A 288,358-nucleotide genomic window follows, 5' to 3' on the forward strand; every position below is an offset into this window, starting at 1 on the left:
TGTAATAAAGAAATTCGTAGCATAATTGATGGGGGAGGAGGATCTGTAATTCGGAGGAGCCGGGGAAGTTCAGATACTTGAGCACTGATGATGCATCGACAGCCATCCAGAGCCATCGCCCCATCACACACATCCCACATTTTCAGCCGCCCTGAATGCAAATTGAATTTCTCGTCCGAGAGCTAAAAGTAATTTCGATTGCAATTCTTTCTTTGCCACTGGCTGCCGTTGTAAGTGAATTTCATATGAAGGTGGCTCGATTTATATGGCATTACGTAAGATTCAATTTGCCAAAGCTCGTGCAGAGGAAAAAAGCAAATAGAAGTTTATTTATGTTGTCGTACAAAACCTAGTTAAACAAATAAATCCATAAAAAATATAATAGAAAAAATTAGGTCTACAAAAAATTCCACCACAAATAAAAACGACAATAATAAGCATACAGATATTTCCTAGCCCATTTATTAAACCATTTATACTTGTTTTATTCGTTAGAAAGTATGTAGAAGGTAGAAAGTTAGATAGTAGAGAAAGTTAGATAGTTTGTAAGGGTTAGGACCAATTAGGTTCTAATTCTCCCATAAGCTGGATAAGGGGTATATAATGTAATTTTTTTAATATTTAAGAAATTTGAATTTAATTGTATAAAAAAATAAAATGTATAACTTCGATGATTTTTGTCGATATAATATTTTTTTTTATATTCAGAATTTTAAATTAAATAGCATAGCTGAACGTTTTGCAAGGGTATATAAAGTTCGGCTTGCCGAAGTTATCTTCGTTCCTTGTTTTTAAATAAACAAAGTGGTTTAATAAACATGAGTCATTCTAATAAGTCGAATAAGATATTTCTTATTTACATTCTAAAGTAAAAAATTCATTGCTAAGGTACGTGTTTTTTTCGGTGTGCGCATTCACAATGCAATTCCCACTTGCTAGGAAATTGTATTTTCCCAGATAGTAATTGAAGGATGTGCGAAGAACAATTAAGGAGGCGTGCAGTTAATTCAATGTCGGAAATCAAAGCACTTTTACTAGCGCACTCTCTTTGGACAATTACATGGCACGACATTGCACTCATCCCATGGCTCAGCAAGTTTTGCGGCAAATAATTTTCTTCTGCCTGCACTTTTCCTCATTATACCCGTTACTCGTAGAGTATAAGGGTATATTGTATTCGTGCAAAAGTATGTAACAGGGAGAAGGAAGCGTTTCCGACCCCATAAAGTATATATATTCTTGATCAGGGTCACTAGCCGAGTCGATCTAGCCATGTCCGTCTGTCCGTCTGTCCGTCTGTCCGTCTGTCTGTCCGTCTGTCCGTCTGTCCGTCTGTCCGTCTGTCCGTCTGTCTGTCTGTATGAACGCTGAGATCTCAGAAACTATAAAAGCTAGAAGATTGGCATTTTGCATGCAGATTTTAGGAGTTCCTACGCAGCGCAAGTTTGTTTTAAAATGGTGCCACGCCCCCTCTAACGCGCACAATCGCTTATATACGATTTAAAAAATTTTAATATTTTGGAAAAGTAAAAATGCAGTTTTATTGTGTTTATCAATACCTATCGAAATGTAGAAGAAATTTTTCAAATCGGACCATTCGTTAAAAAGTTATGCGTGATCAACGTTTTCTATCTCTATCTCCATCTCCCTCGCACTCCCTTTACCTGAGTGACGGGTATCTGATAGTCGGGGCACCCGACTATAACGTTCCCTCTTGTTTTTTATATATACTTGTATTTTTATTTGAGTTTCTTTTGCTGCGACTGCAGACATTTTTAATAAGTTGCCTGGCAGCCGTTGCACGTCTCACTTCGGCAACAACAAACAGTGCAGCTGCCAAGTTGAAAATGAAATTCGTGGCACGAATAGATTTCCAAAACATATATGAGGAGCCAGAGCGAGATGGTTGTATAAAAGGAAAGAGAGAGCACGTCAGCTATGACAGAAATTCGAAAATGAAGCAATTTACTTGTATATTTGATACAATCCCCCGTCCTCGGACAGTTGTCAACGATCTGGAAACGCGAATGGGAAAGTGGAAAAGGGGGAACCGCTGGCCAGTTGGCGGGCTTATTAAGTGGTTTCCCCAGGCGGACAGCCACCCTTCGTGGTTGGATAATTGGCAAAGCATAGTTCAGGCATTCCCTGCATTCCCGTTTTAACGCCAGCTTTAATGGCCTGCAAAGAGAGAGGTTAATTATCGAGTGTTTGTCGGCTATAATGGCCTAAGAACTGGAGAAAATCAGTGAAATTGTTTAAAAAAAAAGATCATTATTCAATAAGCTAGTTTAACAACTTAAATTGATTTTCTCAACTAGGTTAAGAAAATAATATTAATGTTTAATGTTGATGTATTTTTTATTTCGTTAAATATTATACAATGAAGACTGAACATTTAAAAAACCACCTTGAATTAAATGACTTATTTGTTTAATATCATAGGTACGTATTAGAGCCCTGCATGAATCATTCAATTTTTGTTTTATCATAGTATGCCATGAAATTTCTGATTTGTTTAATTCAATTCTATGTGAAATAAATTGAATGTTGTTCTAATTCATTTCAAATTGAATGAATCGAATGAAATATTTTATGAATTGTTTGAATTTTTCAGATTTTTTTTGTGTTTTCTTTTGAGAACAAAAAGTGGAAAATTTTTAACAAATCAATGTTAACTGCATAGTAAATAAAATTCAGGTAGATTTAATCACAAAATAATGGCCCTTTCTTCCTCAAAATAAATTGTCGTTTGAATTATTTCGGAATTCATGCCATTCATTCATTCAATTCTATTAAAGTCAAAATTCAAATTCATTCAATTCTATTAAAAACAAAATTCTAATTAATTCATTCATATAACAGAAAAAAATTCAAAATAATTCATTGAATCCATTCATGCAGGGCTCTAGTACGTATTACAGACTCCTATCCAGTATATCAAAAGAATAGAAAAGGGTTTCGCATATCCCAAACGAGCTACCCGGACGTGTTTGTCTTCTACTATTTAGTGACTATTAAAGTTGATGGCATTCAGTTTGTCATAAATTTTGTCACTGGCAGAACAGCAGTGAACCCTTTTCCCCGCCTCGAGCCGAACTTGTTGAAGTTTTGACTGCGTGGCACAAGAAACCAATAAAGAAAATGCCAAAACTAAGGGAAAAGTGCCGCAAAGCTGCCATAGACCCACTACGCCATACATATACACTTTATATACCTGGGGCAATATGGCGGGAGGTTGGCTTAATGGCTCGATGCTTGGAACCAGGCCTTAAAGGATGGCCCAAATAATGAAAGCGCCACGCTAATACTACGTGCAAAATGGTTTTGCCCAGCTGCAAACGCTGCGTATACGTAACGTCGGCGGCTTATGCGATGCAATTTTCATTTACATAAATTTTGATGTTGTCTCTGCGAACTGTTGGGTGGGTGTGCGGGTGTGTGTGTGTCGCCCCCGAAAAATTAAACAACACAAGTTTAGCAAGCAAACTTTTACCCTGCACACCCCGTCTTTTATGTCAATTTGCTGGGAAATTACCTTTTTGTTAATAGTGGAAGACGCGCGCTTCCCGGCGGAGCAAACATTAAAAGTAATTCAAATGTTGGAGACCCACAAAACGGTGCAACCAGCTTAGTGTAGAACAACAATAAATGCTTATTTAACTAATTTTGCAACACGTATGCAAATATTTACAATGCAACAGCTGCACAATAAGCGGGGGTGGATTAAAGAACTTGCTTTAAACCAAAAATATAAATATATTTTTAAATATTAACAATACCAAAGCTTACAGCTGTTAAGTGGGGGTTGATTTCATGTGGTTTGTGCTTTGGCTTGTAATAAATATATACGCGCAAAATATATTTATGTATACTAGTCGGTAATTTAAGTTAAAACTAATTAGAGTAACTGAATTACGAAACTGTCTTTAATTAATTAATACTCCCAAAAAAACTTCAAATGAAACGATGATCGATTTGATGTTACGGGCTATAAATTTCTTTCTCTCCTCCTCTCATCTAACTTTCTCGCTCCATTTCAAATTTACAGAGTTTATACTTTTCGCTCCCACTCCCAGTCGAAGAATCTCCGAGAGAGAGAATTGCAAAACCAGAAATGTACCATGCGCATATAGATTTGACCGCGACGTGTTTTTTTTATTTTATAAAATTTATCAAATTTCTCGCTTGACATGGCTTAAAATAAATTGAAAAATACTGTATTTGAGTATAACTATTTTTCAACAGTTTGAGCAGCATAAGTGACCCATAAATTCCATTAGCCACCCTCGCTTTTGCGGCTCCCCTGGTAAATAAGGATGTCTAGCAAACGACTGCCATTAAAGCTTTTTGTTTAGTTTTTAGCTACTTCCCGTGTGAATTTCCCATTTGCACCGCGCCCACCTCAGCAGAAGCCGGAAAACCGCGTGTCGTCTGCGGGTGTGGAAAATAAGATGAAAAAGTGGAAAGGGGAGTGGAAACTTTGCGTCTGACACTTGGGGGTAACACTTAAACGCTTTGCTTTTATGGACACTTTTGAGCTGATTAATTGCCAGCTTCGACTTAATGCCTAATTAGCGTTTGTTTGTCCGCCGATCGGCTGAAGCCCCGCCCTCGACACCTGACACTTAATGATGGGCGCGAAATTTCACACTTTCGAAATTTACCAGGCGAGAGAAGAGAAATGCAAACAGCGAACGAGGCACTTAATTAAGCCTTGCTTGCTCCTCACAGTGAGAAAACAATATTAAGGCTGGCCAAGCGAAGAAATAATCGAATATTTCGACTTATTTCTTTTTTTAACCCCTGAAAGCCATGCTTTATGCGAAATCGGGTGATTAAGCTTCTGGCAGGACTTTGCTTAAGCCTCCTCGATCGCGTACACGCCATGTTGCTCCTTTGTAAATAACTGAAGCCTATTAAATGCCATCGCTGGACACATTTAATTAACAGACACGAACAACTTATAATTGCCACTCACTGGGCGATGCAGCGAGGTAATTGTTTCTTTTTAAGACTGAAATGCCGAAAGACTGAAAGACTGAGGGGCTGAAACACTGACTGACTGACCGCCAGTCGTTGCGTGCGAATATAAATATTTTGCAGGCTGGCATATTAATTACCGCAACATGCGATTTCCCACTCCCCGCGAACGGATACATCCCATTAAGGGTTTTCTTCTGCCCGAGAGTGCGAAAATTCATTGAGCACTTTTCGAGTGGGAAATGCGCTTGTCAGGATATGTCCGAGAATAATTAAAAAGCCGTTCCGACCATCTCGACCCATCCATTTTTAAAAACCAATTTAAGCCCTCAGCCCAAGGCCACTAATCAACAAAAGCTATTTATGGCCTGCCTCCATTTGGATCCCGTTTCTGGGTCAAGGACGACGGCAACTTGGCCAACTTTGACTGCCAAAAAACAGCGAAACTATGCACAGAGTGTTGCAGCCAAACAATGTGCAACACACAGGCATTAGAAAGTGGCCCAATAAATGTTAGATTGTAGTGGAAAAAGTGCAGAGAAATAACATATTTATTAAAGTTCGTTTGGTGTATGCTCCAAGGCTTCACAATTTTTATTTATTGTTTGATCTCAAGGTGGTGAAGGCCTTTGTGGCGGCATTTTGAACTGCATACTTTCAGGCGTCTTTGGCCGCATAGCAAATAGTTTTTGTGGTTAACATTTAATTAAAGCCCCCCACCGCGTAGCGCAAACTTTGCGTATTTTCTAAAATAATTTTAATTAAAAAGAAAGCTCCTTCGCAAATAAGCAGCCTGGCCAAAGGGACCGCAATTAAATTGCCAAGTGGCCAATTCGCGGCTCATTGCCATGCAAGGCCTCTCGTCGTTTGAGAATATGCACTGCTGATTGCAGGCAACCCAAATCGAAATCGAAATCAAAATCAAAACTAATTAAAAACCGCACCCACTCGAATGCAAACACAACGCCTCTGTCTATGACTATGCCTAAAATCCACATATGTTTGGGTTTATTTGTGCGTATTTCTGAACCGATGCCTAATGAAGCGTTCGTGTTGATTATAAAAAGGCAACCTTGTTTTCCAGGCACAGAAGTAGAAAGCACACAGAGTGTTGCCAAATGCAAGTGTTTAATTAAAACACTCGGCTAATTAGCATGCGGTCAGTTGCCCGGTTAATGGAGTGGCTTTCTGCTAAATTCAGTGTTTAACAAATCGTTTAATTAAATAAGCATATTTTGTAACAGTAAAATACTATTGATGAGTTAAAACTACTTTATAATGACTTTTTGAGAAGTAATAAATTGGTAATTAATCGTTTTTTATTCATTTCTGATTTAATCGTGGGTTTTCTAAGTAAATCCATTCTATATTTTTGTGCCTTACAGTTTCAATAAATATCTAATAGTATAGAAGAGCAGATGAACAGCTGTCGTTAATACAATATATTCAGTGATGTATAATTTTACAATAAAATGAAAACTTGTTCAACCCCTCACCTCTTTGTTTTAATACCGATTAAGTCCCGAGATGTTTGTCCATTTCCGCATTTTAGCCTACCAACTCTTGGAAAACTTTGGCGCTCTGGCATTAGTTTGGCCGATATCTGCCGCCGACGATTCAATAAACATATTGTGCGCTAATACCGACCTATATCGAAGGGTTGCCAGCCGGCCCATGTCAATGCCAATTTCCCTTTCATGCACAACTTGGCAGAGCTTATTGCTTTTCACTCTTCATTGCGCATAAATTTAGCATGTACAATACGCCAAACCCCAAGGAACCTTTTCCCAGCTCCAGTTTTTCGATTCAGTTTGCTTTATTTTATTTTGTGCGATTTTTTCTAGCCTCATTAGAGACCCAGACTACGGCCCCCAATGCAGGTAATCTGCATACAAAGCGCCAGCTCAGCTGCATTGCACACTTTCAGGCGGCTAACACGTTGCGCACAAGGAGATAAGGCCATAATAGAGATAGAGGAAAGTACGGAAAAATGGAGAAATGGAGAGAAAGTGGGAAATGTTGGGGGAAACTATAACAGCGTTTAAGGCAAACTAAATGAGACCCACGTAGCGGTAGTGAGCATGAAATTATGCATATGTGCCAGCGCTTTTCCGCCTCGCTTTTCCACTTTTCCCGCCACGGGAAGGTAAAGCATTGCAAACGGAAATAATTCAAGTGCAATGCAAATCATGGCCCAACCACGCTCAGGTAATTGTCTGTTTACCAAATGAGGAGCAGGAACAGGAAGCCGTAGCAATGCCAATGCCAGGAGCAGTGCAATCCGCACGGGAAACGGAAGACAAACTGACAGACAGGCGGGCGAATGGAGAAAGGACTCTGCCCGGTGAAAGTGTTTAACCGAAAAGAGCAAACACATTTCTGCGCTTGGGCTCAAAGCCGGTTGAAGTAAAGGTGTAGCAATGAAATTTCGGGTGTGTTTATTGCCAACCAACTTAATAAGTCGGAAAATACTACGAATGCAAATCAATTATCAAAGATTTGTCATTTAGCTTATGCTTCATGTTCGAAAATAAAATGTAAAAAACTATCCATGAATAAGTTTATTAATAGTCTATTGGCTAAATATGGAGAAAAATTACGACAAAAAGTTCAAGCATACAAAAAATACTTGATATGAAACGATGATCAATTTGACATTATGTGGTATCAATTTTGACTTGATATTTTATCTCTTTATTTATCAATTTTTTCAATATTGCCTGGTACAAACAATATACGTAGAAATACATGCAATCTACCATTCGATTTGATACCGGAGTATATTTTTTGTGTTTAAGGATCAATACAAATTGTATACCAAGCAATATTTATTCCGAAAGAGATCAAAGAATTACGATAACAAAACTAAGACGAAAAAAAAATAATATTTTGACCATTATTCCCTATAAGCAATTTTACGAAATAAAATTAGTAATCGATTGACATTCAAACCTGAAAACCTCTTAATGACATGTTTTGAATTATAGAATAATTAAATCATTTAAAAATCACTAATCGATTAAGTTAAACTTATCAGACATTTTAAAACTAAATAAAGAAATTTACAAATTTTAATGGGCAATAATTGCTTTAAAGAGTGCATTATAAATCCAGTTAAATTGCTGCAAAATTTGCATTTTCAAGTAGCCCCTATTTAACATAACGCTTAACAACCCAATCATTCTTGCTCAAACCACATTGCAGTCATCAATTATGAGCCAAAAAGAATTAAACTGCCTGCGTTCACTTCATTGGCTTCGCATAATAAATCGAGAAAAATCTCGATGCATCGCTCAAATATTGGAGCATTTATATGCGATCCTGAACGCCCCCGACATCCGCAGAGCAACCTTATCTGAGCGCTGCAGTCGGAGGCGAGCAAACTTTGTTCAATTTAATTCAATTCAATCCTTGAGAGTTCAACGAGAGCAAAGGAAGAAACAGGAAACGGCGAAGGAGTCAGTATTTATTTGGAAAATAAATAAATAGACAGGCGGAGAGGAGAGGAGGGGCGGAGCAAAGATAGTGAAGTATAAACAAACCGACAGGCGGGCAAACAAACTTTTCCGAGCGCATAAAAATGGTGTAAAAAGTGACCTGCCGGGGAAAATCGAAAATGCGTCACATTTGCCCAGCCAGAACATCTATCAAATTTTGCGTTTATTTTCACCCATTCAGGGAAATCAAATGAAATGTGTGAACCAAACCAGATAAAACTATATATATAAAACGTAGTGGAAATTCTATTACCATGTCTGTGTTTCCTTTGGCTCAGTGGTAGGTCCTTTTCGTAAGTGGATTTCAATAGCAGCTTTTTGGCTTTCGGTGATTTGCAAAAAGAGACTTTGAATAATCGCACAACTGACCTTTGCAAGAAAATCAGTTCATGGAAATAAAAAATATTATAGGTGAGTGGGAAAAACCTCAGCAGAGCAGAAAAGTATCATTTCCAGAAATTCGCATTTTATTTCATTTAATTTCCTTCCCGAGCACATCATTTACAATAATGTCTTCTTAAAATTAACATAAATTTGCGATTTTCCAGCAGCTTAGACGAGTTTTTCAGAACAACAATCAGAGCTGAAGCGGTGGCAAAAAATCAAGGAAAACAAATAAAAAGACAAAGGAAAAGCTGCAAAGTAGGGTGGATAAAAAAAGCCTGAAATAAGCTAAAGTTGACAGCTTAAGGCCTTTTTGAGTCGTGGCGGCGTCACAAAAAAGGAAACAAACTCAGGCTGTCTGGATTTATGTTCTTCAGGTGAAGTGACCTGGCTAGATATTGAATTGGCAAGTGCAACAACTCTAATGAGAAAAGCAGTTAAACCAGGTCCTTTGGCAACAATTCGAATTCAATTTATCAGCGCCTACGAGCAGGCTTCACAAATCCCTCAAGCTGCTTTTCACCCAATTCAAATTCAATTCCAATCGAAAATTATTCACAGCTCCGAGTGACAAATTTGTTTACGTTTAAGTATGCAGAAAATGCAAAACTCAAGCCCAATGCTCATATCAAAATTGTTTGCCGAAGCCCAACTTTAAGTGCTTAACGGGAAGCTCAATAAATTTCACAACTTACACCACAAAGAAGTTTTCTAAAGAACTCGAAAACTTTTGTGTTTTCTTTTTTTTTGGTTGAGGGAGAAAATAATTTCGAGTGTGCTAGAAACAGAATTACCAAATTTGCCTCTCCGACAAACAAACGAAAAACGTGAGGATCTGGAAATCTCTCTATATATACACTATATATGTATAGTTCGCCTTGCTATGTAACTACATTGTAACGACTCGCCCTGCAAATCCCCCTACGTACCATAATCTTCATGTCTGTTTGCAACTGTTTGCGCTGACAGCCCGGGTTGGTTTTTTGGGGGGTATGGGTTAGTTTTCGGGATTGGGTAGGTTTCGCTGCTCCTTGTTCACTTGCAGCGTGAAAATTGCACAAGATTGCATGTGCTGCTGCTCCGAAAATATTTATATTTATAATATTTTTTGTAGCTGTCATTTGGCCGTGTATCTGCTGTGTGTTGGGGTTTGTTTTTTCTGCTTAGGGGTAACACAAATTACGGTTTGCGGAGTGCTGTTGAGTGGCGGCATCGCCTGCGGTTGGCAGTGGCTAATAAATCACGAAAATATAAAATTCTATGTGTGCCATATCAAATCTAAAGTAGGCCAGTGGGGGAGAAATTTAATTGGAGTTTTCTAGCCATTTTATGTTCGAGGGAGTCATTAAAGTTCTGGAACCGTTCAAAGAAAGGTTTAAAAATTATTACATTTTTATTTATTTCAAAACTAAACTCGGAAGTATTTTTTTTAAATTTAAAATATGTAATATTCCCAAAATATTTTTTATGACCTAATGGGTTAGTGTGAATCTATTAAATAAATTAAAAACTTCCATTTAATGAATTCTGATATAATGCAAAGGGATTTAAATCATCGTATTGTTTGAATAATTTTATACCTGCTTTAAGTATTTTAAATGCTAAATTTACCTGTAAAAACTCGTCTTAAATATATTAATTCCTCCTAGATATTCCACTTCGCTACCATCAAAGAACACAACTTTCAATTTACCAATAACCGTTCAATCATGGCGGCTAATCAAGTGTTTCGAACAGGGACCGAACGCCAAATGGAAATTGTTGCCTCCGGTGGCCAGCTTTTGGGTCCTTCATTCCTTTATGCACAAGGTCCCATAAATCACTTGCAAATTACCAGAGACTCAGGGAATCCCAGGAACGAGAAGGAGGAGGCGGCCAAGGAGAATTCATCCAGGCCACAGCCATTTCTCAGTGCCTATAATAAGCAAGTGAATGCGAATGTGGCTATGACTGTGACTGTGACTGTGAATGCACAATTATGGCCGCTTCGTTGGTCGTAAAACAAGAAGGGATCCGCTCTCCTTTGACCCGCCCTTATAGCTGTTCCAATCCCTCCCCTTTTCACCCCATTGCCACCCACTTTCCCCACATTTCCACCCGTTGATGACTTTGTCATGGTTGCCTCCAGTTGCAGAGGCAAAGTCAGCGGCAGCGACATCAATAAAATAAACAGTGACAGTGGGTGGTTGTGGACGGTGGGTTGGAAATCAGTGGGTGGAGGGTGGAAAGGGGGTCGGAGGAAGCTGGGCTTGCACAATTGAACACGCGACATTTGGCCAATGTTTGCTGTTTGTTATCCACGATGTTGTCCTCACTGCCTGTCGTCTCCACCATGACTTTTATCTATTGACATAATATTTTTTTATGCTCCTCTAGCTGGAGGCGCTGGGGCTTAGGGGCGTGTCAAGCATCAGTTGCGGTACTTCACTGAGAAAAATGGTAATGTTAATAGCAGGGAAATTGTCGTGGTTATTTCTTAAAATAAAAATGTTTTAAAATTAGCTTCCAATAATAATTATTTTAAGATTTATGAAAGTTTTAGTTTTTACGAAATTTCCAGATTTTACTTGGAATTTTTTCCAGTGTAGCGCTTTGGTTTTCGCACTCCAGTCAGCGAGTCACTCAACGAGTCCTTCTATCCAATGGCTTAGTGTCGACGGCTTGCTTAGATTTAAGGGACACATTTGCAGCATAGTAAACGAGAAGATCCAATGTCATTAGGTTTAGAAAAGGAGATGGCAAATAGATTGAAGAGACAGAGAAATGAATTTGAAAACGAGTTTCAATCCTATATTCCCGCAGAGATTAAAACAAAAAGGCAAAGTGAAATACTTTAAATGCATACAAGTCTTTTTTCTGGGTTGTCCTATTTTTAGAATGCTACAAATTTCTATTGTTCAATCTTTTTTAGAACTTAAGTGCTGTACCTAAACTCGTTTTGATTGCACCCCATAGAAGTAACGAGGTGCACACGTGCTCCCATTCTCCGGTTTCCCAAACCATTCTTTCCAATAGCTGCGCTTTTATAACCCGAGAGATATCTCCGGCCGTGTCCGTTTATGCAAGTGTTAAATAAAGTATCCGCCGGCCATTGTAGTTTATGCCCGGTTCACCCGAGCCGCTGACATTTATTGCTTGTTTCAAAACGGGTTAGGAAGTGGGCAAAAGGACCGAATGACAACATTTATTACGGCCAGGGCACATAAAACACCAGCAGAGGCAGAGTTTATAGAGGAGGTTTCCGCCTTTCAGTCAGAAGGATAATGATAAATGTTCTTTAGCAGGTGAGATACTAATTAGGTTACTGAATGTGCTGAGTCTCACTCGGAAAAACTCAAAATACTTCAGTCGAAAAGCATTGAAAAATATTTTAGATATTTTTCAAAACAAATCAAATACCTGTGGAGATTATTTTGTAATAACATGATCCGAAAACATTCGCCAATTGAACTAAAAATTCTTAGACATTCAAGTTGCATTTTTTAGACTTCTGGATTCCCATTTAATTAAATGTTTGATTTCCTGGTGTAGAATATTTATTCGAAGTAAAACTTAATTTCGTTGTTGGCCAAAGCATGCATGTTTTCATAAGGTATGCAAATAACAAACTTCTCTAACAAACATAGTTATGTGTATTATATTTAATTCCGGAAGCTAAGCGAATATTTATATAAAACTTTATTTTTCAATTTCAATGCGGCACTGACCAACAGAACCATTTAAATTTGTTTTCCTTAGTTGTGTCTTTTTATGCAGAGAACTTTTGCAAATAAAGCAGTTTATTGTACCGGTGGGATTTGTAATCCACACAAGCGTTATAAGTGCTCCCTCACCTTCACGGCTCCTGATCCAATCCCAATTCCAGAAAAATAACTTGAAAGGGAAGTGGCAAGCGAGAGAAGGAATAAAGAGTTTCAGGGACTTTTGGTCCTATCCTGGCAGGATTTCAAATTAAAAGCACTCGCCGCGTTTTATTGCTGTGCCTGCATTTTTCCTTACATTTTTCTGCTGCCCCTTTCTCGTGTTGGACATACAAATTTTTATGTCCATTTGGCTTTATTTCACACTTTCTTGTTTATTAATGCTGCTGGGCCGGGCCGAAGAACACGACGCGGGAAAAATTTAAGTGTTTGGACCCTTTTTCATTCCCGCCTTCTATGCCCAAATAATGCTGTTGCCATTGATTTATGCAGGGACTTTTGTTAACTCTTTTTGGTGTCTGCTTCTGTCCTTTATTCGACTTAAATGCCAACTTAATTGTTGTGCCAATGTCCAGAAAGGAGGCAATTTTCTTGTTTTATGCTCTTTTTTTTGGGGAGGCAAAGCCCAACATTCCGTGTCAGCATTAAAAAAGTGAAAAAAATCAGAGCATTTCATTAGGTCACTTAATTTAGCGCAAAATGATTAGCGACTAGCAATTTTCACGGTCGTGGGGAAAGAAATTTGTGGAGCGTGTAAAAATTGAGTGAAAATTTAAGTAAACAAAGGATAACTAATTAAAAGCGTGTAAGCAAATTAGAAAATAAACAAGCTAAATTTATTTTATTTTTACAATTTTGTTAAATTTAAAATAATGAATAAAATGCTTTACGGTGTAAGTAAAACTCTGTGAAGACTCACTGCCTTGAGTACTCTTCATGCAACTCCTGACAATCTTTGTTGGCCACATTTCTCCAGCTACTTTTATCCATGTGATAAAGTCTTACCAAACCACCTGAGAAAATATCCCTCATGGTAGCATGGTATACTGCGCGAAAAGCCAGATCGAAGGCCTTTTCATCGCTGAGATTAAAGTGGTAGTCGGTATCCAAAATTCCCAGGGCATTGGAGGCCCCACTGCCCACGGCAAAGACTTTTCCGTGGATGCGCAGTCCGTCGGAGTCCACGTAAACTAAGGTGGGGCCTTCGGGAGACCATCCCGCCAGCATCATCCCCATGCACAGACCCATTCCCTTGTAATCCGCAGCCACATTGCATATAAATCTGGCAGCAGATCGAACAGAGAGTCGCTCCTTGTAGCGCAGCTCGTGAAGTCTGCACTCCCTGGTCAAAACCCGATCCCAATAGGTGCAATCCGCTGCTCCGCCTGCCATTGTACTCAGCATATACCTATTCACCTGCACCACTTTCTGCATGCTCTGGGATCCGATAAATTTTCCCGACGTGGCCCTCGAATCCACACACAGTATAATGCCTCCTTTGTAAACGAAGCCCACCGTGGTGGTTCCGTGGTCAAAATCCATCCCTACTTTACTTTGGGCCGCCAGTTCATTCAGTCGTTCCCGGGGACTCTCAAATGGTGGAGCATTTATTGCCAAGGGATTATCCATGTTACTCGAGGCTAGTCTGATTTCTTTCATTGTCTGTGCGGAGGTGAGGGCTCCAAAGCTTCTCATAAACGATACCTTATCCATTCCACAAATATTTTCCAGGGCCATGATAAAAGGAAGTTCGTTTTCAGTTTATAGCCAAGCTCCAGAAGATCTGGTTAATACTTCAGGATTTGCGAAAGTGTTTTCTTCTTCATATAAAAATATAGAAATGTTCATTCAATGTCTCATTTTAAATTCTCCTTCAATTGTTAAGCTTTTGACAATTTATTCTGAGCAGATAAGATATACGGTTTCATACCAGTTACTCGTAGAGTAAAAGCGTATATTTTATTCGTGCCAAAGTATGTAAGGGCTAGAAGGAAGCATTTCCGACCCCATGAAGTATAAATATTCTTGATCAGGATCACTAGCCAAGTCGATATAGCCATGTCCGTCTGTCTGTCTGTCCGTCTTTCCGTCTGTATGAACGCTAAAATCTCGGAAACTACAAAAGCGGGGATTACCCACACATATTCTTGGGCTTCCTACGCAGCCTAAGTTTATTTCAGCCGAGCGCCACGGCCCCTCTTACGCCCACAAACGATTTTAAAATGTGTCTAGCGCCCACATCTTTTTGGAAAAGTAAAAATTCAGTTTTATTGTGTTCATCAATATCTATCGAAATATAATTGTTTTTCAAATCGGACCATTCGTTAAAAAGTTATGCCCGATCAAAGTTTTATATTTCCATCTCCCTCGCACTCCCTCTAGCTGAGTAACGGGTAAAGCTTATTTTCTGAAATAATATATTGCGTAAATAACCAAATAGAAACATTTGGTAAAAAAGAATTTTTCATTTATTCCTGCATTTATTTTTTTGTAAACATGTAATTAAGCCTTCACAGCAAATAAAAGAGTTAGCTATTTTTGTTAAGAGATTTATAAAAATATGCACAAGAATATATATATACGCACCCACCTAAGCGGAACTCAATAAAATTCACGCAAACAGTTTTGTATTTGCAATATCCTCGTGATAAATTCATGTTGCCAGCTTGAATTTTTTCTCTTTCCTCTTTAGCCGCATTTACCCATGTGCAGATTAAAATATGTTTGCCATGGGTTTTATGAGTTTTTCGCATTTTATGAGGTGCCCAGGATATGGCCAAGAAACGAGAACCGAAAATTGAATATTAAATAACCTCAAGCAATAAACAGAATTACATGGCGTGCGAGTGCTGTGTAGTTGAATGTGTGAATTGTTTATGACATTAATATCCGTTTGTTTGTGCAATCATTTAAAAAGGATTACACGATTAGCATCGCACAGCGGCAATTGATAACCGCTTAAGGCGATGCGGAAATTGTCATTTATATTAATTTTCCTCACAATCGCTTGTGCTATTCAACTTGTGTTTAAATAGCTGCCAATTCAGATTAAGTGATTGTAAAGTGTTAAAAGGGGAAAATCAGCAAATGGAAGAAAAGTGCACTGAAAAAATTTATTTTTCAGGGACCGTAAATAACAGTTATTTGACTTTTATTTTAAAAGGCCTACTGAGATTTGTTCAATTTTTTATCAACAATTTTACTGGTTTTTATGCACTTTATAGACATGGACAAATAACAGTTAATTTGCTTTCCAGATTTGTTGAAATACATATGCTTTGTGGTCAAAAGTAAAAAAAGAGTGTTATTTTTGACGTTTAGAACAAAATATCACAGTAGTCTTTTTAAAATAAAAGTCTCAAATGAAACTTCAAAATTTACACTTACTGTAGTAATTTTTTATTTGTGTACAAGGATTAATAGAAAAGTGGGGTTAATATTATTTGAATCGCATTACCTAAACTCATATTGACATATCATTTTTTTCCTGTGTGGCAGTTAAAGGAAACAGTTGAGGTTTGAGAGCCGAAAGATCCCAGAACCATCTATTAGCCAAACTGTTGGGGTAATCAATTTTAATGTTCCACCCAACGCTGGGGCCACAAATTTTCAACAATTGAAATGTGTGCGGCCTGTCAAAGGTTAAAGGCGTTTTGTTGTATTGCCAAATTTGCTCTTGACCAACGACGAAGGCGACAAAAGTGGGCGGTCCCCAGTGCGGACCACATTGTCAATCAGGAATTCCTTAAACACCACTATGCCCGAACCCCTTTCACCCGCTCCTCCACGATTCTCTGGGTTATTTGCCAAAGTCGGAATGGCAAACACTTGGCCTAATCCTCCGATTTGGGTTTTGTGTTTGGGTTTAGGTTTGCCACCTGGCCCAGGCCTGCTGCTGTGTCGAAATTTATGCATTGCAGTTGACTTATTAGGGTCTCTAAGCTCCCACTTTGAACTCCTGACCCCACCACCCAATTGTGCTGTTGATTCGCTTTGATTTGGCCCGAATGCCCCTGAGCTGGCCAACTGTGTGTCAGAGCTGCGCTTTGCATTCGGTTTTGGCCCGCTCCGGGGGATGTGCTCTCGTTAATGGTGGCTAATTATGTTTAATTATTCATTTGAGATTTCCCGAAGAGATGCTCAACTTTCTAAAAACATAAAGAAAATTTGTCAGAGCCCATTATAAAAAATAATCAATTTCTAGGATGTTTTTTTTTTTGTTAAAAGATCTTTGGAAGAATTTTTGATAAAATACTATAAAGAATCTTAGTACATTCTTCTTTGGCTGTTTAGATTTCTTATAAAACTCCTGTAGAAAAGATTTAAATTGACTCGCCATCACTATTGTCTTGATATTCATTCGACTCAAAACTTTTAAAAACTTCATCCATAGAAAGACTACCATTGTTATTACAGTTATTGACTAATGTAATATCACCGTCCATTTTTTCCTCAGTTGTTGGAGCAAATCCATTCGATTCTTCTCCGGATTGCTGTTTCAGGTCGGGTAAAGAAAAAGTAATCTGATCAAGAGAATCCTCTATATATTTATTAAGATCGTAGGTGACAGGCATATCCGGAACAGGTTCTTCCAGGTTTTCTAAACGAGAGTCAATTATCGAGCTGCTTTCCTCATTGATTGAAGTATACTTATGCGATTCTTTTTCAGTTTGCTGTTTTATGTCGGTAAGAGGCAAAGTAATTTGTTCGAGAGAATCAGCTATATATTTATTAAGATCATAGGTGACAGGCATATCCGGAAGATATTCTTCCAGGTTTTCTAGACGGGAATCAATTTTTAAATTATTGTCCATCGAATTTAGTTCATTTAAAAAATTTGTCGAGCTGGTTTCTTCATTAATTGATGAATATTCATCCCATTCTATTTCAGGTTGCTGTTTTATCTTTGGTAAAGGAATAGTAATTTCATCCAGAGATTCATCTATATATTTATAAAGATTATTTGAGTGTGACATATCCGAAATTGGTTCTTTCAGGTTTTCTAGACGGCGATTGGTTTCCAATTTTACGTTAATATAATCTATTTCCTTTAAAATATTTTCCGATTTGCTTTTCTCATTGATTGATGAATATTCATCCGATTCTTTTTCAGATTGCTGTTCCATGTCGGGTAAGGGAAAAAGAATTTGTTCTGGTGAATCATCTATATGTTTATAAAGATCGAAGGCCACAGGCATATCCGGAACAGGTTTTTCCAGGTTTTCTAGACGGGAGTCAATTTTTAAACTTTTGTCAATCGAATTTAGTTCACTTAAAAAATCTGTCGAGCTGGTTTCTTCATTGACAGAAGAACATTCATCTGGTTCTTTTTCAGATTGCTGTGTTATTTCTTCCAGAGAATCATCTATATGCTTATTAAGATCATAGGTTACAGGAGTATCCGGAACAGGTTCTTCAGGATTGTGGTCCATCGAATTTAGCTCCTTTAAAAAATTTATCGAGATACGGTCTTCATTGATTGAAGAATATTCATCAGATTCTTGTAAATATTGCTGCTTTATTTCAGACAAAGGAATATAACTTTCTTCCAGAGATTCATCTCTGTATATATAAAAATTATTTGCGACTGGCATATCCGGAATAGGTTCTTCCAGGTTTTCTCGGTGCGAGTCAATTTCTAAATTGAAGTCATTTAAATTTCTAATATTTTTCGAGCTGCTCTTAGTAAGACATCCGTTATTTTCGGTATACTCAATTTTACGCATGCTTAGATGGTCTTCCATCCCTTGTATAAAGTTATCCACTGGCTCATTAAGATCATTGCTGGTTGCGTCATATAAATGTTCATTTCCGGCATTATTTAAACTTGATTCAGGAAGTGCTTTACAGTTCTTATCTGTACGCCTTTCATTTATCCGCTTATTTTGTACCTTTTTATCTGCTTTAGATTTTAAAAACTTTTTTGTGAAATCGATTTTATTCCAATCATTTTTAATGGATAGCGATTTTAAAAAATCACTGTCAGAGGAATCTGCTTTTTCAGTTTGTTCAAGCGAGCATTGACTTAGACGGTCTGTTAAATCTTCCAAGGAATTATCATCGTACTGATTAATTCCGAGAAGCTGAATTTTGTTATTATCATCTTTACTTTTTGTCTTGCACTCTTGATTCAGTTTAGTCGCAGACTGATCCTGTGTTATTTCTATATCACATTGTTTCGATCCGGTGTGAAAACAATCTTTCTTCGAAGAATCTATTGAAATCGAAACATTTTTGGTGGAACAAATTTTAACGGAATTTTTTTCGTTCAACTCGGTTTCAGTGGAATCATTTTCAATTGAATCCGCCGCAGACTTCTCTTCTTTTTTCTCCAAACCAATTTCTATTTTGATAGAATCATTTTCCGTTGAATCGATTTGAATACAATAATTTTGAGTCAAATGAATATTAGTAGAAGTTTCAGCAGAATTAGTTGATTTATCTTGCGATTTATTTTCTCCTAATCTAGCAAGAAGCTCGTTGATTTCTTTTCTTACGCCATTAACGATTGCATCTGTCAAATTTTCAGACCGAAGTGTCGAAAGCTTCTTTAGCAAAAGTAAAATGTCATCTGTCATGTGGTTTAATAAAGCGTTGTCTTTTTCCACTTCGGACATAAACTCCTTGAATTCGGTTTCAAAATCCTTCCTTGTTTCCGAAAGCGGATCAGATTCCTCAAGCAAATTATCCTTCTTTTCGTTTATTTTTCCAATAGTTATTCGTTGATGGGCTAAAAATACTTCCTTTTTCATTAAACAAGTTTCTATCGAGTTAATTTTCTCTCTTTGAGCAGTAACATACTGCTGATCATTTTCAATTTTCCTTACTGATGTCTTAAGGTCAATGAGTTTCTGCTGAATCCAGTCCAAGGCCTTCAGCAAGGTAAAGCACCTAGGGTCATCTTTGTTATTTACCTTTATATGAACGAATTCGGTGGGCTTGTACGAGACTGTTACATAAAAGCCCTTTCCGTCATTATTAACATCCGCCTCGACTTCGCTGTCCTCCAACAATTTTAAAACTATTTCCATAGCTTTTTCCCACATAATAATCTCGGGCCTTACTCTCAACAAGGTCTCCTTGAAAATGCCCTCCCAGTTGTCGTAATCGGCGTTCATAATTTCTAATTCGATGCGGAGTAAATTGCATTCATACTCATCGCAAATCTCTGAATTAATTTGCTTCTTGATTTCATCAGGATTTTTAACGCGAACTATAGGAGCTACAGCGATTAATTCCTTTTCTGGTTTCGATAGTGTATTCATCTTGAGTTCTAGCAATAAAATCGACCTTGTTTTAATTTGGTAAGTTTATATTGAGTGGTTTATTCTTACCCAGAAAGTTATATTTTTTATTTTTTTTTTAATTTTTCCTACCGAACCGTATAACAAATATCGATTGAGTTTTTTGACTAATGTGTTAGGCATAAAACACATATGCTCCTAAGTTTAGACATTAAATGGAAATTCTTGATCGAAATGCTCACTAGTAAGCTCAAGATCGAAATGCTCTTCCGTAACTAGAAAGCTCAATTCTTGAAGGAAGTGCTGCGAGTGATGAACTTGTGCACATTAAATTCAAAAACCTGAGACGCTCACCTTTAAGGACGCGTGTTGCTCCCCAGGAAAGCCCCAAAGTATGCAGCAACAATTCATCGCCGGGACAAGGCTTTTAATCAAGCCAAGGACCCAGCCACGCACACACTGGCAAATATATATATGGCAGATGCTTACGTATTCCTGCATACTTACATATGCGCTCCTCGGAGACAGAGACAACATAATCACATGCGTAGCTGCAATTTCCGTTGCATACTTACAGGCGCCGTCTCCTTGGACCGCCCGATGATATATAACTGCGATTCGCAGGCTGTAAATTTTGACTTTCAATGCGAGCTGGGAATTTGACATTTACTAATTGCCGGATTATGCGCCGCAGACACTGAAGGCTCCTTGAAGATGCGAGGGGACTCGAAATGCATTTCCCAATCGAAAAACTCCCCACTTGTGTAAACTGAATAGCAAACATTTCGCAAATGAAACGGGCTAAGATGCTCTTAACTTTCAAGCCAGAGGTAGAAAATCCAGGCAGCCCGACTAAGTTCTATTTCCGCTCGAGCGGAGGAAATTCCAGCATCTGTCATCGGCAATATCGACGGCATTAATTAATCAACGTTATGCATGTCAATCGAGGAGTGTGCCAGCCATCTCTTTCTGCCTTGGCCTGCCATCTCTTTCCAATGCTCGTTGGCATTTTGCCTCTTTTTTTCCGAGCAGAATATCACTTTCGCAAATTGAAGTTGCTTTTCCTGTCTCTCGATTTCTGTTGTTGCATGTGTGGCATGCTTCATGGCAAGTCATGCATATTCATTGTTTACAAGCACACAAGCACCCACAAACATAAACAATCGCTCGGCAACTTTACCTGATTTCTTTTCAAAAACTTCCACCCACTCGGCCCCAATTAGATTCGTCTGGGCTTCTCGGCTTATTTGTCGTTTCATTTGGTATTGTTTGAGAGCCCGAAAATATTTCAAATGCAATGACCATCAAGAGTTTAGCCCATTTTCATTGTTTGCCATTTTAGCTATTTGAGCAATTAACCGAATCGTATTGAACAGGGAAGGATAAATTTACTCAGGAAGATTGTAACTGCTAGAAGGATTAAAGGAAGCGCTTTGTTTTCATGGTGATTTTTGGAAAACAAAACAATTTTACATTATACATCCCAACACAAAGATCGTCATTTTAAATTTCCATTCTAGCACTTTAAGCCATTGGAGCTCATCATAAACCATTTATTGTACCACATCTTTATTGGCAATCACCAGATACGAACAAATTTGCCTGGCAACCCTACAAACACGACCTGTAACTGCTCTTCTGTTTTCAATTTAAATTTATTTATTAGCCAGGACAACAATAAATTTGATGTCGTAGAACCCAGAACAATCATAATCTTCGATATAATTTCCACTTTATGGTTGCCTAGCTGTTGGGCGATAAAAATTTACACATTGATATGCCTTTATGGTAGAAAAAATGAAATAAGAAAAGCAAACAAATAAACAATGTACATACAGGGACATCAAAGAGCAATTTCAATGCAAAAAGCCTAAGACATACCAACACATGCTAACCATTTTTACCATTCTCCTCCTCGTTCAAATGCAAACGCCTTGAATGTGTTGACAGTTTATAGACAAAAGGTTGGTCGGAAAAGCTGGCAAGAATAACATGTAATTTGACAGAATCCATAAACCATAAATTCTTGGCCAAGCCAGCACTAAAATTGCCACATGCCTCGAAGGAAGTTCCTCCATTGTCTTTGTCAGTGGATTGGTTTCGCTGCCTCGCAGAAGAAAACTGTCTCGTAATCGCAGGCAATAAAAAAAAAGAAACACATAAAATATTATCGATACGAGTGCGAGTAGTTGGCAACCCTGGCAGCCGCATAAAAATCCCCCAAGACCATAAATCGCCATCAGCTAGCAACCATCACGACTATTAGGTTAAATCAACCCAAAAGACTCGAGCCCAAATCAGCATTGAATAAATTTAGTGCCCACTTTTGGGTATTTATCATGTAATACTCTGTTCCATTTTATTAAATGTCCAATTAGAGGGCTTTTGCTTTGATTCCCTTATGGGTGACAAATCCTCAAATGAGCTGCAGATCATAAATTGCGATGGCAGTCAATGCCTGTCCTTAATCAGTCATCATTTACTGTTTGGTGACTTTTTACAAAACAATTTTAAATGTAAACTTAATTAATCTTATATTCCAAAAAAGAGACAAATTCTAGGCTTTTCAAAACACTTCAAATATAAAAAGAAATAAAACAAAAAGTCGGTTCTTCTTGCCTGTCTAATGAATGACTAAAATCAAAGAGAAAGTTTAAGGGAAAATTAAGCAGGAAGAAGGATTTGCAGAACAATTTAAGCATACAGTTAATTTGCTTAAATGGCTGAAGGCTGCCACAGCAATTCGAGTGTTGACAGTAGTAACAGTTTGAGCCTTGGCACAAAAAACAAAAAAAATACAGTTTTTGCATGGCAAAAAGGATTCCCGTTTTTTGGTCATGAAACTTTGTTTGATTCCAAACAAAAGAGAGAGGGAAAAAGTGAACGGGATGGCTGAAAGGAAGTAGAAGGCAAACATTTCGGCGTTTGCTGTATCAAACACATGCAGACAGCTTAAGCGCTTGATGCTTGGCTTTTCCTGGGGACCACCACCCATCCTGCGAATCACCCAGACCACCCAGCCTGCATCGGTTATTAAATTTGCGTGGAGTTTCCTCTTGGTCCTTTGTAGGCTGAGCCTTCCTCCGCCTGGGATATGCGGTAGCCTAACTCATAGTTTACGGAGTTAGTTGCCCTAACTAAGTTTTGCACCAATGCCGAAACTTTAGGCGCAACTTGGATCCCTAAGCTCATGGAAAATGCGATTAGACTCAAGAGAACTTTGGCCCAAGTAGCAAGAGGGGATATAGAAAATAAATGGCTGACAATAGAATATTTAATAAATATATTCGGATTACCAGAAAAAAAATAGGTTTAATAAGAAGGATTTAAAAAATAATCGATATAGTTTTAAACATATTAAAAAATGATAAAATACATTTATTTATTTTAAAAGCACGGATCTCTATCCAAAATTTGGAAAATTCAGTAATAAAATAATTTCGATGGACTCCTGATAAGTCATATTCTCGCCCCAAACTGGACACATCACCTGCTGTCCCCCAAGATTGAGTTGTTACAGCTTTGGAAAAGTCATAAAACTGGCTTCTGTCGAATCTGGTCATGTCCTGACCAGAGTCCTTTCCCGTGTTCGTCCCAGCTGCCTGGAAAATGGCATTTGAGCACGCCCGCACAATTCAATTAATGGGCATTCAAATGATATAAACCTGCCGAGGCATTTTTAGTGCAGCCGCCCAGTCGAGTGCTTCGTTTCATTAGCAGGCGTCCAGAGTGGATTGAGGTAATGCCAGGGGATGCATGAAAACTAGACAGGGACAAACAAAAACCACCCAGCCACCTACCAACCTCACTCCACCTACGAGCCATGGCAACTACAACACGTGTCATATGCCCAAAGGCAAACAACAGGTGCAAAGAGAAAAAAATACGAACAACCCACCACCTCCTTAGTAACAGCAGCTAGTACACTGGGGAAAATCCTAAATAAAAAGACATTATTAAAAAAATAGTAGATAACAATAATAATAAAATAATAATTTAACTATACGAAAGGTTTAATTAAGGATAGTCTATACAAAAAGTTTACGTTAAAGAGTAACGTTATTGTTATTGTTAAAATAAAATCAACATTAATTAATTTAATTTTCAAGATATTACATTACTTTTTATATTATAGAAATATACCATCAGATTGTCTGATCCTAAATTTCTGTGTGTGAACCACCACTTCGGGGCAATATTGTTCGAGTTGCCTATGGCAACCGGAAAGGACAACAAATAGTTTGGTTTTGGGAAAAGTGAAAGAGTTTTCGGTGAAAACGGAAAGTTAACCCGGGCGTTGGATGCGAAAAATCTAAATCAAGATGACCCAGCGCACTAAGTTTATAATTAATACCTCCGGTAAGTATCGGAATGTTTAATCCATTCGCAGTGACATAAATAACATCGCCATCCTTCAGTGGAATACTTTTCCGCCCGCTTGCCGGGTTCGGAACTGGACGAACAAACGGCCATGATTCTGGAGTTTCTGGAACAGGAGGAGCACACGGTCATCTCGGCGGTGCACAGTAAATCCGATGGCAAAATCCGATTCCACCATCGTATACCGAATGAGGAGCTCTGCCTGCTTTTCTACAAGGTGCCGCAGGTGGGGCAACAACACCGGGAGGATAGAAGTAGTGAGCCCCTGCTGGGCATTTTAACCCTGGAAGGTGGCCTGGTCAAGTCGATTTACAATTCCGTTTCTCGGGTCTTCTCGCCCTCTGCCAACTCGGCCCGGGTAAGTCTGTAGTCCAGTGTAGTGTAGTGCTGTGTAGTGCAGTCTAGTGTAATATTCCACCTGACTAATTCCCTGACTCGGCTTAACTTGCCATGCTCGCTGTCGCACTCTCCATACTCTTAATCGCATTTGCGCATAATTCAATCCAGTCTGCAATTTCATTTTGTCAATTATACTTTGCCATCCAATTTGTTTTTTCCTATAGGTTTATGGGTAATCTAACCTCTGCTCTACTTTCTAATATCTGTTTATTTTCAGCGCAACGAATATGGACCCGAGTTGAGTGGAATTCTGGAAAACTTGCACCAGAACTTGGGATCCAGCTTGGGATTGCCTCAGAGCGGTGAGTTTGAGTAACATTTAAATTATTAAATAATTTAAAATCAATAAAATATCTCAAAGAAGTTTCATTTACACACTAAATAAACTTTTTATGTTATTATACCCTTGCAGAGGGTATTATGATTTCAGTCAGAAGTTTGCAACGCAGTGAAGGAGACGTTTCCGACCCCATAAAGTATATATATTTTTGATCAGCATCACAAGACGAGTCGATCTAGCCATGTCCGTCTGTCCGTCTGTCCGTCTGTCCGTCTGACCGTCTGTCCGTCTGTCCGTCTGTCCGTCTGTCCGTCTGTCTGTTTCTACGCAAACTAGTCTCTCAGTTTTTGAGCTATCGGGATAAAACTTTCCCAAAAGTCTTCTTTCTATTGCAGGTAGTATATATGTCGGAGTCGACCGGATCGGACAACTATATATTATAGCTCCCATAGGAACAATCGGAAAAAAAAAACTTTAAAAAATTCTAGCTTCGGTGTTTTTTGAAATATTACCTTCTACTTTTGGGGATGTTATTATACCCTTGCAGAGGGTATTATGATTTCAGTCAGAAGTTTGCAACGCAGTGAAGGAGACGTTTCCGACCCCATAAAGTATATATATTTTTGATCAGCATCACAAGACGAGTCGATCTAGCCATGTCCGTCTGTCCGTCTGTCCGTCTGTCCGTCTGACCGTCTGTCCGTCTGTCCGTCTGTCCGTCTGTCTGTTTCTACGCAAACTAGTCTCTCAGTTTTTGAGCTATCGGGATAAAACTTTCCCAAATGTCTTCTTTCTATTGCAGGTAGTATATATGTCGGAGTCGACCGGATCGGACAACTATATCTTATAGCTCCCATAGGAACAATCGGAAAAAAAAAACTTTAAAAAATTCTAGCTTCGGTGTTTTTTGAAATATTACCTTCTACTTTTGGGGATGTTATTTTTTAATTATTTCTGAATTTCGAATTAATTATTTAAAAAATCGGACTACTATATCATATAGCTGCCATAGGAACGATCGGAAAATTAATGGAAAAGTAATAGGAAATAAATTCTAGCTTCTTTGGTTTTTATTGTACTATCTTCTACTCTAGGATATGACTCTTTTTAAATATTTCCGAATTTCAATTTTAATTTAATCAAAATCGGACGACTATATCATATAGCTGCCATAGGAACGATCGGAAAATTAATGGAAAAGTAATAGGAAATAAATTCTAGCTTCTTTGGTTTTTATTGTATTATCTTCTACTCTAGGATATGACTCTTTTTAAATATTTCCAAATTTTAATTTTAATTTGATCAAAATCGGACGACTATATCATATAGCTGCCATAGGAACGAGCGGAAAATTAATGAGAAATATTAGAAAATTGAACATTTTTGCGATTTGTTAATTAATAGGAATGATCTGCAAGGGTATATAAGCTTCGGCTGGCCGAAGCTAGCTTCCTTTCTTGTTTTTTATTGAATTTTTTTTATTTAACAGGCATAACAAGTCTGCGAGATGAGATCAAATATTGGAAACAGAAACTGGGCCAAAAGTCCAGCTCCCGTTTAGACCGAGAAGCAGCGCAGGTGTTTATTGGTGTTTTGGAAAATATCGAAAAACAAATCAGGTAAAAGGTGATAAAAGTGTTCCCAACGAATTCAATTAAATATGCCATTTCAGTACCATCGACGGAGCCAATCCGAGTGGAACTATTGAGGAGTTCCTCGACCATGCCCACAACAATCTGGACGAATTGTGGAGGCTACCCTACAATTATCCTCAGCAACGGATGACGGACCTCCTGGACATCATTGGAAAGCGGCTGCTGGAGGTCTGCTTGACCCAACTGCTGGCTGAGGACATCTGGAGTCTGAACTCCAGCCACGTCAACAATCTGATGGGTCAGAGCATCGACACGGTGGACGCGTGGATCCAGCTCTGCGACTCCCTCACTCGTCTCTTCTGGCCCAACTACGTGAAGCACCCATGGCTGGGGGATCCCCATGCGGCGAAAAGAGGACAGCAATTCAAGGAGCGGCTCAGTGAGATCCGAAGCATCAAGCAGCTGTACAAACAGATTGCCACCTTGCTCGATGACGCCGAACTGCAGGAGATGTTCCAGGAGCAGGCTCCTTTCACGGGTGAGTCTGCGGAAAAAGTATAGTTAAATTGTAAATATTATAAACATTTCTTAGATTTCAACATCTTTGACACATCCTCGCTGGGCCAGTCAAAGTGGCACAAGGCTCTGCAGCACTTTGAGCAGGTCCTTCAGCCAATCGACGAGCGAATCGCTGCCGCTTTGAAGTGTCAGTTGCACAACCACCTGAGCAATCCGCGTCAGGTGATCTTCATCTTCTCGAAATACGAGACCCTCATCCAACGACCCGCTGTTCTGGAACTGCTGACCATCGAAAGGGAGCAGTTCCTGCAGTCGCTGCACATCCTGCTGCAGGACTTGCGCAAGGCGATGGTGGACTCCAACATGGAACCGGACACGGGCCACTTGTCGGTCATTTGCAACGAGTGCCGCTGGCTGAAGGTGGTCCAGCATCAGATCCAGGAGATCGAGAAGGTCAGCCATTTGATCAGCGGACGCGAGGGCTTCGATAAGATCAACAAGGCAGTGCAGGAGATCAAGGAGGAGACCGAATCCCTGCTGCGGACAAACTTTGAGATCTGGTCGGGTCAGTGCTCCACGGCTGTGAAAAGTGGCGAGCTGAGGTGAGTCAAAAAATTTTAAAAATATACTAGTAGTAATATTTATACCCGTTACGCCTATTTTAAATGTGCCTGCCGCCCACATCTTAAAAAAAAATCTTATGCAATTTTGTTGTGTTTATTAATGCCTTTCGAAATGTAGAAGAAATTTTTCAAATCGGACCACTCATTAAAAAGTTTTTTGCTCATAACTTTTTAACGATTTGAAAAATTTGTTCTACATTTCGAAAGGCATTGAAATGGCTGATGGAGCCAGTAGCTTTGACTGAGTAACGAGTATCTGATAGTCGAAGTACTCGACTATAGCGTTCAATTAATGTACTAATAGTTTACTTTTTGAGATCATTTCTTTTGGTGTATGCTTAATTTGCATTTTAAATTTAAACTTTATTTTCCCATCAGACTTCGCGACGATCAGGCGGTGGTGAAGTTCGAGAAGGAGGGTCGCCAACTGATGCGCGTGACCTTCAACCCCAAGCTGGTGACCTTCTGCCAGGATGTGCGCGAGTTTGAGAATCTCGGCTATAGCGTGCCCCTGGAACTCCGAGCCGCCGCCACCCACGCAGCCAAGTACATGTGCTATGCCCGGCGACTGCAGCAGATCGCCACCTTTCACAACACAATCGGGGATCGGATGATTCCCTGCCAGCGGCCCATTATGCTGAAGAACGCCTTGGAGCTTCAGCGCCTGGTGCAGAGCGAAACGGTTGCCTGGCAGGACGAGTCCTCCGTCCAGCGATACGTTGACATCCTGCAGGCGGCCGTTTCGAAACTCTCCAAGGACAACACACTCCTGGTGGGATATCACGAGCAGGCCAAGAGAACGGTTAGTCTACAAAGATCACTTAAACAAAATATATAATCCAAGCCATATCGATCCCTTTCAGGTCATGAAACTCATGTCCACCGATCTGTTTACCCAAAATCAAATCTGGAAGGACGAGCTGCGCCATCTGCGCGAACTGGTGGCCACCTTGGAGCGCCAGGGCTACACCCACCTGGATGCCTTCAAGCTGCACTGGGACCACCAGTTGTACAAGGTGCTGGAATACCAGTACATCTTTGGGCTGCTCGACATGAACAACAAGCTGCCGGACATACATGTCAAGCTGACTTTGCGACAGAGGGAGCTGATCTACAGTCCGCCGGAGGAGGAGATTCGCGACTTGTACTTCAGTCAGCTGAGACGCTTCATCGAGAGACCCTGCAACTTTCATGGACTCTCGGAGCACAGCCAGGAGCTCTTCAAGTCCATGGTCACCGTGAATCGGCATCACTTTGGACCGCTGTACCAGAGGGCAGCTGAGCTGTTTGACAAGCTGGAGGATTTCAAGACCATCTGGTTGCCCTGGATCGCCTTGGGATGCGTGGACGTGGAGCAGCTGTGTGGCATTCATCTGAACGAGGCCGCCGACTGGGATCGCAACTTCCGGGCCTGCAAGCACTTCAGTCAACAGCTGGCGAAGCTCCAGCAGTCCGAGGAGTCCATCGACTGCATAGTGATTAATGTGCTGCTCCTGAGATCGGATATAGAATACATCAGCAGACGCTACTGGGAGGCGCTGGCGAATAGTTTGAGGACGGCCATCCTGACGGATGTGAGTTTGATCCAGGAGTTCCTGCAGAGCGCCCTGCAGTTCCTACAAAACGTGCCCATGGACGAGGGCAGCATCAGTCAGTCGGGAATGAAGTACGAGAAGATAATGAGCGAGTTGCCGCAAATCGAGAAAACCCTGGAGGCGGTGAGGCAAAAGGATGCCTGCCTGGCGGGTTGGTGCAAGGAGCGAGTCACCGCTCTCTCCGGAATCCTGCAGCAATGGGAACAGTTGCAGCCGCTTCTCGAGAACCATGCGGTGATTCTCCAGCGACAAGTGGACATGATCAAAAATCAGGCGGAGACGCAATTGCAAAATCTGAAGAACGAGGCAGAGAAATTTCTGCTCCGCTGGGAATCCACCATTGCCGAGCTGGAGGCCAACGAGCACTCCACTCTGGAGGTTTTCAAGGAGCGGCGACTTCACTGGCAGCAGTTGCAGGAGAAGAAGAAGCACCTCCTGGAGGAGTGCTCCAAGTTCAACATGGAATTCCCTGCGGAGACGCTCACTCCCTTCACGGAAATCGAGGAGCAAATGGAGCAGCAATCGAGGCAATGGCAGGTCTACGATAGTTTCCTCACCGAACTGCAGCCGATTCTCCAGGAGGAGTGGGCCATTTACAGGCGGCGTCCCTATGTCCTCAACGAATTTATTGGCAAGTGGGAGGGCTCTGTTCATGCCTCGATTGATTTGCCCTCCAAGCGAATCCGCCAGCAGGTGGAGAGACTTCAGTCGGCTCTGCCAATTCTGCAGCAACTCCAATCGGATTCGTTGAGTGAACGGCATTGGGCTCGAATATTTCAGCTCCTCAATCACAAGGATACCAAGCCCCTGCACTCCATACTCCTGCAGGATATCCTGCAGGACTTTGAGGTCCTGCAGTCGGCTGCCCCAGAGATCGGTACTATAGTCAGGCAGGCTTCGAGTGAACAGATCGTGAGACAGGCTCTGGTGGAACTCGACCAGTGGTCGGTCACGGCCCAGCTGAAGTTGATCACCAGAACGGATGCGTCGGGCCAGAGTGTCTCCCTGATCAAGGACTACCAGGAGGTGCTCAACAAGATCGGGGACAACCAGTCCCTGCTGCAATCGGCCAAGAACTCGGCTGCTTTCGACAGCTTTTCGGATCAGGCAGAGCTTTGGGAAAGCCGCTTGAATACGTTGGATGCACTTCTCAGCAGCCTAAATCATTCACAGAGACGGTGAGCTGAAAAATTAAATTAAAATGGTATTTGTTATTATTAAACTACGACCTGACATATTTAATTTTAAAAACCCCATATTTTTCAGTATAATCACTTTTACTAAATTAAAAAATATTTATTTGATAATATTAATCTTCGGCCTTACATATTTAATTTTATTTTTATATACCATATTTTTCAGTATCATAACTTTTACTGAATTTAAAAATATTTATTTGTTAGCATTCATAAACTTTGGCTTTACATATTTAATTTAAAAAATCCCTTATTTTTCAGTTGGGTTTACTTGGAGCCCGTGTTTGGATCTGGAACCCTACAACAGGAGCAGGCGCTGTTCAAGCGCATCGACAAGGACTTTCGCTTCGTGATGCGGGAAATCGAGATGGATCCGCGGGTAACTTCGCTGACGAAGATTAACAACATCAGCACCATCGTGAATGCCCTGGAGACCCAGTTGGCCAGGTGCCAGCAGAACCTGATGAGCTACATAACCGTGAGTGGCTTTCGCACTCCAGCAAATCGCACAATCCATCAGGATATATAATCCCTTTCGCAGGACAAGCGCAACTCCTTTCCCCGCTTCTACTTCCTGGGAGATGACGATCTACTTGAGCTCCTCGGACAGGCCAGCAAGGATGCGGATGTCATCCAGCGGCACATCCGCAAGCTATTCCCCGGCTGCCACAGTCTCGGCATCCGGCAGGTGGCCCCCAATCCTCCAGCCACATCCTCCGATATCAATCAGTACAGCATTATATCCGTGCACAGTGCCGAAGGGGATGAGCTCAAGCTAATCCAGTCCATCGAGATGAAGGGCGACATCGAGGTGAGTCTCTTGGCCGAAATTTAAATTATATTTAAATATTTAAGCACATAATTTGCAGCACTGGCTGAATCAACTGGTGACAGTAGTGCAGGATACACTGCGCGATCAGATCCACGAGTGCTACACCAGCACCACCGGAGGAAGCGATAACCTGGATGAGAAGGTCCTCAAGAAGTACGCCAGCCAGGTGTTGGCCACAGCCAGAGCCCTCCACTTCACCCGCCAGGCGGAGCAGGCCATCGGTGGAATGTCCCTGGGAAAACTGCAGCAGCAGTTGAAGGATGAAATCAACCACTTGGCCGCCCTGAAACACAAATCCCAAAACGGAACACTGATCAGCCTCAAACTAAGGGCCCTTCTGCTGGATTTGGTGCACTACTCCGGTGTGGTGGAGCAGCTCCAGAAACACAATGTCGTGCACACTAGCGATTGGCACTGGCTGTGTCAACTCAGATATTACCTGGGGAAAGCGGGCGGAACATCGGGCGGAGGTGGAGTTAATGCCAATCGACAAGTTTGCGTCCGCATGGTTTATGCCGAATTTGAATACGCCTACGAGTTTCTGGGCCAGGCCAGCAAGCTGGTCCACACGCGGCTCACCCACCGCTGTTATCTCATCCTGACGCAGGCGATGCACATGGGACTGGGCGGTAATCCCTTTGGCCCGGCTGGCACCGGCAAGACGGAGTGCGTCAAGGCCCTGGGGGCCATGTTGGGTCGCTTGGTGTTGGTTTTCAATTGCGACGAGGTGGGTGAGGGTGCACTTTCAAAAATTTCGTACTTAAATGCATCTAATCCTTACAAATCACTTTGCTTATTAACTTAAAACATATTTTAAAGTGAGGGAAAACATTTAATAGGACAAAGCAACCAAAGCTATAATATTAAAATATTTTTTAGATTATTCTAAAGTATGATTTGCTTATAATTTTACTTATGGTACCTGTTTCAGTAATCTTTTTTTATTTTCTTGTTATTTTTTTATGTATTCTTAAAACAAACTTTTTAATGTTAGTAGATGGCCAGAAACTATTATTCTCTTAAAAAATATTGCATAGCCCTTAAGAGCCCACTCTTCTTGTCGCCCAGTGCATTGTAATTCCACTGCTATACGTCATTATGCCATGGATTGTTTGCAGAATGTGGACACCGAATCGATGAGCCTCATCCTCACTGGCCTGGCCCGCTGCGGGGCGTGGGGCTGCTTTGACGAGTTCAACCGGCTGCAGGAGGCCACTCTGTCGTCCATCTCCATGCTGATCCAGCCCATCCAGAGCGCCCTGAAGGAGCGGGCCAACAGCGTCCAGATTAGCGAGAGACAGGTGAGCAGGATGAGTTATTAGGCGGGTCGAAGTTGAAATTGGTGTGAAAGGAATTATGGAATGATTGGTTGAATTGGATTACGTTTGGAATGGGTACCTTATAGGGGTCAAGAAAAAAATCTTAAATTCTTATTACATTTAACAGTATAAAAAAGCTAGCTTCGGCTTCGACCCTTGCGATCATTCCTATTATTTACACATCGGAAAAATGTTAAATTTCCTAATATTTCACATTAATTTTCCGATTGCTCCTATGGCAGCTATACGATATTGTTGTTTAATTCGAAATTCAGAAATGTTAAAAAAATTACATTCCCAAGAGAAGAAGGTGATATGTAAAAAAACACCGAAGATGTCATTTTTTCAAATTTATTTTTGCGTTGCAAACTTCCGACTGAAATCATAATACCCTCTGCAAGGGTATATAAATCTTTAACTAATTATTTTCTATTATATTTTAAAATTGGGTTTATTATTTTCTCAAGACCATACCTAATTAACAATACCCCTTTTCCTCCCTTAGGTCCAACTCAACCAACACTGCGGCATCTTTGTTACCCTGAATCCGGCCGGAGCTGAGTACGGTGGTCGCCAAAAGCTGCCCGGCAACATCCAGGCTCTATTCCGCCCCATTGTGATGCAGCAGCCGGAGCCGGGGGAAATCGCCCGGGTTATGCTCTTCGTTGAGGGCTTTTCCGAGGCCGCCTCCATCGCCTGCCGCATCGTGGAGCTGTTCGATTTGTGCGGCAAGATGCTCTCTGCCCAGCGGCACTACGACTGGGGACTCCGGGAACTGAAGACAGTGCTGCTGGTGTGCGGCGAGGGTTTGAGGGGGCAATTAACCGGCACCGGCGAGAAAAACACACAGTCCACCGCCAACGAGGAGATGTCGGTGGTGGTTCGCTGTTTGCGTTCATCCACCATGTCCAAGCTGGCCCCTCATGATGTCGGTCGATTTGAGATGCTGCTTCGGAATGTTTTCCCGGAGATTGACAGCTCGCCGGCGCCAGAAACTCAGCTCCATCAATCTCTATCCGCCGCTTTTGCGCAACTGGGACTCTGTCGGAGCGAGAGGCAAATTGAAAAGGCTTTGCAGCTGCACGAGCAGCTTCAAAAGCGGATGGGAGTGGTGCTGGTGGGACCACCGGGATGTGGAAAGTCCACCATCATGGCGCTCCTTAAACAGGCTCTGAGTGGCTCCCAACTGAAAGTGCACACCATCAGTCCCAAGTCTATGAGTCGGGTCCAATTGCTGGGACGCCTGGATGCCGATACTCGTCAGTGGCAGGATGGAGTACTCACCCACACTGCGGTGGCAGTCAATCAGGAGCCATCCCAGGTCCATTCGTGGATCATTTGCGACGGCAGCATCGATCCGGAGTGGATAGAGGCACTCAACTCGGTTCTAGACGATAACAAGTGAGTGCAACTTAAAGTTGATTTTCTATCTTATCAGTTTTCTATTTAAATTAATTTTCTAATACCTACTATATTTAAGTATGACAAAATACCAGTAAACCCCCTTATATACACATCCATTTCACATTTAGCAATTTTCGTTTGCTGCTTATATTTCGCTCGTTTGTTTTGCGCATAAATTCGTAATAATTATTTCGCGGCTGGCCATACTATATCATTATATCATATAGGTATACAGTTATCGTTTTATCGTATTGTAGATCGTATCATCCTAAACTTGAAAATATTGTATTATCACTTAGCGACTAAACAAAATACGTACAGACCTAAAAAACAGAGAAATGCTTTAAACGATGATTTAAACGACATAAACAAATTATGACGGGGAAGCCCACTAAACTAATGTAATCCGGATTGCGTAACGCAACATAATACGTATCGGCATTTTTCAAATGGCGTCTACTTACATACATAAAAATGAACATGGGTGTGTTTCAGTGCGAGTGTGTGCGTATGAGATACTGGCACACATCCTAGGGAGTTGTGACTACCACAGGATAGTTGGGAAAGCTTTATGCGATTGATTGCAATCAATACGAACTTGTACAACTTAAGGTTAACAGGATTTTCATATAACAAAATATTTTATATTATAGAGATTAAAGAAAAGAACGATCAGCATAAGTTTTCCCACCTTCAATGATCATTTAAGCTTAAGGTGCATTTTATCACAACGTGTGTTTCATTCAAAAATTAAGTTGTTTCTTGAGGCTGATACTACTCGATGGTTATTGGTAGAAAAATGGTAAATTGTGATTTGAATGATATCGAGAATATCGGGAATCAGTTCTTTTGAACACGTTCATTCAAAATTTTAAGAATTCTATGTAATGAAATAATATTTTATGTACAGATCTCTTAAATTTGAGATGAGAAAATAAATTAATAATATAAAAAAAATTTTAAAAATAACAAGGAAAACTTTGAACAGAATATATTGCTCTCAAAAAAAAAAGATAAATGTTTTTGAAAATATTTTTAACAAACATATTCTTTTAATCATGAAATTTTAAAGACTGTGAATTGGTTAATGTTTAATTGTGATTTAAATTATATTGGGCATCAGGGGAATCAGTTCTTTTGAACACATTCATTTAAATTTTAAAGAATTTTATGTACAGATCTCTTAAATTTGAGCTGAGATAGAAGTGAATTAATAATATTATATTATTAATATAGTGAAGTTTAAAAAAATTACAAGGAAAACTTTAAAAAGTACATAATGCTCTAAAAAAAAAGAGAAATGTTTTCTAAAATATTTTTAACAAACATACACTTCTAATCATGAATACTTTGAAAACTGTGAATTCACCAATCTTTTTGTGCTCGAGCTATTAGGGATTTTAAAATCACATATGAAACTTTTTAGATCACAACTCCAGGCGTGTGTGCCCTCAAACTTTCGGATGCGTTTAGCTGGCTAGAGAGTTGAGCTTAGGACTACTGGCGAGAATATCTCACTGCGGAGCGTGTTGCAATTGCTGCGGCGGCGCTGGTTGCTGTTGCTGCTGGTGCGTTGCAGGTGGCGGGGGCGGCAGCGGTGGCAAGGTCAGCGAAGCGGGCGGCGGCGGAGGTGGCAGGGATCGCATGTGTTGCATGTGCGCCTGGGGAGCCATATGCTGGAACATGTTGCAATGCTGCTGCTGCTGCTGCTGCTGGAGATGATGTTGCTGCTGCTGTTGCTGTTGCTGCTGGTGGGCGCTAAAATGATGCTGCTGCTGCGGCGGGGGCTGGGCGGGATTCACATCGGGTCCGGTTTGGAGTACGATTTCCGGCTCGAGGTTTATGACCATTTCGGCGTCATCTTGCTGATGCTGGGGATTTCTCAGCGATGCCAATGCCGCCGCCTGAGCTGCCGCCATTGCCGAGGCGGAGATATCCTGACCGTACTCCTGCTTGATGCCATTCGGTGGACCCGCGTACAGAGTGGCACTGAGGTTCTGATGCAGGATGGGGTGGCAGAGCTGCGGCATCAGCGTCACTCCGGCAATTGGCAGGGCGGGATGGCCGAAACTCCGTGGCGGGTAGAGTTGCTGCAACTTGTTCAGCTGCTGCAGGTGCGATGCATGGGCGGGGGGCGTGGCCAGTTGGGTGAGTTGGCTGGACATCATGCGGTTCCGCTGATGCGCCAGCTGGTGACTCAACTGCTGTTCCTGCAGGTGCGTGGGCGGAGGTTGCTGATGCTGCTGCTGCTGCTGCTGCGCCACCTGCTGATGTTGCTGCAACTGCTGCTGCTGTTGCTGCTGCAGCAGTGGCGTGGCCTGCTGCTGACTTTGCGGTTGGGCTGGTGGCACACCCACCTCGGGCTTCACCACAGGCACTGGCGGTATCATGGCTGCGAACTCCGGCGGCAACTGCGTGGGATCCGTGACCAGTAAACCTTTTTTGCGATCCTTTCGGATCTTATCCCTCAGCTTCTCCAGCTGCCTGAAGGCCTCGTTGGCTCGTCGCGCCTTCTTTCTGTCCCTATCACGTTCCTGCTCCAGTCTCCTGTACTCCGGATTCATTCGCTTGATGCGCTTCCTCTCCCGATCCCGCTCCCTTTGGATCATCTTCAGTCGCAGCTCCTCCTCGGGGGTCAACTGCAATCGGAGAGGGGGAAAAAAATGGGGGGAAATCGTATTAAAGCACAGTGTTGCGAACCACAGAAACTGTGGGAGTTTGTCTGGTTCGGAGGGTTAAATAAGTGTCAACGGTCCCGGGATCTTCTAAGCCCCTACCCCCTAATCTCAAGCCATGTATGTGTCGTGTGATTCGAGTGTGCGATTGTTCGAGTGTGGGATTATGTAATATAGATAATATAGAATATTGGAAAAATGCTACGTTAGCACGTCGTGCCTTCTTGCGGAATCGATCGCGCTCGCGCTCCATTCGCCGGTACTCGGGATTGAGGCGCTTGATCCGCTTCCTCTCGCGATCCCGCTCCCGCATGATGAACTTGTGGCGCGCCTCCTCCTCGGGGGTCATCAGCTGAAATTACAGAGAGAGTGGTTGGTTGGCAAACGGCAGTCAGCAGAAGGGGTCGTGTCTCGATCTGAATTTGAATCTGAATCTGAATCTCGGGCAGTGTTCTTGTGTGGCTAAACGTGGTCTTAAACGGTAGTGTGTTCTCCTCCCAACTTGTCTTGAAACCAGGCATTCTGAGCTCTACAACATTCTTATCATAAAAAATTCTTCCTTGCAGGCTCTTGACTTTGCCTTCGGGCTGGAGAATTGAATTCGGGAACAATGTCAACTTTATCTTCGAAACAGACGATGTGAGGCATGCTTCGCCGGCCACAATTTCCAGAATGGGTATTGTCAACATGAGGTGGGTTCAGTTATTTTTAAAAACTATCAAAAACTTTCATCCTTAATATTCTTAATTAGCTATGACTACTATCCCGCTGAGGAGATACTTAAGCATGAGCTGTCGAAGGAGCCCTATGGCGATCTTTTGCAGAATTACGTGGACGATAACTTTCAATATGCTGTGGATTGGGTGGAAAGCCAACATTTATTGAGGTGAATGTCCTAAAGTTCGAAATTATCTCCTTTAATCAACTAAATATGTTAAATACTTTTTTATATTTTAACAGTAATTTACCCGGTATAAACCGTGCACACCTCGTTCGATCCCTGCTGTTACAACTACATGGCTCACAATTTCTAGAGGAATATGGAGCAGCAACCCTTAGAGCTCTTTTTGGTTATATACCCAACGATAGGCAACGGGAGTTCGCCCAACTGATCCTAAAACGTGCTAATCTTTATATAGCCAATCCTAACTACGCCGAACTGACTTATTATGATAGCCGCAGAAATTCCTTAGAGCAATATCCAGTGGATGCAATGGAATTACCTGAGAAGGGCTCTTCATTAATAATTACATCTTACATGAAATCGTATATGGACACACTAGAAGTATTGCTAAATGCTCAGGGTAATCGAATCCCGCCATTTATGCTAATAGGTCCAAGTGGATCGGGAAAAACCCTGTTACTCCAAAGAGCAGTGCTGGAAAATTCGGGCTATCAGTTGGCTACCATAAACTGCTCGACCCAACTAACGCCCAGTTATATTCTGCACACTTTAAGGACGCACTGCGTCACTGTGAGTGGAATCAAGGGCAGAGAGTACCGACCGAAACAGGCGAGATTAGTGCTGTTCATGAAGAACTTGGACCTCTGCCAGCAGGATTCTTGGGGAGCTTGCGAAGTGGTGGAACTCCTACTCCAACTGGCTCAACGGGCAGGCTTTTACGCCGAGAATCTCGAATGGATTGGGGTAAGCGGGCTGCAGATATGCGCCTCCATTAGCGGAAATCCCGGCAATATCGCACCGCGCTACTTTGCCATCAATCAGTTTGTGCGAGTTTCGCGACCCACGAAACAGGATATGCTAGAAATCATCCAGCGGCGATTGGAACCTCTTTTGGAAGAGCACTTCAGGGGTTCGGCGAATCGGGGAGGGTCAGGGGTCAATTTGCAGCACGTCAGCGAGAGCCTGATGGAGTGCTTCGAGAAGGTTGGTATCCTCACCTCCACCTCCCATTTGGGAATTCATCAGCGCACCACCTGCTAATTGACTTTGCCCTCTTTTAGCTGCAGGCGACTTTTACCACCGCGGGAGGCAGGCAGGCGCACTACCAGTTCAGTCCCAAATGCATCATGAAGCTCTTGGACTCCCTCGTCTTTTATCCCGCCAGTGATTTTAATGAGGTATGGTTGTAGTGAGAAAAAAATGGTGATCCGTCTTCACAAAACTAACTGACAAAATTATGATTACTTTACAGAAAGTTGTAATTAAAGAGAGTAAACAAACCATTTAAAATATACATAAATCATATTCTTTGGAATTTAAAATACGATATCGGATGAAATCCAAATCCCTTTTTTAAATATTTTTTATAAATATGTTACTCCTATACTACCTTGTCTTAAACTAAACTATTTTCTCTCACTTCATGGCTAATAAGATTGAAAATTTGTCCTTTTATAGGCTCTCTACTGCGAACTTTTGGGCATGTTCCGCGATAGATTGATTAGCGAAGAGCATGTCCAGCAATTCGAGGCAATACTCAAGCAAACGATGCGCAAATATTACGGCAAGGAGGTAGGTTCTGTTTTCGATTTCCTAAATGAAAGCTAAGCTAATGAGCTCTACCCTTTCAGAAAGTATTTTTCGTGCCTAAATCTCCAAAGTCTCGTGGCGAACTGCATTGTCTAACCCATGACGAATGGCTGGAGGAAGTTCAACGTCAGGTGACCATTTGCAGTGAGTATTGAATACTTTTTTAGAGCTGTTGAGACGAGAATCTTTTTAGAGTTATTTGTTTAAGAATAATTACAAGTATTTCTCTTTAAAATCAATCTATCGAAAAAATGAAATCTATCTATCAATTGAATAAAATTATATTTAAAAATTTTAAATTAAATATCGGCTTTTAATACCAGAAAACCCCTAAAGTAAATATTATAAAAACCTGTTTAAAAGGAATTACTATGCCCCTATTCCAATAAAAAGATTTAATGTCAGAGTTCTGCTCACGCATCAGTTGAAGTTGCCCAGTGGTAATTCCGCAGTTTCAAGACAAGAGGAGATGGATGATAATTTGGGGTAATCGGGGATAACTACACTGGGCCTGGGCGTCAGCTTGCGAAACCGATCCCGTTCGCGTTCCATCTGCCGGTACTCGGGATTCATGCGCTTGATCCGTTTCCGTTCGCGGTCCCGCTCCCGCATGATGAACTTTTGGCGCGCCTCCTCCTCGGGGGTCATCCACTGAAAGTACACAGAATCATCGAATTTCGTCTAAGCATCGGTTCTAATTTAAATGTATTTTAGTAGAGGTAGGAAAATAGAGATACAAGGAGACCAAATAGGAAGTTTTACATGGGAGTCAACTTCAATGATGTCTTACAGAATAGTACATTTCGAAAAGATAACTTGTATTAAAATGGAAAATATTATTCAGAAATGATGTGTGATTAAATTAAGTGATATTTAAAAGTAATACTTTTAGAAATCCTAATAAACTATTAAACTACATTTTAATTATTTTCCCAACCATTTTTTGTTATTATATAAACTCGTAACTCTCTCATTTCCCGTAGATAACGAAAACTACAGCATCACGGCACCCATTACAGAGGAACTTTTAAACCACACTGCTAGGATAACTAGAGTTTTATCACGAACCGATGCCCACATGCTTATTTTGGGCGAATCGGGGGGACGCCACCTGGATGCCATATATGCGGCAGCCACTTTGCAGGAGGCCAAGGTGCTAACTCTGCAGGGCGGATCCTCCTACGATCTCTCAGAGTTCTACAACGACCTTAAAGTGGCCATGCAGACAGCTGCCCTGGAGCAGCAGATGAGTTACCTACTGATCGAGCATTGTTGGCTGAGTTATGTGCCGGACATTTTGAAGCCCATTGAGGCCCTGCTCGAAGGAAGCGAGATCCTTGAGCTGTTCGGCGATGATCTCGAAACGGTGGCCAGCACTTTGAAGCAGGCGGCCCAGCTCGAAGGATACCAGGAATCTATGGGAACATACTTTATGAATCGTAAGTAAATATGTTTTAAGATTTTTCCTGATTTAACTATTATGTACTTCTAGGTGCTCGAGAGAATCTCCACATCATCATAGTCCTGGATCCCGGTAGTGCGAAAGTACAGGACTACTTAAACACTTTTCCTGCCCTGCATCGCCAGATGGATTTGCTGTATGTGAGGGGAGAGTCCAGGGAATCACTTGCCATGCTGCCCAAGCAATATATCGAATTGCTAAATGAATCAGTGGGAAGTGGGCGTGCCAAAGTGCCCGCTTGCAGTCACTTTGCAGATATATCGGATGAGCTGCCCCCAGATGAGCCCGCCCAGAGATATTACCAGCTCATCCGCAGCTATTTCCACATGTACAGCAATGCAGCCAATGAAATCGATCAGCGGTTGAGCAAATTGCAAATGGGAGTGGACAAATTGGCCTCTGCTCATGGACTAGTGGATACCCTAAAGTCGAATGCAGCCGATCAGGAAAGGGCGTTGGGTGAAAAGCGACAGCTGGCCAACGAAGCTCTGGAAATGATTTCGTCCACGATGAGAAACGCCAATGAGCAAAAGTCCAGCATGCTGGAACTGAAGCAGCAAACGCAAAAGAGCAGCGAACAGCTGAAGGTTCGACAAAGGGAAATCCAACAGGAATTGGCAGAGGTTGAACCAATATTGGCAGAAGCTAGCAATGCAGTGGGTCAAATCAAATCGGAAGCCTTATCCGAAATCAGGTCGTTGCGAGCTCCTCCAGAGGCAGTGAGGGATATTCTAGAGGGCGTACTTCGATTGATGGGCATACGAGACACTTCGTGGAACAGCATGAAAACATTTTTGGCCAAGCGCGGTGTCAAGGAGGACATAAGATCCTTGGATCCGGCCCGAATTAGCCCGGAAAACTGCGAAGCCGTCGAAAGATTACTTCTGGCCAAAGGTGATTCCTATGAGTCGAAGAACGCCAAGCGAGCTTCGGCCGCCGCTGCTCCCTTGGCTGCTTGGGTGCAGGCTAGTGTTCGGTACTCCCGGGTGATCCAGAGCATCAAGCCCCTCGAAAGGGAACAGAACGAATTGCAGAAGAACCTCAATGCAGCCGAGGACGAAATGCAAGAGCTGGCCAGTGGATTGGATGATGTGGATAAGAGGGTCAAGCAGCTGTCGGCCAAATTGCAGACCTACACACAGGAGGCAGCCGTGCTGGAGCTAAAACTCCAGGAGGCCAGTGGAACCTTGCAGGCGGCAGAGCTCCTGGTGGGCAAACTAAGCGCTGAATATGTCACCTGGAGTGATCAGTTGGCTGAGCTTAAAAGGGCCCACAAGACGCTCGATGGAAAGACTCTATTGATCGCTGTGGCTGTGAATTACTACGCGGGATTGGGCCTAGAACAAAGGAGGTGAGAATAGATAGTTTTCATTGTATTTTACATAATAATAATTACTTAAACTCACAGCTCCTCTCTCAAACGTCTGGCGGCGGACTTTCATCTGCCCTCCAACTTCGATCTTCGCGGATCACTTCTCACGGAGCAGCAGCAAATTATTTGGGAGAGTCAGGGACTGGCCAGAGATGCCCAGATCATCGAGAGTGCTGCTCTGCTCAGGGAAATGCTATCTCTACCGTACGGAGCCTGTCCCATTCCACTGCTCTTGGACCCCACACAAACGGCAGCCAATTGGTTGATGGCCCATCTCAAGGGAAGCGGAAGAGCCTGCGAGTTGACCACCCACGGCAACGAGAGACTGTCCTATCAACTGGAGCTGGCTGTTCGATTCGGAAAGACTCTGCTGGTCACCGATTGCGAGCAACTGCGTCCTCCGATCCTGCAACTTCTCCAGGGTCATGTTTTTGTGCGATTCAACAAGCGACAACTGGCCATTGGCTCCAAGTTGGTGGATCTTCACGAGAGTTTCCAGCTGGTGCTGATAAGTAAATCGCATCGTTTGGATTTACCCGAAGAGCAGAGAAGTCAACTTAACCTTCTGAAATTCACGGTTACTGCCGCTGGTTTGGCCGATCAGCTAATGTCCAAGGCGATTGTCCTTAAAAACGCAGAGTTGGAGCAACAGAGGATAGAGTTGCTGCAAAAGGAGGGAGATCTTCTGAAGCAGCGAATGGATATGCAGGATAAACTGCTCGAACAACTATCAAAATCAGAGGGAGACATCCTGCGAAATGAGCAACTGTTGGCCAGTTTGAATGAGGTCAAACAGAGCAGCGCCCAAATTGAGGAGGCCCTTAAGCAGAGTGGCCAAATTAGGGATACTCTACTCGCCCAGTTCGGTTCCTTGAGGGAACTCTGCTCCAAGGCCTCCGCCTTTTATGCAGGTCTCATCCAGGGTTATGAACTATCCGCCTTGGTTTACATAGAACTCTTTTTGGGCGCCCTCTCCAAGAATCAGCGAGACGAATCCAAGGTCTATGAATTGCTAGTAAGATCTGTTTACTTAAATTTGGCTAGAGCTACTTCAAGGGAAAGTCAGTTAGCATTGTCTCTGTGGGTTTGTCATCAGGCATATCCCGATCGATTAAACCACAAGGAGTGGGAGTTGTTTGTAAACAACTTCATGGGCAGTTCCGATGGCAGTGTGCTCCTAAATCAGTTGGGAAGACTGCCCGATTGCATGACCAAGGAGGCCCAATTAAAGTTGGCAATGTTGCTGCAGTTGTTCCCGGATTTGCGGGGAAAACTTCAATTGGAGAAGGACTATATTTGGCGAGGATTCATCGAGGCCCAAGCTGATGATGTGCTGCGTAAGTTAAGAAGATTTTCTAGTTAATATAATTAGCTTTAACACTTTTTCTTATAAACTTACAGCTGCCTTGGGCTCCAGTTTCCAGCGTGTACTTATTGCTCAGATTTTCCGACCCGACTTGATGCTCTCCCAACTGCGAAAAGTGAGCAATGATCTTCTGGGAATTTCCCCAGATGCATCCACTCAGCCTTCTGTGGAGCAGTTGCTGCAGCAAAGCAGTTGCGATCGACCCATTCTGATGATAAGCCAGGCGGAAAATGATCCCACAACCGAGTTGAGAAAGTGGGCCAATCAAAAGTACAGGGAAATGGCCATTGGAAAGGGTGCTGAGAAGAGAGTTCTCGGGGAAATGCGACAGGCTGCTATAGATGGCCACTGGTTGTGTGTGAAGAATGTCCACTTGGTGCCCGAGTTCCTCACCCAAATGGAAAGGGAACTAAATGAAATGCAAAAGTCCAAAGACTTTCGTCTCTGGCTGCTGTGCGAATCCACCGAAGGATTCTCCGAGTCGGCCATTTACAAGTGCCTGAAGGTGCGGTATGAACAGCCGAAAGGACTCAAGCAGATTGTGATGCGTCTGCTTCAGAACTATGCAGCTGAACAGGATCAGAGCTTCAAGAACCAACCGAAAAGTCTCAAGATGCGACTGGTTTACTTTATCCTCACCGCAGTACTGCAACAAAGACGTCAATTTATCCCACAGGGTTGGTCGAAATACTATGAATTCGGTGAGGCGGATCTCAAGGCGGCTTTGGGAATGCTTCGATGGATGGATCAGCAATTAAATTCTGGAAAATGCGATTGGCTGCTACTGCAACGACTCAGTGAAGCCCTAGCTTTTGGTGGCAGAATCAATAACCCGAGGGACTTGGAGATACTCAGGAGCTATCTGAATCAATTTTGTTCCGCTGATGTTTTGAGCAGTCGCTGGTCACCGCTGGGATTATCCCTATCCATTCCCACTAGTGGTCAACTGCAGGACTATTATGGCGCATTGGAAAAGCTCCCCGAACAGGATGAGCCTAGTATGTACGGTTTGGCCAATCAGGCGCAACAGCAACGGGAAATCGAACAGGCCAAAAGGGTTATCAAGGAGCTGAGGGGATTGCACTACGGCCGGGGATCAGCTGAAGATTCAGGAGAGTCGAGGGACAGCGATCAGCTTACTGATCGTCAAAGGCTGGAGCATCAAATTAAGCCCTTGCTAAATCTGTGGAGGAAATTAGCTGGGTCCTGTACCATAATTCAAACGTTTAAGGAGTCAAAGGTCGATGCCGGGGAATCGCCCTGGGCACTTTTCGTGCTGGCTGAACTGAAGTTGGGAGCAGATCTTTATGGCATTGTTCACCAAACTCTATCCCAGATGCATGCCTGGCTCAAGGACTCGCAGGACGTGGATGGGAGTACTTTGAAAGCCCTGGCCGAACAGCAGGTGGGCAAAAAATCTGTCTTATATGTATATTCGAAACGTAACTATTAATAATAATGAATTGTATTTCTTAGATCCCTGCGAGTTGGCTGAAACTATGGAGTGGTCCTGGCAGCAACAGTGCCGTCGATTTTCTGAGAGCCCTCATTGTTCGAGCCCAGGCTGCAGAGCTGCGATTTAAAGAGCAATTGCATCTGACATTTGGCGAGGAAATCAACCTCATCCACGTCTTTAACTGTGAGAACCTTTTGGCCTGCTTAAAGTTGCTGCAGTCTCGGAATTTGGCTGTCTCCACCGAACGTCTGGAGTTGCGTTCTTGCGGGCCACTGAATTCTGGTGGGGATTCCCCAGATACAGTACTCAAATTGGCTCCTTTGAAGGTTAGTAAAAAAGTTATAATATTCTCTTAGAGAACTTTAACAACTTGTGAAAACCTTTGATCTAACCTAAAACGGTTTGTAATTTGAGGAAAGTCTTTTTTCTACTAATTTTTATTTATGATAAAAATGTTCATTGAAAATCCAATATTTGAAATTTTAAATATTATTAGGATCAATCTCCAATTACTAAACTAAATATATACTCTAATACGATCTTTTTAAATACAAACAAGACAAAAGAGTATCCATTCCATAACTTGATGTTTTCAAAATTCGATTTAGGTTTTTGACTTGATTCAAGAAAACTTAAAATTATTATCTCAAATTACTAAACTACATATGGGCAATTCTCTGGGGATGTCAACCAAGCCAAAAAGCGTAAAACTTGAAAAAAACATATTTCTACATGATTTTACACTGATATTTGATTCTAGTTAGATGGATCCTCAACTAAGCTAAGTAATATGAGTATCCTTGGATAATTTTACAGGGTAATACCGGTTATATGGACAAAAAAGACATTTTTTGGTATTTTTTTAGTATTTTTTAAAGTGGCTCTTAAACGGTTTTTTTGACGTATAAGCCTAGTACTCAGTACGACGAAAACTGCTAGCTAAGCATAGGAGTAAGCGAGAGGCAAATAGGTAGCTAACGCCTTTAGCCGGGGACTTTTTCCACCTCGGTACTCAGTTGAGCTAAGGAAACAGTAAGGAAATACCAAAAAAATACTAGATTTAGCGGATGAATTCCGATGAACGCCTTTAGCCGCGGACCAAAGAATAAAAAATTTAATCTTTGGCTGTGTTTGTGCATAATCGGTGTGCCAATAACATATTATAAATGGAAGGAAAACCACAAAAACCAATGGAAAACTGCCTGTAGGAGTTGCTGCAATACATATTGCCATTCCAATAGCGAATTTAAAGCTTGCGACCCAGGTCGGCTCAACGTTTTGTAATATTTTAAAATTGGCGCCAGTTGATTTGTTGGCTGAGAGTAAGACCGTGCTACATGCATTGCGGATGAACTCCAAAAACTTTGGTCACACTAAAAGATTAATATTTTTCGACTAGTAAAACTCTTAGCTTAACTAGGCTTTAAGCCTAGTACTCAGTTCGGCTAAGAGTTTTACTAGTCGAAAAATATTAATATTTTAGGGTGACCGAAGTTTTCGGAGTTCATCCGCAATGCATGTAGAATGGTCTTACTCTCAGCAAGCAAATTAACTGGCGCCAATTTTAAAATATTACAAAATGATTAGCCGACCTAGGTCGCAAGCTTTAAATTTGCTGTTGGAATGAGGATATGTATTGCTACAACTCCTACAGGCAGTTTTCCATTGGTTTTTGGGGTTTTCATTCTATTTATAATATGTTATTGGCACACCGCTTCTGCACAAACACAGCCAAAGATCAAATTTTTTATTCTTTGGGCCGCGGCTAAAGGCGTTCATCAGAATTCATCCGCTAAATCTAGTATTTTAGTGGTATTTTCTTACTATTTCCTTAGCTCAACTGAGTACCGAGGTGGGAAAAAGTCCCCGGCTAAGGGCTTTAGCTACCTATTTGCCTCTCGCTTTCTCCTATGCTTAGCTAGCAGTTTTCGTCGTACTGAGTACTAGGCTTAAGGTTGCAGAAAAACCACCTAAGAAAATGACGGAAAAAACTGTCGCGTGCGACATGTAGCGTGTGACAGTCACTTCGATACTAATAAAAAATTAACCACTCAATATTTTGAATTCAAACCAAATACATTTTAAAGAAGAAAGACCAAGGAACACCCTGAAATTAACTGCATTAAAATATTCCTTCACGTTTCGTTACAATCGAAAGTTAGGCAGGAAGTCAAAAAAGTAACTTCTATTCGTGTCGCGTGCAAAAGTCTTGGTTTTTTTTATATATCTTAAAAATGAAAAATGTCCCAATGTCACCCCTAGCACATATTTTAGTGCTAATTAAGACCTTTAATTTGAGCCTAGTGCCAAAGGAAAAGAAGTACTGGAAGATAGTATTTTTCACCTGCAAAGCGTACGAACGTCGCGTGCAACAGCAGAGAATTGCCCATATATACTCTAATAGGGCCTTTTTTAAAAGAGTATCAATTTTATAACTTGATTATTTCAAAATCCTATAACTTAATTATTTCAAAATTCTATCAAGTTTTTGAACGGATTTATCTGCTCAGTTTTCATATCTGTGAGGTTTTTGACATGATTCAAGAAAACTTCCAGTCCATTGGGAACACACTATCACCAGATTATTAGCTAAAAAACCAAAACCAGATCCTTAAACCTATATCTACTTATTTTGGGGTCTGATGGCATCCTCCCTCCCCCTTTTTCTCGCTGGCTTCTTGTCTTTGTGTCTCACCTTCCCCATTTTGGCCATAAAATGGGTCTCCATCGCCGTCTCCATCCTGGCCGTTTCCATGGCTCCCGTGTCCGAAATCCTGAGGCTCCTGTTTCCGGGTCGCCGTTTCCGTTCAATGCATCGAAATTAACGTGCGAATTTGCTCTGGCTGCCCGTTCTTTTCAGTTTTCACGCCGCTTTTTTTTTGTTTTTATTTGATTGACATTCCGGCACATTAGAGCTGCGAGCCAGTGCGGACTACTTGGCTTTTTTCACACTAGATGTAGTGCTTTAGAGTTGGCAATAGCGGCTAGCGGGAAATAGCTACTTTCCTAGCAAAACATTCTTAGCTTTAGCTTTTTTAAATTGTCACTCATGTTTCTTCTGATGTACATTACCACGTAGTAAAGATAAAGAATTAACACTCTTAAATTTGGACATAACGACATTTAGAGTCAAAATGGCGGCTAAAGGAAGGAAAATACAACTGCAAAAAAACTTAAAAAGGTTAAGGGCTTGAACAGTATGTAAGATGTTCTAAATGCCATCAGCTATGTATCACGTATCGAGAAGGGGTGGCGTCCAAGAATTGGTTTATCATGATCAGTGATCATACGCGTTTAGCACAACTATCGGAAGAAATCCATGAGAGATCATTTTGTCCTGTTCGCGTCCTCTAAAAATATTGTGTCACCACGGGTTTTTATAAGTTCCATTAATTTTTATGACCATCTTTTTTTACTTTAGCTTTTTCTAGATTTTTTTAGTTTAGCTTTTTTATAAACCTAAGAGTTGGCAACACTGATTAGACCTGGTACAAGTGAGACCGCATACCGTCTATAAAAAAATACTTCGTACACCATTTTTATCCTAATAAATATACCAAAAAACGTCCAGACTTCGCCCTGCAATTTATTGCACTGTAATAGTAATTTAAAATTTGTAATAAGCTTTGGCATATTGAAAATACTTTAAAATGTAATTTGTATCAAAAACAGATTCAAAAAATTTAATAATAAAAAAATGTTAATGTAGATTAGAGTAAATGTAAAGTAATCTAATGGTGGAGTGTGTATCGACTGTGAAGTGTGTATCGACTGTGGAGTGTGTATCGACTGTGGAGTATGCACTCGCTATGTGAGTGTAACGGTAAAAAAAAACGCTTCCTCAAAAAATTATTTTGGTTGTTTTTTAGAATTTTAAAGATTTTTAAGTTCTACAATTTTTTAAGTTTTCAAAAAAATTCAAGGTTTTTAAATCTCTGCAATCATTATAACTTAGACCAACACTCAAATGTGTAATATATTAGTTTAAAAACATTAAAGAATCGTTTAAAATTTGTAAAAGAAATACATTTATAAGAAAATAACAAATAATGTTAAAAAAATGTTCAATCAATAAAAATTTCAGGCCATTTCAGTGCTACTCGATTTCTGTGGCACTCCCATTATTATATTTAACCAAATTACTATATTACTTTTTAAGTCTTTTTATTTAAGAAATAACATTATATTACTTTTTAAATCTTTTTATGTAAGAAATAACATTTTTTTTAATTGTTACATCTTAATTTCCATTGTAGATTGATGGCGCCAAGAGTGGAATGGACAAATCGAACCCCTTTTACATCAGCTACAAAATAAAGGAAGACGCTGCCCATTCGATGGCTGGTTCTTCAAAATATGGAAAAAATTCGTTGTATCCCTCACAAAAAACTGAGTCCAACCCCAAATTGCCTTTATATTCTCGAAGCTGTCGGGACAAGTTGCTTTGCCACCTGAATGTTGATATTGTGACGGGAACGTCGGAACAGATTCTCCTAGCTGGAACCGCGCTGATCGTGGAGGACTTTTAAAAATCTGCAGAATAGACAACAAATTATAATTAGTTGATTATATTTTTAATGGAAAATACCTTTATAACTTAAGCTTCACCTAATTTTACATTTTAGTTTAACAAACATTGAATAAAGTATGGTAAACGCCTTTGAAATCATTTCCTTCTCCTTGACATGTTGCCTTTTCAGCCCATCTAATTGTTAGTAAATATTTAAGCAACTAACAATTAGGCAGCCAAACACAAACAGCAATTAAACATTTACGGCCAGGCCTCCGACTTCCAAGTGCTAATTGATTTCCATATGTCTGCTCTTCCGAGTGCCGCCTCATTTTGGGGATGCCCCCAAAAATTAATTTCCCACTGCCGAAGGGATTTTATTGCGTCCTGTGTCCCTCATAATCTGCTCATATTAAACTAATTGCCGTAAATTTCAACAACAAGCTGCCATAAATGTTGGCCATACTTTTAGTTGCCAAGACATCCCCGACCACCTCGGGCCCAAAACCATTTTACCGTCAAAAACTTGTCTTAACTTTAATTAAGTGGCATTATGTTCAATTAGGCAAAAGTTTCCAATATGCAAATTAACACAATTTGAGTGTAAAGTGCCTCCCGGAGCAGAAGAAGGGCGAGGGCGGCGGCTGCTGGGGGCGTGGCAGCCGGCTTCTGTGGCAAATAAATTGCCCTACGCACAAATCAAAGTGCCTCGAATCGGTGGGCGTGGCAGTTCGTTAACACATTTTGCCCATTTAGCTATGCAGGATTTCCCAGAATTCGCTGTACGCCTTTCTTAACTTGTTGTGCTGTTGGCTATGGATAATAAATAATTTATTACGCTTCAAATGACAATTTCTTAGGTTGGAATTAAGGAAATAGGCTTCAGGGCTAAGTGGTGGCTAAAATAATACATAAAAAATTTTTTTTATTTCTTGGTTTTGGTGATATACTTAAGATATAAAGAACATAACAGCAGAACTTTTAATTTCCGTTAATTTCTCAAATACTTTAATATATCTTCGTATAATAAGGCACCCGTAACATTAATAGTAACTTCCCTAGTATTGCATTCACAAGCCAAAACCACATTTATGAGACCCTTAAACTATTTGCCCCACCGCAATGTTGGATTACCAACTTACCCAAATAGTTCATCGCATTTAATGTTAAAAGCTTGTGGTTTGGTTATTCGGAATTCGCATTGGATAATCCCCACAAAGTTGCAGCTTAATTATGTGCCCCCTTCCCCTCTTCGAAATCGAAATGCCCCAAAACTCGCAATGAAGATTAAATTTCAAATGTCTAATTTGTAGTTGATGGGCGGCCAATTCCGTACTTCACACTCACATGCACAAATTGATATCCTTTGGCTGGGGTGGTGTTTGACAAATGTTGGGGCCAAATGGTTATATCCTTGTAATCCTTGCCAGCCTACGAGCAACGGCATCGTCATCGTCATCTAATTGCAGTCGCCTTCAATGAGCTGGGATTAGAAATTAATTAAAGTATAAGGCTAATGTGACATTTGCATGTGTTTTCCGCCCCTTTCCTGGTACGAACACACATCTGCCATAAATGTAAGCCCTTCAAATGTGATTAATCAGCTTGCACTAATGCCGGACTTTTGACTTTGGCCGCCGTCAAAGGATTGGGTTTCGTCTTTGACGTTGGCTCCTCTTCGATGGCACCTAATGACCCGGGATCCCATTTAAATGGCAGCAAAAAGGAGCTATGCCATTCACTCCAATGCCTTTGAATGGCCACTTTCTTCTTTTATTGGCTGCTCCTTTGAGGGGTTTTCTCTGATTTTAAGACTATTTTAAAACAAAACTGTTATGGGAATTAAGTGAGACGGAAGAAGTGAAGGCATAAGCATTTATTCGAAATAGTTTCGGCTTTGGATAGTTTCTTTTTTTTTTATATGCCACAACTTCCATGTTCTAAATTATAATTTACTCACTTCGTATGGCAACAAATTTTACTATGATCAAAAATGTTTAAGCTTCTTTCGTGGATTTTTATTTTCTTTGAATTTAATCCATAAAAAAACAACAAATTTTCCAATTAAAAATGTTTCTTAGTGTTGTTACTAGGTTTAAAAGAAAATATGTATTATATAGATGTTTCATAAACTTCAAAGTTGCCATGGGAATTTGGCCCAAGTTTAATGCTTTATGGCAAACTTCTCCTTCGATTCGTCCGTTTCAATATGAAAACTTTGGCTTCGAAAATCTACACTCTTCTCCTGCACTATGAAACATTCTCTACCATTTCTTTCCGGGTAATCCCGAGTTATCTCACCTTGGCCGTTGAGTTCAGGAGCAGCAAAAACAACGAAACATAGAGAATATTTCATGCATAATGCCGCGATGAGGAGGAAGGGAAGCGGCAAAAAGGATGTAGAGTCAACAAAATGCAGATAACGCGATGGCAGCTGTGTCTTTCCTTCGTTTTTAAACAGGCTTTGCTGTCAGCGGCGGCATTTCCGGTTCCGTTTTGCCGCTCGCTGACTAGCGCCACCTGGCGGCCGCTGGTGTTGGTCCCACTCTCTCTCTCCTTTTGCACTTCAGGCACGTGATAAAAGTTATTTTTTTCATGGGGCTGGCAAATAAATTGCATTTTTGTTTCGGCAGCCGCATTTCATATTTGTATTCCAGCACTTGCACTTCTTTTGCTTAGCTGCTTAACCCCACAGAGCCCTTTTTTCTGGATGCCCCCACCGAGTTTTGTATTTATTTGCGTGTAAACTCAGTCACGTTCGCTGGAAAAAGGGGGAAAAAAGGGGGGAAACGGGGGTGAGGCACGCTGCAATCAGCGTTTTATGCATTCCAGCCGGGGAGTTGGAAATTCCCATTCAAAAGGCCGCTCATTTCGGTGGCTTTTTCGCCTCTGTCTCGTATTTTCCGCCTCCTTCTCGCGCATAAAGGTGCATAATTTTAGTTAAATTTTTGGCATTTCATGCACGAAAACGTTTCTGGGTTAATTTACGTGCGGCATTCAATAATTGTATCTCCCCCAAATGCGTCCCCCCCAAAAATCCTTTATGCCTGGTCTGGCACATGCAGAATGTGACAAATAAAATTGAATTAACAGCTAAATGAAATGGAATTTACGCCCCGCGTGTGCTGAAATATTTTCGCCACTGACCAACATAATTCGGTAGCACCTTTGTCCGGGCAACAGGTGCAACCACCTACGGCCAACCGCATTCCAAATAAGAGCCTTAATAAAAGCTCCATAAACTAACACATTTTGCTTTTGGCAATCAAAATTTAATTGTAATCTCAAATAACAATTGTTCAGAGAACGTGTCGCATTTAATTTGGAATGCAAAAATTAATAACAGTGCTTGCTTTAATCCGAAAATAAATGCAAGCAAATTGATATACAATTAAATAATTGTTGAACTGAAAGGAATTCTTGTCAAACTTTTGGCCAAAAAGTATTATTTCATTACTTAAGTGTGAGACCTACTTATACCCGTTATTCGTGGAGTATATTGTTTCGTATATTGTATTCGAGAGAATAATAATACCTACCAACTTGTATATATGAGCAAATAATGAATTTTCCGCTAGATGGCGCTGCTTGCTGCTTGCATACATATCTCCATCTCTCTTACACTTATATAGCTCAGTAAGGGGTATTTGATAGTCGAGGCACTCGACTACAGCACTCTCTCTTGTTTTTAAGTAAAGTAATTTTGAGTTTGGAACTCCAAACATTTTTATTTAAACTTTCATTTTATTTCCACACTAAAGGTCAACTTGTAATTAAGTTTTCCAATGCATTCAGCCATAGAAAATAGGACACAAACCTCACAGTAAAATAAAAGTACATGAATCGAGAACGAATTAAATGGAACGAAACTTTTATGACTGCACCCTCGCTTCATATGAATGTCAGAACAATTAGGCAACAGTTATCTGTCCATTACACCAAGAAACTCTCCGGATAGATAGGAGTCTATCCCCTCGTTCCTCGCTGGCTCCCCCGCCTGTCATCATAAATTCTGCGGCCCAAGGCATTAAACAAACTAGCACAAAACTCATTTGGTAAACAGGCAGGATATGCAGGATGTGCACAATGGGTTTGGGTGTGCGTGTGTGGTATTTGGGTATCTGTGTGCGGGATTAGGCGAGTGTGCGTGCACTTTCAACACACTGCAAGTGTTGCAGTTGTGAATCTTGAAAGTTTTCGGCCCGGTTTGTCCAAAAACTTTTCGTTACCGCTGCCTGCTGCCTGCTGGTCATGTTGCCATGGATTTTACTGGGGAATTTGCAGCTATGTTTTTTCCAAGGGACTTTGCATACACGGAGGTCCTTAGCCTTGGCAGCGACTTTGGGCCGCAAAAGTTATGGTCGGAACACATCGAAAGCCACGTTGCCCCCAGGTTTTGCATGCTCTTTGCCCCTTTTCTGGCCCTTTTTGCTGCTAGAAACAGAAAAGACGCTCGGAAAAGCGGCAAGAACTGTGAAAACTGCGAAAATGTGTTAATTAACCGAATGTGAGTGTGTGTTTTGTTTTGGGAAAATTAACACTTGTGTGCGTCAAGCGCAAGACAACTAATTAGCCTGTTTATGGTTAAGTGTGAACCCAATTTAATGAAATGCCCCGGAGGCCAATTTAGATCCGAAATTTAATATGTATATAATATAATAGTTATTTTTGGTCCCTGATTTAAAGCAAGTGAACAATAGTATTATAAAAACAATGCTGCAGTCGAGTCCCTTCCATTATTTGCTCATAACTTTTTAATAAATGGTTCTATTTTAAAATGTTGTTCTACATTTCGATAGTTATAAGTAAACACGACAAAATTACATCTACAGTTTTACAAAATCTGTAATGATTTGGGCGCCAGGCTTTTTATACCCGTTACTTGTAGAGTAAAAGGGTATATTAGATTCGTGCAAAAGTATGTAACAGGTAGAAGGAAGCTTTTCCGACCCCATAAAGTATATATATTCTTGATCAGGGTCACTAGCCGAGTCGATCTAGCCATGTCCGTCTGTCCGTCTGTCCGTCTGTCTGTCCGTCTGTCTGTCTGTCTGTCTGTCTGTATAAACGCTGAGATCTCGGAAACTATAAAAGCTAGAAGATTGACATTTTGCATGCAGATTCTAGGAGTTCCTACGCAGCGCAAGTTTGTTTCAAAAGGGTGCCACGCCCCCTCTAACGCCCACAATCGCTTATATACGATTTTAAAAATTTCAATATTTTGGAAAAGTAAAAATGCAGTGTTATTGTGTTTATCAATACCTATCGAAATTTTTTAAATCGGACCATTCGTTAAAAAGTTACGGCGGATCAAAGTTTTTCTCCATCTCCTTCGCACTCCCTTTAGCTGAGTAACGGGTATCTGATAGTCGGGGCACCCGACTATAGCGTTCTCTCTTGTTTTAAGTAACACAATTAAATATCTTTATTTTTTTCAATTGGTAAAAGGTATAGTAATTTTTTTTAAACTTCAATTTGCTAAAATATTTCTTGAACTTCTAGAAAGACAGCTTAATTGTTTCAGCGCTTCGTAAATTGAGAGCCGCACGTGATAGTTCATTAATTCAAATTGTGGACTCTCCACAATTGATGATGCTTGCTCTGATCTCTGGTGCCCCCTTCTTATTTACTATATGATTCCCATATCCTACTTCCACTCATTTGATTTCATTTGTTATCATCATCAAGTCGAGCTCAGTGGAAAGGAGGGTTTTTGGACTCAATTTGCGTCTGCTTCTGATTTCTTGTTTGGCTAATTTATGCGCTCCGCTGGATAATAAATTTTATATTTACGTTAAACAAAAACAAACACAAACGAACAGAAAGTCACATCGGACTAACCATATGTTGTCTCTCTCTCTCTCTTTTTCTCATTCCGTCTTTTTTTCTGTTCCTGACAATATGTCATTTGTTCCTAAATTCACCAGCGTCCTTCGCTTTTTGCCCCGGCTCTTTCTTTATAAATATATTATATATATCCCTTGCATCGTTGTTGCCTCGATTCCAAACCATTTGTTATCGAATTTGTTTGTGCTTATTTCGTATGCCGAACGGCACAAGAGTCCTGTTCTGTTTCACAGGATGGGCGGGGGATTCGCCATGGGGCGACATGTGTCCTTGTGGGCTCGGCACGAGCTCCCCCATCACATCGCATCGCATCGCCCAGATATATGCATGTTAATTTGCTGTGATTCAATAGGTTCCCATTGAGTTATGGTGACATTAGGCACGGGAAATCCTCCAGGGATGAGCATTCGTTTGCATGTTTATTCTGGGCCACAGAGCGGCACTCACTTGATGGCTGAATAAATGCAAACGAATTAATGGCTCCGTATTATTCAAACACTTTTAAAGTTTGAAAAAAAGTATAGAACGAATTAAGAATGAGTGGTGAACTACAGATGAAAATTAACTTTTTTATTTTAGCATTATTAAAATTAAATAAGATAATGTAAAATATCAAAATGATCTATTAAATTTATTTCTGATATTAAGAAAGAACGAATTGATTTCCTCCAGTCCTATAGTTTATGTATATCAAAATATATTTTTAAATGCTTTTTGGTTTTTTTAATCAACCGAGCTCAATACTTATTTTATGCGAATTCAAATTCAGCTGTCTAGGCAAATATTTATATCCAAGGTTACGTTTACATTTCTCAAAAGTTGATAAGCGAACTTCCCTTGGATTTCTTCATTAAGCAAATTAAAGAAACTTGTCCCGGAAAAGTTGAAACTCATTTACAAGTAACTTCAATTGATTTCTCTTGTCACATTTCCCCTGACACCCTCCTTTATTCCAGTTGCCTTCGGTTCCCTCGGCATGAAATTATGTTCAACATGCTTTCAAAGGAAATTCTTATAAATGTTTATGCATTTCCGCTGCGCATCCACAAACTGCTTCGATATACCAGAAGCTTATTGAAAACTTTTACAAACTGTTGCCCGATTCCTCGGGGGCATTTTATCTTTATGCCAACCCAGGCCAAGCGGACCGATTTTATCCGAGGTCACGGGTTGAGGTTGAGTTGGGAGGTTGGAGGCAGTATTTCAAGTTGTTTTTGTGCATAAACTGGTGGAAAAAGTGCTCTGATATTTCATGATTTTTGGCCTTTTGGGGGCGGCAATTGATTGCCCAAATTTGTTTTGGCTTGGGAACTCTTCTTATTGACTAATTATGCAGAGACATAAACTGACCTTGATTAGCTAAATTCAATTTACAGAAAATATTTTTTATAAATCACAGAATTTGGAATTTATTTTGAAGTACATAGCTATTTTTCCTTATAATATAGTTCAGTATAAATATAGTTTTATGGAAACATCCTGGACCAACATACAATACCCTCACACATTTGCATTAACATGCAACATATGCTACACACAACATACATCACAAAGTTGCATATTAATTTTCCTTAATATTTTTTGTGTTTTTGTGTCCAGCTGCCTGGAAACATATTTTGTTTTTATTAATTTCCACTTCAAGTTGCAGGAGGTTCTCCTTTCCTGCGCCCGGGCAATGTAAACTTTTGCTTAAAACAAACAGGCAACGTCACGTGATGGACGGTCAACAACTTCGGGAGCAACAAGAGAAACAACATTCGAGTTGACGGTCGGCTTGATATGTAAATCATATAGCCCAGATGTGTTCAACATTTGCAGGGCCCTGTTCCCATGTTGATAAATCATAATATGCCTCGTAGCTCTGTTCTTCTGTGTAAATGTGTAATGGGTTACATGAAAATTTCTAAATTTATTAAGCATTATTTTACAATTGTTGGCACTGCAGCTGGATAAATGGGAGCTAAATTATAAATAATGGAGGCTATTAAATGGTACAGAGGCTGGTTTCGGTTTCAAATCTTAATGTTTAACATTTTTAGTTTTTTATCTCTTAACATTTAAATCATCATATTTTAATTTAAATAAATAATTCCCACTTAAACTCAATTTTCATCCAAACTTACCTTTTGTCCTTTTATGAGCTCCTTTGACTTTCTCAACTGCTCGTCATGTCTGCTCGAAACTTTCGGACAAGAAGACGGTATATTCTCCAGCTATATGGCCAATCTGCGCTGAATATTCACTCTCTTTTCCTTTGTTTCCGCATGCACAGAAACTTCTGCATTTCATGGACCATTTTTTATTCGTGGCTGGTTTGCCTTGGTCGCTTTAAAATGCACAAAACCGGTTGGTCGGTCCAGCTGGGCAACCTTTTTAGCTCCTGTTCCTGCACAGTCGAAAATCCAAAATCCTAAGCTTTATGTTTGCGTTAACGTGTGCAAAATCTGATGGTTGGCACTAACTTGCGGATTTAGGTGTTGAAAATTATGTGTAAAATGTGTCACAGCTAAGCTCCGCCATGTTCCTGGCTAAGTTTGGCAAGAGAAGGGTGGCCAAGTGGGTGGGCGTGGCGGCCACGTTACGTGGCGAGTGCTAAATGTCGCCCAAGGCCAGGCCATGCCCCTTTCGACCCTACCCCATCCTAGCCTCCACCCTTTTGCAAATTTTCCCATTTTCCCGACTACGCATCCAGCAGGTCACATTTTCGAGTCATAGTTTTCAGCGCTTCCATCGCTGCATATGCAGATGAGCGGGACACTCACACACACAAAAGACAGAGGAAAATCGGGAAAAACTGTGGAAGGAGGGGGATGGGGGTTCTGAGGATTGGATGGCAGAGCGTGTGCATTATACAAATGAGTTTATGCAATTTTCGACTCAACTTGAACTTTGCGCAGTTTTTGGCCAACTTTTCGAATAAACTTTAGTTTTAGATTTAATCGTTTGGCTAAAAAATATCAGAGAAATTTGATTAATTAAAATAACATTTTCTAAAATGTTAAAAAGTTTCTTGATTAAAGTTGGCGAAAGTGCACAAAATTATGTTTAATACAATGCCTAAAAATTAATTTCAAAGTTTCTGCCAAGTTAAAAATCTGGGAAAAAAAATACTACATGATTTAGAATTAAAAAAAAATGTAGATGTTTTTAGTGAGCACAATATATTTTTAAGAGGCTCTCAAGAAAATTCCTAACGAGTTTAAAGCAAGGGCTACAAGAATATTTGCAACAAATTCTGCCAAGCACCCACTTTAAATTAATTTTTTGCATCTGACCTCTTGACTTTCATTTTCATATAATATTATTTGCCCATCAACGCCTGAGCACGATGTGTCATTAGTCTGCCACATTGCCTCTCAATCTCCTTTGGTCTCTAGACCTCAAGACCTGCATGGCACTTGAAGATGATCCACCGCATTCTGAGCATCCTGCAGGATGGCTTTGACCTGTGCTTCCTCTTAATTAAAATATTTAACAAGCACTTTTGGTGCAGGCAACAAATTATTACCAAAGGCCCCAATCATGTGGCAGAAGGGACCAGAAGCAACAGCAATAACAATTTATAAAATACGTTATGGGCAAGGAAGAATACAGTGGAAAATGAGACCTTTTATTTAAAGGGCTGATTAAAAATATCAACAATAATTTTGTACACTTTTCATTTAAAAGCGATAATACTTTAATTGATTTATGATTTTAAAATATTTACAAATATTTATAGCAAACAAAATTATAGATAGCTGTATAATGTAGAACTCGACGGTATTTTAAGTGTTGAATTTTTATCTCTTTAATTGCAGTAAAATTTAGATCATTTGTATCCCCCTAAGTTTTATGATAGAAGCATACATTTTCAATTATTTTTTTTTCATAATTTTTCTTAATGTTGGTAATTTTTTTTTTATTTTATTTAATTTCCGATAGTATCGATAATATCGATAGTAGCCACAAAACATCTACAGGTGCCTAAACAACCCTAAACAACAGTTTATTATTTATCAACAATTGAAATGGAATTGGAAAATAGAGCTTAGATACATTTTTAAGATGCTATGACCATGGTGCATCCGAACAAAAAATAATTAATGTCCCTGGTTTATTTTTTTTTCCGTGCAGCAGGCTGCGGCTCGGATATTTTGTACAGGACCCTTATCCAGGCAGGATCCCCCCATTTTGGCCACCGCAGTGCTGTTGCAACATCAGCGTCAACATTGCAGTTGCCGGCTGCCAAGTTTGGCCAACTAGGCAGAAGCGACACTGCCAGAACGGCTAACAATCCAGAGCCAGTTGCCAGTTGCATGAATAGGCCTTGCAAAAGTGCAGCTGCCACTGGTCCAACCCCTTTCCGAGCCCCGAACTCCCGAACAGAACCCCTGTGACAGCAACAAAGTCTGGAAAAGCGTGGAAAATCTAAAATATTTATGCGGCCCGGCTGGCGGCATCCATCTCCCTGCCGGCGCTTCCTGCTTGTTGTTCATCAAAAAGTTCGACTGGGGACGGGGCACGGAACAGCGAGCGGGAAAAGTCATACAAACTCGATGAAAAATTGAAAAACTATTAAAATTGTAAATGTAAGCAAATAAGAAATTTCATCTGACTAGCTGAAATTGCAAATAAAATGAACACTCGCAGAGCAAACTTCTGGGATGCTTTAAAAACTTGTTTAACTAAAAATATTTATAAAGAAATAATTACAAGAAATCGAAATAAGTAGCCAAAGTTAAGTTAATTTGTAGAGTTGTAATTTACAACTTGTAAAGGAAAGTATATTTTCTGTAAAAAGACAATCCTGGTTGACTAAGCTATAAAAGTCATCGAAATTAAATTTAAAATGTTAGTTTTTTTCTGCTTCTATTTATATTTTGGCGTTGCTTGTTGCATATATATGGCTGAAGCTCGTTCCTGGGATGCATAAGTAGTGTAATTATTTAGGTAAGCCTAGTAAAGTATTTTAAATTATTTTTGTAGTTGTATTATAAATGCGTTGAATTCCGTATAGCCGAAAAATCAATTAGAACATTTAAATTGACCACCCAACTTAAGCGCATTAAAGATAATTGCAATTTGTATTATGTAAATTGCCAGTGCGAAAAGTAAAAGTGCAAAATGAGCCCAAGGCAAAAAAAGGATATAATTTTTGTGAGAAAAAAACAGTAAACAAATTAAGTGCAGGACCCTCGCCTGAATACTTCGGTTGCCATTTTTTCATAATTGTGATAATTGTTTTCCAATTGATCAAGCATGAATGCAATTCAATCATAAAGTCGTCAATTTCCCAGTCTGCCACTATCACTTTTATATTACTTTGCTTATGGCGCATAAATAAATGCATGCAAAACTATTTTTACCCTCTTTTTTAAACATGTGAACTTTGGCTTCGCTGTGCAAAAACAGCCTACATAGTTGGCTTAATAAATAAATTAGGCGTTAGTGGAATCGTTGCATTAAATTTGTGATTATTGGCTTTGGCCATTGCAATGGCTCCTAATTGGTTTTAGTGATTTCATAAAATTTGAATTTATATTGAAAACTAACGGCAACCAAAATTGCTGTTTTTTTGCATGATTCTTATTAAACGTGCGTAAGAGCTTCGTACTGATAGCGAATTGTTTTGGCCAAGGATATCCGGCAGGGAAATAATTTCCGGTATTTCAGATAATAAATTGATTTTATTGAAATGCATTTGCGTTTGCGTTGTTCTCAACTTGTTTAAATGCCGTTTTAATTGTTGGCAAGGCATTAGGCTAAAATATTTGAAAAATTTTTTCACAAAATTAAAACTTACTTGTTGTGAAACTTTATATATTGATTTACTGTAAGGTGATATAGTTCAAATAAAAGCAAGATTCATAGACCAGTTGCATTGGTTCGACTTTAATTAAATTTTAAATCTCAAAAGGAACTTGATTATCCAAGAAAACCCAGAATAGCCATGCAAATCTGTTCCTCCCGTTAGAGACATTGAAAGTTGAACCCAAAAACTGGGTCGGTAGCTGGACATCTGAAGCCGATTGGCAGCAAAGCGGACTGGGCAATCGAAATGGCCTACCAACCTGGCCTACGCACACATACACGTGCAGGGGGTGGCTCACACGGATAGGGAAACCGCACGGTCCCTACACGGTAATTATCTAACAAGATTACGCAAAATGTTCCTCCCCAGCGATGGAAACGGAAACAACGACAGCCGTTGCACTGGCAGTTGCAGCGGGTTGGGGGGAAAACCTGTGAGGAGTGGGTGGGAAAATTAAGGTGGGGCTGTGGGAAACTTCAGGGGGGTGGCGAGGCGAGGCAACAACGCCTGATGACAGTGGGCAGAATGCAAAATGTTGTTAAGTCGCTGGCAAAACGCTCCGATGCACAAGTGGACTGCTCTGCCGGGTTGTTGGATTGGTGGTTATGGCTGCAAGGGCGCAACATCGCATCGGAACTGGATCCCAGCAGGCGGAGGCGTTGGATTACGGCTCTTAATCCTGCGAATTTCTCGCTTTTACAACTGGCTTAAAGTGAAAGTGTGTCAGTCTCAGGTGTCCTTGCATCTGCTGACGAATGCCGCTTGCAGCCAGTCGGATCAGCCCCAGATGCTGAAATCATTCGCAGTCCCTATCACGAGTTGAATGTTTGGCATGTATTTCCCCGAGGTGGAGGAAAATTAATCTGAACCGAGCTGCCAAATTCAGTTAGTCTCAGATTAATTCAGAAGCCACAGAAATTTAACTAGAGGCATTAGAGTTATTGACAATACAGTATATTTATATAACAAAATGGGAAAGAAAGTTTTATTTTAAATTGTATTCAATTTTATATTACATTTAAGTACCTTCATTAAAATAATTTTAATTAAAACATTTATTTTTTCAAAAATCACATGCACCCAAAAAATTTTGATATGAAACGATGATTAATTTGATATTATGTGGTATCAATTTTTCCAGTTCGAATTTGGAATGTATGTCTCCCTCTCTCCCTAAAATTAATATTTTCAATGGATCTATTTTAATGAATTTTTTAAAAACAATTACATACACCACCTTTGTTCTTTTAATATTTCTTTTTTAAATATTTTTCTAGCTTTTCCTCGTTGAAATATAAATTTCATGTTAGTCCTGTGACTTTTTAAAGTTTAAAAACACTTTCCTTGTTGCCAGTTACATTTTTGTTGAATGCAATTTTTATGCACTCCAGATGCACGTGTAGTCCGCATGCTGCAGTCGATATTTTATGTATATTGTTGAGGGATTTTATTTGGTTTTTCCGCCCCACCAAGGTCTGAACATCCTGTATCTCTGGGTGTTTTTGTGGGCGGGGAAAACGCGCATCAAATGCAAATTTGTCCCGTTCTTTGTTTGCGCTTTTTGTTCATTTTGGCTGCTGTGTGTGCTCCCCGTTTGTTTGCCATGTGTCTGCGACTGGGGATAATCTCTATCCCTACTCGGAACGAGTTTACCTGCATACGATCGGATTATTCGAATGTACTTACGTATACTTATAATAGTGTATTACCAACCCCAAAAGTCAAACAAGTGCAAATGCAGCATGTAGACAAGACACTGGGAAATTTATATTTTATTACTAGCTAGCATAGGTATAAAAGAGTATTTTTGATAAATCAAATGTTAATTTGTTTAATATATAGGATATATATATATTTATTTATTTACGTAATACTACACGTTCTGAGGTTCCTTACACACGTTTTCGAATTAAAATTTAAAGTATTTCCTATTCGAACCACTTGATGGCCCACAAAACTTCCCAATATTGACACGATCTGCGTTGGATTCCCACATTGGTTTGTCGGGCTGCTGTTTTGGTGTTTGGTGGACGAATTTCCTAATGTTTTTGTGTTATATTTCTGCGGAAACGATTTGCGGTGGCCGTGCAAATGTTTTGTTATCTGACGCTGCTTTTAATTGATTTTCCATGTGCGGTCTGTAGATTTGTAATGGTTATAATGAACTGCAATTAATTTCGTCCACTGACATGGCGAAATACTGCAGAAAGGAGTAGCAGCCCAATTTAATTAAATTAAGTTTTGATTATATGGCACAAACAGAAAAATGGTGACAAGGAGTTTTGATTTTTTGAATTATAATTTAGTTAAAGAAAAGCAATTGTTCGGGTTTCTTAAACATAAAATATTAAAATTCTAAAAAGGGGATTCCAAATCAAATTTTCAGAAATTATATTATATTATAATTTATGTATATTTAACTACTGGCTTTTCTCAGTTCTGCATACGTCAGTACACATTCATTAGGTTAATAAACTCCTTATGGTTCTGCAAAAAAAAAATTTTTCACTTTCAGATTCCCTCTGCACACACACGCTGCCAAAGGAGGAGGAACTAAATCAAGGTAATCTTGACAAAACCGCTTGAGATGAAACCAAGTCAAGGCCAAAATCTTTTCAAGTGGGTGCGAGCCATCAGCGAGCAGTGAAGGCAAACCACATCAAAATCAAGTCAAAACCTAGACAAACACACTTGTTAGCTTATCATGTTACCCATGTTAAGCGTATTAATGGCAGCCAAGACGATGACAACGCTGACAGCAACAACAATAAAAGGGCGTCAGCCAGGCAAACAAACAAACAAACATCGAGGACACAAAGCGTGCAGGAAGAAGTAAAATATTAATAGCCAGCTACTAAAATAGCAGGAGCCCAAATCCAACACAAAGAATCGGAATCGGGGCCAAGGAACCAACGAGTTTTGAGGTCTCCAGAAGAGCGGAGTAAGATGGGTGGTTGGGCTAAGGGGGTGGTTAAGCCACTTGCAAAGTCCTGGCTCAGACAGAACTTGGTATCCAGCCAACCATGATGCCATCGCCCACATTCCCTGTTTCTCGCAACTCTGGTTCAACCTCAAAATTGTATGCGGATGGCTGTTAATGTGTCATCCCGGTGAAATCGGGTCTATGCCTTGTATATAGAGGTTTAAGCCAAGTAATGTATGCGGAAGTATGTAGTTTGTTTCGCAACTAAGTGATATGTCTGCATAGGAATTTCAAAACAGATTAACTTTGTTTTGTTAATGTAAAAACAGCTTAAGAAATTGTATATAAAACATGGTAAAAAATATAAAATTGCTTATTTTATAACAAATATTGATTCAATTAATTTTAGGAAAAAAAAACAAACCGTATTCAAATCTATATGCGCATGGTAAATTTCTGGTATTATATGCATATGGTTTTTACCATGCAATACTGGTAAAATTAATATTAATTAACATATTGTTTCAAATTTCTTTATCTTGCTTAAAAGGAAAGGAAGAAGCTATATGGCTTAAATATAAGATCAAATTCTCTCAATTCGAAATAGAGCGAGATAGCGCCTAATGTTACATGAGTGGGAGGGAGAAAGACACTTTCGATATTTTAAGCTTATCAAATCGAAATGCCGCATTTCAAGTCGGAATTGATACCACATAATATCAAATTGATATTAAGTTATTTTATGTGTATATACAAACCGATTGACAGAACCAACCGGGGTAAACGTTTTGACTTTCAATACTTTTGTTTACATATTTCCAGTTCCTGTGACTTTCGCTTTTTCTAAACATTTTTCATAACTTTTTCAACCATGTTGTTATCGCACTTTCCTTTGTTTGCCGATTTTAAATATGTATGGCTATAAATTGCCATTCATTTACAACACAGGCGTTAAGCCAGGGGGCGTGGCCATTTCTCATGTTAAACGTTAAACACAAAAACCAAACAACAGGCCAGACTATGCCATGTATTGACATATTGCCGGGCTTTAGTTTCCTGTTTTTGATACGACGGACTGACTGGCCACCAAGCGACCGCGCCATAAAAATAATCAACATAAATTGTGAAGAGCCAAACAGTGTTGGGGGAAACAATAACAATAAAAATAATAAAGCAAAACAATGCCGGAATATTTATGGGCACTACGAGGGAAGAAGAGGCTCTGCGAACAAAAAAAAGAAAGATTGTTATGTGCCCAAATGACTGTGAAAAAAAGCTCCTCCCTCGGCCGCTGTCTAAATATACTTCTGACTGCGTCTGGCGGCGTAAGCAAATCAACCAACCAGCACTGGGCCAAATGCTGCACTGGGAATAGGCATCAGCAAACATGGAAAGCGGCTCACACAGATACAAACTGCTCACACAGATACCCACCCGCACACGCTGACATCGCAATGCATCGTTAGCCCTAATGCTTGGTTACCACCAACAGTTAGTCCCCGATCTCCATGCTATTTTCCTCCCCATAAATTTTCCACATTTCTGTGTATTTACTTATAGGAAAGTTATAGCGATGAAGATAATACCAAAATTTAAAAGCTTTTTAATTTGTGTTAAATTTGATTCTCTATTATTGATTTTTTAACAATTTTTTAAAATTATACATTATTAAAAAAACTGTTATCTAATAAATGTTAAGTTTCAAACATTTTATATGGGAAATCATTATTTTTAGTATTTAAGGACTTTATAACATTAATCAGATAATCTTCGATTAATTTCCCAATTTTAACTCCTATAACTCAAGGGGTCTATGAAGATAATGAAATAATTCAAGGCAAATTTAATCTTATTTAAATGTTTACTTAAGCTTATTGTTTGACCTGAATTGAGATTCAGCTAAGGTTCTGTTCAGCTGGATTCTTATCTGCTGAGCTGTTAAACATGCAAAGTGACTTTGTTGAGATTGTGTGTGTTGGAGTGTGCTTATATGTGCAAACAAATTAAGGCAAAAGCCAAATATACGGAATATGCAAATGTAGCTGCTCTTAATGTTTGTTGCCACCTCAGCACTGGGATGAGGAATTTTTTCTTGCGGTTTTTATTTTGATTTCAGTTACTTTTTTTTATTTTGTTGTTTGTTGGCTGGCAACCTAAAAGTTTCTTTATGTAAATAAGAAATTTATTTTTATGTAAGCGCGAGCCTAAAGTTGTAAAATTGTTTGTTGCCACTGCTTTTCGCTCAGCATTCCCCATATTTCCACCCATTTTTCTCGTGTCTTTGCCGGTTTCTCCATCTTTTGTGGGCCGTTGCTTTATGGCCGGGTTCCTTAATTTAGTAGTTGGCTCTGAAGACGTAACTGTACATTTGGGAGTTGGCCCTCTGCTCTCTGGTTGCAATATCTTATGATTGCCGGCTGGATAATGTCTATAATTCCATTGCTCTTTTCATTTGTTTAGTCCTTGCAGCTTAATTTACATATTTGTGAGTTATGTTGGCGATGAAAGTGTTTACTAAAAAGACTGACGCATATCCTGGTAAAAATCATCTTGAAACTGCTTAAATTTGGTTAAGGTAATCCAATACTATCACTCTAGTATCGTTTTAATCCATATGAAATATTTTATTTAAATGCCTAATATGATAATATTTTATGTATTTCGAAATTCATTTTTGTTCTGTAATCGAAATCGGCATACACTAAACACCAAACACTTCCGGATACAGAGCCACCCACGTCCATCCAATTACTAAGGCACAATTAACATGCATTTCATGCCTAACTCACATATGCTAGAATCCATAAAATTTTGTTGCCTACTTTTTTGGGTAGCATGCACGCAAATTTTCGGCAACGAAACAAACAGGAAACGGGGGAAAAATAATAATTTACAGGAAATCAATATGGAAACAGGCGAAAAATACTGAAACGCGCAATCAGGGGTAAAGGCAAAGGCAATTGGCACTTCATCACTTAAGCACCTGAAAGGCATTTTTCACTTTCAATTTCGGCGCAATGCCCCATAAAATCAAGAAAAACGCTGATAACACGCACACAAGTGCCAGGCAACCAATACATGGACAGGGTCTGTCAATCGAGCAGCTGTTGTGCAATTTACACGCACGGCATCCAAATTGACAGCCCGGTGACAACAACAACAAAAACAACAACAGAAACCAATACAAATACAGGCGCAACTGAGGAGACAACCATCGAGAATTGTCAAGCGCTGTACGTGTGCAGTTTGGGCGCAATCATAAAAAACAATTGAAATGTAAAATATAACATTTGTTCTGCTCTTTTTTCATATGCTCTACGAAAGAGTATATAAGCCAAGCCATATCGAAGAAGAAAAGATTATCCTGTTTATTCCTTATTAAATAAAAAAAAAAAAACATGAAAAAAACTATAAAATTGTAAATAAAAGTTACCCAAATTCAAACTAAATCTACCTCAAGTGTAGGAGTGATATCACTGACTATGTAAAGGCGGTTGGAAGTATCTTAATTGACTCCCTTGTAATTCTATTCAAAAATACTTATACTTCATTTATATTAGTTAGCTAAAAACTTTTTAAAAAATAATACAAATAAACTAACATATTTAGTAAATATATTTCACAAATGTTTTTAATAAAATATTTTCTTTCTGTTTAATTTTTATACAAGTGGTTGTGAAAAGAGTTTAAATGGTATTCAAAACAATCTAAAAATTGTTTGAAAGTTAAGTAATGTAGCATTTAAAAGAAAGAACTTAAAAGCTATGCAAAGTTTTCTGGGAATTATGTAAGAATTCAGAATTCAGCAGTACATCGTTATGAACACCAGATAATTTTCTAAGAGTATAGGTCTGTTCGGTTTATACTTTATTCAAACCGATGTTCGTCTCTTAAAGCTCCATATCACCTGGCACCAAAAGATTCCGCTGGCGATGTTGTTGCTCCCGATGCTTTTAGCAATCGCGCGTTGATTGCGTATACGACGAGTCAGCCAAATGCACACACAGCAATTTCTATTGTAAATTGTTCACATTTCTCACACAGGTTCAAACACAAAAAACAACGACAAGACAGCACAGGAGCAGGAGCGGAAAAATATAAAAGTATAAAGGCAGGCCAAAATCGTCTTCGTCATATTTTCTGCCCAAGGCTGGCAAACAAATTTCGGTCACAGCCCTTTTGTCTTCGCCTCCTGTTTTTTTCTCCCAGCTCCGCCAACGATTCCTTTTGGCCGCCTGGAGGTTTTGAGTGGAGAGAAAGCTGCGGCGACATGTTGTCAATAAATTGACAGCAATTGAAGGTTTATAAAACACTTTTTTGGCCCTCTTTTTGGGGCGACTGGTGAGTGTGTGACAAATATTTGAGGAAAAAACCCAGACCCAAAAGCAATAAATTGTATGGTTAAAATGATGTTGTGCACCTTATTTTGCAGTCTGATAATTTGAAATTTATTGAACTTTCCTTCAGCTTTAAGGTTACTTTAAAAAGGTAATATCAATTTTTTCGGGGAAGCTCAATCGCTTTCCCTACTGCTGTCGTCCAAATCCAATTTTCCAAGAATTAGCCTCTTGCCTAAAATTAGAGCTTGATGCTCGGCGTAAATCAAAGGGAAGCCAGCTTCGTTTCAACCAAAAAGTCTCCCTCTGGTGCCAGACATTCAAGTTGCAATAAGTTTCCCCCGAAATTAACATGTCACCGCCGAGAGAGATTTGTGGGAAGAGAATGGATGTTTAACAGTCGGTCCAAATGAAAACCAAAACCTTGTGGATTCTAGGGCAGTGATTTCTAGCAGACTGCCGAAAAATGTTTGTGCCCCTTCTGTTGGCACGCCCACACAGAAATGTTATTCGCTCGAAAAGAGGAGAAATCCTCCAGAATTTTACAGACATGTTAGCTGCTTCCCCTTTTATTCTGCAGAGGGCAACATGTGGCCCATCAACATTTTGATTGACATTATGGTAGTTTTACAGTCATCACTTGAACTTGGGCAACTTTTGATATTGTTGGGAATATTTGATTTTAATATGAAGTGGTGCATGCTGCTTCTTTGTTGAAAATGCCATGTTCAAGAGTTGAAGCAACGTAAATAAAAAATATGGTTAAACACAATGCAAGCTCAACAAAGTGATAAAAAATCATCCCGAAAAGGGTTGCGATAGTTCTACAAACTATTTTTATTGAGCAGGGATCTTCATTATATTTTATAGATATTTTTGAGTATTCTAAGACAAAATACACACTTTTTTACCTGGTACTCAAAGGGGTTGTAGGATGAAACATAGGAATCTTAGCTTATGTTATTAAAAAGCAATAACCTATTTTCCTGCAATTTAAAAAAAAAAAAAAGTTAATTGCTGGCTATACCTCATTAAGCTTATTGAACATAGAACGTGGTAATTGGCAATTAATCTTGCATGTCTGAAAACAATTTCCAGTGCCTCGGCAGTGCTTACAATTTTATTTTTCCCATCACTAATTGGCAGGCAAACAATTGAAAAAATAAAATGGAAAATAATGTGGAACAAAAAATATCGAGAGCTGGGAGTCAATGTGAATGATTAATTAAACACATAAATGACTCGGAGAATTTGCCTTTCGGTTTTAATTCATAATGAATCGGTATCAAGAGTAAGAGTGTTGTATGCACATAAAACTTTGATATGTTTGGTTTTCAGGGAGCCGTACAAAGCGCTCTGTGCGATGAATAAAACATGAGGCATGAGGTTGTTTTGAGACTTTCGGTCTACGAAATTGGATTCGAAACGTAAGTGGCTGCCTGCTGGCTGTTCCTGCCAAATCGATGCGAATCAGGGCCACTTCAAATTACACCTGTCCCAGACTTTTGGCTAATCCCACGGGCCAAGTAAGCACACACATGGCGAATTATTGGCAAGTCGAGCAGCAACAACAGCGCCATGGCTGTGGACACTAATCTAAGCAATTGTGTTGCTCTATTTGCATGCCTCACTCACACGCATTCACCTACAGAGTATCTATATGCGCAGGTTGTTTGTTATATTTGCTAAACGCTCACTGCAAATACAGACACACACCGGGAGTGGAGGGGCAATTACAGATGGCAGGGAGACCCCGCCCACCGAAAGTCATTTACATGAATATCATTTGGACGCCCCCGAAACGGAAGAGGTTATTCAAATTCTGAAAAGCGATTTCAGCGCTATATTTGCCAGATTTTAAAGCTGATGAAACGATAGCTCATTTTAATGGAATCTCAATTAATTAAACTTAAAAAAAATAATAAATAAAAATAAGAATAAACTGTAATTAATTAACAATGCATTAAATATACAATTCCTTATTAAACAGAGTTGAAACCATTATTCACATTAATTCATATCTATGGATAAATCATCCCTGGCTGCGTAAGGAAAGCTATTAATTTAAAGTAATTAATTTTAAGCATTTAAAGTATTTTTAAACCAATTATAGTTTTTCACATATATTCAATTAGGAAATACATATAAAAAGCTTAGAAATATTTTATGAATTAAAATATATTTTTAGCATTTATTCCAACAGCCAAAATAATTTCGGATTGCCTTCTCGGAACAACCTTTATTATGGTTAAAGTTGTTCCTGGCAATGTTTTGGCTAGTGGAAATTGCCAAAAATCCTGCCCCCTCTGTGTTTTACACTTTCTCTCTCCGGGAATTCAGCACAAGGCACAGGACACGGTGGTGGTCTTGGTCCTTTCCGTCCTTTTGCCCAGTGGTTTTGTTTGGTTTGTTGTTTAGTTGTCTCTTGCTGCTGCTCCTGTTTGTCATTTGTTTGCAGATTTTTGTGTAGATTCTGTGGCTTCTTTGGCGCTGGCTTAGTTTATTTATTGTTCCCACACCCCCGCACTCGGAAGGTCCAAAATAAAAATATGTCAAGGTGCGCCGCAGGAGAGCCGAACTTGTCTCCCCCCGCAAACCCAACTTTCCACTTTCCCCATTAAGCTTGAGTAATGTTTGCAGCGGCCTTGTGGCTGGCGTCGGCTCAATTTTTTGGCGACATTGTAAATAATGAAGACTTTAAGCTGGGTGAAATTAGCGCTATATTGCTGCTCCCTTGTTCTCCTCTGGCCTCTTGTTTGTTTCTCGTAATGAACTAAGCACAACGGCTTAATGCGAGCCACAGAAAACTGGGTCTAATGAGAAACTGGTGAAACACATGTGCATGACTTGTCAGGGCGGACAAAAACCCTTTTGTTTATGGCATATTAATGGAGAAAATTATTCCCCTTGATTCATTCTGCATAATGGCAAACGAATCGTGTCGGCTTCTTCTGGCTGATTATAAATACGCATTTTACGGCCATGAATATTTATGACTGACTTGTTGATTCTAAGAGGGCAGTGAAATTATTATTTAATATTTATCAAAACAATGCAATAAAGCAAAAAAAATAATTTTTAAATTTACCACATAAAAACAAGAGATAACTCAATATTTGAGTACCTCAGCTATCAGATACCTGTTTATCAGCTAATGAAAGTGCCACTGCTTGCACTTATTATCTGCTCATAACTTTGAAATGAATGGTCCGATTTCAAAAATTTATTTTACATTTCCATAGATATTAATAAGCACAACAAAATTGCCTTTACACTTTTCCACAAAGGAGGTGGTGCCACAGAAATCTGAAAAGCTCATAGGAGAATGGTTCAAGTCGTACAAATTCTCCCCAGAAGAGAATTTGATCCTTTTTGCACTCGTCTTGCATTCAAATTGCAAATGCACATTGTTTTCCCCTCGAACAAGCATTTTTGTGGCCTGGCTTTATTTTATTCTCTCTTTATGCTCCCCATAAAACTCTATTTTACTTTTCTTTATTTCGTTGATATTTATTTTGATTGTGCGTACTCTCGCTGCTTTTGTTGCGGTTGCCCATCAACCCCTTTGGCTGCTTTGTATTTAATTTTGTTTATGCACAACTCGAACACATATTTGAGATTTCTTCGGTTCGGAGAGCAGTTTTCTCCCATATCTGGCACTACTCAGCCGGCAGCCTTGGCTGTTGTCCTGTCATTGTCCTGGCTGCTAGAGAGATTTTCCCTACTACTACTCGGGTCTGTCGTTGTCGCTTTCCCATGTCGACGTTTATTTATGCAAATTTAATTTCCATACTAAACGCTCTCTGTGTGTAAGCGGGGTGAATGTCTGTGAGTGTGTGTGAGTGTGCTCGAAAAATTCACTTTGCCTTGCCCATTTTGGCCTGATTTTACTTACTCTTGCCGGGTGCGAGCTGCAGCTTCTGTGGGTGGCGCAAGTATTTTTCCGTTATTGCTTTTTATCAGCCTTGATAAGTGAGAGGGCTGTCGCTATTTCACCACCCGACCCCTTCCCAGGCAAATTTTATTACACTGCGGCGTTAAAATTGTTTGCTCGCTAATAGAAAATGATTTTTTTTACGCCGAGCCACGCTCTTCATTTGCATGCCTTGGGCCGAGGGAGCAATGTCCTTAATTAAGTGGCAACAGGACGCAGTGAAAGGATGGAGGGGTTCGCAGGAGGCAGGAGTAAGCGGCTTGTCATATGTGCTTGTTCAGTTGAGTGCCTCAGCCATCAGAAAGTTAATTTAAAATTTCCAGCATATCCCTCCCTGCAAGTTTTCCATTTGCTTTAGTTTTCCATTTCAAGTTTTTCCCTCTTGTTTTTTTTTGGTTATGCGAGGACCTTGCCAGAAATCGGTTTTATGTAAATGACGCTCAGCGGCAGATAAAACATTTTAATTTTTTTTACTTTTTTGCCCCTGGCCTGGCAGTTGGAGTTATTGGCAAGGATGTAGGGGATGTTGGCATTGAAGCTCATTCCAGGATAATTCACCTCGCCCACACAGGAACATACATATTGACCAGGGCCACAAGTTTCCTTCGGTGGGGTTTCCCTCATTCTCTATGCATTTTTTTGCGTCTCACGCAAATGATTCTATTCGTGTGTGGTTATGTTTTCATTATGTGGAAACTTTTTTTTGGTCTCAGCTGAATTCTTTCGTTATTGTGATCTGAACGGCATTTCTTGTGGCGATTTTTTTAAATTTGGCTGTGTTTGCTAAATAGCTTTTCAGTAAAAAATTAAAAATGAGTATACTCTTTATATATATTTAGAGGAATTTTTTAATAAATGTAGGGATATATTTGCATTAAAATAATATACTTACTTTGTTCAATTTAAATGAATGAAAATGGAACTGATAGTGAATTTAAAGGTAATACTTATCTAAAACGTTATGAAAAGAATGTTTCTTTGGATGAATTCATGTAATATTCTCTTATTTAATTAATTATATTCTGAGAATATTGCTCAGCTTCAAAAGGGGCTGTAAAACATTGAACTTTCAGTCAGTTCTTGACCTCTCGGGTCTGGGCCAAAACATTACACATGTGGCAGGATCCAGACGACAGACATCCAAGGTCTGTCTCTCGCAGCATGAGGCCTGCTTTACGGCATATAAAGGATACAAATTTTTTGGCAACTGCTGAATTGCTGGCTGAATGGCTTTGCAGGGAAATAAAGGGCTGCGTGTGGCACTCGAGGGATTGGGTAAATAAAAATCGTCGGGACGTCAAGTGGCGGTGAGAGCATTTGGGTGGCGACGGGCAACTCCAAAGTTAACAACGCGCCACTTTTGCCGCTTGAATTAATTTTTTCGAGAGAGAGAGAGGTGGCGCAACGGATGTCCTGTCATAACGCAAAGCAAACCGGAAGCGCCAGCAGAAGCTCCTGTTTGTCGTCGTCGTTGCCACTAAAAAGCAGCTTGGCTAAAAGGATTCCGCCGCAATTTGTTTGATGTTTGCTACGTGTTTTCAAATATTTTCCTCAGTTTCAGCACCAGCTTTATCCTTTCGTCCTCGTCCTCGTTCGTTGGCGACAGTTGGTAGCCAATTGCAGCAACAAATACTGCAAAATATTTCATAGAAAATTCTTCAAACTTTCTCGCGCAGACCTCTTTTTATGCGACTGCAGTAGATGCGAAAAGAAGTGAGCATCCCACGGCGACTGCACACTTATTTTTGTGTGCGGATATTTGTCTAATAATAAACTCTGTCCCAAAAAAGCTTTGAAAATGAGCTAGCAATAAAATATATTTCCGTTTCCGTTTGCCCCTGTCAGAATATGTGGGAATTTAAATAAGTGGTAAAAATATTTATTCTGTCAATTCAGACTACAATATTTTGTTTAAGATTGGAAAATTGCTGGATTACCTAAAATGTTTTTTTAATTGAGTTATTATGAAATAATAGACTTACATATTAATAAACTTTTTGATTTTGTTAGTTTTATGTTACTGAAATAATTAATAATAAATATTTTACCGATATTATAAAATTTAATAAAACTCTAAATTACGTAGTAATTTCAGTAAAAGTTAACTAAGCTCTTTGTTAAATCAACACATAATCTCGCTGGGCCAGTTAATTTATCATAAATTTATCAAGCCAAACCACGCAATAGTGCACAAAAATTAAAACCAAAGCCCCAACCGAAAAAAGCGAGCAAAGTATAATACTTCCGCTTCGCACTTGTGGCAAATAAATGGTGAGAAATTTCCATAAAATAAAAGTAAATGTAAAAAACGCACACACGCAGGAAGCGGAAATGAAGTTTATGGCTGCCCGTCTCTGTGTCGGTGTGAATGTGAGAGGGTGTCGGTAGGAAGTAGTAAAATCCCTAATAGAAATGAGGCGTGGCAGGGCAAGGAAAACCGCACAAAACTAATTTCCCCAAGGCGCGCTGCAAGAAAAACAAGTATCTCGAATGGGAGGAACACGCCCCGGAGCAGGCCAACACCACCAGCTCATTGGAGCAGACAAGATTAGCGAGGTTTTTCGGATAGGTTTCGCATTGAGGGATCTAATGGGGCGTGTTTCTATAGTCGATATATGAATGGTAAGCCATCATTGGATTTTTACCCATTGAAAAATATTTATAATCAACATAAGAAACCAAAACGTTCCATTTTATAAATTTCAATAAAATCTAAAATAGTAGCTACCTACATATTACTACTCGATTCTTTACTTTTCTATTATTTTATAATAATTGTAACGTTCGGATGCATACACAGCCCTGAAAAAAAAACAAATTAAAATTTTAATACGTAATTTCCTTCTTGTTTTTTACAATTAATATATTATATAAAAAACAATTTATTTTTTAAAAACTAAGCCCGACGTGTCTGAAGCCATGTTAAGTAATAGAAAATTTTTTTTGGGAATATTACCTTTTCTTTTAAATAAAACAAAATAATTATGCTAAGCTAACCATTGAAGTTTGTGATGTTTTATTGCTAACAATATTCATATTTCATTTTAAGTATAAATTAATATAATATGCTTGAAAATGTTGAAGCATTCATTTGCATTAGTTAGCTGCAGTAACACAAAATAGAAGTTAAATCCCCAGTTCTCCTTTGCTTTTCAAGCCACAGGAACTTTTCGCAATTGTTTCATTTTCTCCAACGAGTGTTTATTTTCGCCCCTTGCCATTTTTTCACGCCTCAAAAAGTGCGAAAAGTAAAAAAATGTGGCAGCCGCACAAAGGACACAGTTCGAGTGCACAACATGTGCTGTGTGTACGACGGGAATTGTAAAAATATATATATATAAATTAGCAACAATCCGTCACCGACTTTTCACCGCTCCTGCCTTTTCATTGCGCAAGCCCCTCTCTCTTTGTGCAGCCTGTTTCTTACTTAAGTGTTATTAAAGCTGACGACTGTCTGCCTCTTAGGCATAATTGTTGCTTTACTTAGCCCACCCACTTGAGCCGCCCACCTCTTACCACCCATCGCACCCCCTGAAAGCTGCACCTTTTACGCTTTTGCCTGTAGTTTATTTCATTTTTATTTTCACTTATTTCTTTGACTCGCATTTGCTTTTCCTTATTTTCTTCGCTTTTTTTCTCTTTTTGCTTTTATGACTTTTGCCTTTTAGTGGCCTCTTAAGATGCCCAAAGTGTTTGGCAGCCCACGCCGCGTATGAGTAATGAGGCGAAATGCCGCATGATATTACTCATTCGCCCGTTATTCCCGTGTCGCTAATAATAAACACCTTTGGGGGCCTATCAAATATATGCATTAAATGAAGTGCGGGTGTATATACTGCTTGACAAATGACTCGGATTTAGTGGTCTGAAAAATAAGTTTTTACCACCTAATTAATATGGTTCCAGGTGAACACATCTCGGGTGTAATAAACATGGGAAAATATGCCAATTAAGTTGTTGAAAATACATTTCAATTAGAGCTTTCAACAGGCTCTTCTTTACCTGACGTCTCATAATTTCGGCATACGTGTAATATGACCGATTGTTTGCCCTGGGTTTAATATCGAGCTAATGCCAGTCACGTCATCCTGATGTCGGGGGCTTATCAAGGTCCACAGCTGTCGGCCGGGGACTTAAGACTGCTGCGCCCGTATTTTGAATATTTGTTTGTTCTGCTACCCCCCACCCGTCTGTATAATGTTGCCACTTCAAATTAATTTCTCAAGAGCTCAAGAGCACATGTGACGAGAACACAAACACGAATATTCCCTTTTCTAAACACTAGCTGGGAAAACAATACCGTGTATATTTACTTGTATATATTTTGCAAATGCGACCGGCAGAGAGTCAGGCATTATGTCGTCGCTTGTTAAATCTGTTCAATCTGTGCGTGCGATGACATGTGTTTGCGTCTAGTCGTTTGTCCTTGTTCTTGTTTTTGCCATGCCTCAGCCCGACAGCTTAGTTATGGGCAAAAATTTGCATTATATTAATAACTCAGAAGATAATTCGGGCTGTTGATGTGAAAATGCTGCCATTATAATTCTTTACCTTAAGCTAAATAAATCTTGTCTAGATAGTTAGAAATGACACACCGTCTGTTTGTTTTGCAGAATTTTCAAATTTAAAAAAAATTATATTTTTAAAAAAGTGTATTTAACGGAGTTATACGCAGTATTTTACATCTATTCAAATATTGCTTATAATAAATGCACAATTTAATTTCTAAAAATGTTCACTTAGCCACGTCAAAGGCCAGCAATAATTTGCTTATTTCAAATCAAATAAATTTTTCAATCATTTTACCAATATATCCAATGAAAACAAAAGCGGGCATAAAGAAGATGGGAAAAATGAGAAATATGGCTCGCTCTCTATTTCTCGATTTCTGGGGCATCGAAAATACGCATCGAAGCGTTTATTTATTTCATTTACCATTGAGCACTTACGTATTGCCAGCAATTTTTCTGCATCAAATGAAATTGAAGTTCCGCTGCCCTGAGTCCTGCCAAAGTCCTTGTGCCACGCCCCCGATCAGGGCTATCAATATCCTAGCGTAAAAGCGGAAGAAAAGCGACTGTGAGGCAAGGCGAGGCAATCAACAAGAAATACATTTACCCCAGAATTTTCCCTACCATTTTCCTTTTTCCCAGCCATTTTTTTCCTTATGAAATCTCGCATGCTTCATTGCTGATGATGAGGGGGGAAATTTCCGTGGCGGAGCAGTCAAAACATTTGTTCATTTCCGTTTCACGACAATATTCATATTAGCGGCAAATTTCTGTGCCTTCAATTGGAGATTTTCGCTCAATAAACATGCCTGGGCATTGGTCCATGATGATTGCTCTGCTCCCATTTTGTTCCTGGCTTTTTGTTTATTTTAACTTCGGCACTCGGCATTGGGCATTCGGGAGTTGGAAGTCGGGAAATGAATTTTAAATCCAAACATTTCCATCCATACACGTTATTATTTATTAGGCATTTGTGCTGATGTTTTTATATTTATAGCATTGGCCCGAGATTTATTTTTATTGCCAAGTTATTACGCATATCGGTATGATAATAAATTTTCCAGCCCGGAGAAAAAGCAACAGAGAGCTGAAAATGCTGGCGATGCTCAAGTGAAAGCTCTATTGAAGCGTGCCATTTCCCCAGAATTCAAGTTTTTCCCCCCTCCCCGAACTAGATTAAATTTTATGCATATACTTTGCTTACATTTTGGCAATTTTACCATTTCCTTTTTCTGCATTTTATTTTTCGGGGTAAGCCCCTTGAATTAGTCTGGGTAATTTTGTTGCCAATTCGAGAGCTCTTCGAAAAGGCAGTGCTAGAGTCTGTTGTTCGTGTATATATTTATTTGACTATATATGTATGTACATTTGTGTACTTATGCATTTCGGAGAGTTATTGCATTTCTGTGCATCTTGGTTGGCTTTTGGGTGTCATTGAACTTGGTGAGTGTTTCGCATTTGTGAGGCAAATGTCCCATAGATTTAAAGCACATAAAATTCCATGTTGTCGTCTGCCTGTCGCCTAGTCCATTGTTTTCTTTCCGACAAAAGTAATTGAAATTTGCATTGTGGCATTAGCTGAATAAAATATTTGCACCACAAAAATTATGGCAGTTTAAACATACGTGCTGAAGTAAAAGATTTAATAAATTACATTTCAAAGACAGTTCGGGTCATCAGCAGAGATTTAGTGTCGCAACATGGCCATATTGACATTCTGTTTGCCATTTAAAAGCCTGTGTTTGTCTTTTTGAATTACTTTTCTTTTGTACTACAAATTTTGTAATAATAAAATAGATATCTGCTGACCTAAAATAGGTATCCTTACAAGATTGCTAATGGACTGCTTGCCGGTAGGGCCTTAGATTGCAATTAATTTTGGAACCTAGAACAAGCACCAACCGACTATTCCGATTGTATTCTATACATAATGTAATTAATCAAAGGCACAAGCCTCGATTGACATGTACAATGATCCTGATTGTGCATTCTCTACCACTGAAAGTGCATTTGCGGGTCATTTAAGTCTGGAGCCCAGTTTCCGTATCAGAAGCCTCGGCCTAACTAAATTTCAATTAAGCTTAAATGTAAGTTTCGCAAGTGTCCACCAGGGCTATCTATTTGCATTAGCCCGGCGAATGAGAATGTACGGTATTAATGCGTAATTATGCTAACAAGTCAAAGGTCCGACCTCTGACCCGAAGCGGCGTTCCTAATACGGCTAAATCAGTTTAATTATAAAAGATTAACCAGCCGGTGTCTGACAGGCAGACTCAGTCTACTCTCCATGTGGATTTAATTGAAATGCCCCGCACAAAGTCAATTCAAATCCAATAACAATGCTGTTGCCGAGGCGGAAGTTTGTTTTCGGCAACTAATCCCGAATGATTAACGAAAATGCGCGTGAAAGTGTTGGGATCCTCGGAATGTCCTGCCCCCTAGAATTCCACTGTCTGTCTTCATTCCAATGTATATACATATGTGTTTAAGTATATATAGCTCAAGGAACATAATTTAATGCGGACCGGTTGTTGTTGCCTGGTGTGTGTCAATATTGGCGAAGGGAAATGGAAAGCGTTCACAGTGTATATATATTTGTAATAGAGATGGGTGCGTGAGCGGAAGCTGGTAATCATGATAAAGGATAATCAGGATAATAGCTTTAATGCGTGGCTTAAGACTTAAACGCATTATTGCAGCATTTGAAACTCATATATACACCTAAAAAATAAACTAGATATATCCATTTTATTATTACTTGGTGCGTCATCTCAATTTGATATGCTCGAAATGTAAGCGACTGTGTCTTTCTCTTTCTGTCTTTTCTTTCATTTAGATGGCAAAATTATATTGTTAAATATTAATGCATGGTAAAATACCAGAAATTTATCATGAGCCTATCGATTTGATCCCGAATTTTTTTTTTTGTGTGTAGCAAAGCATTTTAAGCGGCTTAGAATTAAAAAATAGTTTAATAAATGTGAATATATTTAAAATATTTGTAATGACTTAAGAAAAATCTTTATTTTTTAACCCAATATTATGTAATGAAATAGATATTATCAACACATTTTCAAGCCGAAGTCCATCGCTACTTCGTAATGGTGACAGCCTGTGCCGTAACGTTTTGTTGCGTGAATGTAGGATAGGCGCTATATGCGTGAGGAATTCAATAAAAATTCGAATGGTTTTCTGATGATAATCTCATGACTGTGAAAATCAAACAGCCAAGCGTTTCCCGGGCAATATTTGCACTTTGGTCTGCGATTGGGTTTTGGTTTCGGTTTCCGCTAGCCTCGTCCTCGCTCCTCGTACTCGTATTTTCCTAAATATTTGCAACGCTCCACGCTGTCAACTTGGTAACTTCGATTGAATTCCTTTATCTGCCGTCCTGCCTTTGGATCCAGGATCCAGATCCACTTCATGCTTCGTTAACTGTGAATTCCTGCCAGTTCTGGGAGCATACGTTTTAGTCTGTCTCCTTTTGTTCGCTCGCTCACCTTTTTTTGCCCCATCTCACATATTTGTTAATACGTATATCCCCGACTGCCAGGGCTGCATAAGATTGGATTTAATCCTATTTGCCGCATTTGCTGCTTGGTTAGCTTTCTTCATTTCGCTTGCAGCCCTCTTTGGCTCCCTTTTCCAGGCATTATTTTAGCATTTGCACTTTGACATTGTGATTGGCATTGACAATATGCTCTTTGTTTTAAACTTCAACTTTGAACAACCCTTTTTTCTGTGTTGGAAATTGAAAAATAATATAAACAGCTTAAGCTTAAAGTTTCTCTGAGGGCTTACGTTGCGTATGCGCAACTTTTCATTTGTGTTTGCGTATGTCTGTATTTTTAATCTAGACAAATAGCCGTAGGTCGTAGACGTCTAGATGGATCCGATTAAAATGTAAATAATTTAAAAAAATTAAATAAAAGGCATACACAAAGGGACCGAGATTTTTTATTATAAGTCTAATTTGTAGGCGTATTTAAAATGGGCTTTTATCTATTGGTGTTAAAACCTATTATATCAAAAAATTGTTTATTTTAATTTAAAGCAAATTAAGTGGTAAGACTCCCACGTTGTTTAACTTTAAATGCCAAATTCCTTACCCGTTATGTTTATTTTTAATTTAAGTATATTTTCGAAGCCTTAAAGGCGAAGCTTCTGCTTGAAGAGCATCCTTTTTGGCACAATTTACCCTCCAAAACAGTTGGCACGATATCCGTTCAACTTTCACTCGAATCTTTGAACCACAATCGCATGTCCCGACTGCGGTTGAAAGCAGCCGCTGGCGTTGGCGATAAGTCCACCCAAAAGTCATTAAACTTGTACTCTCAACTTTTTTCGGGGTGTGGCCGTGAAAGAGCAGGCTAAAGTCAACTTTTATGCACATGGCCGACGTCAATTCGATTCAATTTCTTGGCACTAAACGCGCCAGATTGTCTGCGTGTGTGTGAGTTTATTTCCGGTTCCGGAGTTTGTTGTCCACTTCCACACTGCGTGCAAATGGCTCAACAAATTAGCGACAAAACTTTACGGACGCCACAACACAGGGCAATTAAAAACACAAGTAAAACAGGAGCAGCAGCAACAATAACTACAAAATGCTTTTGGCGAAAATGGAAAGTTTTAGTGGTTCAGTGCCGCATCAGCAGGCGACTAATAACAGTTTTGCTTCAGAATTCTGAAGCAGCAGGAGCCGTTCCTCATATTCAATTTCGTGCAGCTTTTAATTTTAATTAGAGCCAATTAAGAGGAAATGCTCGCTGTTTGCAGTCTCCCATTCCATTTTGCCCTATCCCTATTTATCTCCCATTTTCACCGAAAATGTGCACACGCACACACAAAACAAATTGTCCAGTGTTTTTCCTGTTAGCTCTTGCCATCTTAAGCGGGATTCTTTTAACGTATAATTGCTGTGCGAAACTACACATTTTTCAGAGAATTTTCCTCCCCACTCTCGGCTGCGGTGAGGTCAAAGCCGAGTGAAAAAACAGACAAAAGCTTAGAAAGAAGCTAGCAAAGCGACAAAGGCGTTATACGATAGAAAAAGAGAGATTGCTGGTAAAAAGAAAGTAAAACTGGATAATAAACAAACTGCAGATACTCTGAAATGAAAATTATTTATATTTAATTGGATTTTAATGTTATATTCGCTATAAATACTTTTATTATGTGCATCCACCGATATTTAAATAAATTGTTATTGAAAATTGATAATTAAGAATACTTGAGTGCCCAATTGGTTCAAATTTGCATTGGAAATAAATTTAAAATATTTAAGTAACACGACATACAATGTACAATGTCTTTAGAATTTCTCATTCAATATTCAATCAGCTAAATATGATGCAGATTAAAAGGAAAAAACGGACATCAAAAGTGATTGATGTATTTAATCAGTTTAACGGTGAAAAATACTGCAGAAAAAACGATTAAAATATTTTATTTGATTATCAGGATAATTTCAACTGTGGCATAGTCCTTTCTGCTATTGCATCATCGAATTGCTGGAGGCCAGGGCACGAATTCGCATTTTGTCAAGCGTTCGTCGGTGTGTACGTATGTGTTTGCCTATGTTTTATGTGTGCGGTGTGTTTTGCCTGCGAATGCACAAAGTTAAATGGTTTTTTCATATACTATTCAAGTGCCTCTGTCTCTTTTGCTCATTCTCGCTCTGTTTGTGTGTATCTGTATGTGTCTGTGAAATGGCATTTGGTTTTTGCCAGTGGACACAGCAAACTGCATGTGCATGTGAAAATAATTAAAGTATTTAATAAACTGATGAACTCGATTTTTTCCATTGATTGTTAAACAAATACAGGCTTTACAAATAGTGAACTTTTTTCATGGATTTGTGACCAAACATTATGAGGCAATTTTATTAAATGTATTTGACTTAGCATTTTTATATTTTACTAGGCAAAATAATAATCAAGCAGAAAAACTGCATATTTGTTTTGAAAAGGTTGATCATAAAAATTCAAATATTAATTGCAAATTGAATTAGCTAACATTAATGAAATAAAGTAAATATCTAAGTAGAACATATTAATGTAAATACTTTAAAAGTTTTTCAGCATTAAATTTCTGTTTTAGGTGACTGAAAATGGAATGAAAAATGCAAGGTTAAAGGTTAAACAGTTCCCGCTGAAAAGTTCGTGGAGAAGCTTGGCTGCGACCGCCTCATTGTGATGCATTCGTTTCCTGCCAAATCAACTGTCAAATAGTGAACGGTACTTTTGATTATCAGCCATTTTGCATACCACCCACCCAGGCAGAAACCCCCCCTGGATTTTCCCCCATGGCGAAATGCGTGTGCTGTGTGTTTGTGCGCGCAAGGCAAACCAAGGGCCTTGGGTACATTTAAATTTCCATTTGAAATTGGCAGCAGTTGAGGGGGCGTTGTGAAAAAGGGGGAGCCGAGAAACAGACAGCTGTTACAATATTATTGACTCATATCGCATGCACGGCACAAGCTCACGCCAACTCCGCCAGGACACCGGGATATCCCAACTCACCTCCTTTTCGCTGAGATACTGAACTCGTTTATACGCTACATACTTTTTACAAAAACAACGTCTTAAAAATTACTACTCCGGCATATCCGCATACTAAGGATACTACTAAGGCATACTAAAAACAAAAGCCATTATGTGTCAAAATTATAAAATAATGTATAAAAAATTAATATAAATTTGAAGATTACAGAAGAGGTACAGAATAAATCACTTAAGTTTAAAAAACTTATTTTTTGACACCAACTTTCGTTATGAAATCCATAGGACTTCCTTTTAGATTAGATATTGAATATTATCGAATTTTGATTCGATAATCTCGATGTTTTTAAGGGAAAACATATAGTAAACATCGATAAATATCTAACTGTCGATATATATCAAAAAACATATTTTTCAAGCTCTTTTTTAGATGCCATAAAAGGTGGCTTTACTAAGATTACTTTGTTTTTCAATTCTCCGTGTAAACGAAGAAACAAGCTGTTCCCGACCTTCCTTTTTGATTTGCCATCGACCCAAAACTTGAGGGTTGAGTTTTGAGTGCGGCGAACTTGGCATAAAATTAAGTGCTCCATTTTAATTGAATTGATGTCGGTCGGAGAGCCAAGAACGTGTTCCAGCCTTCTGCGGAAGGTAGCTTTTGACAATCTTGTGTCAATAAATGGCCGGGTGCTTCAGCCACATATGCTGCCAATCCTGGGGTTGGCATACCTTTTGACTTTGCTTTTTATGCTCTCCGGACTCGGTCTGTTTTATTTCGGTTCAGGTAATCATCGGGGAACTCGTCAGGCACGTCTTCGCCTTGAGTTCCTTTCTTTTATACTTTTTTTTGCGCTCAGAGTGGCAACATCTGTTTGATAATGTCTGCCAAATGTTTATCACTTGGTTCGTGTTATTTTATTTTGGTATTCTTCTCTATTTATGCCGTTCATGAATGCATAAGCCGAGATTTTACTTAAGCTGAGGGGCACAGAAGGGTCCATAAATGTTGCCAAGAAAAGCCAACTTCCACATTCGAACGAGAAAGCATTTAAAGGTCATGAATAAGTTTATAAAGTTGAAAGCAAAGCGATGTAAAAGTCAGGAGATTGGCAAAGTTTGAACAGTGTTTAAATTTTATTGCACTAACTACTATATAATTAAAGGACCCCAAATTTTAAGATAATAATCCAGCCCCTGATAGAAATCTATTAATATATTAAACGAAACTTTCTTATTTGTGTGCTCTTTCATCAGTCCACAAAAGAGATTACTCCACTCACAGCATTGATGGCCACACATGAATAGTCAACAGGTTAAAAATAATAAATCATAGCCCGGTGACTCGACACTGGGAAAGTGTCGTTTAAATTGCAATTTTCAGCATCGATGCCGGCAAAAAGTTGCCATTCATTTCCCATCGGATCGGGCGTTAATCGGTGGTGGCATGTGGTGCCCCAGATCCGATCCGATGATACATACGTTACGTTACGTTCAAGTGGCGTTTGTTAAGTACAAAACGCTTGACATCATTATCGCGACTGTCAACAGAAGCTGCTCAGCCCGAATCTGTTGATTATGTTGTTGTTCTCGTCGCTGAGGAGGCTCTGAAGTTTGCCCTCTGATTGACAACTTTCAGGGGGTGGTTCAAAGGTCCCCGAAACTTTTGCGCCCCCGTTGTCAATTGTCACTCGAATCCAATTTAACACACAGACACATGCGATGCCTGGAAAGGGGGTCGTAAACAGCGTTTTAAACAGCCACGCACCGTGTCGCCCAAAAAGGCATCAACATTATTGGCATCGTCATCGTTATCTGACAGTTTGCGTTCGACAAAAGTGTCGAGGCGTTAACGGAGCTTGGTGCTGCTTTCCACTTGGCGGTGGCAACCCTGGCAACTGTCACAACTTTTTGCATCATGTCACGCACTCTAAATAACATGGCAAAGTTTCTGGAAATATTTAGTTTAACTTTTTCGCTAAAAATGGCCCACGAACTTTCTTTGGCTCTTTAATACAGATCTTTTGTTACCTTTGATTGATTGGCGGATATTTCTATTTTGCCTATAATAATCGATTGACTATTATGTTGCAACTGCTAACGTTAACTCTAAAATATATGCTCTGTTAAAAGTTGTAAGTTTTTAACCTATTTTAAAGATTTTATCTTTAAAATAAATTTCCATTAAAAAACTCAAGTATCTATCACTTACCCAATATGAATTCGAACTAGGTACTTTCTCAATAGCAAAATAAAGTGCAGTTTTAATTGCTTTTATATTTGAACAAAAATTTAATTTACCCCTTCATCCCCCTAAGATTAAAGAACATCTTAAAACTGTATTTGCAGTTGATTTGCAAAAGTTTACCTATCTAAATAAACACCAAAATACGGGCTTCTTTGACTTGTGCTATGCAAATGTTTTGCAATTTCATTTTTAGCTTTAACATTCCAAATAAAATGTTTTCCCACTCAGATTAAATAACAAAATATTTTTGGGACCAAACTCCCCCGAGCAAGCCGCAAAAGGTAAATGAAATGTGCAATCTGTGCAAATCGGAAAATCGAAAAACTTTTATCACAAAAAATGTTGCCAACAGCCGAACATGGCACGCTTGTGTTTTCTGGGAAATCTGTTGGAGCAGCAAATGTGTTGTTAGTCTTACAAAAAAATAACTCCATTTTCCCCATACATAAATATTCATTTATTTTATTAAAAATATTTTTTGGTTTACCCCCCAGTAAGAAAACCGGATTACAAAGCTGAGAAGGAAATGCAAGGAATTCAAATTCCCGGAAACATATTTTCTCCGGCTAATAATAATTACGTTTGGCCTCTACCAAAAATGAAAAGGTAAGCTTTATGTTCGAGTGGCATTTGAAAAGTACAGAAAAATATTTCAAGCTGAATGGATAGGAATCAGGAAAATGTATGCTAGTGTGAGAAACCCGTTGGGAGTCATATTGAAAAATGAGTCAGCTTCCATGCTGGAAATTTGCATTTGGCAACGAGTTGGTCAAACTAACACCTGGCATTGTGAAATTGTAGTGGAAAGGTTTTTTTAACATTTAGAAAATTGCTGAAAACGTGTGCGTTTGTATGAATGTAGGTGACTTGTCAGGAGCAGTTGGAATAGTTTGCACATTTCCATAAAATATAATTAAAGGCAACTCGCCGGAGACACAAGTCTGACAGATTTTTGCGTAAAATACCATTCGTAACTCCGGAGATTTCTTGCATATTTTGCGGTGTTGCCTCAACATATTTAGCCTGGCTTTCAACGCAATTATCCTTACGATTATTGTGCAAATGCCTCAGTCAAGTATTTTCCCAAAAATAATTGCATATTTTATTGTAACTGCTGTTTGCAGCTGACAAATGCCTTTTGTGCTGTTTGTTTAATTGTAACTACGTCTAATTGGAAGCATCAACACTTGTTTTGTGCAGGCATCTTAATTAAAATACATATCCTCGTATATATAGTAGTATAGTGGGTCTGCTACTGAAGCTTGAATGACTGCCAGCGGAGCTGTGGGAGAAATCGAGTATACGCCCCTTGAAAAATTTATCTGACATTTTCGCTCGCTTTGTTTCGAGAGGAGAGCTCCGCCAACAGGCAAGAGCCAAAAAAGAATTCACGCTCGATTTGAAGCTCATCCCGGGTGTCTATCAGCAACAGCAGGTACACGGAGAGAATTCTCTTAAGAGATCAGAAAATCGTGGACCTTAATTCATTCATTTGCAAAAATACAAGATCTCTAACACATCACTTTTTATATTTTTCAAACAGAAATCTCTATTTGATTAACTATAAGATATTAGTTAGGACCCCTTGGCGACAACGTTAAAATTAAAGTACTTTAAGTAAAAGCCATCTTTTGAAAATGATTACTTACTATGATATTCGTTAAAGCTAATGACAGGCGTTTATGATATTTTTCCAAGTGTAAACAGTGCAGTGCCTCCACGAAAGCGGCAGTTGAATGGGCCCCATCTCAATGAACAGACCCCAGTCCCCGTGCCACACTCATTAGATCTGCCCACTGACATTGGCACGAGATGTCCTCCTCTTAGGCTGACAACCCGTTTTCGAGCTCTCTGATATTTCGTCACTTAGGAACCCCAGGGTCCCGGACCAGAAATTGTTTTTACATAAACAGAAAGAGAGAGACAGAGAAATGGAGAGATAGAGAAAGAGCAAGGTACTAGTATTTTCTGGCTTTTCCGGTGTTATGTCAGTCATAATCATTCTGCTCCTCATCGCCATCCCCATCTCCCATTTGGCTGAATGGATTTTGGGGAGATGTTTGCCCGAGATGTTGCCCCAGGCTCAGAAAACAGGACATGGCCCAAACAATGGTTAACCAATTTAGTGGAAAGTGTGGGCGGCGAGTGTCTGAGCGTCTGTTTTGTGGTTGAAATCCGGCTATTGTTCGCAATTGATTTTAAATTAGCTTCATTTGCAGTTTGCTTGGGTGGCTTCAAGTGGACTATTAAAGGTTGCTTTAAGCGCTGCCTGTGGCAGTATGAAAAATATATATATATAAGTATATATATAAATAAGGGAACTTTTTTTTCTGAGTGTAACATCTACATATAAATAAATGACTAAGATCTGACAAGAATTTAAAACTCCTGGCTATTAATAGAAAAACCTCTTAAAATATTCTGTTAAGATTAAAGATTACAAAATACTTTCTTGTAAAAATTTAAGCCTATCAAAGGGTTATCATCAATTTGCAATGCTTTTACTTTCCCAAATTTAATTTTAAATATGGCTTACGTATCTTTTGACTATTCGATTTTTTATCTTATCAAATAACCGGATTAAGGGGATTATGCATTCAAAGTGCAAAAATTATGACAGACAAAATGGGCGGACTGAGAGTTGGAAATGCAAGACGAAACAACGGCGATGTCGAAACGCAAATTGCATACAAATGCTGCGGATTGCAGGTCACAGTTTATAGTTGTGCTTAGTTTAATGCGTTTCCCCGGAGAACTTGACACTCCCGGAGTGAGTTGAGTCGAGTTGGCTCACTTCCGGCACATTGCGACCATTTTATTTGGAAATATCTTCGCCAAGCCAACTGCTGTCTGTCGTTCAATCCTTTGCTTACACTCAAAAAAAACTCGGTCTCGAAAAAAAACTTTCAACATTACATTTATCGGAAATCCTAAAATAAAATTTAGTTTTATTTAAGGGAATATTTGTCATTTACAAACTATAATTAATAGAAAAATAAAATAATTTTAAAACAAGAAAGGAAGCTAGCTTCGGCAAGGCGAAGCTTATATACCCTTGCAGATCATTCTATTAATTTACAAATCACAAAAATGTTAAATTTCTTATTATTTCACATTAATTTTTCGATCGTTTCTATCACAGCTATATGATATAGTAGTTCGATTTTTTAAAAATTAAAATCGAAATTCGGAAATATTTCAAAATAGTCATATCCCAGAGTAGAAGGGAATGTAATAAACACCAACAAAGATATAATTTTTTTCCCATTAATTTCCATTTAATTTTTCGACCGTTCCTATGGCAGCTATATGATATAGTGATCCGATTTAAAAAACAAAAAAACCGAAATTCAGAAATATATAAAAAAAAATATTCCCAAGAGTAAAAGGTAAAATTTCAAAAAACACCGGAGCTAGAATTTTTTTACGTTTTTTTTTTGATCCTTCCTATGGGAGCTATAAGATATAGTTGTCCGATCCGGTTGGTTCCGACATATATACTACCTGCAATAGAAATACGACTTTTACGAAAGTTTCATCCCGATAGCTTTAAAACTGAGAGACTAGTTTGCGTAGAAACGGACGGACAGACGGACGGACAGACGGACAGACGGACATGGCTAGATCGACTCGTCTTGTGATGCTGATCAAGAATATATATACTTTATGGGGTCGGAAATGTCTCCTTCACTGCGTTGCAAACTTCTGACTGAAATCATAATACCCTCTGCAAGGGTATAAAAATTTAAAATGTATTCACAGAAGGCATTCTTAAAAGTTTAAATTTAATACATTTTATCATCACAAATATTTTGTAGTCAACTGTTACAAGACCTAGAAGTATTTTTTCCTGTACATTCACTTGGCTTGTGTTTGTTTTTCGTTCGGTTTGTTGTCAAATAGTGTCCCCAGCTATGGAGTTTTCCATGGAGCTGCAGAGACAGCGGGGACAATTGACAAATGTGCTGGGTTCAAGAAACAACAGATTAGCTGGGCTATCTCTATAAAATGATTTCGTCTCCGCTCGGAGAATTTAATTTCCCGACTCCGTGGGAGCAGGAAAACTTATTGACCCAAGTTTTTGGCATAAATTCTTGAAGTGTCGCGAATAATTTGAGTTTTCTTCAATTTCGCCTAAGTGCCCTGCCAAGTCCGGGATTTCCCATGGCGCTTTTGAGTGCTATTAGTGCATTCATTCATGCAGCTCGGAATTGATGTCAGGTTCTTTGACTTACGATGAATCGCAGCAGGCTCTTTGGCGCAATGCCTTTATGAAACTCATAATTCCTATTTTCACCCACTTTTTCGTTGCTCTCGGGCATTTTTTGCACTTTTCCATCAGTCCACTTTAAGTGACTGAATGTGGTGAAAAGTGAGAAAGCCTCCATTTGGAGGGAGTTTAAAGGTGTCAAGGTAACTTTTGGGGCCAGCAGTTAAAGTTAAGAGTAGAGATGACTGTAAGTTTGAAATTTCAATTTCAGAATCCAAATTTTCAGGTACATTAACTTAAATTTAAAATAATAAAATAAAATGTAATTTCATTACCTAACTGTGTGTAACCATATGAGCTATCTCGAACTGCCAATAATTTATAAACATTACATTTTCCTGCATTTAATATACTATTAACAATTTTTCTTTACAGTGCTTGGGGAAGAAACGCCTATTGAACCTTTGCCAGTTGTTAAATTAGAATATTACCAGTTTTGGCACGCGGCCGCAGCCTTTGCATAATTTAATTATGCCAACTCTCATGCATATTTAATGTAAAAGCTTTTTAACGCCTTCCTTATTTATGTATTTTGAACATTGAAAATTTATTCTTTGTTATTGAAAGCAGACAGAGGAAACAACAACATTATCTGGCCCCAATGTGTTTTTGCCATCCCACTTTATGCTCGCCCCTAATTAAGAACACTTTTTGGGGCAGAGCTTCTGTTTATGCTGGGCGCTCTAATTGGCGAAAATAAGTTTTTGGTTCTATTTCCAATCTGACGTCGGATCGGAGGGATCGTGTCCGAATCGATTTTCAATTTGCCAGTATTGAATTGTGGCCGGCGGAGGCAAGTTGACAGCGAATTTCTCGGCTGCGGTCTGTCGTTTAGATAGGCCGACAATTTTCCCTGGGAAAATTGATAAACAGAAAGAATGCCATGCCATGTCCAGCACACAAATCGCCATCTGCATCTGTTGGCGTTCATTTAAAAAGTGTTCGCGGGCCAATATTGATAGCAATTCCCATGTGAGGGCGAAGCGGCCTCTATTGCTTCAATTACTGGCCAGTGGAGTCACAGCAAAAAAGAGGGAAAAATGTTTGCGTAGTTTGGCAACTCTGGTCAGTGTTTCTGGCATGGGTCTGTGGGTTTTTGGATGGCTCTGCCAGCTATTTTCCCCAGCCATACCTCCCCTTACATATCAATAGGCGTGCGGTGGGCGTGGCCACTTTGAAGCAAACATCCATTGACGTCCTGCGGAATTTGACTTCCAACAAGCCGGGAATCCGGTAGCTAGCATTTCAATTAGAAAAAAATAATACTGCAGAAAATAACTTAAATGAACAAAATATATGTATTTTCTTGATGATAAATAATCCTGTAAATTGTCTATTGTCAATTGTCTATTTTTATTAAATATAAATTTCTAGCACGAATTATTTAATTAATAAATTTGCACTAATATCCAGTTTGTCAGTTATACTTTTCGTCATACCCTCGACAATTAACGGATAACCAAAAACCCAAAAGAACAGCCCAAATAATTACCATAAAATATATCCGAGGGGGTGGCAATAAAATTAAACATAATTACAACAAAGTGCCCTCGGCCAATACAATCAATGGATAAAATTACACACACAAAAACATGGATTGAAGCGCACACAAATGGGCAAACACCAATATGGTGGGAAAACGATATAATTTGCACAGCAAAGAAAATATTCTCGTTAGCTTTTGCATAGAAATCGAGTGGCCATTGTGAATCGTTGGCAAAAACTAAACAACAAATATAAACCAGGCACACACATATAAAACTTACTGGCGTTCCAACACAGATTCAGATTCACAGAAATAAGAGGGCAAACGTTGCTTTTTATTAGCAAACGCGTGTTATACCAGTCGTACGTGCCTCGAATTAGTTTTTTGCGATTTGAATAAAATGGTTTTGAATAAATTTGAATGCCACACCCCAACACGCACAAGTACATAACTACGAATCCATGCAATTGTTAACTGGGCAATGGATATTCCAGCGCTGGTCAAACGACATTCAATTGTCCCCTGAGGCTATTTTGTAATTAGACAATCGTAAAAACACATCAATATAAAATATGTAAAATAGAATAGTTGTGTGCGTGAATGATGATAATTGGTACTTTAAATGCATGTCTATATGTAGAGTGAATAAAATGATTTTGTAATTTTAAATTCATTTACAATATTTTAAGAGGTGTGAGAAAAGGAATAATCACTTAAAATTCTTAAACATATTTCCATATGTTTTCCAATTTACAATTAAATGCATTATTGCATTTAAATTTTTGTTACGTATTCTATTATCAAATAAAAACACCTCTTAACGAGGTTAAAAACTAGTGACGACCGCACCTTCAACATACAAAAGTTCTGATATCAACATTTGTGACGAAAAATTATTACACTCGTCATTAAATAGACTTTCTAATATTTTCTCATTCGGCCCGCCCTAGTAAACTATTCCAGCCTTTTTCCCTTTACAGGCATTTTCTATTGCAGCGTGACGAATGAGAAAAGATTAGAAAGTCTATTTAATGACGAGTGTAATAATTTATCGTCACAAATGTTGATATCAGAACTTTTGTATGTTGAAGGTGCGGTCGTCACTAGTTTTTTACCTCGTTAAGAGGTGTTTTTATTTGATATCAGAAGTTTTTGTTTGTTTACATTTGCTCTCATAGGAGCTAATATATACATTTAAATTTAAATTGGTCAATCATAATTTTTAAACTATTGTATTTTAACAAATTAAGTTAAAAAGGCGTTGAAGTATTTCAAAATACCTTTTAAACGAGCACATGTCTGTACCTTTAGTAGTGTAGAACTTACAAACTAACGAAATTTAGCTATTTTTAGCTTTTTCCCGCTAAAGTAGCGGCTTTTTCCAAAAGTCGTAGAACAAAAGATTCCTATATGGAACTCTTAAGTGCAAATTTACTGATTCCATGACCCTAAAATACAGTTCGGATACCCTCCCACAAAATTCAATACTCAGGGAGCGTTAATTGTTCGAGCTGGCAAAAGTGGCTATTTTCGTATAAAAATAACTTTTAAACGTGACTTTTTACAGTAATGTGTTATATACCAAAATTTAAGGAATCTCAAGGGCTATACAGTTTAAGGTTTTAAAGAAAATCGTTAGAGCCGTTTTTGAGAAAAATAAAAAAAAGCTAAAAAAAAAAGTTTTAAAAAATTGTCTTTTGTTCATATTTATTTAATTATTACATTTACACAAATTGCATATAGAAGGCGTTTATAGCATTTAAAAATACCTTTCAAACGAGATGCAGCACAAGTCTGTAGCTTTAGTAGTATATAAGTTACGGATTTCCGAATTTTAGCTATTTATAGCTGTTTTCCCGCTAAACTAGCGAGTTTTTCCAAAAGTGGTAGAACAAAAGTTTTTCATATCGATGTGATGAACGTCATATCAAATTTTCAAAACTTAAAAAACATGTTTTGGACAAACTGACAAACAGAATTAAATTTTCATTTTGGGAAGACGAAGGAAATCTTATTTTTGCTATAACTTTTGAACGGAGCGTCGGATTTTGACAAATGACCCCTCATTCGACGGGTATTTTTAAAAGGAATACAACTAAAACATTTCGAGGGGGCTTTTATCCCCACCGGCCCCAACAGCTCCAAATTTCGAAATTTTCACTTTTTCACTTTCACCGCTCTCTCTCCCAAGCCAATTAATTTTCTTAGAGTCTTGGTATGCAATCCTGTTAGTTTTCGCAATACCTTTCGATAGGTGTATCATTCATTATGATCGGACCATCACAGTAGATTTTCATTTCTTCGTGTATATATAGTAGTCGCCTTCGCACACTCTCCTGGTGCGCTTCGTCACTACATGGACTGCCGTCCATAGTGATATTTCGTCTTTTTACAATCATAATTAGATTTGTCTGTCAATATTTTTTGTAATTACTAATTTAATGAACTTTTACAAAGCAATTAAATTATTTATTATTTTTCCATTAGAGCCAAAAGCAAAAAAAATCAAAACCAATGTAGATGTAAGCCAATTAACTGAATCACAATTAGCTGACCCATTCCAAAAAATATCCGACTTAATCGCACAGGCGTGACCCGGTCAAAGGTTAAGCCAGCATCGAGTGGCGACATAAAAGTCGGGCCTCAAATAAAACACACTCGTAAAATGAAAATGGCGGAGGATGGGGCACCAATACAATCATAAATCTAAGTGCGCATCTGTGTGTGTGTGTCGGCATTTAGGTGAGCGTTAACAAGCCAAGGACTTGTATAATATTTTCTAATTTCTCAATTTCCCGCACATTGACATCCGGAACTAATAAAAATAAATCGCACTTTGATATCCGCTGCGCATTGCGTTCGTTCATTTGGCTTCGTTTTCCTTTCTCTCCCATTTTTTCAATAATCGGTATAGCCATACTCATAAAGGCACACAAAAAGAAAGCAAATATACATAAATTTGGTTGATGATAAATTCAATTTTTAGTTTTTTAGTTCGTTATAAATATACACCCACAAAGGAGGTCCAAAATATTTTGGGACAGCTAAAAGGTAGTAATGGTTTATTTGGTTTTAAATTGATGCAGATTTTTGTTCAGTGCAAACACACACATATTCGCCTACACACTGAAAGCCCTATCGGCTGTCAGTGTCGTGGCCCACTAACATTTTTATATCATTTTTCTTATTTCTCTCTCATTGTTTTCCTTTTTGCTCCCCACTCTTTTTTGGCCTGGCGAGTTAGCGCCAACAATAAATAAATACGCTCGCATTCCCATAGACACACATACTTTTACGCACACATAGACAGCGATACAGTTACAGGAAATTTATAGATCTGACCGGATGTGCGTCTCTCTGGTGACAGAAACAGCGAGATAGGAGAAATAGTTGGAGAGCATACCCCATATCTGGTATATACTGTATATATTACACTTTATGTGTGTGTCTATTACATGTACAAATAACAACAAAATGACCAACTAAATAAATAGTTTGCTAACCGCACAGAGGCAGGCGGAACAGGCAAACAGGAATGTGTGTGGTGCCAAACACCACTCCACTTTCATAGAACTCGCCTTTACGGCTTCCCAATGCCCAATTAGATTTTAAGGGTATAATATTTGCAGAAGTATAGGGGAATATTTCATTTTAGAGAACGAGAGAGAGGTATGCATATAGATCTGAGGGGGGGAACTGAAAAAAACAACATCGCTATGTCATTTGTCCTGTTTTCTTTTTTGGATAGTAATTGCATGGCACCTGAATCAAACTCAATTTCCCAGCCCCGCCTTCTAAGCTCATCCCCTTGGGCAATTGTTCCAATCGAGCACTTTCGGGCTCCCTGGCAATTGGAAAATAGAGACAACTCTGCGCTCCTGCTTTTCTGCTGCTTTCCTGCTTCTGGCATCGTAAAACCTGCCGGAGGGATAGCACGAGTATATATATCACCAGCCTTACAAAATAAGCGACTCAGGGAAAGACGAGCCAAGGCAAGCGTATTATTGCTTCAGTCTTACTTGCTGTATATATTTCTGTATTTTAAGATTCGACACTTGGGAAAATCTTAAGTTAAAATATATAATTAAAGCTTAATTTTCGTGAGATTATTCTTTAGTTTATTCTTTAAAAAGAAAAGTGATCTACATGTTTATAACAATAAAATAATACTTTTATTTAAAAACAAAGTTTAGAACCATCCTTATAAAGAATATGAAATATTTTGGTATTTGTTTTTTTTTTTGCGTAGTTCCAGTAATTGTAAATGTCTTACAAAATTTCTTACGATTGGAAAATGTTTTCTGGATTTTATCTCTTGTTAATTCGGAATTCCTCTTTTTGACAGTGCAGGACGATAAAATTTCTCAAGTTGGTGATGAGCAGCAAAACGCTTTTCAGTGTGTGCGATGTCTTAGATATATCTGCTTGCAACAGGAAGAAACAGGTCAGCAAATGCAACAAAGCTGCTTATCGCTTAACGCTCTGCGTAATGCGTTTAAACTTGATGATTGATTCTGGGCAAATGCCCCTTTGGCCCCCTTGGGCAACCCCTGTCCAAAAACCCCTCCTGTAAGCCATTAGCTGCAACTAAGTGCAGATACCGATAGAAAACTGAACAAAAGTTTCTTGGTCAAACTTTAACGGAGGGGGTTCGGGTTAGGGTTATCCTAGTACAGCCTAGGCTTAACTAAGGGAAATCCCTTTTTCCTTTATCCCCCCTTCCCCCACCCCCTTTGCCACCTCTTATAACTGATTTTCCTCCTGCTGGCGCCATTGTTCCATTCATTTTATGTTGTTGCCTGCGTTTTATTGACTGAAGTGTGGCCTGCGATGGCGATGGCGGCCATTGTGCCCTAAACTAAAACAAAGTACTGTTAGAAGCACTTTCTCCCGCTGTCACTGTGTGTGTGTGCGAGTGTCTATGTGTGTGTGTACTGGTTATGGCTCGTTATATGCGTGCGTGTTACTGCGCAAAGATGCCCCATAAATTTCGCGCGTTTTCGCCTTCAATTTTTGTTTGCCTTTTTGCTTTGTTTTTAATTTTTTGTTGCTGTATTTTCAGTGTTCTTTTTTATGGCAGAACGAGAATGGCACAATTATTTGTGTAGCTCAAAGTTCTTTTTCGCACTATATATATAGGTCTGTGAGAGCCTTTTTCTAAATTTAATGACTTTGGCAGCTCTCGACCACTAAATCAAATTGTTATTGCCCGCTCCTATTTCTCTTTGTCACCTAAATTAATTTTACGATGTCTGGTCTGGCAAATGTCTGACGACAGTTTTGGTATTATTCCCTTGCACCCGTAAAGGGCAAAAAACTTTAAAGTCTTTTTTGCAGCCGATACCAACTAATTAGCTGAAAAGGCTTTTAAAAATCGAAGGAATAAAATCGTTGACAGAATTGCTGGTGGAGACAGAGAAAGAGAAAAGAAACTTCCGTCCTGAAAAGTTCACAAGTAAAAACGAAGCGCCAAGGCCATAAATTTTATCCATCCATGTATACGGTTTCAAGTAACTCTGTAACTTTGAATCGAAAGGAATACAATTTTCAGGTGGTCTACATACTTACAATACTGCTACTAAATTAGTAAAATTAAATTCAATGTGCATAAAAGTGATTGTAAACTGTTTAACTGTCAATATCGTCAAAAAATAAATCAATATTAAATTTTTTAAATACGCTCTCCTTTTTTTTGCATTAATTTTGGCAAAGGCGTTGTACAACATTTACAAAAGCATTTGTGTTATTTATTCTGTATTCCAAAAGCATTCCATTCCACATTCCATTTTTTAAAGAATTTGTGTTATTTATTCTGTGTTCCCAAAAAGAAATATATTTAGGAAGGTATTCAATAATAATGATTGCAATCTTTGGCATCTACCATTTATTTAAAAATATTTTCCTTTATTAACAGACCATCCGAAATAGTCGAGGCACCCGTTCGGCATATTTACCTGGTATTTCAGCCATCGGCACACAGTATTTATGGCCCGGTGCTGTAGTCAAATATTTTTCCACGCACTCAACTCACGCACGAACAGAGGGACATTTGCAGTGGCTATGGAATCGGTGGGAAAACGAGGCTTTTGTTTGCATATTTTTTGGCATAGCACTTAACGCCGTGGCAGCAACGCAGAGTCGACCACAATGCCCAGGTTCAACATGCCATCCCACCAAACTCCGGCTGTGCAGTCCGCCGGATTCGATCCTGGGCAGGCTTATCCCCGGCTCTTTGGCCAGTTCGGTTGGCACTTTATGTACTCGAATTTTTCCATTTCCACATTTAAAACGCCGCATTTCCCTCTTTGGTTTCGGTCGGTTTTTTGCATTTGGTTTATGCTTTTGTTTTTCTCATTTTCATTTCCATCGTGACGACAACGTCGGGGCTCAGGTAGCGTTAACACTTGTTTAAAAATTTGTTATTGGATTTCTTTTGTTCGCATTGTTTATTTATTGCGGCAGTCGGCCGATCGGAGAGTGACAAAAAGGACAGAAAGAGGGGAAAAGAGGCGGGAAAATGGGGAACAGGAAGCCCGGAGATGGCTGACAAGTTGGCCTCACATAGGTCACGAGTGCCCCTTTATCCATTTATACCCCTTTTTTTTTGGTATGCATCCAGTATGTCCAGTAGCGCCTTTTTCACTTTCCATTGGCTTTATCGGATTGCACGTAATATTTTCGACAAATTGAATATAATTGCGCTTAAGCTGAAAAGCGCATTAACCAAATTGAATATCAGCGTCTCGTTGAGGTATCGAAATTTATTTTAAATGCAATATGCGCAAAAAGAAATCCCACAAACAAAAGTTGCAATTTGATTGAAGGTGTTAAATTGGAAAAATGTAAGCCAAAAAAATAAAATAAAAATATTCACAGAAAAATTTCTGGAAAAGGCATTTTTTTTCTACAACTATATATTTCTAAGGTATTTCTGAATATACAAATTTTTATATATAACTCAAAAAACCGAAATAACAAATTTTGGGTCAACAAACATGAAACTTTTTCTTTAAAAAGTTTGTTAGCTTCTTTTAGTTGCAAGTCCTCTACCATAAGACACACATTAACGTGTATTCTTTGAATGAAATGGTAATCCTATTTAAGCAGATGTTTACTTTCCCGTCGTCCACAATAAAACATTTTATAATTTACCTTTTTCGTATTAGGCTAATTAACTTGTCAACAACTTTGTTTTGCTAATTTCATAATTGAAAGGACAGAGCTTGTTGTTTTGTCTTCGCTCACATATGGAACAGGAACAAGAACTTAGTTTGCGTTGGCCAGCAAGTAAATTAAGTTAATTAGAAGCAAATGAAATATGAGAAAAGTTCGCATTCAAATGCTGAAAATGCCCCGTAAGCCAAGTTGAGCGTTGCCATGGCCGTGTCCTTGTTGCTGAAACATTATATTTTTGGGCATTAAATTTCGGGGGAGTCGGAGCTAGAGTCACGTTTTGCACTTCAACAACATTTTCGCCTGTTAAGTTCACCGGCCATTACAATTGCGTAAAATGGTTCAGTTGTTGCCGAAATTAAGGGCTAGCCAATGTCTGGTCTGTGTTTTGGTTTGTTGGCCAGGTCCTGACCTCCGCGTTCCAGCGAGAAACATCTGGGAGTAATTTTAATGGGAATATTCATTCGTGCCCACAACGGAGACAAGCGGTGGTTGAAAGATTGGCGAACACTTTCACCGGCAGCACTTAATGTAATGTAATTTAAATGCTTTCGGTTAATTATTCAGCCAATTTTCCACGGCCTCTGAAATGGTTTTTATCAGTTAAACGCACACTTTGATGTCGCGATTTGCTAAGAACTTTAGTTGGCTAATTTTATACTGGCTCTGGTTTTTGGCTGGCTAATTAATGTTTGAGCGGGAAGACCCAAATTCAATTAGTTAAATTTTCCAAGTATGTCAAGTACGTGGCTGGCCTCCCCCAGCAAGGAAAATTTATCAAAGACACTTTATTCATTTTTTGTGCGTAACTTCGATTATTTTCCTTTGTCACCCTAAGCTCTTAGATTGAGACATTCCGCATTAAAAATTAAGCTAATTTCCGATGCGCCATTAGGGAAATGTCACGACCAAATTTAGACCACTTTGATTCTGGTAGCGCATTTGATCTTAGCATATAATTTGATTTGCCCTGTCAAGTATGAATATTTTCTATTTTTACACGCTCTTCGAAGTGATTTTTCGTGCTGCTGTAAGTCGATGAATTTTGAAATGCGGAAAAGACATTGTAGATTAATGTATAAGTTTTGAGATGAAGATGTTTTCTGACTTAAATAAAAAAATTGTGGTATGCTTAAAATATTCAGTGGTGTTCTCTTAAATAAATTATATTTTTAACCCGATACGGCTTAATCACCAATTTCATCAAACATGAACTTTGTTTAATTTGCTTAATTTTTTTTATTGATAACTTAGGAGCTGCAAAAGATTCAGAACGAATTTTGATTACTTAGTTTTTGTTGGAGAAAAATTAATTATGCAGAGCTCTCTATTGTTGTATGATAATTTTCTTTGGACTACCATAGAGTCCCGTAAAGTGCGTCTTCAAGCTTTGGGGCTGCATTACCAAAGTGGAAAATGCCGGCAAAGAGCATCCCTTTGTCCTGGCATAAATCAAGGCCTGGCGGGAAATAAAAGGCAGGTGCGTGGCGCTACAAAAAGTGATATATAAAAGAAGGAAAGCGCGGGAATCTGCATTAACCAAAAGGGCATTTTGAGGCGGTGGCCACGGCCACGCCCGCTGCAGGAATTAAAAGCAAATTTCCGACACTCCAGAGGGCTCTCTTCTAGCTGTTTGGCAGTTTTATGAGCCGGCTTTAAAATCACGTTAATGATATTTACAACGGAGAGCTGCAAACTCGCAAGTGGAACGGCAGACTCACTTCGGCCCTTTGACCAGAGACGCTTCCGTTTTCCGCCTCTCTCGACCATGGTGTTAACTGTGTGAATTTTCCAGCATTTCCCGGGCAACGCAAGTCATTTGCATAACAAAGTCCGACGAACACACACAGTTGGTATTTACAACATTTAAATTAGACATTAAATTTGAAAGATGGGCTGCCAGGGAACTTTGTCCGTTTCTCTCTCAGGTGTTCCCTTCCTTATTTTGCCCCACATTCCCTCTTTTTATATTTTCTTCTTCTGCCAAATTTATTTAAGCTGCAGATAATTTTTGGTCTCGGCACTCGGCAAATGCGGCTCTTGATTTACTTATTTACTTTGCTTTTATGGCACTTAAATGACATTCCGCCTTTTGTTGCCGCGTGTAATTTGGCCAGTTGTCGAGTTTTTTCTTTGGGGTCGATTAAGGCGATAAGCGTAATTCCTCCTTTTGGCCAAAATGAGACCAGTCTATGTATTAACTTATTGGCAATTACAAAAGAAGATAGCAACTGGAGAGTCAGCAAGTTTGGAAATCGTAAATATGTTTCGGGAGTTCTAGTTTAGTGCGGACATAATTCAGGGTGACTTATGGGTATTGTATTGGAACTGCTATTGGGTAACTGTTTTAAGAATATCGATAACGTACTGCTAGTTCATTTTTTCTGATCATTAAAAAATAATTTTAAATTGAATTGAACTACGAGATAAAATCAGTCTTTCTTAAAAAAGATAAAAAAAGTTAAGTAAATAAATAAATAGAAAAAAAATACTATTGAATAATATATAAATAAGGATTTCAGTTTCCAAGTGCGGCTTGAACCTTTTTTTTTACAAGGTGGAACCTGCTGCAGTTTGTACTAAAAATATGCCCACTTATGGCCATTAGGACTAAAAGCATAACAAAATACAAGAGCCGAAAGCGCAAATTAATTCTCATACAAAAAGTTTATCGCTTCTGTCTGTTTTTTGGGGTAACCCTGGGCAAGAATCATAGCTATGCTATATGGAAGAAGGGGCCAAAGAGACGGGAGAGTGCTAAGGAAATCAGCACATTTGGTTTTAACGACTATGTTCTCCGGCATTTTTTCTTGTAACAACAAAGAATATGCTCCACTGCTGTCGTATCTTTTCCTTTGGTTGTTTTCATATCGTTTTTCATTTTTTTTGTGTCCATCCAGCCTGTTATTGTTGCTTTTTAATGTGCATTTGCTGTCGCCGGTGGTGTTCGTGGTTGGGTGGTGTTATTTGGCCGCCATTTGAGTATTTCAGCATTACAAAACGTCACAGGACGAGACGCCGAAAGTTGCTTTCAAGGGGTATGCTTATGTTTTGGAAAATGTTGACTCCAGATTAAATCAAAATATAAATAGATTTTCAGCTTGGGATTGTCGAGGCATAAAGTTATTATTCTAGCGTAATATTTCTAGATTTCATTTTATATGCATATCCATTCGCATTCATAAGGCAATCAATCTTCGACTTTCCTTCGCTCGGCAGCTATTTCTGCTCCTTTTCTGGTCCTTTTCCCTGTGTGGTGATGGCGGTGTCCTGTGAATTCAAGCAGCTGAGCAGCTCCTGAAATATGCAGACAGATGAGCCGGCAACAACCATCGCCCACAAGAGCAACAATGGCAATGGCAATGCGATGATGGCAAACTGTTATTATGCAAACAAATTACATGGCGGATATTTCACTGAGGGAAAATAAACGTTTCAAATTACAGAAAAAACAGTTCAAAATAATTCAAGGGAGCTTTGTTCTTACGTTTACAATACAGGGTTTGTACATTGAATTATTATACTATATTTACTTAGTTATTACATTTATAATTCTGTTTTAAAAAGTTGAAGTCCAAAGAATTTAACACTTTGAAGAAAAAATTGAAAAATCTTTGCAATACATATTATTTGTTGATATAAATTTATTTAGATCTAAATATCTGTCTAAAATTTAAGTAAATGAATGAATAAATAAAATGAATTCAGTAATAAATCTTTTGTAACTGAAATTTAACTTAAATAAACTATGAATAATATTTTTAATCTGGAGTAGTTTCTTTATAATTTTTCGCAGTGCTTGGACACTTTAGTAGATCACAACTAGAGCCTTCTTGCGTTCCTATGCGTATTTGAGCAGTTATTATTTGGCCATTTCGGCGGATGCTTCGACTTCGTTCATTACCCAATGTAATTAAAATATCCAATTAGTGGAGAGAGCGATCTGCATATATGTATACGCCCTGGTGGCCAGGACTTTTATGAGCTCCCGCTCCTGCTGGCCACATAACTAATGACCGAGAGGACAACCCCGAGTTCGTCCAGCAACATAAATTCCCTTTTGGGTAAAATTAATAAAAATGATTGCACTCGCCTGTCCTCCTGCTCCTGTACAATGAATGAATGGCGCATGCCAGCTGTTGGCCAAACACGCTTTTGATTGCCAACAACATCAGGGGCCAGAAACTACAAACCAACATTGTTGTAAGCCGGAGCCAGGCCCAAAACAAAACATCAGGAAGGGAGCCAGGAGAAAAAAATGGAACCCGTCTTTCATCAGCGCGTGCATAACAAGCAGCTCGGCTCAAACTAAAGCTGGACAGTCGAGCGGGGGAATGGGAATGGACCAAAACCATTGCGAAGGAATGGGCCAGGACGTCACTACCACGGTCCTGTCGCTCACTTGGCTCATATGGTGCAGGGATGGCGATTCGGATGGGCTTGGATCGGCTTGGAAAACCATTTTGGATGTCCTTGGTGTCGCTTTCCTTGTGTCATGCCACAGCAAAATGACAAACAGTTCGCGGGATGTGATGCAAACTCAAAGCAAACGCGAAAAATAAGACAGGCCAGTAAAAATAAAAATAAGATGGGACTGCAAAATACCCAAATCTGATAGCCAAAAGTTTTCAATTTAATATTTCTTATCGTTGATTAAAAAAGTATTTGATTTCGTTTATTTAATAATAATAATGAAGGAATAAACAAAACTTGGTAGGATATATAAAATTAAATTACAATAATAACCAAATAATATACAAATAAATAAATTAAAATTAAAATGTATAAAATCAAAGAAAAAACTAAATATAAAATTAGAAAAATCAAAGAGAACATGATTATAAAACATGATTTAAAATGTACCTAAAGGTAAAAAGAACGATTTTCTTCTTCATATTTTAAAATTTATATTACTTTTTTACATTTGATACCAAGACATCCGTTAAAATTGCTTTGTCAGACTTGTAAGTCTAGGGTATCAGAAAAATTCCATTTGCAGAAGCCTGACTACAGTAAAGACCACTCAGTCTGACAGGCAGTGAGAAATCCTCAAACTCATCTGCTACTAAAAGCGCCTTTTAATCCAACATGGCGCCCAACAATTGCCATGGCTTTTTTAGCCGCTCAAACCACCACCCGCGGGTGAAATTCCACAAAAGCAACCACATCGCTTATAAGCACTTCACATCTAATCAATTATGCCATCTGCACATATCGCTGGGGCTCTTAGAAAAGCACATTGGCCAATGGCCACATAACATTTAAATATGCATGAAGATTTTAAAGCATCGCGCCAAGGATCAAGGATTCAGCGACGGAAAAAGAGAGATAAAATATAGCCGTACAGCCAAATGAAATTGTAAAGGATAGCGGCACGACCAACGTGAAATAAACAAAGCAAAAATAGAACAAAAAAGAGAGCCAGAATGATGGCAACTCCAGAAGCAGCAAACAGAGGCAGGACACTCCAGCTGGAGTAAAATCGGGAATCTGAATCAGAAGCAGAATCCGACACAGAAACAGCAACCAGCAACAGACACAGCAGTCTGGATACGGAGCAGCAACAGAAACAGGAACCAGAGCCAACATTGCATGGCTGATGGTGCGCTAATTCCGTTAGCAATTTCACTTGCCAGCCGAGAAAGCGCACAGAACACGAAAACAAAAATCAAGGCAAATGAACAAGTCATCGCCTTGGGAATGCTCTTCAAAAAACGCCACAATATAAATTTGGTAACCGCTAAAATAACTAAAATCATGAACAAATTCGAATCTCACTTCTAGAAAAACTAACTTATGAGCACAATAATCCATTTCAGATCACAACGATGATCAATTTAATATATAGAATAGACTTTGCCGCATCTCTTTTTGATATGTTCGAAATGTAAGCAACAGGTCAGTTCAAAATTCGAATGTTTATTTCTCCCTCCCACTCGTGTAACTTAAGGAACCATCTCGCTCTATTTTGAATTGAGAGAATTTGTTCTTCTCGCTACCACTCACATAATTTAGGTCGCAATATTACTTCTTCCTGTCTTTTTCGATGTCAGATAATCTTCAAGAGAAAGAAATAGGCAAAATTATATTGTTTAATATCAATTTTACCAGTATTGCATGGTGAAAGTACATGCGGATGCAATACCAGAAATTTACCATACGTATATCAATTTGATATCAGCGTGTTTTTTTGTGAGCTTTTAAAGCTTCTTTAAAAAATCCCTTGCCGTGGGCTGAATACCTGAGCTACTTTATAAATAATTTTTCGCTTGTAATATAAATATTATGATAGAAAATCTTGAATACACAGTTGAAAACACAGTTACTATTTTATTGTAGCATATGAGCAAACATTCTGTAGTATACTGGTATACTAGTTGCGTCATATAAATATAATGAAGTAGTCAAATGTTTGGTACTCCTGGAAATCAACTTCAAACGCACATATGCGTAGACTTCTTGTTATAAAAACTCACTTTGCCGGGGAACAAGAGCAAACATCCAGTGTCTGGGGGTAGGGAAACAAACAAATCTTACGCTGCAATGAAAAACGAGGCGAAACTGCTTAACGGCTGCCGTTTTCTGCTGCCGTTCGTCCTGTCAAATGTGCGAGTGAAAAGCAGAGCTGGCAAAAAAAACCGAGAGAAAGGAACAAAGCAGCTGAAAAAAGGCGAATGAAATGGCCAAGCAAATTGTATTAGTGCGGGAGTGTGTTGGCCACATTGCAACAGATTAACGTGCTTTACTTGGCTTAAGCATTAGCAAACAGGAGGAGAAGATACAGCTGGGCAAGTCGAGGGGGAACAGGCGGAAAAAACTCTGCCCCAAAAGTGGACGCCGCACAAATGTAACGTTAATTGCATTGAGGGCACACATATGTGGTCCCAGCTGCCCCTCCCGCTATTTCACATTACCCTCTTTTGACATCAACAAACCGTTTTTAAATAAAAGAAACCACGCACTCACTCGCTTGTTTGCCTTATTTCCTCTTTCTGGCTGCTTGTTTCTTGTATTTATTTACATTAATTGGATTTCAATGTGTAACCAGCAGATACATCCGATATAAATTGGATACAAGAGCCAGAGCAAAGGCGTCCTTCAAAGGCTCAAAGGGAAAATCAAAGGACTCAAAGAACTTAAGGCCAAGGAGAGGTGGTCAGCTCTGTAAGTCAGGAAAAAAAGTGAAGGACTCTTTTCCTTTACAATTTTCAAAAAAAGCGTTAAAATTTAATTAAAAAACCAAAAATTATTAAAAACTACACAAATCAAAGCAAAAAACTTTATAATTCGTATTTGTTTTTGATTTAAAATTTTAATTTAAAATTCATTGACCATAACCCAACATGTGGTGAAAAAGCTTTGAAATACTTTTAAAATCAATGTAATACCGGCACAATCCACTCAATGAGGAGATTAGAATTAATGGTCTAAAATAATTAAGCGGCCCTGCAAACTGGCTAAATCACTGGGTCCTTGTGGGCTTAGCTGAACAGATGATGTGGCCCTGCCAACCATGTTAGGCGCAGTGTGAGTGTGTGTGTGAGAGTGTGGGACAGGATCTGCTGCTAAAAGGATGTGCAGGACTTACCCTAAGTACGGGAAAGCCGCAGCCAAGTGCAGCGGCGACACTAACAAATGAACCCTGTTCGGGGCCATGACAATGGAGAACTCGAAGGGAACGGGGTGGAAACTCAAGCATATTGAGCGTAAAACCAGAAGATTTAAAGGTACATGCACAAAGATGATACTACTTAGACATATGTCTTTCGCCCGGCTCCCTCACAATTTATGGTAGCAAAAGGAGCACCCAGCGAAGCATCATCAAAACTGGCCAGTGCAAGCCTTTCGCTCTCTATCCATCATCTTGGCAGCTTTTGCATAAACCGAGTCGAGTCCTTTGCACAAAAAAAAATATTATGAAGCCCGGAGTTGGGAGAGAGGGCAAGAGAAAGCCCCGGCTCAGGACCAGAAACTCAGTCTTAGGACCTGCACTAGACCAAAACCCAGACCGAAAGTCAACTCTGGGTGTTGCCCCAAAATGTTGTTAGTTCGCCATTTTGTTGCCTCACTCTCTGCAATTTTATTGCAGGCTGGTTGCGGGCTTACTCTAACAAGAGGTATTTAAACTACTGACAAATAAACTTATAACTTTCTTATTTCTGTAAAAGTCTTTACAAAGTCCTTCCAGTAGCTATTTTCGATTTTAAGGCATAAATTATGTTTTACAAGATTTTCAAAAGCCTATTTAAACGTTAATTATTGTTTGAATAATTTAGAATGTTACAGCAAAAAATGTGTACAAATTTGGAAAAATATTTAATAAATAAAATAAAATAGGATATTTCTAAAAAATTATTTTAGTTATACCCAGGGTATATAAACTTCGCAGCTTCATAAGCACTGTATCATTTCTTTTTTGGCCACCCTCAGGGCTTAGCCAACAAATGGTTTTCTTAAATTGTTTGCCATTTTCCATTTTTACTCCCCCCAGCGCAGTTGTTGTTGTTGCTCTTAGTGCGGCTGTTGAAAGCTTTCTTAAATAAATTTTTTGTAGTTTACAGTTTCCACATTTTGGTGTAGAAGACGAGCCTCAGCCGAACAGAATAACAAGCCGATAGTAAAAAAAGCATCCGCTTGTTGTCCTGGCAAAAGCCAATCATCAGAAGGCTTGCCTATTTGGGCATCCGAGTCGAAAGTCCCAGACCCCAAGCTTCCTGCTCTCGTTCGCTTTAACAATGTTAATAATCTTATTTTGTGCCTCAATGGACTTTTTCCTCCTTTTTCTCTGGGCCAGGGCCCTTTGTTCGCAGCCGAGTGCAAAAAGCGCAGCAGGAGCAAAATGTATGCATGGCATTTTATTGCATACCTTAAATGCAATTTTTGTAGCACAATTTTTGGCGCTGCTTTTTGGGAACTTGCCCTGGGACGGAAAAAAACCCCTTGGCCACTGATTTTTGTGCCTTTCAGTTGGCCAATTTTTTCCTTGCCACTGCCACTGCCACCGTTCTTTTGCCTCGAACTGCGGCCTTTGCCATTTTTATCATTCCGCGCAAAGTTGCAGCAAACATTTGTCCTTTCCCGAGTCCCCTGTTTCCCGAGTCCGAAAGCTTTGAGCCTTTTGCAATGTCATTCGACCACTTTTTTCCGCTTGAAAATGACAAGCCAGTTAACGACAATCGCTTTAAATGATTTCTTGTTTACATTTCGAATATGACGGCACTTTAATGGTATTTTTAAAGGTTTCGTTGAATTCTCTTTAAGACGGTGCTTAGAGTGTTAAACGAATAGTTTTTAATTTTTTTTATTATAGTTCAGGTTCAGGTCCTTTACTAATTTTTACTAAATTACCTTCATATTAATTTAATTCAATTATATAAGCGAATACTAGAGAGATTATCTAATTTATTAAAAAGCTTTCTTAGTGAGACTAATTCCAGAACAGCCATTAAAAGTATCCTAATGGAATCGAACAGAATTATGTCAGAATAAAATCAAATAGGGCGAAAAAATCAAGTCCTGTGGAAGACAAACCCAAAAAAAAAGGGAACAAGGTGACTAAAGTCTTTTTACCAGATGATGAAAGCATATTAGATGAAAGCGGAAGGGAATAAAAGAAAAAGGAAAGTCGAGCGGTATCCTATCATATCCGAGGGCTGAATTGGGGGCGGGCCAAATGTGTGGCGGAAAAAATTATACACGAGGAATAACGAAACTCAAACAGATTACCAGGAACATGAAGCGACATGGAACGGAACTAAAGCGGGCCAAAAGTAGTAAAAAGAGGGAGTCGGCGAATAAATAAATAAATAAAATCAGGAGCCAGCTCTGATTTCGTTATGGGGCATCTCGTCCTTTTCCGGGCACACAGCTGCAAATGAAACCCAGCCAGGCGAAACTCAAACAATAAATGGCATAGATAATGCCCTAAAATATTCAATTAGTTTATGGCCACGTTCGCCATTTACGATTGCTCCACGGATGCTCCGAGCCCGGTCAAACTGAAAACTTCAGTAGCAGAGAAAGGAAAATTTTCAAAAATTAGAGATGTTTCGACCGTGGCCGTTGTACCTTTTTGATATATTGTGTGGGTTTTTTGTTCGGTTTCTTTTTTGCTCGTTCACGTGCTTTGCAGCCCTTTTAATGGGCAGCCGTAAAGTGAGGAGATTCCAGTGGCGGAAAACAAGAGAAAACGAAAAATGTTGCATTAAAATATTTTTATTGCCTGTTCAAGAGCAGAAGAAACATTTTCAGAATTAAGGGGCAAAGGAAAAATTGAAAATAAAAATTAGATAATGGGGGAAAAGGGAAAACATGATAGAACTTGTACAGGTCATAAACTCGCTTTTTTAGTATGCAACGCAGCTGATAATGACGTGCGGTAAAATTTTTTGAGTAATACGATATTTTTTGATAATGAGGACAGGAATTTTTGGTGATTTGTGCTTAGTCATAAATGAATGTCAAAACTATATGGAAAATAGATGAAAATAAACAGAATATGCTTTGAAATATATTTAATAATTCATTTTCATTTTATTGTTTACTTAAACGTCTTGTAATTAATAATTTTAAGATATGTATGCCCATTTTTTTATTAGTTTCTACACCCAAAAGAAAACCTAATATGAAACAATGATAAATTCCATACTAAGTTGTATCAATTTTGACTTGATATTCGGAATCTCAATTCTATATGCTCGGACCTTTTACAACAAGTTTTAAGTAGGTCAGTTCGTAATTCGAAGTTAGAGAATCTTCCAGAGAGAGAGTTCGGAAAAAAAATGTTAAACGGAAATACTCATAAATATCAGAAATTTATCATCCCATATCGATTTGATCCTGGCTTGTGCTTTTTTTGTGTGTAGTGTTCTGTCAATGACCAAAATTAAGCTCATATTTATTTAAAAGCTGGCACAGTCTCCTTTGATCTCTTGTCAAATCTTTGAAGAATCCCATGTGTGACACATGGCAAGATACCATTTGCAATCACCGAACGAATATGGCACTCTACTCCGCTCCATTCACTCACTCATTATTCACGCATTTGACTGCTGTCGCAGACAAATTCGGGTTTAGCGTGCACATTTGCCAAAGCCCTGACAAATTAATGCACATTTGCGATAGCATCTTCAATTCAAATCACGCGACATGTCACAGACTTGGCAGCAGACACATGCCATTGAAAATCAAATGGCAACTCATTTGATGCAGCCCCAGATGCCTTTACCTTTCCATCAAGACAACGGGTGCGATGGCGTTGTCTCCGTTGTTTTCGTCGGTATTGTTTTGGACCAACGTGTTTGTCATTGTTGCCTGGCACCCGAAACACTCATTTGCGTGGCTCCAAGTCTTCCAGTCTGCAAGTCCACGAGTCCACATCGCATTCTCAAAAATGCGCAACAATTCGCTCAAGTGTAAATAAAGCCAAGAACCTGAAGTCTGGCGGGGATGAACCTTATCTTTTTTAGTCGAGCTCGTCCCAATGGCGTCTGCGGCGCTAAAATGACAAAACACCTGCACGGGCATATGGCAATGGGGCAGGTGAGTGCGATTTCTGGCTCCTCGACTGCTGCAGCTATTTTTGCCACGATGGGGGGATCCTAGATTCTAGTCCTCCATGCATATGGGTAAAATAAGAACGAAGCATCTTCCATTCAAGGCGCCTTTAAAATGTTCATAAAATGCAAAGAAGCTGGGAAAGTAGATGTTATCCTCAGACAAGCTCAGCATTTGCATATTCTAGAAGATATAAATTAATAGATGCGGTTCACAAAGCTAATACCATCTAAGCTTCACACAATCACTTGAATATAAAACATGCATTTTATATATTTAATTTATTTTAAATAATGGCAAACAATAAGAAGCATTCACAGATTTAAATCAAGTTTCTAATAACTGATAAGAATATTGTTATTGAATACGTGGAGACGATTTGAAAAATACTAGAGGGCTTTCGTTTTTATCTAGAGACGTCGTAGTTCCTTTAAAAGGCTTGGTATTATTACTACTCAAATTAATATACCAGGGACTTGTTCGCTTTTCTGGCAACTATTGTCGTCTGCCACGCCTCTTTTGCTGACTTATACACTCCCATAGCATGTATAAATGCAGAATGGCATAGCTTCTGTCGCTGTATCGTTGTTTGTATATATGACTGTATCTGCAGTCGCGTCTCGATGTCTGTCTTTGTGAGTCTCTGTGTGTTCATCGCAAGGTGAATGCATTTGGCGCACACGTGCTTTTCAAGCATTACCGCCCCGTACTCCCCAAGCACCTGTACTTTCAGGATCCCACGCTTTCCCCATAATGTATTTGTTCCTGGGCCCAAGTGACTACGGTTCCACAGGATGTCGGTATTGTGAGAGGTCCTCGGGTGGACTAGGCAACACGTTGCCACCGGAGCGATAATAAGTCTGGCGTAAATTAGTTTGCCATTTTGAGTTATGAATGCGCATTTCAGCGGACTGCTGCGATCCTGTGATTGCGTGCTTTTTAGAGGAGTACTGCGAAATGGATTCACTAAGCTGTTTTTGGCTAATGAGGAATAAATGAGAAGAGCTTTTGAGTTTCGGAATACCTTTTTTTGTTGGCATAGCAATAAACTTATACTAGGTGAATAAGTTGGTCTAAGGTGAATACTTTAATATATTTTAAGTTAATGATAAAACTTTTAAGACTATTGGTTTTTACTTATCGATATCTTAATAATTATATTCTATTTACCCAATAAGGCCTGATAATATTGCCTTCAGCTTCTGCTTTCCTAGCCGTACTCACCTCTGCTTCCTTAACTATGTTAAACTTCTACTCGCCTTTTCAATTGGCAGTATATTTGATGCTCTGAAGAAATACGATGTACGCATAATTAGGCATTTGATGGTGCAAACAAACACACTCAAAGGATCCTGACTAATATGCCCAATCATAAAACTAATCCTCATGGCACAGGAAAAACCTCATTAAAATAACGCATACGCAACGTTGTGTGTTGACAGGCGGGAGTACATAAAACAGGCAAACAGGCCATGGTTAATGTGTCTGCCGGCCCGAAACCGACACTGGTTTTTGCGGCCAAGAAGTCTAACCAAGCGAAATTAACATAAATGAATTTGCAGCTGTCCAAAGGGAAACCTCATACCGAGACTATCCAATTCCGAGCAGCGAACCCTAACCCTTGCCATCGAAATGCGAGAAATACCCAGACAAATGGCCAAATCACACTGACCTGCAGTTTAATGTGGCGAGACGTGTGGGCATGCGGGGTTTCGGGGATAGGGTCCGAATTAAAGATGAATGAAAACTTGTGGCAACACCATATAAATCATTTATGCCATGCTAAGTCCAGACTCAAAGCACGAAATGAGTCTACAGCCAAAGGTGGCAGGCATATTAAGTAACCCAGGGCTTGTGCCTTCGAAGTACTGGCTTTAAGGCGACGACGAGGCACTAACCTACAGCAATGTGAATGCGAAAAGTGTGTCAGCCGAGCAAAAAAACAGAGAGAGCGAGGAAAACGCAGGACATGCGCACTTTCCTTTGCGATCCACAAACAATTCGAACTCCGTGCTTCGCTGTTAACATTGACCAAGAAATTATTCGGAATGGCCAACGACGGCAGCATCCCAGAGAAGTCAGTCAAGCGGCGTTGCTGTTACCGAGCACAACACACATTATCCTCAACTGACGTCAGGCATATCGTTTGCATCCTTCGCAGAAAATCGCGTGAATTCGTCGTGATTTACCGGCACATTTTTGTTTGTTTTTTCCGCAATTGCTGCTAAGTCGAGTGTCCATAATTGACAGTCCTGTCACTCGAATTCACGTCTCATTGAGGCCGACGGGAGCAAAGTGTGTGCTTGACTTGTTGCCAGAATTTGGGTGGCTCCATTATAAATATCTAAAAGGTGGTAAGGCCAGCTGATAATTACCCTAAGGTGTGGCAAGTAAGAGAACAAAAAAATCATACTAAATAAAAATCATCAAATCAAATTTAATTCCATCAAAAATCAAAGTTAAAGAAAATTCAAGTAAATTGAAATCAAAAGAAATACGATAAGTTAATGCAGTGAAAATCACAGAGGAAATATAACAATACAAAAAACCAAACAAAGAGTATCGAGTGTTTTTAATCTGTAAAAAACATAAAAGTAAGCATACTGTGTTTGCCAACAAACCAAACCCAAAGCTAACGTTAAAAGAAATATATAAATCCAACAAAAAAATTTATCTATTCTACCATAAAAACCAGAAAAAAAGTAGATTTTTTTAAATTACTGGAAGCGTGTGTATCAATGGTATCAAAAAAATTACCATACGAATAACCACAATAAATTCCGTATTAAAAGATTACAGTATTGGATGACACAAAAACAGAAAGGCACGACAATATTAAAATAAAAATCAAAATTCTTCATCGAAACGCTTGCAGTGATAAATCAAAGTCTTTAATAGAATTTCGCATAATTAATAATTCACATTAAATGCAACACAACTGATTAAAATTAATCCAAATTAGATAAAGTAAAGAAAATAACATATGCTTATTTAATAAACGACAAAAACTTCATTTAATCGAGATTCATTTGACCCAAATCCATGTTAATCGGGGAAATATAGCAATTTGATCAAAATGCAAATGGCAAGAAGCAGCGGAAAGTTTATTGACAACAAAATGGCGGAATGCATATAAAATGCAATAAATAGCAAATGGTAAAATTTCAAACGGCAAATAGCCATAAATCGATGATATAAATGCATTAAAGTGCTCCGTACTACGCTCCCCATAAATATATACACATTTATACAAACATAATTGTATAACTCTGTGCAGTTGTGTTTTTGTGTCAGCGCTGCTTAATTGAGCATGCATTAAAATAATAGTAATATATAAATTAATCTCGTCATAAAATATAAAAGAATGCTTACATAATTTAGGCTTTTGAAACATTGAAAGCCACCGGGCAACAAAAAATGTGTGTCTATTTGTGTATGTTTACATAAATATCAGTGCTAATGTGTGTGACTGTGGCAGTGCGGATGAAATAAATGCTTTAATTAAATGCATGGCATAAACAATCGGCCAGCTCGGATTACCATTGGGAATACGCAGACAAAAAATATTCAGTTCGGTAAGCTTAGAGTCGGAATAATTTAATTTAGTTCCCATTCGGTTCAAGCGTAGCCAAATCAAGCAAAATAATCAAGCGACATTTTTTATTTGAAATTAATTGACTACACAACCATGAAAATTGTTAAAAAACCTGCAGGCAGCCACTGATTGAACTCGGTCAATTGAATCAATTTGTCTGATTGAATTGTTGGTAATTCCAAGCTCATCCTCACGTTATACAACGAATTGCACTCAAATTTAAACGAATTTATTAGAAAACTTTGGCTGCAAAACAAAAACACCTAGTTCACTGGGTTTACTAAGTAAATTATTCATTGATTAGTAAAACTTAGTGAAGCCAAAATAATTTGGAAAAACAACAATATAAAAAGTTTCGAGCGGAGGAGAAATTCAGTCACATTTGACGTAATTTTCATTGATTTCCCTTTGGCATATAGAACGAAATTAATTGATTTCTAATGTTGATAAAAGTAAAGTAAACAGAACACTTGACAACTTTTACGCAACGCTCCTTCCACTTATCACCTATACCCCGTGTATTTTCCCAGCTTTTTTCCCGTTTTTTTCTACTTGTTCGTCCCTCCCCCAATCTTGGTTGTCAAAGTTTACTTTGAGTGTTGATTTTGGGGACGAAATAGCAAGCAAGTCTCCATCAGTCGAGGACTTTGTGTTGCTATTGCATGTAATTAATTTTCCAGCTCGAAGCTGCCGCGAGTTTCCCTGGCAACCGAAAATAAAACCAGCGAAACTCTCCTATAATTAATTTAAATTTAGCTTAAAATGTTTTGATATATTTCGAAACATTTACCATCCGCCCTTTTGGATAAATTTCCCAGGGCCGTTTTGGCGATTACAAGGCAAATGTCACACAGTGTACTTAATATGCGTGGGCCATGTATTTTTAATTCCTTGCTTCCCACAGCGTGACTAATTTTCGCTAATAGTCACTTTGAATATTTTTTAATAATAGATTGAATTAAGTGGAGAGTTTCCATCCTTTAAAATGTATTCTACTGGAAATTCCTATATAATTTCGCTTTTTAAAGTGGTTTATCTTAAGGGGGGATTACAAGTAAACCGAAACGAGTAAAAATGAGACGATTATCTAGATATTCTTTGTCTTCTAAAAACATTTCATGTATTTTAAAGAACTTAGAGAAATTATATAGGATATCTGAGGTTAGCCTTGAATAGTTTATTTATCGATGCAAACATAAAAAAAAGTATTCTTTTCGATTTTCCTTGTATATCCCTCATAAGTCCGACTTACATATTTTAAGGGGCCTGAAACAGCGAAACTTGTTTAGTTTACTAAATTCAAGTATGTTTTCATACTTTAATTCCATAAAACGTTTCCATCTATTGAGAGCAAATTTTCATAACACAATGCCGGTTTCTGCCCCCATTAGGATTATCATTTTAAATCTAACTTAGAGCCGGCTTGTTGCACTAATAGTCACAGCTGCATTTGCCTCACACCCTTCCCCGGTTCCAATGCCACCCTTTTCTTGCCACAAACGGCGACGTGCTCAAGTGCATGACAAATATGGTGAGGTAAGCCGAGGGAAAGCAGCAACAGAACCAGACGCTGCTGCTCTGATCCTCGAAAACTATGGCCATTACCAAGACCGCAGCTCTGCCAACCGAGTGTGTATTTGTCAGTTGCATTGGGGCTGGCTGCTTAATGTATAATGCTAAAAGCCGAACGACGTAAACAATTTGTAAGTCATGTGTAAACATCATAAGTTACTTGGCGCATTCGTTCCTTCGTTCCAATTATAAGCACTTAATGTATCACCGGGGAAAATCCATACACCACGTAGGCCCATCGTGCATATATTACGCATACGCCACGTTCGCCGGCAATAAAAACAAAGCAAACACACACGTACGGAAGGGAAGCTGTCTGAGTGCTGCTACCCGGAGTTAGTTAAACAGCAGCCAAGTAATTAGATTTTTCCACATGAAACACAGACACGGAAAAAGAGCGCCAGCGAGAGAGAGAGGGACGAGTGAGGAAGGGAGACAGCACATCGAGCCAAGTAGTGTGCAAATACGAGTAGTTTCAAGTGCAAACAAAGAGCCTGCTGCCATACAATTCAATTATAAAAAAAAACGCAGAGCCACATTCCGTTCGGAGAAAAGTTTCAGCGGAAAACTTAATGCATTTAATGCGTGCGGGGCAAGCAAATGGATTAGTGAGCAGAGAAAACTTTTGTTATTCTCGTTAAAATCCGACATATCCACCAGCCACCCACAGGAACCGACCCACCTGCCATAAAGTTTGCGTTGTCATATATACATTCTGCCATATGCCACATGCCAAAATCTCTCTTGAGCAAAAGGAAAACAAAAATAACCCAACTGCAGCCCTTTGGGTATTTTCTGTGTTTGTTTGTGTATTTGAGTTGGCGTTGCTCCCCCAGAAGTTATGCTTGAATCTCGCATTACACGTTCGCTGGATGTGTGCTTTTTGCCATTTTTTGTTTTTATCGCGTCACAGCCGAAAACACGTGACTGTCGAGACAGGTGGCAAGTGGGCAGAAAAAATGGGGAGCATAACTTCGACAGGGCAAAAATTGACGTTGGGAAAAAAAGAGAATGACAAAAGAATTAATAAACTTTCCCGGCACTGTTTAATTACCCAAAAGTAGTTAAAGTTGAGGTATGCAAACTGTAATTTCCAGAAAGATGCTTTTTTGATCAGCCAAAGTAAGCTCTTCTAAGCTGCCACAAAAAAAATGTAGAGAAGTTGAGGATTTCGGTAGAGAAAAAAAAGGAAATCAGAGTAAATGAAAGTTAAGAAATTAAATTTATTGAATAAGTTTAAATACTGCAAAAATTAATATTAAAGGGATAATGAGGTTTGGATAAAATTATCACTTAAACATATCAAAAGTACAACAATTATATTATTAAATCATAAATTAACCAGGGGTTAGGCCCAAATGTAAATTGTTAAATAGTCATGTAAAAATATAAAACATTTGATTTCAAGAGTTATTATATTTGTACATAATTGTTTCTAATTTATAATTCTATTAAACGGCCAGCTTAGTTGTATTCTTTGTAAATATCAACTCATTATATTCTGATAGAGAACAAAATACAACAAATGCCTCGGGCGGAATTGTGTTAAACTCACCGATGTTTTGCATATCAGGTCTCGTGCTCTTGTTCGGATATATGTATTTAGAAAATGCATACAACCTGAATTCGCCGCAGGTATAAGCCGGTGTGCCTAGCTGGGTAAATTTTAAAGTCCAATTTATGCATATTTTAAATAATACGGACTTTGTGCATACGCAAAGTTTATGCGACCACAGAGCAGCCAAGTTTATAGTATGTCTGCGGATAGGTGAATCGCTGGCTTTGTGTTTTTGGCTCGGTGCTAGACTGCAGGACCTAAGCTCCTTTTTTGAGCAGATACTCGCATATTCCACTTGTGCGCATACCAGATAAAATAGCTGCATATAAATCATGTCATGGCCAAGATAAAGAGCGAAAATAGTCTTCCTCTGTGGAAAAAAGTAAAAGGAAAATATGAATGTGAGGACTTGAACAGGGGATTCTCAAGTGACCAGGACTTTGTTTGATTCCCACTCGAATGCATTTATAATGGTCAAGTGCAATGTATCAGCAAATATAATTGAATTACTTTTCAGAGATTTTTCTTTACGATATCGGTCAGGTCTAGCAGATAAATATAAAATATAAGCAACGTATTTGTCCGAACTCACAGGCCCTTAAGCACTCAATATTATTTGGCCATAAATGGGTTGAACACATTTTCCACAGTTTATTTTATTTTCGATTATTTTTCTTTCATTTCATTTGATAAGATTTTCCGATAGAGCGCAATATTTAAATGTATTCCTTGAATACTTATGAACATAAGAAAATCATACATATACGTATATTTTCAGTTGAAAAAGTATCAATTAAAAATCCTTTTTAATAGGCACAAATATTATGGAACCCTAAAATATAAGAAAAATCAATCGCCATGCACTCAATAATTTCTCTGCTGGCTTAGTAAGGGAGAGTAGAGAATGTACCTTCATAATTCCCCAGCGGACATAACCACTTTGGACTCTCGGTCGTTTTCCGATCCCTAACAAGTTTGCCCCAAGTATGACGCTAATCCCCAAGTAATTGTCTGCTTAGCGCTTACTGCCAATTTATTGAGATTTTTGTTTTTCCTCTTCCATTCTCACCTGTCGCACGTAGTTAAGTGTGTCGATACTTTTGGCTCTACCTATGAATTTCGTCGAAGTTGAGTCGGAAATCCCTTGCACACATAGTTACCACGTCGCAAACTTTGCGCACTTCAATTTTTATTATGCGATTTTATTTATTTTGATTTTGCCCATGAGAAAGTTTCCGGCCAACGTCTAATGATGTTAACTGCTAACGGCTTATCCGGTGAGAGAATCAGCTCGGGACTTAATAACTTTGACAGGGCGTCCTTTTTGGATAGTTGCCATGAGCATTAAGTTACTGGATTAAGACCGCTGTGGCCTGGTTTTTATTCGAGCTCAGTTCCGTTCCGTTCATCTCTGGGTTCCGTTCTTAATTAATACCAGGCATGTGCTGAAATCAACAATTTCTCTGGCCGAAAAATTGCTCGTACGAGAGGGGCGCTCTCAACGCAATGAACTGTCTCGTTCCTGGACTTAATATATTTTTCTTGACTTTATGCTGGGTTTCTTGTGCACGAGGATACCCAGCTACACCTACCCCAGTGCAATTTCAATTTTCTCGTATTCCTAAAGGAAGGGGAATGCAATTATTTTTGCGCTACTTTTGCACCCACTTCACACTGCATGCGGATATGTATATATGTACTACTGGATATATATCCCCTACTGCACTGCAGCTTCGGGGGCCCATTGATGGTCATAAATTTTTAAACAACAGAAATTACAATTACTGACCACGGCCAAAGGGAAAATGCGACGGTGCGAATGGGTAGTGGCAGTCGAAAGGGCGGTGGAAAATTGTGAAAAATGCATAATGAAAGCAATCTATATTAAAAATATAAATCACGCAGTGCGCCAAGGATGCGGAATGCTGGGCGCAGGACATATGCCGCACTCTGGGAACAATAATAATATGGCCAGCTGTCAGTCAATTCGCCTGCGGCAGGAGCCCGGTCAAATAATTAATTGGCTGCATTATGGCTCTCAAAGACAGAATCCTCCGTAAAAGTGGGTAAAAGCGCGCGGAGCATTTAACGTGACGAGCCGAAGGGGCAGCCAAGCCGCACTTCCACTTCCACCTGTCAATGGCAGTCATTCATCGCTGTCATCGGCCATTCCGGGGCATAATTTTCAACTTGTTGTGGTCGCCCAATTGCCGTTCATCAAGAGCGCGTAATTGTGGGCAAAGTGGTTTGGTTTGGCGCTATATTACCCACATTCAGTGGTCCTGGCCACAATGCCACACGAGGCGCTCGTTCTTTGCCCCGCAAAGATATTCTCGAGTGGCATTTAATATGCCCATGTTAATTACGCAGAATATATAGTAATTGTTCTTCAAACGGAAATATGGGCCGTTCTTTTACAAACCGAACAGATTTGGCCAAAAAAAAAATTTCACATTTTTGATTTGCTTGAAACTTTTTTTACACGTACTATTCGGAAAATAAGTAAACACGTGTATCAGGATTTGACCGAAAAAAAATTATTTTCCTAGTTAGAATTTTTTTAAGTGTGCCAAAAATTGTCAAATTTGAAAAAGTACCCTCTCATTGAAAATCTGTATCTCCGGTTATATGAATCCAATTAACTTCATGTCTTTTGCATTAATTCCTCTAAAACCTCTCCTTTCAAAATAAAATGTCTTAAAAAAATTTTTTTTTTAATTTCTTAAAAATAAAAACAAATTAAGATTTAAAAAAATTTTTTAACTATTGCCCCCACAAAAAAAAAATTTTTTTTTTATTTTAATACTTGCGCCATACTATTAGTTACAATCGGTTTTTGTAAAAAGTTGGAGCCACTTTTAGTTTTTAAAATATCGAATTTGTTTTAGCAAGGCCTCGGCTTTTTTCTATGAAAAAACGTCGCAGCAAGTAGATATACTCTCTCACTCTTATCGGATCCTAATGGAATTTATGTTTTCTCATTGTTTACTAGTCCTTTAACAATTGTTAATGATTAAAAGTTAAGTTTTAAGTTTTTTGACAATTTCTGAATGACAAAAAGTAAAAAGTCATTTTTTAATCAATTAAAAACTTACAACTATTTATTTAACCGTCTATTTGATAAACAATAATTTTAAATTTATTTTATTTATTATTTTTTTATATTATGTAATTTATTAAACATTTTTAAATATTTATTTTTAAATTTAAAAAAAAAATTAATTAAATTTTATAATTTTTTATTTTTATTAAATATTTTTTTTTAAAAACTTAAAAAAAAATATTTAAAAATGTTTAATAAATTACATAATATAAAAAAATAATAAATAAAATAAATTTAAAATTATTGTTTATTAAATAGACGGTTAAATAAATAGTTGTAAGTTTTTAATTGATTAAAAAATGACTTTTTACTTTTTGTCATTCAGAAATTGTCAAAAAACTTAAAACTTAACTTTTAATCATTAACAATTGTTAAAGGACTAGTAAACAATGAGAAAACATAAATTCCATTAGGATCCGATAAGAGTGAGAGAGTATATCTACTTGCTGCGACGTTTTTTCATAGAAAAAAGCCGAGGCCTTGCTAAAACAAATTCGATATTTTAAAAACTAAAAGTGGCTCCAACTTTTTACAAAAACCGATTGTAACTAACAGTATGGCGCAAGTATTAAAATAAAAAAATTTTTTTTTTTTGTGGGGGCAATAGTTAAAAAATTTTTTTAAATCTTAATTTGTTTTTATTTTTAAGAAATTAAAAAAAAAATTTTTTTAAGAAATTTTATTTTGAAAGGAGAGGTTTTAGAGGAATTAATGCAAAAGACATGAAGTCAATTGGATTCATATAACCGGAGATACAGATTTTCAATGAGAGGGTACTTTTTCAAATTTGACAATTTTTGGCACACTTAAAAAAATTCTAACTGGGAAAATAATTTTTTTTCGGTCAAATCCTGATACACGTGTTTACTTATTTTCCGAATAGTACGTGTAAAAAAAGTTTCAGGCAAATCAAAAATGTGAGCCAATAAAAGGTGTTCGGTTTGTAAAAGAACCGCCCATATACGAAGCTGGCTGAATTCCATATTTAAACTTTAAAAATACCTATAAAAATAAGAATATACAAATAAAACTCGGCAGGATCCAATCGATATCCGCATGGTAAATTTCTGGTATTTAAACGGAAGTCGGTTTTACTGGCCTTCTTAAAGCAGTTACTTCCATTTCGAGCTATCAAATTGATATGCCGCATATTAAGTCAGAATTAAAAAAACAGGATCGCTTCACATCAAGTTTTTTTTGGGTGTATCCAACTAATTATATCGCTTAGAGTTAAGCCACATTTATTACAAAAATGTTCCATATGTTTCTCAGAATTATTTTCTTGTGTTCTTCAGTTTAAATGTTTATTTTTTTTACTGATTGAAAAAGCATACACTTATTTTACATTTTTTTGTTGGCTTATATCCTGCCTTTTGGCATCTTGGCCACTGAAGCATAGTTATTTATTTTGCCACTGCCTCAAGGAAGCCTTGCATTTGCCTTGGAATGCTCAACATTTCAGAGACAAGAACAAGTCAAGTCAAGTCCCGGGAACAGAAGGAGGACCTAGGGCCAAGGATATTAGCCTGCATTCCGAGCAGCTGTTGTGTCATTGTCGCCGGGCGGTGTCCTTGTTTTTATAAGCTCTCTTGCATGTAATCAGTTAGGGATATTCATGGACATGACTATGATTTTAGTGCGCACACACAAAAGAAAAACACAATGGCTTGTATGTATCATACACAGAGAAAAAGCCGATGCTTAAAATGGTTCGATACATTAATGCAGATTTGAGAATGTTCTATGTCTCAAAAAGGAATTGGTGCTACACCCGCGTATTTAACGTGCAAAATGTGAAAAATTACTAGTATTAAGATTAGGATGTAAAATTTTAGAGGAATTTTTAAAGCCATAGTATTTAAAACAATGTCAATAAATATTATTTTTTGGAATTTACGAATTTTCCTTCTTTTTTCTCCAGTGTATAATTGCTCTGCAGAGATTTGTACATGGGCTGGCGCCAAGTCACAGCAAGAGTCTTCCAATAGAAAAAAGAAAGCCCGAGCTAAGAAACAAAAAGCCAAAGAACGATGCAATGCCATGCAAATCCTGCTGAGCAACACAACTCAACATGATGGCCAAGGAGCGAGCCACTCGTGTCCTCCTGCCCGTTTCCCATTTGCCGTCAACAACTTGCTTGTCCAGCTGGTCCGGCTATGGCGATATATGTGGCTGCCCGGCTTTAAGCCCATAATCAGGCGATTTGCAGGCATTAGAGAATGGCTGGCGGCGGGGGCAGTGGCAGTGTATCCTGGTATCCTGCTATCCGAGGACACAAGGCAGCCTGTTGTCGTACGTCAGCTTTTGTCTATGGTTGATCATTTGCTAGCCAGTGGATTTTGCCCCTAATACTCTTGAAAATGTCTCCGACAGTTGTGTCCACTAGATTCTCATGTGGAGACGCTTAAGGTGGGCTTACCCATGGCAAGAAACTTAAGGCCAAAAGCTTCGCTAATGCTAAATTGGTTACATCACGAATTTGCTAAAAAAAAAAAGGTTGTATCGCACTAAGTAATTTGAAATATACTATATAAAAAAGTTTAAACCTGACGCTATATTTAAAAAGTTTTTATTATATTAAAAAATGTAATAAGTAAAAATACATAAAATGTAATTTCCTAACTCTCCAGATTTAATGCACATTTTTCAATTGGCATAAAAAGCTGCCCTCAATTTGCCTTAGCAATCTCGCAATGCGCTTTAGCAAGATTGTTACTTAACTGCAGCTTTGTCTTGCGGCTTTTATTCGTTCATTTCGACTATCAACTATTTCTTATCGAACAAACTAATCTAAGGTAGACTCAAAAAAGAAAGCAAATGACCATCTATCTTCGGGCCTTATGGAAATCCGTTTTCCTCTTTGCTCGGCTTTTTAGCCACACGCACTTCTTTTGCACTTCATCTCCCATCTCTACTTTTACACAGTAAAAAATAGTTTTGTATAAAAAAAATAGATTTTTATAATAAATGATAAATGTTTTTTGGATTATTTACTAAATTTATTAGCCTTTATTGATTTAAAAGGGAATAATAATATTATATTGTACAAATTATGCAAATATAACCAATTCATAATTTCTAAGCTTTAAAAATAGAAAAATATATAAATATCCACGTTTTTCTTGTGTATCCCTTAACCATAGTTTTTCATCGGTCTATTACTGAGGAACAGGATTTTTTTATAGCTCTTCAGTGCATATGCTGACATCTCTTGGCTGCAGCTCCGCTTTCATTACGTCTGTCCTGCCCTGCATTTCCATTTCCATTGCCACTGCCATTGCCCTTATTTTCTTGTTACACTTGCTCCAAGAATTATTGCCTTTGCATATTCCACTCCGTTCTCGTCGTTTTTGTGTGATCTTTTTTATGCTTCTTGGCATTTTTTTGCCGGAATTCTTTCCACAAAAATGACAGCTGACACTTGCGTTTAACCGCACAGATTTGCTTTTAGTATGCTTTCGTGTCGTCCCCCAGTCGAATCCTTTATCCTTGGTCCCCTCCTGCTATTGCGGTCCATCTGTTTGTACGTTCGTCTGAAGGCAAGTTGTAATTGTCGTTTGTATTACCAGCAAACGACGACTTGGGGCGTTGTGATTGCGGTTTCCTCCTCCACCGGCTACTTTACCGACCCATCAGTTGCAGCTCCCCACCTCTTATATTTCCGTCTACATATACCTCTACGCCCTTTGTGGTTTTCCCAAAATCATTGGAAAAAAATTAGAATTCCATTAAAACGACTGGGCTTGTGGGCTTTTTACTCGAATGCGCTTAACGTCTGCAAATACTGTCTTTTTTTTGGAATAGGAAGAAAGTTAGAAAAACATTTGTATTTTCATTACAGGAATATGTATATTTTCCAACTCCTCTTTTTATACCCTTGCAGAGGGTATTATAAAAAGAAGACTTTTGGGAAAGTTTCATCGCGATAGCTTTAAAACTGAGGGACTAGTTCGCATAGAAACGGACAGACGGACAGACTGACAGACTGACAGACGGACAGATGGACAGACGGACATGGCTAGATGGACTCGGCTATTGATGCTGATCAAGAATATATATACTTTATGTGGTCGGAAACTTCTCCTTCACTGCGTTGCAAACATCTGACTGAAATTATAATACCCTCTGCAAGGGTATAAATATTAGAAAAACAAGAGAGAACGCTATAGTCGGGTTGGTGTCCCGGCTATCTAATACCCGTCACTCAGCTAAAGGGAGTGCGAACGCTGTGTCGGGTTGGTGTCCCGACTAATAATCGTAACTCAGCTAAAGGGAGTGCGAGGGAGATAGATATAGAAATTTTGATTGCGTATAACTTTTTAATGAATGGTCCGACTTGAAAAATGTCTTCTACATTTCGATAGGTATAAATATACACAACAAAATTGCATTTATACTTATCGGAAATCTTTAAGGATGTGGGCGCAGTACCCATTTTAAAATCGTAGTGGGAGATTGTGGTCGCTCGAGGGGGCGTGGCGCTCGGCTAAAATAAACTTGCGCTGCGTAGGAAGCCAAAGAATATGTGTGGGAAGTCTCAACCTTCTAGCTTTTGTAGTTTCCGAGATCTCAGCGTTCATACAGACAGACAGACGGACAGACAGACGGACAGACGGACAGACGGACGTGGCTAGATCGACTCGGCTAGTGACCCTGATCAAGAATATATATACTTTATGGGGTCGGAAACGCTTCCTTCTAGCTGTTACATACTTTTGCACGAATCTAGTATACCCTTTTACTCTACGAGTAACGGGTATAACAATTGTAACTTTGTAGAAAGTAGGCGTTTTGATTTTTGACAATGTAAAAACAACATTTTAAGTAGGTATACCTGCAAGGGTCTATAAACTTCGGCTGGCCGAAGTTAACTTCCTTTCTTGTTTTAAATATTTCTGCTTACAATAAATAAATACCACTATTAATTGTAAAAGAACTTGAGGAGTATATATTTTTTTAGGATTAACCTGGCTCAACATTATTTTTTTTATAAACGTAAGTTACTTTTACATAAGCAGATAAATTAATTGCTTCCTAAGCAAAAACCCTATGTTGTCCTGATGATTTTATATTTGGTTTTGCAATATGTGCTAAGACTTGCATGTCGTTTCCATTTTAAGGAAACACTAATTGCAAATTGGTTCAAAAAGAGGGGTTGATTTTATCTGTTTCCAGGTTTGCTTACTTCAGCTGAAAAGCGAGACAGAATCCTATTCTTCATAGCCCGATCTATCCACCCATAGCCCCAGTTAAGCCACCACTCTCATCAATCTCGTTTGCATGGTCCTGAAAAATATTTCTGATGCTTTACACGGCACATGATAAATTTTTTGTAACTCCCACGCCCCAATTCACTTAGAGCGCCAACCATGTGGGCCAGTCGGTTGTTGAACAATTTCAGCAATATATGGGAAATCATTTTTGATTTTTGAAGTATTTCGAGCACAGTTAGTTGCAAAATATTGCATAGCCAGCAGGGCTTAAATTTTTTTATTTTGTAAGTGAGAGATTTTTCTATGGAAAATTCATCAAATGCAAACTGTAATTTTTGTTCCTATAGTAAAATTTGGTTTCAAGCTATTTGGCTTTCCTACTAGGTAGGGCTGTAAAATATTGCCATTTTAAACCAGGGAACGTAAGTGTTATAAGTTTTATTTTAAAAATCACACTTTAACAGTTATTTTCTGATTTGTAAAGTAAAACTCAAAGAATAACTGTTATTTTTTGAGTTTTATAATAAAAGTTGACAAATAACAGTTATTCGTCGTGATCAAAATAAAACTCAAACTTGATTTATGGCGATTTTGTGGGTAAACAAAATTTTAAAAAAATATAGGTATAAAATATGCGTGGTTGCCATTTTTAACAAATTTTTAGTAAGTTATAAAAAGCACAGGTATTATGTTTTTTTTAATTATTTCATTTTTTCAAAAATGTCAAGGGAATAACTGTTATTCATAAAAATCAAAAAATAACAGTTATTTTTTGAGTTTTATTATAAAAATCAAAAAATAAAAATCATTACGGATTTGTAAACTACAATGGCTAATAAAAATTGTGGTGTATTTAAAAAATTTTTAGGACCCTTCTAAGTGCGTGATTTTTTTGTATGAAAAATTTACAATAACAGTTATTTTCGTTCCCTGTTTTAAACATTTAACTTTCATGAGAATTTCTCCAGTTTAAAACTCTCATGGATGAAACACTAAAGTTCAAGTTAGAGGGTATAAAATCTTTATTAAACTGCACGATTTTATATTTTTACTTCAGACGACCTTGTTTATAGAGTGCAAGTAACAGTTTATTTTAATTTCTCCGCCCTTTAAAGCTGATAGTAAATCTAACCAACAATGGAAAAACTTTCCAATCAAGCACTCGATAATAAGGCCAAAAAAATAAAGTCCAAGAGTAAATGGCTTAGAAAATGTTCACCAACAATTGCCATAAATAAAAGTCACTCGGGGCCACATAAATACAGTATCGAGCAACAACAAGGACGCCGGTCCATTGATGATGACAAAGCTGACAATACGCAAATAAGATTTGGCTCAAAAATTTATTTAATTTCATTTTATTGGATGAAAGTCAAAGGCGACGAAAGTCCAGACAGCCAGACGAAGAAGAAAATCCGGCGGCGCAAAGGAAGTGGAAAATGTTTACCATCGAGCAGCGGATCCGATGTCGAATCATTAATCTTTTTGCGCTGAATCAGCTCAAAGAGCTTTGGCCTCTTTTGGCGAGACAAAACGAGACGAGGCGAAGGGACTGAATAAACAAAGCGAAAGCAACCATTTTGATGCCAAGTCATTGGGGCAAGGGCCAGCTTCTGAGTCTTGGCCATTTGCAAATGAGTCGCCAGCATAATGACCATGAAGCTATTTGCTCGACAACAAATTGCCAACAATTTTGCACACTCCATTGACTTTGGCCTTTCCTCTTTGGCTTGTTCAATTTTCATTAATTTACTTATAATTATTTGCCGACATTTTTATATTGACTCTGACTCTTACTCTAACCGGTCGGTCGGTTGGTCGTCCGGCCTAAGAAAACAAGTGAAATTAAAAATTTAAACTCTAGCACAGGGACATGGAAATTGCTTTTGTGCCTCTCTGCATCCCACGGCGGCAATAAAAAAGAAGCAATGAGAAATATGCGCCTGTTAACTTGTTCATTACCCTAATGGAGCGTTTTCCCATGCATTCTCCTCCTTAATATTCCGTTTCTCTCACATTCGGTATCCCTTTGGACCTTTTTGCCTTGTGAGGGTCTTCTTTTCTCGAAATTTCGTCCCTTGGTTCGTTGCCCCACCGACATTGTGTCCTTTTTGTTCCATTTATGCGGAGTGGAAAGGCAAGAAAGAGCGAATGACCCGCCTTAATAGAGTGAAATTCCGCACTGTTATATATTTCATTTAAATGACATTTTAATTAATGTCAACAATTTGGCCATTGTGGCGAGTCGACGCTCTCATTATGATGCCTTGAGAATTCCGCTCTCGCTTACCATCACTTTCAACATATTTTTCGCTGTCTGTCGCTTTAATGTGATTATTTCTAATTAGATATTTTAATTATGCGTAAGTCGTTGAGGGGCTTCTCAAGGTCCCTTATTCATTAAACAATTTTTCCGCTGAAGATGCGCGCGTGAGCATGTTTTCATCACTTTCTGAATGTTTTGGTTAAAAAATATGGTCAAATCATAAATAGTTTCCAAAGTTCGTCACATAAAGAACCGTTTTCTCGTCCGCCTCTTAACTTAAAGGAAACTTTAAACTCCGATTTCCCACACCCAGAAAAATGATGGACAACATTTTAGGTCATGCATAGCCTAAAACATTTTAAATGGACTAAAAGTTCCTTTTTAGGTCATGTACAGCCTAAAAATTTAAATTTTTGGTATATTTGCCCTACTATTTAGGTCCCGTCATCGAGGGCCTTAAAATTAATGCATTTTACCTAAATAAATTTGCACGGAACTCTGATACCGTTCTAGCGACGCTATAATTCCCAACCAGTTATAGCGCGGCTTGCATGGTAACCCACTTCGATCGTTGAATAAAACAGCGATTTCACTGCTGAACAGTGAAGCCTCTTCGCTCGTTTTTGTGTGTTGGAATAATGACGACTTCTTGAAGACTAAGCCGACATTGACCTCGAGTTAGCTATAAATTTCTCTGTATTTACTTTATAATATGAAACATTTTTCAGTAAAAATTTTTAGGCCAAATAAAGCCTACAATTTTTTTTTAAGGCAGCCAATTACCTAAAATCTAGGCCAAAAATTACCCCATTTTAGGCCATTAATGGCCTAACATTTTAGGTCGTACAATCCTAAATTTTAGGCCATTCAAGGACTTAGCTCCAGTTTTAGGCCAATTTTACCTAAATTCGAGGCCATTTTTAGACATTTTAGGTCATTTTTTTTTCTGGGTGCATATGATTTCAGGGCCCTAACCCTACTTTAACTTTAACAAACGAACGAGAAACCGAACCTAGTTGTGGGAAAGATTAATTGACAAGTTAGCAATATAAATAAAATAAAAACTTATTGTTTAAAATATAATAAAATAAATATTATAAAATAATACAAATCAAGAGAGAACGCTATAGTCGGGTTGGTGTCCCGACTATCTAATACCCGTCACTCAGCTAAAGGGAGTGCGAGGAAGATGGATATATACAATTTTTTGGATTGCGCATAACTTTTTAATGAATGGTACGATTTGACAAATGTCTTCTACATTTCGATAGGTATACATATACACAACAAATTTGCATTTATATTTTTGAAATCTTTAAAGGTGTGGGCACCAGACACATTTTAAAATCGTTAATGTGCGATTGCGTGGCGCTCAGCTGAAATAAACTTGCGTTGCGCAGGAAGCCCAAGAAAATGTGTTGGTCGGAAACGCTTCCTTCTAGCTGTTACATACTTTTGCACGAATACAATATACCCTTTTAATCTACGAGTAACGGGTATAATAACATAATCCTTCATTTCGTGAAATCACGCGCTCCGCTCTATTTCCAACTAAAATCTGCCTTGTTGCTTGGTAGCAAATTTTTGTCTTCAAGCGAATTTCCACGGGCCAGCTCATCATACTTTATTCAACAGCCTTAACCCATTTAAATAAAATTTAATTCAGAGCCGGCCTGCCAACACATTTGATATCTGCATAATCCCAGATCTTTTCGAGTGTCAATTCGATGGGCGAAATGAACAAAGTCGAGAGAGGTATTGCAAATAAAAAAGTCAAACGAAAGTCAGCTACTAATCACAGCTTAATGTCCGTTTTAATCCCAACCAAAGTCACTGCTGACAGTCGAATGTTTGGCAAACCGAAATCTTAGGCTCGCCACAAAAATAAACATGCACAAAGGCTCTATAAAATTGCCCACGAGAGACCAACAAAATTCAAAGGGCCAAGAAATGAAATCCCTTACTTATTTTTTGGTATTACAAAAAAAGGGGCGCAACTTTTAGTTACAATAAATTATATGCAACAGTTTAAAAAAAAGGCCCAGCACGAAGCCAAAGAGTTAACGATGTTGTGGCAGCGGATCCCCGAACATTTTTTGTTGCCAAATAAAGCACTTGAGGGAATTGCACATAAAACGACTGACGGATGACGGGTGAAAGAGAAGGGTTAAGGCCATCATTGGCATGTGGCGAAAAAATCGTTTCATTTGGGAGATGCCAAACATTTGCAGGTAAAAAATAGACGACGGAAAAGGGACAAATCCCAATATGCCTGGCACTTTATTGCAATCCCTTTAAACAAGTTTCTCGAGCTGCTTCCCTTTTTTTATACATATTTGCTTGGACGCCTCCACGTGCGAATGCGGCAAACAAATGTGTGAGACTTTTTCGCCAAACACTTGAAATTGTGTGCTCAGAGGTTCTTCCCCCTTTTCGGAATCCTTTCTATTTCGGCAAATAAAATATGGAATTACTTAACGGCCATGTCAGAGAACAGACATTGTGTGCGTCTGTCTATTTGCTGGCGGTTGCCTTTGTGCTGGATTTTATTTGTTCTGATGTGATTTGTTTAGTTCAGCAGCCCCATATGTCAGGTTGTCTTTAAACTCTCGTTGCGAGTTCCCTTTTCCTTTTCCGGCATTCAGTTTGGGGGATTATGCGAAAGTAAGTGCTACATGTGTCTCTAAGTTGGGGCTTTAAAAGTAATTTTCCTTGTTTGTTCAAATTGTTTCTACACTTTAAGCAAGCAGCTGCGTGTGATTGATATTTTCACATCAAAAGAATATTATTATCCAGCTGATAGCTAGCTTAGATTTAATTTACAGTCTAACTCAGATTTGAAGAACCTTGTAACGTTATAGATGAATAGCAAAAACTTTGTATAAACTTTTAGAACGTCTAAAATGATATTCGTTAAACTCATTAATTTATAGCAAAAACTTTCGGTTTTTGGGAAATAAAGTTTTCCATTCAGATTATTTTTCGTCTGACCAAATTTTGCACGCCTCATAAAGCTGCGGCACATAAATAAAATTTTCATAAGAAGACATGATTTCTGAAGAAGGGTTGCTGCCGGGTGAAAAAACTCATCAGAAATTCAGCATGCGTGGTCTTATGAAAACTTGATGCCGCCGTGATGACACTCATTGTCTTGAGTGAAAAGTGTGGCAAATGACGTGAGCAAAGGGATGGGGATGAGGAGGCCTGAAAATTTCGTCTTTTATAAAATTGCCAGGCTCCCACTCACATTTTAGTCGCGGTCTTTTGTTCGACATTCCAGCAACGCTTTTTAAACATTTGCTACACACATTCTTCTTGGGCGGCAAATGACTTTCAAGCTGCCATTTCCTCCGGATTCTCCTCCATTTCACCACCCGCCAGGTGTCCCCCGCCTCGCTCAGTGCATAAAAAGTTTTCTAATGAAAAATTCAGCTGCTCAGTTAAAGTTTTGCTTATGAAAATGCAGCTGCCAGCCGAGGAGTGACCAGATAACAGGGAGATGGAAATGGAAACAGAGTATTCGAGAATAACTCCCTGAATTGGATGCGGATGGCTTAAGCTGCACAAACTGCCTCGAATTGCGAAATGAAAAGTAATCAAATTCTTGTTCGTAGTTCGCAGACTCGTGAAAAGGTTGAGCCAAGTTTTTACTGAACTCTAAAAAGTTCAAAATCGTGAGGGTGACATTTCGCTATAAAGGTGAATAAGAACGGTAATAAACTTGAACTACTGAATGGAACTGCACTCATAGAAATTTTTACCCTAAATCGCCCTAAAAAACTGACTTTTTGCCCGTGGATTTAGAAAATCGCCCATAAATCGTATCCGCTGGCGATTCGCCCGTGTATTTAGAAAAATTTTCTAAAAAATCCCGATGGAAATTTGGTTTAATTTAGGGTGATTTTTCTTGAAATAAGAAATATTTTCCTGTTTTTAGGGTGATTTGCCCTAATTTTAAGGTGTATTTTTCTAAAATTAAGGGCGAATTTTCTGATTTTATAGGCAAATGCCCTAAAAAATTAGACAAATTAAAAAAAATCGTGTTTGAGCATGCTTAACTGAATTTGGGAAGCATGTTTTTTTTTTAATCGTCTATATTCTGGGACTGCTGCTTTAATTAAACAACACCGGCGGAGGACACCGTTTCATATTATTGTATTGGTGTGTAGCTTATATGGGAGCTGCGTTAAGAGGGGGGCCCGATCTATATATGTATACAACAAAGCCGTTAGAACTGAAAAATCATGTTTGTAAACGAATTAGGGAAATAAATATGAGGAGAAAAAACAACTTACTTTTTTTGGTCGTTGCGAGAATCGAACCCACGACCTCTCGGTTTAGAGTCTAACGTCCTACCGCTGCACCACAGACCCATCGCGCAAGACAACGAACAAACTCTGCAGACATCTTATTTTCTTGAGGTCTACGTTATATTTTGACTAAAGGCAACTAAACCGTATATTTTTTTCCTGACGACTGTGACAATTAGTCCCGTTTTCTTGCCAGCAAACACAAAGATGCTTTTAACTCAGAACTCCCATACGTTTTTAAGGTTTAAAGACTACTTTAATTTAAAATTCGGACGAAAAAATGTCCTTAGTATTATAACGTTTACAAAAAAAAAAAAATAAATAAAAATCAAGTTGAATCACACAGGGTTCGAACCCACAACCGCACGACTTTAGTCCTCATATAGCAAAGTTGAAAGCGCAAGTGATTAGACCGCTGGGCTACCGAATCTCACACTTTTGGAGTGATTTTTAAGGCGAATCGCCCTTGTATTTAGACAAATTTTAGAAAAAAAATTAGGGCAATTCGCCGTTGGATTTAGAAAAGGTCAAATCGAAGCAAATCGAAAAAATCGCCCTAATTATTAGAAAAATAGAAAAATTAACCCTAAAAATATTTTTTTATGGTCACCTGCCTTGAATTTATGGCAAAATTGTCGTGAAAATAGAAAATTTTTCTCAGTTCAAGGGCGAAAATTTTTTTAGGGCAATTTTCTAAAATGTAGAAAATTATTTTTATGAGTGTGTTACAACTTATTTAATTAGAGCTCCGGCTTTTTGTTTTCCATTATTTGGCATTGTCAAGATTTTTCTTAGATTACATCTAAATTTGTTTTCTCAAACTTTTAACCCTTCCCTAAGCTGAGAATGCAAATGGTAGTAGTGTTGTTTATTTTAGAAGCTACATAATAATGCCTTTCCTTATTTACTTTGCAACAAAATTATTTACCAAACTCGCGAAACTCGATTCTCCTTTAAAAGCATTTGCCATCTTTGTTCAAAATTAATTTTGTTCTAGTTAAAAGATGGAAATTTCATTAAAGCCCACGCCACTGCCATCCGCATAATTTATAAAGTGTCGAGCTGAAAACTGCCCACCGAGCAGCTTCAGCTTCAGGCTCCAGCCGCAGTTTCCATCTAGGAACCGAGCATCCGACTATCCGACCAACCAGCAAATCCGTCCATTTATCCATTGAAGGTCCGGCTGCGGCCATAACAAGGCGTGACTTACAGCGTACTTGAAGGGCCAGAATGAAGCAATTTTAATTTGCTGCTCTTGGCTGGATAGTAAAACATCAGCAGTAGCAACAAGATGAAGATGAAAGTCGAAAAGAAAGGGACTGCTGGTCGCCTCCACCCAAAGTTTTTGCAGTCAAAATGCAGTGGGCGGGTCCCAAAGTGTTGCGCTTCATAAATAAAAGGGGGGAGAATGTCCGGGGCAGAGGATGTGGTGCTGGATGAGCGGCAAACTTATAGCTCTGTTGGCCAGTGTAAAAGCATATTTTCTGCTTTTAATTGCAATATATTCTTTTAGACAAAATGACTGATGATGGTAAAGTTGCTTCTCTCTCTTTCCCTCGCTTGTTGGATATTTGCCGTCTTTCTTCGCACAAGCGGCAAAAATATATTGCCATGAAATTCGCAGATGGCACAGGAAACGGAAACCCAGCGGAGACAGGCATGTCTCCACACTGGCAAACTCCGTTTGACTGCTAAATGAACAAGGGAAGCCCATACTACACTTTTCTCTGCATTTCCCACCCGCCGCCCAGCACTTTCCACTTTCGCACAGCTTCGAGGCACTCGGAGTATTGCGGTTCTTGGTCACTGCGGTCCTTGCTGTTATTTTTTATTACACTACTGCGAAAAATCGCTTGGACTATCCAAATATACATGTTAGAGCTGTTGAAAATTAATTTTATAATTATTTAGAATTTTATCGATTAAATGGAATTCCTAATGTAAAAAAGTAATTAGTTGGGGTCTAAAAATATGCAACCGACAACTTCTGAACTAATCGGGTTCTTGGTATTTCATAGATCCAAAATAAGGAATTTTGTTGCTACTTTTGTGTATTCTCCATTTGTTAAGTGTAGCCTCCTTGAATCCTTTCTCCGCCTTAGCGAAACAAATAACTCAGAGATAAAGAGAGAAAAGGGGTAGAAGAAACCGAAGAAGGGGTACAAAAGGAGGGGCTCCACAGAGGCCTTTGTCTTAGCCATCGCGACCGCCATTTTGATGATGAATAAATGAAGGCCTTTTTGTTTTTGGACGTGGCCAAGGAGAATTTATCACTTTCATTTACTAGACATACACTCCTCCAGCCGAATGGAATAATTAAAGTCTTCACCAGTACTTTAATCCTCGTTTTTCAGTTCATAAATTTAATATTAATGCGTGCTTCATGTTTAGTATTTATACGTTATTCTTGCTTCTGGGTGGGGCGCTTGCAGTGCAGCGGTCATTAGTCAGAAAAGTTTTCTTCCTATTCACTCGGCTTGTTATAAATTTCCTAATTTATTTCTCACTGAATCCAGAGCTATTTCCCTCCCAGCTGAAAGATGTGGGTGGGGTGGTGTTTTCGCTGAAGTGCAAAAATGGCAAATCGCTGAGAAAACTCATAATTTTTTCCCTGACCTGCTGTGAAGGCAGTGTAAATTTTATTATTGGCAATGCCAACTGCACGGTCTCCAGCAACTACAACAAAGTTTCCGGATAAAGTTTTAGTTTTTTCCGCGCTCTATCAGCCAATATTACACTCCCCTCAAATCCCCTCTCAAACAGATGATTAATGAAGCTTTGAAAAGCTGAGTGCAAATTTAATCAAGCGCACAAGCAAATCGAAACAATCGACGAAAAAATGGCCAACTTATAATAAGCTCCAAATTGGCACAATATGCCCAGGAAAAGAGAATAGAAAATGGAATTATGTAAAGAGGGAGGTAAAAACAAAAGAGCATCGGGCTTAGAAAATAAATTATGCAATAAGTAGGACTCTGGCACTTTGTGATTTATTATTCGATTTTTGACATGTATCCTCAATGGCGGAGTGGAGAGCTAGATAATGAATAATTGCCTTATGTAAATTGTTTGACACTCATAAAGGGAAAACTAAATAATGATTGATTCTTAGTAAGATAAGCCATAGAAAAAGTATGGCAGATATAGCTCAAATATAACTATTCAATAGACAATTTAATTTAATCTTAAAATGGGAATTTATGAGTGACATTTAACCCAAAATCTTCATTAAAATTATGAACTGCATACACATAAATTAAATATTTTGGATATTACTTTAACAGTTATATTATCTTTTAATTACAGATGAACAACGTTGTTACTCCTGCAGTCCTATTGAACGTGAGTATTTAATATAATCAATCTTATATGTAATTTAACAATGATTCAAAATTGTCCGAAACACTTTTTAATTAAGTTTTCTTTGTTATAGTTCTCATCGGATATTAGCTTACAATCTACTAAAAATGACTTTTAATATTGCAATATTTTGATTAGTAAATAAAATCCTATTTACCTTTATAAACCTCAAAAGAGCACAATTTAGTCTTGGGGAAAATGTATGCATTAGTTGACTTTATTTTACCCTCTTCAAAAATATTATCTGCTCTCAGCTCGCAATCCAGTTCAGACATTTTCTTAACCCTTTTCGCTGGCACGTGCTTTAAATTGAAGCAAAAGTGTGATGGCCCGAAAGACAAAGTCCCAGATTCTTTCATCCTGAAAGACAACTTCATTCATCATGCTGTCTGTTTTATATATAAATTTCATTAAACTTGCCAAGGACCTCCAATAATCAAGTGGCCGTTTTATGCGTATTTGTTCTCTGACGTATTCATGAGCGCCAACTAACGCCATCAATTTGCAAAAAGTCCTGCCAGCCCGAAAATATTTGCCCCATGACAGGCGAGGGCCTAACTTTTGGCATTTCTTGGTCCTGGGGTGACCTGACAGGACCTGGACCTGGTGTCCCGGTGTCCCAATGCCCCGGTTCGTGGCCCAATTATTATCATAATGCCAAATGAAGATGACAACATTGACAGCATCGGCATGCTGGTCGAGGGGCCAAGTTTTAATGATACTGCTAAAGTCGCTGTCTGAGGGCCAATTAATCACTGCTGCCCAGTGTCTCCGTTTGAGTGTCACTTAATTTTTTATGATACTCCGCCTTGACTTAGCGTCAAACGTTTCACGTTCAATTGTTTTATGCCGTCTGCGCTTTGAGGTTACGAGTGGTCTCTATAAAGTGTTTTTCACCCTGCACTCAAACCGCATTTTCCCGCCCCTCGAGCGAATTGTTGTCGAGACTTTCGAGCCATTTTGAGTGCCAGCGTCCTGGCCAGAAAGTTTTCTCTGTTGCCCGAGAATGAAACCGTCAATTTGCCGCAAATATACGTACACATAGGATGGCGATGGGGGAACCACGGGGTGGGGGAAATATATACCAACTACGAGAAGTTTTTAATGGCCATTGAGGCCAGTTTATGCAGCTGCCACTCCCATTTGGCATTTACCAACCAGCTGCCCTCAATCCGCCCTCCCTTATGGTTTGTTGCTATTATTAAATTAGTTGCGGGCGATTTGTGGTAATTAGGGTAAAATTTAATGGCTCTTTGAACTCGGAGGCAAAATGGAAAATTTATATGCCGACATTTCATTTACATATATAATATTCTGCCACGCTCTTTCGGCCGACATTTAATGGTTTAAATATTAATTATTCAATATAATCATTTTAAATTGTCTTAAAAACAAATATATATTTGACAATTACGTATTAAAAATATAAATTATTTTTATTAAATATATAAATAAATCATTTATTGATAAATATGTTTTGAAATTGCGTATTGTTGAGCTTGATAATTTAATATCTAATTTCAAGAAATTTTATTTTTAATTTTTTTATTTAATTGAATTTATAATATATATTTGATTAAATGGTAATAGTAAAACTTTTCGTGAAAATGGACCTGTGTTGAACTTTAGAGACGTGCTTATTTTCTGTGTACGGCTTAGCTGAAATTATGTGCCCGGATTTAATTAGGGAAGGGGATTGCTCATCTCATCCATCTGGCCTATCATAGTCATTCACCTGGGGTCTAATTAGGTCGCATCACTGCATCGATTAGCTGGCACACTATTCCCTGTGGGATCAACACCTACCGTCTCCCTTACTCCTGCTCTCCACAGGATACGGATACATATCTGTGCAGATGAAATCCCACCAGGTGCATAATCCTCTTGCTGCTGGCACCTTCAACCACCGAGGTCTCGCCAATCTGCCCGTGCATGATGCTGAATCTTATTTGAGGCATCAGCAGCCGTATCATCATCATTTATTTATGCGTGGCACAGCGTTGCATGGATGCATTATGGGTATGACGACATCTGCTGGATTCACGCGGTGTTAATAACACGTCAGCATTCGGGGCGTATACTTGATGACGGTGTGCGTGTGCTGGAAAAGCGCATCAAGTATACGCCATGCTGGCATCTTACACAATGCCGCCCCTGGAAGAAGAACGCCAGTCGACAGCGGCTGCAGCTAAACGCGTTTAATGGCCATCGTTGTCTGTTGCGCGCTGCGTCTTGCAAATTGCAATTAATTAATTGAAGTGCCGGTGGTGTCGCATCCACATCCACATTCACCCATTAATGTCTGCACAATGGCAGGCAGCAAACTGCTTAAATGGCTGTCACGTCTGCCTCTCGAGAAACAGCCAAAAGAGCCACCCGGAGCTCTTCTGTCTTATTTATGAGTCTTAATAGCGAGCCAGCAGCCCACACAAGTTGGGCATGCTTTCTTAACAGGTTAAGTAGCAGTTTGCCTTGGCAAATTGAAAAGTCTAGCGATGAGTGGCATATGTACGCCAATTTAATTCCACCTGCAGTTGGAGGATTCTTTTTTCGTGGCCCCAGCTTAATGAAGGTAATTTGCCGCCAATTTGATATAAAATCAATGAGAGATCTCGCGAAATAAGAAGCCGTAATGAACATATACGCCATAATGCGAAATTGACATTAATTAATTTTCATATTTACCGTTTTCATTGGAAGGACGAAATGAGGTAAAGAAAAATATCCCGAAAATAAGTTTAAAAGCCGCATTGTAAATGCCATTTCCAGGGGATGTCTGCATAATAATTCATTGAATCCCAGTAAAAGGATAACCTTCGCAAAAGCCTTTTAAATTTCCCAATCGAAATCAAAGTGACAGGAAGGAATTGCCTTAAAGCTAAATACTTGAAATTCTCCAGACATGCGTGTCACTTAATTAAGAAGAAAGGTAAAATTTTACTACACGAGCTTGTGGGAATCCTCTCAAAAACAATGTTTATTGTAATTTGTTTGTAATGATAAAAAGAACGGAACGGCACACGCGAATGGCATATAAAAAACAAAATCGAGCTGGTGAATCAAATTAAAATTGCACCCACATTTAATATTCATTGAAAACATTTTGTAACAACAATAATAATGCTGCGCGTATCTCGCCAACCTACTGGTGGAATTGAATGGATATTCGAGAGTATATATACATATAAAATACAAATACAGGATATACACGTTTGATATGAAATAACAAACCGAACTGTCGTGGGCGGAATTGCAAACACATTGAGAGCCCCAAAACCCGGGGTGAATTTATTGATGGAATGTGTGGCGGCACCATTAAGGTTAAACGATTGGATTGAACAAATATTAACATGAAAAGGATTTATATATTTTTTAATTACCTCTAATTGAATTAGAAACGGATGGGATTTTATAATGTACATTAAAAGGCTCTCGACATTTTAAATATTATTTTCAAAATAATCATAAAGTGATAGATAAATATGAGCTTTCAATTAAAACAGCTTTGCAGATAATAACATAGAAACACTTAATTCATTAAATTCGTTATATAATTTTGATTAACATACACATTTTCCAAGTTTAAATCAAGCTTACTTTTTAAAAGCGGCTTTGAATTCTTTAATTAAACTGCATTAATTCATAAAAATTTTAAGATTTTTGAAATTTTATTTAATTTGATTTCAGTGACTTCTTTGATCAATTTATTCGTAAATTTCATATCCAAACTCACAGTTCAACTCAATGAACATTTTCTTATTCAACTCAATTACTCATTTAATTGAAAGTCAATTATTCCCATGACCTGTTTGGTCAATGTTATTTTCCATAATTATTTGTACGGGAGGAAATCCGATTTTAATCAGATTAGTTTCCTTTGCTTAAGTAACCTTTGCTAGTTGCAACAAACAGAAGCAGCTTATGACTCTGTTCATTTGGCACATTCAATTCTGGCCAAAAACACAAACGCTCTCTCTGGTCTAATGATTAAATGCCCATTTCTAACACATGCTTATAAATACACATGCATCTATCAGCCATAATGAATTCAATTAATTTACTCCTGCCAAAAATACAGGATTATATACACACATGACCGACTTTATCATATAGGAGGAGCTTCGTCCCATCCTGAACTTTATCCTCGATGTCTGGGCATCATTATGATGAGTTATTGTGGTGCTGGGAGTGTCTGCGTGTGTCGAAGATTTTTCTCAGCCGATTGGGGGATATATTCTTTTCCCAGTTTTTTTTTCTTATTCGTAGCGATTTTTTTCCTTTGTTCATCGCACGTTTCTTGCGGTTTTATTAATGTGTGCTAAATGTGCCGTCTACTTATAATATACGATCCTCTCATCCACATATACTTATGCACTCCAGACGCGAATGGCTTATTTTTATGGTGCCTCATGAACTCGAGACTCGCCAATCCTAGATGATTTGTTTGCCCACAATGATGCCAAGGTTATCAGCGCGAAGTATATGTTTATATACCTCAAGTGCCAACGCATTTCGTGATATTTTTCACCATGACAATAACCTGATGGCCATTTATTATTTTGTTCGTAGGAATTGCGGTCACCGGGAGGACTGGATAAATTGGTCAAACGGATAGGATGGACAATTTCAGCTAATTGAAGTTGAAAAATGGCCCCATCTAAATCAAATCCTTGCCATTGATTTCCATTTTGATTTTCAATTGAGCCAATCTATTCGAATGCATTTTAAAAGCCCAACTTTTTGGAAACCATTTTCGGTTGCCCATTGCATCCTCGATTTATATTCACAAATCTGCAGCGTGCGACATTTGAAAAGCCAATTTCGTGCGCATCGCATCGCAAATTTTCCGCCTGGAGCCAAACTAATACATAATTAGTTCAATTTCCGTTGTTGTCGATGACAGCGAGGCATTTTCCGAAATTTTCCCCAGCTCTGCAGTGCAGTCGACTGCCTGCCTGCAAAATTCCAATAACGCTGGATTTTGTGGAAATTTTCGCATGAAAATATATGTAGAGTGGGTAAATTTATTCAATTAAAAGTTTGTGGTCAATGGTCCATTGAGGTTTATTGGCCAACACTTATTTACCAACTGTCCTTAAACGGCGTTCTGTAGGAATTAATTTAATTCAAAGTATTTGTAAAGTAAGTCAAAAGTTTTGGGCCAAAGAGGATGCTAAAAACAAATAAACATAATGCGTCTATTTGCCACTTAATGAATTTTTTCTCCAGCGAAGGACAAAAACAAGCCGAGATGGCAAATGGCAAACCTGTGTCCCATGTCCTGTGTATTGTTCGGCGTCTTCATTTCTTGGCTTTTGCCAACTGGCAACTTTTAGCCAGTCGAGTGGCAAATAAAATATCGCCAGGACATCTTGAGGACCTTTTCCGGGGATGGGGGCTTCTGGCGCAGAGCTACAAAATTTTCGCTTCTGTCTGCCAAGTTAAATGTAATTGTAATTTTTAATTTTAAGTGCTCTGCCAACGACGAAAAAAAATAATAGAATGCGGGAAAATGTCGGGTGCGCCAGCATTACAAATGTTAATTGCGCAACACATAACTCATAGTCTGGTTGAGGCAGTGGAAAGCGGGAAAGGCGGGAAAGGCATTTTGCTATCTGCATGGCTGCTCGGAATTTCTTTTAATAAGTGGAGCTTTCAGAAATATTTGTTTTCCCTGCCAGGTGAACTCGTGCACTGCAGCTACATCTTTTCCTGTATTAAATTAATGATTTGTATGTTTGAATCAATTTTAGCTTTTTTATACCCTTGCAGAGGGTATTATGATTTCAGTCAGAAGTTTGCAACGCAGTGAAGGAGACGTTTCCGACCCCATAAAGTATATATATTCTTGATCAGCATCACAAGACGAGTCGATCTAGCCATGTCCGTCTGTCCGTCTGTCCGTCTGTCCGTCCGTCTGTCCGTCTGTCCGTCTGTCCGTCTGTCCGTCTGTCTGTTTCTACGCAAACTAGTCTCTCAGTTTTTGAGCTATCGGGACGAAACTTTCGCAAAAGTCTTCTTTCTATTGCAGGTAGTATATATGTCGGAGCCGACCGGATCGGACAACTATATCTTATAGCTCCCATAGGAAGGATCGGAAAAAAAAACTTTAAAAAATTCTAGCTTCGGTGCTTTTTGAAATATTACCTTCTTCTTTTGGGGATGTTATTTTTTAAATATTTCTGAATTTCGAATTAATTATTTAAAAAATCGGACTACTATATCAAATAGCTGCCATAGGAACGATCGGAAAATTAATGGAAAAGTGATAGGAAATAAATTCTAGCTTCTTTGATTTTTATTGTATTATCTTCTACTCTAGGGTATGACTCTTTTTAAATATTTCCGAATTTCAATTTTAATTTGATCAAAATCGGACGACTATATCATATAGCTGCCATAGGAACGATCGGAAAATTAATGAGAAATATTAGAAAATTGAACATTTTTGCGATTTGTTTATTAATAGGAATGATCTGCAAGGGTATATAAGCTTCGGCTGGCCGAAGCTAGCTTCCTTTCTTGTTTTTTTAATAATTTTACTAAATCCAAAAAAAAACCTGACGGGATAAAATTGATATGCGCATGGTTAATTTTAAGTATTTATACTCATATCGTTTTTACAATGCAATACTGGAAAAACTGATAAATATTATCATTTTGCCAAATTCTCTCTCCCTAACTTCGAAAAAGAAAGGTTGAAACAATATAGCTACTTAAATTACATTTTCCCAATTCGAAATAGAGCAAAATAGCGCCTGTAGATACAGAAGTGGTATGGAGAAAGACACATTCAAAATTCAAACTATCCTTCTAAGAACATGTTGTTTACATTTCGAGCATATGAAATTAATAGCATATTAAATCAAAATTGATAGCACATTATATCAAATTGATCATCGTTTCATTTTAATTTTTTTAGGCGTAGGTATTGAAACAATACTAACTATAAAAAATTATTAAATTAAATTTTAGTATTTTTTTATTAATTGGTACTTTGTAAATTATTTTTCGGATAAACTTGAATTATTTTAAAGCTCTGGAATTAAATAACTATATAGGGTAGACTAGATTTAAAAGTGCTCTTTGAGTGTGCACCTGCTATTGAATGAAAACCATGCCAGTCAAAGGGAGCTCGTTGCAAATGCTTGCGATTGTCAGCGAGGCAATATAAACTGTCCGCTTCCTGTGTCCACAAACCCTCTTCCATTTCCCCCTCCCCCTGCGATTTACCCTTTGGCGCTTCTGCACTTATGCCTTTTGTGCGATACTTATGGCAGGCAGTGTAACTGATAAAGGGGGCCGTGTTGGCCATCGGGTGCTTGCAGCTTTTGCTGCAGGACAAAGCATAAATTCGGCGTTTAACGGTGCCCACATGGGAACGATGCTGGTTTTTCCCTGATCACTGCCCTAGGGGGGGAAATTCCGCTTCACCCCTTGGAAACCCCCTTTTCGTTTTTGAAACCACCCGCACTGCCCATTGTCCTGCGCTCACATCTCGCTTTCACAGCAATTGCAATTGTTTTCTATGGTGCCTGCATCGATGATATGGTCATGACTTGGAGTTCAGTTATCTTAGCAGTTTGCCCTTTGGTTTCCCACACCCACATTCCCTCGCTCTTCTCCTCCCTCGTTTCGGTTTTAATTTTCACCCCCACAGTAGAAATGGTTGCGATTTTAATCAGCTCGAAATCGTTGATTGCCGGCCAGTTGTAGTGCCTGTTGTTTTTACTGGCCACTTGCAGTTGATTATCGCCTTCGCACTTGGCCAACTGCTGAACTGAGAAGAGCTTTATGGCCTCCTCATTAATAATCAAGGACCGTAACACCGCCCTTTATGGGGGCATGTAGGCTTTAAACTAGCGTGAAATTCGGTTGAGGTATTACCAATATTTAGTGCATGCATAAAAGTTTAATTTGCTTTAAAGGACAACAAATATAAAAATATAGTGAAAGATAGATAGTTTTAAAATATTTAGTTACAATTTAGAACTTGAACATTTGGTAAATGTTACGTGAAGACAAAAAATAAATTTTCAAAAATCATTGCAATTAGCTGTACTGGAAAACATGTTTTTGGTCCTTTCCGTGGAATGTTTTTGTTTGTGCCAAAATCACAAAACCAGTTTGCACAGCGACAGGCTCTAAGCCCATTTCAAATCACAGCAGCGACAACATTTCATGGAAAATAGAAAAAAACACAAACAGGAACCAGAGCAAACAGATAACAAATTAAAAATCTGGCGAGTTTGCTTACATTGTGTGGCCGGAACTTTGAATGAGGGAATGGGGCATATGGCCCGAAATATTTTGCTGGTTACATAATTATTTTGGTTTGGCCTCTGGCGGATGTGGTCGCTTAACTGCCGGGACATACAGAACTGCAAAATGCATTTGATGGAAATTTATTCAGCCCCCGTGGCATCCTGCGGTATCCCATCAAATCCTCTCTTCTCGCCCCGAAGTTGGTAGCAGCGAAAAATTCAATAAAAGCCCAGCCCTATACGCCTTTCCTTTTGTTGGCCTGGTCAATTTTTCTAGCTAATGATTTGGTTTCCGCTCTGGCGAAAGTGTGTGCGTGACCCACTGCGGTTTTCCCCAGTGTACGCGCATATGTGTGTGTTAAATTTATGGCTTGCCAAGTGGTTAATTGTGAATGCGAATTCGCGGCTTGGACGCTGAAATGTGGATACGCTGGTGGCTTTTAAGTGAAATGGGCTGGGATTGAAAAGAGGAGAATTGCATTTGGACACTAAATCCTGCGACAAAACCACCAGAATCGCTTGTAATTGCTTTTACAAATGAGAAAATTAACTTACCCTATAACTAAAAAAAGAGCTCTCTGAAATGTTCCGATACAACATACATAAAACCACCATTTGGCTATTAGCATTTTTATTACGCTTCTGAAAAAATTTACAATGCAGTAGTGTCTGGTGCTTTCTTTAACTTATTTTAAATAATTATAAGATATTGAAATGAAATTTTTTTTGTTAGTTGACGCTTAAATTTCTCTCATTAAAGATGAGTAAAATAAAAATTAAGCTGCTTGCGAAACTACCTTTTTGGGGCACTTCCGAATTTTAGAATACAGTTAGTTCAACTTCGGAACACTACAACAACAGACGATTACGACTAAAGTCCACAACTAATGAGCTTTCCCAAAACACGCTGTTTTGCATACATTTCCCCGCTTAACTGCCATTTCCCCCGGGTAGTGAATTCTGGTATTTGTGCGGCTTGAAATTAATGGACAGAGGGTGGAAAGGGTGCTGCGTGTTGGTGGCGCCTGTGTGTATCGAACAAATATTCCGGTTCGATCGTGAAGAGCCACCTAATGAGAAATCCTATTAAAGTACAAATTTAATCCTCTAACTAATTTCGCAAGCACGCCGGGAGCAGCACGCACATATTTGGTAGCTCCCTTGGTAGTTGGCCACCACTTTCGGAATCCCCATCCCATCGGTAGCGACAACTGACAGTTGCTGTTGGATATTTAGTTGCTGGCTTACAACGAACTAGCGAGTGCACAGAAAAAATTGTTTTTAAAACCACATTTCTTATTCCAAAAATAAATAATTGTTTTATATTACCAACATTTCTTAATTGTCCTAAAAGAATTTAAAATTATTAAATTGTTTATTCTTAACAAATTCTAAAATCAAAGTTATTTGACTTATTATCAAAATTCCTTCAAAACACTTTTTCCACAAAAAATTATTTAAATTCGTCTAAATCGATTTGGTAAATCTAAGAAAACATGATTTAAGTTTTTTGGTCTGTGCCAAACCAAACTGAAGTCAACCGAAAATATGCACAGGCGATTGAATCAATTAAAAGTTTGCCACAGAAGTGCGAGTATGCAACACCAGTTGCAAAAGTGCACAGAGCATGTGCCAAGAACTGAATGGAATCACCAGAGAGGTTCGGGATGGGGACCGAAACATTTTCGACAAATTTACCCAAAAATTAACAACAAATCTCGAAGGGAATAGCGCGGGACAGAGCCCGAACTTCAGCTTGTGTGATAGGTAAAGTGCACAAGTTGTGGAAAATATTTTGAGCGCACTTTATTGACCAATATGTGTAGCAGTTGCCAGAGGGAAAATGTGGAAAATGCCACGGCGGACAGCCAGTCAATTGATGTGGCTCTTGGTGATATGGCAAACTTTGCTGGCAGTCCAATGGGACAAGTTTTCCGCACACAGCGGAGGAATCCAGCGGAAGTGACTGAGTTCTGACAAACTTCAAAACGCTTTGAGAGCTCGGAATTGGCCTTTTTTAATTGCTCTACACTGTTGGCAAAGTTATTAATTCGTGTGACTGGATAAGCTGCCTGATTAATCAGGGGTTAAGGCACTTCAGAGATTACATTTCGAGTACTCTAGGTATTTTCATTTTTAAAGATGAAAGATGTAGAACTTATTTTCCTTTGGTCATCAAATTTATTTATTTATTATTATTATTGTATACAATAAAAAATAACGAAGCAATAAGTTATTTCCTATTATATTCCCATTAATTTTAGAATCGTTCCTATGACAGGTATATGATATAGTCGTCCGATTTTGATAAACTTTAATTCAAAAAGGGTATATTGTATTCGTGAAAAAGTATGTAACAGCTAGAAGGAAGCGTTTCCGACCCCATAAAGTATATATATTCTTGGTCAGGGTCACTAGCCGAGTCGATCTAGCCATGTCCGTCTGTCTATCCGTATGAACGCTGAGATCTCGGAAACCACAAATGCTAGAACGTAAAGATTTTCCACACATATTCTTGGGCCTCGCCCACTAACGATTTTAAAATTTGTCCTGCGCCCACATCTTTAAGGATATCCGAGAAGTATAAATGCAATTTTGTTGGGTATATTTATACCTATCGAAATGTAAAAGACATATTTCAAATCGGATCATTCATGAAAAAGTTATACGCAATAAATATTGTTATATATCTGTCTCCCTCGCACTCGATTATTAGATAGTCGGGACACCAACCCGACTATAGGGTTCTCTCTTGTTTTAAAATGTTTTTTTTCCGATTATTCCTAGTTTTGTCAAATATTAAAATTAAACATTTACACAGGAACATAAATTTTGAATAAATAACAATTAAAAACTTCACAAGCGTAAATTAAAGACATTTAAAAAATATTTCCTAAAAGGATTTTCTCTGTGTAAAACCCATATAAATTGATTGGCTCAACCGGCTCACATGTAAATAAAATCCCAGACAGTGCATAGTGTCAGCTTAAATGTAATTGTTTGGAATTTTAATGAAATTGAAAGACTCCATGCTGATGCAGCTGCAGCGTAAAATAAGAAGTAATTGGCATGCACTAAAAAATGGCTAAGAGAACCGAGAAAAAGTTGGCTAAGATGGCATAGAGTGTGCAGAGTAGCAAGTGGAAAATGGGACGGGGAAATGGGAAACTTCACATGAGCTGGCAGCCCTCGAATCTATTTGCACTAAGTGTTCGTTAGAAAATGTTTGCATAGCAGCACTCAACGTCATTCAAAACACATGTAGAGTCGTCGGGGACTCTTGAAGAGAGCTTCTTTGGGCATGGAAATTGCGTGGGATATGGGGAAAATTCGGGTGGGTAGAGGAAAGTGGAGGCCTTGACTGTGCGATCTGAGTCTGAGTGAAGGAAATCAAAGAAAATCAATAAAAGGCAAATTGTCGTAGGAAAACAGAAATGTGCATCATTTTCACTTTATGCAAATTGCAAAATGTGTGATGAAGTCGACGGCTCTGCCGCTCTCCTTTTCCTTTTTCCCACATTTCCCGCTTTTCCGCCATTTCATTCCTTCTGCAATCGTCATGAATGAATACAAATACAAGTAAATGTGTATGCCCGCCCGCTGTCACGCCCCTTTTTCCACTGTTTGTCATGTGCAAATGCAATGGCTGACAAAAGGCATTTGCATATTTAATGTTATTACGTTATTTTGCATGGCACACAAAAATTTATGTTTGCATGCGACAAAACTCTCAGACATTTTCATACACCCGGACTCATCGCATTGCGAATGCGCATATTCGTTATATTTCCCACAAATTTCACAATAATTCCCTTACAACTTTTTGGGAAGCCCCAGAATAGTGGGGCGTGGAGTAAAGTCTCGTTTCCCCCACTCCTTTTCGCCATCGTCATCACCATAAATAATACAATTATTGTCTGCTGTCAGTTTGAATTTACGCCCATTTCGAGGCTTGGCCAGTGAAGTAAATATTGAAAATGCACAACAACAAGATACAAAAAAAAGTTGGGAATGTGAAGAAATGAAAATGCCATTAAAAACACGTTTCAGATTACAATAGTTAGAGGCTTCTCCTTGCTGGCTTCCACTTCATCAACGCTGATTTGAATAACTATGAGTGCCATCATCCGAGTGCGGTGTAACTTAATAGTATGGTCTATACCCGCTTTTATCATTCATTTTTCGAATAATAAAACTCCACGGTCAAAGGATTTTCACTGAAACCTTTGTGTCATTTAGCTGTTGAAATAATAGTGAAAATAATAATACCGTGACAAATATAAGTATGCGCAACTGAAGCTGGTTGATAGGTATTATAGGCGAATACCACTAAATTTTTCATGTTTTAAGCCATCTTCAATTTTTCAAATCCAATTTATTAATGCACATTTTCTGGGGAATTTTCCCGCTTAGCTGGTTCCTTTGGAAAATATAATCAACGAGCAGTCGCAATTTATGATTTTAAATTCCATATCATCATAATCAATGTAGTAGCGCACCCACACACGAGTGCCAGCAGCCAGAGGCACACAGGCATGCCGCCTCAAAGGACTCAAAGGACCCGAGGACAGCAAAAGGCAGCCCAAAGTGTGACTTCAGTCACTTGACTTTGCCAGCCAGGAAACCAACCAAGGGGCAAGTCAGCAAAGCGATGCCGTGCGATAGGATCCTGGCCTACAATCCTGGCAGGATATGTGAAACAAGGATACGAACAGAGGGGCGGCAGGAGTGGCATGAAGGGTGCATCTTCTGGCCGACAATCATGGCAACCGCAAATCATCATAGATATTTCGAAAATTTCATTACATTGTTCGGTTGTGCGGGGCAACTTGCTAGAGGTGGCAGGATTTCTTCCGCCTCCTTCCGGAACCGACTACCCACCAAGCCACCCCATTGACCTACCTACCTAGCAGCCCGAGCTATTTCTGACTACACTCGGAGGAAATGCTGCCTTTTCAACACAAAAAATCCTCTAACTTCAAGATTTTAACTAAATTTTACTACCTATTGATTGCACTATGCAACATCAAAAATGTACCTCGATGGATGATTAAATTCGTTCAAATTCCCAAGTTAAACTGCGTTTCCCAAAAAGTTCCCCGACGCAAGGATTCTTAGCACAAGGACCTCAAAGTTCGAAAAATGCTGAAATTGGCCAACTTTCCGAATGTATCACGGGCAAACGGATTCATGATGTTCACGTTTTTCAAAAGTGACACTCTTTATCTTTCAAACAACCTACTCAGAATAATTTTAGGGTTTTTCTTAAGGGAGAAATAAATTTATTGCGACATAACCATAAAAAGTAAAAACATGCAAATGCGGTGAAAATAGTAGTAGTGTTCCCGCCATGTGTTTTTAAAATATTTAAATAATTAAAAAGCTTAAATTGATAAGAAATTAATGAATGGACCGATTACAAAAATTTATTCTGCATATAAATAAAAAAGACAACAAAAATGAATTTTTTTTCCTCACGAATAACGCGTTTAAAAACCCGGTCCCAATATTAATTCACAAAAATTGGTTGGCCAAAATATTGTTCCCAGTGCATTTGTGCACTTGGCTGAATGTTATCTACCATGCCAAATGATGTCAATGAATGGTTAGATGAGGTGTGCTTGTATGAGTCCCTGTATTATATGGCTCCAGACCCACACATACACACGCACAACAGTTAATGACGGCTCTGGAAATTCCCTGGCAGGAAAAGCCCAAGTTCCCGACAGAGCCGAGTCGGGACGAGCCGAGCCTTTCATTTCCACATTTTTCCCTCAAACCGAAATTTTTTATATGCTGTTTTCGTTGTTGTTGTTTGTTTTTCCCCCGGTTTCCCATCCCAGGCCATCCCAGCCACCACTCCCCTTTTCCGCTTGTACCAACCATTCCCGTCCATTGTCTCATTGTCTGTGCGCTCATGTATGATTTTTTATTATAAATAAGCTTGTAGGCATGTGTCAGCTAGGAGAAAAAAAGCCCTGTTTGCCAACTAAACTCTGGCCGTAATCTGAAATGGTGAGGCAACAGCGACAACAACAATGTCTGGCAATCATGGTGTAACTGCCAGCAAACAATAAAAACAGAAACAACATGGGAAAAATACGAGGAAATGTGATGTGACATTAAAATTTAAGATTTCTGGGTATTTCACTAAATGAATGTTGGCAATTGGCTTTAAAAAGGAAGCAAATGAAAGAAATAAGTGAAAATACAAATAAGTAAATAATTAATATATTTGAATAAATAACCAGCTAGCTTGGTAAAAAGAAAACAATATTAGTTTTAATAAAACTTTATGGATAATACAAAAAAATAACGTAAAATGGTTTAAAAAGGTTTTATTATATGAATTTTAAGGATTTAGAAAAACAGTAGTATTTTCTTAGATTCTAACTAAAGCAGTTTAAAAATTCTCATCTTACTAAATAAGGATTTCTTTTTATATTTGCAGCTCTTATCATTGATTCAAATACTTAGAGTCAGCAGTCCGAATTGTAAGTAAAACTCATTGATTGTTGTAAAAAAAGTTCGTTTAATAATCCCCATTCAGACAATCTCTTTTAATTTATTTATGAAAATGTCTTGTGGCCTGCTCTCATTGGTAAAACAAATTGCTTTCTTCCAAGCAATTCAAATTGAGCACCCATAAATACCTTGAGCAATTGCCGTTGGCCTGGTGGATTGTTATCTCGGCGCAAATCTGGGCAATTCAATAAAAAATAAAGACACACAATCCAAAAGCACACACATGCTGCATTTGTCTATCGAAAGCAATTTTGTTTTACTTGAAAATTTCCGAGAAGCAGAAGAAACGGCAACCTTTTGCTGGCACACGATTTGTATATCTAAATCGCAAACAAATCGAAAGCCGCAGACTTTGTGTGGGTGTGGCTGAATATCTCAATTGCAAAAGGAATCGAAGGAAAATCAGGGAAAACCGAGGAAAAGGTGGTTGGAAAAGAATACACATTGCCTAGGGCTTATTTGTCGATTGTGCGGCAATGCAACACTTTTTACTCAATCCCCAGGTTTAAATGAATAATGGCAAGGGCAACACCATTCGCCATCCGCCAACCAAGCCAGCGATTCCAATTCCCTTCGCCAGCCACTCGAATCCTTCCTGGAAACTGTGGCTGCGTCATTTCCATCAGTTGATTGCCATTATGTTGTTAAGGTGAAAAGCGGCGGGACATTGTTGTTGCCGCTGTGTGGCAGGAATATTGCGACACTGGCAACTTGCAACAGCACGCAGCACACAAACAAAGTGCAATGAATGGAGCTGCCTTTGCTGTTATTGTTCTGCTGTTGAGTGGAAAATGAGTTTACACTTAAGTAAATCACTTTTGCGCTTTCATATTGACAAATGAAATTAACCCCGGGGCCAGAGGAGAAAGTAGAAACTTTCTCCCCGAGGCACGCACACGTAACACATTGCGTATACGCAATATCCTGCCAGGCTTGCCTTCCTGCATTGTTAACTTGTTTATTAGTCAGTCGGACATCCTTTCGACCTGATTCGGAAAAACCGAACCGGTGATAAAGAAAATTTGATTTCGAATTGGCAGCACAAACCTCAGAATTGAGGTGGGTAGGGGGATGCGATGGGCAGGAAAAAAAGGTCAGAGGTTGCAGGGCTTACTCAATTTGCTGGCTAATTTAATATGCAGGCTGCAGAAAAACCTACCGAAAAGTAAAATAAAGGCACACCAAACACATTCAGCTCTCGTAATTGGATTTTGCAAAGTTATTGTCTACAGGCCGCACAGCCCCTTTCCTTATCCTTCACTTCCATCTCGCACTCGCTGCATTTGAAATATCGAAAAAGTTTTTGTATAGGAAAAGGGTTTCGAGTCCTGAGTATGAGATATGCATGCTAAGTCATGGCTGACCAGGCATACGAAAGTTTTAAATGACTTTTGCTTACTCTTCGGCCCAGTAAGTAGAGTACCACTCACACATCTGTATGGCACAATAACTTTCCGCCTGTAAGTTTAGTTTAATTAAATCTAAAAAACACAACTATAAGAAGGCTAAAAATTGTCAACTCTAGCAAGTTTTGCTTGGCACACAACTATTTCAATTTATGTAACATTGCACGTCGGCAACTTTTCAAATTCTTTACTTCCATCCTGAAAATTCTTTTTTTGTCGCCGTGTATGTGTGTGGAATATTTTAGCCTTTCTACATGCAAAAAGTTTCTCCTGTCTGCTGTACGGCACTTTTTTGGAACAATTATTTAGTTAATTTAACTGATTGATATCCTTTGTGTGTTTCACCTAGATTCTATGTAAGAAAGGCTAAAAATATTTGCAGATCAAAATGGGCAGAAAGAGCATATCTTGTTTCAAAGCTGAACTCTTCTCATACTTTGCATAACTTGTCATCTGCAGAAAATTGCTTTCACGTCAACAAGAGTACGATTTTCCCACCGAAAGTTCTTTTCTTTTTCTTTGCCAAACTTATGTTCGACACACACACAGGGAAAATACTTAAAGCTCTTCCGTCAGGGGCATATCAGTATAGTACGGAAATCTTCTTGACTCTTCCGGAGCTTTTCGAATTTTCTTACGTTGCGACAAGGATCGTTTCAAGACAAAAACATATTTAAATAGCGTTACAAATTAATTATTATTTAATTTTCTTACTCCTTAAACAGAGTAAATATTTAAAATAAAAATTAATTTATTTAAATTAATAGACAAAATATTTAAAACTGTAATAAGTTGAGCTTTAAATATTTTTAAAAAGGTTTTTCCAAAATTGTTTTATAGAAATTATTTAATAAAATTGGCAAATTAAAGCGTATTTCCATCTTCGGCTTGACTTTTCCTTCCAGTTGGAATTTTAGTTTTAACCAAACACATGCATAATGTTCATAATGAAAATGTGCAAAGTACAGGCATAAGTTGAAGTTTTTGCCAGGCTCTCAAAGCAGTTTCCACCTCTTTCACCTTTACCACTGCAATTTTCCCTGTCCCATTTTCCCACCCGCGTAATCTTTCTCTCAGAGCTTTGAACCTGCACCTTCCGCTGTAACTCAAAACTGTTTGTTAGCAGTTTGATACCGTGTGTGCGTTATTTTCTGCTATCAGCTGCTTCCTGTTGTTAAGTTTTTGCCAGCCAACTTGGTTGTGTAAAGTAGGTTAAAAACTAAAAATGAGGCAAGTAAAAATTTTAATGCCACAAAACTGCGGAAATTGTTGGAAAAATCAATTCAATTTTCTGGAGCTGTTATGCTGATGGGTATTGTAATCTCTTCCGAGTTCCCATGAGCCACAGCCCACACAACTCGCATAACAATGCCAAGTGATAGTAAAAATCAAATGTTATAGACACAAAGAAAGGACTGGGCTGGCAGGACTGAAACAATCTGGCTAACAGAAAAGTCAATATGCGCCTGGCTTGTGCATTTCTCAAGTTGGATTATAGTGCGGCAAGCTTTGCATGGGGGAAAATGTAGAACAGCACGAGGAGAATCAAGTGCACTCAAGGTATACAAGTATTTTCTACTCAGTAAAGCTAAATGAATAAATAATAAAAGTCAATAAATTTATTTTTATGCTTTTAGTGTTTTTACTAAGAGTAATAAATTTTCTAAACGTAGGAGCAAATGTTAAAAAAGATTACTTAAGAAAAAAAATAGTAAAAAGTCACATAAAATATTCCCTGATACATTTCCTATTTTTTATGGATGTAAATCTTAAATGAATAATTACACCAGTTTACAAAAAAAAAATCGATGAAATATACCATGAATGAAACCTTTGTTTTCCGGTAAGGTACATACGTCTTCCTGAGAAAATGGCACTTAAAATTTTTTTTATGGATACAATTTTTTTAAAGTGTAAAAAACGTTTTTGACACTTTTTTAATTTCTAACTTGAGTTGTGGTTTACCGATTTCAACCATAATTCACTCATAGAGGTAATAGAATGCCCTCCAACTTTCTCATACACTGCATTGAGATCCATTCATTAGTTAAGAAGCTACACTTCGTCAAAGTTATAAAAGTGAGAAAAAATGCAAAAATGCTGGCATAAATGGCTTCGTAAAAATACACGTCTAAAAACCGAAATTATTTTTATAACTTCTACTGGTAGAAAGTGCTTTGACAAAAAAAACTAGCTATTGATCATTACAATCCACCAGCAAAGTTTATTTCAGCCAAGCGCCACGCCCCCTCTAACGCCCACAATCGCCCACTAACAATTTTAAAATGTGTCTGGCGCCCACACCTTTAAAGATTTCCGAGAAGTATAAATGCAATTTGTTGTGTATACTTATACCTATCGAAATGTAGAAGACATTTTTCAAATCGGACCATTCAATAAAAAGCTATATGCAATCAAAAAAATGGTATATATCCATCTCCCTCGCACTCCCTTTAGCCGAGTGACGGGTATTAGATAGTCGGGACAACAACCCGACTATAGCGTCCTCTCTTGTTATAAGTGTGGACTGGGCAAATCCGCCTGCCACAAACTGCAACGTCTTAGTTTTTAGCCGAATGTTGCCCTCTGTTGGATGTTAATCGGCTGCAAAAACAAAATGTACTCGAGTGGCAAAAGTTCCCAGCATCGCAAGCCAACTGTGAATGCAAAAAGTAGCGGCCTCGGCAGAAAGGGGAACAGTAAAGGAAACAGTAGAGGAACAGCAAAGGGCAGAGGATCAGGCGGCAAAACCGTTGCTGACTGGAAGATGCCCTAATGCGGTTGCCACACATCACTTGTTCCCTGGACGTCTGGCAGTGGTTGTTCTTGTTGCAAATTGTGGCCCAGAGTGCCTAATAGCAATTCAATTTGTTCCAAAACGTAAGCTCCAAAGTGGCAACAACTTGGAAATGGATGAGATTGAACGGATTTCTTGAAACCGGAAAGTTCCCAGAGCTCGGAAAGCATTGAAAATGTAGGGAACGCAGTAAATGCCAAAAAATAAATATGTTTTTAAAATAAAAATAAAGTTTAAATATATTTTATTAGTTTTAATTAAAGAAAAAAATAAAGTTTCTATTACCAAAAATATTTTTTTTTTGATGGAATCTTTTGTTATATTAATTGTATTCCAAAATTCTTTTTTTAAAGACTATTATGAGAAACAAATCAATGATTTTGATTCAAAATCAAAGAAGCACTATTTACAGAGAATGAAAGTGCAATCCACTTAGCCCAGCATCGTGCGTTCAAAATTCCACATTTCGGAAATCTAAAGACAATTATGGCAATCAAAATTTGAAAAAAAAACCCCAATAGCAATTGGATCTGCAAAAATGTGCGAACTGAATGGAGAAGGCGGATTTCCTTGAAAGTGTTGAGCTGCTTCGGGTTATACCGACGAGCTGAAGGGATAAATGAGCGAAAAGCCATTAGAACCTGCCGTAAATTCAACAGTTTATTGGCCCCTTCGCCCAAAGTGCAGACAAAATATTTTGCTCTCCTTAATTGAAAATGCACTTGGCCAGGCGAGGAGGCACCCAACAAAACACCCATTGAACCACCTCTTCTCTGTCTGGAGCATTTCTAATGAGCACTTAACAATTACATACCTCCTGATTACGGTGGCCGGGCATGGGAATTCTTTTTCATTCCTCTCCCTCCTTCTTGAACAAAGTTTAGCACATACTTTGCTCTACTTTATTTCCCAATGTCCTTTTAATCAAAAGGCAACTTGACCGGCCAACAACAAAGACATCCCATCGACAACGACTTTCACAAGGAGCATTCAGAGTCGAGCAATGAACAGCAATCGATTTAGTTGGTGGAAATGCCGGGCCAGAGGCAAGGCGAGTCCTGCAGGACCAAAACAGGAGCGGGAGCTGGAGAATTCACCTTGTCGAGTGCTCTTCAAGATGCACTCATTTAATTGAGTGACCCAAAAATGAACGAGCTGCATGTTTAATTTCTCGCTCTTGTGCCTCTCGAGCACTGATTGAGATCCCAGACTCCCAGTCGATTGCTCTTTAAATATTTAAAGAAATTCCACTGTGAAAGGGCATAAGTGGTGTCTGCCATGAGTCACCAAAAGGCACTTAAGTGGCCATAGAAGGGATGCTGTGGGACTATTTCATTTTCATTATAGGAAAGGATTGCAAGTTGAGCAATGATGTGCAGGGCAAAAATATTAATTGAGAATTTGGTATACAAAGACACAATGAGTTAAATTTGTTTGATAACACTTGCAATTTGAGTCGCGTCTGAAGTATACTGACAATAAAAATGTAATAAAATCGATTTAGCTTTTTCCGATACGTGAAAAATCACCTTAGTTCACGTAGCATTGCCATGGAAATTCGCTGCGGGTCTGTTAGGCAATTTGGATCGCCATCGTTTCGCAGTTTCGGCTCCTTGCCGTGGCTAATATCAACATGGAGTTTTCCGCAAACAAGGCGATTGCATGTTTCCTGCGAATTAATAAACCAGAAGTACACGGACATCCAGGAGCACTCATCCAAGAACCGGGTCCCCAAGGGCAGCCGCCCACTTCAGCCCCCACCAAGAACGCACATTAATGCGTGTACATAAAACCAAACTGTGATTTTCCTTCTTTCCGCCACGGTTTCCTCTTTTTTTATACATCACGAATTTATGCGGCTCGAAGGTTAATGATATGGATAAAGGGAGGAGAAAAGCTCAAAGTGCTACAGCTAATTATGCGCATGTGAAAGGAGGTGGTGTGTGGGGTTTTGGGGTGTCATGATCCGGCCACATTAGTTGTATTATTCTAATTAGGCGACGGACAAATTAATCGTGTAGCGAAAAACCCAATGAAGTGTGGGCAGCCCCAGCCGATGGGTTAAGAGCAGAGGAAAGCACTTTGGAAAATGGTCAGACATTAACACCACCAGCTGGTTTTATTTTTTCTTCTTTCACTCAGGTGTAATCACTTGCAACTCTTTCCTCCACCTCCTTCACTTAGCGATTATTGCGGTTTTTATTTGACCCTTAATGTTCAATGGTTGCGTTTTCCGTGGAATTGCCAGCGTTTTAATAACAATCAACTAGCTGCACCCGTTTTGACCATTAAAAGCACTTAATTTTTAATAACCAGCAGTTAAATGGTCGGACTCGAAACACACATTGCATTTTTACTCCCTTTGGTCGTCATTACCCGAGTCAACATGCAATCATTGTGATATATTACGAGCAGAGTGTGAAATGATGTTACGTAATTAATAATAAATAGCAGAAACATATTTCGAAATTGTGGCGACTTAAAAGCTAAGGGGAATGCATGGATCGTTGAAAATCCTTGGTTTTTTTATAAATATTTTTTATGGTATTCATTATCTATATTGCTTGATGGCTATAATTTCCAAAATATTTTTTATCTGATCAGGGGAAGACACAATTCCCTATCTTGTTCATAAAAGTCCATAATTAATTAAAGACAAAGCCAAGAGCCTTTTCTTAACTGAGTTCCCCATCACAGGCTGCCGCGTGTGTATCTTGAGATACAAGTACCAGGGCATAAATCAAATCAAACGGGAGGTTATCACGTTGATCACGTAATTGATTATGTAAGCTGTGCAGTGGGTGTGTGACTGGGTGCGTTTATATGGACGTATATATCCTGGGGGAAGTGCCCGTTTTTGTTCCGCCAAGTGATTTCGCAATTAACAAGGAAAAAGTTAGCTGTCATTTGAGGGGCAAACCGAGGGAAGTTGGCGAGGAGGAACACGCAATCCCCCAGCACGTGGGCATAAAAAGTCCGGACTCCGGACTAAATACTACGGTCCAGTCCGGTTGAATGCCCGAGTTTGCCATTGTTGATGCTGCCTCTCTTTTGGGACGTGACAATAAAGCGCCGAACCGTTAAACTATTGTGCGCCATAAGGATTAATGTCATTTACATAATTTGCCCATGTGTGAGTGGGTGGTGGACGGAGTGGATGGGTTTCAAAACCCCAAAACAGGGGAACAGGCGTTTCGGCATTTCAGCATTTTGGCCACTCGCACAAACAGCTGCTGCAACATGATTGAGCTCTCAAATTGCTAGACCACGCTCAACGCTTAGATCGTCGTGCTCTTACACTTGGAAAAAATTGTAATGTCCATTTAACATCGAAATTACGTTTTATGTAATTTAATTCCTTTTAAACCTTGGCTGTATACAAAAATGTTTAAAATAAACTGTAAACAATTATTTTCTTTTGTCAATTTGTGGCAAATAAATAATGCATACCAAATAAATCACAATACTGTGGCCAATTACTTGTTAAAATGTGTGATGTCACACTTCCTTTGACAACAATAAAGCATTTTTTTGCTGCCTTTCACTTTAACGCCAATTTGACATCGACATTTGACACATTACGAAATCGATTAATTAAAATATTGCGTTAAAGTTTTATCAATCAAAACCCTATTTGCCACAAATCTAATTTAAATAACGGATAATATTACGTACACTAGTTCATCCGGAAAAACATGCTATAAAAGTGGGGAGCCATAAACCATTGATAGTATATATAGTGCTATCGATAGTATCGATAGTGATATCGATTGTTTTGCCAACCCTACTTCTAAAAGTTCAGCAATCAAATTAAGCTTTAATTTTTAACAGATTTAAGCCACAATATTTTTTGCAGTGTAACCTCCAATAAACAGAGAGTGCAAAGGCGAATGAAACACAACCAATGGCATGGCGTCTAAAATTCTTCGACAAAAATTGACCGCTATGTGCGTTGAAGATTTGTTTAATTCGATGTGTTTTTACCCGGGAAAAAATCGAGTTTCCACTGCTTTCACTCACTCTGCTCACCCATTCGTAATCACAATCCGCACCTGTCATTTGCTTTCCGGCATTTCCCTCTATGGTCATAATTATCCCGCGGACTTGTGCCCATCGATGTGCAACGTCGGGGCATCGGGTGGACATTTCTCGACAATTACGGGGACAACCGCAGTGAGCACAGTCGAATGGTTGTCCATCATCTATGTAGTTGTAACTCCGCTCCGCCCGCTTGGCTCTGGCTAGAAAATAGTTGGGGCGTTCTCCGGGGAAATGGCGAAAACATAAAAACTTTTCCCCGACACTGTCAAACCACAATGGAGTCCCTCCCCCATGCATGAGGACGGGATTTTGTTGGTTTTTGGGTGCCGGGAGAAGGGGACTTCGTGAGTTGCATCACCCCCTCAATTTCGGCATATCTCAGTAGCGACAATTGCATTGGAAATTGGATTAAGCACATGCCACAAAGAAATCAACAGCAGCTGTCTGCGAAGCTGCAGCTAAAAATGGGTTCGGCTTAGCCGACTGACAGGGAAAATTGTCAATGAAAAAAATATTCAATATGAATATTTTAATTTAAGTTAAATTAAAATACGAAAGATATTTTTATTTAATGTTTATAATACAAAATAAAGACTTAATGTCAATGTTTATTTAATTAATGTCAAAATTAAATTACGATAGATTTCATGCTTATTCATTGTATACTAATATTAATATTATTAAAAAAAAAATTTTAACATGCATTAGACGCATATGCCTTAACCAAACATGTCGCTCGTAAAAAATGTTTGCCATGTGCTGAACAGACAGTGACTATTGCATTGCTCCGCAGGCACCGCAGTACCAACCATTTGGATACCAACCACCCTAACCACCCACGCCAACCGGCACCACAATCGTAAAGAATCATGGAGAGAAATTGTTGAGCATAGTCGTCATATCTAGCCCATAACTCATGCTTTGTCCTCTTGTTCCTCGAATCTGTCTAGAGCCAGTGCCACGCCCCCTATCTGCTGGCACGCCCCCTTCATCCAAACCCCTCCCACGCTTTAATCTGTAGTCGCATTTGGGTTTTGGTTTGGTTTGGGTTTGAGTTTGGGTTTGGCACTGGTTTCGTTGACGTGACGTGACGCTGGAGTTTTAGCCTGGATGGCCAATGACAATGACATCGTCATGTCTTTCGCAGAAACATGAGATGCTGCTCCTCATCATCCGTCTAGTCTGCTTTTTTACTCAACTCTTGTCGATCCACATCCCATATACATATATATAAGAACCGTACTGTATGGAGATGAAACGTGGAATGCTAAAAGCGCGTGCCATGGCTTACACGTGTCAGTGGGCATGTCAATTGTCCGAATGAAGTGCAAGTTTACTTCGTTTCATGTGAAAATTTGAGACACTCACCATTCGAGAGGAGTGAATCGTGGACTCATGGCATTGATTTCCAACTGTTGATGAGCTCAATAGAAAAGCTTTGGGATAAGCTGATTGCTAACGCTTTATTTTGGCAGTTATAAAGTGAGGAAAACGATTGATACTTAGTTTTAGGAACCTAGTGAATATTACGAATTTTTATTTGACGAAAAACTTTCAAATAAGTTTTAAGTTGAACATTTATGCTGGCATGTTTAAAATATTTAAATTAAATCAAGTGGTTAAGACTTTTAGGATTTTTAAACTGAAATATATAAAAGCTATAAAGGAGAAATTAATTTAAATTAAATAAAGATTTCCGAAAAATAAGAGTTTTATGGCGCTTAGCCAGAAGGCTTCAAACATCTAATTCTCTTAATATTTGTGCTATTATAAACAAAAACTGTTTTCATTGCTGCAGGCAGCATTTTCTCAACTTCAGATAGTTGCTGAAACTCTGGCCAAATAGAGTTTGCCACTAATTAGGTAACTAAATAGATCCTATGATAATGAGACGCCAATAAGGTCACAGTTGATGATAATCACGGTGATGCAGCAGCTTCCTCTGGGAAATTGAGCACTACAGCGAACATGTTGAGCATTAATAACTTGTGATTTATAGCAGGAGATTAACTTTTACCCACCGCATGTCTGCATAAAATGGTGTTAAATTGCTACCAGTTCGATCAAAGTTTTCCCCGAAAGTGTTTGGGTGTGTGTGGGAAGAAAAGTTTTCGCGTCTAATTCGAAAGGATGGGAAAAGTAGGTATTTGATAAATGGTCCATGTGATTGGTGAATAAATTTGGCTAAAGAGTTTAGTTTGTGCAGACAGACTAGTAAATTACCCACAAAAAAAAAGACAAATCTAGAGAGCTAAAATAATGTTTATAACTTTTACTTATTTTGAGCCTCATTTGATAATTGATATGATAAGAAATGTTTCAATAAAATCATAATTAGATTTAAGCCTAATATAGTTTTGGTTTTGTAAAACCAAAAAATTTGTAACCAACAAGAGATCTCTAAATTATTTGTATTTAAATTATTTATTTCGATTTCATTGACTGACCAAGTAATGATTTTATTGATCAACTTTTTACTTGCTTTTCGTGTAGCTTAGTCAGAAATGAAACCCTCTTAAAGCGACAAACACTTGGCATAATAACTGGGAGCATTTGCATCTCTTCCAAAACATAATGACAATGTCGGTCTCCGACCCTTCAGTGATTTCTAAACTGTCTTTTGTTGTGCCAAGCTCACAAAAAAAAGATGGGAAATGGGGAAAAAAGAGAGCGTGCATGGAGTGCAAGATAAGTCCCTGCTTTATCCATTCCCCTTCGCACTCTGCTCATTGTGAAAACGCCACAATGCACAATTTTTACGCGCTCTACTTCATAAATTAAATAGCAGTCGTTCTCTGTGCGTCTGAATGTGTATGATTCCTTCCACACATGGAAGCTGTGCGAAACACACACAGGCAGTTTTATTGTCTTTTGCGGTTGTTAGAAAACAAAACGTCAAGAAAAGTAATTCATGGCACAAAGGAGTCAGCCCGCGAAAAAACGAGACGAGACTAGACTAGAACTCAAATGCAATGTGACAAAGTTTCTGAAAAACTCTTCAAAACCCCCTTGTATTACCGATGCCTTCCTGATAATCCAAGTTTCAAATATTAATGAGTAATTTCCATTTCAGAAGGGATGTCGTAAAACTGTTGAATTTAAGGGAAGATAATAATACGTCAGGGGCCGTTTTCTCGTCCGTCTCTTAAATTTAAGGGAAGGTTTACACTCCGATTTTTAATACCATTTCATTGTTTAAACCGTACTTTAAATTTAAGGAAAGGACGAGAAAAGGGCGTAAATGCGTAGATGCATAGAAAGGTTTTTGTTTCGGTATAACAAATGTTTTAGTTTAGTTTATTTAAAAAAAAATGTAAATCTACATTATGTGAAATCTTACAAAATCTTACACAAAAACTGACAATAAAATACCTATAAAAATGTGTATAATATTAATGAAGTGGCGATAATAACAGATCATCTGGCAGTCAAAATTTAGGGCCACATTTTCGGGTCGATAAAGTTGTTTCCTCGAGTTTATGACACCTTTATGGCGAGTAAACGAAGCCAAAATGACAACAGTAAATGCAAAATAAGCTCTCATTTTTTATTGGTCTGACTTCCCTGAGCTGGGAGCAAATTTGCCAGCTTTATTTAATATATTAATTATGGAATGGCTACTGTTTAACTCATTTGCTCTTTTGCCTGTTTGCTTCGCAAATATGCACACCACATTTTAAATATGGGATGGAAAAAATGTGTCACACAATTATTCGATTTCGCTTTCATGTGCTTGCATTTATTGCATTTTTAATCGCACTTAATATTTCAGTTTGTCGCGCATCGTGTCTGCGCTGGCATGTTATTATTTTCTTCTGTTCAATATTTATTATGCCAATAATTTGTGCGATGCTCGCCTTTGACTAGGCTTATAATTAATCTTTGACACTGGCGTAGAATGTAAATACCAGCAAGTTAATATAGCAATTTCGTAGAATTTTTTGTGATCTTATTAAGCCACATAGTTTTAATAAAAATATGCGACCAAAGAGAAAACATATTTGTACATAAAATTCAAATGGATTCCAGTTTGAACAAGAGACGCTGATATTAATGCCGTTTCAGAAAAAAAAAAATATCCGATTAATTTTAAATTTTCCATTCTTGCTCTTCGGTACTTAAATAAGCAAATATAATCTTCATGTTTTTCCCTTTTCTTCTTTTGCAGAGCCAGCAACAACTTAAGTTGGACTGAATGGGGAGCACAAAATCGCAATAATTGACAAATCCAGTTAAAACTGTCCAATTCCCCAAAAGCGAATACAAAACCGGCAGTAAAAATAGCTTAAAGTCCGGTCCAAAAAAGCAGGGCAAGAACAACGGAGACTGAGTCCTAAAATTGCCCCAGAAAATTGCATAAAATTGCAACTAGCCAACAGGAAGTGGAGAAGTGACAGGGAGAGATACGACGGCGATAACCAAAGGACACAGACGGGATAAATTCGAACGGGGTCAGTCATTTACTGCACGATTGCCAGCCCCGACCAACGAACCGAAAGTTTAATTGCCTCTGTTATTCGAAAAAGAAGAGAAGGCAGGAAAAGCAAGGAAAGTAGTCCAGGCGAATGCAACAATTAAAATCAAAAAGTTTTGGACAAGATGCTGCTACCCACGCCGTGGCGACAACAAATCCCAACTGCTGAGCGCATCCATCGACAGCCTTTCCGAGCCTAAGATCCTGTGGAAAATCAAGGATACGGACAAAGTACAGTCCGCCAAGCGAGCGAATCGGACTGAGACTGAGCGAAAGAGAGGGGGAGAAAGCACGTTGGCGAGTGGCGGGGCTTTTAAATCGTCTGCTTCTAATTTGAATGGACTCAGCCGCATTCGACATTCAAATGCATATTTGGAAACTTTTGTTAATTGGTAAGTGCCAGTCCGTGTTATTTTATGCTTGATGAAAACGAAAACTTGACCAGTCCCTGAAAACTTCTGCAGACTTAACTAAATTGCACTTGAAAAATAATTCAAAAGCCTAAGAATCGTTTATAGGAATTTATTTAACAAAAAATATCAGCAATATATGAATATTTATAATTTTATTCGTAACAAAAGAATTTTTCTATTCGAATCTTTTAGTGCACGAAAAATCTCTTATTTGAATTTTGGCGAAGTGTATATATAGAACACGTAATGGGCAAATCTGAATGCTAATTTCGAACTTTCAACGCGCTGCGCTTCATGAATGAAAAAGAAAAGGGAGGAAAAATATATTAATAAACAACGATAGCGAATTACTCTACGAAAATAAGAACCAACTTTAGATGAGATATGTATAAATAAGGAAGCCCAAAATAGTCACCCCCTTGGAAATGTTTCCCAAATTTAGAAGTGCCTTTAGTGAGGGTGCAAGGCAAAAAAAAGTCCAAGAGATAGGCAACTCCTTTGAATAAAGGGTTAAAAGTTGCCGCACTCATATTTCTGTATTTTATTTTTTTCTTCGCCTTTTCCTCTTTTTCTGTTCATATTTAACTTGCGCAAAGAGTTTTTTCCCGCCGAGTGGAACATTTTTTTTGCAACCCCTTCTCTTCTTGAGCATTTCAGCAAGGCTGGTTTAAATAGTACTTTCACCTACTTTCTTCCGAGTTAAAGTTGTTGAGGGCTAACCCACGGGAATAGACTCTCCTCCATGGCAGCCAGAGAGCTTTTTAATTATGAAGCAGCATCTCTGGGGTGAATCTTGGGGCGTTTAGTTAATTTGTATTTTTCAAGTTTATTAGAAAACAGAAGTTTGCATTGCGAAACTTGCTGGAGAAATACCAGATGCTCAGCGGTTTGGAAACTAATATTGAGGCAATGATGGATGTTTTAATAGGCGATTGCAGCCCAATTTCCTTTCTTCATTTTAGGCAATTTAACTTAACATAACGTACTCATTATAGTAAATTTTCACAGCACATTAAACCGCGAATTATTCAGTACTATTATTATAACGTTCATCGTATTTTAAGGTTTTTAAAGACTACCAAAAAAAGGATGCTCTCAACTCCACCCAACTGCCGAATTAATTTGATGCACTTGGATAGAACTTTTAGTTGAGATTGCCATCCAATTGCTTCGCCATATTAACAGGCAATCAACTTTGATTAATATCGAGCACAAAGCTCTTGCCTCTCGATTCAAGTTCAATTTCAATTTGTGGCCCGCATTCCCCGTGCCAAAGCAATTGCATTTTTCCCTCCTCCAGGGCACTTTTCCCTCCAAGTTTGGAACTCTGACATGAAGACTTGCAGCACTTAATAAAGTTATTTATCTAGACCAGAGTCTGCAGTTTAGCTCGAGGTAAAGAGCATGTGCGTTGAGGTGATTGATGACATCGATAAGTTTTTATAAATTGCAACCGCTTGCGGCGGACATCCGAGTCACTTTTATATATAACAGCCAGATAAGCCGGCCTTAAGCTTTGACATCTCGGCAGTTACTCTAAATTGCGCATACTAAAAATCTGCATGAACCGGCGGAAAAAAATGGTAATCTCCCTGCCGCACATTCCATTGCATAATTACGCCATCGCCACTGATTTCGACCCCAATTAAAAGTCAACTGCACTTGAGACTTACTTTGGCTGACCACACACCGCCGGCAAAAAAAAAGAGAATTCGCAGTGAAAAACTGGGTAATATAGAAATAAAACTAAAACTTTTGCGCCAAATACTTAATGAGTGGCTCATAAAAATTCTCATATATATGCAAGTGAAGTTTCTGAGCGGGCGAGGGCCAAAAACACAAATGTCAGACGCAAACAGAAACCTCAACAATTAAACTTTGACTGGACTCTACAAACTGGCAGACCAAACTGCTTTATAATGTATAAAGGTTTTCTGGCAATGCCAAAACAAAGTCAATGAAAATTGCACACAAAACTCGGCCGGCCGAGTTATTCAAGTGAACAGATGCTGAAGATCTGAGTTTCACTAACTGAATGATACCCTTTGTGGCCCAAACGTGTGGTTAACTTAAAAAACAATATTTCTAAAAAACTTTTAAGACTTTTTTCGGGGGGTTTTTAAAGAAAATATGAATGAAAATAAAGATCCATTTGTAGGATTGCGTTTTTTTTCCTTCTAAAAAATAATCACATTGCTTGCACTCCTTTGTATATTTTAGTTTTTCCTGGATTTTTAAAGAGTGAGTGAAAAATTCTTGCATGGTTTATATGAAACATCGTTGCAGCATTTCTATGAACAATGGTAAATCGTGGGGAAATGGCGCGAAACTCTCCAAAAAGCTTTTAATGCCGAGACTGAACGAAGGATTCAGTTGTTCCATAAAAGCTTTTTCCCAGAAATTTTCTTTGCAAAATGTAGAAGAACCTTTCGAAGAGCTTTATTGCTCTTTCAGAGCTAAAAATTTATGTGGTTATACCTATAAATTTTAACATCTATATTGCTATAATATATTTCACTTTATAGCAGTTTTCGAGAAATAAAAAATGTAATTTCTCTATTATTGAAAACACATAAAGTTTTCGAGTAAAATATTATACTTTGATCTATAAAATAATTGAAAACTTATATTCGGAAAGACATTTTATTTTATACTGAATATAAGAATAACTTCGAACAGCTTTCGAGGAAAAGGGATATTTTGATACAAAAAGCTTTCGCAAATACATTCTTATATAAGTATCATTCGAAACCATTTACTGAGAGTGTTAGATAGAAGTTCTATTTACAATAATAAAGATCCCTTTATTTATTTTTACAAATATTTTGTATTTATAGCTGAATAAAATAAAGTGTTATACATGAAATACAAAAGAGAACAGAGAGGCAAAGATAAGCCAAAAGTTAAATGAGGAATTTACAAAAAATAATTTGTCAAGCAATATGACACCACCCAAACCACATTTGAAAATTCATACAACTCCAACGAAATGTCAAGCTAACTCAATTGTAAATGGATGCCAACTTCACACGTCGCACCTAAGCAGCATTATTCAATTTAGCCGTCACAAATGCCATCCGTAATAGAGACAAACTCAAAAGGCAAGAAAGTCGCCGAGAACTGTGGCAATAATACAAACAAATTAGAAATTACGATGCGACAGAGATGACTTCAGGAGGGCACAAGTGGGCTAAGGGGCTAAGGGCGGGCGGAGGATTAAGCCGTGCCAACTAACCCGCAAAACCATTCAGAATGTTAGCACCGAAGATAAGAGCAGCTACTACAAGTACAACTGCGGCTCCGACTGGAAGAACAAACTACAGCCCGGAGGGGAATGCCAGCTTAAAACAAGAGAGAACGCTATAGTCGGGTGCCCCGACTATCAGATACCCGTTACTCAGCTAAAGGGAGTGCGAAGGAGATGGAGAAAAACTTTGATCCGCCGTAACTTTTTAACGAATGGTCCGATTTAAAAAATTTCTACATTTCGATAGGTATTGATAAACACAATAAAACTGCATTTTTACTTTTCCAAAATATTGAAATTTTTAAAATCGTATACAAGCGATTGTGGGCGTTAGAGGGGGCGTGGCACCCTTTTGGAACAAACTTGCGCTGCGTAGGAACTCCTATAATCTGCATGCAAAATGTCAATCTTCTAGCTTTTATAGTTTCCGAGATCTCAGCGTTCATACAGACAGACAGACAGACAGACAGACGGACAGACAGACGGACAGACGGACATGGCTAGATCGACTCGGCTAGTGATCCTGATTAAGAATATATATACTTTATGGGGTCGGAAACGCTTCCTTCTAGCTGTTACATACTTTTGCACGAATCTAATATACCCTTTTACTCTACGAGTAACGGGTATAACTATAATTTGTAGGTTGTTGCAGTCTGGCAAAGCCACAAACACACTATGGTGTGCGTGCTGCACAGTGAAAGAAATTGATGAACTAACGTAACTAACTAAACGAAGTATATAAAAATTAAAATAACATTTTGTTATCAATATTTGGTTATTATAATATTATTTGCAAAATATTATTGCAATTTTAAATTAATAATTACAGCTTCTTGAGTTCACCAAAAATGTTTTACTCTTGAGTTCAAAATTAAATGAATTAGGCTAGTCAAAAATGATAAAGTGTTAAATAATTATCTGGATACGCATTTTCTCTGTGTACTTACATGAGAGTCTGGGGTTTTTATTATTGTGGCTTCATTTGCAATGCACAAAGTGAACGGGAGAGCGGATATAGAGTAAGGGAGACAGACGGTTACGAGTGCGTGGCAAGTTAGCGACCGCATCTAAAATGAAAAATCTCCAGCACAAGCTACACATGGCAACAAATTTTAGGAAAAACAGGCGGGCTACGATCCCAAGAAGGGACAGCACTTGTGGCTTTTCTACTCACACTCACACGAGCAGTTGTTGCGGGTGCTAAAATGGCCACAGCCACAATTTGTGTTGTCACGAAGTAAATGTTGACACTTGACATAGACAAATACAAATACACACACACATACACCAGAACGCACACAGTCGAAAGGAGAAAGAGAGAGAAAGTGAAAAAAGAGTTGCTAGCTAACCCGTTAGGAGTTTGTTTTATGCTTCCGCACACTTGACATTACACTGCCATTGCACATCCTCCCCCAACGACCATTTGTCCCATTTCTCGTCCTGTTCCTCGCATTTTTTTGGTCCTCTTGTTTTGTCTTCATAAGGGGTAGCAAGGTTATATGAAAACCAGGCAGAAAAAGAGAACAGAAAAATAATCAAATTAATAGGGGCTGCGTAATTTGCTTCGTTTTAATTGCTTTCTGCATCGCATGGTCACACTAATCGTTATTGCTTTACATTGCTTTAACACTTTTTGTTTTTGATTTAAACCTGGATATGTAAAATAGTTTACTATAGAAATTCCAATTTTTATTGTATAAATTAAAACAATACATTTGTAAAAATTAATAAGTCGAAGAGTGTCTATTATATCAAAAAATGTTAAGCTGTTTTGACAAGCCAAAGAAGGTTTAAAGATTTTTCTGTTCTAACTGAAAGCCAAAAATCCTTTTCCAGGGTATCCCCCGATGACTTTGCCCCAACCCTAGATTGTTTATTTGGATAAGAATCGCTGCCTAGCCCCACCCACCACTTTATTGGCGTTCGTGCCTTTATTCAATTTTACTTTGACTGCTAAGCTCACTTGAACACCCACCCATCCAATCGTTTCCCCACCCATCGATCCATCCACGAGGCGTTTAGTTGCCACTACTTGAGCGGGGGTTCCACCCACTCTCACTCCCACTCCCTATAAAACCCCTATAAAGCCCCAACCAACCCTGGGCACCCTGCTCGTGACACTCTCTGATAGCAAATTATTACAGTCTGATGAGTTCGTCCTGCTGATGAATGAATGCGGAGCCAATAAATTGTGCTCTGGGCCAAAGATACTGGACCATTTTTTGTTTTTCCCGTCCCGTTTCGTTTCTCTTTTAGGGAGTGAGGGAGAGGAATCTTGTTATATTCAAAGTATGGGTCACATCAATTTGTTTGCTTTATTTAAGTTTCTGTTTTGATAAAAATTGTTTGCATACTTTGTCAAGTCAGCTGCCTGGTCTCTCATATTTGATTGTTTGTCCATGCATTATGGACTCCTCAGTTGGGGACAATATTTTCACAGGACAAAGGACAGTTGCCTCCAGGATTCTCTCAGCATTCCCAACACAACTTAATTTAATTTATCTTTGAATTTCCGAATTAACCACGTGCATAACTCAGGTCTAAAGGCAAAAGTCAAACCGAAACCAAGGACCGCAAATGAGCGAGCTTTTGGTTGTGCCAAAATATGTTCAAAGAAATTAATTACGCCGGTGGAAAGGGGAAAGTGGAGAGAGGGGTTTTCAGGGCACATACCTGTGTATCCTTATTGGCCCTATAATGCGGTAAGTGGGCAAATGCATTCCAACTACTTCGAGCTGCGACCCCCCGTAATCCGTGCAAAATAAACTACCTTGCGGTTCAAAGTTGATGCCCGGAAACTTTTGGGAATGCCTCGCGTCCGCAAGTTAATTAAAGTGCTTTATATCCTGCTGAGGAATCCGTGCACTTGGCAGTTTATCTTCAGGTTCTTGACTTTTTGGCTATCGAAACGGACTTGTCTTATCTTCAATTTATATACATTTACTTGGAATTTACAAAATTGCTTAAGCAGTCTTAAAAACACAAGTAATAAGTCAAATTTCACTTTTAATTATTTATTACAAATTAAAAACACATTGTTTTGAATTATTCAGAAATTTTCTGGTTAGAGTAAATTTTTTTTGTTTGGCATGGAAAGGCCAAATAATTCAAATGAGAGCGTCACAGGATTTTTACTGGACAATTGATAGGATTATTCGATTACGTATACGCCGCGTTGCGTTCAAAATTCGCGACAAAGGCATAATTTGTGGTGGCATTAAATTGAAATTAATCGACTTACTGTAAAGTACCATAGTTCAGCCGGCAAACAAGGCGCAGTGAAAAACTTTAATGCGACAATTTGCAGCTGCCACAAAGACGGCGAGAACGAGAGAATCGGCTGAAGAGAAACGGGGAATTGGAGGCGGGAAGACAAAAGAAAATGGGCAGTGAAAAGTTGCAGCTGGGAAAGCGAAGCGGAAGCAAAACTTGCCGGCAACTTGCTGACTCCTCTGAATGAAAATGAAGTTGAAAAACCAGCCAGAGAACCAGAGATTTGTAGGAATAACCCGTAATGATTGCAAGAGTTTTTGATTGTGACAAGGCACACACACACCCAGTTAAATTTGGTCACACATATATACATATATTCGCCTAAACGATGATAAATGTCCAGGCAGGCGACACGAATTTGTCAGGACCCCGAAGATAGTTTCTGATTAAGATCTTTCTTCCCATTTTTTGGCTGCGTGCAAAGGCACAGAAACTGTGAATTAACTTGCTTTTGGGGCGGCAACATTTGTCTTTGATATCAATATAGCCCTTGGCCGACAGTGTTAAAATTAAATAAATATTTATGCATAGCCCCAAATCAAAATCGGAAAATGACAAGTAGCAGCTGTCAAAGCAACTGCAGGAATTCTTATTGCCATAGCCATCGGATCTCCATCGGAAGTTCGTGTTCTTTTACCTGGTTGTCATTTGCGGAGGAAGTGGCAGATGACTTCCTCTGGCTGGACCGCATCCTGTGCTTTCCATCTTTACCATATTTTTCATTGTTTGCTGTAACCTTTTGTATGGGTCGGGTGTTTCTTTGGGCGTGCTTTTTCATGCACGGGGAAAAACTGAAAATGTATTTAAAATTTGTTAAAAAGTGTTTTACCATATTTATTATTATTAGATTTAAAAAGTAAACTTTTATTTATTATGATTGGATTGCAATTAATATTCCAATTATATTATAACTACATTTGTTATTTAATAATCGATTTCTTAATTTTTTTGTAATGAATTAATAATTTTGTTCTGTGTTGTGTATTGTCTTGCTTTGGTGGCCCTACCTCATTTCCTGATTCCCTTTTCTACTTCCCACTAGCCCTCGAGTTATTTAAGCTGGCACTTATTTAATTTTCATGTAAAGTTGATGGTTGCTGGAAAAGTTTCCCTCGCCTTTGTTTAGCAAAAGTTAAAGTTAAACTGTCTTCAGCTCGAAAGCCAAACAGTTTGCCGGCGTATTAGAAATTCCAGTACGCAAAGTTGCTGGTGTGTTTTTTCTCGTTTTTCTGGCTGCTCTTGGCAGCGGCTTCCTTTGACACAAGTCGGTGGATCCTTTGCCCTCGTCCCCGAGGCAAGATTCCTGTGCTTCTTCATTTACCCGTGGTTGGCCATCTTTGGGGCCAAGTTTTCATTATGCTTGCATAATTGAATTCCTTTTGGGGGTCAACAAGTTGTTGAGTCGGGAATAAATGCGAAAATTATTGGTTAAGATTAAGAGATTGTGGCGACTCAATTTCAATTTAATTATGAATTCTAGTTATTTATTTATGTGTTCCTCCTGAATGTCGAGCAACTCAATGAAAGACATTTATTTCTATTCATTTTCCCAACCAGTGATTTTATTTACATAACTCGTAGTGAATAGCATAATGAAATATACAAAGCCCGAAATACATTTTCGTCTATTAAGAACTAAATTTAATTAACATAGAAGCCCTTTCTGTCCAACATATTTAACCCCTTTATGAAGCTGATAAATTTCACTACCATAAAAAGGGTAACATAACATTTTAACATGCTGCTGGTTAATTTACAAGCCCTTGGCTGAATTTTAGCGGAATATTTATGCTGCTACCATGTTTGTCCATCAAAATATTAGCATAAATATTTTCAAAATTTTATATGCCACACCCACGTGCCAGTTGCCCTCTTTTGGCCTTGTTGCATGCCATGTTTGCATTTTGCTTTTAATTTTCCCGCTGAATATTTGCAAAGCTTTCTGGCATTAGAAGAGCGTGCCTGATTAGGCGTCTCATTTGATATTTTCGATAATAAATAATGCAATTTTAAAGTCCTAGTTTATGGCAATTTATGCACCTCATTATTATAGTTGGGGAGAAAGGTGTAAAAAGTGCAGACACTTTTTCTCGCAATTTGTCACGTCTTTCCCAAGGGACTGGGGGTCGGAGGCCCCTTTTCCTTCGTGGCCTTTTCCCCATCAAGGCCGTCTTTGGTTGCTAACGAGTGTCAGCTGCGGCGGCGAAATCTTTGAAATTCATGTTCGGCATGCAAACGATGTCACAAAGCGCCGCCTGCCAAGATATTTGCCTTGACGAGCGTGTGTCAAGCTGGGTGAAATCCTTTGGCCCTGGCAAATCGAATTTTGTCTCCTGCGGATTAAGCTTTAAGCCCGAGAAACGGCGAAATGTGGCCGAGTTTCCTGGGTTCAGTGCACCCGCACATGAGAGCCAATGCTGGCGAAGCAGAGTCCTTTATTTCAATTCACTGCTGCATAAAACGCGGAGCAGTTAAATGCCTTGAAATATACAACAGCCATTTGTCAGAGTGTGCGTGTGCCAGAGACAAATAAACAACAATTCATTTGTACGGAAAAAGAATAGATGAGAGCAAAGTGCACTCAGAAAATAAATTTCATTCAACATAAAAATCCAAGTTATTTTAAAGAAATGTGTTTTCTTTTCTGAGAATAATTACACTGTGTTACGGCAAAAATGTACGATAATTAATACCTTATTCATCGCTTCTAATCGCCATACCTAACTAAAACCTTTTTCCCCAAGTGCAATATAAATTCGAGGGCATTTATTCAACGCACTCACTCATGCAGTTAGTGTGTCACTCTGTGAACCCTGGCAACCCTGGATTAGTGCATTTTGTGGCCGACTGTACTCGTACTCCCCCATCATTCATATGTGGCATCATGCCATTGGCATTTATCTTCGTTCTAAACTGGGCATTGTGCCTTTGTCTTTTGTGGCTTGATTTGTACTGAAAATAGATGGGCAGGCAGGACATGTTAATGCGTCGGACAGTTGACAATCTACCTGGGCGCACTTCAACCCCCTTGAGTATTGGCGTATTGACCGCATCTTTGGCCATTTTGTAATAGTTACACTCGTTCCAGAGCCCAATGCCTATTGTCATTAAGAGAACGCATTCGAATGGTAAGTGCATGTCTGTGAGCGTTTAATGACAGCCCAAAGGCTTCAATATGGAGCCTCTACGGCATTTTTCCATCATATCGCCTGGACCATTTTCCCCCAACTCCGGTTCGGCAAAGTTAATTGAAATTTAGAGCTCTCGAAATTAACTTTTCAATTATGCCTCCGCAATCGAATTCTGTATAGAGTCCCAGCCCATGGCTGCTTTTAATGTTTGCCAGTGCTGCATTGGCGAGTTTATAGCATGTTAAATGTGTTTTATGTTGACAGTGTTGTCGCTGTTCCTGTAGCTTATGCACAGGGAGAACATCTTTTTGAAGTGGGAATTATTTTTACAATAATGTTTTTCGACGATTTTATAGTAAAAATGCCACTTTATTAGTTACAAAGTTATTACGTAATCACGTTTTTGGTGATTTTTTACCCCCTCCCCCCTTTGGTGATCAAAAGTAATCTTTCAATTAATACCCCCCCACCAATGATTACGTAATACCAAGAAAAAAATTTTTTTGTTGTTTTAATCTGTATATTCAAACAAGCCAATCTTTAATATTGTTTATAAATGGAGTTTGGTGTGACACATTCGGTTCGTCTACGCTGAAATTAACTCCGACACACTCTTCGTCAAGCCATTCCAGGTCTTTGCTTCCTTCGTGTGATTAAACCACTAAACATTCTCTTTTTCACCGCCCAGCCACTACAAAAATTTTTCTCTGCTTTCCTAGAAAAGTTTGTAGATATAACTAAAGGAAAAAAGTTTAAAAATAAATTCTTTAAATAAAAAATACATTTAAAATGATTACATAATCATTGTGCAATACACACCCCCCCCTCCCTATGCAATCAAACATAATCATTTCAATGATCCATATAGTTTGTACTATGATTTGATTTTACTTATTACAGGATTATTTAGACGTTTTTTACATAAAACTTTTTCTATTCGAAATTTATTCTAGTGTTCCCTAAGTGATCGCAGCCAAGTCCATTACCATCCGAACAGCTTTCTGTGTATTCGGTGCTGTTCTTTTCCGTTGTTGGTGGACAACATGTTGACAACAATAACAACGAGTGCATACATGCCTCGTTGCAGAAATTATAGACATAAAAGCTATGTGCCTGCCATCCTGCTCAGGCACACATCCTGCTAAAATATCGTTCTACTCGGCCAGAGCTGACATGACAGTAACTTCAGCTGCAATGCCAACAACGGCAACATCGAGAGCACAAACTGTTGCACTGTCTTCGCTTGCAGAATGACATTCATAGGTGGTTTGAGAAGGGGCAAAATTCTGGCCCAAACTGAGGATAAAAATTGCATTTATGCATGTGACGTGTTGCTCGCCCCGACACGCCAGCAATTTGGCACAGAAAAGCGGGGTAAAAGGGGCCGGCATTTTGGGGAAAAAGCGGAAGCGAAGTTTTCGGGTCCTGCATCGGAGATTTTCCTGTCATTGGCGACCGCACCGAACGGGCAGCGGCCAAAAAAATTAAGCTGCAAAATGCATCTGACATTTTGAATGCAACGGCAAGTTTCTGTCAAAATGGCCACACCAACTCCGATGGGTATAACTCATTAAACGTATTGACTCAAAAACCTTTGCAGATTCAAATTGAGTAAATGATTCGCATTTTGTAAAAAAAATGTTTTATAAATTAAATATTTGCATTTAAAACAAGAAAGGAGACTAGCTTCGGCCAGCCGAAGCTTATATACCCTTGCAGATCATTCCTATTAATTAACAAATCGCAAAAATGTTCAATTTTCTAATATTTCTCATTAATTTTCCGATCGTTCCTATGGCAGCTATATGATATAGTCGTCCGATTTTGATCAAATTAAAATTGAAATTCGGAAATATTTAAAAAGAGTCATATCCTAGAGTAGAAGATAATACAATAAAAACCAAAGAAGCTAGAATTTATTTCCTATTACTTTTCCATTAATTTTCCGATCGTTCCTATGGCAGCTATATGTTATAGTAGTCCGATTTTTTAAATAACTAATTCAAAATTCAGAAATATTTAAAAAACAAGAAAGGAAGCTAGCTTCGGCAAGCCGAAGCCTTTATACCCTTGCAGATCATTCTATTAATTTACAAATCGCAAAAATGTTAAATTTCTTATTATTTCACATTAATTTTTCGATCGTTTCTATCACAGCTTTATGATATAATAGTTCGATCTTTTAAAAACTAAAATCGAAATTCGGAAATATTTCAAAATAGTCATATCACAGAGTAGAAGGGAATGTAATAAAAACCAACAAAGATAAATTTTTTTCCCATTAATTTCCATTTAATTTTTCGACCGTTCCTATGGCAGCTATATGATATAGTGATCCGATTTAAAAAACAAAAAAACCGAAATTCAGAAATATATATAAAAAAATATCCCCAGAGTAGAAGGTAAAATTTCAAAAAACACCGAAGCTAGAATTTTTTAAAATTTTTTTTTCGATCCTTCCTATGGGAGCTATAAGATATAGTTGTCCGATTCGGTCGGCTCCGACATATATACTACCTGCAATAGAAAGAAGACTTTTGCGAAAGTTTCGTCCCGATAGCTCAAAAACGGAGAGACTAGTTTGCGTAGAAACAGACAGACGGACAGACGGACGGACAGACGGACATGGCTAGATCGACTCATCTTGTGATGCTGATCAAGAATATATATACTTTATGGGGTCGGAAACGTCTCCTTCACTGCGTTGCAAACTTCTGACTGAAATCATAATACCCTCTGCAAGGGTATAAAAATATAATTGCAATCAGAAACAAAATACTTATGTATTATAATATAATGATTTTATATATTCAAATGAAAACATACATTTTATTTGTAATTTACATTATAAATGTTAGATGGTCATAACTGACTAACTTTTCTGGATTTTAACTCTAAACAAAATCTTCTTTCACAACAATGGTTTCTATTAAACACTAAAACTTTAATCGACCCAATTACAATAAAATGTTGTATAGTTTTGGCTTTGAAATTCCCTTAGTTTCTACATTTTCTACTATTTCTACTACCCCCAATAAATCCTCTTAATGAGGAAACGCCAGAACAAATCCTGAAAGCTCATGGCTTTCCTCCTATGCTAAGTGTTTTTCTCGTCGAGATTAAAGTCCTCTAAAAAGCGCCGAAAAAAAGGTGGAAGCCCACTCCACTACCAAAAGCACTCGAAGTGGACGTGGACTGCATCAATGCAGGACGTGTAGATCGGGCAACACATATAAATTTCTGCACTTTTTGGGGTCAGCGGGATAATGCCGATGGGCGTGGCAGCTGCCTCTAACGCACATGTGCCAGTAATTTACATGCCTGTCTATTTGCCGGCGCTTGGAGGTCGCTGGCTGTCAGGACACTGGTGAGAAAGACAGATGAATGGTGGGGCGGGGGCTTAGGTTGTGAAAACTAAAAGGAAAAGCGGGGAAATAGCCGAAAGAGAAAGACAGAGAGAGAGCGGCAAAAAATTGGACATGTAAAATTCGCCAGAAAGACGCCCATTGCCAATGCAAAAGGCAACCTTCAAAACAGTTGCATGCATTTTTCAATTTTAGAATGACGAGGCGATGGTTTATACGCCACACCCCTTTCGCCCTTTTTTTCCACGCACTCCAACCAAAGCCTCCCCTTTTTTCCCGCACTTGCATGCAGGCGTTGGTTTTTCTGCTGGCTTAAAATTTCACCGCATGACATTCATCATAGAGCAGGACCATTTCGACCCCCAGCTGTGTGGGATGGGTTAGGGCTGCCACTGGTTTTTCGCTGTGTGTGTGCTTTAGATATTTGGGTTTGTTTTTGTACTGAGCAGGGAGTCAGTGTGTGTGTGAGTGTGTGTGTGTAGCCAAAACAAACATTGCAAAATTTATGTCGTCTCATAAATTTGTAGCATAATTCTGGAACTGCTGCTACTGCTGCTCTGCAGCCGCCACTCGAAAATGTTTGGCTGCAATTTTGTGCTTCTGGCCAAAAGCAACCCAACACGACCCGTTTCGACCCGGATTTGCCTTTGGACCAACTTGGTTTGGCCTTTGAGCCGAAGCCGTTTGCCTTGCTTCTTTCCTCTGTTTGTTGGTCTAACGAACCGCGTAAATGCAATTTCTCGGAATATTTTTTTTGTTTTCTCTTCTACTTTGTTGCAGGATATATCAAACATTTCACATATAATATTTAAGGATTTTAAATTGGAGCTTCAAAGCCCTAACAGCAAGTTTTCCACAAAAATAATAAACTTAAATATATTTAAGATGATTAAATATAAACTTATTTATAATCTAAACAGGTGGTATTTATAATGTGAAAAAATATTTAAAATTTATTAAAAAATCTTGGTGACTCTGCAATGATATCACATGTTTCTCTATGACTATATATTTACAATAAAGTTAAAATAATCATATTTACCTTTTTTATCCAAGTGCATTAAACCACAATCGAAGCTGGAAGCTTCTGTATTGAATCATATGAATAATTGCCATTAATTTGATGGTGTCAAAAGCTGCAACGAGCTGAAAGTTCAATAAATTGTGTGAAATATTTAAATCTCCTGTGGCAGCTGCACTGACGATAAAAGTTCAGTCAAGTGTCGATGGCAGGAAAGTAGCCACAAGAGGCATTTCGCATGGCTGTCAGCAAATGCCAGTCGGCAAAACTTTCGGCATGCTAATCGAAGACAGTCAAACCCACAGAATCCGTATAATCAGGCAGAAGCTCGAGAGCTGCCGTCATCAATTATTCCCGGCTTCGGGGAATTCAGAGCTTAAGTCACTCGGTGTGCATCGTCGCATAAATCAGATATTAAATTATTTGCACTGCTGGTGGGTTAATGGCAAGAGTCACAGCTTGTGGACTTTGTAATGCGCTTAGGAGGAATTAGGCTAAGACCCGAAGACTTGTTTAGCAGATTGCGCATACGCAGCGTATGCCAGTCGCAGTAGCAGTTAAACGAGTCTTTGGCCATGTCACTCAGGCGGACCCTCTGACTTATGCATATGCAAGCATGCGGGGCCAAAGAAACCAGGTAAACCGACAGGTAGCCAAAGCCAGGAGCCAGGAGCCAAATCTCATGCCAGTGACAGCTAAGAAAGGCAAGGGAAAACTTTCCCCAGGCTGTGCAGCAAGAAAATGCATGAATTGGTAATTTTATAAGTAAGTCATTTCTTTGCTGCACTTGAGAATATATTTATTTTTTATTGTATGCACATTTGTATTTTAATTAAAATTAATTTAAACTAAAATATGAATATTCATCAAAGGCACATTAAAATATTTAATTTTGGTATACTTAATCAAATGGATATAATATACATTGTGGCTTCCACCTCGACTTAATTAGTAACTCTGATTAAACCCGATTATGGTGGATGATAGTTTATTATCATACCAACTTCCGACAAATTTACTTCCCCTTAGAAAATGTTTCCGAAATCTGACCGCAAACACTTTTGAGCTTCAGCTTCCCAAACTTTTGTCTAGAAAATAAGCTGAACTTGTAGTACGACCGAAATTGCGGCCCTGGCTATTATTTTTGCAGGTCTTTTGGCAAACAAAGGGCCACAGAAAAATAGTGGAAGTGGATCTCCGTCGACCTGGCCAACGATACGGGTTGGCATGAGTGAAAGCCACCTTCGTTTCAGCAACATCCTTCCTGAGTGACTTTCCTTTGCCGCTCAGTTGACTTGCAAAATGACTGAAAATTCAGCAGGCAGCTAAGCGGTCCCAATTTGACCTACATGCTCGGCAAAAAGGCCTAGAAAGGTGGACAACACGATTTTAATAATTCATTGAAATCAACGAAACTGAGGCATTTCAATGCCCGTTTTTTAAGCTGACTTTGCTTATTGAATTTGCATTTTATCTATTTGAGGTTGGCCTCCCGGCACTAATGCCCAGATTTAAATATTACAACAAAAAACCTAATACGTTCTGAATAATGTTGAGCAATTTGTGGCTGCATTTCGGAGGGGAGAACTTAAGCTTCGTCATTAATTTGGCTTTGAGGTCGCCGGCCTGGTCAGCAGATTTTTAGTAGACCGCAAAAAATGGCTTTAAATCCATTTTATGGCCATGGCCATTAAGCGAAATTTGTCTGTCATGTGAGGCAAATGTTTACGATGATTCGCATACGGCACATCTAACAGTTTTGGGGCAAGCTCTTTTAATTTTATGGCGGAACCATTTGCCTCGAGGTGAAAGTGGAACTATCGGAACTATCGGCCATTGAAAACTTTTTTTTTAGGAGAAGGAAATCAGGCATACGACGGGTAAACACATACATATATGGCATTGGGCTACAAAACTTTTTTCGGGCTCTCAACTTTCCTCATTTAAATGCTTATTAAATATGCCTGGTTAGGATTTTGGGGAAAGGCCTTTTGCAAAAAAATGGATTCAAAGTATAAAGCTCGATACAGGGATACCCTAAATAAAATAATAGTCAAAATTAAAAATAAATAAATATTCAATGGTATTTCAAATAGCATTTTTTATTTATTTATTTCCTTCTAATATCACTATCAATTAGATAGCAAATCAAGAGATTTTCAAGTTCAATAAAAGATAGAAAATTACAAAAAATATGCTAATATTTTTAATAAAATAAAATTTAACCATTTGGCAATCTAATAGGATTTGGCTTGGATTTCGGTACTTTTTTATTTTTTTATTCAAAGTTCCAGAATTCATTTTTCGATGGTTCTAAAACGCAAAAAAAAACAAACCAATATGCCATTTAATAGCCAACGGCGGCGGAGGAACGAACTCAAAACTATCCGGGCACAGTGGTAAAAATATAATCAAAATAGAAATTGTTGATTTTTCGTTTCGTTGCGCATACTAACGAGTTTTAAAAACTTTAACCCGCCGAGCGACGCACTGCCACGCACACCCACAGCCCCATTAATGTTAACCCATGCCGCCCCCTTGACACATTTACTCCCTGCGCATTCGATTTCATTTTGCATTTGTGGCCCTTGTCGCTGCCCTTTTTTTGTGCCATCGCCAACTGGCGGCTCTTGTAATTTCCGCTGTGTGTTTTCCATTTTTTTCGTCGTTTTCCCAACGCTGTAACCCTTTTTTACTTTCGCTTTTATTCCTGCGACACGGGGAGCAGCCTCCTCACAGCCATTAAGCTCTTTGAATGCCCGAATGTCCTGGCAGCTCCTGCCGCCTGCTAAACTGCTAAATGTCGCATAATTATCGTATTTCACTGCCAGTTTTTTTCCATGGATTTTTTCGGGCCTCCCACGTTCTCATTATTGTCTTCTTCGGTTTTTTTGGGAGATCCTCTTTGAGTATTACATATATTTTATCGCATTGAATTTGACAACATATTTGCGGCATAAAGGGAAAGGGGCTTTTGTTAATTTCGGCACGAAAAATATTTTTATTTACGTTCATATAACGTGAGATGGGTTCTTTGCAGCTAATTAGAAAGGTTTTCGAAAGGAAAAACCAGTTGAAAGGGTTGTGATTCGCCTTGGCGTTGGGCTAATACATTCATTCATGTGCGTTTCCAAGAGCTCTTTTATACATCTGCCCAACTTTGATACATTTGGTTGGGCACACATTATCTTCCAGCCATTAAAAACTTTTAACCCACTCCAATTAATGTTGACAATAACAATTAAAATCATTTGAACCATTCAAGCTCACTTAGAGCCAACGTATATACCATGTATTTCTGCTGCAATAACCATAAACTATTTGCACAAAACTTTTCTCTTCGCGGCATCGTTAAAACGACAGCCAGTGGAGCTCCAAGTGTCCCTTTTCCAGACTCCCTGAAAGCCGCAGAAACTTTCGAAAGTCCTGCACTAATCGTTTGACACACACACACACACACACACTAGCAGAAGGATGTAGAAGTCCTGGAAATAGTAGACAACTTTTTAGGTGCACAAAACACAATACAAGTTTTTCGTGAAAATTATTTTTGGCTCCCCATGCAGCCAAGTATTGTTTCCCCTCCTTGTTGTTCTTTTGGCGCCACTCCTACATTTTTTTCCTTGTCCTTGTTTATGTCTTGGCCTTTTTTACGAGGTAGCCAGGCGCAAGACAACATTTTATTATTTTGTAACGTTTTATTTCCGCTTACACTCTTCTTTATTTTATGTGGCCCGGCGAGCCTAAAAGTTTTTCAAACAATTCCACCCAGCTGAGTTTGAAAATGATTGTTTCTTGGCTTTGCTGGCCGGGGTATCTCCTTTATCCCACGTTTAGCCTAAACGTTTTATCGTTTCATAAATACTTAATATGCAATGTAATTACTTTTAAGCATCTTATCATCGTTTATTATCCTCGGTTTATAGTGGTTCGGTCTCGGTCTTTTATGTGAAAACTAAAATTGTGGCCGAATCGTGTGCGGTTTCATTAAAGGGATTCGCCCCATTCTTCCGTTTCAACTTTGTGGCATCACACAAAACGGTCAGTGAACAAGTGTGTGGAATACCTTTCGGGGTTGGCTAAGTGTGAATTTAATTAGAATTTAACTGGAGAGCCATGCAGACAGCTTTTGAAGTGGGTTAATGTCATTGAAACGATTCGCAGAAGATCCCAAAATTGGAGCTCTAGCAGCTCAGTGTGTGTTGACCATAATGTCTCCATTTCATGGCCAATAAACAAAAGACCAAGCCTCCGAGATACCCAAAACCCCATGTGTTGCCAAGTGCGAAAACATTGCAGCCATTTCAATTCATATAAATAAATACACACACATATATATATGGTGGGAATAAGTATGCTATGGGAAGATATCCTGCCAGCACATAACATCACAGTATCTGCAATAAGCCAACAAAACGTAGCGAAGGCGACAAATGCCAACAATGGGGGTAAAAAGTGGCGAAATAAAATCCATAAATCGCCAGACAATGCAACAGCCATGGCGGAGCGGGCGGGTGAAATGTAATAAAAATACGAGTCACAAAGCAAAAGGGTCCTGGCATCCAAACATGGACTTCATTTTTGCAGAAAAATGCAAAGCAAAAAGTGCATCTTGTTGCAGATATTTTCGGACTTATTCCATCGTCCATCTAGGTTTTAATAAAATGTGCCAAGCTCCACTCAAGTCAGGTCGGTTCGGCCGGCTTAGACTCAAAAGCGAGCTAAGCTCACTCAACTGTAGTTATTGCTATTCTGCTGCTGGTCAGATCCCCAGACCAGGGGCCAAGCAATATCAAAAGCTGTCGAATCTGGCCGCAGAACGGCCAAAAGGACGGGACACATAGAACATAGAGAACACACACTCGCCGAGCACTTGACCACATTTGAAAAGAGTTATGAATATTACAGCAAGGTCTGCAGCAGAAACGTTGTAGGGGGTTCCCCTATTTTTATGGGCAAAGTGTGTATGTGTGTGTGTGCGGTAGAAATTGTTATTTTCCTTATTTATTTCAATTTATGAGATTTTTATATGCGCACTTTTGTGGCTTCAGTCTTCATGCAAGTCGTCGGGCAGAGTATATTGCCTTCTAAATAAAGCTTTTTTTTAATCAAATTTATTTGTAAATAACAAGTCAAGGGAAGTCGGTAAATTGTGAAGAATATAAGGAACCCGATATCAATCTAAACGAAGGTTCTGGTGTATTGTAGTGGTAAAGTCTTCTGTAATATTCCGTATTTTTTATTGCTGTCTGGTCGATAATTAAGAAATTGTCGAGAATGAAATAAAGAAATTCCAATAAATGTAAGCATAATAAATTTTCAATTTTTTTTTGGGAAATATATTTTACTGAAATGGAGAACAGCCTTTGTAAATAAACTGGCTAAGGACTCAAGCTTTTAGCTCTTAATGAAGTAATCACATCACTTCTTTTATCGACTGTCAAGATGAACTGAAAACAAATCGAAAGCCAAGTGCTGCGAGAGATTCGCGCAAATGGAACCTTAACAAATTATCACATCCATTACTTGGCAACCTCCTGAAACCATTCGAAGATTAGGAAACCCAACTGTCATTGCCACTAATTCAATTTCAAAGGAACACGCGAAAAAGACAAAACTGAAAAATCGGATGGGGAGAAGTATATATGTATCTTTCGCCGAGAAAACTAGTTTAAAGCGACTGCAACTCGGTCACGAAGTGCCATAAAAAGCGCAGTGAGAATGGGAAAAGCTGGGAAAAAAAGGGAGGTGGTAATATCGAAGGGGGTGCCCAAAGACTACCGACTGCCGAGAGTGTGTATTGGAGTTGATATTTGCGCATCAGTGAGCACATTGAACTGTCAATGCCAGAAAAAGGAGCAGGCGAAGAATAAGTTCCCTGGAAAATGAGGGGGAAATGGGGAAACCGTCTCCATTGCCAATTTATCAATTGCAGTTGGCAATTGACAACGACGAACCCTGACGACTAATGCAGCCATTGCCGTTTGACCCGAAGGTTGAGTGCTCCATCGGAAAACTGAACCTCATCATGTGCGTGTTGAAAAAGTAATTACATCGTGGACTGCCAACTATAAATAACAATGGAGGGCACGAATGGAACGACACAGTTTTTATTGCAACTTTAAAGTGTCGTTTTGGGGCATAAATATTCCCCGCAAAAAGATCTCTCACCGACTCCAGCCTCTACGGTTTCCTTGGGCTGCATAAATCAACGTAAATGAATGCTATTTAGTTGATGGCACAGGCCAGGAAATGCGCCGCTTAGCCAAACACACTCACAAAGATGCACACGCAGGTCCTTAAAAATATGCACTTAAAGAAAAAAAAAAGAATTTTAAATACTTTGAAATAAAAATGCAAGTCCTGGGGAGCCAAATATATGTAATGATTAACTCAAGTTTTTTGGAGCTGACCAATAATTTGAGTAAATAAGAGAAACAAATTCGAAAATTTATTTTTATAGCCTGATTTTTTGACAGAACTATACGAGATGTCTTAAAAAAGAACAATAACTTAGGATTAAAAAAATATTCTGTCATTATAAAAATAATTATAATAATTTGTTATTAGAAAATCTAAACTTTATTTTAACTGATTTCTGTTTATAGCTTTCAATAATATTTTTAGGTGGTATACATATTAAGTGATATTTTAAATATATTTATTGATATTTTAGTGGTTTTTGAAAAATTGTACCTTTTTTTAAAAGTGCACCCAACTCTCTCCAACTGGTTACAGTTACAAATGCAGTCAGTGGCTGGCATTTTCCACATGCATTTCTCAAATGCTCAAATGTATACGGAAACCGAAGCCAAGTGCAGGCGGGGCGATGTTGCCAACTGAAGAAAGATGGCCCAAAGAGATGTTCAGGAGCCGGGGGCTCAGATCCCTGTGTGTGTCTGTGTTTGGCACTTCCGTTTGATATTAGCCCGCTCTCTTCTGCAAATTTAGTCAGCATCCACAAACATTTTCCCTGCCCCTCTGAATTTTCGGTGGGTTAATGCATTTCTGCGGTTTTAGCCAGACTTGGGGGGATGCGTTCGGAGAGCATTTTGTTGCGTCTTGAGTAACTGAAGATGTTTGGCCTGCCAGCCAAAACGAGGAAGACAGGCATATTTTGCATACTTCGGAGCTAAATCGGCTACGCCCATAAATCCAGTGCGGAAATGCATGATATAGCTCAGCCAGCCAAGTTAAACATGCCATGGCGATCCAAAACGCTTCTGTTCGAATCTAATGGCATCGCTGACGGCGTTTTAGTTATCTGGGCATTTCGGGCATTAGTTAGGCATTAAGTTTAGCAGATGCCCCAGAAAATTACTATACTTGAGCGATTTTGCTCAAAATCTGACTCGAACTTGAACTTATTGAATTTACTTTATAAATAAAATAAAAAAAATTATTTAATATCCAAAAGAATTTAAATTAAAATTTATTGACTTTCAATTAGTTAAACTAAAAAGAACACCTTAGATATTAAAATGCAGATAGTTTTTGTAGTTTACTGAACAATATTCGACGGCATAAAAAGAATTGAACAACATTTTGAGAGCTAACACAATAGAGCAGAAGCTGTTTATTCAGATGCATGGAGGCTGATCATGTGTTCCAAAAAAACCTTATATTTTTCCGCTATTATTTAATGCCATTAATGAGATAATTAAATCCGATTATCTATCATTTTTTACAGGTAAGTAAATTGAAAGCCTTGACTGGTATTCGCACAAGCGTAAGTAACGAAAAAATTAATATTTAAAATGCAACTTTCTCTTTTTGTATGCACTATATTATAAAGTCAAACTAGCAATGCAAATAAACAAAGTGAAGCGTGGAAATTAAATAAATAAGTTGCAGAATTTTTTTAGTGCCCCGTGTGGAGGGATTCGAGATTTTTCAACGGGCGATGTCCGGATACTGGGATAATGCCTTTGACAGGGGCGAACACTCAGGTTGGGGCGTCGACAACATTGTTTTATTAAATACAAAGTAATGGCTACTGCCACCCATGCACACTCTCGCACACTCACACACACCCACTCAGGTAGACATGGCCGCACTCTGACTCCGGAACGGCTTAAATCATTTTCCAACTTTCCACGCTTTTTTCTCGTTTTTCGTTTATGCCGTGCTCTTTTATTTTTGTTGGGGGCACTTAAATTATGCAACAATCGTTACACACACGTACACATGCTACACATACTCGCACACGCACCACCATGAGTTATGGTGACATTTCCCAAGTCGGAAAATTTAAAGCTTTAAAAGCCAGCTAAGCCCAAAAATGCTTTTGAATAATGCCAGCTGCAGTATTAATTGAAAATTCCTCTCATTTTCTGATCACTTTTCAATATGCGTAGCGAAGACGTAAGTAATTAAATTAACTTGCCATCTATTTGGATTTATTCTGGGCTTAGCCGGTGAGAAATATTGACAGAGCGTTAACAGAGGAAGAGAATCCGGTTTAAGTTGGGATTAAAAGAGCATTTAATGTTACGTTTACAGAGGCTGTTGGAAAATATAATATGTTGGTAATGTAAACTGTAGGAAATTTAAGAGAGTTTTCCTGTAAGGGAGAAGAATAAATAAATGTTAACTTAAATTGGTTTGCCATGAGCCACTCTATAGGGAGTCTTTTGTTTTTTACTCGAAACAAATGCAATTTATTACTGAACATTTTTTATTTGTTATATTATTTTGAAAAAATATGTCTTACAAAGTTAAGAGGATTTTGTACTTAATTATAATGTTTTGTATTTTAAATACTGCTTTATAAACATATTAATAACATAAACTTAAATACACAGTTAATTTAAAATATAAATCCAAATGGTATGTAAATGATTTATATTTAAATTGAATTTAACAAGAAAGTTATAATTATACTGCCGACCCATGGGACCGTTTTACTACTGGCAACTTGGCAGTCCTGACTTGTTGAGTTAACAGAGCGAGTGCTTGGCCAGCTTCGCTGTTACCGAACCAAGCCAGCCGGCAAGAGAAAATATCCCTTTTCGCGAATGCCGGCTCCTGGCAACCTACTAACCTAGTGAGGTCTCTCCCGCAATCGCTTGTTATCACATTAGGAAATGTCCTTCGCATAGCAGTAAGTGCCACTGTAAATGCTACTGTCCAGAGAGCCCACTGTACAGTGCAGCATCCCGACATCGAAGTCGCAGGACTCACATTTTCAGTACATTTTGAGTTGTTGACGGCGGTGTGCGCGTTCTTCGGCATCCGAGTGCCCGAAAATATGTGTGTGCGTTTTCCGAGTGGCTGATTTGTGAAAAGCTTGAAAAATTACACCCAAATGTAAAGTTGCTTTTTGGTAGGCAAAAATTCAGAGAAACCCAGAAACCCACATACATCGACAAAAATAATAAAGGAGATAAATTATTTTAATGTGATATGATAGCCGAGAATTTATACGCGACGCGCTGTTAACACACAAATTTCCATGGCAATCATTTTTGGTCGAAATAAATAATGCGAGGAATTAAATTGAAATATCCGCGTGCTAGAATGTGGCATCGTTTAAATGCCAGTTCATCACAATCGATGTGTGCGTGCGACTGCTTTAATTAATATTCATCCAAACCGCGTGCTCTTGTAATGATTAATGGAATATGGAATCAATTAACTGAAAACGGTTCAAGAATGGTGTCAAACTATCCACGGAATTTACACGCACGTGCACATTAATTAAGCAATGTTTTGCGCGGCAAAACGGTGTGAAAAGTTTTAAAAAAGAATTCGCGAAACTTGCTAGGTGCGCTCATGTGGAAAATGATTTTTATGTAATCAGGAATTTAATTAAAAGTAATAAAACTAATTGCACAGACCGGCCGAGTGTATGAAATAGTTAGGAACACAACGTAAAATAATATAATAAAAATTAAATAATATGAGCAAAAAACTTTTAAATGGCGGTGGTAAAATGCTTCAAGCTCGTTGGCTAGCAAAATATCGTAACTAAAAACTTTTCTGAAGTGATGTTTATTAGTCTGAATTTAATTATGCTAACAAAATACATGTAATGAAACAAATCAATTGACTGGAAAACAATTTTAATAAAATCCCGAAATATTCCTTAATTTAAGAATACAGTAATAATATGATTATTAAATTTTAATATTTGTTCAACATATTAATAGTTATAGAAAATATTTAAAAAAAAGTTGTAAAGATTTTTAAATCATTATCAACTGTGGTGGAATAACACCGATATCAAAACATAAATGTGCTGATAATTACATCTAAAACGAGTGATTTAAGGGGCCACATATTAATTCACAGCCTCCAATAAAATTGGCTATCAATGCCGACGAGCTTATGCGTTGTATAATGAACTGTGAAAGATAAACAAATCGGCCTCTGGCGAGTCCAAACAAATCTAAACGACTGAAAACGAGTAAATATATAACAAATTGCGCGCACAACGCAAACAATTAAGGACAATGCAGCAACAATGTCACAACATCGCATTCAGGCCACAAATCTGAAAACACTAAGCGGCTTAAGTGCCATTCATGTTATGTACACACAGTGTCAATCCCGAAAAAAGAGAGGGGCCCATCTGAAACACGATTAATCTCAATTTATGACATCGGCAGTGGGAGCGGCTGAAAATCAAAACTGCAAAAAATAAGATACGCTCCTGCGAAGCGCTAACGATGAAACTAGCAATCAATCAATCAATTTATCAATTACCACTTTACGCCGAAGTGGAGCCGGAGCTCCGAAAACTAAGCCATAATTGACATTTATGGCTGGTTTTCGTTGGCTTATACCCAACTAACCCCAACCGTATGCATGCGTAAATATCGGACAATATGATTTATGCAGCAGCATAATTAGAGTTCAGCTGATGGCTGGATATATATGTCATCGTGGCCATTATCCTGCTGCCCTAATCACATTTCCCATAATGTGTAACTTAATAAAATAATAATATTCCCGAAATTATGCTTTTGCTAATTAGTTGCATAAATCAAGCCATAAACCGGATGGGCATCCTCTTCACCCGTTTCCTTTCTGCTAATTGATTTGAGCTGTAAACATGATTTTTGCATTTATCCCGCCCGATTTTAATGACACTACACTACATATATGTATGCCAAGTTTATTTCGCAATAAACGTTACTTAAGGGAGAGTTCCCTGGTGAAAGTACACCGAATCTCGGTTGTTTCACACCTCAGTTTTCACCTGACTTTCACTGAGGCCCTCACTTCCGCTCCAATGGCTGCAAGTGAAATGTTTGCCTCTCTTAATTTATCATCTGGGGTTCATTTGGCGTAAGTGAGTCTGCGGTGTCATTATTTTTTGTGGCTTTCGGGTCTCGTCGTGGCTGAGCTTTACATGCCATCACATAAAAAGCGATGCGTGGCATTATGATTAGGGTACGTGTGTCAGCATTGTCTGGGTAATGGAACCGGGCTCCGAAAATGTTAAGCCAGGTTAAGGAAGCAATTGTGCGGCCCGGATAACTTGTCCGCATCGAGCGCAAATTTCATCCTCAGCGAAATCATACGGTAATCCAAAGCCAACAGCCATAAATCCCCCTGATTGCCTTCAATCTTAATGGCGGTCCTTGAATTCGTACGCTCGAATTGCTTCACTTGCTGAGCTATTCAACATTTGAAGATAAAGATAAATAGTTCAGCGTAATATTCGAGATAAGGAACTACAGTAAGCACAAACGATCTGTGAAGTTATCAAATATGGAACTACAGGCGATTTTTTTTTATTTTAATTTATATTATTATTTGATCATATTTAAGGTGAATAAATAAAGTAAATATTTTACTTTTTTGATTGTTTTTACATATGCAGAATATATCATCAACATCTAGATAGATCAATTATTTCGTATATATTTAGTCAATATCATGGGTTTTCCTCATTTACAGCATTACAAATAATTTAACTAACTAATTTTCAATCTAAAATGACAAAAAAAAAGTAAAAATTCACTTATTCCGCCTTCGCAGTTTATATCGCAACACAAAACCCAAAGCAAGTGCAGCAATAAAATAAAATTATTATATTTGCGGACTCAGCTCTGCGACAGATAAAATAGTTGCAACTCCCACCGCTGGGCCACAAATTGGCCATATATCCCGGGGATGTGAAATCGCGCCATTACACAAGCCAAAAGCCGCGGGTCTGCGATTCCGCCAAATGTCTCTCGATATGTGGGTGGGAATACAAGTGGGGATGCGAGGCAGGGCGGCCATGTGAGCAATTTGGAGAGCCCCGAAAGCCGAACCACTGGGTTTCGATTCGGAAGGAACCAAAACTCACAGCCTGAGCCGGAGAAATCGAATCAGGGACCCGCAGCTCAAAGCCAGATAAGCAGCTGTGATTTATTGCATCTAATTGCTCACGAGCCGATCCGCGAACGTGCCCCAATAACATTTGGGGGCTTCACACCTCAGCGGATCCATGGCGGATGCCCAAATGTCCAAATGCCCCAAAATGGCACTGGAATGCTATCAATAGCCTCCTACATTTTGTGGTCGGCGGCTTCTGCCAGCCGCCAATCAATTTAAACTGAAGTGGACATGCTTCATTAAAAGCAATTTCAATGGACATTTTGGCACATATCAAAGCGATTGTCACATTTTGTACATATTATACCATACAGTTATAGCATTTATAAATTTTTTAAAATTGAATTTAATATTTGTATCTAAGCCAGTAAAAATAAAATATTCTCCTGCTTTTTTCCAAAATAATGTTATTTTTTAGTTAGTATATCAATTTCAAAGTACACGATCTTAATAGTTATTCAAAGCCCATCCAAATTGTTCCATCAAATTGATCTCACTATTTTTGGTAATAATAAAGAAAAAAGAAAGTTGAAAGCATCGAACTAAGCTGATTTGCATAGTAACACAGCAAGCGCAAAGCAAGTTCATGCAATTTTAAACAGCGTAAATAAGTATGGCAAAATTTGAGCAGCGCCTTCAGAACAATCTTTGTTCCATATTGCAACCATCAAGGGACTTAAAAAGCGGGAGAAAAAATACCACTAAGAGCCATCGATGGCGGTCGAAAGAAAAGAGGAATACAGTCTGAGCCATGAAATTTGCATGCACCAAGGAAACGAGGTGCAGGCTTTCCTTTCTGCCCCAATTCACCAACAATAGATGCAGAATACCAAGAATTTTTCATTAAATTTCTATTAGATACACATGCTGCAAAATTTTCCCATTCACTTGAAGGCAAGCTAATTTATTCGGAAATGTTTGAGCAGCGCAAATAAACGAGCGACGACTACATGACAACAATTTAATGAAATTCACAGTGGCAGCGGCAAGAACAGCCTAATTAAATAACCACGCCCACTTCAAGCGCACTTCGGGCGTAACATTTGCCCTGCCACGCCCCAAGCCCACGGGTACTTCCACCCACTGAGCTGTCAGGCAATGGATAACTTTATAACTCGAGCTAACTTATTTTTTGCCACTCGAACGCTTTGCTTTGGCTTCGAGCACCTGCCGAAAAAAACCGAAACCCACTTGAATTTTAAACTTTGAGCCCCTATCGAATATAAAGTATTGGAGCGTTTTTTACCGTTGTAAAATTTTTTCCCCCCATTTAAATTACATATTTTTACTAAAACTGTAATATCATACGTTACACTTAATTGAATTACTTTGCTTACGACTTGGAAAAAATAAATAAATATACTTATTATACACCAACAGTTAACGTAAACATATGAACTGGTAAAAGTCCCTAATGAGTAATTTTCTTTTGCTTATGGCTATGTGTTTTGTAACACATTAATGCAATGTCTTTCATTTACGTACTTAAAAAGAGTTCGACGTTACCGTCATATACGTAGCAATGTTATACCATGCAAACTTTAACTTTCTTTACTTTTTAATGTTTTCACCTGTCTGCCAATCAATTGCTTTCATCCCCGTCTTCTTGTCTGTTGCAAGAATCATTTATGCACAATTAACTAACTAGCCAGAAAACTCAATGCAGATGTGTCCAATTTTCATGGCTGAAATTTAAGCTATTCAAATTGCAGTTTTGCATAACAAAAAATAAACTTAAAGATTTTAAAAGTTGCTTAACTTTGCATTGTTGTCAAAACTTTGCCACTGAACTTTGCTCAAACATCTATATAAAAAAAGAGAAAAAATGGGAAGATTGAAAGTTTTTCGGTGTAACGCAAAAATTGCTTACTTTGTTTTCCGGTGAACCCAAAAATAAAGTTGCTAAAATAAAATTTAATTTCAACCTTTTGCTCGTTGTCGTCGTGCCACACAGAAATAAAAATGAAATGGATAGAGAGAAGTGGGTCAATAAAATGCAAGTAATGCATAAATTTGCAACAGAAACTGGAACTCGCAACTGTGGCTGTGGGATCTGAGAACCGGGAACCGGGAATTGTGCCATGCCCCCTAGGAAAACGGGGCAGCATTAAAATAAATAAAAATTAATTGGTATGTTACCAGCCGTGGGGCGGGAAAACACCGAATAAATGGAGGACTGGGAGCAAGGTGCTGGGCATTCAGTGCATTCGGAACTCAACTGGAGTCTACACAGTTGGACAGCTGAGTCAACTGCCCTCAAAAGTGGGCTATGCATATTCACAAGGGGCGTGGCAAACAGATACGGTGAGCGAGAGAAAAGCACTTTTTCCACCACTTCAGTTCAAGTGTATTAACACAGCAAATAAGGAAAATATTACAAGAAAATAAAGCGAGTCAAATAATATCACTCTTCAAACGGGCAACGTTTTCTCTGGAGTTTCCCCCTTCAACAATAATCCTCAAGACCGCAAGGAAAGGCAAATAAAACGTGACGGGCTTTGTTATGTTTCATAAGAAAAACAAAACGTGACGAGATTTTCCAGAAATTCATAGGCCGAATGTTAATTGAGTGAAAGCCAGTAGGGGTTACCTTTCCTAGTAAGTGTATTAAATGTATCAGAGATTAGGCAGCTTGCTTTTGTGTATGAATAAATTAAATGTATACATTTAAATAGTTTAAGTTTTGTGCACAATTTTAACTATTCTGGATTGATTTGAGGCCAAAGTTAAATTTAATGATATTCGTTTATGACAAATATATATAAAAAATTCTGGTGATAAATTAAACTTAAGCGAAAAATCAACATATTATTCTTTAGTGATTTTACCACTTTAAGCGTATTTTCCCTGCCTTTAACTTCTTGCTCCACCAGCCCTTTGAACTTTGACTAACTTCTTACCAATAATCTTGTGTACTTATGGCAGAATTCTTTGCAAGTTTTCTGTTCCACAAACTTTAAGCTACCTTTAAACCCGGTAAAAATGAAAATTTCAAACTTATGACTTGGCCAACTTTTTTGCAAAACACAAAAAAACCTTGGGGCAATTCCGAATTGTGCACAAAACTCGTTCATCAAATAATTTTATGGTAACTACGGAGCATATTCTGTTAGTCTAGGCGGGTCTAGGAAGAAGTGAAATGCATCCCCGGGAAATATCAAAAGTAGCTGGGATAAAATGCAAGGTAGTTGCAGCACCATTTTCCAGGGACTGGGAGTGGGAAAACAAGGGGGAGGAAAAGGAAAGGCTGGGGAAATGGGTCACACGGCTGAGTGCATTTTTGGCGCGTCAAAGATGTCGATGTGCAGCAAGCAGCTGGCAGAGAGATTTCCACCGACTTGAAAGCAGGCAAAGGGAAAAGCGAAAAGGAAAAGCATTGGGAAAATTGTGTCCTGTTTAGGCGTGCCTGCCTATGAAATATGCTAATGATCAACTCGAGACATGTTCAAATTATTGTCACTGCTCCGGGACCAACTTGTTTGGCCTCTCCCTTTTTCAGCCTTTAAAACTGCAAAGTTTTCTTACTTTTTTTTGTTGGGCAAGAAAAACTCTGGCGGGAAAACCGGAAAGGGCTCAGAACGCAGCACGCTGCTAATTAAGTCAGTTGCTGCTTACTTTATTACTGGCGTCATATTTTTTCAGTCCACCATTTCTTCTTGAAAATAATTATCTTTTCCTTTTTATTTTGTTGACGGTTGCCGTTGGCAACGTTTTGGCACTTTTGTCTGGCTGCGCAAACGGCTGGCAAATTAATTCTTATAAATTTAATTAGCACTGCATACTGTCCACATTACCCTCTGGCAATTCGTTAAACTCGCGGATAATTGAGTTGAATTTTTCACTCAAGATAAGCTGAGTGTGTGAGGCTCTGGGAATAAATTAAAAATGTTCGATAAATATTTGTCAGTTTGTGAGGCTGCAGGGCATGACAGATTACTTGGAGATTATTAATTTTGGCTAATCTTTCAAAGCAACTGCGGACAAACAACTGGATGGCATCCCTACCTTGAGAACATTTTATTTTCTCATTTTAATTGCGTTTTTTTGCGCTGCCACTTTTGTTGCTCTGCAGCTAACTAAGGCGCAACAGCGGAAAGGACTTTTCCCACATTCATGTCCTCCAGAGGAAAAGCCATGGGCAGAGAAAAAACAGCAAAACAGGAACAGTCAGGAAAATATACTGAAAAAATTTTTTTATAAAATTGAGATATTTTTAGAACCCCGGAAAAATATTTAAAATTTTGTAATATCAAAAAATATAATTGCTTAAGTATGAAGTAAAAAGAATAATATTAGAATTGGCAAAATCTTGAACATATATTGAGAATTATGAAAACGTACTAAAATACCAATAAAATTTAAAAAGTTTTATTGACATGTAATTTTTGTATCAATTAAGTTTAATTTAAATTTTTCAACAAGATCAATACTGCAACAATTACTTTTTATTGTTGAATTTATAACTCACTATGAGTGTCGAATTTTCCCCGAATGTACGCTTGCCCAAGTAGCGAGAGCCCCGCTCTTGCCCGACTTCCCGCCATGACCTGTGAGCGGAGAATGTGTGATTGTAGCCAATGCAAGGACGAGTGCACAGGATCCTGCATTAGTTCCCCGCACGGTTCAGTGCTTCAAACTTAATCCTTGCTCTGTTGGCGCCTCGTTCCTGCTGCTGCTCCTTTTCCAGCACCGATTCCCCAGCTGTATGTGTGGATCGTTAGTGTATAATTTTAAAGTTGGATTAAGCAAAGGAGGCGAGGGCAACCAGGAGCTACAAGGATGCGCATAGAAAGGAATGTGATGGCAAAATCAGGTCAACTGTATGTGTCACTTTTACAGCTTATTATGGCAAACGAAATGGCCCCTCCCACCGCCACCGCCCCGCCCTCATCTGAGCACTATCTGTTTGTCACCCTGCAGCCTTTTATGGAGCTACATTATCGCATAATGTAATCATTGGCCCAAATGATGGCATGTCCTCAAGACAAATTCTTTGTTATATTAGCCTTGGCAAGCCGCACTGAAGGCACGTCCTTGTAGTTCGTCCATAAAACGAGCAAAACGGAAAGGGGTGGGGGCAATAAAATAATAAAAGTAAGTTTAGTTAAAGGCAGTGCCAATAACAACACCTCGGTGGCAACATCTTGTATATCTCAGGGCTATAAAACGGCCATTAATTGGCTTTTCCCAAGCGCAAAGGCGCATTGAAAGGGAGTGGAAAATGAAGTGGAAAATAAATACAGAATAAGCTGCATTTAGCTAGCTATCTTTAATCTACTGCATCAGAGCTGAAATTTAATTAATTTCCATCGATTCGAGTCTCCAACTGACTGGAAAAGTTTCGCGTACTTAACACTGAAACAATGGAAATCATTCTTGGCTCAGATGGCTGTGCATTTTCTAGCTGCGAAATGCAGCGGGGAAATGCCAAGTGAAACTAATGAGTTTCCGCTAAAGTTTAAGTGATTTGCGGTCAGCTCTGGCTGCATCACTTTTCCCACTGATTCATTTTCTGAGCCCCACTGGAAAGTCCAATAATGCAGTTTTATGAGTTCTTAGCTTTTTATTTATTCACATACTTTTGACAATCTTCTCCCTTCTCTTTTCGAGAATTATTTGTATATTTTTCTGTTTAGGAAGCAAAATTTGCATATTTATGGGACAGTTTTGTAAAGCGAAATAAATCTGCGGGCCATAATGCAAAATAAGGTCCGGTCATAAAAAAGCCCCTTTTGGCCAAAGTGAGAGCCAAGTATCTGGCTATTGATCTATCTCGGGAAATGTATTAATAAAAAAAATTTGTTGTTTACATGGCAAAGGCAATTTGATTTCCAACCAAGATTATGTTTTGCCAAGAAATTTATTGTGTTTTTCTTGTTGAGCATGAAATCACAATCCTTTTGTGACCCCGGCAACTTTTTAATGATCCAAATGCTCGATTGCTCGGGTAACAAACAGCAATTTGTCAGGGCAATATAATGCGAAACTTTTGTTCCACAATAATTGATTTACTTTGCCTCCCTGTCGTCAATCAATTGACGTTGCCAGAACTCATACGCCGCGTGGTACCGAGTTCAAGCGCCGATATAACGAGCAAACAACAGCAAACTCGCCTTGGCATCGGCATTACATGCTCCGCTGCTGATAACGGGATGGCTACAGCACGTGTGTATGTGTGCTCGGCTTGAGTGTGTTTGTGAACACATTAGGGGCGTGGTCGGGCGCCTTGATTGATGTCACTTTAGCTGTCGGTCCAACTCGCGATGCCATCGATGATGGAAGTCCCGAGCTCCTCCTGAGCATTTCGAGAGCGCACGAGGAGTGCGATCTTTGGATTGAGTGATGGGCTGCCGAAATTACTCGGAGTTGAGTGGATACCAAGTCCACTAAATGGGGAGTGTTCCAACATTAATGTATTCTTAAGGACAACCTTTTCAAAAAACTTCAAAAATTATTTTTATATATGGGCAATTCTCTGCTGTCGCACGCATCGTTCGTACGCTTTGCAGGTGAAATTAACCATCTTCCAGTACTTCTTTCCTTTGGCACTAGGCTCAAATTAAAGGTCTTGATTAGCACTAAAATATGTGCTAGGGCTGACTTTGGCACATTTTTGGTTTTTAAGATATATAAAATAAACCAAGACCAAACCAAATAGAAGTGACTTTTTTGACTTGCTGCTTAACTTTCGATTGTAACGAAACGTGAAGGAATATTTTAATGCAGTTAATTTCATAGTGATCCTTGCCTTTTTTTCTTTAAGATGTATTTGGTTTGATTTACAAATATTGAGTGGTAAATTTTTATTGGCATCAAAGTGACTGTCACACGCTACATGTGCAAGCGACAGTTTTTTCGTCATTTTCTTAGGTGGTTTTTCTGTAACATTAACGTCAAAAAAACCGTTTAGGAGCCACTTTAAAAAATACCGAAAAAATACCAAAAAATGAATGTTTTGTCCATATAACAGGTATTGTCCTGGAAAATAATGCAAGGATACTCAAATTACTTAGCTTAGTTGATCCATCTAAGTTTTACGCTTTTTGGCTTGGTTGACATCTCCAGAGAATTGCCCATACTTAAAATATACATGAAAAAAATATTCAGGGGATTTTAAGAATATTAGCAATGTTGTTTCCTAACTTAAGACCGTTAATAGCTAAATATACATTTTATATTTTTATTATATTATTTTAATATTATTTTTATTATATAATTATAATATTATAATATATTTATAATATTTTTATTGTATATTTCTGAGTACTATTTCTGACTTATTTTAGTAGTTAATTTCATAGTTTAATTTGGATGAATCACCCGGTTGGATGAAGATTTTCCGCATCAATTGTTCCCCCGCCCTCTGGCATCCGTAAGTAGAAAATAATAATTCCACATGAGACCCGCACAATTGCGCCATTTAGATGAGTTCCACATCCTCCGTTCGTGCGAGAGGGTATACAAAAGTTTTTTTCGGCACGTGACAAAGGGCTGAGAAATGAGGAAACTGTGGGCGTGGCTGATGCGTCTTTAGCTTTTCGACTTTTCCCCGCGATGTCGTCGGCCGCAAAATGGCAGGCAGGAATAATGACGCTTATATTTATGAAATTTATGCGTGACACCCACTTGAATGCGAAAGCGAGAATGAGTTTGTCTTTTGGCAGCAGCAGAAGCGAGTGTCTTTGACGCTTATCAGCGGGCCGCCAAGGAGCGTGAACTCCCCCTAATATTGCGCCTTTGTCATTTTTAATCTTAATAAAAGAAAGTTTTTGGACAAAAGTGCCGGGCGAGGCGTTTTTATTGGGCCACTAACAAAAGTCGTCGTGAGAACAAAATGTTTATGTCACATGACAAAATGGCAGGGTAGTTCTGTAAGGGGCGCGTCATTATTATCAATGCATGTTGACGAGGATGGGCGGATGGGAAAACTTTCGCATGAAATAAAATCAAAATATCATAAACACTTGGGCCGAGGGCGTGTGTCTGGTCTGGCCAGATATATATTTATTTATTTTTATGCCCGCCGACAAATGCCATTAGATAAATAATACCAAATAGAATTGGCTGAGAAAAAAACTTTTTGCTGGTCGTTTCGACTTTTCCTTTCTGGCCCGGTCCCGGCAAAGCAAACAAATAGAGCCAATAAAAGCCTTGAAAATTGATGAGGTTTTCTATTTTCCAATGAAACTTTTCTGACACACAGGCCTTGAGAGTTCCTCAAACGGAAAGTTTAAAAAACATTTTATCTGCTGCAAATAAAATCAATTATATTCTTCATCGCGTTTACTTTCGATCTGCCAGAAGCGAAAATATTTTTTAGTCATTCAAAGAGTTATTGCCATGCTTTTAATCCTGTTTCGAATTAGTCCATGTATATGCATAAATTTCATTGCCTCCGTCACTCTAATCCTATCGAAAAAAGCAATACATTTTCTGCCATTTCACTGAACTATAACGCAATAGCACCAAATAACGTGTATGTATGGCAAAAAAATATACACTGCAATTTTTATTGACTGTCGCACCGAAAATGAAACTACAAAAAAAAGATGGCGCAAATCAAATAAACATTCCGCATAAAATAAATTCTGGGGCATATCAAACAGCGCCACCAGCCACCCGAAAACTGAGTCTGAGCAAATACAATACAATTTTCATGTGCAAAGGGTGTGGCTGGTGGTATTTCATTTTCGGTGGAGTGGCAGCGATTGCATTGCAGAGGAAAAAAGCAAATGCTGGAAATCAAATAAATCAAATGCTCGTAAATAAATCATTTGAATTTATTTTCATTTGGCCAAAAACGAAATGTTGACAAAATAAAAGCACAATAAATACTCGACGCCCGAAAACACGTCGCTTTCGCATTCGCATTCACTCGGCCCACATATAAATATATATTTTCCCGGCGAGCGCAACCAGAGTCCTGCTGACTGACATTGGACAGCCAGATGAAAGTGGCGAAAGTAAGGAGCCTGAGATCTCGTGAGCCTGTCACGACCCAACGAAAGCTAAAATGTTATTTTCTCACTTCCAGCTTTGCAGCTGGGCTCTTGGGCTCCTCAAGTGTCCTGTGTCCTGCGTCCGTGTCCTGCGCCCTGTTTCCGTTTGTGTGCCTTCCACTTTCGGTTAGTTATTTCGTTCTCAAGTGCCCCACCAGCCCAACAATTGTACTTTCGCCACAGTGAGATACATATAAATGCCGACTATATTGTCGCTTTTATAGCATTTCATTTTATTAGTCACCGACTGTCGATTGTTGTGTATCTATGACAACATGACACGTCTGCCGCAGTGGAGTTTTTTTTATAATAAGACGATTATGGCTCACTAAGCCAACCTACAGATGTACAATGTTTTGCCACATGAAAGGCACATTATTGGATTTAAGTGGAATTCCATTTCGATAAAGCTTTAAAAATTAAAAGCGTATGCGGCCGAAAAAGGTGAAAAATATTTCATGTGCCTAGGGCACACAATCATATTTATGCTGTCTAAAAAGTAAATAATAAAAGAGTTTTAAATTTCCTAAATGTTTTTTTAAAAAATACATTTTTATTTTGATGATGAATTTTCTTTAAATATTTAAAATTCATAGTGATTTAATACTTTCTTAAATAAATATAAAAATATAAATATAATATATTTTCATGAAAGCTATCCAATTCAGAGTCTTGAATATTTGTGTTTATCTATGCACAACGAAAGGTGCATTTCGGCCACCAAAAACTGATTTAATATCGACTTTGTGCAAAAGTTCTAGACAAATTAGTAAGACAAGACCCCAGCTTCGTTGCAATTTTCAGCCCTCAACAGGATCCTCTGATGAAGGTGCTGCTGGAAAATCCTTTAAGCCCAAGCATTGCTTATGCCAAATGCCGGGCGCAGAACAATTTGAAGAAGAGTTTCTGCTTCCTGTTCCCTGCGGTCGGATGTCTTCAGCTGCAGCTCTACATCTTAAATGAATGCTGAGGGAGAGCTGAGCTAACTGCGAAAGTTTGGCCCCAAAAAGGAAAACAACGAGAACAAGCTGTAATTAATTACATTTTATTCAAGTTTTCCTTGGCCGCCAGGACGATTGATTATTTCGTGTGCGCATATTTGGTGCTTCATTTGTTCGCCAGCCAGCAAGCGAAACTTGAGCCAGAGTTCCACTTTCCTGCGGTAGTCCAGAGTTCCACTCCCCCATCCACTCCATCTTACAATGTCTCGCTAATTGAATTGCTAAGCGCATTTGATGCGTTTGCTAAGTTGCTGTTAGGATGCAATTTTGCCGGGGATTTCTCGTCGGCGGGCGTACAAACACTTGAGTCGGATGGCTGCTTGTCTGCAACAGGCAGCAATCTGCTGGGTTTTTCCGGAAATGCTGGTTATAATTGTTTCCCCGCCGCCCAGGCACTTTTCCATCTCCATCTCCGAACCGCCTTTATTCACTTTGTTGTTCTGCAACTGTGAACACAGCATCAACAACAATAAGTACATACATATGTTGCCTGCCTGCTTGTTCTGGCTTCTCTGTTTTTACAACTTCAAGTTCTCATGTTTTTCCATATTTTTTTCCGCTCTCCTCTTTTATAGCTTTTTATTTTTTATTATTCAGCATTCTATTTTTTTTTAGTTTGGTTCGCCAGATGTTGGCTTTGGCGTTCGTTATGTGGGTCACTCACTTTTTGCGTTGTTAACTCATTTGAATTGCACGTCAACAATTGTGAAAACAAAGCGAAAACTTTTGCCATTTGTTCGGGCTACAACAAACAGCATTCGACAGCGCCAACAACAAGAGCAATAAAAACAACAAGCAAAATGCGGAGGATCCCAGAATGCAAAAGCGCTTAGGGATCTGAGCTCTATCTGCTAATTCCTTAGATCATCCCCCAGAGCTGCGTAGATATATTGAATTGCATGGGAAAGTTTTCAATTGCGACAAGCAAATGCACTTCAGGGTTGCTTTAAAGTATTCCTAATTCGCTGGATTAGAACTCCTCTTGGGGGATGTCATTGTCAAGTAAAATTAAATGTAAAATGTGTGTGGCAAAACATTCAATTTTATTTATACTTTATTTTACATTTATGATTACTCAACAATGCGTTATGAAAAGATTCCAAGTATGAGGTAGTAATCTACAGCTAAAATCCTTTCAGGTTTTGTAGCGTTTAGACTTAGTTTATAATTTGCTTCCGAACTTAGAGAAATTATAATGTTATCTTTAAGAAATCGCTGCACTAAACGTCAGCTCTCAGCAATTTTGCGGAGCACAGCAGGTGGTCGTCATGTTGTATTTTTTTCATTTTTCCATAAATAAACGAGTTGATTTCCTGTGGCCCTCATAAACTTGTCATTCCAGTTCCATTTGAAAGGTATCACATTTCTTTCGTTCCTTCTGCCATTTTCTTGCCAAGCTAGTGAACTTGGCTAATTTACTTGGCTCGCTTCCTCCCTGCCGCCATATCCACGGACTTGTGGGATCGGGCAAGTTTATATTCATTAAACTTCCGCCACATTTTGCGCTTTATATTTTGGCGCTTTCAAATGTCGGCCCGGGACACTCGACTGAAGAATACCCCGCCCCCAACGCTCACGAGAGTCTGCGGTTAGTTTTGGCCGGAAAGTTTATGCTTTTGTATTTCCGGCGGGGCTGGGCAACAGTTTTACCCACTTCCTCTTGGTTTTTTTTTCTTTCTCCTTTGGGCGACTTCATCTTGGGCCGGAAAAGTGCAATTTCGAAATTTGTGCTGCATTGAGGCTTTCTTCTCTTTGGTCCGTTTCAAAGTAAAGTTAAGAAATGAGCATGTTTAACTTTCTGGCAGGCAAAGGAGCATAAGACAGCCGACCGAAAACAAGAAAAAATTCTTGTTTGCCGACTTAAATTTTCCATCTCCCGTTTCGATGCAAGGCAGCAGCTGCCGTTTGAGCGGGAGCTTGCATAAATTTGCATAAATTGCGTAAAAGGAGGATTATAGAGCTGGCAAAATGACTTAAAGCCGGCAAGCCTGACGCTAATTTCCCTGACCTCAATTTTCTTTTTCCCCCACAGGCACTGGCCAGCAAATCGCTTTGAAATCGGGAAAATATGAGATTTTGAAGAAGCCAACAAAATAAAATATATAAAATCAACAGATTTTTCGTTGCGCAGTAATATTATCTCTTTGATATTTATATATCATTTTTTTATAAATATATTTATTTTCTTATTTTATTTCTTTTATGATTTAGCATTTTTTGTGTGGAAATATTTTTTTACATTATTTCCAGCCTTTTTTCCAGTGACCTCCCACCATTTTTATTCATATTTGAGCAGGCCAGTTGGCTGGCAATTGATTTGGCCAGCTTGTGCCGGCTTACGGGTTTATGACAAAACCACCAATAACCCATCAAAGTCCAAACAGGCGATTTGTATGCGGTACTCAGCGCCAGAGCGAAGCAATTGAGTCACTAATTACTTTGCCTTGGCTTTAATCGTTTCGGTGAGGCAAAAGTGGAAGCTGAAGCTCCTCCGTCAGCCAACTGTCCATTAAAAGTCTCTTCCCAAGTGGGCCAAATTGTTAAAGTACATTTAGAGGAGGTGTGGCAATGGGGAAGGGGCCTTCGCCATTACCCCTTATAGCATAAACAATTAAATATTTAGGAGCCTGTCCACGCCTCCGGATAAAGGTCAAGGCTGTGGCCAGGACTAAAAAGCTCCTTGGGCGGATTCGGCCAGCTTTAGCTGCGTTAATTGGCCCGCCTTGGAAGGCCTTTTGTTTGGTCTGGGCCCAGGCCCAAGTTAGCTAATGGCCAACTGTTTGAGCAGCGTTTGAGAATTTCCAAGGCGAGTTTGGCAATTCTAATTGCTAGGATTTAGGCGCTACCTTGCCTGGGGCACATCCCAATCTAGAGCAGAGCCTTGGCAACAGCTCGGACCTCCAAGTAACAAGTCTGGTCCAAGTACAGCAGTAATTAAAGTAATGAGCAAATTTTGGGTGGGTACTTTACGCTGATAGAGAAGTTTATTATAAAGAAGATATGTATAACATATGGTCTCATTCGCACAATTTATCAAATATATGAAATATTATCACATTTATAAGGTGCGTAAATATTAAAAACCCTCTATCATCAGATTTAAGTCAACGCTGTCAATCAATCACAAACTAATTTTACAAGCTTTCATCACCTATAATAATGTTATTAAAAGCATTACTATTATTTAGATAACTCCATGTTACATACCTCGCCCAACCTTGTCAATCATTAAAAGTTGCTGCCATATTTTTGGGAAACAAAACTTTATGTTAACCAAACCTAATTAAGTGGCCACAAAAACGACCGAAATTGCTGGAAAAGCTTGCTTAGAGTTTTCGACAATGTCACAAGCTTTTAATAGCTGCGGATTAAGTTGGCAATGGGGATAATGGTTAAAGTGTGTGTGTAGGAGACATTGTTGCTGACATAAATAAACGAACAATTTTAATTACCATGCCAAGGACCAAGTTAAAACAAATTTTAATAACCAACGAAAAAGCTTCGAAAATTCCTCTTAAAAAAACGATAAACTCGGACTCAAGGACGCGAAGTGAAAGTTCAATTTGTGTAAAGTATTTTGTGTGGCTTGCTTTTTTTTAGCTCTGCGCAGAGTGCAAAATGATAGCTTAAATTGAAAACGCGAAATATTAAAGCCAACTACTATGAAAAGCGCGCAGCGTTTTGATTTATGTGAACGACATAAAAGTGCACAGCGCAAATTGCAAAAATACCTCAAAGGCAGCGGCAAAAACAGCGACAGCCACCACAGCAACTCATTAAAACTAGTGCAAATCAACAAAGGCAAAGGCAAGCCGGAAAGCTGGAGAATCGCGGGCTGGAGCTGCTAAACTTATCATTTTAATCACAGGAAATTGCGGAGAGGTGCCGCTGCGAAACACCTGGCAACAAAAATCGACGCAAATTAATTGCTCAACGCTTGGCGACTTTCAGCTGTTTGTTCACTTACAGCCGCTGAAATAGCTTCTGCTGCCATTGAAACTGCGTAGTTATGGTCGATCCATTAAAAATCTTTTGGGTTCTGACAAATAGCACCTATTTGGGTAAGTGTGTACGGCCATTTGTGTACCCTGTAACTCTGTGAATGTATGTGTAGCTACTTGGAAGTGCATATGATTATTTACTTATACGTCCCAGCGTCTTTATGCTTATGTTAATGGTCCTGTGAAAATTTCATGAAGTGTAATTTGCTGGGGAGCCGAGAGTGAAAGGGCTCCCTGAATCTGAGCCTGCACGTGTGTACGTGAGGGATGCTGGCTAACGACACCTCAGGGGATGTGGCTGCTCCTCACTTTAAATATGCATTCATGTTTCCTGGCCCTTCCTAGCGTAATTTTCTTAGTTGATTTTCTCCCGCCGTAATGAAGAATGTAGCCGACACTTATGCAAATAAATGGACGCAAATAAAAAATATAATTTGGTAAAGGAATGCTTTTTTGCTTTTATACGAAAGTGCCTTGCCAGAAACAACTCTTTGAATGAACGTGTTTCAACATTTTTAAATCTTTTAAGATTACAATTTACAATAATTTTGGCGAAGAATGTATATATATAAATTTGTAATATTTAGTTTCCCTTGTTGTTTAAATTAAAATAGTAAATAATAGTGATTTAATTTCCTAATTAATTCTAAATTGCATAAATGTTAATTTCTTAAACCCTCTTCCCTTTTTTCAATTTGTGGTTTATGCTTTTAAAACTTAGATTTCAGCCAGCCAAACTAATGTTTAATTGCAACTTTCCAGACTAGATCGAAACTTTAAATTAATTTCTGATTAGGGTGACTTTTAATTTTGGACCAAAGGCCATGACACCGCACACATGGCGTATACGCAACATGGCTGAACTGATAAAAGTGCAATTTCTACGCGAACCAGCTTTTTAATTGCGGCTTTTGGTCTTGTGCCACCCTTAACCCTGTCATCGTAGCCCAGTGGGAAAGCCACCCCCGTGGTGGATGTGGGTCGTAATTAACACGCCAGTGGACCGTCCTGTTGGTTAATGAACAGCCGCTATGAGAGAGCGAGGAAAACGAGGCCCATAAACAAGGTCTCCACCTCACCTTGTCTTCTTGCCCGAGAACTCATTATGACTGACAAAATATTTGTCAACTCATCAACGCTGTGGTGGGGGCTTGAGAAGAGTGCCATATTTTTTTATATCGGTACACCATACTGTCTGCCTTTTTTCTGTTATTTTTCGGATTATTTTGTTTTCCTGTTTGACGCTTTGTTTGTCACTGTCCGCCGTGCACACTTTTTAATTAGTCCGGGCTGAAAGGAAACTCACAGGAATTTAAATGCGCCTCGAAATGGAGGGAGCGAAAAAATAAAACCTCTTCTAAACATTTCATAAGTTTAATTAACAATTTTTTGTGTTGGTTAACTCGCGCCAAAGCCAAGGGGATAAAGCTGAAGTGCAGGTCACTTCCGGCATCGGATGTTGGTAACGATGATCATCATCATCGGGCCTGCTAATGAATACAAATATTCCGCGCTCTTGGACCCGGCTTTAATTGAAATTTCGACCCAACAAAGAGGCTCAAGCCAAAGGGCCCGAAAAAATTCGAGCTGGCCATCATCAAAGTTAATGAGCTGCACGCTACTGGATACAAGAAAAAAATGGGAATTGAATACATGGCCGACTGGGCCAAAGGGTATTATTTGGATTTCGTTGGGCTCAACGAGTTCATTAAACGGATTTAATTGTACTTTTTTGAAGAAGATTTATCAGGGCAAAAGTCGTTCCCTGTGAGAATTGATTTTATGCTTATTCAGCACGGGAGAAAAAAATAATGAGCTTAAAAGCTAACCAAATAATGGTTAATTTAAGTAAAATGCGTGATTTATAAAGCACTCAATCACATTTTTTTATACTAATTCATGTATTTTATTATTATTTATACTAATTACTTAATGGATATTATTATTTATGCGAAATTTTAAACCGACTGTCAAGTGTCAACAGCAGTTGTTTTCAAGATCAAAATGCACCTACCGCACTGACAAATTAATGGTTAAACTAATTATAAAACTCCCACGTCCCCGATCATATATGTCAAAAGTCAAATGAGCTGCCATTAAACGTGTGCTTCAACTGACAAATCCAGCGAAACAAAGCCGAACCCTTGGCTTTGTGCATACATCAACGTAATGGGCGTGTAAAAACTGTCAGGCAGTTTAAACTTTTGCCACCCGGCATATCACGCATACGCGCTGTTTGACTTCCTTCCTCTTCCGCTCGCCAACACGCGTCGCATTAAACTAATAATAACTTTTGCACGCAAAAATGGGTGGTATTTCGCACTCCTCCCATCCCATCGATCTCTGTCAATGTTTGTTTCATTCCGGACAACCGAAAAACTTTTTTGCATATTACACAGAAAAGTAAAAGCGAAAACTTAATCCAAAATACATGGGTAAACACAACATGAGATTATCATAAACTTACTTCAAATTTATTCTTTTATGCGGGTGTGTGTGAACTAAGCCCCGTTAAACGCCTTGAGGATTAAAATATGGCCACATAAACATTATCGTTATTTATTCGCACTCCACTCCTGTATATTTTCGGCTGTGTTTGTTTATCTGCTTGTTTACTTTGTTGTCAACTGTTTCGCCCTGAAAACTAATTAGCAAATTAAAACTTGTAATTTATTTATTTGCGGCATAACTTTGAAGGCATTTGTTTAACTAGATTTTCCGGCAAACCAAATCAAGCCAGGGTCCAGAGAATACCGCCCGAGGTGACTAATAAGACAATTTCGGTTTTCTTTGTATGCAAATACCCTTTGAAGTTTGTGGCAAAAACTTAATGAGTTAAATCAACAGAATTTTTGATAGATAACAAATGTGTGTATCCTGGAATTTAAACCATTTTTGTTTAATTAAGTCCCGTATAAAATTCGCCAACTTTTAAAGAAGAAAATAAAATGTAATTGGCGTATATCTTTAAGAAATTTTAAGAGCCTGTAAATTGTAAGGCCAGAATATAAACATTCATGGTTAAATGCTATTATTATTTATTTATTTAAATATAAAATAAAATAAATTTAGAGGACATGCGAAGTGATCTTATAAATATTTAAATTATGCATTCGCAGTATTATAATATTTTGATTTTGGCCTTGTTCAAATCCAATAATACAATCCAATAAATACAAAAAAACACAACACTGTTCTTTTGTTTTATGTGCTTAATATGAAAATTGATCAATCAAAAAGCGAACATTAAATATAATGGAAAGGCAAAGGAGTCCGAAAACGCCACCCAAAAGCAGGATAATTTAGACTCAGGGAAACCCTGCAGCTTTTAGTCGTCAAAGGAAAGGGCCCCACACTTTTTCCCCTCCATCCTGTCATTTTTAATGTGATGCGCTTTGTTGCCTTTCGGAAAATGTAGCTTCCTTTTTTTTTTGCTCCACAAAAACTACTTTGACTATCTCTGACTTTGCGAGAGAGTCTGCCTTCGTATATCTGTGTGTTTGCCATGGCTGATTTGAACAGCTCTGACATTTGACGCCACTTTGCACACATTTTTCCCTTTTTCCCCCATTTTTATTTATTTTGCTTTGCGGAACAAAAAAGGCAAAAATAGGAACAACAAAAACGAATTCTAAAGCAGCATATAAAATAGAGAAATGTTTACGGGGGGTGTAAAGGGATAGAGAAAAAAAGTAAAAAAAAAAGTAGTGCCAGCTGCCAGTCATTCATGGACTGACATATGGCACACCAGCAGGTGGGCGGTGGTGAGAGGCAGGGGGCGTGGCCGGGCTTGTTAGTGTGCCAGTTATGCGGCCATAAATAGCTGACGGCAGCTTACCTGCCACTGCCCTCCAGCCACGCCCCACGCCCCAACGCCCCCTTTCCGCCTCCAACTGCACGTTAATAGTTTAAAGTGAGCCCTTTTGACTGCCCCTTTGCCAAGTGGTGGGAAAATGGGTGAAAGCAGGGGTGTGCGAAAAAGCTGGCTGATGACTCGGGCGCAGTTCACTTTGCTGCTCAATTTAACACCAACAAAAAGGCAGCCACTTTAACCAAACAGCACAGCTTTTCTACGGGGTACATCAACGGGTTAAAGGAATATGAAAATTTTGAAAGTAAGACCATGAAAACTTATTTAAAATGCATAAATAAAAAAATTTGACCTTTAATTTCTTAGTTATTATTTGTAATTAAAAACTTAAATGTAATTTTTAAAACTTATTTCTTTAAGAATATTGTCAATATAACTTTTTTAGTTTAATTTTAAAACTATAACAAATGTGAAGTGCTTAATTAGTAATTACACTTTCAAATTCCTTATAAAATTAATAATATCTTAAACAATTTTTAAAATAAAGAAAGAAATAGGAAATTAATTTTATCTTGTTATAGATCCCATTGCAATTGGTAAACTGCACTTTTCTATCATGTTTACATTTAGCTTCAGACAGTATTACTAAGTCTATTCGCTGGCAAGGATTTCCGTTTACCTGCCCATATTGCCGGAGTGCCAAGAAATTAAGTCAAGATAGCTCAGAGCGAAAGGAAAAAACACAACAAAATGAAATTTCAACTGCCAGTAATGTTTGTTCATCGTGTTTGCGTGTGTATTTGTATTTATTCAGTATATTGTAGCTACACACATTCGTTGAGGTCCTTGGAGTTTTCTACGTAAACGCTTTTCACTCAACACGCTTTTCCTTCTTTTCGAGGTTCTATTTATACGAGCCTTCCGCTTGGGCTGAAGCCTCCAAAAAAAGAGTGTGTGCGTTTTAGTTTGTTTTTATTTTGCTCATTTCTCATTTTCTTTCATTTTCTGGACCAAAAAAGGGACCGTATTACGTGCTAGAGTTACCTGCTTACTAAATAAAGCAAAGATCTAAATTCTAAATTAGATTCTATTTGTCTTTACCCTTACTTGAGTATGAAAGACCTGAAAGGCGAGAGTTCATTCATTTTTTTCGTTTTACTTTTCAATGAAAAGAATTTTCAAGTTTGACTTGAGCATTCACACGAATGAATGATGTGTGCGAGTGGAGAATGTTAAGAGGCCTTGCCATAAACACACTTCACCGAAAAGGGGTGAAAGCCCGTTGCATTTCGTATTTTCTGTCGAATATTTAATTAGTTTTTCAAAACTTTTCTTTGCCGTCAACTTTTGGCAAAATTCAATTAAGTTACAAGCAAAGCAAACAAAGCCAGAATAGATTAAACAGTTTAACAGATTCTGCAATGCAATTGGCAGTGTTTAGCCCAGTCAAATATCGAGAGTTTGCTCAACACTTTCGCTTGGCTACCAAAAATTGTATTTCCAATTTATGTCATCTTCCAAATAAGTTTAAAAAAAATATAAAGCAAAAGACGTTTCGACTTGGGAAAAGAATAACCAGGACCTTGGTTTGTTTACATAAAGAGTAAAGGATAAATAAATTGCACTTTTACGAAACACTGCCACTATATTATTTTTGGTAAAGATGTGAAAATTGTAAAGCAGCTTTAAAAACGATAAAGACTACAAGGAGTTGAGTGCATTTACTTGAATGCTTTTGCAGCCAAAAGGATTGCCCCAGCAACTGTCGCCTTTCCAATATATATACGCAACGAGCGCCTGCTGGGCATTTTAATTCTGCCTTTCCCGCCCCTCAGCTCTGGTCTTTTATGATGTGTGACTGCCAGACTCGGTTACTTTGCTCTGGCTGTTAAAGAACATTTATTCTTGTTGAAACTATACATTTTATCGCTCTCATATTTACTGGCAAGTTGTGCAAGCTTTTTGTGTTTTTTGTAAAAGCAGATTATTGCTTCCGTCATGTGGGAGACGATACAAAAACAAGGCAAAGGACATTCCATCTGAGGCTCTCTTGGGAAAATCGAATGTTTAAAACACTTTGGTGGTTACGTTGACAAAAAAATGCTTCTTGAAAATATTCAGACGGTGGGATGCATCTTTGAACTGGAATTTCATTATTTAGGAAAACTTAAGAGCATCAGAGGATTCCTGTGGTGCTGGACCGACTTTTGGGCAGATTTTATATTTTTCGGAAAACAATTGTCAAGCTTACCAAAGTTTATAAACTTTCTCTGGGGGGATCGCAAAAATCCACGCTTATTTGTGAAGTGCAATTCCTTCTGTATTTGCCTTGGGCGCTCCTGCTCGAATAAAACTCATTAACGCACGTTCTCGCTCCAAAAACTAAACTACATAACTATCCAGAAAGTTTTGTTTGGCAAGACATTAGCAGGAAATAAGCAAATAAAGCGAGGCAAACAAACGTTGCTGCATTTTCGGAAGGGCGGGGCGGAAAACCTTCAATTCGCTGTGCACTTTGTGAAAACTTATTTTGCTTTCGACTGGAAAAGGGGGGACACAAACTTTTCACTTTGAGTAGATGGTTTTGAGATTTTTGTTGGAATTTAGTTGCGCAGCATATTCGTACAGTTCGGTCTATTTGAGTAGAGGCTTTGTCTGGCTTAGCAAAGGGATAACATGTTAACCATTTACTTAACAGACTGAGACATTTTGTAGTTCAGGATTGCACTAAAAAATAACTACATATAATAAATTTGTTAAAATATGTGGAAAGGAATTTAATATTTAATTTAAACTAATATTTCTCATAATTCTTAAAATAAACTGATCTGTTTTGCTTTAATATATCTATAGTTTTCATAAAATCGAAAAACATCTTAAATCTGACGGTGTATAAAAATATGGGGGTTATGTTTGGGGAATTTTCCTCTTTTATGCCTTCCACGTTTCGAACATAAACGAATAAGTTTACGACTTTCTCGACCGCAAAGGAGGCACGCGCGCAATTTGTCAATCAATAAATTTGCCATAATTAATGCTGCTTATTGGCATTTCATACACTAAGAGCATGCAACCAACCAACCTATTTACATAGTACGAGTATCTATATCATGGCTTGCCTTCTTTTTTCTCATTTGCAGTTACAAAATTTGTACGCATTGGTATTGCCGACAAAAACGATTCACCGCCATATTTCGATAGATTTCTGTACGAGACTGAAATCGATGAGAATGCCGATTTGCAGAGCACAGTCCTTACTGTCAACGCCAAGGATCACAATGAGTGTGAGTAACATCCCAAGCACCAGACATAAACAATAAACCATCCCTTCATCTAGTTTAATGTGATTTTGTCCCTCTATTAAATTGGATTTCTGCTCGAGCCAAGGATATTCGTACTTAATCGCCCGAGCAAAAGAATATATATTGCATAAATTGCCAATTGATTTAATTAAGTGTGTCTTTAATTGTCAAGGGGGTGCGCATGTGTTCAAGTCATGCACAAAGATTTGCATTTGGAAGATATTAGGATGTAGACAGCTGCCCCAGGGATTGAATCCTTGAAGAAAGTCATTGAGCTTTAACTTAATATATGTGCAAGAATTGTTTGGACCATTAGGCACAAATAACTAGTTATTTATTCTAAACATAGTAATTTTAAATCGCAACGTAATATCTATCTACTAATTTGTGAGCATTATTTGATAATTTTACAACCTTCTAATATGTATTATATTTACTCAATTAATAATGTTAAAATTGTTTCGTGAATAATAAAAAATACCTTAAACTAGAAACAATTAAGTGGACCTTTTTTGTCTAGCTTTCATTTAATAGTTTAGTATATATTGACATACTGTGTGTATGTGGATTTTATCACACAAATTCAAGCAATTAAATTACTTTGTGAACTGTGAAATATTGAACAAAGGATTTTCAAACCAATACTTACAAATGACTCAACAAATCATAAAAGAAACTGAAATAAATTAAGCAAGAAATTCTTATGTAAACAATATGCTCTGTACTGTATGCATTGATAGCTTAGATCCGGAATTGATTTACCTTCTCACTTTGTCAACTGACGTAAAAGCAATAACATAGTCATCGGAAAATAATTACTTGCTTGATTTTTGCCAAATCATGCGACAACGACATTATCAGTCAGTTTGAGTCATGAACTCTACGACTTCCTTCCAAAAAACACAAAAAATATATATGAAAAAATACATGTACGACGTAATCAACATTTAGAAAAAACCAATTTAGCAATTTCCTTTATGGGGCCACAGCAAATTTATGCATAAATATTAAAACAGCGTTTCAGAATGTTTTTTCCTACCACTTTGTCATAAAAGACATTTACAACATTTATTTATTTTAATATTTCGCAATGTATGTATGGTTGTGTGCGGCCATTGTCAAAAATTATTAGGCATTGGCCATGTACCGCAAATATTTACGAAATATTAACAAATACAGGCTCACTGTAGGCAAAGATACACAACAGAAGATACAGCTCGTAGTCATGCATAAATCCATAAAATCAAAAGACAAACACAAATGGAGAGCAAGTGAGCATCTAATATGCGTATTTGTATATCTGTCTATTGATTCCCATGCGGAAATTATTATTGTTAATACGGTGAGAGAAGGGAAAAGTTCCTCAGCGTCTGCGGCAGATACGATTTGCAGCACGAAAAACATTCAAAATCTCATTGAAAGCGTTTAACAACTTTTTCCCAACCGATGGGAGCGCCAAACTTGTGGGTAGAACTTTGTCTTTTCTTGGCGCAGTCTCCCCAACAGCAACAGCTCGCAAAGGACATCCGAGAAGACTCTGAGTCCTTGTTGTCGCCGGCGCGACGACAGCGAAAAAAGCATTAACCCGAATTGGAAAAAAGCAGAGCAACTCGTACAACAATGAGACAGTGCTACAAATCCATGTATTGCATAAAACTTCTACAATTGATCATTTTAAATCATTAAAATACAAATATTTATATCTGATTAAAAATAGATATTTTATATAAAACTGGAAGAAGTGAACTATAATTTTGATTTTTAAACAATAGATTTTTTATCACTATGGACGGCAGTCCATGTTATGACGAAGCGCACAAGGAGACTGTGCAAAGGCGTCTACTATTATATAGCCGCAAAATTGAAAATCTGCTGTGATAGTCCGATTGTTATGAGTAATACACCAAATAAAAGGTATTGCTAAAACTTAAAGGATTGCATACCAAGAGTTTAAGAAAATCAATTGGCTTGGGAGAGAGAGCGGTGAAAGGGTAAAAGTGAAAATTTGGAAATTTGTTGGGGCCGGAGTGTAATAATTTTTCGTCACAAATGTTGATATCAAAACTTTTGTATGTTGAAGGTGCGATCGTCACTAGTTTTTTACCTCGTTAAGAGGTGTTTTTATTTAATTTTTATGAGTTTTGAATAACCGTGAGTACTTAAACCAGATGTAGGCTGTTAAAATTAAATTGTAACATTTTAAACCATGCTAGGAAACTCAAAGAAAACCTCCTAAATGTCTTAGTAAAAATAAAATGTAGCCCAGTGTAATCTCCCTAGAAAAAGGAAAACGGAGACGACAAACGGAAAAATAAATGGGCACACGAAATTTTTGAACTACTCGACGAGGGGAGAGGATTTTAGTTCTATGTGTGAGTCGCATAGAATATGAATTGAAGGCTGAGACTAACGAAACAGGGTCAGGACAAATCTTTTATGCGATTCCCTGCGTTGCCATGTTTGTGTCTACTTTGAAATACGAATGGAGCTGTAAAACTTTTGTGCCATTGCCTGCCACATTGCGAATTTATGAGCGAAAAGATTATTTATTTGAGTTTGCGCGAGTGGTTGCCATGTGTTGGCCAAATGCTGTCACATTCGAAGCAGTTCGAAGAAGTTCTATCCGGCCCCATGCAAACGATGCTCATTTATTTCCTTGGCATCCTTCGCTTTAAGAACTCGTTTTTAAAGACCCACCTAAGAGGTGGTCGGGAAGTAAACAAGGAGTCTCACAACCTTTCGGTGTGTGCCATAAAAACACTTAGCCCGCCACCCCCGTCCTTCAAATAAAAAGCAAGAATGAGCACACAAAGACCTAGAAAGATCAAAAACAAGGGCAAAAAGCAAGAATGTTTTTGCCTCCACTTTTTAAAATGACTTTTCATGCTAAATAAGTACACAGACAACATCACAGATCTGGAGGGCAAGGGGATACTTTTACTGCCTTCGCTGCTCCCATGTGTGCCTGGGTCTCTGGTGTCTGTATATTAATTTATTATCATTATCAGTGATTTAAAAATGGCGTCATGACATCGTAAATCGTAAACGTCATTGTCTAGGACTGGGGACTACTTAACACGACTCGCCTGAGCTACTCCTAATGTCCCTGTTCTTGTTATTGCCTGTGTTTTTAAGACAAACAAAAAACTACCAAGAAACGAGAATAATAATGTTTGGCTAGAGCACATTTTATAGGTTTTCTTAAAGCGATGGGCGGTAAATTGAAGTGAAGAAAAAATTTTAAATAAAAATTATTACGAGGGTTGCTGTAGGAGAGTTCAGTTATTTGTTAAGAACTAAATGCCTTAAGATGGAGCTACCAATTTTCTTTAAGAAATAGCTTTTGAAACCAAAAACAACAGCTGACATTATATAGTAGGCTGAAACACAGTTTCATTGAAGTTCTAACAAATAAGTAGTCCATTCGCTTTTTGAAATAAAAGGGAACAGACCCAAAAAAAAAATATTTTTAACCAGAAAAATATATTTAACGAATCCGGAAGAATGAATTGCATATCTCTGAAGCGCTCACTGGTTTTGGAGGATGATCCGCAAGATACTTTTTCCCCAAAACGAAAACGTATGGAGTGCACGGAGAACAATTTAAAAAAATTACCAGAAATAAATAATCCAGAAGGCACTAATTGTATAGCCGTCAAGACCTTTCTATCTTTGGAGGACAATTCAAGGAATATATTTTCCGCAAAACGAAAACGCAGGCAGTGCAAAAAGGAGGATAAGCATCTAGAGGTTCCAAACAATTTTTTGAAAGGTTTACCTATTCTACTGGATACCGATTCGAGTGATTCGGAAGCAGATTTCCAAACACCTCAGTTCAAAAGGACAAAATTTGTCACTCAACAGTCCAAAAACCTATTCAGCTTTAATGAATTGAAGTCCATTTGCTGCAATATGATGAAGAAAAGCGAGGATTTAATTAGGGAGGAATATGAATCAAGCCTGACCCGAAAAATGGCGGAGCAATATGACACTTTTATAAAGTTTACACACGATCAAATGTTAAAAGAAATTGGTCAAAATGCCAGCTATTTGACTTGATTGTCATTAACTTGTTAATAGATTTTACACTTTTAGAACAGTTGGTTATGAAAATTATTTATGTTAACAAAAAGTTTTAATTCCTTCTTGGGAACAATTTATCTTTTCTAAAAACTGTTTAATTTAAATTAAATTAAAGTCGGTTTTAAGCTGCAACTTTTTAAGTTCAAAACGTACTGTTGGTTTTAAATGTTGACACATTATAATTGGGCTCAAATTAACAATAATTCTAAAGAAGAAATGTCCGTTAAAATCTATAAATCGTGAACAATTTACAATACTAATAAAGGAATCAGCATTACATATTAAAATGCTTTTCGAAACTTTTCGTTCAGCTCTCCATATAATTCCTTAATTGTGCAGAAAGCTGTTAGGGCCCGCCAAATGTGGCCAAGTTTTAATGCCTCAGAACTCCAGCTTCCTGACGTCCTGCTCATCCATTCCCCTCCCATCTTCAGCTAGTCGAGCAGGTTAAGCGATTTACGCGTCGCTAATTTACGCTAATGTTTGCCTTTCACATTTCCGCATAAATGCACAGACAATGTGGCAACATCAGCCCCCTGATTTTCCAAGCATTCTCCCACCCATTTCCACAGACGTGTTTCCCTTCAGACTTGTCCTGGTTGTCACATATGAGAGCATTTCCATATTCCGCCAACGAAGACAACACTTTCGCAGGCTGTTTAAACATGAAATAAGTAAATTATATGGCATCTTGTTGTGCCTGCCATTCTCTTGAAACATTGGGGCCATGTCCTTGTCCTCTCTCTCGTGGGTGAAAAATGTTTTTTAATGAACTTAATTATTTTAGGTGCCTCCTTGGCTGCTGTTTTTTGCCTTTTTGATTTTGTGTATGCTTTTTTGAGCTTGAAGAATTTGGGTTGGTTCCCATTTGATATTGAAAGCAAAGTTGTTGAAAGTTTTGTATGCCTCTAAGAAGTGTGGATCTGAGATGACATATAAGACAATAATTAAAGATAATATTATGATATAAGGAATTTATTTTTCTTTATTTAAAAAAAATATATATATAAATAAATATTAAATAAATAAACTTATAGAGCCCATAAACAAAAATAAAATTCTTTTTAAATATAAGAAAAGAAAAAAAGGAACAATGACCATTATCTCTTTTGAGTGGACATCTTTTTCAGCTTCTTTTTAATACTTAATGGAGTAAAATTGGATTAATTTCAATTACGTATACGCCGGATGCGCTGTTGCTCTTAATAACCTAATTGTATTATCCCTTTGAGTTACATTACATCCCAGTGGCGGATCCAGGATTTTTTTGTGGGGGGTGATATCAGAACAATTATTTTGTTGCATACTTTTTGTATTTCAAAATTTCTTTCATTTTTCACCCGAGTGGGGGGTGATATATCACCCATATCACCCCCCGTGGATCCGCGCATGTTACATCCTTTTTAACATCGTACTCTCATTGCCTCTTTGCAGCGACGAATATTCGATACCAGATCACAGGCGGTAACATAGGCAATGCCTTCGCCGTACAAAACACCACCGGTGTCATTTACGTGGCAAGTCCACTCGACTACGAAACGCGGCCAAGGGTAAGTAGTCGACTGCTCAGGGACTGTCTACAACTGCTGACAGGCTTATTTCAGCTGAGTTACTAGTCTAAACTGCGAGAAAAATTATTTTTATTGTTTTATAGAATCTAATATTTAATTTTATAAAGTTTTATAAAATATGCAAAAATAAATAAAGCAAATATTTTTATGTTATACGGATTTTTAAGAATTTACCAATACCCAGACCCAGAAATCGAAATCTTTTTAAATTAATTATTTATACCTTCTAGTTTCTTCTTTTGTATTCACTTGTCTACAAGTTGATGCACATTTTTCTTAGTCCCATTTTTTAGCTTGGTTCTAACTTTCGGTTGCATGCATAATTTATATATTTTTCTGCTTTGGTGATGAACAACAAAAAAAGGGAAATATGTAAAACTATGCAAAACTTTTCGGGGGGTTGGCAAAACTTTCGACCAGGCAAGCCGAGGCGTATAAAAAAAATTAATCCGAAAAAAGGAAAATTCGCTTACATGCAGAAAGCATTTCCATCTCAGAGAACTGGAGGGGTACCGGGGATATATGTACGTATAGACAGCTACAGCTGTCGTTACATTTCCCAATGCGCATTTTTAGCGTGATTGCTAACGCACCCATCTATGACTTTGAAAAAAATCATACAAGAATTAATTTACAAATTGTACTACTTTGGTTAAAGAAATAAATTCAAGGTTATTAATTTCTTCTACAACTAGCAAATAACATAATATGATCCTCCACAAATTAATAAATATAGGTTGATCGCTTCTATTATTATTAATTTATGACCAATTTATTTATTTATTTGCCAACACTTTTGTAGAACCTAAATTAATTTCACAAAGTGCGTATGAAAAATGTAATGTACAATTTTTATTCTTTTATTATTTAAGTCTCTTACAATTTATTAGCACCCTAGATACATACATATATTTACCTAGCCTTTTGAAATACAATTTTTCTGCGTGCAAGGCAGACATCCGTGTAGAAATCCACCAACATCCTACATCGCGTAGTCATCACCTATACGCAACTTGTTTTGGCACCCCCACAGGACTGGAAATCCGTGTAGCTGTCAATATCCAGCCATGCAACAAGCAGTGCCAGTGCCACAACGGCCAAAACAACAAGCCACAGCACCCGGAACATGTGTTGCCAATTTCGTATTTCTGCTAACTTTTTTCCACTTTGTTTTGTTCTACCCGTTGAAAAAAGTTTCACTGACCATTCATGCGAATTTGGCTTTTGTTGTTCAAATTGCAACTCGACAGCCTCGTCGGCATCAGGCACATTAAAAACGTCGGGCAGGAATAAATTTCTTTTGCTGATGGCATTGTCTATTTTTTCGTTTCTCGAAAATTTCCGTTGGAAATATCCATAAATGTATTTTTAACTTTTGAAACGCTTTTGGTAAAATGTTTTTTTTTGATACACTTTGCTGCATTAGTAGTGTTTGGGACAGTTAAAACCTATTTTATACAATTGAATAATTTAGTTATCTGGTTTGACGTGTGACGTGCTTATTGTGTTTAAAATTATTTATATGATATTATTTTTTTACAGTACGAACTGCGCTTGGAGGCAACACGAAATCGGAAAAATAATTACACCACCGTTGTGATCAACGTTCGCGATGTCAACGATAATCCACCGGTATTCGATCGTCAAACATATCGCACACAAATCACTGAGGAAGACGATCGCAATTTGCCCAAACGCATACTGCAGGTTTGTTTTCAGTTTTTAAGAACTGTTGCCGAATTTTCAGGACAACATTTATCGCCTTATTGACTTTGCACAATTTAAATATTGATACCAGCAGCGGCGGGAACAGCCGAAAAATAAAAAAACACGAGCCAAAAACAATACACACAACACACGTAATTTGCATATAAAGTCAAAAACTTAACAATAAAAACGAGAGAAAGGCAGGCCGAAAGCAAACAACAGGCTGGGAAACTTAAGTGCCGATTGGCAAAAAAACGGATAAAATTGGGGAAAAGCAAGAAAAAAGTCGGGAGAAAAGTTCTTCACTCGCGTGGAGCAATTCAGCCGTAAATATAAATAAATACTCATTCATTAATAATAATGCGATAGTTTCGCAACGGCAGTAAAATGCGTACACATACGCATATACATCAACTCCATGAGTACGCATTCCGTCATGCATATATGTAGGGAAAAGCACTCATATATATATTTATATATCTGTACAAGCGACTTTTATTTATGCCATTATTTACCAACATAAAGGCCAATGTAAGGAAAGCCAAGTTTATGACCACATAAACATTTGAATACTCTTTAAATGATACTTTATGGAAACTGTCATTTATTAATGAACAGTTAGGGATATGGGGAAAAACAAGAATCTTGCGCGATCATTAGATTTAAAAAAATTTATAACAGGCATTGACATAAAATCAAGGATATGAAATTTAATTTGCGTCCCAAATAATACCCCTTTTCATTACCATTTCTTTTTAATAACTTATTTATAAGAATCATACATATAAAATTTGAATTAATAGATAAAAGTTACATTCATAGACCTCAAATTATTTCCAAGAGCATTCCACTAGTGCCCACTTGCTTCATGTTTTTTTAACATTAAATACAAATTAAAATTGCACAGCTCAGCGGGCGTAGACCCAACCAATAAACAAGAAACGATGAAACAACAAGGCGAATTTTTAATTACACATTTATGGCGGGCCAAAGTGCGACCGGAGGAGCATTGTCACGGCGGGTCCCATTATGCCGATATATTTTTTTAATATTTACGGTGCATTTGTGGAGATACAAGGATACAAGGTGAATGGAATGCGCTTGCTGTCGCCGACACTTTTGGACCCAAATTGATTTCTGCGCTTGGAAAATGGAATATAAATATTTTTTTACATAAAGCGCTGCACTTGCGAGGGTTCTGTGGGTGGGTTTTGGTGGCGAAGGCATTTAAGTGATGGCCATAAATGTAGGGAGCGGGCATATATGTATGTGTATCCTGGCGAAAGGACAATGGCATACGCGGCTCGAAGGCTCGCTTCCGCCTCCAAAATGGGCGGGGCAATAATAATGGGCACAATGATGGCACGTAGACAACTCTTTTGTCATATCAAATTGTGTTCAACATTTAACGTAAATTGTCGCATTGTGAATGTGCAGCGGGAATCGGATGGCTGCTGAAAATGGGGTGGGTGGAAATGGCAGGCACTTAACACGTGACGATGATTTAATGGACCAAGGACCCAGAGGATATTGCTACAAGTTTGCTTGTAATTGTCAACTGAAACTCGCTTTTCTTTCATTATAATAGAAAATGGGATGCACACATGCAGGACACATCCATAACTCGTTTTGTTTCCACACTGCCAGTCCACACAGATACTTCACTTTGCACAGGATAAAAAGGATACAAAGAGAGAGATGAGATACAAACTGAACAAGGCAATTATTGCTTTTAATTGACACGACAACTGTTTGAAGGCTCTACCGTTACGTTGTTATCTCCATTACTAAAAAGAGATTTGCATTTTCTGCACAGTAATAAAAAATGACAAAAAAATGGTTTTCGTTCTAGTAACTATTTATTTTGATTTTTTGTTTAAACTTGAAGTAAAATAATATGCAGTTTTTTTAAAATAAATATTGCAATATATATTGATATTTACATTACAATTGTAATTTTTTTTTATGTTGCTGGTTGTTAAGAAGCGATTACAAAAGCTTAAAAGTTTGCATTCAGCGCATAAGCCCTAAAGGAAAATGTAATCACTCACTTATTATTCCCATTACTTCAAAGAGGCAAAAATATTTAAATCCCTGTAGCTATTTCTAAATATATTTCAAGTATTTTTAAGTTGTTGCAAATTAAGAGCACTCCTCGATAGTATTCAAATTATTTGATTTTACTCACTTGCCCAGCCCATCATGGAATCAAATCAAACTCAATAACAATTTTGACTATAATCAAATATTTCAAGAAAATGCCCCTAAATGCTGATTTAATTTACCAATCGCAAACCGAAAATGAAACAAAATAAAAATAAAACAATAAAACAAAAGAAAAACCGAAATCCGATTGAATAATTACATAAATCTCTGTAATATTAGCATTTCTTTCCTTTATTTTTTTGCTTTTGTTTGAAAATATTTTGTGGTAAACGAGAGAAGGCCGAAATAAAATGTGCAAAAATAGAAGAGCAAAAAAATCGAAGCATAAATTTACAAGCAATCTGGCGGGCAAAAGGAGAAATTCCAGCCACGCCCACCGTCCAGATTTTTCAGCCCTCCGTATTTTCCCCCATTTCGACATTCACGTTGCCCTTTATTGGACATTTAAAGCATTTGGCTCATTTGCATATTTGATTTATAGCCTCCAATATTGTAAGCAGCGTCCAGTTTTCCCCTGAACCTGAATCTTTATCCCCACCGTATAATGCATTTTTTGTTACCAACCGCATTTCGTTCTCTTCTCTATTTCGTTGCAGGTCACAGCCACCGACGGCGATGTAGATAGACCAATAAATATTGTATATTTCCTGACTGGCCAGGGCATCGACCCTGACAATCCAGCGAATAGTAAATTTGATATAAATCGCACCACGGGCGACATTTTTGTACTCAAGGTAAGTGGGCGCCCGTCCACCTTTTAGCGTTTTTAAACAGATTCCATTTTTGAGTCCCCTCGTAAAACGAGCGTAATGAAAGCCAGTTAAAATTTGGCGACGGCCCCTTAAAAGCAAACCGTGCAAATGGCGCGCAATTCGAAAAAAGGTGGAGCAAAAACAGGAAAATAACTTTTTCGTTTGTGATCCAGCTGGGGGTACTCTATAAGCCCCGGGGGGGCTATTTTTTGACAGGGGGCTTTCGCTTTGGCCGTTTACAATTGAGCCACAGTTTATGCTCTCACAATGGCGCAGTTTATATTGTGTGACGAGAGAACTGTTAAAAAAATGAGAGGGTCGCAGTGATATGGAAATGGGTCTACCCTGAATTTATGCTGGTGGAATGACCTTGTAAACTTTGCTGTCAAAAAGAGAGAGTTTTGACTGAGTTTAGGAAAACGGCAAATATTTAATTGCCATTAAAAATGTACTTTTATGCTAATAAAAACAGTGATAAATGAAAGCTAGTTAAATTATTTTTAAAAATGTTTGTAATAACAAGTTTTTACTATAATTTATTATTTTCTAATGGTAATATTTATTTTTAAACATATACAATCTTATGCGGCAACGTAAATTTTGATATTTAATTTTTTAGCACGCTAGAGTCTATTTAATTTAGTTAAAAAGGACCCTAACTAACCAAGTAGAATTTCTCAAAAAACGTTGAGCGGGTTAACATCCCTTTTAACTTTTGTCACTGCCGACACTCTTTTCATAACCGGAAGAGCTTAAAAACGTGTTCAATATTTAACACTTTTTGTCGGCTTCTGATTGCTGTCATCCCTTTCTACCCTCAATTGCGCGACTTTTGTAAATTGTAAAGCTTTCCACGCGGTTCGGTGGCGTATGATTAATTTAAAACTGTGTCAAACCGCACACACTCTCACAAATGACACACCCATTGGCACATGGACCAACAAAAAATAATGTCATTTAGATGCAAAAAACTGCCACCGTTGGTTGTCAGATACATAGACTCCAATTAATTTCAGACAAAGTCCATAAAAACTAACGAGTCAAAGTGGCACAAAACGAACGAGTGGGAGCTAGTGTTGCTAACTATAGTTAGACAAAGAAGAGCTAACTGGAATAATAGTAACTATCTTGTGGGTGACATTAAATAATTATTTGAGAGGCGGAAAAAAATAGGTTAAAATGATTAAAATTTTTAATACGCATTTCGTTTTCGTTTAAATAATATTATTTTGCCGATTTCTCTCTCTCAGAGATTCTCTGACTTTTAAAAAGAGAGCTTGAAGCAATAGACAACTAAAATTAAATCTATTGCGGCTTAAAAATAATATTTTAGATGGTTTAATTTACTAAAACTGTTTTTGAATGACGAAATAAACCAATTGCTTTATGGAATTTTTTTAATTTAATAATTTGAAGCACACCAAAAATAATTGTCAGCACTATTGGTCATCCCCGAACATTTCAAAGTTCGAGCCTTAAAAACCCCACTCCGATTCGCATTCTGCATAAAATGTTCAAATGTTGCCGCTGGCGGTTTGCTTTATTTGTTTTATTGCCGGCGGATAGGGCAGTTCACTGATGCGATAGGGTTAAGAGTGGGTGAACACGGTGTGGGGTAGTGGGCTGTGGGTGGCTGTGGGCGGGCCAGCGACAGCATGTGGCATTTGTGGTTTTGACGCTCTACAACCGACCACATGTAAATGACGTTCGTCGTTCGTTATTGGTGCGCGGTTGCCTGGCATAAAATTGTGTGTAAAATCAGGCGGGAAAATGGGGTTTGGGAAAAGAGTTCAGCGGGTTCGAGTCGAGAGGATTCTGGGGTCGGGGGCTTCTTCGTTTGGTGGATGCCACTTGGCGTCCGCCTGACGGCATTTAATTTGTAATTGCGATTGCATTACGTGTCACGTGGCAGTGAAACCATTTTTTCCCTGCTTTAATTGAGCGAACTGGGTTTTAAAGTTTATTTGCCGACAGCTGAGTGAACGGCAATCAAATAGGATATCTAGTGGGTTTGAGTAAAAAGTGGAGTAATATAAATGACATCATCTGGGTCATATATGTATACATATATGTATGTAGAACAAAATACTAAACCAAAAAGGAAATCAACAAACAATTAAGTGATTCATTTGTGTAAATTAAAAGGTAAAAAAATGTTTTTTGCTGACCATAAACTATAAGCATTACAAGCTATTCATTAAACTGGGAATTTTCACAGAATCAAATTTAATATCTCCTTTATCCGATGACCTTCTTGACCACTCAAATATTCCCTTAGAAATAGCTCGTGTATGTTTTCCGACTACTCATTTCAGCCAGCCCACACATTTCTTGTATCTTTAGAATAAATACATGACTTTGCTTTCATTTACTTCAATAAGACTACAGAATTAATTCATCGTAAAGGCAAATTGTCCTTCAGACCAACCACAGATACCAACACATTGAATACATTTCGTTAAGGTATATGCATTAGCTGAGCAAGCAATGTTTAAGGGTAATTTGAATAGGGGCCAAAGCCAGGCCAGGACTAAAGGTTGACAGGGCCAACACAGTGGCAAACACAAAAACAAACAAATCCAACGAATACTCGAGGACATTTCAATCGAATGGATGGCTTTTATTTTGTCATTGCCAATGCAATTTCGTGTGGATAACTCATTTAATGAGAAATCTAATAACAGACTTGTGTGTAAGACCACCTACCAACGCAAAGCCATCAAAGCCAGGTTAGAAACAAACAACAAGCGATAGCCAACGGCTCAAGGGTTTCCAGGGTCTCCGCCTCAGACTCAGTTTACCAAGGGGCATAAAATAATTTGCAAACAAACAAACAGCTGCCAAATCAAATCCCCTTTCGACACTCTGAGAAAATGGAAGTGTTCCAGGGATTGTTGATCACTATGGACGGCAGTCCATGTAGTGACGAAGCGCACCAGGAGAGTGTGCGAAGGCAACTACTATATATACACGAAGAAATGAAAATCTACTGTGATGGTCCGATCATAATATTTTCTCATTCTAATATTTTCTCATTCGGCACGCTGCAATAGAAAATGCCTGTAAAGGGAAAAAGGCTGGAATAGTTTGCTAGGGCGGGCCGAATGAGAAAATATTAGAAAGTCTATTTAATGACAAGTGTAATAATTTTTCGTCACAAATGTTGATATCAGAACTTTTGTATGTTGAAGGTGCGGTCGTCACTAGTTTTTTACCTCGTTAAGAGGTGTTTTTATTTGATTATGTTTTCACTAATTTTTTTGACAATCATATTTTGTTAAGCCCAAGGACTTATTTCATTTTATTATAATTATTTCAAAAGGCAAAAAAATGAACAGCAAATTTTTCCTGAAAATATGAAATTTTAATCAGCACCAAAGAAATATTGTTTAAGGTTTCATGACTTTCGTTTATAGTAAATAAAAATGTTAAAATGTTTTTCCGAATGCCATTACGCCTGTTATTTAAGGATTTTAAATACTTTTTTATTCATCCCAAGTGTAAATCATCGGGAAACTATTCTTTGGTCTGTTTACAAACCTAAATTAATTTCAAGCAAATCATTACTCAAAATGGAAAATGTTGTACACATATGTAAGCTTTAATAAATGAATATTTCGTGTCTATATTTGAATCCACAGCCCCTGGACAGAGATCAGCCCAATGGCAGGCCACAGTGGCGGTTCACAGTATTCGCCCAAGACGAGGGCGGCGAGGGCCTGGTGGGCTATGCGGACATCCAGGTTAATCTGAAGGACATCAACGACAATGCGCCGCAGTTTCCGCAGGGCATCTACTTTGGCAACGTCACCGAAAACGGGACAGCCGGCAGTTCGGTGATGACCATGTCCGCCGTCGACTACGACGATCCCAACGAGAGCACCAATGCCAAGCTAATCTACTCGATTGAGAAGAACGTCATCGAGGAGGAGACGGGGGCGCCCATCTTCGAAATCGAACCGGAGACGGGTCTCATCAAAACGGCTGTCTGCTGTCTGGACAGGGAGCGAACGCCCGACTACTCGATCCAGGTGGTTGCGATGGATGGCGGCGGACTCAAAGGTGAGTGTGACGAATACACTTGGGTCGAGGGCCCGAACTCAATCAGCCGGAATGTTTGTCTACGACACGGCTGGCGTGATAATAGCCTTTCCAGGAATTTGCGATGCCCAAAAGACGGCATTTATACCTTGATTCGTTTAAGCTTATCCGATTGCCTAAATATGTCTGAGGTATTAATAGATTTGGCTTTGCAATTACATCTGTTTTTACTAGAAAAACAAGAGAGAACGCTATAGTCGGGTTGGTGTCCCGACTATCTAATACCCGTCACTCAGCTAAAGGGAGTGCGAACGCTGTACTCGGGTTGGTGTCCCGACTAATAATCGTAACTCAGCTAAAGGGAGTGCGAGGGAGATAGATATATAAATTTTGATTGCGTGTAACTTTTTAATGAATGGTCCGATTTGAAAAATGTCTTCTACATTTCGATAGGTATAAATATACACAACAAAATTGCATTTTTACTTTTCGGAAATCTTTAAAGATGTGGGCGCAGGACCCATTTTAAAATCGTTAGTGGGCGATTGTGGGCGTTAGAGGGGGCGTGGCGCTCGGCTAAAATAAACTTGCGCTGCGTAGGAAGCCAAAGAATATGTGTGGGAAATCTCAACCTTCTAGCTTTTGTAGTTGCTGAGATCTCAGCGTTCATACAGACAGACAGACGGACAGACAGACGGACAGACGGACAGACGGACAGACGGACAGACGGACAGACGGACATGGCTAGATCGACTCGGCTGGTGATCCTGATCAAGAATATATATAGTTTATAGGGTCGGAAACGCTTCCTTCTACCTGTTACATACTTTTGCACGAATCTAATATACCCTTTTACTCTACGAGTAACGGGTATAATTAGACGGTAAACAAAGTTTTGCATTTAGGTCTTAACAACTTACTAATAACTATTTATTTATTTGCATAAGATTGTTTAGTATAAACGAAAAGGTACTTATATTTTAAATATATATCCGTTTCGGTTCTTAAAACATATAGAATAAATTAATTTTCTATGACAATGGAACCTTAACTTTTGAAATAAAAAATCAAACCACTTTTAATAACGTTATTGAAGGTTATTGTAAATTTATAAAACTTCCTTAGCATCCCTAAAATTATTTAGACAGACCTTAAACAATTTTCTTCCACATCATAAAAATATATATTTGTCCCTAAATGGCAAAGGAAAATGTAAAATACCCAATTTATATTGAAGACAGCCAATTTATCAAAATTATGGAAATAAGTCAATTTTTCACAAATCATTCACAATATTTCTCCCACTGCATCTGTCTGTAATCGACGCCCATTTGACCCACCCTCCACTCTCTGTTTACTGTCCGATTTCGCAGGCACTGGGACCGCCTCGATTCGCGTCAAGGACCTCAACGACATGCCGCCGCAGTTCACCAAGGACGAGTGGTTCACGGAGGTGGACGAAACGAATGGCACCTACATCCCAGAGACGCCCATTCTCACGGTGACCGTTCAGGACGAGGACGAGACGAACACGTTCCAATACAAGGTGGTGCCGAATAGTGGTTTCGGGGCGGACAAGTTTGCGATGGTGCGGAACGGCGATGGAACGGGCTCGCTGAAAATCATTCAGCCATTGGACTACGAGGATCCGCTACAAAGCAGTGGATTCCGGTTTCGCATCCAGGTCAACGATAAGGGCGACGATGGCCCCAGTGGGAGTGATAAGTATCACGTGGCCTATTCCTGGGTGGTGGTCAAACTGCGAGATATCAACGATAATGTGCCAAAGTTCGATCGGGAGCACATTGAAGTCTCCATTTATGAGGACACGAAAGTGGGAACTGTTCTCGAGCAATTCAAGGCCTCTGATGCCGATCAAGGGGGTCACTCCAAGGTAATTTACAAAATAGTTCGATCCACAAATCGAAGACGACAGTTTGCCATAAGTGACAATGGGGCTGTCAGCATACAAAGACCTTTGGATAGGGAAACCCTGGATCGGCATCACATTCAGATCTTGGCTATCGACGATGGCAGCCCTGCCAGAACGGCCACTGCAACTCTGACCGTGATAGTTAAGGATGTCAATGATAATGCACCGACCTTTGCCCAGGACTACAAGCCAACCCTCCCAGAGAACGTGTCCGGTAAAAAGATTCTGGAGGTGGCTGCCAAAGATGCTGATGATCGACAAAGGGGCAATGGAGGACCCTTCACTTTTCGATTGGATCCCTTGGCCAGCGACGAAATAAGAGCGGGATTCAAAGTGGAATATGATCGCAGTAAGTATAGAATATTATTTCGGTTTAAATTAGTTTAATGAAAATTTAATTTTTTAAAATACAAATGAAATATTTTAATTCCCATTTGAAACAAATTTAAATGAAACCGTTAAATGTTAATCGCAATCGTAATAGGCAACACGTGTACAAAAAACAGCCTAGGGCAAATCGCTTTGAATAATTAATGATGCAAAAAATGTTTAAACGCTCACTAAGCCCAACATCTGTCATATTGGTGCCAAAATAGAAAAAAAGTAATGGGAATTAATCGCCAGCACTTGGAAAAATTATAAAACAAAATGTTGGGCATATTTAATGCATTAGCTTGATTAAAAATGTATTCAATGAGATATGTCGCACCAATTTATACCAATTACGCATCTCATTTAAGTAATTATGCAAATTAATATCAAGCGAATAGGCAAATACATTTTTATTTAAACTCTGCATTTGTTTATAGGCGTATAATTAATTCAGCATTTGAAAATCAATTATTTATTTTGATACCCCAAAGGCGTTTGGGTCAATTCGTTTACTGAAGGGATACTTGAAACCCAAACACGTGCCAGGTTGGCAAAAAATTAAATAAAAAAAAAGGAGCAGAGAGCGATAAAAACACATCAATGAGGATGGACCCTAAAACAGAGAGACACACAAATACAAAGGAAAATTGTGCCCTGAAATTCAAACTGGCGTAGCAGAAAAACTGGTCGAGAAAATTGAAAAACTTGCTGTCAATGTCAGCGACAGCATTCAAGTGACACCTCAAATTTTCTTTCATTTGATCGATTTTATTGGGGTGCTCTCGAAAGTTTTCCTTTTTTTAAGGTTTTTGTCCGGGGTTTTTGTTTCAAATAACTCCCAACAATGGCCTCACAAAAAGTGTGGAGCAATTTCCATTTTACAAAAGGGAAGAGCAGAGAAAAATTCGAAAATCAAGATTGAAAGTGTAGTTATCTACCAACCCGAATTATTAGATACACTAAACCCTAACCTCTTAGTATTAATTATACTTTTATTAAAGAAACATTTTTTCAAACTACAAAAGTTAGGTACCGGAAAAACATTTTTTTTTAAAGCAAGCTACGAAAAAATGAAAATTCCAATAATGCTTTTTGTCATTAAATTTTTCCTTGTTATTGTTTGTAAAAATTTAATTTCGCTGGTGTTCTAAAACACTGTATTTTCAAGACACAACTTCTTTTTTTGCATATACCCTGACCTTAGGAAAAGCCCATGAAAGGAAAACACCAAATCGCAATGAAAACAAAAGCCGGCCGGACATGGTCAAATGCGGCAACCGAGATGATGCCTCGAGGCTGAGTTCTGTCCACAGTTCAACCGCTGCTCTGCTCCTCTTATTCCCTGGCACTTTGCAACCAATTTCTCTATCTCTCAGTTGGCTTTTACAGAGTTTTTTTTTTTTTTGGTACTAACTTTGTGGCACAAACAATGCTGATGATGCTGATTGTCTGAAACATAATTCAATCACCATTACTATGCAAACACAGTTTGGTTTAGCGTTTGATTTCGACTTTGATTGTGTGGCGATTGCCTTGAATGAATGAACTGAATTGGATGGAGTGCCGAAGAGCAGAGGGAGACTGGTGAAGTGGTTCGGTTTTGAATTGCAAGTTGTTTGATTTTAGCGTTTTCTGGTTAGTTTGGCCAAATGCAGTGGAGCAAATTCGCACTGAATTGGGATTGGGAAGGCTTACAACTGGAGTTTACAGTTTTCTAATCGATCCCGGGGGGTTTTGAAAGTGGATTTTAGTATTTTAAACTAAATGCGTTAAATATTTATTTTCAGGAGGTGACAATGGAAATGGCGTGGCCATCATCTCATCTCTTCGTCCCTTCGATCGCGAGGTGCAAAAGAGCTATGTCATTCCCATTGAGATCAAGGACAATGGAGCTCCTGCGATGACGGGAACCAGTACCTTGACCGTGACCATCGGGGATGTGAACGATAATAAAATGCAGCCGGGCAGCAAGTCCGTTTTGGTGTATAACTACCAGGGACAGTCGCAGGACACGCAGATAGGAAGGGTCTACGTCAACGATCCGGACGACTGGGATGTTCCGGACAAGAAGTACTACTGGGAGGTCAAGGAGCACCAGAGATTCAAGCTGGACACGGACACGGGAATTCTGACGATGAGGGCGGGAACCAGAAGAGGTCGCTATCAGCTGCGGTTCAAGGTCTACGATCGGGAGCATGGTCAGGAGGATATCCCCGCGAACCTGAGCGTTACGGTGCGCGACATAACGGCAGAGGCCGTTCAACAAGCCGGCTCCATGCGGTTGGCTCACATAACCGATGAGGACTTCGTAAGGACCTGGAACCCGGTTAAGAACCAAGTAGAACCATCGAAATTGGAAAGGTTCCGTAACAAACTCGCCGAATTGCTGTACACAGATCGAGATAACGTGGATGTATTCAGTGTGCAACTGAAGGAAGGTTCTTCCTATCCACTAACCGATGTTCACTTCGCAGCTCGTTCCGCAACCCAGCAGCCGTATTTCAAGGCAGTTCGCCTGAATGGTGTGGTGCAGATGCACCGTGAGGAGATTGAACACGAAGTGGGCCTGAATATCACCATGGTAAACATAAATGAATGCTTGCACGAGGGTACTGGAAAGTGCGGCGCCAGTTCGTGCACCTCCAAGGTGGAGTTGGGTAAAAAACCCTATACGGTTAGTGTAAATCGCACGGCTTTGGTGGGAGTTCGTCTGGATATCAGTGCCCAGTGTGTCTGCCGGGCCAGGAACTTCACCAATCAGGATCACAACTGCCGAACCCACCTCTGTTACAACGGGGGACGGTGTGTGGAGACCCGTAATGGCCCCAAATGTGTGGCCTGTCCGGTGGGCTACAATGGTCCGCGATGCCAGCAGTCGACAAGGAGTTTTCGCGGCAACGGATGGGCCTGGTATCCCCCACTCCAGCTCTGCCAGGAGTCGCATCTCAGCTTGGAGTTCATCACTCGAGTGGCTGATGGGCTTATACTCTATAATGGACCCATTGTCCCACCAAAACCCGAGGAAACCGTGATCAGCGACTTCATAACCATCGAACTAGAGCAGGGCTATCCGCGACTCCTCATCGATTTCGGTTCGGGAACCCTAGAACTGAAGGTCAAGACCAAGAAGACACTGGACGATGGGGTGTGGCATCGCCTGGATGTTTTCTGGGACTCCGAAAATGTGCGAATGGTTGTGGACTTTTGTCGCACTGCCGTGGTCAGCGAAATGGAGGACGGCACTCCGCCGGAATTCGATGACAATGCCTGCCAGGCGAGGGGACAAATTCCGCCCTTTTCGGAGTCGCTGAACCTAAACCAACCCCTGCAATTGGGTGGTCTTTATAGGCAGCACTTCGATCAGAACCTCTACAATTGGCAGTACGCATTCAGCTCCAAGGGCTTCGATGGTTGTATTCGCAATGTCATCCATAATTCCGAGCACTATGACTTGGCTTTTCCCGCTCTGGCCAGGAACAGTTTTCCCGCCTGTCCACAAACCGATGAAGTTTGCCTGAAAACCGAACACACGGCTCGTTGTTGGGAGCACGGAAATTGTGTGGCCAGCTTGGTTCAGGCCAAGTGCCATTGTCAACCGGGCTGGATGGGTCCGGGCTGCAATGTGCCCACCATTCCGACGACCTTCAAGGCCCAGAGTTATGTGAAATTCGCCCTCAGCTTTGAACCGGACCGGTTTTCCACCCAACTGCAGCTGAGATTTCGAACTCGAGAGCAGGGCGGCGAGCTCTTCCGGGTTAGCGATCAACATCACAGGGAGTACGCCATCCTGGAGCTCCGCAGAGGCCACCTTCAGTTCCGCTACAACCTGAATTCCCTGAGGAACGAGGAGCAGCTGCTGACGCTGACGGCAATCGCAGTAAACGATGGCCAGTGGCATGTGATTCGCATCAGTCGATATGGATCGGCGGCCCTAATGGAACTGGATGGCGGGGAGTCGAGGCGGTACAACGAGTCCTTTCACTTCACAGGACACCAGTGGCTGAGCATCGACAAGCAGGAGGGTGTCTATGCGGGCGGCAAGGCCGAGTATACGGGAATCAAGACCTTTGAGGTGCAGTCCGACTTTCAAAGGAGCTGCTTGGACGACATCAGGTGAGGGCTAATGCTGCTTTGATTAGATCCCTTTAGGGCTGCTGTGATGCTCTTAAAAGGAGAGAAACAAGAACTAACTTTTCATAAAAAGAAATTTTAAAAAATTGTACTAAATTAATCAACTTTATTTAATAGTTTTTTATTTCTTTCTAATATATATTAAAAATTATTGTATTATTTTGTAAAAGAAATTAAAAAAAAAAATTCGAAATAGAACACCAAGAATACAAATAAAAAGTCCTTTCGAGCTTCGGTTAGCTTAGTTGGCTGGCCCTGCTAATCAAAGACAACAGGAAAAGGACACAATTTTAGTGCTCCTCGATTGCCGGTACTCATGCATAGTTTCCCCTTTTCCCACTTTTCCGACCGGCAGACTGGATGGAAAACACTTGCCCCTGCCGCCCGCCATGAATGGCACCCAGTGGGGGCAGGCCACGATGGCCCGCAATCTGGAACGCAACTGTCCCTCGAATAGGCCCTGCTCAAATGTCATCTGCCCGGATCCCTTTGACTGCGTCGACTTGTGGAACGAATACGAGTGCACGTAAGTATACCTTTTTCATTTTCATTTCCTGGCCTTTCCTTTGTGTACGGGTGCATAGTAATTTATTGGAGGTTCGATTTAATTACAGCCCCTTTTGTTTGCCTTTGATGGCAAGCCAGAAGTTGTAATTAAATCGGTGCAAATTTCACTGAAAATAAGTTAATTATTTCTTTGACAATAGGTGATCGAATTTACCTAATTGTTTCACAGATAACTGTGACTTTGTAAATGTAGGTTGCACAATGAAAGGAAACTCTCAGCTACGAACATAACTTCACGTATCCAGACTGCCATTAGAGTAAAAACTGCCTGGAGTGGTACAGAGTCCCTGCCGTTTTCCTGCTGCAGGAAAACCGACAATGCCAAACAGCAAATTGACTGCGAATGCAAAACAAATAATATCAATTGTCATTGCCGGTCTGTCTTTGCTCATGTAAACCAGAGACCGCAGGAATAGAATTCGTCACTCAGAAAAACTTAGGATCAGTATCAGAAAAAAATAGAACCAATGACAACAAATTTATAAATAATAAAAGCAAATGGAAAAATACCTTATTTTAAGAATATGAAGTATAAAATATATTTTATATAAAAAATAAAGTATTTTAAAAATATATTTTAATATTTATAATCCCAATAGTTTAAGCCTATTCCTTGAAAATATTTTCAGAAACTAAATCATTTTGCTAGAAGACTCCAGGTCAGGTTAGAAAACTTAAAAATTATTTCCTTTGTGTTCAAGCGAATTGCTTGAAAAAATGTGTATTTTCCGAGTGTTTGCACATGGTAATATCTACATTTGCCTGGCTGGGCTGGGAGACCGGGAGACTGGGAATCTGGGGCACGACTCCTGATCCTAGAGCTTCTGCTCTGCAACACCTCATCGATGATGGGTCGCAGTGTTGGTGGCAGCGGCAGTTCCCTCGCTCGAGAGCAGAGCACATTTTCCACATCATTAGTTTTGCGGAGTGACTCCATTCGAGAGCCGACGACAGCCAGCAAGGACACCCAATCTGGCACTGCATCATGTCCTGTTCGCTCCTCGGCCCCATCCTCCCGCTCCTTTTGGCGGAGGGATACTAAGCACCCCCAGCTGTGAGCTTCTCGCTCCATTTGCTTTCGGGAACAGAAACATCTGGGCCTGCTGCTTTGAAACACGTGTTCGCCAGGCTCGCCTCCTTGCGGTCCTCTTTCTTTTAAGATAAATTTAAATAGTGGCACACGCCTCGCCTTCAGGTGGCGACGTGTCATAAATTATGCTTACTTTAGCCTCAATTTCGTTGCCAGTTGTGGGCAGCAGTTAACGCAGTGCCTCTGCAGGAATTTGTGTCACTCAGCCAGGACACTAAGATGTCGGACAAGGAGCTGTCCTCAATTGGAATACGAAATGACTTCAATTTAAATGTGCAGAATGTGTGCGAGAGCTAGTTTTTTTTGCCCGCTTTTAAAGCTTTAATTTCCCCATCGCTGGGTTGTCCAGGGATTCTAGCCCAACCGAAACTTCACGCCCTTAATGCGCTTCGGAAAATATTTGAGAGGGGCGCGTAGTTCATGGGGGAATTATTCTATCCCTTGGTTGCACAACTTTGTGTGAAAATAAAAAAGTTTTATTTCGGTAAAAAAAATAAAGAAAATTTAGGAGTACACTTTACAAAAAAGTTTGTGAGGGCAAAAGTAGCAATCAAATTGTGGGATTAAATTTGTTTGTTTTCTAGCTCAGAGAAAATAATGGTTGCGACGCAAATATTTTTTTTACTTGTTTCCCTTTCTGAAAATACATTTTCTTTTTAAATTTACCTTACCAAAATTGATGTTTTTGATTTTTTTTGTTTTTAGAGAGAAATTAGAGAAATGTATATGGTAGCATACATTTCAGACCCATTCATTAAGATCAGATACCATCTTATACTATTTATTATAGAATCTGTCCTGTTTTTGAGTGCAGGGAAAAAGGAATAAGAGAAATCCTTGTGGCAGCAAACATTTCCCTTCCCATTGCAGTAATCGCCTCTGAATTCGTAATAACTCTACCGTCCTCTGATTTTTCGTTTCAGTTGCAGCGAGGGTCGCATCATGTCCTCCGATACGAAGGGATGTGTGGACCGGAATGAGTGCCTGGACCTGCCCTGTCTGAACGGAGCCACCTGCATCAATCTGGAGCCCCGGCTCCGGTATCGATGCATCTGTCCGGAGGGCTATTGGGGCGAAAACTGTGAGCTGGTTCAGGAGGGGCAGCGCCTGAAGCTGAGCATGGGCGCCCTGGGAGCCATATTCGTTTGCCTGATTATCATACTGAGTAAGTCTACAGCGGGCGACCGCAAGTGAAGACGAAACCCCCACCTCACCGTATCGCTAAGCTGCTCCGTGAAATTTTCCATTCATGTGTGACAATTAAGCGGCTTAAGCAGCAACATTTTTGCTTTCCACACGCGAGCTTCCTCCTCTCTGTTTTTCCATGTTAATGCAATTTGCTGGGGAAACCCACCTTCCCCAAAAAAAGCCAAAAAAAATATAGCGACACTGACATGTGTTTGGACAGTCGCGACCGGGTGGGGCTAAAAAAATAAAAGTGGTAAAGGGTTAACATGGGGGGAACACATGCATTTTCAACAACATAAAGTGGCAACAAATCTTGTATTCGTTGCTTTATTTTTGCCACACTTTTTTATGCCCAGACAGGGGCAATTTGTTGGCTTTGCTGAAAAAAAGGAGTAGGAAAATATTTGCATAGCGGCTAATTAAGCTTGGGGAAAAAGTGGAGACTAGTTTTCGTGTTTTCTGAGGAGTATGCTGCGGGAAGAGACACTAGTAATTTAGGGAACATTTTAAGAATTGCAATTTTATATTTATATCAGTGTTGAATTATAAATAAATTATGGTGACCAAGAAAAAATACAAAGGTAGTTTACTCTAAATAAATTAAATAAAATAGCTCATAAAATTATTTAGCAAGCTTACTTTCTTAAACTAGGATTATTTATTCTAAAGTTTAAAGCTTTTATTTTTAGAAAATACAGGACAGCACTTAAGTGAGATTAAAAACTTCAAGGTATTTAAATAGAACAAAATAAATGAAACCCCATCAAATTGATAAAAATTAATTTAACATTTTTGTTTACGTTAGTCAAAGCTAAAAACTAGCTTAGTTCGGCTATTGCCCGCACTGCCTAAGCCAATTAGGACTACTTTACTGCTTGAAAAAATCGCAGAAAATGGAATAAAATTTGCAGCAAAATTTGGAGTACCTAATGGATTTTTCGGACGAGTGTTAAGTGGCTTTGGCCATTTGGTTATTTTTCCCATTCTGCTCTTCCCAGGCCAATGCAAATGCGTTTCCTCGCACGCAATGCGCGACAATCTATTTTCGTTTCGCCAGCTCGTCTGGGATTTGAGAGGATTTTCAATTAGCGCAACATTTTCGCCCCTTTTCCAGATCGGTTTTATATTTGCCTTTCTGTGTGAGTTCCAACCAATTTATTCTGGGCCATATTTAAGAGTAACGCTGATTTATCCGGCCGCTGGGCCAACTTTAATGGGTACTCGAGCCAAAGTTGCAGCTGGGAACAACAACAAAAGGCGGGGCTCTAAGCTAATTAGTCGCTGCTAAGGCAGATAATTACACAGTTGGCTGCGGGCGGAAAAACAAAGACTGGAAGTGGCCATAAAACCGCTAAACCGCAAAATAGGCGCAATAAATAAACGACAAGCCGTCCGTCGGTCCGTCGCACAGAAGTACTTTCATCTCGTCCTTTTTTATGATGTGAAAATATATCTCAGGAACCGAAAAACATAAAATCTGACAGCCGCCGTCTTGTCCTCGGTGTTTGTGTTGATTCGCCGTAAAGTGGCGTAAAGTTTAAGGGCAGGGGCGAAAAGCAAACTAAATAATTATCCAACATTATTTACAGTCAACGCTTTTTCATGTCCTGTCTGTGGAGGTCCTGCCGGCTCCTGGCTGCTCCTGTGTAATCTGTGAATCGCTGAACTGTATTTTAGCATAAAGTTTCAAGTGTCCAAGTGGAGCAACTATACAGACTTGATGAGCTGACCTGGTCAGCAGGTTCAGGCCAGCAACAAGATATTACCCGGGTCCTTGGTCCTGTACAGTTAAGTGCAAACAAAGGCCGTTAAAGAGCTTTCGGTCCGGCTTTTGTTCATCTTACAGGATATTTTGCCTTTGCCTTTGTTTTTGCAAGTTTTTATGTAGGTTAGTTGATGTTCTCCTCTGGCCGTTGTGTAGTTTTTCGGGCTTCTACTTGTTCTTATTTTATTTTCCTGGTCGGAGGTAATGTTGATTAAAGGCTGATGAATGAACAGTTGGCCCTGGCCTGCTTAGCAAAATATTGTGCACTTTATCCCCCAACTGCAGTCTTTAAAATGGCCTTTGATAAAGTATTTTTAGTGCAAATTGAACGAACAGATTGGTGGCCCAAATAATTAAGTTTAGAGCTTTGTTGCATAGTTGGATTTTCGAGCACGTTTCACTGGGAAATTCAATTCATAATTTTTCTCACCCAGAAAATATTTATTTAGCACGTTTTAGCGCTGGCGTGCAATTTATTTGAACTTTTATTTGTTGGCTAGGTCTAGAAAAATTAATGCTAAAAGTTAATGCTAAAAAGTGTTATTTAAAGAATTTTTTTAATGAAATTTTTTCTAGGTACATGTTGTGTGGTGAAACTTTTGTTTTTGATCTACATATGCATATATTAAAGGCTAAAAAATATTGTACCCGTACAAAAAATGATCTGGTGCACTTTCATTTTTCTTATCTTATTTTCTTATTATTTTGACCTCAAAATAATATAATATTAAAAAAAAACCTGATTTATAATCAAACTTTCTGAAAATTTCTTTGATTTGCGAAAGTTTTGAAAACAGATTTGGTTCTCCTCGCTTTTACGACGAATTATCGAAGATTTTAGCTGGTTGTTTTTGGATGGGGCACATTAATAGCAAAACTTGTGCGGCAAGATAATTTAGAAAGTTTGCTCGCTCCTTTCTGCGGCGAGAGACAAATTTAATGCACTTCAAGCCTTGGCCGAGAACTGGTAGTAAACAATTTTCGGTTCAATTCGGTACTCGGTACTCGGTTGTGGCTTTGGGTTTTGTGTCTTGCTGCTGTTGCAACTTTATGCTGTAATTGTTGCATTAAACTTTCCAGCTCCCAAAGACACAGGACAACTCGAACCGGTGTGGGTAGTGGGTGTTTTGGATCCCCCACATTGACAGTCATTTGCCAACTAAGCGGATTACAAGTCGGCCAAAAACATTCACATTCCAAATGCACATTTCGAGTGTCTCCAAATCGTTGTAGCATGAAAACTTGTTAAGTTCTGTGTCCTTTCTGCGTTTGCCGTTTTACTTTAGTTGGCTTAAGTAGCATAAAGTTATTAATAAGTTTCCCTCCACTCAACCACTGCAACATATTCTCGGGAAAGTCCCAGCACAGCCACTCTCCTTCTGTTTGTCGGGTAAACAGGACTTTTACTCGGTGAAAATAAAAAGTACTGCCAAAAGAGAATCTCTCTCGTAGACTTGCATTTTATCATTTGCGCTTCAGTTGACAGGAATATTAACTTGCCTCTGGTACAGTGGGGTTAAGCAAACAGCTAAGTAAAAATAATTAAAACTCTGGCTCGACTTCTTCAAAATGTCAAGCCAGCCAAGGATGTTTCTTATGGATTTCCCACCCTCCTTTTTTTTGGTTTTTAAAGCCCCAGCATTTCTTCTGGGCTAAGCGGATTCATTAGTTGCAATAACTGCCAGCTGACTTTCGTAGAGACAGGCACAAAGTTCATTTATAAGAAAAGAGCATAAAACATTTCTTCACTGGCAAGTTGATTTCTCGTAACTGTTGGCAACTGGACACGGCCTTGGAATCATTATCTTCTTAAATATCAAATGCTTTATTTGTGTTTTTTTTTCACGCCTTGAAGCTTATTGATTTTACCATAGGGAATTTAAAAGGAAAGCTTATATATGTTCAGTTTAGTAAAAATAATAAACATTTAGTGGTGATACTTTTAATTTATTATATCTTTTTTTTCTTAAATTAGTAATTAAAGTCTTTAAAAGTATTTTTACGCCAAGTTTTTGCCTTCTCTCATTTTCCAAGTGTGGGAATGCGAAAGAATAAAAGAAAAACATTTTTCCCTACATTTAATTACCTTCATTAAATGTAAATGGAGTTGTTGTTATGGCTCTGACAGTTAACAGACACCCAACAGACTCCAAGTCTTGCTTTAGGTATTTGTTTCAGCATTTCAGTTTTTTTGTAAAAATATAAAAATAACAGTGGACTTCCGTGGGTAAAAAACAAGTTTTTATAATGAGAACCGGAGAAATATTAAGGGCTATCTTAATAGGTATCATTTAGAGGAATGTCCCACGAAAGAGGAGACAATTTAGACTAACTATGGAAAGAGTAGCAGAGCAATTAAGACATATTTGGATAACTAATTTAATATTGACAACTCAAGGAGGAAAATTCTTGCTCTTTGACAATTAAAAATGGCACTCCCTGATTTTTATTTAAACATTATAATACCAATTAAAATTTGTAATTCCCAGCGGTTTAAATAATAATCTTTGACTTAAAAATGCCTTTCATATTTGAAGAAATATTCGTTCCTTCAAAACACATAATATTTTATTAAAACTATCCATCTACCTCTCAGTTCTCGCCCTGATCTTCGTGATATACAGCCGCAAACGCAAGACGACCAAGAAAAAGAAGCGCTCAGGACCGGAGAAGGATGTCCGGGAGACGGTAATCAGCTACGAGGACGAGGGCGGCGGCGAGGACGACATGACGGCCTTCGACATTACGCCACTGCAAATACCAATCAGCGCCCAGGGAGGACCGCCGGACATCGCCGCCTGCAAGATGCCCATAATCTGTGAGTAAACATGGCAAAGAGCTGGGACATGGCCAAGTAATTGGGCGGTTGTTTGCACTTAGACCCCGTGATGACGCTGCTGCCACCTGGCCAGGAGCTGAACGTGGCCTATCTGATGGAGGAGCGAAAGCAGCGTATCGACAAGGACAACAACGCGCCGCCCTTCGACGACCTGCGGAACTTTACCTTCGAGGGCAGCGGCAGCATCGCCGAGTCGCTGAGCTCGCTGGCCTCCGGTAAGCGTTTAAACTTTTCAAAATCAAAGAAATTCGCCAAAAGCTTAATTTGATATCCCTAAAATAGCAGCTAAATGTATGTAGTCAAATATTTTACCCATGTCATTATCATTATCTTAAAATATATTTAATGTACTAGCATCTTAATTTTTGGCAAGAGATATTTTGAAAATATAGATTTTAAAATTTTTTTGAAATTAAAAATCCTAAAGAGAATTTTATAACGTAAATTTATCTAATCTCTAAATTTAAAAATAATTGTTAATGCTAAAAGGTTTGCATATCTAGCGAATTCGCAATTTAAATAAAATTTTAAATAGAGACTGCAAATTGACCTTGTTACTAAAATTGCCCTGAGCTTAAATTAGAATTCTCTGTTCAATCAAATACCAAAATTTAACCCACACCCACAACATGCTAAGAAATCCTTTAACTCGCTACTCCCCCTTGTCCAATTGCAGGCACTGATGATGAGAATCAAGACTTTAACTATCTACAGAACTGGGGTCCACGTTTCAATGCTCTGGCCGCCATGTACGTGCACGACAAGGCGAAAGCCAAGCAGCTTCCATCGGACGGCGGTGGAGGATCTACGGATGGACCTGGAGCCTCATCATCGTCGCCATCGGGAGGCGGATTCGGAGGAGGAGGAGGTGGTGCCGGGATTGCAGGCGATGTCCTCGCGGTGGTGGCAACCGGTAGTGGGGCAGGTCCTGGAGGCGGTGGTTGTAACAGTGGGCTAATGGTACTGCCCGATGTCGACAAAGTTGTATTATAAAAATAAATAGTTAAGTTGTAGTTAAAACGATGTTTCAGCTGTAAGCACGATGGAAGGGGTAAACCCCTTAACCGAAACAGGTGTTTTGTGTATTCATGTGTGTGGTTAGGGTTAATTGTATGTACATGTGGCTAACTGTGGAATTTAAGACTTAATTTAGGTTTTAGGTGTTTTCTCACATATAAGATATTGAGGGTCTTAAATAAAGATTGGGCTATTATTGAAGAACAGACCCTTATTTCGCTAGTTGTTATATCTGCCATCTAAAATATATGATTATGTTTAAGGGAAAAATTACATTTTCACATTTGTTAAATTTTCTGTTAAATGTTATTGCCTTTAACATATCTGAACTGTTTTACTGTTGATTAAAAATACTTTAGAAATTGTAGCTGAAATATATTTTTCCTCTAACGTCTACTTTCCCAAGCCACTTTCTTTCACACTATTTTCTTTTTTTCAAATCTCGTCTTCTCGCTGATATTCAACTGAACCAACTGAGAAATCAATGAATAAAATTATATGAGTATATTAAGCATACTACGAAACAATGAAAAAGAGTTTATAAAACTTGCTACATATTAGTTAAAGACCCTGTATAAATACGGCGTTAGCTCTCTAGCACGTAAGTTGACCGAACTAAACCGAAATTTTGCCCATCCTCTCAGAAAATGTTGAGCGTTGCAACTTTTGTGTGCCACCGACAGGGGAACGTGTCCGATTGCCACCGACCAGGTAGCACCTGAAACGCCAAAAACCCTGGGCTTGGTGGGAAAACCAACGCTGAAAGCTGCCACCGAACCCACGCAGCCACAAAAGTTTTCAGAGCAAAAGTAGAAATTTAATAAGGGAAAAATCATAACCAACTTTGGTGAAAATTAAAGGTAAATGAGGGAAACTCTACTGTAACATAATTTTGTACATATTAAATTCTGTAATTCTACAATTAAATTAATGGCTATTATAGCGAAGAAATGAAAACAAAACAACTAATAGACTAATTAACTACAATTAAACCTACAATTAAAGACCGAAAAAACAGAAGCCGAAACCAAATACGAGTGTTGATCAAACCAATTTCATATTTCTGCATTTACTAGCAACTACACAACCAGTACAGAAAATGAAAGTATCAATAATAATATTGTAATATCTATTGAATTATGAGTCATACACGAAAACAATGGTTAATTACATTTACGTTAGTTAATGGACAATTTGTTAGTAGTTAGCATCTAAGCATAATTTTTTAAAAATCAATAAAGCCCAAAAAAAGAAAAAATAACAAAATTCCATAAAAGGTAATTTCCATGCCAATATGCCCTGTATTTCTTCGTACGATTTCTGGATGTCAGCCAATCCGGCAATCCGCTTGTTGACACTGCCTAATGATCCTTGGTGCCTCCACTTCCGGGCCAGACATTGCGGCATTTGGCGCCCTAAACGAGCCGTTGATTCCCGGCAAAGGTGTCCAAATGGAAGCCGCAGAAAGGAAGCCACTTTCGGCTCCTCCTCCTAAGCGAAAAGTTCAACGGAGCGTTTGACAGGGCAACATGCATTGCCTCTTACAGAAACCAGAGACTGTCAGCCGACTGGATGAACTCTGTTCTAGGCCGTAAAAAACGCTGAGCAGTGACCTTTGAAATTTTTCGGTTCAGGTTGCCGCTTTTTACCCCACTTTCTCTGTGGATTTACCAGGGGGAAAACATTTTACAGCGCATAATAAATGAGCCTGGCTGGGCTATCGATATGAAATATGGTCACCAGCCGTCAATTTATCCTTACTCCTCTGGTTATCCCACTTAACTTCTCTTTATGGGTAGGATAAATTGATGGCTTATATTGACAGTAAATAATTCGGTTAAAGTAAGTTAAAAATCATGTTATACTCACTAGGAAAATGTTTTCGTTCTTTGCCTAAAGGTTAAACAAGCTTTGAGTGTTTTAGAATCAGCACAATGTCCAACATGCCAATTAAATCTCTCCTCTACCGCAAATAATATTTAAATCGCAAGTGAGACACAAATCGGTACTCAATAGCTCAGATGCAAGGTTGTAAACATCCTGGAATCGCCCTAATTAGCTGCATTAACACCATGATTGGCAAGTGGAAGAAGCTGCCCAAGGCAGCTGCAGTAAACCAACATAGACACACAAATCGGACTTATAAATGTAAGCACAAGATACTGGCTGATTTGTGTAAAGTTTAAATCACAATTGCAGCAAACTCACCCAGATACAAACACTCAAATATTTCAAAATCAATAGAAAAACGGAGGAACAAAGGCTGGAGAGTACTATTCGCCTAAGCTGCAGGAGACATCAATGACACCATGATTTTAATTGCCAATCAGCAAAGTACCTAATTATCAAAGGAAAATTTTTTTCAGGAGCTAGTATTGAATAATGCTAATATGTTAATCAGTGCATTCTCTACTGAATTCACTGTAGGGACTAAGATAATGTCGGCAGAAAACGTTGCTATAGAATTCTTAATCAACAAAAAAATAAAAAACTTGAAACGAGAAAACAAGAAGGTTTTAAATTGTGGAGTCTTTTTTTTTAAAGAAGTCTACACAGAGAAAATTATCAAAAATTGTAGGTGCAAAATAATGGGTGAAACATTTTAAAAAGTAAAACGTTTCATAAAAATTTATTTTACTCTGCATTTTTAAAACGTTTTCATTTTTATTTTCAAAACGTTTTTATATAAAAACGGAACCTAAAACGTTGCATAATTTTCCCTGTGTATAACCAAAAAAGTTGTCGGTACTTATTTTGTAACTTGTTATTTTTAGTCAAATATATTTCCAATAATTTTTAAACTCAATTGAGTAATACATATTTATGCTAATATTTGGAAAATGTAGCGAGACGGAAGCACAGCTGCATTATTTGTATCCAAATTGTATGCTAATTACACAGATTTTCGCCTGATTTGCCGCATGAACTTGCATTTTCCTCGCTGGACAGAATAAATTATTAATAAAAATCATGCAATTTGCTTAATTATTTTTGCCCCCGATTCGTTTCGCAGGATTCGTCTAAAAATATTTGTGGATTACCTTTTAGCCCACGAACTGCCGAACTCCTCTTGCGGCATCCCCTTTGTTTTGCATTTGGAAATTTCCATTTCCATTCGCTGACCATTACTTAACGAAAATAGCCAGGCTAATGTGCCGGGATGTTGTTATTATTTTTAATTGAATTTTGGTCGAGCGGGAGGCATGTGAAGTTTGGACTTAGAACGAATGCATTAAAGGTATTTACCTCGTCATTTGGCCAGGAAAAATGGCCGGCGAAAATGCGCAAAACAGTATAATGGAGCTCACCAAATTAATATTCGTTGAAATGCAGAAATAAATAATCACATTACCATCAAGCTCAATTACATATTGGAATATTTATTGTGTGAATGGGAAATGAAAAGGCGATGAACAAATGATCAAATGAATGCCTAGCAAAGTAAGGGAAGAGACGAAAAATGAAAAGTAATATCTAATATCTATGGGAATCGTTAGTGGGCGATTGTGGGCGATAGACGGGCCTGGCGCTCGGCTGAAATAAACTTGAACTGCGTAGGAAGCCCAAGAACATGTGTGAAAAATCTGAAACTTCTAGCTTTTGTACTTTCCGAGATCTCAGCATTTATACAGACAGACAGACAGACAGACGGACATGGCTAGATCGACTCGGCTAGTGACCCTGCTCAAGAATATATATACTTCATGGGGTCGGAAACGCTTCCTTCTAGCTGCTACATACTTTTGCACGAATACAATGTACCCTTTTACTCTACGAGTAACGGGTAAAAAAATTTGGAAAACACCGATGTTTCAATTGATGTTTTATTCGATGTTTTTTGAAAAACATCGAGTCTGCAAACATCGATGTTTCTGCGCCTCTATTTTGTATAGGCAACTAGATTTGGGCAAAAGTGGGGTCCTTTTATGGTCTTTGGTATTTGTGGCTATTTTATTGTATATTTCGGTATATTTTGTATTCTTTTTCTATCGTTGAATGTCCATCCCTAGTAAAATTGAACAAAAGAACAACAAACACTGGCTGTAATATTCTGATACTTGGAGTTAGCCCAGTGAAACCACCTTCTTTAAGCCTAGTACTCAGTTCGGCTAAGAGTTTTACTAGTCGAAAAATATTAATATTTTAGGGTGACCGAAGTTTTCGGAGTTCAACCGCAATGCATGTAGAATGGTCTTACTCTCAGCAAGCAAATTAACTGGCGCCAATTTTGAAATATTACAAAATGATTAGCCGACCTAGGTCGCAAGCTTTAAATTTGCTGTTGGAATGAGGATATATATTGCTGCAACTCCTACAGGCAGTTTTCCATTGGTTTTTGGGGTTTTCATTCTATTATTATTGGCACACCGCTTCTGCACAAACACAGCCAAAGATCAAATTTTTTATTCTTTGGGCCGCGGCTAAAGGCGTTCATCAGAATTCATCCGCTAAATCTAGTATTTTAGTGGTATTTTCTTACTATTTCCTTAGCTCAACTGAGTACCGAGGTGGGAAAAAGTCCCCGGCTAAGGGCTTTAGCTACCTATTTGCCTCTCGCTTACTCCTATGCTTAGCTAGCAGTTTTCGTCGTACTGAGTACTAGGCTTTAGAGTAATCGGTCACTCAATAGCTTACCCCACATAGTGTGACTAGACTATAACACTCAAACTAATGTTCAAAAAGGCTAGATCTGTCCGGAAAAAGGACAAAATGGTGTTGGTAAAATACGTGGTGTTGGATAGTGCTGGTAAATATGGCCGCTCTATATTAACGGTTAATCGACTATCAGTTAACGGTCTATCGAGTTTCTCTCACCTATTTTATGTCTTGCCGGCTATAAAAGGCCTTGCAGGGACAGAATTTCTTCACTTTAAATTTGATTCTCAAGCGGAACATCAAACATCATACATCTTACAATCATGGAAAATTTAAGCCAACATCGCGATGCGGTTATTGGGAAAAATTGTCAGCCGGCTTCATCGTCATCCAAAGAAGATGTCCGGAGGTCCCAGGTCGGCCGATCCCGCACACGTACGCGGGAGTCTAAGGCCGAGCGTAGTGAACTGCACGCGACGCCCGCAGATCTCCGGAGGAGGGGGCCATCGGAGAGAGAGGAGAACAGTTCCCAGGTTGGCGATAGAGTGCTTGAATAGAGGCTAACTCCTGGATGAAGCCGACTGACTATTTTCCCCAATAACCGCATTTTACCCATTTGCCCTACTCGATATAGACATCTGCATAAAAGGTGCTCATGAAGCTAAGAAGCTTCCCCCTGACAGACCAACAAACGGAGATGACAAGATCGACTCGGCTAGTGCTTCTGATTAAGAATGATCTCAACTTTCCAGAACCAGAAAAGTCTCATAGAACTATAATACTCAAATGCATTTTTTTTTCGTTTGACCTATCATTCTTATGGTTTTAAAAAATCTCAGTCACTGCATTGCGAACTTATCACAAAATTTAAAAAAAAAACTCGGAACAAAATCATTTATAATTTTAGAAAGTAGTTATAGATTCTTTAAGATTTATTTTTCATGCTTATAAACAGACTTCAAATCGATTATTTATTCATTAATTAAAAACGGTAAGGTCTTTGGGATCAAAAAATCAACTAACTTTTCATTCAAACCTTTTCGATATTATTGAGTGCCATCTAAATAACATCCACAAATGTTTATAGAAAAAGTTTTCTTAGTTTAGTTTAAACTTAGTTTTAACCGTTCAAAATCAAAAAGTATTTTTTTGTAGACAAATTTTTTAGCCTAATTATTAAAGGTTTTGTCTAATTGACTTTTTTTTGTATAATCTTTGATATTTATTTATTTGTATATTTGAAGAAATGTGTGTAGGTGTATAGGTATCTTACTTGTAACGCGCAACTGCTAAAATGCACATTTGATGTCGATTTAAAAAAATGTATATATGCTTTAAATTTAGGATGTTGCATGTTATTCATTGAACATCATAATTTTTTAGAAAACATTAAAATATATTTTTATAATTAAGTAGCAAGAAGTTATTGTCCCACGTTGAAATTGGTATGAATTTCATTCTTATACCAATATTCATTTCTCTTATTAATTTCACCTAAATGGAAACAGTCGTTCTTCTGGAAATCATTAAGAACGCAAACTGTTTGTGTAACATTATTGAAAGTATAACAACGAACAAATGAGTTTATTTTTTAAAGTGTTTTTATATTTTCGAATGTAAAATTATTTTTCGCCACAAAATATGATATCAGAACTTTTGTATGCTGAAGGTGCGTTCGACACTATTTTTTTCCTCGTTAAGAGGTGTTTTTGTTTGATATCAGAAATTTTCAAAAAGACCAAGACCAAAAGTCATCCCCATATAACTTAGTTATTAAAAAACAAAAGCACATAGGATTGACCCCTGATCTTAGCTGAACGCTAGTTAATATATTGCAAGCACTGTAGCGTCATTTCCAGTCGGCACCCTCGAGGAGGGTTCAGTATGAGGATTTAACGGTATTTACTGCCCAATTAGCATTCAATAAAAACTTTAAATATACCTATAATTTTCTCAAATTTTTAAATTAACTTTTAACATAAAACAGTGAACAGTGTATATACACATCTTTGCTGTTCGTGGCCAAGAACATTTAGAGATTGTTGTATCATTAATACTGATGAATAATGCATGGTGATAATGCATGGTAATAATCATTTAATGCATGGTGAAATATGGCACTTGATAAAACAAATCTTTTATTTTCAAATCTAAGCTCACTTTGTAAAGCGTTTGTTAAATTAAAATTTGTTATTTTTCTATTCGCTGCATCGACTAAACTAAGTGAGAGCACAAGTACGCGACCTGAATTTTCTATTGAGGACTGACATTGTAAATTGTTTCCGCAATGTGCACACTCGCTATGTTCAATATTTTTCCAATTTCCATAATTTAATGATATTAATTCATTCATTGTGCATTTTCTATCTATAGAAACAAAAAGTTGAGCAATTACGTTATCTGTTTTTTTAACATTTGGATGTCACAAGTTTATGTACAAATATTTGTTTTATTTGTGCTAGGGAATAACAGTCTAATAGTTGTCGCAAAAAATCTCCGCTGTCCTGTCTATGTTGTCAAAAATTCTTGATCGTAAATCTGAAATAGTAATGTTTGTCCCCATCATTAAAAGGTTTAAATAATTAAAAAATGATGATTTTAAAATGTTACAATTTTGATCATTTAATACTGATTTCTTTATCAAATTTCCTCAAATGTATGTTTTTATCAGAACAATTTTAATTTTTTTTAGAATTACCAACCAAAAGTTTTAGATCTTTTCCAGATTCACTTCGATTTAGTCTTCAGCGGTGAGCAATATTTTTTGGTATTGACTCTTTACAACCGTTACCAAACATATCCGAAAAAGAACGCAACCATCCATTATTTTCAAAACTTGATAGACAGTGGCAGGCTCAGCACTGGTTTTTTTCTATAACGGGATATATTGTCAAATTCTCATAATACTCGTCAGGTGAATATTTTGCGTAAGCATAGCCTTGTTTTGATCTTTGGTTGGTATCTGGCGACTCGGAATGATTTGAATCGAGAAGGCAACTTACTTCAACTCCTTCCAAAAGAGCTTCTGCGTTATTTGGAGGTTAAATATAGGAATAAATTGGATTATTATTTTTAAGCCACTTTAAAGCTTCAAAAGCTTTTGTCAAACATTTTTCTGATTGGTGGGTACTTCACGTTAGAGCTGTGAAAACATCGATATTGGCTCCATCGATGTTTTCCGATGTTTTCGGGGGGGCCATCGATACTATCCCGATACAATAGCTCCTAAGTAAACTACAACATTAGGGTTATTCTTTTCATATGTAAATATTACGGGTGTTCCTTTAAAAGTTACAAGTTTTTTAATAACAAGAATTTATTTTACTCTTTTGTAATTATAATTATACAAAACAAGATAAAGGTCTTGTCTCGTATATGTATTTTCGCTGTTTCATCAAACAGGAGAAGGATATAGCGAAGGGATCCCGGTGATCTCTGGACAAGGGGACGTCACGTCACACGTGTCCTGAAGCAGTAATGCTTTATTGTATTGTTGGTTCAAAAAACAACAAATTTGCTAATCGCCATTCTGTTATGTTTTCATATTATTTGTTCTTAATTGTACTCTGCGTTTTATAGCCAATAAATTGGCTGAGTTACACTAACAAAAAAAACGCTGTTTCATCAATTTTATTTCAGGAAGGGTATTGACGCAGGTGCTGAGCCGGCGGAAGTCCTGCAAGAAGCTTGGAAGCACTTCGGCCACAGCATGTTCCAACGCATGCTTTGTGGCGACGGGGAAATGGTTGAAATTTAAAAGCGTCAGGCAGATCCGCATTCGCTGATTGCATTTATCAGCCTATGCTGATAAATTCAGAGCTGCACCGAAAAAACATCGCATAAAAGAGCCCGTCAAAGTCCGTCAAAATTATATGGCGGACTAACTGGGAAATTTTCGGAACGACAAAACCTTACGGACCATCCGTTCAACGGATGGTATATGGTGAATGGAGCTCTGTCGGAAGACCCTAGTACTCTCCTTGCCACCTATGCAGATGATACTGCATTCCTAGCTACTGGCAGCACCCCCTCCTCGGCCTCGTGGCTTGTCCAGACATTCTTGAACGAGTTTAAAAGTCTCATTCGAATATTGCGCTAAACGTTGATTAAACGCAAGACGCCACTTTTGCCCTTCGACCTGGCCGATCCCGAAGTCTTTACTTGGATGGTGATAGACTTAAGCACGAGCAGAGAGTATCATACCTCGGTGCTACCTTAGACCGCCGCCTATGCTGGAAGGGTCATTTTGACCGTGTCTGTGGGTCAGCAAGGACGAAGCTGGACAAAATAGACTGGCTATTTCGCTCAGATAGCGGATTATCCCTTCAGGCCAAGGTACGGCTATATAAAGCCATTGTTCTCCCGACCCTAAATTGGGGAATTACATGCTGGCACCGCTTGCGACACGTTCACACACTAAGAAGGGTTCAGACTTCCATCACAAAAGCTTTACGGAGGATGCCTGGGGTATCATTACGTTGAAAATAGAGTTTTATTTCGAGACACAAATGTACCAACAGTTACTGAGATGATAACTATGCTCTCGAATCGCTACAGGGATCGACTTTTGTAAATTATTAACCCAGATGTAACAGGCCTATGCCATACTATGGCTACAACTACCCGCACATTTCGGGATTAATTTTTCTTTGCTATATCATCGACAAACATGAAAACAAGAACCATTTCTTGTGAGGCGTGTTAATAAAGAATGTGCCTACTTCGGCTTATACCAAAAAAAAAAGAACTTTGGAGGAAGATAATTTAGAAAGTTTAATTTATACTATGGCTACAACTACCCGCACATTTCGGGATTAATTTTTCTTTGCTATATCATCGACAAACATGAAAACAAGAACCATTTCTTGTGAGGCGTGTTAATAAAGAATGTGCCTACTTCGGCTTATACCAAAAAAAAAGAACTTTGGAGGAAGATAATTTAGAAAGTTCTCAAACCCAATATACAATACAATACTTTTAACCTAAAAACCCCCGAGTCCTGCCGGAAAATCTCTTCTGGAATTAAAAAGATGGAATGGTGCTGAAAGCACTTTACACTTGGACGGAGACGAAAATACTCTTTAACCAATTCCTCGGCATCCTGCTGGAAAATCTCCACAAAGAAACCAAAGAAGAAAATTCGTTCAATTGGCGACAAAGATTCAGGCGGAGATTTGTTCGATACACTCAGGGCCGGCTTCTCGTGTGCCGGCATCCCTAGAAGTCCCAAAACATTTTATTTTAGTAATTTATAAAAATTCTACTAAACCTTTAAAAACCTTTTTTTCTCGTATTTTTTATAAAATCTCAGGGGGTTTTCTATGCGACATATTATTTCAATCATCTGGTCTTCTAAAACGTCACAAATTCTTACAAGAGCACATCGACAAAAAAGGTGCGAAGAACTAGAAGGGTACAAGGACAAGCTCAAGCAGCTGCAACTGATCTGCAAGTAGTGAAGTCAACTATCGATCCATCGCCTCTACAGGCAGAAAATCGTTTGGTGTTGTATGGGGAGAATAAGCAAAACCGAAAGAGTTTTAGTGATATGGATGTGGATAAGATAACGACATTCGAGTCTTACGAGCTTAGCCGCGATTTGGTATCAGGCTATGATAGTTCAGGCACATATTACTTAGATTTTTATCTGGATTAAGACCCCTGATATAAGGTAACTATCTGGATAAAGATTCTAAAGTAATAATAAAATTCAGAGTCCTCAGTTTAATTCATATTTTTATTTCCCTTTAAACTATAAAACTGCGGAAGCAATGTGAGATAATCGAAATTATAATAATAATCTGAAGCTTGACTTCGTTTTTAATTTCATTATTATTTTTAGTTGGAGTGAAATTTTGCCTTTTGTTGTGCCGCCAGCAAAATACTGAAACCGAAAACGCATCGACCGAGGAAAATGCTGCGGCATGTTCTAAGGCTCTAAGACAGGCATCAAAAGAACAGCGACGCTCAATTTGGAATCAGACCAATTAGTTGTCCTTTGCTTTTGCACCTTTGTCGTCTGTCGATGCTGTGCGACAACGCACATTGATTTTTTTCATGCCTATTGGCCATAGTTTTGCCACTGTTTTTCACAATTCAGAGGCCGCCAAGGAGTTCTGATTCGGGGTCGATGATCCTTTCTTGAAAGGGGAGCAGCGGGGCGTGCGGTACGAAAATCAACTGATGAAAAATGAATCTATTAAAGAAATAAGTAATTTATGTTTAGTACTTTTTAAGTATAAAATAAGATTACTTTTTCAGAATGTTTGAAAATAAAAAACCATTGAAGCACATTTGGCCAGATATAACGCACGAGCTGGGGAGCTCTTCTTTTTTGCCTGAAAACCTTTCCCGTTTTGAGGTCTTCCGAGTTTAAGCTCTGATTGTATATGGGAAAAAGAAACATAAACGCGATACATCGTATAAAAAGGCAAAATAGGTCCATCACTAGAGCAGAAGGTAAAATGCTGTTATCGACCAATCGAAAACTATCTGACGCCATTTTTATGGCGGGATAAATGTTCACCACCTATTTAAAACATATCTTTTACGTATTTTCGAAAAAATTATTGTTCACAAAAAAAGTATTATATCACGAAAAACCCGTTTTATCACCTTAATGAAATAAATTTGCGCTGCGTAGGAGACCCAAGAATCTGCTTACTTAATGCCAATCCTCTAGCTTTTATAGTTTCTGAGATTTCAGCGTTTATGTAGACCAGCGGTCGGCAGCGTCCTATTAAATGAGCAAAGGGAATTGTTCTGCTCATTCTCTGTCGCTCACGTACACTGTAGAACAGCGGTCTGCAGACACACATCGATAAGCTGCCTCGTGCAAATCACTCACACAAATATAAAACAAAATGTAGACAGACAGATGGACCTTCGCACGAATACAATATACCCGTTTACTTACGAGTAACGGGTATAAATATCCTGGTGGCTCATGTAACCTTTGTCTACACATTAGCCGCCATAGCCGCAAACTACAATGCTGTTCTCAAATACCCTCTTAGGTCAGAGTGAAGGACAATAAGGAGAGTGAGGAGAAAGAAAATAGTCAGATAGCTAATTAGTTGCCCTATGTTACATTAAAAATGTAGCTCGCTGGATGCGATAAAAAAGTCTTCCTATTTTTTTGAGTATGGGAGGTAAATTTAACAAGAAAGAAAGTTAACTTCGTCAAGCCGAAGTTTATATACCCTTGCAGTTAAAATAAATAGTTATATTTTTATTAAAACGCCTACTTCCTATATAGTTACAATTACACACAAAACAAGAGAGAACGAGTGCCTCGACTATTAGATACCCGTTACTCAGCTAAACAACTTAATAGAAACATGCCTTCTTATATGTTTTTCGCCGCTCGATTTTTACTTAGGGATCTTTTTCTAGAAGATGCTTTCTAGAACTTTCAATTCGGCCTAGCACATCTTCCGTCTCTCTCTAGCGCAGGTGAATGCACTTGTGAAAAACGTATACGAGCAAAAAGAGACAAACTGCGCGCCCCATTTCAAATAATTTAAAATTGGCATTAACATAATGTGAATTAGAGTGACCACAGAAAAAAAGGCAGATTTTTTCCAACGCCATTTCCCAGATGGCGCTAGTGTATATTGTATTGTACTACTGGTCATGAAAGGCGGAAATGTAGGCGCTGGCCAGGTTTAAGCGTTTATTGTGTTTGTGGGCGTTAGAGTGGGCGTGGCAATTTTTTACTTGGCCAATCGATAGGTATTGACGAAGCGAATACATATCAGTTACTATTTTCATAATAGCTTCAAAACTGTGGGCGTTATAGGGGGCGTGGCACCTTTTTGAAACAAACCTGGGCTGCGTAGGAGCACCTAGAATATGCATGCAAAATGCCAATCTTCTAGCTTTTATAGTTTCCGAGATCTCAGCGTTCATACGGACGGACAGACAGACAGACAGACGGACATGGCTATATCGACTCGGCTAGTGACCCTGATCAAGAATATATATACTTTATGGGGTCGGAAACGCTTCCTTCTAGCTGTTACATAATTTTGGACGAATACAATATACCCTTTTACTCTACGAGTAACGGGTATAAAAAGCACGTCGACATGTTTAGGAAAATGTCAGGTATATCAGATTTTTTGAAAATAGATAAAAATTACAATTTTAGACGCTTTTTCCTTCTTTTCATGCAAAATTTTACTATTTTCCTTTCACTTTTCACTGCCCATACTCGTTTTATCTATATAAACGTTTCCCTCGCTGTTGGCCAATAAGTGATTTATAATTGGATATTTATCCGTTCCTCACATGAGTAGTTTATTTAGGCAAAATCACCTAAAAGGTGAGTTCACACTGAACTCAATTGTTTACAGACTTGGTCTGCTTACCAATGCTTCAGATGCTTTAGATACAATTAATTAATTTGGCTTATTGTCTTCCTCTTACTTTCGCTTGTCCAAGTCCACCTTACAAGAGGACAAAGGAAACGATGCTGAAGTGCAGCCTGCACCATACCTGTTATCGTTATTGATTTTAGACAATGTAGTCGTCCTTATCACTTTTTAAAATAATTTGATCCCTTCTTCTTATAAATTTATTGATCACACTCTGAACCGCTTATGTGAAAGCCACCGTGAGAAAGTGTGGAAATGTTAAATCAGTAACGTCGATAGCGTGATAGGCACATAGTAGTTTAGTTAGTTTAAAAACAAGAAAAATCAGAGAATAGGTTGGTTCAAGTGTGTGGCGGATCAAGATAAAATATTTTGATGCACACCATTTGAACACCACATTTCCTTTAGACCCGGTTTGAGAAAAACGAAATTTCATTTTAGACGTATGTACAAATAGTAACAAATCGCACCCATATATAAAACCGCCACATTTGGTTCAGTATTCGGATGGATATTTTTTAAAGTTTTGATACTAAGACTACTCAGAAGCCGATTTACTGGCTTAGGAGTAATTAAAGTATAAGAAGTACCATTTAGAAAAATGTAATTGGAGAGATTGGTTTAGGAAAACACATCCATTTTTTGAATTATGAAAACTCTTAACTACATAAGTTGGGAATCAAACGGTACGAACGAGTAACTTGTAGTAAGTGTACAACCCTAGTCAAAAGTATTTTCACAAATTTGAATGTTAACTGTACTCATATTTTGAACTTATAATATAAACATTTTGGCACCTTTGGAAAGAGCACTTCAATTCCGTTTAAATGACAGAAAAATTTTCTTAACCCATTAAGCACCCTTTGAAAAGTGGGCAAATTAGACAGTTTTTTTTGAAAGTCAAATTTTCAACTTTTTTCCTGGGGCTTAAAACAAAAATGTTTTGATGCAAAGTTGTTCCCCAATCAAAATTAATAATAACTGCAAAAAAAAAATTTTTAAATATTTTTCCTTGTATTTTTTATGATTTTTTGAAAATAGCTATTTTTGCCGCTTATTCTTCCTTTTCATACAAAATTTTACTGAGAGGTCTCCATTCAAAACATCATAAAAAATACAATGAAAAATATTTTGACATTTTTTTTTGCAGTTAATCGGCCCTGTTCTAGTTTTCACTTCCGAAAGATTCACACGGATTCGAATTTCCCAGACCTGTTCCAAGACTCACTTCCGAAAGAACTGCATGAAATCGAATTTCCCTCTGTTGTTACTCTGTTAACTTCCGAAAAATTTACACGAAAACTTTCCGCCAAGCATATGACAGGCGGATTTAAATTCGGCAGTATAAAAATTAAATTTTTAAATAAACTCCGCGATAACTTTATAAGTCAATAATATTTTTATGATATTCCTTGATGTTTTATGTTCCTAATTGCATCATCGGAATCGAAATTATTTGCATATATGACTTATTAATAATTATTTTGTGGTTGCACCTTGAAACCAGGTAAATTCTAGCCTTGACAATTAATGAAATCCGCCGCCCTTGTTCTAAATTCCGCTCGGATTTGGTAAAAATGGCCTAGAGTTGTCACGGTACGGATATAAGTAAGTATTTTGTTGGGACTTATTCTAAACTTATCCGTTAAGGTTCATGGTTTATTTATAAGAAAGATAATTTATCCTAATTAACGAAATAAGTGTTTTGGCTCGGAATACCACATTATTTCGTGTGAAATTTGAACGGGGACATTTGATAGGGACTTTGTTTTTCGACTTTGGCATCTCTGTATGCTCTAGCAGTTTGCAACACTGTGTTTCCCCATACTGATTTTTAATACTATTCTGTCGGGAGCCTTGCAAAACTGCAAAGGGAAATAATATGAAATGACCCTAACAAATAAGGGAAATTTAGTACTGTTAACGGGAAATCCGATAATGTTAACAAATTCACTTCCGAGTGAAAACTGGAACAGGCCGGATTATTAATTTTGATTGGGGAACAACTTTGCATCAAAACATTTTTGTTTTAAGCCCCAGGAAAAAAGTCGAAAATTTGACTTTCACAAATTTGCTCACTTTTCAAAGGGGTCTTAATGGGTTAACAACATTTTTGTGTCATTTAAAAGGAATTGAAGTGCTCTTTCTATAGGTGCCAAAAGTTTATATTATAAGTTCCAAATATGAGTACAGTTAACATTAAAATTTCTGAAAATACTTTTGATCACCCCTGTATATTATTTAACGATGCAAGCTGTATGTGACCACAAACTGCGAATTCAAGATGGTATAATTGGAAGTCCCGGTAGCTACCACGACTCTAATATATTCAAAAATTGCATAATTGCAAAGCACCTTAAAAGACATTTTAGTGGAAATCAGTGGATTGCAGGCTACTCTGCCTATCCACTTTCAGTAAATTTTATTACCCCATACCGCAGCAATTCACGTCAGTTGGAACCGAATGAGCAGCTGAATTTCAATAAAAGACACAGCCATACCGCGCTAGAATCGAAAATTGTTTCGGGATTTTAAAAGGAATATTCTGTAGTTTAAAATAACTTAGACTACGACTATCAAATAGTTCAGCCCTGGCATCTCTCTGCGATTGGGTTATGGTGTGCTAGTTCATAGTTCATAATACTTTGCTGACTGATCACGATCTACCAAACCAACAAGAAAATCTAAATGAATTTCAGAACGGCCGCCGAAAATAAAAGGAATAACTTGTACCACCTCATGTTTGAAGAATAAATAAAATTATTTTTTTAAGATTTATTTTTCATTTCCAGCTCCATCTTCAATATTCGCTCCTTGTGTTCTAGTTCCATTTTGTTCTTTGTTCTTTGCTCCACATAAACTTATCCCTTTCCATAGCAAGCGTCACTTAGCGCAAATAACGGGATCATGGAAAATAACGGTAAAAACTGTTTTTCTTAAATATCTTCGAATATAATAACCTAGCTTGGAGAAATGAAAGCTATTAAATAAATGAGAATTTTATGTTTTATACATTTTTCCCGTAAAACTAATAGTTTTCGTTAAAAATAAAAAACCGTTGAAGTAACCTTGCGTCATTTTGCCCGATATATCGCACGAAAGCTTCATGTTATATCGATGTGTGAAAATTTATATCGATGTCTCTCGATGCATTAGCGCTGATACTACCTAAGCACGAGAATGGCATTTTTTTCAGAAGAGCATTTCTGTTCTCGTAGTTAAATATAAAGTTTAGAAAACAAAATAAAATACAAATTATAAAACGGAAATAAAATGTATTACAAAAAAATACATAAAAATCATTTATAAAGTCGCAAGCAAAAATTTTTTTAAACAAAACTCGCGCCGATTTTTGTTAAAAAAAATTTTTGCGTGCGGCGCTTTCCTCGCCCGTAACGTACTAATTTCTTTAAAAACTTATCCAGCTTCCATTCCATTCCCTTTTTCGCGGAACATGACCACGATACATCGTATAAAAAGTCAAAATAGGTCCATCGCTAGATTAGAAGGTAAAATGCTGTTATCGGCCAATCGAAAACTATCTGACGCAATTTTTATGGCGGGATATTGCAGTATTTTTAAATGTTCATCACCTAATTAAAATACTTAATTTACATTTTTTTCGAAAACCTTTATGTTTACGAAGGAAATGATTAATACAAAAAGGATCCGTTTTATAATTATCTTCTTTTTTGTCTGAAACATTTTTAAATTTTCCTTATATTTTCCGAAAAAACAGCAAAAAACAGAAAATTTTACGATATTTATCGTTATTTTTCAAGATCCCGTTATTTGCGCCAACTTTGACTATTTTTCCCGTAATCAGGACCCAAAAACACGTCAATATTGAAAGTTTGAACAAAATTGGGCGTAGGAGCTAAACGGAAGTTTATCCATAACTCACATTCTACAAGCTCTTACCTCAACATTTTTGTGCTCCTATAGTCTAGGACTTTATTAACTTCGCTCTCTGACCATCGCTTAGTTTCGACCTCCCTGGTACGCTTTTTAGAGGGTTTTTCTTGCATTGAAATTATTCTTCAATTCTTTTGATTTGTTATACCCGTTACTCGTAGAGTAAAAGGGTATATTGTATTCGTGCAAAAGTATGTAACAGGGAGAAGGATCACTGATCAGGATCACTAGCCATGTCCGTCTGTCCGTATCAACGCTGAGATCTCGGAAACTACAAAAGCTATAAGGTTGAGATTTCCCACACATATTCTTGGGCTTCCTACGCAGCGCAAGTTTATTTCAGCCGAGCGCCACGCCCCCCTCTAACGCCCACGATCGCCTACAAACGATTTTAAAATGTGTCTGGCGCCCACACCTTTAAAGATTTCCGGGAAGTATAAATGCCATTTTGTTGTGTATGTTTATACCTATCGAAATGTAGAAGACATTTTTCAAATCGGACCATTCCATCCTTTTCGCACTCCCTTTAGCTGAGTGACGGATATTAGATAGTCGGGACACTCACTCACGACTACAGCGTTCTCTCATGTTTTCTTTTGCATTTAAAAATCAAATTTGTTTCTTGGCTGTCACTGTAATTATCATGGATTCAAACCCAACTTTTCAGAATATTTTTAGTATTTTAGCTTAAGTTCCTACCCATTACACTAGTTTACAGCAAAAAAAAAAACATTGAGACCAATTTTGTTCGATTAGTTTTGAGTTGCTAATCACGCTGTGTAAAGATGTTCAATCCCAAAAGAAAGAAATCCACATTTGTTGAGTTGATAATTCAAACTGATTTTTATTTTGTAAAACACTAGCTTATATAGAGTACAGCGGAGTACAATAGTATGGACCAATGCGTCGGGGAAAGGGGCGCATTAGAATATAAATAGATAAGCGTTCTTAGACATATTTTTGGAACGCTGCATTGGCGTTGCTCAACTTAAAATAGCGTTGATAGCATTTGAACTCATGCACTGATATTTTGGTTTTACAGATTACAATTGGTATTTTTAAACTTACAGTGCGAGGCAAATCAATATTACAAACAAAGCCATGTTCATGTGTGAACATTCTGCAAGGGGCCAGGAAGAATTATGGCCTGCATTCGTCTTGCTACATTTATTCGTCTTATCATATAAACAATTAAAATTAATATAATTACTAAACCTACGATTAATGCCGCATGACCTGACAGGTGATGAAAATTAAGTCCTTTTAATTCATAGTGATTTTCTCTTATTTCTTTTAATTCATTCTTTAGTTTAGCTAACTCTTTATTGTGGTCAATAATCGGCAATGTTAATGGATTCCAAACAATACTTGGAATCTTACTTATATTACTTACATAAGAAACTGATATTGGCTCATAAGCTTCTGACTGAATACTATGATGAGCTATTAATATTTTGTCGTCTGTTCTTATAGTGCAACCAGACACAATCGTTAAAATTCCTTGCTGTTAATAATGTGTAAATTTCCTTTAACTCAGTTCCTGTTCTTTTACCTGGTAGTACTAAGGTTTCTAGTAATGCATCCTTAATTCTGGAAATTTCCTTTTTTAATTGCATTGGCTTTAAAATATTTGGATTCAATCTACCATGGTTTATATCTATGAGTAAGCTTATTACACCTGCTTGAATCTTTTCACATTCTTCAATTAAAGAAGTTAATTGTTTTGTCACCATAAAGAAATTAATTGACTCTTTATAGACATAGTAACTTTCTTTCAAAACTTCTGTTATGTTTTCTATTCGCGTAGTCATACTTCGAAAATTTGAGTTTATATCATCCGTACTTCTTTTCAGGATATTTATTGTAGATTCTACTACAGAGGTTTGCTTTTTAACCAATTCTGCAGTATTTTGCTGGTTATCTAAGAGGTTCTTCATATTACCCTCTAAGTTATCCCTATCTTCAGCGTCCATTATACCAAAAAGTATGTGATAGAGAGAGCCCATAAATTCGAATGGAACTCGCTTATATCTTTTCCTATCCTGAGTCATAAACAGTTTATTGTTCTCTTCTAAATCTGTAATCTGTCGTTGAGTATTATCAAGAACAGTATTACATTGATCTTCAAACCCATGAAGCTTGTCACACACCACTCTCATTTTTCCATTCAACAGTTTTCCCTTTCTTATCATGTCGAAATATGGATCCATGTTATAATATACAATTAGATCCCAAGATGAGGCTATGACTTCGACGTCTCCCATTGGATCTAAGTAAATGGAATTATTCTCGTGTAATTTCTTGATTGACCATTTTTGATTCCCTTGCGTAGGTGAACTTGCATTAGACACCTGGCAAAATAACATTAGCATTAACATTATCGCCATTAATCCAAGTTTATGGATTCTAGGGCTACTGCGAGTACCCTTACCCTTAGTCTGCTTGACCGGGATAGGTGACTCGCTCTCTTCAGCCTCAATACCAGTTAGAGGACAAACTTTTGTAATAGGTCTTAAAATTGAACCATCTTGTAGTTTTACTTTTACTACTCTGACTCGGTCGTCTTTTCCCTTATGTATTTCTTCTACTTTTCCCAAGGGCCATCTAGCGGGATGACAATTTTCATCTTTTAGTAATACAATTTGACCTTTATTAAGATTTGGCATTCCTAATTTCCATTTATTCCTTTGTTGAAGAGTGTTTAAATAATCATTCTTCCATTTAACCCAAAATTCTCTTTTCATTTTCTGAATTAATTTCCATCTATCTAAATTTCCAATTCTTTCCTCGGAAATGGTCTCAATAGGTCCTAATGTGGGCCTTCCTATCAGAAAGTGACCTGGTGTCAAAACTTCCCAATCGTCAATGTCAGTATTAGTTGTATATAATGGTCTTGAATTTAATACCGCTTCAATTTGGCATAATAGAGTTGCCATCTCTTCATAAGTTAGATTATTATCCCCAATTGTTCTTTTTAGGTGGTATTTAACAGATTTCACCCCAGCTTCCCAAATACCTCCAAAGTGAGGTCCTGCCGGGGGAATAAAATGCCATTCAATTTGTTCGTTTTCTAATATTGGAATTATTTTAATATTTTCGTTGAGTGCCTTCTGTAGATCTTCATCCAATTTTCTGGCGGCTCCCACGAAATTTGTCCCATTATCTGAAAATATTTTAGCACATTTTCCTCTTCTGGAAAAGAATCTTCTTAGTGCAGCTAAAAAGGCATCTGAAGTCAAATCACTTACAACTTCTAAATGGATAGCCTTGGTTGCCATACATACAAATACAGCAATGTAACCCTTATAAGATTTCTGGCCTCGATTTTTTGAGCATCTTATATGATATGGGCCAGCATAGTCCACTCCAGTATTCAGAAACGGGTGAGCCATAGTAACTCTATGCTTTGGTAAATTTCCCATGATTTGTTCAGCTGTAATTTGTCTGTATCTTGCACATTTAACACATTGTTTTAGATAATGCTTTAGGCTGTTCCTTAATCCGAATATCCAAAATTTTCTTTGAATATAATTTCGCATAAGGTTAATTCCGCCGTGCAATGTTTCCCTATGTGCATTTCTGATTATTAATAAAGTTAAATGACACTTATCTAAAATTAAGGGATGTTTTATCGAAAATTCTGCGCTGGAGTTCTGTAATCTACCTCCAACTCTTAATAATCCATCTTTATCTAAAAATGGATTTAATCCTAATATTTTGCTTTTAGTTCCAATATCCTGTTGGTGCCTTAAGCAATTTATTTCTGAACTAAATTGACTTTCCTGTTGCTGTTTTATTATTAAAATTCTTGCCAATTTTAATTCATTCACTGTCAAATATGTGGGAAACGATTTCTTTTTTAACTTTACCTCAATAAATCTTAAGATATATGCAATTATTCTTTCTAATTTTTGCATACAGGAGTATCTTTCTATTAATGATAATATTAACTGGCTTGATTTCCCTGTTAAGGCGGTACTGACAATTATACCCTCTACTTGTTCCTCTTTCGGCCAGTATTTTTCTGATTTGGCCAACCATTGAGGTCCGTTCCACCAAATTGCACATTCTAACAATTTTTCTGATGTTATTCCCCTTGACGCTACGTCTGCTGGATTGTCTTCTGATCTAACGTGTCTCCAATCAATGTTCTTAAAAGTTCTTATTTCGTCAGTTCGCCGTCGAATAAATTTGTCTTTATTATTCCCATTTCTAATCCACGCTAGTGTGATCGTTGAATCACTCCATCCATATGCCTTTGCTTCCCCTCCAATTGCTGTCCTAACTCTATCTATTAGTTTTGATAGAAGATGTGCAGCACATAGCTCTAATTTAGGGATGGTTTTTCTATTTTTCTTCGGATTAACCTTGCTCTTGCTAGCTATAATCATAGAGGAGGATCCCACTTTGGCATACACTACGGCTGCGTACGCTTTTTCGGACGCATCAGAGAATCCATGAATTTGTACTGGCATATTTTCCTGGGACTTAACCCACCTGGGGATTCTAATACCTTCAAGAGAAGTTAAGTTCTCTTTAAAGGCTTTCCATTCGTTGGCATCTGGGTCTGACAAGTTCTGATCCCATTTTTGCTCTGTCAACCATAGCTTTTGCATGAATAATTTTCCTACTATGGTTACTGGAGACAACCAGCCTAGGGGGTCATAAATTTTTGCTAATGTTGATAAAACTATTCGTTTATTAATATTAGCGACGTGTTCACAATTAAAATTAAATTTAAATTCATCTTTAATTGGTTCCCATTGAAGCCCCAGAGTTTTAATGGATTCATTTTCTCGAATCTCTAATATTTTATTTTCTTCTTTGCTTTCCAAAGCTTCCACAATTTCTGAGACATTCGAGATCCATTTTCTTAAGTTGAGACCCACCTTTTCTAATTCAAAGGTTATATCTTCAACGTGATCTTTGGCTTCTCTTATGGAATTAGCACCTGTCATTAGGTCATCCATATAAAAATCATTTCTGATTATTTCCTTAATCGATAGATTTTCGCATCTATTCGAAACTTCAGCAAGCACTCTTGTGGCTAAGTAGGGTGCTGAAGCTGTTCCGTATGTAACGGTTGTTAATTTGTACTCTTTTAATTTTTTATTTGGGGAATCTCTCCAAATAATGTACAAATATTGTTGATCTTCTTCATCAATGTTTATTTGCCGGTACATTTTCTCAATGTCCGCCGATATTACAAATGGCCATTTACGCCATTTGACAATGATATCAAATATATCTTTTTGGACTCTTGGTCCAACCCACATAATGTCATTTAGACTTTTATTGTTCGTAGTTTTCGCTGAGGCATCGAAAACTACCCTTAATTTTGTTGTAAGGCTTGATTCTCTTACAACACCTTGATGGGGTAAATAATATTTTCCTTCTTTCTTGGACTCTATCATGTGGCCCAAGTTTATATATTCATGCATGAATTTAATGTAACTTTCTTTAAGTTTTATATTTTTATTTAATTTTCTTTCCAAATTATAAAATCGCGCTATGGCCTGCGCTTTGGAGTCTCCTAATTCTTTTTCATTTTTAAATGGAATTTTGACCACATATCTCCCATTTTCATCTATTTTAGTGGTCTCTAAGAAATGTTTTTCACAAATTTCTTCCTCAATATCATTATTTTCATTTTCCATTTCCCAAAATCGGTCTAAGTTTTCTACTTCCACAGTAGTAGCCACAATTAATTTTTCACCTTTTGATTTGGTGCACCCGGATACAATCCACCCGAATTCCGTATTTTGACCTAGTAGTCCGTCTATTTTAACTACTCCGTTTTTAACTATATGGGGATATAAATCCACTCCTATAATAAGATCTACCCTACTTGGTTTATTAAAGTGAGGGTCCGCCAACGTATATTTCGTCCACTTAGATTTATCAATATGTAATGTTTGGTTTGGCAAAGCCTTCATTAGTTTGGGAAGAATGATGGCTTCAATGCTAAGAGAATCTTTTTTATTATCGCGCGTTTTTATACTTAAATTTACTTTATGTTTTGAGATACAAGTGTCAGAGACTCCACTAACCTCAGTGAAACTCTTTTTCCTTGTTAAATTTAATATTTGTGCAGCTTCTTCTGATATAATAGTGCACTGCGACCCACTATCAATTAATGCTCTAAGGCTTTCATAGCCACCATTTTTTGACTTGACTTTAATTAGGGCTGTGGCTAGAAACGCTTGTTCTTTTGTGACACAAGTGTTTACTTTCTCCCTTTTATCTGTTGGGACATGGAGCATTGTATGATGTGGTTTTTTGCAAACTGAACATAAATATTCAGAGTTACACTTTTTAAATGAAGAATGCTTAAAGCACCTATTGCACAAGCGCTGTTTTTTTATAAATTCCCCTCTTTCCACCGGACTCATTCCCTTAAATTTATAGCAATTTGACACAAAGTGGCCAACCATTTTACAGAGTAGACAGCCTTCTTTTACAGAGGTATTTACCATTCTTTTAAAAGGCTTCTTTTCCTCACCATTTGATGAGGCAAGAGAACTATAACGTTGTTCTAAGAAGTCCATTACGTCGTCTAGTAATTGGATTTCCTTAGTTTTCTTTATATGCGTTTCATATAATTGTAACGCTTCTTTATTAAATTTTCGAATGATGATGTGCGCGAAGATCACATCAACATCTTCATTTAAACTTGCTTTTGACTTCATTAAATGAATCGATTCATTTATAGAGTCAATAAACAGTTTAACTTGTTTAGCTGAATCGTTGTCTAGCATGGGCAAATCGATCAACCGATTCAGCTGATCAGAGAATATTTGTCTCTTGTTTTCATACCGCTTGGTTAATAGTTCCCAAGCGGCATTATAATTTTCGGCAGAACCGATTAGCAAGTGAGCGACCATACTCCTTGCTTCGCCTTTGAGAGCGGTTTGTAAGTAGTTAAATTTTAGAGATGTGCTCAGATCATCTCTATTGAAAATTATTTCTTTAAATAATTCCGAAAATAAGTCCCACTCTTTGCCTTCTCCGGAGAAGGTGGGAACTTTTATTTTTGGTAACACAGGAAGGTTATCAGCCCTTTCCTTTACCATAACCCCACAATTGCCTTCCGTTTTTGCTTCGGAAGCATTCATCCTTTCTTGCAGGATGTCCAAAATGTTTTTGACGTCAAATTCTAAATCTTCGACACTTTCGTCGAAAGATAAATTATTCTCATAGAGTTTGTAGAATTCTTTTATTTTATTATCAGTTCTACTCCATAAAAATTCTATTTTCTTAGCTCTAAGGCTGCAAATTTCCCTGCTAGCCTGACTGAGCTCCTGATGGGTTTCCTCCAAATAATCCCTTAATTGTTCGACATTTTTATCGAACACCTCTGCCAATTTTACTGGGTCTGTTTCAGTTTTCTTAGTTTCAGCTTGGGTTCCAGAAATAGCTTTCATGTTGCTAAATTTATTTTTAAGAGTTTCAATTACTTTACAAATCTCATCGAACATTTTTTCGTTAAAGTAATCATGATTGACTACTCCTAGTTTTAACAAATTTGTGTGGTTTGCGGTGAATTTTGCTTTTATTTTATCAAGTTTGAGGATTGCGTCACTGGTTAATTGACCAGCTTCAATCACTCTAACCTCTTTTGTTAGGCTTGCCTGAGCCTCTAAGAATTTTAAAATTGTTTCGGACAACATGATTTAAAGAATTTATGTATAAAATATGTATATCAAAAAATATGTATATAATATATATTTATATATATATGTGAATATGAATTGGATTTTGTAAATAAAGTGTATATGTAAATGATATTAAATGTGAAAAAATTTAAAAACTATCTTATCTGCTGCTTCAGTTGGTGATGTTCTCCGTTAAGCTTGCTTATGTAGATGCCGCTGTGATGTTGTCGTAGATGACGTAGTTCTTCTTTTCGTCGTCTTCTTCCTTATCACTGCTCTGATGTCGATAGTTGCCTCGATGTTGTTTGTTGTTTGTTGCCACTTCGATGTCGTTTGTTGTTTGTTGCCGCCTCGATGTCGTTTGTTGTTCTTAAAAATGATTGTTGTTACTGCTTCGGTGTTGTTCGTGGGCCTTGTTTTTCGTTTTTATATTTTACAAGAATTTTTAAGGTTCGGGTTGAATTGGTTTTGTGTATCACTGCATTTCTGTTTTTAGTTTTTTAACACTTTTCGTCACGCCGAACACTTTCTCTTTGTATTTTTTAATTTTAGAAACGATTTACCAATGTTTTTGGCCTTGGTAACGCCACCGTCACGCAACAAAACCCGAGAATTATTTTAGAAAACTTGCCCGTTTGGCTTATTTTATTTAACAAGTAAAACTTGTGTTATTTATTATTTACTTGGTCTCTTACCACTGGTGGGGGAAGACACAAGTTTTTATTTTATTTTATTTTTGCAGCCTGTAGCTGATCGTGCGCTCGCAACAAATCAGACTTTAAGGTGCCAGCTACAACTCTGAGCCTCTTACCACTGGTGGGGGATGACTACAAAGTTTAGCTCGAAGGACCAAAATGTAAAGATGTTCAATCCCAAAAGAAAGAAATCCACATTTGTTGAGTTGATAATTCAAACTGATTTTTATTTTGTAAAACACTAGCTTATATAGAGTACAGCGGAGTACAATAGTATGGACCAATGCGTCGGGGAAAGGGGCGCATTAGAATATAAATAGATAAGCGTTCTTAGACATATTTTTGGAACGCTGCATTGGCGTTGCTCAACTTAAAATAGCGTTGATAGCATTTGAACTCATGCACTGATATTTTGGTTTTACAGATTACAATTGGTATTTTTAAACTTACAGTGCGAGGCAAATCAATATTACAAACAAAGCCATGTTCATGTGTGAACACGCTGAATAAACAAAAAAAATTCTCAAAGAACCGTTCTGAAGATATTTGCAAAAATCCAGATTTTCGGAACTTCTTTTATAAAACCTAATGCAATTGGTTTAAGCCTTAATGCAATTGGTTTAAGCCTTAAACCAATTGCATTAGGTTTTATAAAAGAAGTTCCGAAAATCTGGATTTTTGCGAATATCTTCAGAACGGTTCTTTGGAAATTTTTTTTAATTTGTTCAGCGCGATCAGCCACTCAAAACCAATCAAAAAAAATTGGTCTCTGCGTTTATCTCGAAAAACAATTTAAAGTTGTAAACTAGTGTTATTAACCCCCAATTTTTACGCAAGTACAACGGATTTGTATACATAGGCCTTGAAAACTATTTTGCATGGAAATTGTTGTTGGAACTGCTCTTCAAATAATAATTGCGTCCAAAAGCCGATAGCCGCAGAAAATCGATTACTCGAAAAAAATCGATAAAAATATGCCATAAGCTTTAGGTTCCGCCATAGATGGCAGCTCTGTTTTTAAAATTGGTTCGCAGCGTTGCCATTGCGCTTTATTTATGTCCGAACCTGTTCGAGTCCCTGCTGCGCAGGAGGACTCGTGCAGCTAAAAATGGAGCTCATAGGCTGATATAAGACTATGAAATTGTAACTATTTCAAGCACCAAAACAAGATGTCGCTAGATCCAAATTTGTATGTAATTTTACATGTCACGTACATGTAAATTAATGGCGCCAACAATTAAGCCTTAATATAGCGCCACCTAGATCTGACATCAATCAACTGAAACAACAGTTTCAACCTATCTGGCAATGTTTAAAATTAACGCGCTTTAAATAAAAAACAAGAAAGAAAGCTAACTTCGGCCAGCCGAAGTTTGTATACATTGGCAAATCATTCCTACACAGAGAAAAAAAACAACAAAATTGGTCAACAATCGGGTATTTTTTCATATCAATTTCGGTCCCATATGTGGCCAAATCAAAATTATATATATATATATTATATATATACCGAATGGTGTCCTCGAACAATATTTCACGCATTCATATCAATATTTGTAATTGTTATGATTTTTAATCGTATTGGTATGAATTCGTATTATTTTTATATGGAAAAATTTATATGTACAAATTGAGGAGAAAATTTTAATCGGGTATGGTTGCGTTTTTTTCTCTGTGTAGCTTTGACGACTGTATCTCCCTTTTTACACAGTAACGGGTATCTGATAGTCTAAGTACTCGACTGTAGCGTTCTCCCTTGTTATTGTATATAATGTTTAAAACTGGCAACATCGAGAAAATACATTTATATTGACACCACGGCAACCGAAGCTAATCAAGCCACTTCATTCAAGAAAACAATTGTTAAAGAAGCGAGAAAAAGTCGAGAAAGAGGCCAGAAAAAAGCGATTCTCACGCCCAAATGGGCCGACAAATAAATAAAAAAGCTCCTCATCGAGTAGTTAGCTCCCCATGGAGTTGCTCTTTGGGCCACTTGCTGCTAATGCGAAACAAACGAAGCGCAGAAATGCGAGGGGAGCAACGATGGACCACACGTAGAGTATAACAATCAATCATACAATTAATAATTCAGCATGTTGGTTAGAAGACGGAAGAGAAAATACCTGGCAGGGCTGTCAAAACTACCAGAAGACCCGAATACATCGAAATAAATACGCTTAATCAGTGGGAAATTAAATTTAATTAGCGCCCAGAGCGAACATAAGGAGGCTGAAGCGATATGTTGTCAGGTTTATTTATTTCTAGTTAAATAAATCAATTTAAATTACTAAATTGTCGCCGCGCCGTTGACAGCCAGAAGCTTTAAAAAAATAAAAAGTCACAAAAAGCAGTGGAGTTTCTGTTTTACATGACCAACACGGGATATTAATACGCTTTAAATAAATAAAATTTACCAAAGAAAATATACGTCTTCTGAGATACGAAGTATTTCTAATTATATTTGTGTGAATATTAAACGAATTATATAAATTTTAAATTACAAAATCACATTTTTTAAATGGTAAAAAATATATATTTTATGTAATTTAAGTACAAATTCCAAACTGTTAAAATATCGAATATACTCCTTTTCACCACAAACTTTGAAACTGTCGAGTGTTTAAATTTGTTTTTAATGACAAATGAAAAACGGCGATAATTTCGTGTCAAACACAGAATAGGCGGAGAAGTGGCTGGAAGCTGGCATATGCTCCGATACATATTTAATTAATGATGATTTTAATCAACGCACAATTTGTTAATAATTAAAATAGACATCCCTAACGAGCAGTCGGTGAAATTCCAAGTTTATTTTAATACGTGTTAACCAATTTTTTCCGCTCTGTGCTGTTCTACGGACTAAAAATCAATAATGAGCCTCAAACCGGAGGCTGTGTTGAGGAGCGTTTTTGGTTCAGTTCTGGTTAAAGTGTTTGAGTTTTATGTTTGCTTGTCGTTGACCTTTGCCAAATGACCGCCGCGGCGGTTGCCGGCAAAATGGTTCTTGATGTTTGTGTTGTGGATGAAGCCACCTTTAAAAATGTTTATGAAAATTCGGTATTTCTGTATTTTTACCAAACCGTTTGTACCTTTAAATTAATTTTAATTAACACTTTCAAATTGTTCTATATATTTTGTTTTTATCGTAAAGTTGGTACAAAATAAAACATTGTTCTATTTACATACAAAAACAAGAAAGAACGCCATAGTCGGGTTTGTGTCCCGACTATTTAATACCCCTCACTAAGCTAAAGGGAGTGCGAGAGAGATGGATATAGAATTTTTTTTTGATTGCACATAACTTTTTAATGAATGGTCCGATTTAAAAAAATGTCTTCTACATTGTGATAGATATAAATATATACAGCAAAATTGCATTTATACTTCTCGGAAATCTTTAATGGTGTGGGAGCCAGACACATTTTAAAATACTTAGTGGGCGATTGTGGGCGTGGCGCTTGGCTGAAATAAACTTGCGCTGCGTAGGAAGGCCAAGAATATGTGTGGGAAATCTCAACCTTCTAGCTTTTGTAGACAGACAGACAGACAGACGGACATGGCTAGATCGACTCGGCTAGTGACCCTGATCAAGAATATGCATATATACTTTATGGGGTCGGAAGCGCTTCCTTCTCCCTGTTACATACTTTTGCACGAATACAATATACCCTTTTACTCTACGAGTAACGGGTATAATAAATTATAAATAAAAGTTAGTTATAAATAAACTGTAGCTAACAATTTCAGATCTTTTAAAGTATCACTATGGACGGCAGTCCATGTAGTGACGAAGCGCACCAGGAGAGTGTGCGAAGGCGACTACTATTATATAGCCGCAAAATTGAAAATCTGCTGTGATAGTCCGATCGTAATGAGTAATACACCAATCGAAAGGTATTGCAATAACTTAAAGGATTGCATACCAAGACTTTAAGAAAATCAATTGGCTTGGGAGAGAGAGCGGTGAAAGTGAAAAAATGAAAATTTCGAAATTTGGAGCTGTTGGGGCCGGTGGGGATAAATGCCCCCTCGCAATGTTTTAGTTGTATTCCTTTTGAAAATACCCGTCGAATGAGGGGTCATTTGTCAAAATCCGACGCTCCGTTCAAAAGTTATAGCCAAAATAAGATTTCCTTCTTCTTCCCAAAATGAAAACTTAATTCTGTTTGTCAGTTTGTCAGTTTGTCAGTTTGTCAGTTTGTCAGTTTGTCCAAAACATGTTTCTTAAGTTTTGAAAATTTAATATGACGTTCATCCCATCGATATAAAAAACTTTTGTTCTACCACTTTTGGAAAAACTCGCTAGTTTAGCGGGAAAACAGCTATAAATAGCTAAAATTCGGAAAACCGTAACTTCTATACTACTAAAGCTACAGGCTTGTGCTGCATCTCGTTTGAAAGGTATTTTTAAATGCTATAAACGCCTTCTATATGCAATTTGTGTAAATGTAATACTTAAAAAAATATGAACAAAAGACAATTTTTTAAAACTTTTTTTTTAGCTTTTTTTTATTTTTCTCAAAAACGGCTCTAACGATTTTCTTGAAAACTTTAAACTGTATAGCCCTTGAGATTCCTTAAATTTTGGTATATAACACATTACTGTAAAAAGTCAAGTTTAAAAGTTATTTTTATACGAAAATAGCCACTTTTGCCAGCTGGAACAATTTAAGCTTCCTGAGTATTGAATTTTGTGTGAGGGTATCCGAACTGTATTTTAGGGTCATGGAATCAGTAAATTTGCACTTAAGAGTTCCATATAGGAATCTTTTGTTCTACGACTTTTGGAAAAAGCCGCTACTTTAGCGGGAAAAAAGCTAAAAATAGCTACATTTCGTTAGTTTGTAAGTTCTACACTTCTAAAGGTACAGACATGTGCTATACCTCGTTTAAAAGGTATTTTGAAATACTTCAACGCCTTTTAAACTGAATTCGTTAAAATACAATAATTAAAAAATTATGATTTATGACCAATTTAAATTTAAATGTTTATACTAGCACCTATGAGAGCAAAAGTAAACAAACAAAAACTTCTGATATCAAATAAAAACACCTCTTAACGAGGTAAAAAACTAGTGACGATCGCACCTTCAACATACAAAAGTTCTGATATCAACATTTGTGACGAAAAATTATTACACTCGTCATTAAATAGACTTTCTAATATTTTTTTATTCGGCACGCTGCAATAGAAAATGCCTGTGAAGGGAAAAAGGCTGGAATAGTTTGCTAGGGCGGGCCGAATGAGAAAAGATTAGAAAGTCTATTTAATGACGAGTGTAATAATTTTTCGTCACAAATGTTGATATCAGAACTTTTGTATGTTGAAGGTGCGATCGTCACTAGTTTTTTACCTCGTTAAGAGGTGTTTTTATTTGATTTATATCTTATATGTTAAAAAAAAAATAAAATGGAAATTGGTTACGCTTAATACTTTCAGCGTGTTGTGAAAACTTTGCTCCAATCAAGGCTAACAGGTTGACCTCCTTGCACATTCCGTCCATTTGTCGCACAAATGAAGGATACCCAGAACTCTGGTCCCCTTTTCCCCTCCCCCTCCTAAATACCCTTTTAATTTTAGTTTTTGTTGTTGGCCAGATGCTCCTGCGTTTGGCCAAACTTTTGGAGCTGACACTTTTATCGGACTCGTGGCCAAAATGCAGGCAAAAGCTTTTCAATTTTTTTTCTTCTCTTTTTTTTGCCCGTTTTGTCAAAAACTTTTGTGTTTGGTAAAGGACGCGTCAGTTTTAATGAATGACGAACGAAAAGGCCACTGAAAATGAGTCAAAATCTGCCAAGTGGGCCACCCCTGTTCCGAAGGTCCGATTTTCATCGAACTTTTTTACTTTTCCGGTTCACAACGAAAATATAAGAACTTCATTTGAACGGTTTTGCGAAATTTTGAGTTTTACCGGAGTTATAGGGGTCAAAACATGGCATTTTTGACACTTTTTCGAAAAAGTTGCACTCAGTCAAAAATTCATAACTTCGGAACGGTAAGAGATATCTTTATGATGTTTTCACTAATCGCTCAAGAATTATTATGGCTTTCCATAAAAAAATTTAAAAAAAAATTAAAAATTTTTTTTCTTAAAAATAAATCAACATTTTTTTTTAGTTTTTATTTTTTTCAGTGTTCTTCACCAGCTATAGAGTTTAAAACCATTTGAAAATGAAGTTTGATTCATTACGAAAAAGATCAAAAAAAAAAAAAGAGGGGCCCGGACAAAGGTTTTTCGCAATATCGATTTGAAGAAGGGCGCACAGCGGTTTTCCATACAAAAACGGCTTGCTCGTGAAAATTGGCTGGTCAACACATGCCGTTGCGCGCGTAGCGTCAGCCGACTGCAGCTGTCAATGACGCACTTTTTGTCGTTTTGTATGGGAATCCGCTGTGCGCCCTTCTTCAAATCGATATTGCGAAAAACCTTTGTCCGGGCCCCTCTTTTTTTTTTTTTGATCTTTTTCGTAATGAATCAAACTTCATTTTCAAATGGTTTTAAACTCTATAGCTGGTGAAGAACACTGAAAAAAATAAAAACTAAAAAAAAATGTTGATTTATTTTTAAGAAAAAAAATTTTTAATTTTTTTTTAAATTTTTTTATGGAAAGCCATAATAATTCTTGAGCGATTAGTGAAAACATCATAAAGATATCTCTTACCGTTCCGAAGTTATGAATTTTTGACTGAGTGCAACTTTTTCGAAAAAGTGTCAAAAATGCCATGTTTTGACCCCTATAACTCCGGTAAAACTCAAAATTTCGCAAAACCGTTCAAATGAAGTTCTTATATTTTCGTTGTGAACCGGAAAAGTAAAAAAGTTCGATGAAAATCGGACCTTCGGAACAGGGGTGGCCCACTTGGCAGATTTTGACTCAAATAAATGTTACTTAATTCAGCAATTTGTCATTTCACAGTATAAAAAAATAAAAATTATAACTTGTTTTAGCGTAAAAAAAATAAAATAAAATTTTAATTAATTAAGAAATATTATTTTCTTAAAATTGTAGTTTCATTAAAAGATAGTAATATTTTTATTCTCAGTGTGTAGCCCAAAGACTGGCTAGCTGGTTGACTGACTGACATGAATCCCGGGACCCCTCGTTTTCGGGCTTGAAGCGGAACTGTCCGCAACACACCTTACGCACGTCTTTCCAACTAATTTCTCTGCGCTTCTCAACTTTCCCGCCTCGGTCTTAGACCAAGTTTTCGGCCGTGCCAGAAGTTTATTAACTGTCCCTCCTCGCGTTTCGATTCTCCTCATAACCGCGATTCTAAACGGCTCTCTCTGGTCATGGGGGAAATGGTGCTATAGAGGGGGTCTCGAACTTGGGAGCACTTTGAAAAGCGTGGCATCGTTGCTGTTGCGGTCCCTCATGTTGCTGCTGTGTCGCTTGATGTTGCTCCTGTTACGCTTGTTGTTGATGGTATTCATGTTCTGGAAATTTGTTGTTTTGTTCTACGCTGATTTTGTTGCTGATGTATCGGTTGATTTTGTTAGTGCTGTCACTGGCCAAATTGCTGAAGCTGTGGGAAAACATATTTAATAATTAAAATATATTTTTTGCTGGTGTTTTTATTTCCCAATATTTTAATGCTCTTGGAAGTTTTTCCTCATCATGCGCTTCCCAAAATGTTTAAAATTTTTCCTTGTTTCACATTTATTTTCCCTTTTTTCTTCCCTAGTGCCGTTAATTCATCATTCGCTAAATGGAATTACCTGTTAAGTGCGTTTATCACGTGCTGCCATTGGCGGTTTTATGAGTTCTGTGTGCACCTCCCTTTTCTTTTGTTGGCTCATTTTGGAACAAGTCTTTAAACAGGGCCGTAAGCTCATCCTCATTTTAAAGTCAATATCTTTTGATTATTTCAATGAAAAACGTGCATCGTTTAAAAAATTAATTACATTCCACTGGGTTACGAACATTTAGCTGAGTAAAGAAAATAATTTTAAGGGAATTTAAGAGGAGAGTAAAGCATAAGCTCGGGCTTTCACTCAAAGTTTTACTGTAACAAGAAAATGGGTATATAATAACTTTCCAAATTTTTAAAATTTAAAAATCAATTTCAACACTTTGGCAAACAATAAGCAAATATACCAATGATTAATGACCTGGGTCAAAACTACTTTAGCAGACCATTTCTCACAGCCAAATTTCAACTAAAAATTTCACAGTAATTCAATACTTTTCGCTTCCTTTTAGAGACTTTGGCAAACATTTGCACATAATCCGTCATAAAGTGGAAAATCAAGTAACCAAGTGATTAAGCCATGAATGGAAATGTAACGAGGAGGTGCGGACAAAGTGTATCCAAACAGCATTGGTAACGAAATCAAATCGAAAATTATTCAATAGGCTTTTGCCTTCAACGTCTCGAGTGGCCATCGGAATCGGATTGGCTTGGCTCAGATTCGAATTGGATTGGCTTCGATCGGTATTTTTTATTTTTTTTGGGCGGACTCCGTTTGCTCCACAAATGCATTTTAGTTGTTTGCCCACTGGGACGACGATTTTTCGATGACGACGACGACGACGACAAGATTTACATAAATAAGTGCGCACCAAAAGCGGGATAAGAAATCGTTGATTTTCTACCAACCCCACACTCACATATTTATTCCCCATCGACGTTTCTTTCTTTCGACTTTTGATTGCCTTTTTCTTGGCTGCCCATTTAGACAAACCGCAACGAATTTTCTCACTTTTATCGCATTTTAATTAAAAGCTGCTGAAGGCTTGATATTAACCAAAGCCAAACTGGATTAAGGGAAATATATGTATTTTAACGGAGCCAAAGAATTTGAGAAAACAGGAATCATATCTGAGATATTTATGAACACATAAATATGTCTAATTATTTGGATAGAGGCGCGGATTTCGTATATGTTTAATATTAATAGAAAATTAGTCGAAATGAGAAACGAAGTAGTTTTTATATTGGGTATATTTTTAGAATATGGTAAATTTTGTAACAGTAACCTGAAATACACCCAAAAACTGTGGGTTGTAAAATAATTATTATTTTAATAATTCGGCTATTTTTTTATAAATCAATAAAATGGAATAGAATATAGGCGACTTTCAAATATTTCTCTAAAAATTAATCAGCTTAAGTATTTATTTTAAGTAAGTAAGAAATAACCATTTATACAAATCGAACAATACATCAATCCATAATAATTTTTCAAATCAATGGTTCTGCCCACATTAGACCCACATTCTAATCATCATTTACCGAATTTAATAATATGCTAACACTTCCAAAAATAGACATTGAACCCCTTCAAGCCTCCTAACAAAAGAAAATACCGTCTACATGGAAGTGCTTCTCAAATTTCAGTTATAAGCCCCTCAACTTAGCCGACTAAAGCATCCGGTAGCAGCTTGTTAGTTCGTTCTTAATCATTGCCCACTGGCCCGTTGACCATTTAGCTCTCAACGACTTCCGTTACGCTTGAAAGGAATTCTTATTTATTTGTTTTCACTGCCCTCCCCTCACCTGACATTTTTATTTTACCATTTTTTGCGCTTGTTTTGTCAGCGATTTCAAAGAGATGATTATCTAAGAGCTTTCCGCCTGTCGGTGGCTTTGTCTCTTCGACTATATACGAGTTCATATCTCTGGATCCCAGCTTTTGTTGTTACCCGACATCAATAGCTCGCTGTCGATCGCCTTTCATAATTGTCACACATTTTTAAGCTGGGAAACTGGTTCCCCGATCCGTGGCATTCGTTGTCTGTGGGTCAATTTTTTTATTATATTCTTCATTAGTGCATTTTAGTGCACATGCCGATCGGCTGTCTCTTTTCATTCGCATAAGCCCTCTCTGTCATCTTTCACTTGCACATTTCGTGGTGACAACTTTAAAGCCAAGCGTTCTTTAATAGCGCTATTTTCGCCCCATCATGCGGCTAATGACCAACAGCTGACCGCATAGTCAGCGCAAATGTTTCAAGGTTGTCATGATAACGGTACCAAGTCCGGTCTTCAAAGTTCAGCGTGAGAACAAACATATTTATGGGCAAATATAAGTTTGATTTATGGGATTAGCAGGCAGTTCATAAATATTTCGAAATCAATTTAAGCTCGAATTCTATGTAATTATTAAAATTTAAAAGTAAATTTGTGATTGCTTACCTTTTTTTAATGTTTTTAATTGGTGATAGGATGGGTTTCTCTTACTTTACTTCAAAATACATGAAATAACACTATGTGACCGAAAATTATTATGCAATATTTATTCTAATATTTTCTTATTCGGCACGCTTTATTAAAACACTTGCACTCCTGAATACAATCATTTCTTGAAACATGTCGTATGTGACAATGTTAATTTTTCTATATTTCCGATTTTAAAAGACCAAATTAATTTTTTTTGTTTAAATTTTATGTATTTTTATGAACAATTCTTTTTCATGTGTATCCTAAAGCCGGTTGTTCATTCAAAACATAAACAAAGTTCAGCGTTCATTTTGCCGGCTTTTTACAGGCACCACAAATGAACTCGCGTCCCCTCTCTTTCTCTTTTTGACTCTCTATCTCGTTCACGCGCAGAATTCAAACAGCACGTGCAACGGAAAACAAGAAAAACAACCCAAGCGCTCTCTTCCGAGGCAGAAGATACTGGCAACAGCAACTGCGGATCAGCATCGCCGATGATCGTGGGGTTATTTTATTTGTCTGTTTTCAGTTCGATTTGAACGCGCGAACGGGAAGCTTCGAAAAAGGCGGACAAACGCGGTCGGAAAAGCTATTTTCATTTGGCGGGAGAGTGTGTAAAAAGTGCATGCCAATAAAAAAAAGAAGTGTGTTGATGGAGGAGTTAAACAAAAAATAGGTGCGGAAAAAACGAGGAAGTGTCTGATGGGAGCAATATAAATATGTGCATACATTTGGAGTCACGGGGAAAAATATAATAAATTTAAATCAGTTAAATTCATAATATTTTTAACAGTAAAAATAATATTATTTCTAATTTTGTATAATTTTTAAAATATATAATACCAAAAATGTTTCACTTTTAAACGTTTTTCCTTTTTTATATTTATGATATTACCCATTTATAATCTTTATCAATTGCCTGGTTTAAATACCCTCCATAAAATCTAGCCAATTTGTCATTTGAAATAATACGAATTTATTGGATGCACTTTTTTCCCGGTGTGACTGCGCCTTTTGCTTACATTAAAGTTCCCCCATTTTTTTGCTGCCTTTAGAGCTATTTTTGGAGCTCTGTGCGTTTTCCTTTTCATTTCGGAATCCCGTTACCGTACATTTGCATCTGTTCCCTAGCATTTCCGTTGCGTGTGCAAAAATCGACAAAGAAAACAAGAGCAGAATGCTAAAGTGCAGTGATGTGAAAAAATAGAGAAGGAAAAATATTGTATATTTTTAAATATTCGCCCTCAAGGCGCGGCCAACGAAACAACCAAACACAAAATAATAAGAACAAAAATAAGACCAACCCTTTGGTGATTTGCCCCCTGCCAAAAATGCGTTGCATGTGTTTCTAATAATGAAGTGTTTATTTTGAGCGCCCGCAAGTGAAATGCATTTGAATGCCACAGAGCAGCGAGTCGAAATCAAGAGATAAATAAAATTCGGAAATTCGAAAGTGTTTTCATATATTTTTGTTGTGCTTTTTTTACCCATCCCATTTTTTGTGGAGAGGCTGCAATTTGGATTGGATTATTTCCCTTGGCGGGTAAGCATTTTATCGGATATCTCCAATACCAGCAAACAAATTGTGATTTATGCACTGATTGTGAAATATTTTCCTCGCTTTCGCAATCATCTTGGTTCTTCGCGGCATCGGTGTAAAATATCTTTTATTTAATGGTACACCATCTCCAACTTTTCGTCTGCTTCCCTCGGTGCTTTAAGAGATTTTATCGATGGCCTTTTTCATTGATGTAATTTCAGTAATTTTGCTTAATGTTTTAACAGTTCGTTTCAAGTCAAATGGCTGCAGGGGATTCTTTCAGATACTTTTAGTATCTTTTTTGAGGATCTTCAGATTAAAAGGGGATCGCACATGGTTTAGGTTCGGTTTTAAATTCAAGAACTCTTTACTTTGATATTGTTATTCACGTAACACCTTAGCTATCACATTTCTATATTCAGCACACCATGTGATGCATTTTTACCCATTCCCACACCCATTAGGCCAAGCACATCTACAATGTTTTTTTTGCTTAAAAAATAAACTTTATCAGTGAAACCAAATCTGTTGCCTTGCTCGTTTTCCAACTCTTCTCGAAATGCGAAGACACTTGAGGCATTCCTTAAGCTTAGTTAGACATTTTTCTTTCGTCATTCGGGGGAATGTCAACCTCTGGTCACGTTGAACCAGAGACAATAACAAACAACGCCTTGGAGTAAAACTTTTAAACAAAGCCCACAAATCATATTACCCATCAGCGGCAGCACCAGTATAACAGTAAAACAAGAGAGAACGCTATAGTCGGGTTGGTGTCCCGACTATCTAATACCCGTCACTCCGCTAAAGGGAGTGCGAACGCTGTGTCGGGTTGATGTCCCGACTAATAATCGTAACTCAGCTAAAGGGAGTGCGAGGGAGATAGATATATGTTGACAATTTATAAATCGTATAACTTTTTAATGAATGGTCCGATTTGAAAAATGTCTTCTACATTTCGATAGGTATAAATATACACAACAAAATTGCATTTATACTTCTCGGAAATCTTTAAAGATGTGGGCGCAGGACCCATTTTAAAATCGTTAGTGGGCGATTGTGGGCGTTAGAGGGGGCGTGGCGCTCGGCTAAAATAAACTTGCGCTGCGTAGGAAGCCAAAGAATATGTGTGGGAAATCTCAACTTTCTAGCTTTTATAGTTTCTGAGATCTCAGCGTTCATACAGACGGACAGACGGACAGACGGACAGACGGACAGACGGACAGACGGACAGACGGACATGGCTAGATCGACTCGGCTAGTGACCCTGATCAAGAATATATATACTTTATGGGGTCGGAAACGCTTCCTTCTAGCTGTTACATACTTTTGCACGAATCTAGTATACCCTTTTACTCTACGAGTAACGGGTATAACTAGGCTCCGCCACGCCCCCAACGCCCACCGCCTTAGAGAAGGGTAAAGTGCATGGGGACAAGCCGAAACACATCCAAGCAACTATTTTGCACACATAAATCTGACTTATGGCACCCACTTGCACACACACACTCAGTGCGTGGGAGGCAGCTTGAAGTGGGCGTGGCTGGGCCCTATGCTACACAGAAAAAAAATTAATAAACGAGCCGAGTCTTAAACTGGAGCGCTAATTTCCTTCGGAACCTTTTAAAAGTGTTTGGTTCACTTACTAAAATTTTGAAAATTTGTTAGCTAAATTATTTTATTCTAGTTTTTAACGTTGTTTGAGTTAGATTTTAGATTCTTTCAAAACCTCAAAGATTTAATAAATTTATAAAAATTGAATCTTCTGTGAAACCCAACTTATAACTTATGGTATTTTTGTTTCGTGTATTTAACCATTCCATTTCGAATGCTGCCTTGTTGATGATGTGTCTCTGTTAACAGACCGCGAGGGCTTTTGAAAATGAAAAATGCTGATAACTGCAACAAATCACCGACTCAACCCGACTCTCGGCGTAAATTGCAAGAATGTGAGCTCGTTCATAAAAACATCATTTATGAGGGGGAGTCTTCTGGGTTAACAGCACCTTTTGTCTATGCCCGTGCACCCAAAGCCAAAAAGTGGCGCCTAATGATGAATGCAATTGCCGCAATTTGCTTTTACTATTATGACCAGCAAAAACAGGAAAAGGCTTCCCAGAGGCAAAAAGTGAAGATAAGAGGGGGGACTATGGGGAGGAGCTATGGATAAGCTGTGGACTCGTAAAATGAAAAGCGTTTTTCGGTGTTTGCATTTGCCAGTTTAAAGCTCGAGAGGTAATCGGGTGAGTTTGACCTTTCGGCAAGGCGAAAATCGTGTTTGTTGTTATACACTTGGCTTGAATTGAATTTTTGTGGTTACAGCTTGGGTAAAAAGGGCTGGAAGACTAAGACCCGTTTTCTAGTCCGAATGTTAAATTTAAAGTGGGGTTTAAACATTAAAATGAATGGTAGTTCACAGCAGTAGTTCTTCCAATTTGACATGGGAACGAGAAAACGAAAATAAAAATGGGATGAATTTTAGTCATGCAGCTTAAATTTATTTTACCCAATTATTTCCAGAAATTAACTAAAATATTGCGATTTTAAAACCAAAAGAAAAAACTATTATAACTTAAATAATTTTTAATTATTAAATCATAATTTAATTGGCAAGGGTATCGACCATTCGCGATGTTGTGTTTGGGCTAACTGTCTCTGGAATTGACAGATAAATAAAACGAGAAAAATTGTTAACCGAAAAGGAATAATATACAAAATAAAGCTAAAATGCTAGAGAGCGGAAGACGATGATGAAGATGCGCGCGAAAATCGTGACGAGCGATTTGTGTGCTGAATTTTATACATCCTTTTTCCGTGGTACACAACACCAGCAAACAAATGACAGTGAGAAATATTCCGTCTATAAAGGCGGTTGGCAAAAGAGGTTGCATTCAAAGTTTTTGAGTGCATTCAATGCGGAATGCAATCCAAATGTCAAGCAAGTGGGGATAGAGTGGGTGGAAAATAGTGAAAATGGGGAGAACAAGTGTCAGACAAGACAGCTTAAAATATTGTATTATCGATAGTTCTACAATATTGTCAGTTTGGTACGTTTGACATTAATGACAGCTAAAGATTTTTTGAAATAGTGACAGTAGCAGGTTTTAGTTTTTCTCCAAGTAAATATATTTCATTTCAATTACAGTTACTGTTTATAAGGCAGTATATAACAACCCACAATCGGATGATTCTCTATTCTCTTTTTTGTTTCTAGTCCCTCTTTCGCCGTCTTTCAGTGTCTGGCATTTTGCTAAATTTTTATTTGTTCCCACAGTTTGTCGTTTGGCATAAATACATCGTTAGCGGCAGTTCCAGCTTTGGCTTCAGCTCCAGCTTCATCTTCAGCTTGGCTTTCGAGATTCACCTCGGGATCGTTGTAAAAATGGAGGAGGAAAAACTTGCAGGAAGCTGCAGACAAATAGCTGAACTAGACGGAGACAAAAACCACAGTCCGTAGTCGCAGTCTTAGACGCTGTCTTAGTCGTAATAGTAGTTATTGCCTTACATGCTCGTTTAATGTTCTTTAGAGGCGGTGCGACAGCTAAACTAAAAAAAATTCGAGACTTAGGAAAAGCAAAAGCAGAGAGAAAACATAAGCTAAATCTCAGATACTCTTTTCGTGGACGAGCATAAATTATGTCATTTTTTATGGGCCTCTCCTGCTAACATTAATTTTTATTATTCCATTATTTTTAAAAATTTCCAGTTGCAGAACCAGATTAATTTATTTTAATACTATTTAATAGTCATAAATATGGCAAGTACTTAAAAGAGTTACTTGACCTCTTCAGTAATTAGAATATAAATTAAAAATAGGGTTTTTATAAAAAATTAATAAATCTTTTTTAATTATATCTCAATTTATCTTAATTTAATTACAAAAAAAGAAACTTTATAAAAATGTTAATTTAAAAAAAATACATCAAAATTATATTTTAAAGTATTTAAAAAGGTTTTTTTCAGAGCTGTGATCCCAGATTATTCCCTCAATTTATAGAGTATACTAAACGTAAGCCCCTATGTGTCGTGCCCCTGCAACCCCGCTTTCTTCGCCCCCGCGGAAGTCTACTCCCCTGAACTTTGGCGAACCCCCTCTTTATCCCGGTGGAATGGCAAGTGAAGTGTCTGTGAAATGGTGCACAAGTGAAAACAACAAATGGGTCGCCTTGTCGGAGCATCTCCGAAGTGGCTCCCAACTCGGGCTCACGTTTTTGTTTTTTATTTCGCCGTCGATTAGCTGGCAGTTCATGTCAATGTCTACAGTGGTGTCCCCCGTACAGTCCTACCCCCCTACGGCGACCATGTAAACTTTTTCTGCACAATTGCTCATCACGTTGAGCCGCAGCTTGAGTTCTCCCTTCGTTCCCTGAGAATGAGGAATTGTCGCCGATTGTTACTTGTCCCCGACTTTTTTACATTTGCTCTACTTATAAATCAACTGAATTCATAATTTTTGCAGGCATCTTTCGCCTCGACTTTAATGAAGTTTGCCAAAGGGGTTGGACCCCATTTTAGCTCTCGGCCACTCGAAAGAGGATGTCGCTGTTTATTTATTTGAAACTTTTTTCAGCATCTCTTGGTTTTATGCTGCAATGTGTTTTCGAGTTCATTAAGCGGGCTCTGTCGTCCCGAAATGGGAAATGTTGAAGGTTGAGAAGCAATTGAGATAAAATAAAGTGTAAAAAATACTCCAAAGGAAACAAAGACATTGTACCCATAAAATATAATTGCAATAAAGATTTTAGAACGACTCTCTAATATCCTTTATCGAACTGAAACGATTAATTACTTGCAAATTAATCCCAATCCAATTTAAGTCTGCATTTAAGCCCAGCAAGAAGACAATTGTTTGTTGAACAGAGGGAAATGGTGTGTAAAACTAAGCTTAATTACCTATAGGAAACCAAGGCCCAGCACTTGGCCATTCAATTCACTTAATAGTCCATCCATTTATTCGACAATCTCGACAAGAATATTTCAATAATCCCACAAGCAACCAATCTATTCATAACCAGCACCTCCTTGGGCATTCTCTCACAATCGGAGATGGCAAAGTCAATGCCGGAGCTAATTCGCCACGACTTATGAGGATGGGGAGGTACAATACTATGCAATGATGGCCAGAGGAGGAACTCGGTGGCAGGCGGCCAACCCCAAACTGATTTGGCTACCACTTAATGCGGCAGGGGCACTATCGAGTCCAAAAGTTGCCCCGAGGTGCTGCACGTTCACTCGACTCCCCCACCTCCTCGGAGGGCCAATAAACATATTAAAGACGTGCCACAAAGGCAATTACTTAGGCCGAAAGGGAATAGGACGAAGGTATGGATGTGCAGCGGATATATGCAAATGGACTGGCATATATGAGCAGAGCCGACTAGTTTGTCAACCAATTTGAGAGGCCCGGCTCGTGAGAATCTTTTTGTCCAATGCAAAGGAAAGGAGCCTAGTCACGCTCGAGTTTTGGCCCGAAGAGCTGGGACTTGGAGTTGAGCAAGTTATCTGTGGCCAAAAGAGACACAGACCGGTAAAGAATGCCTTTTGCCAGGGTCTAAAATCCGGAATACAGAGTGGCGAGGGGGCGTGCAAATAAATCTTGGGGGCAATTACCACACCGAGAAAAAAAACCGTTCTCATCGATGTTGATTTTAGTATTTTCGATCACAAAACCTAGCCGAGATCGAAAATACTAAAATCAACATCGATGTCATCTCGGTTTTGAGAATGGTTTTTAAAGTATGTGTGCTATCGATATCGAGATGACATCTTCTCGGTTTCAACATCGAATCGATGTCGATTTTAAGATACAAACTGAATAAGAAGAAGAAAAAAAAAATAATTGAGGAATCGGGAATTTTGCCTCTTGCACCCCCTCCTGCTCCCGTCGGTGTTGTTGTTGGTTTCCCCCCGTTTCTCAACTTATTTTTCTTTCCTTTATTTAAACACATGGATGACGTCACACTATGTTCGTATATAAGAACACATTTAGGTTCAAATTTTAACTGAAACAATAACTGAAATTATTATATAATTAACAAATGATAAATATAAAATTCAAATAACTTACTATCTTGGGAAAAACACCTTTGGTCGGTCGTGGGAATCGAACCCGTTGCCTCACAGTTTGCAGTCAAACACTCTACTAGCTGCGCCATGGAAGCATCACATGAGGCGCTGTACAAAGTTCAATCACATTTTGTTCTCTTGGGTTCTTGGTTTTTACTCTTATTAAGCCATTTATGTGTGTTAGATTAACAAAATCCTTATTTGTATTAAATATAAATATTAATGAGTAAAAAAAAAAAAAAACGCAAAGAATTTCCGCCTCGACGCGGGACTGAACACACACTTCCGACTATACGCTTACAAAACATATAATCCGCACGCTTTAGTCCCCTAGGCTACCGATCAAAAAGCATGACTGCCCGATAGCTACAAGAGAGGAATTCGGCCTCTCCGCCCTTTTCCTCTCATTTTTTCGATGTCTTTTCCTCACGTCCCTCTTCCACAACATAAAAACTGAGATTGACTTTGACTGGGAATACTAGAATCAACACTGCTTTCATCTTGATATCAAGAAGAAAAAAGTGAGAATACGAATACTAAAATCAAGATCGGTCGATGTTGATTTTTTTCGTTCTCAATTTTTCTGGGTGCAGCCCCAGACGCCCAAAACGGGCCAAGGCTAAACGGGTTCACAAGTGTTTGGCCAGAATGCTGTGTGTGACCTTTTATGGCTGGTCTGGAGCTGTGTGTGGGTACTTCTCCTCTCCGGTGGAGAGAAGCACACATTGCACTGCCTTCGACTTAGACAATCTTTAAATTGTCTTTCTCCCGCTCGACTGCGTTTGGATTTATGGTCAAAAGATCTCTGACAAGTTTTGTGCCAGGAGAGCACTTTGAAAACGCTAAACAGTTTCCTGGGAAGCGCTAGCAAAATTCTACACTTGTAAAATTATGATTGTAATAAATAAGACACAGTAACTATATCATTTACAAAATCTTATTTTACTATAACAGAATACTATTTTCCAATTATTTTCTTTTTATTAATTAACTGCGGCTTTTTGTGGGCCATTAAAAAACTTTACGTTTTAATTGCTTTCCCATTTTTGTTGCTTTAATTTTTCTCCCTGTGCACCCAAGTATTCCGTCTGATTGGAGGCACGCCAAGCTATGCGGCTCAGATGTAATTTGGCTGAGTGGAGCTCCTCGATCTATGGGATCGAGCGATCCTCTGTTCGGAATCGATCTCATGGTCCTGGCCATTTATTTATTTATTTGTGGCTCTCTTCATGTCGTCAACTTGTTGTGACTTTGTTTGGCATACATAATAACATGAGGAACCACAGCAAGCACTTCCAGCCTTTTGAACATCGAGCATCCATTGGGGCCAACATAGATCACTGACTGATCATCAATTCGCTGATTCTCCTCGGCTAAATGCTTAATGTCATTGCTGTGTTGTTGCTGGCTGCTTGTCGGTTGTTTGTTTGTTTGTTTACCTGAGCTTTATTTTGTTTGGCATGTTTTATCTGCATCTTTCATGTTCGCATGTAATTTACTTTTGACTCGCCACGATCATCAGTCTTTAACCGAGGAGATCTTTGCTTGATCTGCTTTCTTGTTCACTCTTTTTGCGCATTTTCCAGTTAATTAGCTTTTGACTTGTCGCTGATTCGATTTGGCTTTGATTTGCGTTGGCAGTTTCGCGTTTCGACTTTGAGTTTAACTGATCTTCTTCACTGTGCCGTCAATTGTTCATGTGAAAAGCCAAACGTGCCTTCTCTTAAGTGCTTAAATGGAAATTGAAGTGGAATTGGTTGCCTAACGAGTCCGGCAATTATCGGAAGACACTAAACCGAATCCAAAGAGTGTGACAGAGGGCAAAAGAAATAGATCAATCAATTAGGTAATTAGAGCTATAAGTGTTCAGTACTGGTCGGTCAACTTTTGGAGCGGCTTTTCTCAGAGAGCCATGAGGAAAGCATCGGAATTGGAAGTGCTTGGAGTAGCTCAAGAACTTATTGAGTAAGAGTTACCGAGAAAGGAATAAAAAGAAAAAAGTTCCGACAAGATCGAAGAGGAAAGAAAAAATTCCTAGAATGTTTGAGAAGCCATAAATGGCCAGGGAATATCAATTATTTTACTAGTGCTCTTCATAGAAATTAAATAGATCGGTACTTTTAAACCACTTTACGTCATTAACCAGTAAACACTAAACTCAATTACTTCAGTTAAGTTTTTTTTGTAAGTAAAACTAATAGGCAAAAACTCGAATAAACTGTTTTATCTTCTTCTCCACATCCAGTTAACCCAAAAATGCCGCAATTTAAAGATTTATATCACCAACCACCGCAGACAAAGACAAATTGCTACATTAAGCGATAACCGATCTGAGAGAAATAACAACAATTAATTCAATTTGCATTTTGTTTAAATAAACAAGCGTGCCCCGAAGAAAAAGAGAAACAAATTGTAACCGATAACAAAACAAAAATGAAAATTTTGCCATGCATATGCAAATGAAAAGAAGAAAAAAGCCCAATACAAATTGAGGCACCGAGAGGGATTGCCGATGGCGGAACCTATCAAAGCCCGAAACAAAATAGTTGTCGGCATGCGATTTTATTGACCATTTCAGATTCAATTAGGGGTAATTTAATTTCAATAATAACTAGATAGACAAGGGGCCAGCCCCTGAATGGACACAAAAGATACTCGAACACATGTATCTGTACACCGAGAAAAAAAACCGTTCTCATCGATGTTGATTTTAGTATTTTCGATCACAAAACCTAGCCGAGATCGAAAATACTAAAATCAACATCGATGTCATCTCGGTTTTGAGAATGGTTTTTAAAGTATGTGTGCTATCGATATCGAGATGACATCTTCTCGGTTTCAACATCGAATCGATGTCGATTTTAAGATACAAACTGAATAAGAAGAAGAAAAAAAAAATAATTGAGGAATCGGGAATTTTGCCTCTTGCACCCCCTCCTGCTCCCGTCGGTGTTGTTGTTGGTTTCCCCCCGTTTCTCAACTTATTTTTCTTTCCTTTATTTAAACACATGGATGACGTCACACTATGTTCGTATATAAGAACACATTTAGGTTCAAATTTTAACTGAAACAATAACTGAAATTATTATATAATTAACAAATGATAAATATAAAATTCAAATAACTTACTATCTTGGGAAAAACACCTTTGGTCGGTCGTGGGAATCGAACCCGTTGCCTCACAGTTTGCAGTCAAACACTCTACTAGCTGCGCCATGGAAGCATCACATGAGGCGCTGTACAAAGTTCAATCACATTTTGTTCTCTTGGGTTCTTGGTTTTTACTCTTATTAAGCCATTTATGTGTGTTAGATTAACAAAATCCTTATTTGTATTAAATATAAATATTAATGAGTAAAAAAAAAAAAAACGCAAAGAATTTCCGCCTTGACGCGGGACTGAACACACACTTCCGACTATACGCTTACAAAACATATAATCCGCACGCTTTAGTCCCCTAGGCTACCGATCAAAAAGCATGACTGCCCGATAGCTACAAGAGAGGAATTCGGCCTCTCCGCCCTTTTCCTCTCATTTTTTCGATGTCTTTTCCTCACGTCCCTCTTCCACAACATAAAAACTGAGATTGACTTTGACTGGGAATACTAGAATCAACACTGCTTTCATCTTGATATCAAGAAGAAAAAAGTGAGAATACGAATACTAAAATCAAGATCGGTCGATGTTGATTTTTTTCGTTCTCAATTTTTCTGGGTGTATCTCTGGCCACATCTGTGTCTGCTGGCTATCGTCGAAATCAACATCATTGCGGTTGCTGATGATGGCTTTGAGCCGCAAGCTTTGGATTTCGGGGTCTAGTTTTGGTCACAGTTACAGTTATGGGCATATTGACAACGCTCTTGGTACACAGAAAAAAAGTTGTCTTTTAAAATACTAAGAAATGGCAGTCACTACATTTTTTTTTTTTACTAAACACGCTTAGGATACATTATAATTTTATTCTTAGTGTTTCTTACTAAAGATATATATTTTCATTTTAATTTTATTTAACTAACAAAAATTGCGTTTTGCAACTGAGGCTATTAATATCATATTAAATAGTTGCTTAGATTTTTAACTTTAATTTTAATTTAATTTAATTTATTTATTTAATATCCCTAGATTTTGTTCTATGTATTCTGATTGTAACTGGTTTTCGACTCTGATTTGAATGTTGCGTGTCTCGTACTCTTGATGTTGCCTGCACTTCAATGACTTTATGTACGAATTCTTTGTTGTATGGTGGATTTTTTGATGATAATGCTCTTCATGGTACAGTTTTTGTCTTTTTCGTGATTGAGGAAATGTCTTTGAGTAATCAGTGAGCAATCAGTGATTGTTAGAGGAAATGCTGAAGTGAGAAAGTAATTTGTACAAGAATTAATTGCAGAAATTTGATTTGATTGAAAAATAAGTAAAGATGCACTAAGAAAAAATATACACATATAAGTATATATTTAAAAATACAATATAAAATAGGATTTTATGTTCTGCAAATCAAACCTCACTTATTGATTTAAAAGAAGTTACGCTTCCAGCCTGATGTACAAGTATAATTATCTTTCAAATGGGTATTTTCAGTTAGGGTAAATTTAACAAAATATTTCAATGACACCCTCCTCACTTAAAAACTCAACCTCAGTTAATATTGACACACACTTCCAGCAATAACCTGTCCAACCCCTTTCCCACCCAACATATCTTGTATTTTGCCTGCCACCAGCTCAATTTCAGCTAATTTGCTCATCACTTGACCAAACTCTCCATTCAGGCCGCAGAAAAAATAAACCCTAAATAATTTGCTGGCCCCTGATATGGGATCAGGTCACTTTGGAACGGCTTTTTGTTGTGGTCAACTGGTTGGTGGGTTTTTTATTTAATTTTCTGTTTTGGTCGCGTGCAGCATTCGCTGCTGATGACGTTTTTTTTTGGGTAAAAACAAAAGGCGGCTCACGCAAATGTATTTCGATTTTTGTTTGTTTCGCTGCGTTTTGTTCGACATTTTGTTAGGTTTTTTTTGGCGCCAGTGCGTGTTGCATGCGTTTCACAAAACCAAAAAAAAGAGAATACCGACATGAAAATTATGACAAACACAGCAGCAGCCGTGAAAATGTTTTGCTTCGGCCATTGCCAAACACACAACGCACATTGTATCTATGTTAATTAATTAACAATTAATTAGGTGCACCAACCACGACAGCGACCCCGACGAATTGAATCGATGACGTCGCTAATGGTTAATGATGACTTTTTGAAATTTTTTCGGACCGCTGTTTTTATTTTTATTTGGGTTTGGGTTTGGCCCCGTTTCCCCACACTTTTCGGGTTCGTTGGGTTAGCGTGCCTAACCGAAATGTTTGGCCAAGGAAGAAAGAAACAAAATAGAAGAAAGGCAAAGAAGCCGCTGGTGTTGCCACCACTGCCCCTGCCACATATATTTTATTTTTTGTTGCTGTATTTTTTTTTTGAGCTCATCTCGTGCGGGTGCTGCAAACCTTCCGTGAGTCGTTTTGTTATCGGTCGCGTTTATCAAATGCGAGACAGCTTTTTATTAGACAATCCCCGTTGCCCGACCAGATCCCGATCCCAATCCCAATCCCCTTTTTTGACGCATATGAAATTGATTAATACAGCATGATAAATATTTTCAAATTCCGTTCAATTTCTTCGATATCTTGGAGCTGCCATTAAGCCCATGATCTATAGTTGTTCGATAAGTTTGTGTATGTCTGGGTGCAGCCTCCTTTGATAATGACGAGTCGAAGCGTATCAAAAACAATTTTTGTTGAAAGTCTTCGGGTAATGGATAAATGTGAACTTTATCTCGGGAGAAAATGATTCGAAAATTACAAATTAAAATAGGGGGAAACACTATCAGGGTTTCGGATT

The 288,358-nt window shown here is 38.3% G+C and overlaps 7 protein-coding genes and 2 long non-coding RNA genes across 16 annotated transcripts; 5 read left to right on the forward strand and 4 right to left on the reverse strand.

Moving 5' to 3' along the window:
- Window positions 1–13,368: 13,368 nt before the first annotated feature.
- Window positions 13,369–14,462, reverse strand: Prosbeta5R2 (Proteasome beta5 subunit-related 2). Its single transcript, XM_017156721.3, has one exon. It carries the CDS (start codon window positions 14,297–14,299, stop codon window positions 13,478–13,480), a length of 822 nt encoding a protein of 273 aa, XP_017012210.1. The 5' UTR covers window positions 14,300–14,462; the 3' UTR covers window positions 13,369–13,477.
- A 2,335-nt stretch (window positions 14,463–16,797) lies between these two features.
- On the reverse strand, window positions 16,798–20,016 carry LOC138913058 (interaptin). Its single transcript, XM_070215314.1, has 2 exons — window positions 19,897–20,016; window positions 16,798–19,835 (listed from the first exon to the last, which is right to left on the reverse strand). The coding sequence occupies exon 2, from the start codon at window positions 19,825–19,827 to the stop codon at window positions 16,885–16,887; it is 2,943 nt and encodes a 980-aa protein (XP_070071415.1). The 5' UTR covers window positions 19,828–19,835; window positions 19,897–20,016; the 3' UTR covers window positions 16,798–16,884.
- A 4,062-nt stretch (window positions 20,017–24,078) lies between these two features.
- On the forward strand, window positions 24,079–49,371 carry btv (dynein cytoplasmic heavy chain beethoven). Its single transcript, XM_017156766.3, has 25 exons — window positions 24,079–24,165; window positions 24,225–24,544; window positions 24,803–24,887; window positions 26,355–26,484; window positions 26,538–26,998; window positions 27,053–27,581; window positions 27,981–28,404; window positions 28,466–30,375; window positions 30,655–30,871; window positions 30,935–31,204; window positions 31,263–31,952; window positions 32,344–32,526; window positions 33,050–33,945; window positions 37,190–37,315; window positions 37,375–37,509; window positions 37,584–38,511; window positions 38,589–38,705; window positions 38,986–39,099; window positions 39,159–39,261; window positions 40,101–40,556; window positions 40,610–41,930; window positions 41,988–43,288; window positions 43,353–44,722; window positions 44,794–45,099; window positions 49,030–49,371. Exons 1-25 carry the CDS (start codon window positions 24,129–24,131, stop codon window positions 49,300–49,302), a joined length of 12,702 nt encoding a protein of 4,233 aa, XP_017012255.3. The 5' UTR covers window positions 24,079–24,128; the 3' UTR covers window positions 49,303–49,371.
- On the reverse strand, window positions 34,065–47,693 carry LOC108067644 (putative uncharacterized protein DDB_G0268364). 5 transcript variants are annotated; one of them, XM_017156768.2, is made up of 4 exons: window positions 47,469–47,693; window positions 39,622–39,768; window positions 36,844–36,975; window positions 34,065–36,587 (listed from the first exon to the last, which is right to left on the reverse strand). In XM_017156768.2, exons 1-4 carry the CDS (start codon window positions 47,526–47,528, stop codon window positions 35,463–35,465), a joined length of 1,464 nt encoding a protein of 487 aa, XP_017012257.2. In that variant the 5' UTR covers window positions 47,529–47,693; the 3' UTR covers window positions 34,065–35,462. The 5 variants fall into 5 exon arrangements, with proteins under 5 accessions (XP_017012257.2, XP_017012256.2, XP_017012258.2 ...); XM_017156767.2 differs by having other exon boundaries at window positions 36,829–36,975; XM_017156769.2 differs by lacking the exon at window positions 36,844–36,975.
- Window positions 49,169–167,303, reverse strand: LOC138912017 (uncharacterized). Of its 2 annotated transcripts, none has more exons than XR_011417650.1 (4): window positions 167,181–167,303; window positions 166,954–167,073; window positions 50,631–50,766; window positions 49,169–49,306 (listed from the first exon to the last, which is right to left on the reverse strand). It is a non-coding gene; the product is annotated as an uncharacterized lncRNA (long non-coding RNA). The 2 variants fall into 2 exon arrangements; XR_011417651.1 differs by lacking the exon at window positions 50,631–50,766 and adding an exon at window positions 116,582–116,954 and having other exon boundaries at window positions 49,173–49,306.
- LOC108067627 (uncharacterized) lies at window positions 85,839–101,962 on the forward strand. 2 transcript variants are annotated; one of them, XR_011417649.1, is made up of 3 exons: window positions 85,839–85,980; window positions 90,020–90,140; window positions 90,215–90,935. XR_011417649.1 is itself a non-coding variant. In XM_070211743.1 (3 exons), the coding sequence occupies exon 2, from the start codon at window positions 101,608–101,610 to the stop codon at window positions 101,731–101,733; it is 126 nt and encodes a 41-aa protein (XP_070067844.1). In that variant the 5' UTR covers window positions 85,869–85,980; window positions 101,523–101,607; the 3' UTR covers window positions 101,734–101,804; window positions 101,871–101,962. The 2 variants fall into 2 exon arrangements, 1 of the variants encoding a protein (XP_070067844.1); XM_070211743.1 differs by lacking the exons at window positions 90,020–90,140; window positions 90,215–90,935 and adding exons at window positions 101,523–101,804; window positions 101,871–101,962 and having other exon boundaries at window positions 85,869–85,980.
- A 30,607-nt stretch (window positions 167,304–197,910) lies between the features above and the next one.
- On the forward strand, window positions 197,911–198,654 carry LOC138911892 (uncharacterized). Its single transcript, XR_011417524.1, has 3 exons — window positions 197,911–198,089; window positions 198,161–198,307; window positions 198,366–198,654. It is a non-coding gene; the product is annotated as an uncharacterized lncRNA (long non-coding RNA).
- Window positions 198,655–202,748: 4,094 nt separating this feature from the next.
- Window positions 202,749–240,720, forward strand: CadN2 (Cadherin-N2). 2 transcript variants are annotated; one of them, XM_017154263.3, is made up of 13 exons: window positions 202,749–203,187; window positions 210,079–210,222; window positions 215,758–215,873; window positions 217,437–217,601; window positions 220,364–220,501; window positions 224,161–224,581; window positions 225,934–226,842; window positions 228,653–230,978; window positions 231,352–231,522; window positions 233,577–233,818; window positions 238,203–238,424; window positions 238,487–238,660; window positions 239,122–240,720. In XM_017154263.3, exons 1-13 carry the CDS (start codon window positions 203,136–203,138, stop codon window positions 239,436–239,438), a joined length of 5,397 nt encoding a protein of 1,798 aa, XP_017009752.2. In that variant the 5' UTR covers window positions 202,749–203,135; the 3' UTR covers window positions 239,439–240,720. The 2 variants fall into 2 exon arrangements, with proteins under 2 accessions (XP_017009752.2, XP_070067842.1); XM_070211741.1 differs by lacking the exons at window positions 202,749–203,187; window positions 210,079–210,222; window positions 215,758–215,873; ... (2 more) ...; window positions 224,161–224,581; window positions 225,934–226,842 and adding an exon at window positions 228,397–228,615 and having other exon boundaries at window positions 239,122–240,719.
- On the forward strand, window positions 213,654–214,385 carry LOC108065971 (uncharacterized). Its single transcript, XM_017154265.3, has one exon. The coding sequence runs from the start codon at window positions 213,745–213,747 to the stop codon at window positions 214,297–214,299; it is 555 nt and encodes a 184-aa protein (XP_017009754.2). The 5' UTR covers window positions 213,654–213,744; the 3' UTR covers window positions 214,300–214,385.
- Window positions 240,721–288,358: the final 47,638 nt, after the last annotated feature.

Source organism: Drosophila takahashii, chromosome 2L (genome assembly GCF_030179915.1).
Source record: "Drosophila takahashii strain IR98-3 E-12201 chromosome 2L, DtakHiC1v2, whole genome shotgun sequence".
In the NCBI taxonomy this organism is placed as follows: Eukaryota; Metazoa; Arthropoda; class Insecta; order Diptera; family Drosophilidae; genus Drosophila; species Drosophila takahashii.

Bases quoted from the DNA above. Each gene is read 5' to 3' on its own strand.
- LOC138913058 (XM_070215314.1), bottom strand. From the start codon at position 19,827: ATGAATACACTATCGAAACCAGAAAAGGAATTAATCGCTGTAGCTCCT.
- LOC108067627 (XM_070211743.1), top strand. From the start codon at position 101,608: ATGCAGACAGATGAGCCGGCAACAACCATCGCCCACAAGAGCAACAAT.
- Prosbeta5R2 (XM_017156721.3), bottom strand. From the start codon at position 14,299: ATGGCCCTGGAAAATATTTGTGGAATGGATAAGGTATCGTTTATGAGA.
- btv (XM_017156766.3), top strand. From the start codon at position 24,129: ATGACCCAGCGCACTAAGTTTATAATTAATACCTCCG. The intron at 24,888-26,354 runs GTGAGTTTGAGT...TTTATTTAACAG, and splicing joins CTTGGGATTGCCTCAGAGCG to GCATAACAAGTCTGCGAGAT. The intron at 32,527-33,049 runs GTGAGCAGGATG...TTCCTCCCTTAG, and splicing joins TCCAGATTAGCGAGAGACAG to GTCCAACTCAACCAACACTG.
- LOC108067644 (XM_017156767.2), bottom strand. From the start codon at position 47,528: ATGGAAACGGCCAGGATGGAGACGGCGATGGAGACCCATTTTATGGCC. The intron at 39,769-47,468 runs GTGAGACACAAA...GTGTACTTTCAG, and splicing joins TTATGGCCAAAATGGGGAAG to TGGATGACCCCCGAGGAGGA. The intron at 36,588-36,828 runs GTAGCATTTTTC...CTCCGATTGCAG, and splicing joins AGAAGGCACGACGTGCTAAC to TTGACCCCCGAGGAGGAGCT.
- LOC108065971 (XM_017154265.3), top strand. From the start codon at position 213,745: ATGAATTGCATATCTCTGAAGCGCTCACTGGTTTTGGAGGATGATCCG.
- CadN2 (XM_017154263.3), top strand. From the start codon at position 203,136: ATGGTCGATCCATTAAAAATCTTTTGGGTTCTGACAAATAGCACCTAT. The intron at 220,502-224,160 runs GTAAGTGGGCGC...TTGAATCCACAG, and splicing joins GCGACATTTTTGTACTCAAG to CCCCTGGACAGAGATCAGCC. The intron at 230,979-231,351 runs GTGAGGGCTAAT...TCCGACCGGCAG, and splicing joins AGCTGCTTGGACGACATCAG to ACTGGATGGAAAACACTTGC.